The 275,820-nt window shown below is 38.4% G+C and overlaps 19 protein-coding genes and 2 long non-coding RNA genes across 41 annotated transcripts; 12 read left to right on the top strand and 9 right to left on the bottom strand.

Annotated features, from left to right (window-relative positions):
• The first annotated feature begins 37,608 nt into the window (after window positions 1–37,608).
• Window positions 37,609–52,928, top strand: tbx21 (T-box transcription factor 21). The gene is made up of 6 exons (XM_077200721.1): window positions 37,609–38,416; window positions 47,752–47,906; window positions 48,613–48,734; window positions 48,917–49,075; window positions 49,456–49,517; window positions 50,778–52,928. Exons 1-6 carry the CDS (start codon window positions 37,884–37,886, stop codon window positions 51,571–51,573), a joined length of 1,827 nt encoding a protein of 608 aa, XP_077056836.1. The 5' UTR covers window positions 37,609–37,883; the 3' UTR covers window positions 51,574–52,928.
• A 1,547-nt stretch (window positions 52,929–54,475) lies between these two features.
• On the bottom strand, window positions 54,476–67,756 carry osbpl7 (oxysterol binding protein-like 7). 4 transcript variants are annotated; one of them, XM_077200717.1, is made up of 23 exons: window positions 67,668–67,756; window positions 64,539–64,767; window positions 64,095–64,238; window positions 63,953–64,006; window positions 63,749–63,862; window positions 63,034–63,189; window positions 62,710–62,818; window positions 62,507–62,625; window positions 62,339–62,425; window positions 62,024–62,047; window positions 61,133–61,289; window positions 60,904–61,034; window positions 60,019–60,111; window positions 59,644–59,809; window positions 58,118–58,404; window positions 57,426–57,563; window positions 57,277–57,340; window positions 57,107–57,185; window positions 56,873–57,017; window positions 56,632–56,782; window positions 56,160–56,286; window positions 55,503–55,625; window positions 54,476–55,423 (listed from the first exon to the last, which is right to left on the bottom strand). In XM_077200717.1, exons 2-23 carry the CDS (start codon window positions 64,668–64,670, stop codon window positions 55,315–55,317), a joined length of 2,709 nt encoding a protein of 902 aa, XP_077056832.1. In that variant the 5' UTR covers window positions 64,671–64,767; window positions 67,668–67,756; the 3' UTR covers window positions 54,476–55,314. The 4 variants fall into 4 exon arrangements, with proteins under 4 accessions (XP_077056832.1, XP_077056833.1, XP_077056834.1 ...); XM_077200718.1 differs by lacking the exon at window positions 67,668–67,756 and adding an exon at window positions 66,561–66,773; XM_077200719.1 differs by lacking the exons at window positions 62,024–62,047; window positions 67,668–67,756 and adding an exon at window positions 66,561–66,773.
• A 596-nt stretch (window positions 67,757–68,352) lies between these two features.
• On the bottom strand, window positions 68,353–70,913 carry mrpl10 (mitochondrial ribosomal protein L10). Its single transcript, XM_077200715.1, has 5 exons — window positions 70,798–70,913; window positions 70,169–70,338; window positions 69,010–69,174; window positions 68,783–68,927; window positions 68,353–68,683 (listed from the first exon to the last, which is right to left on the bottom strand). The coding sequence occupies exons 1-5, from the start codon at window positions 70,835–70,837 to the stop codon at window positions 68,427–68,429; spliced, it is 777 nt and encodes a 258-aa protein (XP_077056830.1). The 5' UTR covers window positions 70,838–70,913; the 3' UTR covers window positions 68,353–68,426.
• A 338-nt stretch (window positions 70,914–71,251) lies between these two features.
• pnpo (pyridoxamine 5'-phosphate oxidase) lies at window positions 71,252–74,709 on the top strand. The gene is made up of 7 exons (XM_077200714.1): window positions 71,252–71,468; window positions 71,871–71,995; window positions 72,107–72,206; window positions 72,306–72,359; window positions 72,540–72,668; window positions 73,491–73,561; window positions 73,680–74,709. Exons 1-7 carry the CDS (start codon window positions 71,280–71,282, stop codon window positions 73,843–73,845), a joined length of 834 nt encoding a protein of 277 aa, XP_077056829.1. The 5' UTR covers window positions 71,252–71,279; the 3' UTR covers window positions 73,846–74,709.
• A 626-nt stretch (window positions 74,710–75,335) lies between these two features.
• Window positions 75,336–79,484, bottom strand: prr15lb (proline rich 15 like b). Its single transcript, XM_077200716.1, has 2 exons — window positions 79,348–79,484; window positions 75,336–75,822 (listed from the first exon to the last, which is right to left on the bottom strand). The coding sequence occupies exon 2, from the start codon at window positions 75,784–75,786 to the stop codon at window positions 75,475–75,477; it is 312 nt and encodes a 103-aa protein (XP_077056831.1). The 5' UTR covers window positions 75,787–75,822; window positions 79,348–79,484; the 3' UTR covers window positions 75,336–75,474.
• Window positions 79,485–82,554: 3,070 nt separating this feature from the next.
• cdk5rap3 (CDK5 regulatory subunit associated protein 3) lies at window positions 82,555–87,834 on the top strand. 2 transcript variants are annotated; one of them, XM_077200712.1, is made up of 14 exons: window positions 82,555–82,710; window positions 83,024–83,072; window positions 83,212–83,343; window positions 83,461–83,561; window positions 83,888–83,936; window positions 84,065–84,243; window positions 84,327–84,463; window positions 84,933–85,077; window positions 85,506–85,613; window positions 85,700–85,781; window positions 86,685–86,773; window positions 86,850–87,055; window positions 87,208–87,379; window positions 87,703–87,834. In XM_077200712.1, the coding sequence occupies exons 1-14, from the start codon at window positions 82,705–82,707 to the stop codon at window positions 87,766–87,768; spliced, it is 1,521 nt and encodes a 506-aa protein (XP_077056827.1). In that variant the 5' UTR covers window positions 82,555–82,704; the 3' UTR covers window positions 87,769–87,834. The 2 variants fall into 2 exon arrangements, with proteins under 2 accessions (XP_077056827.1, XP_077056828.1); XM_077200713.1 differs by having other exon boundaries at window positions 82,586–82,710; window positions 83,027–83,072.
• A 978-nt stretch (window positions 87,835–88,812) lies between these two features.
• LOC143709917 (uncharacterized) lies at window positions 88,813–90,023 on the top strand. Its single transcript, XR_013194422.1, has 3 exons — window positions 88,813–88,919; window positions 89,432–89,589; window positions 89,730–90,023. It is a non-coding gene; the product is annotated as an uncharacterized LOC143709917 (long non-coding RNA).
• Window positions 90,024–90,074: 51 nt separating this feature from the next.
• LOC143709916 (uncharacterized) lies at window positions 90,075–94,657 on the bottom strand. Of its 2 annotated transcripts, XM_077200710.1 has the most exons (7): window positions 94,063–94,657; window positions 93,852–93,947; window positions 92,605–92,670; window positions 92,386–92,491; window positions 92,046–92,302; window positions 90,813–90,999; window positions 90,075–90,723 (listed from the first exon to the last, which is right to left on the bottom strand). In XM_077200710.1, the coding sequence occupies exons 1-7, from the start codon at window positions 94,141–94,143 to the stop codon at window positions 90,542–90,544; spliced, it is 975 nt and encodes a 324-aa protein (XP_077056825.1). In that variant the 5' UTR covers window positions 94,144–94,657; the 3' UTR covers window positions 90,075–90,541. The 2 variants fall into 2 exon arrangements, with proteins under 2 accessions (XP_077056825.1, XP_077056826.1); XM_077200711.1 differs by lacking the exon at window positions 93,852–93,947 and having other exon boundaries at window positions 94,063–94,587.
• Window positions 94,658–107,844: 13,187 nt separating this feature from the next.
• Window positions 107,845–115,767, top strand: nfe2l1b (nfe2 like bZIP transcription factor 1b). 7 transcript variants are annotated; one of them, XR_013194420.1, is made up of 7 exons: window positions 107,845–108,073; window positions 108,968–109,724; window positions 111,094–111,321; window positions 111,490–111,579; window positions 111,667–111,825; window positions 112,138–115,362; window positions 115,466–115,767. XR_013194420.1 is itself a non-coding variant. In XM_077200703.1 (7 exons), the coding sequence occupies exons 3-7, from the start codon at window positions 109,173–109,175 to the stop codon at window positions 113,509–113,511; spliced, it is 2,403 nt and encodes an 800-aa protein (XP_077056818.1). In that variant the 5' UTR covers window positions 107,876–108,073; window positions 108,968–109,035; window positions 109,132–109,172; the 3' UTR covers window positions 113,512–115,767. The 7 variants fall into 7 exon arrangements, 5 of the variants coding, with proteins under 5 accessions (XP_077056816.1, XP_077056821.1, XP_077056818.1 ...); XM_077200703.1 differs by having other exon boundaries at window positions 107,876–108,073; window positions 108,968–109,035; window positions 109,132–109,724; window positions 112,138–115,767; XR_013194421.1 differs by lacking the exon at window positions 111,094–111,321 and having other exon boundaries at window positions 107,879–108,073; window positions 108,968–109,035; window positions 109,132–109,724.
• A 2,168-nt stretch (window positions 115,768–117,935) lies between these two features.
• Window positions 117,936–123,469, bottom strand: cbx1b (chromobox homolog 1b (HP1 beta homolog Drosophila)). 3 transcript variants are annotated; one of them, XM_077200707.1, is made up of 6 exons: window positions 123,324–123,469; window positions 122,780–122,846; window positions 121,828–122,002; window positions 121,508–121,658; window positions 121,267–121,361; window positions 117,936–119,132 (listed from the first exon to the last, which is right to left on the bottom strand). In XM_077200707.1, the coding sequence occupies exons 2-6, from the start codon at window positions 122,823–122,825 to the stop codon at window positions 118,988–118,990; spliced, it is 612 nt and encodes a 203-aa protein (XP_077056822.1). In that variant the 5' UTR covers window positions 122,826–122,846; window positions 123,324–123,469; the 3' UTR covers window positions 117,936–118,987. The 3 variants fall into 3 exon arrangements, with proteins under 3 accessions (XP_077056822.1, XP_077056823.1, XP_077056824.1); XM_077200708.1 differs by having other exon boundaries at window positions 122,780–122,865; window positions 123,324–123,468; XM_077200709.1 differs by lacking the exon at window positions 122,780–122,846.
• A 1,275-nt stretch (window positions 123,470–124,744) lies between these two features.
• On the top strand, window positions 124,745–130,617 carry phkg2 (phosphorylase kinase, gamma 2 (testis)). The gene is made up of 10 exons (XM_077200699.1): window positions 124,745–124,970; window positions 126,114–126,217; window positions 126,300–126,475; window positions 126,561–126,615; window positions 126,691–126,756; window positions 126,850–127,013; window positions 127,122–127,212; window positions 127,300–127,453; window positions 127,905–128,030; window positions 128,711–130,617. Exons 2-10 carry the CDS (start codon window positions 126,123–126,125, stop codon window positions 128,954–128,956), a joined length of 1,173 nt encoding a protein of 390 aa, XP_077056814.1. The 5' UTR covers window positions 124,745–124,970; window positions 126,114–126,122; the 3' UTR covers window positions 128,957–130,617.
• Window positions 129,507–135,792, bottom strand: cfap119 (cilia and flagella associated protein 119). The gene is made up of 9 exons (XM_077200700.1): window positions 135,621–135,792; window positions 135,486–135,520; window positions 135,318–135,383; window positions 134,396–134,562; window positions 134,214–134,284; window positions 131,083–131,199; window positions 130,912–130,987; window positions 130,625–130,741; window positions 129,507–129,886 (listed from the first exon to the last, which is right to left on the bottom strand). The coding sequence occupies exons 1-9, from the start codon at window positions 135,642–135,644 to the stop codon at window positions 129,726–129,728; spliced, it is 834 nt and encodes a 277-aa protein (XP_077056815.1). The 5' UTR covers window positions 135,645–135,792; the 3' UTR covers window positions 129,507–129,725.
• A 143-nt stretch (window positions 135,793–135,935) lies between these two features.
• rnf40 (ring finger protein 40) lies at window positions 135,936–156,578 on the top strand. 5 transcript variants are annotated; one of them, XM_077200695.1, is made up of 20 exons: window positions 135,936–136,049; window positions 137,163–137,306; window positions 138,591–138,758; window positions 138,935–139,259; window positions 141,198–141,395; window positions 141,534–141,655; window positions 142,236–142,382; window positions 144,310–144,384; window positions 144,812–144,931; window positions 145,012–145,191; window positions 145,284–145,419; window positions 145,724–145,845; window positions 151,544–151,806; window positions 152,163–152,280; window positions 152,390–152,539; window positions 152,661–152,873; window positions 153,840–153,965; window positions 154,097–154,237; window positions 154,331–154,432; window positions 155,640–156,578. In XM_077200695.1, the coding sequence occupies exons 1-20, from the start codon at window positions 136,038–136,040 to the stop codon at window positions 155,814–155,816; spliced, it is 3,039 nt and encodes a 1,012-aa protein (XP_077056810.1). In that variant the 5' UTR covers window positions 135,936–136,037; the 3' UTR covers window positions 155,817–156,578. The 5 variants fall into 5 exon arrangements, with proteins under 5 accessions (XP_077056810.1, XP_077056809.1, XP_077056812.1 ...); XM_077200694.1 differs by having other exon boundaries at window positions 135,949–136,049; window positions 152,390–152,542; XM_077200697.1 differs by lacking the exon at window positions 135,936–136,049 and adding an exon at window positions 136,150–136,195.
• A 6,914-nt stretch (window positions 156,579–163,492) lies between these two features.
• On the bottom strand, window positions 163,493–172,087 carry znf646 (zinc finger protein 646). 2 transcript variants are annotated; one of them, XM_077200691.1, is made up of 4 exons: window positions 171,936–172,087; window positions 167,268–170,091; window positions 166,058–167,140; window positions 163,493–165,959 (listed from the first exon to the last, which is right to left on the bottom strand). In XM_077200691.1, exons 2-4 carry the CDS (start codon window positions 169,877–169,879, stop codon window positions 165,059–165,061), a joined length of 4,596 nt encoding a protein of 1,531 aa, XP_077056806.1. In that variant the 5' UTR covers window positions 169,880–170,091; window positions 171,936–172,087; the 3' UTR covers window positions 163,493–165,058. The 2 variants fall into 2 exon arrangements, with proteins under 2 accessions (XP_077056806.1, XP_077056807.1); XM_077200692.1 differs by having other exon boundaries at window positions 171,941–172,070.
• A 400-nt stretch (window positions 172,088–172,487) lies between these two features.
• On the top strand, window positions 172,488–176,231 carry znf668 (zinc finger protein 668). Its single transcript, XM_077200693.1, has 2 exons — window positions 172,488–172,792; window positions 173,705–176,231. The coding sequence occupies exon 2, from the start codon at window positions 173,715–173,717 to the stop codon at window positions 175,659–175,661; it is 1,947 nt and encodes a 648-aa protein (XP_077056808.1). The 5' UTR covers window positions 172,488–172,792; window positions 173,705–173,714; the 3' UTR covers window positions 175,662–176,231.
• A 755-nt stretch (window positions 176,232–176,986) lies between these two features.
• Window positions 176,987–179,228, top strand: gjz1 (gap junction protein zeta 1). The gene has a single exon (XM_077200690.1). The coding sequence runs from the start codon at window positions 177,029–177,031 to the stop codon at window positions 177,731–177,733; it is 705 nt and encodes a 234-aa protein (XP_077056805.1). The 5' UTR covers window positions 176,987–177,028; the 3' UTR covers window positions 177,734–179,228.
• Window positions 179,229–179,242: 14 nt separating this feature from the next.
• LOC143709904 (uncharacterized) lies at window positions 179,243–181,036 on the bottom strand. The gene is made up of 4 exons (XR_013194419.1): window positions 181,009–181,036; window positions 180,800–180,882; window positions 179,709–179,840; window positions 179,243–179,509 (listed from the first exon to the last, which is right to left on the bottom strand). It is a non-coding gene; the product is annotated as an uncharacterized LOC143709904 (long non-coding RNA).
• Window positions 181,037–181,389: 353 nt separating this feature from the next.
• Window positions 181,390–193,714, bottom strand: cd37 (CD37 molecule). 3 transcript variants are annotated; one of them, XR_013194418.1, is made up of 10 exons: window positions 193,539–193,698; window positions 192,844–192,911; window positions 192,572–192,635; window positions 192,339–192,469; window positions 192,026–192,100; window positions 191,740–191,847; window positions 183,705–183,884; window positions 183,543–183,617; window positions 182,174–183,375; window positions 181,596–181,948 (listed from the first exon to the last, which is right to left on the bottom strand). XR_013194418.1 is itself a non-coding variant. In XM_077200688.1 (9 exons), the coding sequence occupies exons 2-9, from the start codon at window positions 192,907–192,909 to the stop codon at window positions 183,154–183,156; spliced, it is 921 nt and encodes a 306-aa protein (XP_077056803.1). In that variant the 5' UTR covers window positions 192,910–192,911; window positions 193,539–193,698; the 3' UTR covers window positions 181,390–183,153. The 3 variants fall into 3 exon arrangements, 2 of the variants coding, with proteins under 2 accessions (XP_077056803.1, XP_077056804.1); XM_077200688.1 differs by having other exon boundaries at window positions 181,390–183,375; XM_077200689.1 differs by lacking the exon at window positions 182,174–183,375 and having other exon boundaries at window positions 193,539–193,714.
• An 847-nt stretch (window positions 193,715–194,561) lies between these two features.
• Window positions 194,562–196,183, top strand: gall (galanin-like). Its single transcript, XM_077201258.1, has 5 exons — window positions 194,562–195,096; window positions 195,182–195,236; window positions 195,345–195,434; window positions 195,638–195,691; window positions 195,801–196,183. The coding sequence occupies exons 1-5, from the start codon at window positions 194,956–194,958 to the stop codon at window positions 195,857–195,859; spliced, it is 399 nt and encodes a 132-aa protein (XP_077057373.1). The 5' UTR covers window positions 194,562–194,955; the 3' UTR covers window positions 195,860–196,183.
• A 3,007-nt stretch (window positions 196,184–199,190) lies between these two features.
• valopb (vertebrate ancient long opsin b) lies at window positions 199,191–207,643 on the top strand. Its single transcript, XM_077200683.1, has 5 exons — window positions 199,191–200,163; window positions 201,093–201,303; window positions 202,293–202,410; window positions 202,596–202,835; window positions 206,205–207,643. Exons 1-5 carry the CDS (start codon window positions 199,794–199,796, stop codon window positions 206,463–206,465), a joined length of 1,200 nt encoding a protein of 399 aa, XP_077056798.1. The 5' UTR covers window positions 199,191–199,793; the 3' UTR covers window positions 206,466–207,643.
• Window positions 207,644–234,640: 26,997 nt separating this feature from the next.
• gabrz (gamma-aminobutyric acid type A receptor subunit zeta) lies at window positions 234,641–275,188 on the top strand. The gene is made up of 10 exons (XM_077200682.1): window positions 234,641–234,860; window positions 242,372–242,446; window positions 261,579–261,679; window positions 261,939–262,006; window positions 263,519–263,736; window positions 264,112–264,194; window positions 265,951–266,088; window positions 266,187–266,339; window positions 272,968–273,161; window positions 273,289–275,188. Exons 2-10 carry the CDS (start codon window positions 242,397–242,399, stop codon window positions 273,619–273,621), a joined length of 1,338 nt encoding a protein of 445 aa, XP_077056797.1. The 5' UTR covers window positions 234,641–234,860; window positions 242,372–242,396; the 3' UTR covers window positions 273,622–275,188.
• Window positions 275,189–275,820: the final 632 nt, after the last annotated feature.

Below are 275,820 nucleotides of genomic sequence, written 5' to 3'. Positions count from 1 at the left end.
CCTCCGTCTTCTTCTGGGCCAAGAACTGCTGGGCAAAGCTCTCGACCGCATCGCCGAATAACTCAACCTGGGACAGAAGGAAATTAAGGAACCGATACTTATCGGGACACCTCATATCGTCCAGGTTGAGCCAAAGGTGGCGCTTCTGGACTACCAAGGCGGACATCGCCTGACCAACGGAACATGCGGTTTCCTTCGTCGCCCGGAGAGCGAGGTCAGTTGCCACACGGAGTTCCCGGAGGAGCTCTGGGTCAGAACCACCCTCGTTCATGTCCATGAGCGCCTGGGCCTGGTGGACCTGCAAGAGCGCCATGGCATGGAGGGTGGAAGCAGCATGTCCACAGGCTCTGTAAGCCTTCGCCGTAAGACCGGATGAAAACTTACATGCCTTGGATGGGAGGTGTGAATTGCACCGCCAGTAGGAAGCGGACGCTGGGCACAGCTGCATCGCAACCGCACACTCCACCGGCGGGACATCCACACACCCCTTAGCTGCTCCGCCATCGAGGGTGGTGAGGAGGGAGGAGCCACTAGGACGGCTTCTGGCACTATAAGGCGCCGTCCACGTCCTTGTGAGCTCCTCATGCACTTCCAGAAAGAATGTTACCGGGAAAGCAATCGTCCAACCGGGAAGGTTCGGGATGTGGTGGAGGGTTCCACACAAGCCTGACCTTCTCAGCGGCCCGGGAAAGCATAGCCGCCCACTCTGGATCGGACTCGGACAACGCTACACTCCCCGAAGGGGGCAACGCAGCGGAATCTTCATCTCCAGAGGTCTGAAGCTCCCCCTCCTATGCTGCAATCGACATCTGATCGTCAGGCAGAGCCAGGAGACAGGAGCCAGGACAAAGGACACAGCTGGTCGTCCATGAGAAGGACCAGCGCGTTCCTTTGGAGGCTCCAGCGGCGGCAGTGCTTGTGAGGCTTGAGGGACCCGCGGAGATTGCCACGGCGGGGAAGCCCTCACTGTGATCCTCAGATCACCCAGAATAGACACTAGTCAGGGCAAAGGCGAGGGGACTGCACCTCCCTTGAGGTAAGCGAGTATTGATCTAAGCGCTGTCATAGTCATATTCCCGCAATGGGAACATGAACTATTCACAAAAGCTGCCTCAGCGTGCTGAATGCCAAAACACGAGAGGCAACTATTGTGGCCGCCTGCTATCGCCAGGGAACGACAGCACCCAGAAACGCACAAGCGGAATGACATCCTGAAAAGGACGCAGAGTCACGCTTGTGTTGCCTTTTAGTTTGAAAACAAAAAATAGAAAAAAGAAGAAAAAACTCTCTCAGTACTGAAGCAAACAGGGGTAATCGAGGTACACACTCAGGGTTTTTAAATGCCCACAGAGGCCAACACACACACACACAATCTGCAATGCTAAAACAGCAGTTGTGAGGCTAGGATTCTCGCGGCCACCGCTGATTGCGCTGTCACACCAACACCGGAACGGTGTCTTCGTTTTTCTTCTTCCTTCAACGTTGCAGCAATCTGCAGAACTCGGAGTCAAACAGTAGCTCTGCTCCGAAGTGAAAGACAATGAGTGTGTGCGCCCGCTTCCTGTTTATACGATTCACGCACGCCAACGTTCACTGGCTCGTTCTGTAGACACTCGAAGATGATAGGGCTTCCTGAAGTGATCCCAATTACGTTGTCACGTCGAACGTGAGAGACTGAAAGGGAACAAGTGTATTCTGCTGCCTGGCCAGTAGTTGGCGATGTCACTTGGTAAAGAAACACTACGATAGAATGAACATGTAATACGCATCCGCAACACGCCACAGTTTTCTCAAATTCACATTTTTGTAGTTCACACAGAAACTTGCAATTTAAAGCCATTGTCAACACAAAAAAAATTATAGGCCTTCAAAATGCCGCTGTTGTATAAAATGAACTGAAAAACAGGATCCTTAGAAAGAAACGTTTTTTCAATCCGTTATGCTGTTTATATGCATTGAATTCATAGTGACAATAGAGATGGTTTTCTCAAAGTTCTTTTTAAAACTCTCATGTTTTCCTCTAATTCCCCCCACCCCACTTCCGACCCTTTGTGTCATTTCTGTGCCACAAGCATACACACTTTCAGTGAGAGATACACTTCTCTCAAGTTCACAGGATGGCCCGCCCATCCGCTCAAAACCACATACTCTCCGTGAAGAGCTTAGTACTCTCTCTTTCTCTCTCTTCTTCGTCCTTTTCTCTTTTTCTGTCTCTCTCTCTCTCTCTCTCTCTCTCTCTTTGCTTTTCTTTTTTGATACACAAACCCATCACATAGGCACCTCAAACATTTCAGCAGATATGGGTGTAACGGTTTTAGGGGTATTAATGAAAACTAAAGCACAAAGAGATATCAAAGCCAAGTTGATTTATGAATTATAATTAATTTGAATTTATGAATTATAATTAATTTCTAACATTACAATAAGTACAAATTTGCTTCGGGGAAAGTTTATTATCAACCCCAGCCCCCAACCCCCAACCCCCAACCCCCCCGACCAAACCCCCAACCCCCCCGACCAAACCCCCCCCAAAATACATTTATAGATGTGGAGTTTTTCTCCACTTGTCTAAAGTTCCTGAGAAAATACAATAGAATACGATAAGAGCTCGGCGTTAGTGGATAACACAAATATCTCTTCTGTCGTGTTACTGACGTCATCTTCACACATTTGTTAAGGCCTTCCACAAAAGGAATAAAGGTCGCAAAAGTAAACAATTAGATTAATTCAAAAATGTTTGTGAATCGGATCGGCATACATGCATTACTATCACCCTGGATAAAAAATGAACATATACATAATTGCATAATACTTTGATGTTTAACAGTTCTTTAGATTTATTCTAGTGATAATGTACTGCATGTTTACAAGCTGTTTTCATAAAATTTTATAAAAAAAATAATAATAATTAAAACTAAGTTAATTAATCAAAACTAAATCAATAAAATGATCCATGGGTTCCCTAAACAATGCTCTATATGCATGCCTGAAAAAAAAAATCATTAAGGCTCTATATAGAACCTTTTCTTCTAAGAGTAAACACGGTCAAAACTCAAAAGTACACACACACACACACACACACACACACACACACAAACCATCCATATGTGATTGTTGAACATTTAATTTCAAAACCGTGGGCATTAATGTGGAGTTGTTCCTACCTTTCCTTTTGCAGGCTTTTTGCAAATCAGTGAAGTTCTTCCACACCATACAGTTCATCATTTCTTTATGGATCATTACAGTATGTAGAGGCATATCGTCATGCTGGAACACTAAACATACACCTGCTAGTAATGGGTGCTGTTGGTAAATGATACATCTGAAGATGAAATTTTATTTACTTCCTTGTATGAAACCCTGGAGGTTTTAGGGTCAAATTGACTTGATTAGCTTGCTTGATAATCTAACTCTTCCATCTCAGGACCTCCAAACGCTGAGCTTTTGAGATCCTTTTTATATTCAAATGTACATGCTTACACAATACAGTATGCCTAAAAATGAAGAAAATTTAAAAATATATAACAAGAGCTATAAAATATGATTCATGCTTTGTCTTTTATTATTGGGCTTTGACCTGGCAACCCTGGTCAAATAAAGCTACAGTGACCACAAGCTACCAAGCCATATCGCTGTACATCTGTCTGTTTCCTTAATAGCCCAATACAGAGAACTTAAGATGACAATACCAATCATATTTAAAGAACTGGTCCCAGGGTCTTTTGGTTTAGTATTCTAAGCATTAGTCATGCATTTTATGTTAGCAACATGCTATCACATCTCCCTCTTAATCTTGTTTGCCTTTGTATCCATGTATATCCCACATTTTCCACTAGATGGCCAGGAAGATCAGAAGATTGAGCTCTTTCACAGCTCAACACACAGAACACAGAACAGTAATACATCACTCTAAAACTCCAAGGAATATATATTAGCCTATATGTACATCTGATAGATAGATAGATAGATAGATAGATAGATAGATAGATAGATAGATAGATAGATAGATAGATAGATAGATAGATAGATAGATAGATAGATAGATAGATAGATAGATAGATAGATCTGAGCTGCACCTTCTACTGTACAGACGGGAATTTCCACTCCTTCATTCCTTCCGTCTGAGGCTTATTCATTTTACATTTAGTGTAAAAGGGCATTTACATTTGCCAAAAATAGAACTTTTAGCTTTTTTTGTCATTAAAAACCCCCTCCCAGGGGAAAAAAAAACTAATGCAAAAGTAACGTAAAGCATTACTTTCCATAACAAATAACTAAAGAAATTAGTTACTTTTTTGAGGGAGTAACGCAATGTTGCAACCCATTACATTTAAAAGCACATTTCCCCAACACTGGACTTGACCCAATCAGTCAACCTTCATGGCATATTTGATTGTTATGACAACTTCCCCATATGACAACTAGCCCCTGCCTATAATCAAGACTTCCATTATACACACTGAAAATATCTGCTAGTTTTACTGTCACCGGTAAAATCACATGTGGCCCACCGAGAAACAACAGTGCAGTAGATTCGTGCCGAAACTTCCTGCATGTAATACAAAATGAGGTTGTATATACACTAAATAAAGGATCAACCAGGGCAGGAATCAAACAGCGGGGAGCAGAAGTGAATCTGTTGGCGCAATGAACCAATCAGGGCACAATGAGGCATCGACACAGAGCATGAAGCTGTGACCTGCATTTGAACTGCTGACCTGTGTAACTCACTCCTATTGATGACGGGACAAACACTACCACTCTTACAACATAACGCTTCAGCGAGCACAGCGTGGCCCTGGGCGAGAGGGACGGAAAGGGGCAAGAGGGGGGAAATGAGAAAGGAGAGGGCAACAGGGTAGCGTTAGTCAGGGTGTGAGTTTATTTAGTAGAGTTTTACACTGAAATGAAGACAAAGAGTAAGACACACTTCCCTGCATCTCTGGTCCTGTGACAGGGAAATGAAACCAGTGTGCTGAGAATTGTCAGAAAAAGGTATTAAGAGAAAGGCAATAATGTGTAGCGTTAATGACATGGAGTCATCTGTTAGGCTATTGATAATTGAGTCAATTATGTTCAGGATCAGTTATACATCCATGACTGATGTTCTCTTGACCTCAATTACACAACTAAACAACAGTGGCAAGAGACGTTTAAAGATTTAGTTGTCTTTCCTGATTTGCTCAAAAAACAACAAATCTTCACAGCTTGTATTAAATTTAATCAGTATTTTATGCAATGCACTGCAAAAAGTGATTTTAAGAAAAGTATTTGTGTCTAGTTTTGCAGTGCTAACATCAATAATATAAAATTTCCTTGAGAAGCAATGATATAAGAAAATATAAGAAATTAAGAAATAAAGTTTTTTTCCCCTGAAAATACTATCAAAATGAGGTGAGCTTATGCTTAAAACAAGAAAATACCTACCAATGGGGTATATATATATATATATATATATATATATATATATATATATATATATATATATATATATATATATATATATATATATATATATAAATCCCTTTGAATTAAGTTTATTTTTCTTACCCTCGTGTTTTCAGCTTTAACTTAATTTTGATTTTAAAAAAATTAGTAATTTTGTTTCTCAAGTAAATGTTTCTTGATTTAAAATGTAGAGATATCTGTACTGGAAAACAAGACAAAAATTCTGAATAAGAAAATACCTTTTTGCAGTGTTACATGTTTTACGGCACATCTCATGCTGAAAATATTGCACAATGCACTTATGAAAGAAACCTCCTCATGCTCAAACCTTTGCCCAGGTGACCCCATTTTTTTGGAAACAATATGACCTCATCAAAGAGATTTGAGGGTTATATTGCAGTATGTGTATCTCTGATTTGCAATATCCGCAAAACACGTGCATAATTTCTTGACCTTAAACCCCATATCTATGGTTTCTAAAGCAGATGAGAGGTCGGGTCCATAGATGAAATCAATATCTGTTGAAACCATCGTGTTTTCATTAGGCTTTGCGGTTTCACCTTGCAAGTTATGTGGTTTTTGCACTAACCCTCTTTCCTTGTTGGTGGCACACTTATGTGTAGACAAGAGTTAAGCATGACCATGAGTTTCCACAAACAAGAAGAGTGACTCACTCTCCCCCAGTCATGACTGCTAAAAGCAGCAGTATTATCTAAAATGATAAACATTTTGAATAAATCAGCACGTTTCATCCACATTTTCTCTCATTTTAAAAACTTTTTGCAATCAGCCAGGTTTTTTTTATAAGTTAGCTTTATTTACTCTTGTGACTGGTATAATCTGTCAGGATGCATTTCAGCTCGATGTTCGGCGGATATATAGCGCAACTTATCAGCGCTCATCATTAGCTGTTGCCGCATGGCAAACGGGTGGCGCAGCCCTTTTTTTCCATGCGGCAGTATCACAGCTCCGATCTGTCACCCTTTGCTCGCCTTAATGTGTGAAAGTAAGACGTGTTGCGCCTATTAGCACTTTCTGGCAAGGCTGGCATGCTGATCTGTCCTCCCAGGGGAGCCAGGCAATATGGTGGCCCGCACTCTGGGCCTGCCAGACAGGGCGCCCACTGTCACTCCACATCAGCTTGACATCAACTGCCCAGTCAGGCGGCTATATACACACACACACACAAACATACAAATCAAAACGTGATTAATTCCGAGACATGGTTTCAGTACAATTAAATTCTGTAATTCAACTCCACCCAACCTCATTACAAAAAATTGAAATCATATACATTCACATGAGATGAAGACTCTAGTCATATAAGGAGCCTAATAAGATGTGTTATATTCTATATAAAGCATGTCGATTTGTGGGGATAAACATGTTGAGATCACATGACCAGAAAAATACTGCTCACTTTATTTTTGTTACCCTCAGTTATTCGACACTTGCGCTTGTTGAATAAATGAATCATGTCTGACTACTAAAAATATGATTTCTACAAAACAAAACAAAAATGTTTGGGTGACAATTCATCCACACTTCTAGGTGTCACTACAATGTTGCTTTCACATTTGAACATCACAATGAACAGGATATGTTGTCACACTCTATGGCATCTGCTTTAGTAAACAAATACAAATGTAATAAATTCAAAATATGGAAATTTACCATTTACTCAACTTTTCCGCAGACCTACAACTTTGAAGTTGTTTCTTTGAATTCAGTCAAGAGGTCAATACAACGTGATTAAGAATTCATTCCCACTACTTACTGTATAGATTTGTAACCCTTTGTTATTGCACACTTGCCCTTGTTAAATAAATCAAGCATGCCTGACTACAAAAAAAAATCTACAAAAAAAACCTTTGTATGACAATTCATAAACACCTCAATGTCACTACAAAGTTGCTTTCTCATTAGACTTCGAATATCACAACAAACAGGATATGTTGTCACACCCTATGGCATCTGTTTTAGTAAACAATAAATACATAAATTTGAACTATACCATTTACTCAACTTTTCTGCAAACCTACAACTTTGAAGTTAATTTTTTTAATTCAGCCAAAAGATCAATACAACTTGATTAAGAAATCGTTCCCACTACTGAATTAATTCATGGCTGTGGTTTATTAATGTGAAATTGTAGCCACGTTGTGTTAATTCATTCTCGAGTTTTAATTTAGTTAAATCATGGGCATGGCCAAATTATTATGATGCGGCAACAATTTAACTAAAACAAGCGACAAACGAACAAATGAATAAAACTAGGTCAAAAGTAAGTTAGAATTATTTAATATTTTTCTGCATGTCATGCGCAGGCCTCTTAACAAAGTTTAATGCTGAGAAAAAAAACTGAGAAAAGAACATAGTTAAAATAAATGTAAAATAATACAAATTTAAATAAAAAAAACATATTGACATAAACTTTAAATTGTGTACTATTGATTTTCTTAATGAATAAGTATATGGAAATGCAATAGCGCGTTCAAGGTCTGAGTACTACTCCAAATCAGAGTTCATCGTGTTTGAATCAGTGGTGTGAAAAGGTTAAGTACCTGCCAGTGAGGTTACCGACCCTGATCTCAGCATGCTAGGCCTCGTCGTGAACTGCAACTGAGCAGAAACACTCCACAGATCTCCTGTAACATTACTGGGAAAGGTCAAAAGTGGAAAAAAACGTCAAATAACATCATCTTCCAACACCATCTGACCTAACGCATCAGGAGTCACTTTTAAAGGGCACAAATATTTTGTGTTCACTGACAGCGTCGCACATCTGATTCACAGGTTTCTTTATTAATCACATTGTAGTTCGCATAATCTCTCTAAAAGATCGGAAAATGGAGTCGTGTGTGGTGATAACGTGACTCGCAGCTGTAAATAATCCCCACACATGTCTACAACGTGTTATCTTGTTAATCTGACATTACACTTCCTTCCAGTGATCCCCAGTGGGCAGGTGAGGTATCATAGCCTGGTCCCAGGGATTGGTTGGTTTTTGACCTGAAATTAATTTAAGATTAAGCGAGCCAGAGGTAGCAGGGATGAAGGGATGAAGGGATGCTGGGAGCAGAGGCGTGAGGGGGGCAGGGTTGTCTGCCGATCTGTCACTGCTCCACGCCTGGATGCTCAAGTTCATATTAGCAGTGACGAGACAAAGGGGTGACACGTCCCAGCCCGCAGGGGCTGGTGCATACACATACGCACGCGAGACCTCCACACAGACACAATCGCACACACGCAATCCACTTAAATATTCCTATAGGCCCTCCAGGGTTGGAAGGGTCAATTTCGGTTCATTTCAGCTGCAGTTGTGATTCATGATTCATTGTGATGAACTGAATCAATTAAATTGACCCTAACTGGACACATTCAAAGTCTTAAAATCGTTCAAACAGAAACTCTAGTAAAAAAAAAAAAAAAAAACAGGTGGATGATGCAGCTGCGATGATGTGTTCTGGAATGAAGGAGCAGTGAGAACATCGCATACACACAAACGAGAGTACACACAGACACACACATATCATAATGGTTCACAAACAGCTCGGTTGATGGATAGAGGGTGGCAGAAAGCGATGCCTGAGCATGACAAGATTGAACTTTGGGACATCTCAGCACTCGACAGCTTCAACAAGAAGAGGGCAGCAGGCGGTCACCAGGGGCATTGCTGCGGTCACCGGGGAATGACATGGTATAGGAGAGGGATCTGGAGAAGGAGAGGAGAAACGGAGGGAGGGAAGATAGGAGGCATCACAATGTCACTGTACTGCCAGGCCATGTCAGTTGCAATTAGCATTGGATGTAATTTTCTGAGCAATTAGAGCACTTATGTTGAGAGATCTGGCTGGCAAACAGGAGGTCCTATAGCAGCCATTCAGGCAATAACACATGCCAGACACACATATTTACTTGGATATCTATTTGAAGATATGACATGGGAATCTATTTTTTTAGGCGTATGATTTTTTTTTTGGACAAATTAAAATGACTGCACATGAACTTTAACAACCTTAAATACCTTAATTTACATTTTTAAAAATTAATCCCATTATTTCATTAAGTACATATAATATTCAATAATATTCAATATTCCATTCAATAAAATAATATATAAACAGACAGACAGAAAGATTAGATAGATAGATAGATAGATAGATAGATAGATAGATAGATAGATAGATAGATAGATAGATAGATAGATAGATAGATAGATAGATAGATAGATAGATAGATAGATAGATAGATAGATAGATAGATAGATCTGAGCTGCACCTTCTACTGTACAGACGGGAATATATATTAGCCTATATGTACATCTGATAGATAGATAGATAGATGGATGGATGGATGGATGGATGGATGGATGGATGGATGGATGGATGGATGGATGGATGGATGGATGGATGGATGGATGGATGGATGGATAGATAGATAGATAGATAGATAGATAGATAGATAGATAGATAGATAGATAGATAGATAGATAGATAGATAGATAGATAGATAGATAGATAGATAGATAGATAGATTATTTTAGGTCAGTTTAATGTAATTTAAGGTAAAATAACTTAAACGTCCACGGCAGATTATGCATTTGAATTGACTTATATAAAATGTCTGTATAATTTCTAATCTGCTGGTTGTTTAAATGGACCTACAGAGGTGGACCTACTAGAAGTGTGGGTGTGATCTCTGGAAATACTGAGTTAAGGTGCTGATGGATGTGTTATTGTGGGAGTTACTTGTTTTGTCACCACAGAAGGTGGTTTTGCACCACCTCCACCTAAATAGGGTCTCTAGAATGATTAGCAACCCCCCAGTGCACCCTCCCCCACTTTCCATAGTTGTTTATTGACAAATTAAATTTCAGAATGACTGAACAGGCAATGTTCCATCACTGCCATTACCCACATACGTACAATTGATCAGACTTTGCTTGAGCAACATATTATAATCGGGTTTGAATTCATGAATACAACAATTGCTCACAAGTTCATCTTTAAATATTTTAATTTCATAAAGTTTTATCAAACTATAACGTCCTCTTTCCAAACATCCAAATGGACTACTAACTATTTAGAAATAGCAGCAGCATGTGAGAATGATGCTTCATTATTATTAACTGAAATATATTGTTACTTTGGTCATTATGGAATGAATTTTATATGTAATTAAATGCTATTTTGACTTTAATTGTTAGGATAAAAATAAAATTTATTTTGTAATGAATGTTGAATTTAATTAGAAAAAAACACAAACAATATATACTTTATCTCAATAGAGCAAGAACAGGAAGGAGTGACATATAGTGAAACAGGAAAGACGTTTAAATTGAGCCCAAAAAGACGGGTGAAGGGAGAGGGTTCATGAGAAATTGGGCGGTTAAACTTTTCTTTCCTACCCCTGAATGCTAGCTACACTAAACCCTGCCACATTTGTGCCTCCTACATGCCTGTTTGAGTCAGAAGACACCAGCAAAGGAGATCTGAAGACGTCTTCTGCCATCAGCGGCAATGTCCAAAAGATCCCTCAGCCTCGATCCAGCCTCATTCATTCAGGCTAAGACCTTCATAGAGGCTTAACATCTACTGGACCAGAGGGTGTCGTCTCATGTCACCCCCTGTGTTACTGACACATGTCTTTTCAGGTCCTAGGCTCATATTCCCTGCTTCATCTGGCCCGTCTGCTCCTGTTGGAAGAACCCACATCACCAGCCATTCTATTGCCTGGGCCGAGAGCCTCTCAGCTGGGGTGAAAGGATTTGTCACATTCAGAGTTAACACTTGCCTGCGCATATTAAATGATGAGATGACACAAACACATTAAAGGCCTCAGTCACAGTCACAGATAGGAATACACAAAGAAACGTAGCTGCAACAAAAGGAATGAGTGGTCAAACGAAAAAGAAAAAAATATTTATATATTCAATATTTTTAATTATTATTAAAAACACACACACACACACACACACACACACACACACACACACACACACACACACACACACACACACACACACACACACACACACACACACACACACACACACACACACACACACATATATATATATATATATATATATAGGAAATAAAGTATTTCTTTCAAAAAGGAAAAGAAATCTTACCTACCCCAATATAAATATATACATATATACACACACACACATATATATATATATATATATATATATATATATATATATATATGTGTGTGTATATATTACATTGGGGTTGGTAAGATTACTTTTCCTTTTTGAAAGAAATACTTTATTTGCCAACGGTGCATTTTTATTGTATTTTTAAATGCAGCCTTAGTTAGCATAAGAAACTTTTTTCAGAACCTTAAAATCTAAATGTTTGAACAGTAGTTTATATATATATATATATATATATATATATATATATATATATATATATATATATATATAATTAATAATGGTAAAAAGATAGAATATACAGTATGTAATGTTAATACATATAAATGCATAAAAAGAAGAATTTTACAGCCAATATTTTCAGCAAATAAAGTCTGTTTAGTCTGTTCTAATATAGCTCAGACATTTTGATAAACCTATGTTGCATTCCACAGAAGAAAGAAAGTCATTTGGGAAATAATGAGTGAATTTTCATTTGGGGGTGAAATTTTATTTGATATCTGTTTTTTAATTTGACTATTTTATAAGCTACATTCATCACAAAAGATGCAAGGAACTAAAAAGTTTGCTTCCTCTGCTTAGCCACACTGATATCAATAGACATGTTATTTTATTCCACAACAGCCACCTTTGGTCTATTTCTTCAGTTTGTCTATTTCTCTCTCCAATCTTTGACTCACTTCCTCTCTGACCCCAGTTTATTCTTTGTTCTCATTTTAAACATCCTCCCATCGTTCTCTCCCCCCCTCTCGTTCTCTCTTGTCCTCCCTCTCCGTCCTCCCATCTGGACTGATAGTGGTTGTGATGGCTGGGGTGTGAGGCGCTGCCTGGGTCCAGTTCCATTCTGGTCTCACCCACACCATGTGTACCATAGGTGCGTGAAGTATAAATACCGCCCGCCCCGTGGCCATGCTCATCCCAGCAGGACCCTCTCTGGCCCTCTGCCCCCTCCCCGCTCCCCCTCAGTTCTTCTGTCCCTAATTAGGATCTTGGGCTCGTTAGGGCCAGAGACCCTCGGGCCTGCTGACACAAAGTTGATTCTATCTGACGTAACAAGTCAATGCTAAGGGGATGGATTCTAATTTTAATTAATAGAATGTAAGGGTCAGTTTGTGCTAAAATGGTAGTGAAAAGCATAGTGAACAAATTACCAAGAGGTAAACCACAACAACAATCACCATCAAAATTAAATGGCCAGAACAGAGAGCAAAATGCATCAGTCCTGGAATTTGTGACCTCTTGCCAACATGAGTCTTGGTAGAACCTGTTGATTATTCCCATAATTCTTTCTTACAATGAGCTTGCTGTACATAAACTGTATGGTTTAAAGCAGGGTTTTCTAAATGGGTTTTCATGATGGAACTGCAAGGGGGGTTGTGAGTGGATGAAAAGCTAAATAAGCTGAAAATCGTCAACATAAGCGAACTAAGCGGCTGCTTGGGGCCCCCTGGCAATCGAGTTTAATTTTTATTTTTTTTTAAGATGACTAAGTGACATAAATGAATGAATGAATGAATTCAAGACAAGAAAATTCTGATTTCATGATCAATATACCTGCCAACAACGGCTGCTGCGTCTGCCAGCGTTTAAGTCACGCGCATAATCTAACGTTAGACACCTCGCGAGTGCACAATTCGTGCGCAACTGCGCATAGGCACGGTATCGGTTTAAGTTGGAGAAAATAGCCGCAGGGGAACTTAACCTTCTAGGTGTAAGGGTAGCAGTTTGAATAAATAATAAACATAGCAGTTTGAACTCTTCTCCACTTTATTATACCTCACATCACATCACTAACTCCAAAAACCCGCGACACCAGTACCAAAGTGCGCACGAGCCATTCCTATCTACGGCAAGCCCCGAGGGGAAAAATAGATTGCATGCACACATAACGAGCCCCAGTACATCATTACCGGTATTATAGTAACAGACTTTGTTGGATTCTGTCATGTACAATCCAACAAAGTCTGTTACAATAATAATAATAATAAAAGATTTTGAGGACAGTTACACTGTATTGAGACAGTTGAGAAATAATAATATTTGTACAGTTTTCAACAATAATTGTCATTGTTGAACCCTTGCTCTTATTATGTTTCTGATTTCTCAGTTTTGTCATTATTTTAGCAAATAATTTATTTTATATGTTTTGAGACAGTTTGTTTTAAGAAGTTTCAAAGAGTTAGTAAAAGAGTAAAGTAAAAGTTAAAACTTTTTTATTTAAGTAGGCATCTATTTTTTATTAAGTATTTATTTTGTATCAATACATAACCTCACTGTATTCATTTATAATGTATCATTATTGCGTGACATTTGTGTCAATAATCATCAAGCACAGGTGACTTCGCGTAGTAGGAGGGGGCCCCCAAATCAAATTCTGCTTAGGGCCCCCAAAAGGCTCGGACCGGCTCTGATCGTCAACATTTATTGCATTTCATCTGCACGCTTTGAGACGCAATTCATGATGCCGGGAAAAAAGATCTACAGTGGCTTCCCTGATTGTAGCAACTTCCATTTTTATTACAGATATTTTGCCTCAATTTCCCAGGGAGTGACGATTTTGTTCTTTTGAGCAGATGGCATGGAAACACTGCTTTATTTAGCAAATGTTTTATGCAATACTCCAACTTTGGATGGAAACATGCTATAGTTCTCCTCTGCTCACATGATATTTGAACAAGAATGGCATGTAACAAGAATGTGCATGTAAACTATACTGTTTTCATGTACATTTTTCAAAATGTCTCAGACTCTTAAAGGTGAGCCACATTAGCGAAAATTGGTGGGCAAAAAAGATCTACTGTCTATTGTCAATGTATGAAGCTCAGCTCACACTGAAGTCACATTCAAACCAATCAACTTTCTGTTTGTCATTACGCAAAATTCATGCGACCAACTTGAACCTGATGTGAAATCGATGTGAACAAATCTTTCAACATCAAGCAGAAATCCAGATTGCACGGATTCCGATTGAAAGGACTCGATTTCAGCCATGAGAATTTGCTGAGAAACAGTAAATGTGACCTAAGAACATGCCAATGAAAACTACTACAAAATGTCAAGATTTTGAAGTGAATAAATTATGACACCATTTTCAATTTTAGATGAACTATCCCTTTAAATACAGCTCATTCTGACCATTTAAAGGAACAGTTCACCCAACAGTTACATTTGTCATTATTTACTCTAATGTCATTTCAAACTTGTTGTTATTTCTGTGATACACTTTAAGAACATACATGTATTTTGGTGAACAATTCTTTTAAGCACAGTGGTTTAGCTCATTTCCCCCTTCATCTCCCCCAGCCCATGAAACCGTGTGATGAATGTGAGAAGACTGTTAGTATGTGTCCGTATCAGGCCAATGTATTGGAGCACGGAGAGCCAGATGACTGTCTCTGTGGAGGAACTCAGCTCTGGCCCCAGTTCTCTGCCTTCAATCTGAGTGATGCCAAACAGAGCCCTTAAACTAATAGTGGTATTGTTTTGTCTTCTGCCTCATCTGTTTTCTCAGTATGAGTCGAGATGCTATAAGCTACAGCAGAGCTGCAACTGGCACTGCACACCCACTGCAAAGTAACTTAGAACTTATAGTGATATTAATTAGCATGTCATGAAGGGTGAAGGTTAACCCCTCTTCAACCAAACTGACCTTTATAACATCACCACCTCCTGCACACCTCACACCCTGTATCCTTTATAATAGTGTCCCTATTATGCTATTTTAAAGGTATCTAATGTTGTTTTGGAGGTCACCTTCAATAGGTTTACATGCATCCAAGGTCAAAAAACACTTTCGTTTTTTTCAGAATATACATTGCACATCACCTCATTTGGCAAAGTGTCTGAAAACGGTTTGTTCGAAGGTTGAGTCTCTCTAAACCCCTCCTTTCCGTAAGCGTACTCTGCTCTGATTGGTCAGACGGCCCAATCTGTTGTGATTGGTCGACCGCTTACAGCAGGTGTCGAATACAAAACGCTTATTAGCATATTTGAATTTCATCTCTGGAGGCTTCATTAGTGCTTGATACACAGTGATAAGAACAGTAAAAATGGTGTCGGTTTCACCGTTTCAATTCCAGCATAAGTCCTCATTCCTTTCGAATTGCATGCAAAATGGATTTGCTTTCGCAACGCTAGAAACAGCGTCTTCTTGACATGTCGACAACATGGACCAAACTCTGCCAGGCCTTATCTACAACTAGGCGGGTCAAAGTAGATGTTGTTAGCGGACAGCCAATGAAGACCATAGGTTGGTATTATGCTAATTTGTTACATTGTTACTGTAGGTATGTAACAGGAAGTGAGACTGGAATTTCTGACAACTTGTTTCGGCAGTTCAGAATCGATTCTTTCTTTCAGGAGACAAAAACGTTATTTGTCGTACACTTTGATCTTTGAAACTTTGCAGACCTTTTAAATTCACAAAAAGCTATATTACAAGCGGCATGAAAGGTAATATTCGAAAAAGCCTAATATGACACTTTAAGGCAACCCAAATGCTTAACATTATGCTTATGCCCTCATCTTAATCAACCATTTCTTCAACAGAAACTGTAACATACCCTCCCCCTCTTTTTTCTGACCTAGATTTAGCAGTTGATCCGGACTGGAAGGTTAACCCCTAGAGGGAGCACCTTGTCAGTCCTCCACCCCATCAGTTCACACACAAAGGGCACCCTTTGTCACTTCACATTTCCAGGCTTTCCCTGCCTTACTGTCGGTTCCATTGTAATGGTCACTCTTCCATCAGGCCTTAATCTAACCTTTGGCCAAGCACAGGTAAGGAAATCACCTCAAAAGCATCAGTCAAACAAGATTTCAAAATCTTGAAACGTAATAAATGCGCACTAATTCAAATCTTAATGCACATTCCTGCACTGTAAACCCTGATAAGTCGGCAGAACTCAAAGAATTTCGGGCAATCAGCTGCCTCTAATTTTTTAAGCTCACAAACTTAAAATTTTGATTTTGTACCACACAAACATGTTAATTGCAAACTGATTGAAATGTTGACTAAACCAAGTCTTACAATTTGATTGCATAAACATTATGTTAACTCAAAACTTTTACAAAAAGCTGCTAGCTAGCAATAGCACACTTGAATGTGCCAGTATAACTAACAAAGAGACTTTCTCTATACATTTGCATGTACTTAAGTACAATTAACTTTAAGTAATACTTTAGTGAAATAAACTCAGTTTGGGTTAATAGTGTGGTCTTTACTGTGAACGATTTATTAGTGCACGTGAGTTTTTGTAATCTTTGGTCAAAATGAAATAACTTGTTCTTCTTCTGAAATTATCTAAAAAGGTCCATTTATTCAAATACATTTCTGTGTATCAAATTTTGCCCTGTTCGTGTTGTACTGCTGCGAGCTCAGTTTTGAGTCAGAACATAGTGTGAAATATTATTAAAACAACTGTTGTCTATAACAGTATTCTGTAAAATGTAATTTTGTTTATTATTATTGTTGAAAACAAATGTGCTGCTTAATATGTTTGTGAAAACTGTGATAATTTTTTCAGGTTTCTTTGATGAATAGAACGTTCAAAATAACAGCGTTTGATTGAAACAGAAATCTTTTGTAACATTATAAATATGTTTACAGTCACTTTTCATCAATTTAATGCATCCTTGCTTAAACGTATCAATTACTTTTAAGAAAGGGGGGTAAACACTTTACAATAATGTCCCACATGAACCTACAATGAAAAACACTTCAAAAGCATGTATAATGTTAGTTTCAACATTCACTAATACATTATTTAAAAAGTTTATTTTAATATTATGTAATGGACTCGAGATAATAAACTATAACAATGAGCAGTTGTATTTGTATAATACATATATGTATAACTAATGTTAAACAAAGATAAATAAATACCCTAAAAATAGTATTCCCCATTGTTAGCTGATGTTAGATAATGAATTACGTTAATTACTACGTTAAACTTGTTATAAAGTGTTACCAAAAAAAATCAGGATGATGTTGCAATGCATAATGACAAACAGGTGTTTAATAAACTATAGAGGGTTTTGTTGCTATTTGGTAGAAGACAAAAATCGAAAGGGGCCTTTACGGTACCTATAGATTATAAGGACTTTTCTGCTCAGCACAGAGCTCTCTCTCAGCTCTCCGCCTCAACTGAACTAGCGTATGGTTCATAACTAACTAGTTTTAAAACAGCTTAAAAAGGAGCCTGCTTGCCATCTGTGTAACACACAGCGTGAGTGAGTGGTGCCAGGAGGAGAGCTTAGGTTGGTTATGGCCCTCCCAGGGGTCAGCACCCATCATGCACCGGACCCTAATGCTGCTGATGAGAGAAAGACCGCCCTGCAGGCCTGTAGTCCCTCGAGGAGTGGGCATTCAGCATCAACATAACCTGAGCTGACAGAACAAACACACACACACACACACAAAAGCAAGAACATGTACACTCGCATACACACAGGACAGGAACCTGACACATACAGACACACAAGCACAAAGAAAAACACATATCAAAACACGTACTGCAAGAAAAGTCCAATATTACATGACACATAAACAAGAAGGTTTCTCACTTAAGAAACTCCTCATGCACAGGAGCACAATGAGATTCATGTTGCACACACAGGAAAGTAGGCCTACACGTTTCACAGGAAAGACTTTCCATAGACATAATGATTTTTATACTGTCCCTTAACCATATCCCTACCCCTAAATACAACCCTCCCAGAAAACAATCTGCATTTTTACAGTTTCAAAAAACATAATTTAGTATGATTTATAAGCTGTTTTCCTCTTGGGGACCAAAAAAATTACAAGGTCAAAAATGATTGGTATTACTATCTTTGTGTGGGACATTTGGTCCCCATAATGTAGGGTTTACCAGGACCACACACACAGCCACCAAGGCACAAGCTGAAAGATCATGCTCTTCATAAAGCAAGACATCAAAATTGACTTCTGCTCTTGTCAGCAGTGTCTGAACATGCCCATGGAGCTTGCAGTCTGGTCTCATGCAAACTAACAGCCCTCAAATTAGCACAGTCTTTCCTCACCTTCCTTCAGCACAGCTGCCGTGTGTTAAGCAGAAGGATGCAAACTCCCGCCAGCACCTTCTTCAGGTGTGCTGTACATCAGAGGTGCTGCAAAACACACCTTCGTCAGAATTCCCATGAGGGTCTGTAAATATGTCACATCAAAACAGCAACAGAAGACCTAATTAGACTGATAAGATCATCAAGTGTGATTAGGCATTGTACAGATAACTGACAATGACTTTAATAATACTTTTGTTTTTGTTTGTTTTACATCTTGATAACCTCCAGTGGATATTTTAATTGTTAATGGACTGCTCTCTCCAGATACCTCCGAATGGATTATGGGTGGATAATGCCCAATTAACTATATTTGTTTACTATACTGGAATATGTTTCATTAAACTTCAAATATATTGTATTTTATAATTAATTCTAATTAAATACAATGACATAATTCAACTGTTATATGTTAACGTCATTTAAAATACCTCATGAGGTAAGACAACAAATTTAAGTATATTTTTGATTCTCAAATAGAATTAGTGGAATAGTGGAATTAGTGGATTCCGGGAGGATTTTTTCATTCGTTTCTCCCATTGGGATAAAAGAAAAGAAAAGGTCTTCATTAAAGCGTAATAAGCCATGAACAGAGCCAACTAGCAATGAGGTGAATCATAACATTAAAAACTTTGATTGAAAGCAAAAAAGCATTCGAAAATCAGACAAAAATACAAAGGTACAAGACAGCCTACTTAACGGCTTTAGTGAGGTAAAGAACTACAATCTTATGAAGCATTGCGAATAGCATGATCAAATTAAAAATGTAATTAAAAATTAAAATTCACTTGTCAATCGCAGTGCTTCATGGGAGTGGGCGGACCTTAAGAGCTCATATGCTGCATTTAGCTTGTTTCGATTCTCAGATTGGTTGAATTTTTTGTACAGCATCATGGGTAATGTAGTTTTCACCACTAATTCACCTGTTAAACACGATTATTTTAAAACTTAGTTGAAATAATATTGGGTTCAACAGAAGCAAATATTATCAATTAACAACCTCGTAGTCCACAGTTAGGCTGTCTTTAAAGGTTTATAAGTTATCTTTAAAAATCCATTTCCATATATGGAGAACATTTACAGAGTTTTTACTTCTAGAACCCGACTGTTGCACTCTGTATTGTTTTACTTCAAATCAAAGTTTGCAATGTGATTCGTCTCTGGTTTTATCAGTCAAAACTCTCATCTGAAGAGTTATTTGAAAAATGTCTGGAGAATTTTTATGGCAAAATAATAACAGATATTTGAGGGTTGCCTTCATGTTTCCTGCCTATTTTCTTTTTGTGAATATGCATGTAGTAGTAATTGCTATAATTATAATTACTATTATAATAATAATAATAATTATAATAATGATATAATGTGTGTGCTTGGTGAATCTTTAAGAGTCAGCAGCATTGTGTGGCAGGCTGAAATTGAGTTGACAGTTTTTCTTGTGATTACTGGCCAAACATGCAATCAAACATGCATTCGGTCTGATGGTACATCACAGACAGTATTTCCTTCATCAGCAATACACACTAGTTTCATGATTATACAATCTTTTATTCTCATGAAGGACAGTTGAGTTCTTGGGAGAGGCTGCTCTATTGCATAATTCAAAAGTAAAATCAGACCAGATGACCTAACGAGTCAAGCTTCAGCACTGTATATTGACCCAGCATGCCTGCACTTATCACTACCCTGTAAGATCCCTTAACAGGGTCTTGACCCTCTTAATTTACACCCGCTGCCAAGCAGTCTGCCAGTAGCAAGCATTTTAACCTCTTGAACCCTGTATTACAAGAAATACATGACCAGAGTTTTCTCTTAGTCACAATCATATACAACATACACAATTATTTAAATAAATAAATAAAATACTGAATCTGCCAAATATGCCAGAATGAAAAATACACCCCAGCTGAAATAACTTTAATGATTATAATAAATAATAATCTTTTTTTTATGATTTTACTTGAATGCATTTTGTCAGGACACTTTAAAAATAGGATACATAAAACCATCAAAAAATGTGTATACGTCGTGGTTATTGATCATAACATGCAGTGAGACATCCATGGAAAATTGGCTGCAGCATATAACGAACCTAATTAGGCTTATGGGACAAGAAAGTCAAGTGTGTGTGTGTGTGTGTGTATGTATGTGTGTGTGTGAGGTTGTGTTGTAAAGTCGAGTAGCTGAAGGGGTTCGCCGGCCGGGTAGCTGAAAGGAAACACCGTTGTGTTGATCTTTAGGAATGCAGCATGCCAGAGCCCTGGCTTGGCTGGCACCAAACCCAAATACCTTGCCCACCCCTCTTCCTGTGCCTGTTCCCTTTCTTTCTCGTCTCTCCAGAGAGCCACTGCTACACTCCTTCTTCCAAACTCTGCTCCCCACCCCCTGAAATGGGAGAGCCCTCGTCTCCACTTCCTCTGAAGATCAGCAAGTACAAACCCAACCCACCCGCCCCGCAGCATTCCTGCCCTGGCATTGCTGTTGCTGGCCGGCTGTCACAACTGGCCGGCCAGAATAGCTCTGTGACGTCTGCTGAGTTACTAGAAAATTGAACTCTCCCAAGAACCCCAGGAACAAGGATACGTAAACGGACAAAATGTATCCGACCACTTGTGGCCATGCAGTCTTTGACACAGACACAGCTGCCCAGGTGCACCAGGGTCAAAATACACGGGGAGAGACGCACATGCACAGGGTTATTCGATGATTCAATGCTGTTTCTGGGCAATTTTATTTGGGGGAGCCAATTGTGCTTTTAGTGGGGCACCTTAAATGTCACCTTATGTATAACTACAAAATGCATGCAATGTCATTTTTTAATAGGAGGATAATAGAAATACCAAAATATAAAACAAGAATATTAAGTTATAATTTAAAGTTAAAATATTAAGAATGTCATTAGAATGACAAATACTATAGTAACACATAGTGAAAGGGTTCTGGTTTTATCAGCCACATTTTGCTGTGCAAAACAAAATAAATGACAGTGAAAGTTTAGTAATAATAATAATACATGAACATACAAACATACATATACAAAATTGGTGTATGCTTTTTGTCTATGTTTGTTGTATAATATTAAATTGCATAAATTATATGTACATAGTGTAAAATAAGTATTATATTATATTATATTATGTTATTATTTTATTATATTATATTATATTATATTATATTATATTATATTATATTATATTATATTATATTATATTATATATTATGATATAATATATATATATATATATATATATATATTAATTTGCACATAAACTCTTTCCAAAATAAAAACGGTATCAGAGCATTTGATTGATTGATTGATTGATTGATTGATTGATTGATTGATTGATTGATTGATTGATTGATTGATTGATTGATTGATTGATTGCAAAATACAATTGTACAATTGTCTTGTACATTTCGCTAAAAGCTTAATGCTCCATTTTAAAATAAGATACTCCTATACACTAAACCATACACACACATACCAAACCACCCATTATCTTTTTGTGTAAATTTTAGAACATTGTTCCCTACAATCTTTATAAGTTACATGACCTAGAATATGGGACTAGAGTTTTATGCAACGTAATTTCGCTCACTCTACAAAACACTTTGACAGACTGTCTGATAAACACTTAACTTTCACAGGTTCTTTGATAGTACATTCTGACACAAGGAATTTAAAAAGACTCTCTGACCTGAACGCGCTTCACATAAACATCCTCACAACAAAAGCGAAATGCTCTCTCAGAGCATCTGAAAGAGCGTGACGCCGCAACTCAGCTCGATGTCAGAAGGGATGATGCATGTTGACTGTAGCCCTGCATTTGTCAGACGAGGTGTCTGTCATAAAATTGGCAAAGCCAGCAGATTGACACTCATTAGCAGGCCGCTGAGAGCCATTGCCCGGGGAAGCAGTGCAGAGAGACCATATCCCACTAAAAATAAATTATTCAAATGATTGGTACTGATAAAACCAGATGAATTAGAAATAGAAGAGAGCTCAGGCAAGACCTCTGGTTGGCAAGCTGTTGTCACATGGAAGGCCGCTTAAAGCCTCCATGACACCCACCACCCCCAACCTCTTAGCGCTGGTGTCGGCCACCCTCAAGCTGAGCCCCCTCTTTCTGCTGCCACTCACAGGCACACAAATACTGTAAATTATGCACGCCTACACACACACATACACATCAATGTCTGCTTCATGCCACAGTTTAAAAGCAGGAATGACCAAGGCCAAATCCTAGAGGGTGAATTGAGTAACACACCCCCTTCACACGCTTTTGCCTCCGCACTCCGAGCATACGCCATCATGAAGATCCTGCCCTGGTCTTTATGCCTAAGTCCTTTGCACTTTATATGGCTTCACAGACAGAAAGGGCACCTGTCCATCACTCGTTTTGCTCGCCATCCCTAAATTAAGTCATTCATCATTATGCATGTCTCAGACTGTCAATCATTCAATCAATTAGAAAATTATTACAGTAATTTAAGAATCAGGCCCTCCAGCACAGAAAGTAAAAAGAGATTAAAGAAACGTCGAAACTTTTTGCGAATGTTATTATTTTAATATGGTATTTTTGAGAAGTTATTTCAGTTCCATAGTTTTTTTTTCTATTATTATAATAAAATATTTATACTTTTACTTGTGTAGAGCATTCAAAAGCAATAACTGGGTTTCATTTTAGTTAGGGTGATGCCTTAGATTAGAAAGACGCTGTCCAGCAGTAAAAGAGAAATACATTTAAAGGGATAGTCCAACCAAAAAGGAAAATTCTTTCATCATTTACTCAGTCATTACAAACCTGACTTACTTTCTTCTGTGGAACTCAAATGAAGATCATTTGAGTAATGTTGGTAAGAAAACACTTTGACTTTTCCATTGACTTCCATTGCATTTTTTGTTGGAAGTCAATGCGAATAGAAACTGTTTGGTATACCAACATTCTTCAAAATATCATCTTTTGAAAATTTTTCGTTTTTGGGTGGACTTTTAAAATTAAAATTAAAATGTTAATATAATGTTATATATATATATATATATATATATATATAAAAGAAAACGCATGTATCATTGCAGGATATGCTCTTTTTTCAGGATATGCTCCCTACTTGCATCACTGTGCTCTCTGAAGGTCTGTATTCCCACAGTGATCCTTCCTGGATGTGGACTAAATATCCTGTACTCGCTCTGCCAAAGGGTGTCTGATCCTGTCCAAATGTGGTAGGATTCAAGCCTGTGCCAAGTGTGTCACCATTCAGGACTACACCGAAACCAAAGTCCAGAGTCACCACAGGAAAAAAATACAACACCCTATGTGGCTCATAAATCTGTAAAAATTTGTAATGGTTTTGAGTGAAAAAAGTTTTATCTATATGACTACATGTAATTTTTTTAATCCAACCCAATGAAATTGAACACATTAAAACTTAAATACTGAAGTGAAATTAAGTCACAACCTGCACTGATAAATGTGTTGTGCTTTTGAGTTAAATAAGTGGCGAAAATTAAAGCATTTTACAGAATATGTTTTACCTCAAATTTTGTAGCATTAATCTTTATTAGGCTTTAAATAGATACATAAATGTTATGCAAAGAATGTGCCAGTTTGCAGTAAACAGTTTTGATTGGTCAAATCATTCCTGTGAATTTACTTACGACTTCCCTTTAACCAGTCATAAGCCTGTCAAAACAGAGAGAGTAAGATGTATTTCACTTCAGCTCACCATCTGTCTTGTCTGCTCAGTGCTAGCCGAGTTAATCTTCCTATATGGATAATGTATATGCCTAAAATATTATTAGATCGATTAGAAATATTACACAGTACGTACAGTGCATCCGGAAGGTAATCACAGTGCTTCACTTTTTCCACATTTTGTTATGTTACAGTCTTATTCCAAAATGGATTAAATTCATTATTTTCCTCAAAATTCTACAAACAATACCTAATAAAGACAACGTGAAAGAAGTTTGTTTGAAATCTTTGCAAATTTATTAAAAATAAAAATCACATGTACATAAGTATTCACAGCCTTTGCTCAAAACTTTTGTGAAGCACCTTTGGCACCCAACTGCCATCTTTATGTGTCTTTAGCTCTATCCTAACCGACATTTGCTTGCACATTGCCCAGCAACAATCCATTTCTGCTCGATAAGCACTGATGTCTTTTTTTTACACTATCTATCTCTCCTGTTTTCCTCCTGTCACTCCCTACCCACATGTATTAAGATACAAAACTCCTGCTCATATTGCCTTGTTATAGACCATATACAAAAGTGGATTTAATGGGCTTTTGCAGTGATTTATGGCTGTCACGGCTCACCAACGCAAATGAGACTTGACACTGGCCCACATACTTTTTCCAGGCTACGAGCCAACAGATACAGACAGAGACACACACTATTGCTCATTCATGATTTCAGTCAGAGCAGACACGGTGAGGCACGTCAGATCTCTCATGCAGGTTTTTAACATCTTTAAGAGTCAGCTTTCTCCTGGTCGATTCCCAAGAGGCTGCTGATTCCGCATTACATGCGATGACCCCTGACTGACAGTAGTCATGACAGCGGTGATGATTTCTTAATGTTCGCCAAGTGGGCGACAGTGGGGGGCCCGTTTCTGACATTGGGGAGCGATGGAAGGGAAAGCAGATTGTACAGTCCTTCTGCCAATAAGAGGAAGCCATGTTTTGGGGGGGGCGATCATTTGGGGCCTGTGGAGCAAGCTAAAGGAATGTGGGAGAGCACAGCTGTCTTCTTCTGTCAAACGCAGGCACTAAACTGTAGATAAACTTGGCATTTTGTCTGCAGGACTACTCCTCACCTTCTCAGCCCAGACTGGTGGACACAGTTCTACATGTTCAGGGTGTGCTTCTCCTTCCCCATCATTCACTGGAGCAGCATTCCTTGAAATGCTGAAATGACATGAAAAATTGCAGTTTTTTTTTTTGTGAAGTTAATGTAATTTACCTTCCATTATAACATAATTAAGTGATTGGAGCCAGATTTAATGTGTTTTTTTAAACAGCTATTTGGCCATTGCTTAACATTATGCCTTAAGTGTTGTTAGAGCGAGAGACAAATAATTTCAGAGCAAGTTATTGTATTTCAATTAAAAATTATGCAGACAAGTAACAATAAATTAATCACAATAAAACAAAGCAAATGCATTAAGTAACACAAAATTGAAAGTTCTGTGCTTACTTAACCACCCTAATGTTGTTACAATATCAAATACATTAATGAAATTAAAATAAAATTAATAACTATTACAACAAAAAGCAACTACTATACATATAAATAACTATACATTCGGACATTTATATAGTCAGGCTTATAACTATATCTGGATTTGTATCTATATATTCAGATTTACATTTATTTACGACTTATTTCCTGTTTAGGCCCTCATATTATGTATTCTAAAAAAGAACATTATATATATATTAGTGCTGTCAAATTGATTAATAGCGATTAATCACATCTAACATAAAAGTTTGTTTATATGTGTATATGTGTGTGTGTGTGTGTGTGTGTGTGTGTGTGTGTGTGTGTGTGTGTGTGTGTGTGTGTGTGTGTGTGTGTGTGTGTGTGTGTGTGTGTGTGTGTGTGTGTGTGTGTGTGTGTGTGTGTGTGTGTGTGTGTGTGTGTGTGTGTTGGTGTGTGTGTTGGTGTGTGTGTGTATTATATACTGTATGTATGGCGCATTGGGCGACTAGGGCTCTCCATTGTGCTCGATCCATTGCGGCCATTTCAGCCTCGTCCCATGAGAGTCTGACAGCTTACAGATCGATGTTGAGTTGACGTTTAATACTTGCTGTCATTTTACAAGTCTAGCATTATGTCGCAGTCGGGATGATGATGGCGTTGTAGATGCGAAGCTTAATCTTTACGAAGATGGCATTGGTGCGCCAGATGGGGCAGAGCTGCTGATAAACTGCGAAACCCTTTCCGATTTGAGAGACCACATCGTGTTCCGCATACCCATCTCTGGCCACGACACTTCCCAGATAGATGAAGTTCTTCAATTTGTAGCTGCCCAATATGGACTGGTATGTTTGAACATGCATCCGCCAACAATCATCGAAAAAAGCCTAGAGTTCCAGCAACGTCTTTCAGTCAATTTCATCGGGTTTTAAAGGGTTTAATTTATAGGGTTTAAAAATGGTGAGTAAGGGGGCAAGTATACCACTTCAAATTGATTTTGGTTGGTGAACCAGGCCTGGACCAGAGCAGTCCGATGGAAACTGACATTATCCCATACCACCACAAACCTGGGCTGATCTGGTCTGTTCTGTACAACTATATTATAGAGAGCATGTAGAAATGTGAGTATATTTTGGCTATTGTATGGACCTAGTTTTGCATGACAATGCAGAAGCCCTTGAAGGCTTATGGCGGCACACAATGTGATATTTCCCCCGCACTGCCCCGGGACGTGCACAATTGCCCTTTGGCCAATTACATTACGACCCCGTCGTTTTGTTTTGCTCAGGTCGAATACAGCTTCATCAATGAAAATGAATTCATGAGGCTGTGCTGCTCCATCCATGACCAAGATTCTCAAAAAAAAAAAACATATTACTGCACTACAGTGCTACACATACAGAACCCTCACCCCATAACACAGGTACCTGTGTAGCTCTCCGAATGGATCCATGTGGTACTGATATGGTACATATTCAGCTGCTACTGGATTTCACCAATACTGTATTGTAAATGTAAAGGACAGTTACACTTACCCGTACATATTCAGCTCGTAGTCCTTTGACCCTGACACTGGTCCTCTCAAATGGGACCCTGTAGAGAAGCTTCATGGTGATGTTGTGTTTTCCCAAGATGTGTCTGATGTGGTGATGCTCACATGGTTTATGTTGTTGAACACTGGCCTGTCTGACAGATGACTCTCTGCCCAGCTTCCCTCATAGTCAGGCCATGGTTGTTGACATGGTCCACCAAAGTTGCTCTTATATCATCAGAAATAGGGGTCCGTGCATGGCCTCTTCGACCTTGACCTTGTCCTCCTCTTCCTCCTCCTCATCTTCCTCCTCCTCCTCTTCCTCCTCTTCTTCCTCCTCCTCTTCCTCCTCCTCCTCCTCCTCCTCCTCTATCTCTGCCTCTTGCTATCCCTCCATCCATGCTTGCAAAGTTCTTGAAATGGCTAAACTGAGGGCTTTTTGTAGCTGGCTGATTGGTGTTCAGTTTTGCAAGTAAGTGCCTTCAGGTGTGTATTTGAGTGGTTGCAATTACCCGATGTGTTTTGTATTTTGGAAAGATGTGTTTTCCAAATGGCACCCTGAGATTTAATTTTTGAACGAAGAGTCTTATGTATGAAATAGAGTGTAGTATGCAGGACCAAGTGTGTTACATAAAGGAGTAAGTGTGTTGCAGAATTGCAACTAGAGTGCAAAGCAGCGCTTTTGTTTAAGGTATGGGTACATGTGTTTGAGTTATGTTAACAAAAGCTTAAAGTTACTTTAGTCTAAGCATGGTCTATAGTGTTCAAGCAACGGGCAAAAACTGTAACTCGCTGACACAGCACGTATTAGGGGTGTGAACCTACACTGGTCTCACGGTTCGGTTCGATTACGATTATCATGTCATCGATTCAGTTCAATTTGATATCTCGATGCATTACATCTACTTCAACCTCAATTTTCAATTTTACTTCAAAAGTGATGTGTGCGTGCGCGTGTGCGTGTTCGCCTGTTCGTGAAGTCGCAGTGACAGAAACAGTGACATTCCAGTTTAAGTTTCATGGGACTAAAGTCTGTTCATGCTGTGTGTGTGTGGTCAAATGTTTCTACATAATTGGAGAACTATAGTTCCCGCCCTTTGACGAAATGGAAATTTTACAAGTGTTGCATGTGACCATATTGTTATGAGGCGCCGTCATATTCTCATTGAGTATGTGCGTGAGTTTGAGTGTGTGTGTGCTCGCGTCTCATATGAGTATGTGCGTGGAGAGTTTGTATGTGCGCGCGTGAGTCTCATATTAGTATGTGCCTGGAGAGTTCCGCGCATCTCGTGTATGTAGAGTTTGTGTGTATGTGCGTGAGTGACTTTAGGTGTGTCGTTATACATTTCTTATGTAGCAAACACTACATTTCATAGCGTTTGTTTGAGCATTCAGCAGTGTACATATGTTTGACTACTTAGTATACGTGTATGCAAGTGTTTCATATATGTGTGCGTGAATGAAATTTGATTTAAGCCCTAGACGACGCCTCATATTGTCGTCTATTCGCGTAAAATATAACCAAACTTTAGAGCGCTTCTGTCTCGATACCATGTTTGCTGTGTTCTGAACCAAAACAAGGCAGCGCGTGTGTGACGTCATGACACATTTGCAACGAGCAGAACCGATAAGCGGAATCGTTAAGCAGGCATACTAACGGTTCCAAGGAATTGGTTCACTGGGCACCGGTTCTGAAGAAGAACCAGTTCTCGATTCCCATCCCTAGCTCTCACCCTCCATTTTTAATCGCCGTTGTTTCAAATGTCGCGCCATGGCTGTGGCAAATGCAGAGCCCTTCTGCATGACGAGGACAGACACAGCGAGTGTGTCGCCGTGAACGCCGCTCTGACTGAGACGAGCTGCTCTCTCTGCGAGAGTGTGCTGCTTTCATCTCTCCACTCTCAGATCGCGTTCTTCTCGAAGAGCGGAGTCAACCAAAAACAGTGCAGTTAGGGGGCTGAGTATACGGAGACTAGTGAGCTCCATCGGCTCAGACCCCGCGTGCCTCACAGTCTCCACATGGAGAGAGTTCACTTGTGCTGTTCTCCTGTTCGGACCAGCACCCCTAGTGTGATGCAAGTAGCCTCGTCTCGTTTGGTGGATCCGAGGAGGATCCTCTCTTACCCCTTTTCCACCAAAAAAGAACGGGTTCGGAACTGGTGCTGGTTCAAAGTTGGTTCGGAGTTGGTTCAACTTGCGAACCTCCTCAGAACCTGTTTGTTTTTCCACTTCTAGAGTGCCCAGCGAACGACGTTGTTACGTCACTGTGTACGTCGCTTTACGTCTCAGCTAGAAACGCTTGCAAGTACAACATTACTTTGGGATTATCTCTAACTCGTGAACCAAGAAGGCTTTAAAAACAATTGAAATATGTAAGTCTTTTAATCTTTTCCTTTGATATGTAATCTTTTCTGATTAGTTATGTACACCTGTCTTGTCTTTTTTTTCTCTCCGTTTATTTGTTCTATTTTGTGACTGTTTTCTTCTTTGCTTACATAATGTTTTCAATAAAATTTTTTAAAAAAAAGCTAGAAACGCTTGCGCCAACTTCAAGCATAACAATTACAATGGCGGACTACATCGTGTTTCTGCAAATGTTTCTCCTGGCTTTGCGGTCAGAAAAGATGTTTAGGACACATCTAAACCCGCCCCCAGCCCCCGACGTAAGCATGACGTGGTAAAAGAACGGTTCTCTGGTTCTAGTCCAGCAAAGAGTTGGTGCCGCTTTGGAACCAGTTTTCCTGGCCAAGAACCGGTTCTTTGGCTGTCGAAACACAAAGAACTGGTTCGCGCGCAGGCACCGGCTCCGAACCGGCTCTCGAAACGCTTTGGTGGAAAAGGGGTAACAATGACTCTCACATCTGGCAGCTTCAGACGCTAAGAATTGGTTGGGCTCTGTGGAAGACCCCGCCCCCTTGCCGTCTAATCAACACAGTGACTCCAGGGCTGGAATGAACGCTGAACTTATCCGCGTCCTTTCCAAAGCGGTCGAGGAGCTCGGTTTCGACTGGGCCTCGCCTGAGCAGCCCACACGCAGCCACCTGGACGAATGGTTCTTGCCGGGGCGCCAACAGGCCCTTCGCCAGAGATCTGCACCGTTCTTCTCTGAGGTTCACGAAGAACTGACAAAGTCATGGCACGCCCCCTACTCAGCCCGCCTCTGAGTCTCTACCTCAGCTGCTCTCTCGACCATCGCAGCACTGAGAAAAAGGAAGCTGCCCCTTCTAGAAGAAGCAGTGGCTGCGCCCCTTTGCCCACCCACAGCTATTGGTTGGTTGAAAAAAGCCTGATATGCTGTCCCGGGGTAAGGTGTCCCCAGGGGAATGGGGAACCCTCCATTCCCAAATGGTTCAAGGATCTGGGATATTTTCGGGAGGACAGTGGTCGACCTCTTCGCCTCCAAAGACAACTCTCACTGCGCAATATTTTTCTAAAAGGGCAGAGATGTGCTGGCCCACAAATGGCCCAGCCTTCCCCTGTATGCTTTTTGCGCTGTATGCTTTCCTCCCTCCGGTCATAAAAAAGAATCAGGGAGGGCAGACACTCTGTCCTACTCGTGGCACCCCTCTGGCGGAACCAACCTTGAGTTGATTCAGCTTCTCATAGCAGCCCCGTAGCCAATACCCCTGAGGGAAGACCTTCTTTCCCAGGGGAACAGGACAATTTGGCACCCCCGTCCCAGACTATGGGGCCTCCATGTGTGGCTTCTCGACAGGAGCTTGTGGACCTCCCAGCGGGAGTCCTGAGCACAATTAGTGAGGCTAGAGATGCGTCTACGAGACGCCTCTATGGTCTTAAGTGGTATGTGTTTTCTGGTTGGAGCTCAACCAGGAACCAGAACCCTACTTTATGTGAAGTATCTCTGATACTTTCATTCCTCCAAGAGCTGCTGGACGCGGGCAATACCCCATCCACGCTCAAAATCAATGTGGCAGCCATCCCAGCCTTCCATGCCCCAGTGGCTGACCAGTCGATAGGGAAAAGCGACATGATTGTCCACTTCCTAAGAGGAGCAAGGAGACTTAAACTTCCACACCATCCTACAGTGCCTTCCTGGGACCTATCAACGGTCCTGAGGGCCCTCAAAGGGCCTCCAATGGAGCCGCTACAATCGGCTGAATTAAAACCAATCTACAAAACTAATTCCATTCTTTCTTTCTTTTTAAATTAAATTATAATATATATATATATATATATATATATATATATATATATATATATATGTGTGTTCCATATGTATATGTTCTTTCTTAGAAAAGGTAAAATCATTACCATTTAACTTAAAAGAAAGAAAGAATGGAATTAGTTTTGTTGAAAATAACTGAAAACAGAACTCAGTTCTAGAGTATCATGGTTGATGCACACACAAAAAGTATTTTTACTAAGATTTCTCCTTTTTTTTCTCTGAGAACACTTGCAGTAGAAAGGTCACGTCTGGAGCCCTGGAAATGTCTACATGTGGGTCTCTCCTCGGTGCTTAACAATGTACAACGTAGCGCCTCAAGCTTACACTCAGTCATTGCGTTTATGGAGGTGACACAGGGTTCAGAGGCTGCTTGGAGAACACAAACCCCACAACAACAGCAGATGCACATTCAAAAATGAATGTACATTTGGAAAATCCCTTTTGATGGATGGGGCTGCCTCTATTGTAATGTTTAAAAAGTAGGTGTTAACACTCATGTTTAACAGAATGATTTGCAACATGTGTTAAGGCTTAGGGACATAAATCGCAACAATTGATGATTGAAAGACCTTATGGACATTGACAAGTCTTCTTCCCTTTCCAAGAGACTCAGCATTGATTACCAGCTAATTATAAACGAAGGAAGTGGCAGCTTGTGTGTTTCTAGGGTTGCAGTGGAATACATTTGCACTTCTCCAGGAGATCATGTGATATCGGGTGAGAATTCCGCAGAGCACTAAGTGCTACCTTCTCTACTCTCTTCTTCTCCTTCTCTCTAGTTGTCTGTCTCTCACTCTTCTTACGCTCTCTTTCTACACCTTTTAATTCTGCCGCCTTTCTCACCGTTCCAACGACCCCCCTACCTGCGTTCACAGTGGTGTTGCCTCCCAAAAGCCTTCTTTCACACCCAAGGTGGGGATTCAAATTAGCATATGTTGCATTAATTTGGTATCCGTGCCTGACAGGAAGGGCTGGCTTGAAGAAACATATGCTGCTAAGTCTCTCTAATCAGAGCTATTCACACACTGATTATTAGACATATTGTACTCGTGTCCTCATCCACATCCACATATTCACACACAAAGAACACCATTCAGACAATGTATTCTCTTTGGAGTTCATAATAAAATCACAAATTAATCTGAGTATCACCATCTGAAAGTGCAATAGAGTATCATACAACATTGCTAATGAGTTTACATGGATATCAACTTTTTTTTCTGGTTACTGTTTAAATCAACGTTTTGATTTAACTAGTTTGTTTAAATAGTCCTGCAGTGTGACTGCAAATATTTAATGAAGCTTGTCAATTAATATGAACTCAATTAATATGAATTAAATTAATGGCACAATAATTATAATATTATACTTTTTGCTGTTTAAAAAAACTATTTTGACACATTGTTTCATTTGCTAGCATACACAGAAGAAAAGCTTTAACTGATTTTATTGCATGCTTATTATTAGGAAAATTCTCTTTTATGTGGATGTGTCACTGCAGGACGGAAAGTACTTAAACATACATATTACATAATTAATTATTAGGCCTATAGTAGGATGTAAAGCTCAAGCTTGAATGTATTTTACTTGCTTCCTATCCTGATTATAAACTTTGGTAACACTTTATTATGATGGTCCCCCATCAGACATTCTACAGACTGTAAGAAACTAATCAACTAATTCAACTAACCCTAATCCTACGCCTAAAAGTCTACTTATACTCAACTAGTACTCTAATGAGAGTAAGGTGACATGTAGGGGCAATATTAGTCAACAAATTAAAAGGGGACCATCAAAATAAAGTGTAACCACGACTTTTATAAGCATCCCCATAAAATTTCCAATTTGGAAATGTATGTTGTAACTACACAAGATTCAAAAACTTGTAACAACAATGTTGTCTTTTTTATGTTTATAAGGCAATATGTGATGACTAATTTTGGAAAACAGTCCCAAATTAGATAATACAAATATATGAAATCCTCATTTCGTCATTTTGATACATTTCAATGTGACGAGAGTCACACTGGTAATTTACATACAATTTTACTTTAAATTTCTTAAATACCACTTTAATTGATATTTTAATGCTTATAAACTAAATGTTTGTTCTTTTCTATCCAACAAAATGACAAAAAAAAAATACAGGAAACCATTATTTATTTATTTATTTATTTATTTATTTGAAAATGTACAAATGCTACTTTATATTTCTAAATAAACTAAATGTGTTCTTTATATAAAAAAATAGAAGATAAAATATATTCATTCATTTATTTATTTGATTGAAAATTATACATTTAATGAATAAAACAGGCCTATTCAGGGTATATCAAGTACCTGTATTTGTTTTTAAAACTTAGAGTAAGTCAAAAATGAAGTAAATAGGAAAAGGAAGTGAGATTTGACATTTAACAAGTGCTGTTTTGATAACACCGACCGTATAACATGACTGATAGAGTGCAGGCATGGTTTGGGTCCATAAAAACATTAGGCACGCTCAAGTTTCCGTGGGGCGTCCGACTAGGCCCTATGCCCTCTTCCCTCCGTAACACTGAGACGAGAGCTATATGCGCTGCAGTGGAAATAAAAAGCACAGACAGAAACTGATCACAGGTGCATATAGCTGAAGGTATATTGCTTAACAGATCATCTTTACTGATGGAAAATCTCAGATGTTTAGAAAAAGCATTAGCACAAGATGAGTCAGAATTATACTTCACTACATTACCCCACCACATGAAAACTCTCAAGCCCCGAAACTGCAGGATGAAGAAGTGTGATAAAGAAATCTAGCAATCTTTCACGTCACTCTCTGATTGAGCATCAACTGAAAAGACATGATTTTAGGAGACTTTCATAAGCAAACATATCTTGCCAAATCTCATCTAAAATCAAGTCAGATTCTGGTCATATCATTTGCATCATGGCACTTCTGCCACTCTCTGACCACAGATAATGAATATGACCTCATACAAAATTGCTGCTGGTCAATATTCAGCAAATAAGTGAGAATTTTAATCATTTGAATGCCTTATACTCATGTTATTGCTTCAATAAAAGTAAAAATTTTCCATACAGACATTGCTCCAAAGAAGAGTTGTCCTAATATAAAATCCCTCCTCCCACACTTTGTGAACAGAGAACTGCCATTAGACAACTGCACCAAATAGATTTGAGAATGCGTGGCATTCAAAGCCTCTCCGTAAATGCTTGAAAGACTGCAGGGCAGTGTGCTGTGTGCGTAGTGTGATTCGTTTAATTGCTGATACAGTAGATGAGGGCTGCTTCATGTGCACCATTTGTGTTCTGTACCTTCGTGGTGAATATCGCCTGCGGGAGATCAGCTTAACTAAGGCCTAAAAGGTGGTGGTCACTTCCACAGGGTAGGTGGAGAGTATATCAGCCCAGCCTGGTGAACACGTCACTGGGGAGGACAATACGCTATCATCTGAGGTGTCAACACCAATGAGTTCAACTGGTGACCTTGTGAATTCACCTTGCTAGGAGAGACACGGGAGGTGGAATTAGAGAAATGACAGTGCGGAGAGGCAATTGTGTCATACCTGCACTGGGGGGGGGGCACTCTGTGTGTGTGTGTGTGTGTGTGTGTGTGTGTGTGTGTGTGTGTGTGTGTGTGTGTGTGTGTGTGTGTGTGTGTGTGTGTGTGTGTGTGTGTGTGTGTGTGTGTGTGTGTGTGTGTGTGTGTGTGTGTGTGTGTGTGTGTGTGTGTGTGCGTGTGCGTACTGTGTGTGTCTGTGTAAAGTTTTTTTGTTTGTTGCTGGTTTAGGGTATTGATTTATAATTTATGATGATATGATGTATATACAAATAACTTAAATGGACTTTTTTTTTTCTAAAATATTGCCAAAAGCCAGAAAGAAAAGAAATTACTATCCATATTCATACCTTGAAATTATGTTGTTTTTTAAGTAAAAACCTCCACATATTCACACACAAAGAACACCAGTCAGACAATGTATTCTCTTTGGAGTTCATGATAAAATCACAAATTAATCTGAGTATCACCATCTGAAAGTGCAATAGAGTATCATACAACATTGCTAATGTGTTTACATGGATATCAAGTTTTTTTTAAGCTAAAATGTATGTTTTTGTTTAAGGAAAGCATATTAGATGCTGTAACCGAGTCCGGTTACTGTTTAAATCAACGTTATGATTTAACTAGTTTGTTTAAATAGTCCTGCAGTGTCACTGCAAATATTTAATGAAGCTTGTCAATTAATATGAACTCATTAAATTGCTGGCACAATAATTATAATATTATCCTTTTTGCTGTTTATAGTAGTTTTAAATTTGCAAATTAAACCGTTATGCTAGCATATGCAGAAGAAAAGCTTTAACTGATTTTATTTTATGCTTATTATTAGGAAAATTCTCTTTTACGTGGATGTGTCACCGCAGGACGGAAAGTATTTAAACATACATATTGCTCAAGCTCAAAGTAAAGAGTAACGTAAAGAGCTCAAACTTGAGTAAAGCTCAAGCTTGAATGTATTTTACATGCTTCCTATCCTGATTAGAAACTTAGGCAACACTTTATTTTGATGGTCCCCCATCAGACATTCTACAGACTATAAGAAACTAATCAACTAATTCAACTAACCCTAATCCTACGCCTAAAAGTCTACTTATACTCAACTAGTACTCTAATGAGAGTAAGGTGACATGTAGGTGCAATATTAGTCAACAGAATAAAGGAGACCATCAAAATAAAGTGTAACCACAACTTTTATAAGCATCCCCATAAAATTTCCAATTTGGAAATGAATGTTGTAACTACACAAGATTCAAAAACATATTGAAATATTGCCAATATATTGCCAAAAGCCAGAAAGAAAAAAAAATACTATCCATATTCATACCTTGAAATTATGATGTTTTTAAGTAAAAAGTAGTATATATACAAATAACTTAAATGCAACTGAACAACAAGCTAATAAAATAAAATAATAAAAAGAAAACAAGACTGAATCGCCGTCAACACAAGACTAGTTTTCACATTACAAAAGTTAAGCTGAAACATTTTATATATATATATATATATATATATATATATATATATATATATATATATATATATATAAAGAAAAGAGAATACTATCTTTGAAAGAAAAGAAAATACTATATAGGCAATATTCATACTTTAAAATTATGTTTATAAGTTAAAGTTTCAAAATGTAAAAATGAATCTTATTTTTCTACATAAGATCAAAGTATACACAGTGTAGGCTATGTTACATTTTATGCATTGTTTTTATGTAATTTTACCCATGGTGATGTTTTATGTTTGTCTATTTAATATTACTTATTGTAAAAGAACTTTAGGACATCATTTAGTAGTATACAATTACTAAAATCCCATCAAGTGCCCATCATACAGCTGGTAACATCATGTAACATTTTGTACAGCAAATGACTAATAAAAAAAAATCAGAGCACATATTTACCTTTATGTAGCTAATTTCTGTAACATTTCAATAAATATGGTCTTGTAGTGAAGACAAAAATTCTGTGTGCTTGAGTGGAAATGAATGTCATAAATGTAAGATTCAAAAAGTAAAAATATCAGTTGAAAATGAATGGAAAACGACTCACTCTCTGTGACTGTTTCTCTTAGCAAGATCTTCCACATATTATTCATCAACACAAAACTATCTAATGAGATATAATGTATGTTTACACCATTTTATCAAATATAGAAATGTTTATTTTTATTAAAAATGTTATTTAAAAATTATATTGAGTAGGCATATATATGACTGTATATAGCCTATACTGTATATTTACGCATTTATACAACTAATTAAGTTCATGTATGCACTCAAGGAATTAACATTGTAACGAGTGTTCAGTTTTATTAAGTGAGTATCAAACTGAAGCCCCTGTTAAAAGGGGAAGGCCCGTCCTCGTGCATCAAGCCTATCACGCCCAGTCTGAGTGTAAAGCCCACCTCCGGACCAATTACCATTCGAGATATGGATATATCATAGAGTCTTATCATGTGTTTGAAGTCCGATTCCTATTCCAAATACTACATAGTGGCAATGTCTTCAACATATTAAGATAAATCAAAGGGAAGATTCCCCAAGTAGTTTAAAACTAGATTACACTGCGCGCTTTTGCAGACAAGCTCCAGAACTTTCAGTTTATATAAAGTTTGTATTAGAGTCTTATTTTAAATGTTAAAGCATACGGACGGTAAACCTATGACACCTCTAGTGAGCTCGGACCGGTGCTGCAGATGGGCGGCATAGGCAGGAATTTGTATCTCAATATGTTGAATGGAACAGACGCACAAAGTTTCGCCAAAGACGCAGAATTAACCAGCCACCTGCACCGAAACCGCGACTTACCGGACTTTAAAATGGGCATCCAAGACACGAGGTTTTACTACCAGGACTCGATTCCAAACGGACAGGACAGTTTGACGTTGCCGTTCCACGCTGAGTACCACCAAAATGCGGGAGCGCAGACGGGGAGGTTTTACACACCGGCTCCGCTCGGCAGCTGTCACTTCACCAGCCGGAGCGGTACGGGACATACTTACGTTCCAGCCGGAGCCGATCCGTATTCTTCAGCCAACGGTAAAGACGTGTACCCCAGCAGCGCAGACAGTTACCCGGCGTCTTTTCAGCACGGGTACCCGCGAGCACCGATGTACACTTTACCTGGTCTACAGGTGTCCGGGAAGACACAAGTGCTCCTCAACAACTACCCGCTGTGGGCAAAGTTCCACAAGTATCAGACAGAGATGATCATAACGAAACAGGGACGGTAAGAATCCTTTTGGTTAGCCACTCTTTAATAGCCTATGTCATTAGCATAGAAGTTTGTTTTCGTGGCAGATTTTTTGTGCGCAATTAGAGCAAGAAACTGGTTATTCAGCATTTAAGTCATTGGCATAGCTATGTGTCTTAAATTTGGAAGCCTAATTACAGAGAGATCTTTTGATCTTATTCCTTTTTTTCTACTAGACCGCGACCTGGTTTCAGTTTTTGTCAAAAGTAAACAAATAGGCTACTGTTAGCAATTTGTCAAATTCTCTCACTGCACTTTATGCACTTATATATACCTATATGCACTCTTTGACACAACATTTTGAAACTGAAATTACCTTATTTGAAAAAAATCTGACAGAAGGTTATGAGAACTGCTGATGTTTTTATTTTTTATTTTATTTTATTTTTGTTTTAAGAACGTGATGACCAAACTTAGTTTATAAATAAAATATAAATAAAAACTCATTAATTAATACTTATAAACTACTGTATTCCCTAGAGAGGGAGAGAAGTTATTGTGGGGACGGATGACAGGTCAGCGAACATTAATATCTAAACTGATGATTATAAATTATAATCTGCAGATGTGCAACACTTTCATTTCAGAGCTGCTTTCAAGGCATACATTACATAGTCATTGCATGATATGGATTTAAAATATTATCTGATAAGACTTTATAATTATTTCTAAGTAGGCCGTTATATGTCAGTTTGGGAACAATATTTATCACAGAATCTTTCTAGCATATGTAAATTATAATAATAATGCTGAAAACTGTTGCACTAACCAATAATATCTAAGCTCATTCTCACCTGCCACCATAAAAAAAAATTATGTTAAAATATATGAGAATTGAAAGCATCAGAAACAATTACAGTCTAATAGGAGGCTAAGCAGGCGGGGGAAACGCTCACACTTTAAGTTCAAATAGTTATTAAAAATATTTATTTCAGAGATAAAAAGTAACACTTAGAGACTGTAATTTATTCAGTATTTTTCAGTATGCAGGAGACACTGTACAATGTGCATTTATATATGGTTTTGAAAGCAAATCGCCTAACCTTGAAATGAAGAGGTAACATGTTTTTTTCTTAATGTTTTAACATATGACTGAATTTCACATTTTACTGCTACAACAAATCATAGCGTTATCACTTTAAAAACACTGCTGCCACGGTCATCACTCATAACTGTCTTTATTTTATTTTGTACTATACGTTTACGCACTATAAAAAACGAACCTACCTACTCCTATAGGCTAAATTTTCAAAACAGAGATATGTAGGCTATTTATCTTTATTTATTTAATATTATTAGTATTGTTAGTTTGGTAGCTTATACACAGATATGCATGCATCTGTGCGTACGGTATAACAGTTTGTGAGTGTGTAAGTGTGTGAGCGCACGCTTTTGTAACCTGTAACCTACAGACAGGGGTCTTGAATGCTTTTGCAAAGCTTATTCAGAATGAATACATTCAGACAGAAAGAAAACATAATGAAATAGGGCATACATCATGTAGTTTATTAATGGTATAAATTACAAAGGAATGTTAAAATACTTCAAATCACCCTTGTAAATGCGAGTAACTAAACAGGCTACTGGGAATCAAGTGGCTTACAGATTATTTAATATTTCACTTAAACTAGAAAACCTGGTTTGGTTTGATTCATCATTTTTAATGCTATCATGACATTGATGGTTCATTTTTTTAGCCTCTGAATCATTACATTTCCTGTTCTTATCTGATCTAGTGAAGTTATTTTCTCACATTTTAGAAATTGCACCAGTTTGAGTCCATTTATTTAAGTACACGTGATTTGCTGCAAATTATTATTATGTTCTGTCATATACGATATAATGTGCATTGAACATAAGGGTTATTTTATTGGTTTTCATTGCCAGTGAGTGTCATAGCTCAGGTAATTCTGCCCAAGACAGGAAGTGGAAAAGTAAGGAGGAGGGGGTGGTGTGTTTGGGGGTAAAGTTGGTTGAGCACCAGTGAGACTGATGGCCATACACATCAGTGGAGGTAGCTTTGAAGTGCAGGAAATGAAGGAAGGCACTTTCTTCCTCTCTCTCGCTCTCTTTCTCGCTTTTTTCTTTGCTCTCTCTCCACTGGTCTGGTACCCTGTGAGCGCAGTGATGCACGTTTCCTCAGAAGTCGAGGTGCAGTCCGAGTCAGGGCTTTGAAATGCACACGAGAGCAGAGGTCTTCGGCCCTTTTCAAGTCGAACTCTAAAACTGGCCCCTAACCTCACTCCAGCCACCAGGTTTCACAAACTTAAACAGGCACGGGCCATCAGCTCTAAACATAGATTGGTGTAGGTGAGCGTTGTCTTGCTTTTATGCTAGTCTGAGAGGCAAATAAGGCAACAAGAGGGTGCCAAATGATATTAATAACGACTGAAATTCATGAAAATGTTACCTCACAGAACATTAGTGGGAGGGATATGAAAGATCTTTGTTGTCAAAGATCCATTCCATTGCATGTTCAGTGGTTGATAAATACTAAAGTAAAAGAAAATATAAAAACTGTCTTATTTCAAACGCATCTGCAACATACTGCTTAAAAGGGGAACTAGGGTTTTTCACTGTTGTTGAAAAACATTTACATTTTACATTTATTCATTTAGCTGACGCTTTTATCCAAAGCGACTTACAATTGCTAGATATGTCAGAGGTCGCACACCTCTGGAGCAACTAGGGGTTAAGTGTTTTGCTCAGGGACACATTGGTGTCTCACAGTGGATTTGAACCCGGGTCTCTCAAACCAAAGGCATGTGTCTTATCCATTGCGCCATCACCACCCCAAAAACAGTCTTTATAAAAGTCAAAATATAACAGTAATAAAAGACATTCTGACCTCAGGTGCTTGTATAGGATATGTGAATGAGTAGGTTCTTTGTAGGTTTGGATGAAAAGGTTTCTCTGCTTTATTATGTAAATCAAGCTGTCTATCTGCTTCAGTGGATTCACATGTCTCATATTTAACACCGCAAAAATCTTGAAAATTTCCACGCATTTGTTTATTGGCTAAAATTGCGTATAGTGAAACTCTTAGGAAATGTTTTAGGCTTTCTATACTCACACACAGCATTATCACCTTATGGTATGATGAAGTATGCTGCACAATGAGTACAAACCATGCAGCACAGCAGAAAGTTGCACATGAATAATTTATCCGGCCTTCATTTGGCCTCCTTTAAATTGCAGCATTAGGTAAGATAATAAAGATGACAATTATAAACGGTGGCTGCAAAAAAGTATGGACATTTAAAGGTATGAAATTCTGATATTTCGGTCATTATTTCTGATAAAATAATTTCTGAATTCTGATCAATTCTGTCATTACTCACTCCATGTCGTTCCAAACCTGTATGACTTTCTGTCTTCTGTTAAACATAAAAAAAGATGAAATGACAATGAAAGTCAATAGTGACTAATGCTGTTTGATTACCAACATTCTTATTTTGTGTGCTGCAGAAGAAATAAAGAAAATGATGACAGAATTTTTATTTTTAGGTGAACTATCCTTTTAATAATGTATGAAGTGCATTCTTTGCATTGCACAATGTAAAAAGTTGTATATTTAAAGTTGAAATTATTTTTTTATTCAATGTGCAACTTATTTGTTAAATAATTATTTGTGAAATTCACTAGCATTTTTCTGAGTGAAAATTGTTTCAAAGTAAATCCAAAACAATTTTTTTCAGTGTAAACCAATTATCTGCAAATCAGATTATGCTAGAGCTTTTCTCAGAACTTTCTTCACTTTTCTGAGCCATTTTTTGACCACTAACAGATTTCAAGATGCTTTTAGTGGATGTGAAAAGTTCACAAAAGCATCCTATAGCAGAGTAACCACAGATGTAGTTCATCACATGACCTATGGACTAGGTAAACATCCAAAAAGTGTTCAAATAATTCATTATTAATATTCATTTAACTTCTTACTTCTTTTTGAACATGGTTCTAATATAACTTTATATATAGTCACTTTTTTACAAAATTACAACAAAAGAAACCTTTGCAATATCAATGCATCGGTTTTATCAAAATGATTAAGGTCGTCCAGGCTCTGCATAAAATGCAATCTCTCCTCCTGCACCAATTCAATGTCTCTCTGTCTGTGGCCTTTGAACTTTTTTCTTTCTTTTTTTTTTTTTCAACTAACAATCACATCCTGTTCAGCTGTATATGGTGGCATGGAGTATGCAGTCTTGCTGAGAAAAGCCAGACCTCAGAAGCAGCAAACTTGTTGAATAGTCACCGCTCACTACAGAACAGATTGACGGCTGTGTACATGATTCCAGTGGAATCCCATCAAGCAGCTCTGACAGAAACAGATGAGTTGTGACAGCAGCAAACCAGCAGAACCCTGTCGAGATCAAAGGGATTGTCTGTACATGTATCTGTGGTTGCTGCCTGCTCCATTTCCAGCCACTGTTTTTCAGCAGCCATGCTACAAACTCAGCACTACAGCTATGACAATTCTCCAACATCAGCAAATATATTGTGGTTTCTGAATGTAACCACATTCACATAATTGCTTACAATAACCACGTAAACATGCTGTGCTTACTGTACATGCCAATCTGCTTGTGTCATGTTTGATATTTTACCTTTATGTGTAAAAAACTGGCAGACTGGCATGTTTGCAGAAGAATCAAGACTACGAGGATGACACAAACTAGACCTGAACTCCTGTCCTGGCAAATCAATGACAGGCTCGGGGAGAAAGCCCCCTCACCAGTCTATATCCAGACAGGTTTTTTTTTGTTTTTTTTATCGTCCCTTCTTGTCTTTTTTACTCTGCAATTTTGCGTTGATCACACCAAGTACTTCTTGTGCTAAGGGGAAACACATATATGTATGGAAAACTGTATCTTCCTAGAGTCCTAGACAGCAGAGGAGGCATTTTTGTTTGGCCACCACCTACTACCATGTTCATGGCTCAATCACTGAGTCAAGGAGTGGCAGATAAGTTTCCAAAGGTTAACCTATAACTTTTTGTCGTAGACCTTAAACTCCTACTCATGCAAAACATTCCTCTCAGTGGTGAACCCACTGGTTTCCCCCTCTCCAGGTACTGATTTCTTATAAATGTCTCATTTTTAAAAAGTATGACAATTTCTGAGGCTCAGTCAGATGAGGAAAGTGACTGCCACAGACGGTACAGTTATAACTCAGAACGAGGAGGCAACGCATGAGCGCTTAATGATACAGAGACCATTCTGGTTTCTGTTTTCACTTATATTGACAACTGATGTGGAAGAAGAAACTCTTCACCTGTTGGGTCTCTTCACCACCACAAGGCCCGACAATGCCAGGGCTCCATCTGAGAATGATGATTGATTACAGCTGCCCGTGGGTGGGCAGTCCGTGCGCTTGTGTCATGCCACCCTGTCGCAAACAAGTGTCATCACGCTCTAATCCTCGACATCAGGCGTCCTTCACCCTTCTTGAAAAGAGAAACTTATTTCAGTTAGAAATATCTCTTAATTCTCTTTTTCGAAACAAACCGTTGATTCTTTATTTCTTTTCACTCACTGAAGCTGGAGTAACTTCTTGGAAACACAAAATTAAATATTTAGTAGAATGTGCAAGCATCGCTTTTGCATAAAAAAGTACACAGTGACTGTAAAGTGTTGAACTCCGAAAATTACGAAAAAGTACAGACAACATTATTACATTGTACTGTTTGCTTTTAGAGGAACTTTCCCACTGCTGTAATTCAGAGAAACTTTTCACACATTTGTACATTCACATGCCATTTTTTCTTGTAGCACAAGTCAGACATCATTGGTTCTCATGTGTCTTAACTGATCACACTGCATCAGATAAATGATAATATAATTTACATTGCACTATGATGGTCGTTGAGGAGAGACCCTTGACATGTTTATAAAGCTCTTTGGGTGTACAGTAGTACATTTGTAAGTGCTATATACATTCTTCATTATTTTATTATTATTATTATTATTATTATTACTACTACTATTTAATTAAATGGGAAACATCAATGCTAAACTTCACTTTTTGTTTTAATCATAAATAGTTGGTTTAAAATTGCTTTAGGGTTAGACTTAGACTTACAGTGCAATAATGTTAAAAAATGTTGGGTCAGTAATATTTTTTTTAACATTTTTGAAAAAAGCCTCTAATGTTCACTAAGGCGAGATTTATTTTATACAATAAAAATACTAAATAAATAAATAAAAAATACAATAAAACAGTATTATTGTGAAATATTATTATAATTAAAATACCTGATTTCTATTTTAATATGTTTAAATGTATGCAACATATTTTAGCAGTCATTAGTCTTCAGTGTCACATGATACTTCAGAAATCATTCTAATTTGTAGATTTGGGGCTAAGGACACATTTCTTATTGTTATCAATGTTTAAACCAGTTGTGCTGCGTAATATTTTTGTTGAAACCATTTTTCAGAGATATTTGATGAATGGAAAGAAAAGAACAGCGTTTATTTAAAAATTAAATACCAATATAAAAGTTTCTTTTCTGTCACTTTTAATACATCCTTGCTGATTTTTTTTTTAAATCTTACTGAGCCCAAACTTTTGAATGGTAGTGTACATGTCATGTTACTAATGTTAAAAAGCATTACAAAATCGTTTCTTAAGAATTAACCTACAATTCCCACAAATGTGTCCGAAACAAACAATTCTATATCCATGTACAAAGTAAAATTTCTATATAAAGCAGAACGAATTCCAATAATGTGACCCCCTGCTCTTCCCAATGGGAAAAAAAGGTTTATAGTTTCACTCTGAAAGCTCATAGGCACAGATGAGAGGACAGAGAGCGAGAGATTTTTATAACCTAAATCCATTCTGAGCCATATACAAATTATTTGGTCTGTATCCAGTTCATGGAAATGATATGATACAGACACAGATACGAGCAGACAACTGCACTTGAGTGTCACCTGACAGGAGCATCCGGCGGAGGGGAAACATACAAGCATGAGCAGTAGCCTGTAACTGTTGAATCTGTTGAATGAGACACAGCCGTGTAGCATAGACGTCATCTCTGGAGTGTAATAGTGAGACCGAAAGCGTCACAGTATTGGATGAGGTTGAATTGAAGCCAGCATGGCTGATGTCTAATGTTTGTTGCATCACAAGTGGTGCCACGGTGAAAAGGCACAGAAACACGACTGTAGAACATTAAAACTAGGTCTTTTTGCAGGAAGTGTGTGCCGAGTGTGTGAGTCGCGTCTTTGGAAACTTAACCCAATGGGACACACTGACCTCCCAGTTACCTCCTCTCCATCACTGCACCGTGATCAAAATCTGTCTAGCAAGGAAAACTACAGCAATCAAGCAGATGCATCTCCTAACATGTTTTATTAATATTCATATTAAAGATTCACATACTGCCTGCTCCCAGTTGCCTCTCTATCGCAATGAATGTCCCCACATAACTATTGCTTACCACCAAATACTCACCCTCATATATATAAGGATCATATCCGAAATGAATGATTTCTTCATTTGTGTCAGTCGATTTTTGATGTTTAATTTAATTTAATTAAAACATGTCAGCAAATTTTAGCGTAAAGGACAGTGTAATTTTCATATTTTAAATATAATCTTTTTTAAAAACACTATTTCTTAAAGAGGGACGCCACCTTTATTAAAAGTACACAATGTATCTCTTGGCCCTTAAGTGGTTAAAAAAACAAAACTGCATGCATTTTGCAGAAGAACTTTGTTTTGGTTGTGCTTCGACTCTGCGGATGAATATGGTTATCCTTCTGCTGCTCATACAACATTCAAGCTTAAGAGATATAACCGGTTTAGATGGAAAAAGGATCTCAAGCTGACTAGCTGAAGACATTAATGTGGCTTTACCCATTAATAGACACTGTACTTCTATGATAATAAAATTCCAGCACAGCATTACATCAACAATAATGAAACGACCCTTCATAATAGATAATGCTTTACAATGAACTCTGTTAAAGAGCTACATATGGCAATTTATTTGTTCAATAAATACCAGTCACATGTTCAGTAAGAAAAGCCATCGCCACGTCGCTTTTACATTTCAAATCCCTCAGTTCTCGCCATCTCCAAAAAGCTAAGCCAATGTTGATTCTTGTTTTATTACAAACTTAGTTGCGTTATCATTTTTCCAGCAGACTCTCTGTTCGGCGTTTGTTTAAAACGGTGATTCCCCGGAGGTTTGAGATTTAGCTGCTCCATGTTAACATTTCTCTCTCATTGTGACAATTAACCTGTGCCAATATTACACTATACACACATCAAAGTAGCTTTAGAAACTTTTCTCTATTTACTGACATGACGAGACACGAGCGAGTGACGTATGTACGCAGTTTCCAGCGAAAACCATCCCCCTAGGTCTAAAATATAAACACTTATCCACCTTTTCCTATGCCCCATGACGCTTTGCATGAATTATCGGATTAACTTCCGTTAAACTTTAAACAATCATCGCATAGTTCACTCTGAGCGCAATAATACGCTACTTTAAAAACTGGGTACATGTGAGATTCTACTCACCTTTCAACAATCGAACATAAAAAGGACATTTAAAAGAGTAAAATTATTAACAAATTACTACCACAGACCCCCCCAATTATTTACGCAGCAGGATGTGTTAAATGTGTCTGTATTATGTAACACGTTGCCTTAATCAAAAATATCCATTAACTGGAACATTGAGTGATTCAGTCAACTGAACTGACATATAAGGATTATTAGTAGTGCAACCTTATGATTTGAAATTATTTGTTTCAGTTTTTTGAGCGGAACTTCCCCAAACCGAAAGTACCTCCCATAATCTAAAACCAAGTAGGCTTGTTAGGAAAAAGGTGGATACTAGGCTTACCATAGTGAATCTGGGTAAGACAAAAAACACATTTTGGAAGATGGAATGATGATGCATTGACTCATATTTTAAATGTTGTTCATTTTAAACAAAATAAATAAAGAGTATACCTTTAAAAAAAAAGTTTTTTAAAAGGGAAAAAAAATTCCAAACATTAATCTGACATCAATTTAATTTTGAACACAACTATTTATTAAAGTTATTTTATATAGTTATATTTTATTATATATTTATGTAAATATGCATATTTATTTTAGAGAAAATCGAAAAAAATATGTAGATAGAAACTTTTTTGAAAAAATATTTCTTCGCTTCGACGAGAATTTTAACATCACTGCATCCCTAATAACTAGTTAAGTCCGTGATCTCAAATCTTTATCCATAACAACAGCATTAATGCGTTCCTCTATCATCTCACTGTGTTTTCTGATCTGTCTGTCAACAGGAGGATGTTCCCTTTCCTCAGCTTTAACATCAGCTCACTGGATCCCTCAGCTCATTATAACATATATGTGGACGTGGTTCTTGCTGACCAGCATCACTGGAGATACCAAGGAGGCAAATGGGTCCAGTGTGGAAAGGCAGAAGGCAACATGCCAGGTATCCGATAGAAACACACTGCCTTTTCCTGGCCACTATCTACATTTAAACCCTACAAACAAGATTAATGTATTTATCTGAATTGTGGTTTTCACCGTGTGAGTGCTTTCTGAGCAAAGCAAGAAAACTTCACACACACTGAGCTCTGTCTTTTTGTGGCTAGAAATGCATGAGTGTTTCTGATACCGCCGTATGCCACAATCAGAGGAACCTAAGCATGTGGCCCACCACAACATCTTTGCACTGCAACTGCTGTTCAAGGGAGATTGCATTCTAGTGCATGTGTAAAACAATTGTCTTTGCACTCTTAATTGGCTTATTCTAATCAATTCACAAAGTAAATTACACAATGTAAAAAATAATGTTTATGTATAAATAATGTTTAACATTTCGAGAACTGAAGCCAAACAATGTGTTATTACAGTTTCCACCAAAAATAGTATGTAGCACAACTGTTTTCAGGATTGATAATAATAAGAAATGTTTATTGAGCAGCAAATCAGCATATAAATTACATTTGAAAATATATTAGAATACAATAGGGTGATTTTAAATTGTGATGATGTTTCACACAATATCTGCATTTTGATAACAAAAATACTTTTTTCACAAAACTGTGTCATTGACAGTAAAATATGGTTTAAATACATATATTTTCAAACTGCATTGAGTGTATAAATATTTATTAAACTTCTTTTTTTTACAGGAAACAGAATGTATATGCACCCAGACTCTCCCAACACTGGGAATCACTGGATGAGACAGGAAGTTTCCTTTGGCAAACTGAAACTTACCAATAACAAAGGCAGCTCTAACAACGTAGGACAGGTAATATAATAATAAACCCTGTTAAGCTTACTACATCATACCCACACCTGAGTCATCTATGTCAACATTGGTTGTAGTCAAACAGAGAGTACTTTTACCATTCGGGTTGAATATATCATCCTTCTGTGACACCATATCATATCTGCACTATTTCACTGACTACTGCATTGCTTGGTATACAGATGATAGTGCTACAGTCGCTCCATAAATACCAACCACGTCTTCACATCGTGGAGGTAAAGGAGGATGGAACGGAGGATCCCTTCCTGACCTCTAAAACTCAGACGTTTGTCTTCCCTGAGACTCAGTTCATTGCCGTCACTGCCTACCAGAATGCAGATGTAAGTCACGTCATCTGAACTCATCATGCTGTGGGTTATTTTTTTATTAATCAGATTGCAACTGCCACATAACCACTGCTTCCAGCAAACAAAGAGACATGACGTCACAGTGTGGGACGACCCAGACGAGATAGTTGTGTTATGTCTGCACATTGAGTCTGTGAGATTTATAAAGGGTTGTGTGTGCTAGAGATGTTAACTGTGGCTGTAGGAAAGAGGATGAGTGTAATTCATGAATTATTTCGTTACAACAGTGATCTATCAGTCTCCCTGACTGTGCTTCATGAGCCCATGTGACTTTACTCTTACCCCCTCTCTCTCTCTCTCTCTCTCTCTCTCTCTGTGCCCTTTCTCCAACCCCTTCCCCTGCCATTTCACAGATCACTCAGCTGAAAATAGATCATAACCCGTTTGCTAAAGGTTTCCGGGACAATTATGACACGTAAGTAAGCCTGGAGTAAATTAAATACAGAAAAATTGGTCTCTGTGGAACTATCTGTCTGTCTGTCTAATGTTACAGGTACCTAAATTACAGTTAGGCCTATATGAATTTACAAATCTTTTTAATTCCACTTCCTTACATTTTAATTCGAATTGCAATTCTACATCGTGTTCGCTACCTCAGTTCTATATTTAAAAGGCATTCTCACTTCAATTAATGGTAAAACAGTATTAAAGTCCTCCTGTAGTCAATCATTTTATCCATTATAACATCTATGATAACCAAAATTACATATTTTTTTATGTATTTTTTATTCATGCCTTAAAACGGATTGAATGTAGAAGAAGAAATGTAAGAGTGAAGTACAGGCTCATAAACAAGTCGATGTGTCAGAATGGTAATGTGTTTTATGTCTACAACGTCAGACACATAACGGTAATTAATATGATTAGCATTTGGCTTGCCTATGTTATCAAACAGCTAATAATGTGTTGCTAATTTTACACAAACCATGTTTCCATTCACCATCTCAGAGTCAGACAGCTGCCTTCTAAAAAAGTCTGCATCAGTAGAAGCGTTTGAACATATTAGAACGTCAGTGGAGAAAGGCATATAGTTCATCATAACATCGTATACATCATATACATAATTCGGAAATGCTTCATTTTACAATACAGTACTTACAGTGTACTTACCTAGAAAGTACTGGGTAATATAAGGTAAGTACATGGGTTAAGGGTAGGTTTAGGGGTAGGTTCAGGGTTGGTACCTAGTTATTACCCAGTTATTACCCAGTTATTGTAATTACTATAATAAGTACATAGTATGTACATGGGAAACAGTACTGTAAAATGAAGCGTTACCCATAATTCAACCACCTTATTGCTAAATGTACCCAATTTTTCATATCAACAGAAAAATATACCGGGATAACCTGGGTTCTCTCGAGACCGTTAATGATATGCGAAAGCCCACCCGCACATTGAGGGGATTGGTCACAAGGTAGTTTGTGACGTCAGAAACACCGGCATTTTTCAAACCGCCTTTTTGAGATAACTGCAGTTTTTAAGAGAAAATACTCAGCAATGGTGTTATCTTATGAATTTGCACTTGGTTTGTCTTAAAGCATGTTAAAAACACCACAAACAACATTAAAAACTTGATTTTCACCAATGGGGGTTTTTAACATTAACGGATTAACATTTCAGGAGGTGTTTTGTCTATTGAAGTTGACCTTTGACCCTCTCTTTACTCACGTAGGCTGTACGCACCTCCTGACTCGGACCGCCTCACGCCCTCCCCAACCGAAAGCCAGCCGCTCCTTCCAGGTGGTTGTTACCCTCACCAGCCGTACCTGTCTGACCAGTACATGAGTCCGCTGTCTCAGAGTCGTTTCTACAGCCGCGAGCCTGTCAGCATGACCCAGCAGTGCCCCAAAGACCCTGCCTCCAGCCCTCACAGCCGCTGGTACCTGTCCAGCCAGCAGGGGGTGCCTCCGAACCGCCTCGACTTCAATGCGTACGAGAGCGAATACCCTTCCAACAACCTCTACAAACCCTTTCCGCTTCAGACGTCCCCCCACCACCCGCTGAGCTACTACCCTGAAAGCCACTTTGCCCCCGGGTCGGTGTCCTCCGCCAACCCAGGGCCGTGGAGCTCAGGTCGTCCCTCATCGCAGTACCTAAATCACCCACACCACTGTAAACCCGGGTCTAGCATCGGCTGGTTCCGAACCGTCTCATCCCCAGCTGCGACGTCATCTCCCTCAGCAGCGAACTCGCGCTTCCACCCCTCCCCGTCGCTCCTCGAGCCCCAGCGCCAGCCACTTCTCCAAGAGAAGTCCAAAGAGTCCGGGGAGGACACTTGGATGGAAGCCCCCTCGGTTAAATCGGTGGACTCTGCTGACTCAGGTCTGTTCGAGGGAGGTGAGAACAAGAAGAGGCGCGTGTCGCCATATACGTCCAGCACGGAAAATTCTCCTCCCAACCGCAGCGCAGAGGCTTGCGAAAAGGACAATTGCAGTGATGCGGGCTACTACGGCTTCTACACCCACTGAAAAGCAGTCAGACTGCGCTCCTACTGTCTTCCACCCACCGTCTGTCTGCATGACCCGAGACACAGGGGTCAAGCTCTCTGTGATAGTAGCTACAGTGCCAGGTGTTAGCTGGCCCCTCTGTGCTTTCTGTTCCCTGTGTTAGATGTTTGGGGGTCATGTGGAGGTGTTCTGAAGGTCGCGGTCACACAAAAGATGAAGGCGATGTGACTGCGCTGAGACAGTGGCCTGGAGACACACAGACAGACGGACCTGTGTGACTTTAGCAACTGAAGATTTCACTGCACACACCTGCTGACACTCCCCCAAAGGAACTGTCTCTGTCCCCTTCATCAGCCACAGACACGAAAAAACACCTCACAAAAACCCACGCGCCACAAGCACACTCGAACAAACAATCAAATCATTCTTGTCACATTCTGTAAAGACGTGGACTTAAAGAGATGGTTCACACAAAAATGAAAAGTCTGTCATTATTTACTCGCCCTCATGTCGTTCCAAACGCGTATGACTTTCTTTTTTTTCTTTGTAACACAAAGATGACATTTTTAAGAAATTACAACTAAGTACTTTTAAACTTCAAAGTCGCAAAAGGCACCGTAAAAGTAGTTCATACAACTCATGTGCTACATGTCAAGAATTGGATGAGAAACAGACATGAAATTTAAATCTGTTATCTGCTGTTTGCAATTCAGACATGGCTTGTTCTTTCATGAACGCACCAAAGGAGAGTCAGAGCGGATGAATAATTACTTAAATTTCAGTCTGTTTGTCATCCAAAGCTATTGTATGGCTGCAGAAAACCTGGAATTTTGTGCACAAGCCTTTTAATTGGTCTCTAAATGACATGAATTTGAGTCACCCAAGATGTGATGCTTTGGACCTGTAAGCATGTGCTGAGGATCTTCATATTGGCTTGAGCAATGGTTGCTGTAACATAGCTCTTTTTCAGATTCTTACAAAAACTGTTACTGTACAATATTACAATGTTGTCTCATTGTAAACAACTTTAGCCATTTTCATATTAAACAGATTTATATTTAAACAGGCTAATGTTGCATGCACGTGTGTGCTGCATAACAATTTAGCACAATACATTCGAAAGCGAGCCTTCATTACATTACAACATTTGTGTGTCCAGTCAATCCCAAAATGCAACCCTACAGGGAGCACAATCAATAGGCACATTAAAGCCTGGGCCACTCAGACAACATATGCTGGAAATAAAAGAGCCATGATATTTTACAGACCATGGCTGTATGTGCACCAGCTGGGATTCCATCTTTTAATAGACAGACATAACATGATTGATAGAATGCATGAGTTTTATCAGTTTCTAAAATAAATATTAAGCAGCACAACTGTTTCCAACATTGTTAATGATGTGTGTGTGTGTGTGTGTGTGTGTGTGTGTGTGTGTGTGTGTGTGTGTGTGTGAATTGTTTTAGACGGGGCCTAGTGATCCTCAGGTTTCATTTAAAGTCAACGAGTTAGGATAAACGCACTAGTGTCAATCTGATGACCTGTAACAGGACATACTTAAACCAACTGCATCATGTCTCGAGGCGTCGCACATGACTGCATGCAAATTGACAGGGTGGAAAAATGGACACCTGGCAGGGGCTTCAGATGGACTATACATCATCTTTATTCAAACAACATACTAACATGCAGACAGCCCACACACAGACGTCAGTGACACATAGGAAGAAAGAGCCTTCAGTCGAAGCCTATCAGGCATCGCTGGCATTCAAAGGTGAGAATGACCTCAGACAGATAAGCGGGTGACAAGATGCCACTGTAGAAGACAGTGCAGGGACTTCTGGGACACAACGGAAGCCTTTGAGCTCCAGGAAACATCAGAACTGTCAATTTATAGAAGCGGTCTGTGTCTTTCACATCACACATGCAAATATGAACACAGACATGTACGTGTGGTCTGTGCCCTAATATTAAAAGTACCTATACCTACATAACTTGTAAAAGTAGAACAATTAAAAATTATGATTCTTCGTTAAAATTCATCTTCTTCGTTCTAATTCAAGTTTCCGAGAAATTGTAATATGCTGCAAAAACTAACATAGTATCAATATTAGATTTTTTTTTTTTAAAGTCAGCAATCTGACTCTAACTGCCTCTGTATATTTTTTATATATGTATTTTGATGTAAAACCAGTTGAAATAAGAGTAATATGGTTTAGACTGCATTTTATTAAAATGCCATTACTGAATTAAAAAGCCATTGCCAGATATAATGCTTGGTTGTTTAACATATACCTTGCAATTTAGATGCTGGGAAATTTGTAATATTCTACAAATGTAATAATTTGAAGGAATTAATCTGCTTATGGGTTTATTTATTAAGAAATTTAATATGATAAACAAAATGGCTACAAGAGATGACATTATTTAACTGACAATAACTGTTACAGAACAAATTTTTACTTTAAAAGTGCAATTAAAGTGTTTCTATGTTAATTTAATTTAAAAGATGTGCAATTAATGCTCATGTTTGGTTTCTTTTTATACACCGAAATGCACTGAAACGTTTGTTACTGGTGATGTGAAATGAAAATACTGAACAAATTGCCTGTTGCTGTCATATTAGCAATCACTCCATGTTTTTGGCTGACCCCTGGTGGACATTATGCTCCACATATCTTTGAGAGTGTCAATGGCAGGTCTTTTAAGGAACCTTTTTAGGTTACGTTCCCTCTGGCACCATCCTTGTCTGTTGAGTTAAAAGCAACAATTTATAATAATATTACTAATAATAAAAGTGGTGCTCTGTAGTAAGTTTCCTCAGCCAAGCACACTGAGCCTCCAACACAGCTGTTAAAATACTGTATAATAAATGATGTTTTTGATTCATTCTAAATGTAATAAAAGACTCAACTATATTCAATTCATTTTCTTCTATTCTTTAATATTGTACATTGTTATTGCGGTTTTAAATAGCTATGAAAGCCATTACTTGAAAGTGTATTAATTGCATATTTGTACACTGATTTTCTTCATCCAGGCCTACACAAAATGGTTGTTTCTGATGTCACATTTCAAACTGTGAGTTTAATTCATACTTAAATGCCAATAAATATAATATCATTGACTAAAATTAGAATCTTACATTTGGTTACAAAAAAAGGAGAAAAAAAAAAGATGTGCAATCTAAGAGTGCCGAGGACAGATTTCATGATTCGCCTTCAGTATAAGTCAATGAGGGCCTAAATTAGAGTTAATCCATTTACTGCCAAATCCTGCTCAGGTTGAGCCATGGCTTTGCAAGAGATATAGCGTTCCTTTTATGAACTGGTGACCACTGAATATTACATTTGATCAAATAATCAATTTTCTTTAACTAGACTCTTACTGTATCCACTGGCAAATAAGTACTTGAACTGAAAGGGAATTTAACATTGTCCATAGAAATGTGTGCAATTGTTAAAACTAAACACAACTCCAGAACGCGCATACATTCTCAATTACATTTTGGCTTATATTTTATCCAAACTGTCCACCAAGTTTCAGTGTCCTCAACCATCAAATAAATAGAAGTGTTCAAAATGTATCCCTCCTGTTGCCGTTTGCTAAAAGCATCATCCTTGCTCAATGGATTCGGTTTAGTACGAAAACCCTCAGCAATTCATCTTTGCTCCAAAAATGTTCTATAGTCTCTTAAAAACTGTGCAAACTGGATTAATCACAGGGATTTATTGTCTTTGGTGTTGCTGCACTCTGCGTTCTTCACCATAAATCCAGGTTTTTAACATTGGAAAATCCAGGATTCTCCCTGATCTTCCAATATGTTCCATTGTACAGCCAAACTTCCCTTCCCGCATCATCCAAAGATTTCCTGTAAGATGGGGGGATATTGAAACATTCCAGCTCTAATTCTTATGAATAATTCAATTCGGGAGTTGATGCTAACTAACCTGAAGAAGCGAGGGATGTGCTCCTCTCCTCTCTTGGCCAGAATTTTCCTCCTTTCTCTTTGCTTTTCCTCCACCTCATCCTTCTTTTTATCAGTCTCCTGTACTTTCCCCTCCTCAAGAAGCCTAACAACACAGAGCACACTTAAAACAGATGACCTAAAAAACTGTTTCACAGACTTACTATATTGTGTACATCGAAACGGTTGATCCAATTATTTGGGATTCGTAAATCACTTCTTATCATCAGGCTCCAAAGACTATGGCTACATCCGAAATCGCATCTTGAAATCGTACTCTTGAGTAGATACTTATTTTGAATAAGAAATTACTTCACAACTGCTAAAAAAACAATGTTCTATATATGAATGTGTGTCGTATGAATGTAATCTGGATGTACTACATTCATCATGTTGTCATTATCATGTGACCTACAACAAATCCTGTCCTGTGGCCTCATGGGATAGTAAAGTGTCCGTCGTATGCACACTTCAGAGTCTAGTAGGTCATCCAGGTAATTTTTGCCTACTCTTTTATGAGTACTGTGAATTTGGACATACTTCTGTCACATGCTGTTTTTCGCCTATTATACAGTAAGGAAGTATGTGATTTCAGTTGCAGCTTGTGTCTATTGATCATTGTCTATTATATAGGTCTCACCTTTGGTCAGGGCGCAAGCGTGTATCTGTAGGTGGCAGCAGGGGCTTAAGGTCAGTGGTCAGCTCATTCATCTCCATTGCAAAGCTGGAGAAGCCATAATAAACCAGGTAGTTCTTGGGCTGTGGATCTGTAAGGAAGCAGAGACATCACTGACAACATCTACCAACACAAAGTACATCTCTGATTTATTTGATCTGTCAGACAGAAAAGCCATGAAATCAGAAGTGACCCCTTTTACGTAGTGAACGATGTCAACTTGAGTCAATGCAGAATGTTGACCAATATCCAAATAGATATTTAGCATTTCTTATAGGAAAAGCATTTGTCTGGATGATTTGCATTGGATAAAATAAAAAATAAAAAATTTAGAAATGCATACCATTACAAAAGCAAATTGGTTTGCAAGTAGCAGCTCCTGTTTAAAAAAAAAAAAAAAATAAAAAAAAAAATGGAGGAAATCAGAAATACTCACTTGGCTTCCAGATGCACTGTGGATTGGGCAGGGTGTCGCAGAAAATCCCCTCATGCCAAAATCCACCAAAACGTTGGACGACATTACCAGCCTCGTCAAGAACTTGACCCTGCACTTCGTTTTTGGAACCATCTGAACCCCAGTAACGTGACTGGGAGGGGAAAAAAACATTTTCTGCATTTGTACAAGACCTATATGTACCTAAAATGAATCAAATTCAAACAATCAAAACTGAACACACCTTGACAAATGTTATCTTACAGGTGCAGACCGAACTGTTCAGGTTGCGAATGACGACTTCGCCATAGTGCTCAAGGTATCGCTGCTGACTGAGGACATTGTGGATGCACGTAACCACTTTGTTCCATTCATAGTGGTCCCCGTATCTAAAGTACAGTATACCAAAGACCAATCAGAATCCCTCTAAACATTATAATTAAAAAGCCATCGACACCAAAGTCAAGCAGATACTTGCTTTTTTAGAGTTACATTCACCATCCCTGTTGGCATGATCTCCAAAGATTTGCCCCAAAACTTGTTCTTCCATCTCTGGTCTGCTCTCAGTATGCAAGATTAAAAAAGGAGAATGAGATTCAAATTTAAACATACAATACATCATGACATCACACAGGCCATAAAACATACCCTGCCAGAAGTTGAAATTTTCTGATTCTGCATGGCATGCAGATATGGGTGGATGATGGGAAACCTAAATGCAAACACAAAACCACAGAGTAAACAACTGCTTGATAGCAAACATATCTGATGTAGGATCAGTAGTGACAATCACTTACCTGCTCACTAATGTAGCGGAAGCCTCGGTCCTCTCTGATACACTCAAATGTCTCTCCCAGGACTGGATTAAATGGTTTGTAACGGTTGCGAAACTGAGCCGTGGCATAGCCAGATATGGCAAAAGCAGCAATATAAACCTTTACAGAGACAAAACAGAAAATTCTACTATTTATAAAGAAATACACCACGTTTGGGGTTGGTACAATTTTTTTTGTAAGACATTAATACTTTTATTAAGAAAAGATGTATTAAATTGGTCAAAAGTGACAATAAATAAATGCTTTTCTTTTGAATCCTGAAGAAAATAACATATCACAGTTTCCACAAAAAAAATTAAGCGGGAGTTTTCAACCGTGATAATCAAACAAATTTTCCTTGAGCACCAAATCAGCATATTATAATGATTTCTAAAGGATCGTGTGACACTGAAGACTGAAGTAATGATACTGAAAATTCAACTTTGCCATCACAGGAATAAATTACATTAAGTTACAATAGAAAGCAGTTATTTTAAATTGCAATATTTCACAATATTACTGTTTTTACAGTATTTTTTGGAATGCATCCTTGGTGAATATACATCCTTGGTGTAAGTAAAAGTAATTGGTTATTATATAATTTGGTAAATCATTCCCTTTGTGATTGTTTGAATTACAGTATGTAGTTTTGCTAAAGCTTGTGTAATTATTACCATCCTCTGGTAGGGGTCATCGGTATGATTGGCAGAGTCCAGTAGGTCAGAGTATTCCAGCTCCTCACAGAGTCTCTGCAGCAGGCACACAGGTTCATTCAGAGCTGCTGGCATGGAGACACGGGACAGATCCTTCCCTATGTTGTTGTAGAGGATAGTCATCAAACCGACGTGGCTGTTGTCAGGGCAGACTGCAGGCAGGCTAGTACGGCGTCCGGTGTTCTTGATGATGTTCGATTTTGGTTGCGCCTTTGAAAGGCTTGCGCGGTACTTGCGAGTATCCATTGCTGTTGAGATAATAAGAACAGGCAAAAAGTTATAACACAATGTGATAGATTATACCAAATGTACACAGTACCATTTCAAATGTTTGGGGTTGGTACTATTTTTAATAGTTATAAGTTTTTGTCTGTAGTTTATTATGCTCTAGACATGTTTTTGAAAGTAGCTTATTATGCTCACAAAGGTAATTTTTTTTTTGGATAGATTATTAAATTAATTTAAAATTATTATTACAGTTTATAACAGCAGGGTGTCTACAGATATAAACAAGTTAAATTTAAGACTTAAGACCTTTTTAATGCCGCTTTGAATTAAATTTAAGACCAAACCTGTGATGGAAATACACATTATATTACATACGTATATGTAATATTTAATGTTTAAGCCAATTAACTGAAGTAATTTAATATTAACTACTTGTTTATTAAACTAAAATCAATGTAACATTTGCAATCGTGAGAATATTCAGCAAAAAAGCACCTGTAATGTTGTTACTTAACTATATCATATGTTATAAATAAAAAAGCGCAATTTTTTATTTTTACCTCGGTATGTTTCTTCTGCGAGTTTTTTTTATGTGCCGTTATGCTGATTTGTTTTGATTTCTTACCATAAAATCTCTCAGAGACAGGCAGCGCGAGTCTCAAAAGTGCTACCAGTTTATGTAATAAAATCGGAATCATTCTCGCGATTCGATGCTTCACTGGTTATTTGTCGGACATTGGGTCCGTCAGACTGGAGAAATTTTAGCGGTAATGTGACCAGAAATATTTAAGACCCATCGTTTCTGAATTTAAGACATTAATACTTTTTAAGGCCTTTTATTAGGAAAACTTTATTTAAGACATTTTAAGGACCCGCGGCCACCCTGAACAGTATTTAACTTTTTCTATTTTAATCATTTTTAAAATATAATTTATTCCTATGATGACAAAGCTGAATTCTCAACAGTCATTACTCTTTTAATTTGCAATTTAATATGCTGACTTATGCTAAAGAAACATTTCTTATTATTATCAACGTTGAAAACAGTTGTGCTGTTTAATGTTTTTGTGGAAACTGTGATAAAAAAATTTTTTTAAAACAATTATATATATATATGATCTTTAATATCATATTATCTTTAATATCATATTATCTTTAATAATAATTATCTTACCAAACCTTTGAATGGTAATGTATACAGACACCTAAACATCACACTCATACGTGCTTACTGAACATTTAAATGTGTTTTCACTAACCATGAGCCTCATCAGGCTCTGAATTAGTGGATCCGTCACTCAGGCCGGACTCATCTGATATCTCAGAAGAGCTCGCACACATAAGCTCATCAGATGCGTCAAAATACTCCGCCACTGAGTCAGTCACAGAGGGCGCACGGATAGACAAACTACGGCCTGAGCCAGACTGAGTGAAAGAGAGAGACACGTAGGTAGTTAGAAACTGTCAGCTTGATTGCATAAAAATATGAGAGAACAAAAGAGTCTGTTTGACATATGAAGTATGTGAAACCCATCAACCTGTAAACAGATAAAAGAAGCAGAGTGTGGAGGAGGGAGAGAAAGAGACAAAAATAGGGAACAGGACGAGTAGGTTTTGGGTGGAATGTGACACACCTTTCTTTGTAGCACAGTACGGAAGGACTCATCTGAGGAGTTGGAGGACACTGAGAGTTTGTGGATTTTGGTATGACGGGAATTAACATCTAACTAAAGATACACACACACACACACACAAACACACACACAATCTATGCAGTAAAACATAACATATAATGCACTGGGGAAAAAAACTATTAAACCAGTGGTTCTCAACCATTTTGACTCCTAATCCCACCATTGTACAATATTAAAAGGCCCCATGATTTCTCCGGTTCTTTGTGATTTACTAGATTAAGATTTAGGATAAGAATTTTCAAAAAATATTTTTACTCAATTTCTAGCCACCAAAAAATTTTTGAGATATATTAATATAAAACATTTATATTTCTTGGCATAACTAGAAAAACGAGCATTAATAATTAATTCCATTAAAAAAAAGGGGGGTGACATATCTTGATTTTTTGTCATTTTAAAGCTTGTTTTGTCTTATTTTAAATCATTAGGGTCATCTTTAGGTCCCCTTCGAGGTTTGCTGAGGCCACCAGTTGAGAATCACTGCATTAAGGGATTTACTAACATTAAAAGGGGTGTTAGCGGGGGGTGCCCAAACCTGCTCCTGGAGGGCCACTCTCCTGCAGAGTTTAGCTCAACTTGACAACTACCTGCAAGTTTCTAATATGCCAAGTAAGACCCGGTTCTGGTTCTGGTGTTTTTAATTGAGTTGGAGCTGAACTCTTTAGGACTGTGGCCCTCCAGGAGCAGCATTAGACACACCTGATATATATAGCGTATAGCACATTTAATAACAAGATGAAAGCTGAAGTACATCTATCTTTGCATTCTTTCAAGAGAAAGCACTGCACCATAGGCCTTTCACAAAGTAATTTAAGTCCTTGTTACCTCAGCCAGGCTGCAGAGGTTGTTGATCTGAGCAGAGGTAGTCTGGTGAAGCTCCCTGCTAGACCAGGAGTCCTGCAGCCGTTGGCGCTCCTGAGCGAGAGCCTCATGTGCAGTACACAGAGAGGCATGGACTGAGAGGAAAAAGACATTCAGAAATTCAGTCTAATGCAGCAAATAGGCATACACTAGGTTTAAATCAAAAAAATTAATTAATGCGTTACTCTCATACCTCTCTGGGACATGGAGCAGATGTCTTGGTGGAGTTTCTTGCCTTCTGATGAGGTGCTAGAGGGGGCTGGAGGGGTCGCCTGGGTGTTGACATAATCGGGGATGGAGGGGACGGAGGTTCCCATTTGTGAGGAACTGGTCAGGTGGCTTGATGATAACTGCATTAAAAGGTGGGAAGAAAAGAAGTAGATGTTGGTATTTAAGGTTATACATCTAAGACTGTAATCCACCAAATATTTTCAGCATGAAACATTCAGAAGCTATAGGACATTGGCAAAGACTAAACCACAATATACACTACCATTCAAAAGTTTAGGGTTCCTTTTAATAAAATTAATACTTCTATGCAGCAAGAATGCATTCAATTGATCAAAACTGACATTTAAAGTATAATGTTACTTACAGAAGATTTCAACTACAAATAAATTCTGTTCTATTCATTAAAGAATCCTGAAAAATATGTAACATGGTTTCCAGAAAAATATAAGCAGCACAACTGTTTTTGACATTGAAACAATAAGAAATGTCTTGATCAGCAAGTCAGCATATTAGAATTTCTGAAGATTTCTGAAGGATCACGTGACACTGAAGGCTGGAATAATTATGCTGAAAATTTAGCTTTGCCATTGCAGAAATAAATTACATTTTAAAATATTCTCAAATAAAAAAAGTTATTTTAAATCGTAATAATATTTCAAAATATGACATTTTTTCTGGGGTGTTTTTATCAAATAAATGCAGCCTTGGTGAGAATTAGAGATTTGCCAACCCCAAATATTTTGAACGGCAGTGTACAATATGCAAAATGCAATAGGACCACATGGTGTAAAGCTTTTCTTCCTGGTATAATGTGACGAAAGGAATTTACAAGAAATGTCTTGTGCCGACTTACCGATTTAGTAATCCCACGAAATGGCTTCATGTAAAAAAGGAGTTGACTAAATTACTTGGGGTTTTAAAGCTCTAATGCTTACTACACATCAAAAAAAATGCCTTGCTATTGTATTCAAAAATAAAATAGACAGATCTTTGGGATCAACCTGCACATGAATATGGAATAAATTCCATAATAGTTTCCAAACCTTTGTGGAAAACATGGAATAATCCCAATGGCAGGGCAATCCCTGTGGGAAAAGATTGTAATTGCTCCCAAGACTTTATTGGAAATATCCTAATATAAAAGAAATTGTAAACTGAGCAGCCTCACCATTCCGAGTGCCTCAAATCGAGACAGTGTGCGAGAATGACCCCAAATCTTGCCAGACTTCTTCTTAGGCTTGTCAAGAAGAAGATTCTGTGGGTCAAACACATGTGGGAACGTTTACTCACAAGTCGTTCTGGTAGAGGCCGTCTTCAGCTGGTTCATTTTACTAACCTGCATGCTGATAATCCTCTGGAGGTCTCCGTTATTGACAACTTGGCCCGACTCTAGAGATTGCAACTTTTGGACCAGCCGTTGCAGCTCATTCAGTTCAATTTGACAACGTGTAAGCTCTGGAAAACAGCACAAATGCTACTCGTCTGTGCTTATGAATTCCTTTATTACCATTTCACTAGTATTTAAAAATACAGCAGTACCTTGTGCACAAAGGTCCGGTTCTTGGGACTGTAGCCAAGCTGACACTTTCCCATTAATGGCAGGATTGACATATGGCAGATTTTCACCCACATTAGACACAGACGTGCCCTGGCATTGTGAGATTAATTTGTTACTTTCATCAGACATATAATCAATTAACTCACCGAAGCATCTATTAGTGTGCATTTACGGGTAAAACCACCATCTGGGACATGATGTCTAATCGCTAATTCTACTTGTTCTTAAATTGTGAGGACACATTCTCCTAATCCCCGGTGATTTAGAGGGCAACGTGAAGTCAGTGTAGGAAACATTTTACTCACCATGTCCTGCATGGCACTGTTTTTCTGAGATAAATGACTGCCATGGGACAGGGCCTGGAGGAAGCCATTGTGAATGTGCGCAGCTTCGTTCTTCTTGTACATCCTGTGGGCACTTAGCTTGGTGACCCATATGTAATATAAATCTTGAGTCTTGACCTAGTTAGAAAAATAAATAGTCTTCAGTTGACATTTTTGGCAGTGAATTTATTTGGTTTATTTATTTGATCAAATACTTCGCATAATCTGTTTGTTGAAGAATGTTTATGGAACTAATTATGGAATTCAAGCTCAGAGATGTCCATAATTTATTGTCAGCTGAACCTCTTTGACCTAAAATTGTTACATGATGTACCCCCTGACATTTTTTGTGGATATTTCGATAATTTAACAACACATTTGCATGTTCATGGTTCTCTGATGTCAGTTAATGGTCACATGACATGCAAATTAACAAATAAAATATTAAGTAAATTTTTAATAAGGGTTTTATTCTTATTGTTTTTTAGTTTTTAATTGTATATTTTTATTGTGTAATTAATTATTAGCTTTTCATCAACTCATGAGCCCCCTGCAGTTCCCTCCCAAACCCCAAGGTGTTCATGAACCCCAATTTGTGAACAACGGAACAACTATTTGAGTAGATGACGGGTGGATGAACTAACAATAATATTAGCTTTAATTTCAAGCAATTAATGCCAGCAATACAGTGACTTACCTTCAAGTGATAAAGATTGTCTCCAGCATCGAGATCTATGCGTCTTGCTTTTTTGTTTACTGACATAACTGCGAGACTGACATCCAGTGAACCATGCATTTTCCCTTTGGAGAACTGTTGAAAAAGTAAATCCCTGAATGTTTAAAGAGTCTGGATCCAAGATCTGTGGTTGTTGGTAAGGGAAAAAATAATTAGCATACTTACATCATGTGTGTTTTTTGTATATCGCAGGATCCCTTTATCCAAGACAAAGTATCTCTGTAAGAAAGTATAACTTTAAAGTCATTCCAATATTCTTACCAACAACTACCTAAGTGAAAAAATATGTGTAACATTTTTCTCATACCTTATGCCAGCCTTTAAGCGGCCACTTTCTCCTCTTCATTAAGTAGCCTTCACAGATTCCTGGAGTGTTTGCATCCTGCATGTTTTCTCCAGGGAAGTTTACATCTACTGGAAAGTCATCCATTACTTCCCAATCTTTAATATTCTATTAGAAACAGAGTGGAAAAGGCATTCACAGCTATGTAAAACAGGGCGTTTGCCCATTTAAAACGTGCTACATTTAATCCCTATGAGCAAAATGTAACTATTGAGCTTGTTAAGACAAACTTGTCGGTTTGGTTTTCACACCATCTAATTGGACACTTGTTAGGTGTTGAGCAACTGGTTTCAGACACCCAATGCTAGCTTTTCACCTATGTACTTGTAAAGAAAATATTAAGGTGTTCAAAAATCAGTTGAAGCAACCTGAGTTTGAGAGTTTATATGTCAAGCAGATGGTACGAACCAGCCGTGAGTGTCGTGAGGATGCTGTGCTGCTGCTCCTGGAATGAGTGGGCTTATGCCAGGCACTAGACAACTTCTCCACACCACTCGTCTGTGAATGGCCGTGGTCCACTGAAGACACGTGGGAGTCCATTTTAAAAATGTCTTCTTGTGCACTTATTAGTCGGACTTGGTGTGAATATACGCTCTGCTAGAGGCTCCTTCTCATTGTACACTAGAGCACAATATGTCTGCAAAGCAAAGAATTTTCATTATTAGCATGTCTTTTTCATGTATTGCTTAGTCATACAAGCATGTGGTAAGACAAGGGAAAGAGTTGGTATTAACCTGGGTATTCATTTTATTCACTTTTATACTATTCAGATTATTTTTATTTTAGTACAGTGAAAATATAAAAGCCAATTATTTAATTTGGCAAATAACGTGTTGTCTTGATATTGCGCTTAACATTTATTTCCACACAGTATATGAAAATACATAATTGCCATTATATTTTAGGTCTGGTTGTGTGAAGTAAATGCCGATAAATTGCAAGGGTAGAAATACAGTCATGGCAAAGGTAACCAGCACTGTGACAGTAAATAAAAACAGAAACAATATAGTGTCCAGAGTAAATACTTTTCAAACGGCTTAGCGCACGAAACACAAGAGAGCGTACAGTAATGCAAAGCAAGGAAACAAAAACAATACACTCATTATTAGTATAGTGTAAGGAAACACCATTGCAGTATATGCTTAATTACATATTGATATATTATGTAAAAAATCCTTTTCTGGATATAAGCTGAATGGAATGTCATCAGAGGAGTGTAACAGAAACCAAACCTGTTTACTAGAATCTTATATTTTGACAACTCTGACGAGCTCATACCTGCCCATTAAACTAGAATGAGGGCAAATTAGGTGTTTTGTAAACAGCTAAATTAGTAGTTGAATAAAACTACATGATTACATAATTAGCAATATTCATACATAAAGGTAAACGTAATTTGAACTACATATTCAATAATGAACTAACAATATTGTTGTTGATAAGTCTAAAAGATTGTTTTAGATTCCCCCTTTTATAGAAGGCATATGTGCAGTAACACATGCTCATGGATAGTAACCTCAAACATGTAACGGTCCCTATGGGACAGGCTTAGCGTCATTACGATAATTGGCTTTGAATATCCCTTTTTAGCAGCCCTTTAGCTTGAATAGCTTTTCACCGTGAGCACGATGACACGTCACAGTAAATATGATGTATAGCAGCAGGAAAACAGCATGACGTGGGCCTACACGGTTTGAATAATCATAACAACATAGAGATTTTAGTTGTAATTTATAAGAACTGAGCATGCTTTTAAAAACTAATATCTATTAAACAGATACACAGATTTAGACAAAGTAGCCATTCCAAGTTGTCTATACCAGGATACATAAAGCACCATTCAAGTGTGTTCCGAAACCAAATAGTGACTAATACGGTGTAAACATTTTAAGTGTAAATATGATTAACTCAACAAAATGTCACTTTAAGATTTCTGGGCTGAGAAGAAAACTGTATAGTATAGTCTTAGGCTATTTACCAATCAACACATGAAATACATAAAATGCTTCCGATTTATACAGAAAAAAAATGTTTTAGAGACGTGTTGTTTTATGGCCAAATAGCCTACATAGTACTGTAATTGTCAATCAAAGCTATTAAGTTCTAGGATGTGATATAAAACTTGTCTTTAAACAACAGAACATCCTTTCTTAAAATCCTTCCCTTTTTTTCCTACTATGGAAGTCAATATGGCCCATTAACTGTTTGATTACCCATATTCTTCCATTTAAATTTTTGGTCAACTATCTCTTTAATGCTCAAGTTAAGTTTACCATTGCAGAGATAAAGGCTGTGATTTTCCTTACATAATTTCCACACAATTAATACAAAAAACTCACTTCAATATCAGACATACTTTTCTACTGTGCTACCAATCACCAGTATTTAAATCCACAAAGTTTCTTTATGAACTGTAACTCGTGCTCTTACCTGAGGTTCCTGCTCAAGGCCAGCGTGTGATATATTTCTGAGTAATTCTCTCTAAGCGTCTGAGTTTCGTGCTTCCCCATTTGCTCAAATGTGCGTTACACTATCTGGCAGGCCAACCGGTTCAACCACTTTCTACTAAAACGCAAGAATTCAGATATTCCGTGTCAATGCCAGAGCGATGTGTCATGGGCAGCTCACAAACTACCCTCCACTGGTGAATGAACATCCAGCAAATCCACCCAAGGCTCCAGGCCAAATCATTATCCGTATTAGTCTTAAAAGCTGTCGGCATTACAGGCATGTCGGAGGAATTTTACTGACAGCCAACCATTCAGATGCATTTAAAGCTGAAACTCTGCCATTACCTTTACAGAGATGGGATAATCAACAATTTACTCAATGTCAAGTGGGTAACTTGTGATCAGCATTTACATTTTATTTAATGAGCGGTTTTACAAATTCACACGATTTTTACTGAAAGAGGATCAATTGTAAACCTGACCTAAAAAAACACAGCGGTGTCAAATTCTAAAGAACTGAGGCAACACCGGCCTAATCAATAAAGGAATAAATTACCTGCTACATTATCATGAAGTAATCCAGAGATTAGCACTAATCAGGTTCCATGAACATAGTGTTTATTTTGGCACTGGCAGTACAAATGCATATTTTTCCTGGCTTTTTAACTTCAAGAAATCAGTTAAATGCACTAATGTAACTGTGATTGCCTTTTCCACTCTGTTTCTAATAGAACACGACTGGGAAGTAATAGATGACTTTCCAGTAAAGTTAGACGTAAACTTCACTGGAGAAAACATGCAGGATGCAAACACTCCAGGAATCTGTGAAGGCTAACGTTACTTGATAAAGAGGAGAAAGTGGCCTTAAAGGCTAGCATAAGGTATGAAAAAAATGTTACACGTATGTTTACAAAGACACTTTGTAAAGAATACTGGCGCTGCTTATTGAAATGAATTAAATAATTCACTAATTAATTTAAATAACATTATTGGGGAGACCGGGTCTATAGTTGACACTTTTTGTTCCACTCCAGTGAATATTTCTCAGCTTTCTTTTTGAAAAGTCAATTTCAGTACAGTTACATACCTTAAAGACTTGACAACAAAAATATGTTGCATTTCCACCGTTGATGCTGAAGATACAGCTCATTGATTAATGTCGGCATAAAACGGAAGTTGCGATAGTCTTTTCTTACCTATTGTGACGTATATCCGAGTGAAACGGCTTCTCGGACAAGAAAGAAATATATGGCGGGACTTGGGTCCACTGGGAATTGATTGGATCTTTGTCGTTTGAATAACAGGTTAATTTAACCCGTTTTGATTAAAGGTTTCGAGGGCAAATGTGTTTTTTTTTTTTAAACAATTGATGTGCACAGATAAATCATTTAGAATAAAAACTGTAATATTCCATGAAAAAAGAATTGTCAATTTTGATTTCATGATGACGTTTCACACATTTTTTTGTGGACATTTTGTGCCAAGCTATATGGGGTAAATTGTCACAATGGAACAACCTGCCATTAAATAGCCTATTATTGGCTTTTAAGCAACATCTTCTCAGTAAAACAATTGATAGTAAATGATAGTATACATAGAATATTGATATTTATTAATGCTATAAAACTACAAAATATGAGGTAATATTTTATTTTAAAAAGTTTTTTTTACTAGGTGTTTGAAACCAGCATACTAAAAAAATAACTACTAGAGAAAACAAACATGTGTTTACCTACAACTATGGCATTGATACAAATGAAAAAAAAAGCAACTTTAAATAAGATCATTTTATTATATGCACTTTGTCAATCATACACAGCTGTTCATTCATGTCTATTTGTAATATTCAAGCAGCTGCTTCCTGTATTGTAGAAGCATCTTTATTTGTAACAGCATTTGTGGCGTCCCCAGAGCCCTGCTGTTTGACATACTGCTGAAGGAGGGCAGAAAGATTGGCTGGATGGTGGCGTAGCATTGAGACAGTCTGTGAGGTCATCATGGTTAATCCACCAACTAGCTCACCCTGGATAGTGGTTATAGACGGGAGTTTGGAATATTTGAGAATACCTTGATACGAGAGCAATGTGTTCTCTATACAAGCACCTGAAAGATAATGTTTCATAAAGCCTTAGTTTGAGACAATACCAACTTTTTTGAAGGCTTTTATGAATGCAAGTTCATGTATATGGCACATTGACTCACCTAACAGGACCATCTGAGGACTGTGCCTCAACGCTTGCAGCATCTCCTTAACTTTTGTCTCTTTACTAACAAATATGACAGTCTGGCCAACAAATAGAGGCAACATGTTACTGTAAATGCTGTTGTTGAGGAAAGACCTCATCACCTGCAAAGAAACACAAATAAAATGTCACACAGAAGAAGCTCACATCTCAACAGTGGTAACCATCACTAAAGCTTGGCATTACCTGGTTTGGAAAGAACTTGATACTGATATTGTGTCTTTTCAGTTTGTGTTTCAGCTGCAATAGGTCCTCTGCATTGATTGCATTGTTTTGGACCACAGCAACCATCTTACATTCCTTAAACAAGGTTTCTAGGTCTTTCCGTAACAGAACAGCCAGAGTACTTTCCTAAAAGAGAAGTGAGTTGATACATTAATGGCACTATGGAAGCTTGTTTCCAGCACAGAATACTCTTTTTTTTCACGCAACTGCACGTTTATATTTCACAATTCTGATTTTAGAACTTAAAATTGCTTGTTTACATATTACGTTTTTCTTAAAATTCCAAATGTATATCTCACAATTATGAGAAAAAATATATAAAGATATATAAACGTACAATTGCAAGATAAAAAGCCACAATTACCCTTTATTATTATTCTGAGCCGAAAACATCCAGAATCTTACAGAATGGGACACTTAAAATGACACTTTTAAAATAATTATATTTATAATATAATGATAATATAATATTAAAGAGTTAGTTCACTACTTTCATTCATCTTCGAAACACAAATGAAGATATTTTTTAATGAAATCTGAGAAATTTCGGTCCCTCCATTGACAGCCTAAATTCAATCCGTTCATCATATGAAGCGATCGAGTCTCTTCAGAAAATGTGGACTAAACCGCTCAATTCACATGGATTAGTTTTACAATCTCTTTATGAACTTTTTGAAGCGTCAAAGTGGTAGTTGCCAGGACTGTCAAAGGAGGGACAGAAATCATTCAGATTTTAATAAAAATATCTTCATCTGTGTTTCGAAAATGAACAGAAGTCTTACGGGTTTGGAATAACATTAGGCTGAGTAAATGATTACATAATTTTTGGGTGAACTAATCCTTTAAGTATATAATATTATTATATATTATATAAGTGAAAGTGATTAATACAAGTATTCGTCTAATTATGAAAGAATGATAATTCCCTTGTAATTCAATTCAATTCAAATTTATTTGTATAGCGCTTTTCACAATACACATTGTCTCAAAGTAGCTTTACAGAAAGTGCATTTCGGAAATGTACATAGAAAAATACAGTCAGTTAATAATGTATTAATTTATGGCATAACATATCGCCGGCTTTGTAATCCTTCAACTAAATTATACTGCAATGACCAACCTCTTCAATCTTTCTGACTCGTGGAGCCAAAGCAGCAGGAGGAGCTGCAGGTGTGGGGGGAATGTACTCTGTGACAGCCAACAGCTTCTGCTTGAGAAAGTGTACTGGCTTTCTGTGACGAGTGACAGCTTTGGAGCCGTGACGAACACTTTGGGTTAATGGCAGCCATCCTGTATGTTGACATAATATGAATATTGGTAAGAATAACATTAAGGCTACTATATAAACATTCATATTGCGATATGAATGTAAAGGATGCCACAAATCATTCATGAGTGCCATGATTAAAATATCACGTGATGTTCTCATGAAAACAAATACAGGGGTTTTGACGAAAATCCAAAGTGGCAGTATGCATTCATATCATCATTATGCTAAATGTAGCGTGATATACTAAATAACATTGTATAGTTTTAGTCCCTGTGCATAGTCCCTGATAGATGACGATGATGCTGTAACGTTACAGTAACACAATAATAATAGCTTCATTGTGTCTTTTTTCAGCTGTAACTTTACAATGGAGTTCATAGTTTAAATGTAAATGGTTATAAATGGTCGATAACTGGTTGTTATGTATGGTATTTCTTTTTTAGGTCAAACTCAACTGTAATATCAAAACAGAATCTTACCCGCTTTCGGAAGCAGCCTGCCACACAAGGTCGCTGCCATCTTTCTTGATCCGGATTTGACGTAGGACAATTTTGTTGTATCGTGCGCCTACAAAATAAAAGTTGCTGGCTGTTTTATCATAGACATAATACATAAGTATTTTATATGTCTATGGTTGTTCTGGTCATGTTTGAAAAAACCTAAACGTAATAATACCCTAAAATCTATTTTATATGTTTATTTTTTATTTTTTTTATTTTAAGTTTACACAAATATAAGTAAAAGTTACTTTTTTAAATCGTGCCGTTCATATTAAGGCTATTTTGAAAATGTCAAATAATTATCGAATATATAATTAAAGATTAAATATCACGTATCTATATATTTATTTTATTCATTTCAAAATGTATTTATTTTTACAAAACTGATTGAGTGAGTTTTCATAACGTTTACGTAAGAGCATGAACGTGATGACGCAGGTTTGGAGCTGCAGGCAGCAGGCATGAGACGTGTTTTGAGCTTCTGCTCGTCTAGGAACATCAGCAACATTGTGAAGCTTATTCAACCCAGTTTTATCTTGGCAGTCCGCAATCCTCCGTTATTTACCTCGTATTTCTGCAGGGAATTTACGGACAGCGGCACCAACATGGATCTGAGTAACATGAGAAAGAGCTATAAGAGCGATCAGGAGGTGGGAGGCATATTGTGGACATGTGTGTCCATGACCTTAGAACCTATTCAAAAGAACTATTGCACAGAGAAACAGTGATTTTTTTTTACATCAAAAGGCTTGACAAGATTTTCTGTATTATGTGTATAAAACAATATTAATGTGATTCTAAAATATTGAGCCTTTTATGCATGCTTTGCAACTGACTTGGGTGCTTTGCAAACGTCTTTGAAAAATGATAATTGATTAATGCATTGACCTTGTGCACTATCAGTTGGAGGATCAGGTGGACTTCCATCAATATTTTACTTATTAAAGATCATATGGAGAGAATTATGAGAGAGTAATTAAGTAAATAATTGTAAAAAAATATATATATAAGATAATAATGTACACATCTCATTTCTTTATTTCATCCTACAGTGTTTTGAGGAGGATCAGCTTGCTTCTTTGGATCCAATTAAGCAATTCGGCAGCTGGTTTGATCAAGCCACTAAATGCCCTGAGGTGGGGGAAGCCAATGCAATGTGTCTTGCAACAGCCACCAAGTAAGAATATCATTGCAGTTTATCAGCATATGTAAATATACAGTGTAGCTTGTATTTAATAATGCAATAATTCAGTTTCGCCCAAATGCATGTCTCTTGTCTCTTCTGAAGTGACGGTCAGCCCTCTGCTCGCATGGTCCTTCTGAAAGGCTACAGCGAGGAGGGATTTCGCTTCTTTACCAACTATGAGAGTCGGAAAGGTTCAGAGCTGGTGAGTCCTTAAAACAATATTTTATTTAGTAAATGTCCATATGGATTTACCTTTGCATCTTTGTGTCTTTAAAATAACCTCTTTATTTCAATCATTTAGGACAGCAATCCCCATGCCTGTCTTGTCTTTTACTGGGAACCATTAAACAGGCAGGTGAGTGTTTTTTCTTAGAACTAAGAATCTTCTCCAGCAAATTCTTCAGATATCAGGTCATTAGAATATTATCTTTTGTTTTAATATTTGTCCCCAAAAAAACACACTCATTGTAAATGTAGTCTTGTATTTTAGGACCCCATTGTATTTTTTGTAATGTGAAGTTGTGTGCACAAACAGATCCGCATTGAAGGCGCTGTAGAGAGAATCCCGTACGAGAGTTCACGTGAATACTTCCACTCAAGGCCCAAGAGCAGTCAGATCGGTGCTGTTGTCAGCAGGCAGAGCACCGTAATACCAAGCCGACAAGTGAGTATCGTGAGTATAGTATAGACCCATGTAGCCCTGCCTCTTTTCAGTGATGCGCCCATTGTGTTATGTCTTCCGGTTTGTATTTCCACAGTATGAAGGTAATGTCTTACAGATTTATGAATGAGCCGCTCATTTTAAGAAATTTCCCGATCTACTGACATTTGTCATTCACTTTAAACATTACAATGACATAACAATAAACATTACAATACATACACTTTAAACATTACAATACATACCCATAACGATAACTTTCATTAACTCTACAATAAATAAATACACTTCACTGGCTAATTACTCTTAGACAGCGATGCCAAAGAAATATACAGAGCTACCGCAAAAACAGAAGTTCAAATATTCTAAACAAGACTTGGCACTTGTTTCTCTGGTGCATACTATATGATTGTTGTTAATTAAAACTATTAAAAACATTAATGTTAGTTGAAATATAGCTGAAATAAAATGAAAAATAAATATTAGATGAAAAACTAACTAAATTCAAATGAGAGATATTCTATTGGCAACTAACTGAAAAAAGTTGAAGCAATAAAATTACTAACTGGAAATAAATAAAAACTACAACCATAACCCAACTTAAATTAAACCTAAATAGTAAAATGTATTATGAATTAAAATAAATAAAAAATAGCGATAATTAAAAATAATTCTTAAAATATAAAAAAAGCTAATTCAACATATTTATAAAAACTATAATGGTATCTAAATAATACAAAAATAACAGGACACAGTATATTTCAGCATTCAGCTAAACGTTCAGACACCTGTTTTATTGACCTTTTTTTTGTGTGCCCCTTAAAGTACCTGAGAGAAAAGAATGCAGAGCTTGAAGAAAAGTATAAGGAGACGGATGTACCGATGCCAGATTACTGGTGTGTAATCTTTGTTTATTATTTTCCAAATTCAAGTTCGTTATCTTATTTAAACAATTTTTTTGTTTATTCTATGATTATTATCATCATCATGGATATATATATTTTTTTTCTGCAGGGGTGGATACATTGTGAAACCCTCTCTGATTGAGTTCTGGCAGGGTCAGACCAATAGATTACATGACCGAATAGTATTTGTGCGTCCAAAAGATGGAGAAACTCAGCTGGGGGAAATGCAGCATCAAGCAGAGGGGGGCTGGATATACCAACGCTTGTCCCCTTGATACTGCACATGCTGTGAAATTAACATAACTGTCTGTGACATCAATACATCATCATTACTTGAAAGCAACTGTCATTTAAAATGCCACTAGGGCATTAACTAACTTGTGAAGACTTAACTACTCCATATTTGCCTACGTTCGTATTGTCTTAACCAAAACCAGAAACGAGATTTTCACTGTAAACATGATTTTGTGAATATAAATCATGTGTTGCATTATAAATTGTGCTGTTGCAGTGTTTGTCATGGTCCCACTTAATAATAAGTGTCTTTACTATGTACTAACATTTAAATTGAATTGCACTTAATGTGCACATACTTGTTTTTACATTGTACTTGTATTTAAAAATACCTGTGACTACAGCTGTGGTTAATTTCTGCAATTACATCTATTGCACTAACCTTACCCATATCCTACCTCTATAGCAGCAAAATTAAGTGCAATACATGCAATAAACACACATTGTACCTAACAAATGTGTATGTAAGCACATTGTAGTTAAAGGCACCTAAATGTTAAAGTGTGACCAAACTGACCTCAACACATTCTTAATCTATTACTTGCAAGTGCAAGGTCTGATCTAATGTTTATTAATAATTTAAAAGCACAGCTGTTCTTGCAGACTTAACTGTAGTTTTAGAGAACATAAACTTTGGACTTCTGTCACAACAAAAAAAACATCCCAACATGTTCCTCTGTTTGTGCATCATTCATGATGTACAACAAATATTCTGCTAGACAAATGTGTCAAACTTAATGTTGCCCTAAAATAATTGTCCATTTGGATGTAATTCTGTGATGAATGGTGACTTTTTCTGTAAATGTAAAAAGAAAAGTAGTAAACCTGTTTAATTTTTGCAGCAATGTTCATTGAGTTTTTTTGCCAGAAGATGGCAGTGGAATCAAAACTTTTTATTTCTACACTTTTTAACACATCTCGGCAATGTCAATAAAAAGCTTTATTAAGCATATTTACCAATAACCTTTCAAAGATTGCAGTAAACAATAGACACGTACAGATTAAACAAGGCAAATTAAAGCTGTAGTTGGAGAACTTATCTCTCATGTGCTGTGACTTTGGCTGTCCATGCACCAATTGAAACCCTTTTTATGGTAAACTGATAAAATCAGAGATAAAGTCCAATGCACAACTGATGTTCAACCACGAAAATAACATAAAAACACGTTATCAGGTGCTAATCGAAGACCACAGTCCATTAAAATGCAAGCTAAACAACAGTCTGTTTCCCATGTTTGTTGCAAATTTTACACAATAATGTATATTTTTATAACCAATTTAAAAATGAAAGGATTGTATGAATTATAAACAAAAGTCAGTAGAGTTGTGATTTCTGTGCCTTGTCAGGTATTTTAATTGTCCCACAGTGAAAATATCATATTTTATGAGCATTGCAATATATTGTTTATGATTTAGGCCTAGGAAATATAAACTATTTAATATTCATCTCGAGGGCTGCTTAAAATTAAAGCACGGGCTGTAAAAAATAATAATTTTCTGTTCCAGTATCTTCGCTGTGTCAGTAACTCTGGGAATTTACAAATAAAAATGAGTAAAAATTAATGTATGCAGGTATAAACAGTCCCCAAATGGTATGCTTTGTCTGGGTGTTATTTTTCCACATGGCTCTTGTCTGTCCTAGCAGTTTCAGGGAAAAGACTTGGGTTTTCCGTCAGACTTGAGCGAATCTTCTTCTTCTCCTTGAACCGCCCAGAATGGGAGACTTTGACGTGACGGCCCTTGGTCCCAGATTTATCCACTATTTTTTCCAGTCTAGCATCCAAATTGTTGTCTGCGGCATCATTCCCCAGATCTTTATTTGCATTGTTGGTGCTGAAGTCGGGCGGTATTTCATATAGGACCTTAGCCTCGGACTTCTTTTTTCTTAGGAAGGTGAGTTTCCACCATGCAGGTTCGGCCATGACAGGTGCGAAAGGAAGATGGTAAAAGCGGTAGACCTATAAAATGAATGTAGATTTGTTAGGTAGCTAGAGGTAAGGAATATAATGTTTCGAACTATTGTTTCAAACTCTTAATTTAAAAGTTTTTATTGGCCATGCACTGTCACCTTTATATTTCTCACTGTGGGTTCTAAGGCAATATTCTCTGCTAGTTTCTTTGGAACTATTTACTGATATATAAAAAAATTACACTGACATTAACAGTGTGTAGAAAAAAAAAACATTTAAAATGTGCATTTTTGGTTTTACAAAGTAATCATTCTGGCTATTTTTGTCTCTCACACATTATAACTGAAGTCTTTGTATTAGAAATTTTGCTACATTTTAGAAAGAGGGTTCCTTGGGAGGGAATGAGCATGCAGTATAAGGTAGCTAGAGGTACGAGATGTTGAGTAATGTGATGGAATATGAACTCATAATTTAACAGTGAGTTAAATTGCCCGAGGATGTGTTTTTATGGATACAAAAACAGCATCAGAACTTTTGCATAAAGGCTTATTTGCATACTTTAGCAAATTGTAAGCAGCAACATTTTCTTTGTGAGATTAAATGCGTGTCTTCTCATCCGGTGATAGATTAGAATAACACGAGGACACCTGACTCCGCTGCTCAGCTGTTTAATTAATGAAGAGTCCCACTGGATCCCCTGTCACTCCCATGAGATCTGAGATGCACCAAAATAACATTGCCAGACCCAAGACACATGAACATCAACTTGACGGACAACTTTGTGTTTCGTCCCACTCCGATCATTTGTTATGTAATATTGGACAGTGCATACCTATTGTACACATCACACAAAGCATGTGCAATGATTTATCCATATAATATCAACCAATGTAAACACAGGAGACTCGCACACCTGCGTACTGGTAACAATAATGCGATTGGCTGGTAAGAGTGTGACATTTGGTCCCTTAGCAACATTGTCATAGTCATCATTAAATACGATGTATTAAAGAATGTGTCATGGTTTGTCCAGCGAATGCTGCAGGTTTTATAGCATTGGTGTGAGATAAGATTTCAAGTATAATTTCTTCAGAAGGCCCTAGTAAACACACCCTTCACTTGGCAGTTGCCACCTCATATACTTCAAAGTTTCTGGTAATATTGCTCATTGAGGGTTCATGCAAGAAAACAAGACAGCGTCTCCACGTGAATACTTTTGAATTCCATTAAAACGTGACAAAGCTCCTTTCTCACATCAGGGTGGAGTTCATTAAACATCAGATGTAGAAATAGACATAAAAGTATATATAGAGAGAGAGACATATGTATACAGTATGTATGCTTATATATAAAATCTATTAGGGATGCACCGATATGAACATTTTGGCTGTTACCGATAACCGATAATTCTTTATATTTGAAAGCCAATATCCGATATATTGGCAGATAAATCTTAATCCAAATTATCATATCATTTTTGAGAGCTTGATTACAAAAACAAAAGTCTCTCTAATAAAATCCATGTCCCAAGCACACAATTATAATTATGTTCTCATTATAATTTTATGTAGCCTATATATGACAGACTTGCGCTACATGTTGCTCTTAACTGTATTTTCTTTTGTTGAAGTGATTCCAATCATATTTCAAGCAATTCAAAAGAATCATGATGAACATGGCATGAAGTGTCTCAGCTGAAGTAAATAATCCATTATTTATCAGCTTTAATATATCGGCTATATTTTCTTATTGGGCAGATAAGGATAACATTAAAAATGTTATCTGTGTGTCTATTTATCTATTCATTTAATTATTATTTTATCTTATTATTTAAGAATAATTTGTACTTTGCATCTTTTTAGCATGTTTTTATTTGCCACCTAACTGCTCACTGGGAGGTTGTAAGGCAATCAAAACTGCTTCTGAACAATATTTACTGTGTGAAATGCAATATAAAAAAAAACAATTAGAAATTTAATAGAATATCTGACATTAACAGTGGGTAGAAAAAAATAATATTTAAAAAATGTTTTTGGTCTTAGTAAAGCAGCAGTATAAAATCCATATTTTATCCATAATATATATATATATATATATATATATATATATATATATATATATATATATATATATATATATATATATATATATTACAAGTACACATTCTTACTATTTTTTCCAAACAGTATAAATAAGGCTTTATACAGTAAAAGAATATTGCTGTATTTTAGAAAAGGGGTTTCTCGTTAGGGGATCATCAAATTTGGGGGTTACCCCAAAATAATGAAAAAACCCTTCCATAAAGGGCCAGAGACAACGCCAACAGCCCTAATTTAACACAAAACAGAAAACATTTTCCTGTAATGTTGCATTGTCTGCCAATGACAAAATAAGGGGATATTTGAGGGAATAGGAACATTTTATGAGGTAACAGAGTCTCTCCACTGGATTTGTCACTGATCTTCAACAATTACATAATGACAGGATTCAGTCACTTTTAGAAGTTGCTACTATACTCTTTCACCTTAATTGCACTAGTTTGCCAAGTAGATTGTAGATGTATGTAGAGGAGATCTTGTTGCACTTTGAAACTGACTGTAAGGTTTAATCCTGGGAGAGTCAGGTGCTTTCCTCAGCTGGTGTGAAGGTTCATTTAATGGTTTTATTGTTCGTGCTTATTGATCATGTCTAATTATGAGTCACAGCCTACATACTTGTCCCATGGATGTGCATTTCAGAATTTTACTCAGACCGATTAAAACAAAATCAGACCTGATAGAAATCTTTAAAAAATGCACTATATAAAATGAAAAAAAAAATTACATACATTTTAAATAACAATAGTTATATTAAATAGTTTGCAGCTAAGTCACCTGACCGTCAGCTACCCTGGAGGTATATCCTTAGAGCTAGATAATAAGTTACTTTGTTTTCTTCGTTGTGTGACTGAGCAGCACTAAAGAACTTCAGAGATCCCAGAGAGGGCACAATATGCCTGTCTAAACCTAGGAAATCACTAACCAAGTTCAAAGCCTTCCCGGTGATACAAATGTTTGAGGAGAGGAGAGGTTAACCCAAGGACAGCCAGGCCCTGTCTTATTAAGAGCAGTCATGGAGGGTGTCAAGTTTGCCTGCAAGTCTAGGCTGGACATCGAATCGCTGCTGTTTGTGTCCCAAATGTAACATCTTTCTCATCGTGGCCCTACAACATGCCTTCCCATATAGCATACAGCCTCTCAAGGGAGGCCTCCACTGAATCTTAACAGGCTCTTTTAGGAGAATTCATGATCAAGTTCAAATTATACTAATCTGTGTTTAAAACTAGGCCTACTTCTCTGTCTGATCATTCGTTTTGTGCATGTTATTTTAAATGTCACTGTTTAACCGCACTAAAAAAAAGTATAAAAACAATATTTTATGTAAATGGCATTTCATTTAAGATGAAAAAATTCTCCCGCATGTTTTTACAAAATCTGGCAAATTAAGAATGCCAACTCTAATAATCGTGTCTATGCAAAAAGAATGAAGAAATATGCAGTTCAAAACACAAAAAGAGCTTCTGATCAGTCTCACCTGAAAAGTTGTGTTCACTTCTTTCAAAGGTGCTCTTGGTTTAGATGAACAGGTGTCCAGAAGAAGTTAAACCATTGTGGCTTTGACAAGCTGCCCTCGGTGTTCACTCACTAACTTCACTTTGCTCCTCAGGTTCAATGTGCTGAGAGCTGCTAATACCTTCTCACCTTTTTACTTCCTCTTCTCTTAATTAATCTCCCTCCTTCTAAATGCCTGCTTTGAATGCAACATCTCATGCTACAGGTGTTCTCTTTCGCCTTCCTCTCTCTTGGTCCCTCCCTTCCTCCCTCTCTCTTTATCAGTCTTGTTTTATCTCCCTCTCCTGCTAAGACAGCAGCGTATACAGCCTCACACAAACGCACTGTTTCAGTCCAAGTTGAACTTTAGGTCCAACCCAATGCAACATGAGTTAATGTTACAGCCATGTGACCGAAAGAGGGAGGGCAATCTGAGTGAACGACCTCATGGGAGCCTGAAGTTGGTTTAACATTTGCATGGTCAACCAAAAAGGTAGTCACCTTCCCAAATCAAGACCGACTGCATATAAACCATTTCAATACAGTAAAGATAAGGCTAATTCAGGCCAGTTTTATTCTACATAGTTTTGTTTTAAAATAAACAATAATATCTAACCAAAAAAGTAGTCACCTTCCCAAATCAAGACCGACTGCAGATAAACCATTTCAATACATTAAATAGATGCAGGCTAATTCAGGCCAGTTTTATTCTACATTAAAATAAACAATAATATATTTCCTATAACTGTTACAGAGACCATAGTCTGCTCTCATGTTATACCATGATAGATAGATAGATAGATAGATAGATAGATAGATAGATAGATAGATAGATAGATAGATAGATAGATAGATAGATAGATAGATAGATAGATAGATAGATAGATAGATAGATAGATAGATAGATAGATTTTGAAATGAAAAGGTCAGTGGTTTTTATTCACACATATTTTGTCTTCTTGACTTTGGTTTTTACATTAAAAAAGGTTGTTGTTTTTTTTGTATGGGGTTTTTATAACAACAGAAGGATCGTTGCCACCTGAACTTATTCGCAATTTCACCTCTGATGTTTAATTTCTCAATGCCACCAGACAGCTGATGCTAGCATTTGCATAATGTGGGGAAATCACAGACGGATAATGGATCCCCAGCTGAGATAGGAGCAGGTTTGAATGTCATTCAAAAAATATGAAAATAAAGCATTGCCTGTATATGGTTCCCCTTAACTGTTACAGCCATTGTGCTTCACAAGACCATTAAAGAGCTTAACCGGTTTAGGATTAAAATTCTGATTTCTGTTCTTGGCAAGGTGCAGACATAGTCTTTGGAGTGATTTAAACAGCTCTGCTTGTCTCCTTTGAAAGGCCTCCTCTGGGGGAGTTGGTTAAGTAGCCTATAGTGTTGCAGAAGTTCGTTGTCCAAGATATAGGCCTTTCTCAGAAAAAAAAGGTACAAAGGCTGTCCCTTTTCAAAAGGTTTTGTACCTAAAGGGTGCATAGTGGTACCTTAAAGGTACATTAGTACCTCCTAAAGTGTACATATTAGTAGCCTACCTAAAAGAAACAAAAGTGTACCTTTGTCACGCCCCATCTTTTGTAGGCTACCTTTTTTTTCTGAGAGTGTAAACCTTTAAAGCAACAGTAAAACAATCCTATCTTTGATTTTAACATTGCGCTATAGTTACACTGGCCTTTATTTCAAACTTTAAACTATTAGCCTACAACTTTTCTTTCTTTGCTGATTTTAATCTGCTCTGTCAGAAAACGGGAGGAGCCTCTTGGAAACACCTGAGACACCAGTCATATTTACAGCCAAAGTCCCTTTGCCGAACACATATAGTGTAGATAAGGTGAGCTGTGTTCCGGCAAACAGAATAATCTATATAACCACCTTGTTCAAATAAAACTGAGGAAAGAGCAGGATATTAACCATACATTTTTGCACACCTAAAGTGTATGTTGAAATAGCCTACATTATGAATTATGCACGAAGCAATAGAAATAGGCACATGTCTAATGCATATGCTTCAAGAAAAGCTGAAATTACTATGCCATGCTGTAATTATCCATCACCAAGTCTGTATGAGTATAAAAGAATGTGTTATATCAGAAAATGATTATATTTTTTTTCTGTCAGTTAGGCTAACTGATAACTGATAACGGAATTCGCGCCATCTAGTGGTCTTTTTTTTTTTTTACAGTAGCCTACATGAACAGGTAAAACTTATTGGAATCTGACTGCTTTAGTGTGGATTACTGAATATTATAATTGCAACACGCAAGCTGAGAAACATAATATGCTCTAAATTGTTCAGATAACGTTCCTGTTGGCTACGATTGTTGATAATATAGAATTGACAACTCAAATGGATGTTGGTGCACCGGTGGAGAATGCAGGACAATCCCTCAGAGGATGAGAATTCTGCAAAGACCTTAATGCATATGTAAAGATGTATCTCCCACAATGACCATTAAAAGTATAAATACACAACTTGTAGAGTATTAGATCTCTAGCACTAAAACACATTATAGCCTACTCTAACAGGTTCAGAATAGATGAGAGCTTCACGAAGAGCAACATGTATGACTGAGCCTTAATTGTTTGACAATAAAATAGTTTTTCGAATGTGTAAAAATTACATTTGTGTTGATCAATGTATTCAATGGCATGTATTTCTGGTAAGGTTTAAGACACAAGAACCAAGTCACACTGTTAATGTAATCATATTAGTGATGTTGATTAATTTATTCATGAATCTGTGTATAATTATGAGCGGGTTCGTATCTTCAATGCGCAACGAAAACAATAGTTTTGCTTTAAATAGGCAAACAAAGTATAATGATGTTGCACTAATAATAAACTGCAATTGCATTCATATGGTGCTTTTAATGTGACCAGCACTCTGGAATAGCCTATAATAATGCATTTATTTTAATAATCAGCAAGGGTGAGGTAGAAATGTAGGCTACGTATTTATTTAAACACTACATCATCAGCGTTTTTTTATACCTCTGGTTAAGTGTAGGTTATCACTCTTTATATTGTATATAATAATAATAATAAATAAAATAATTATAATAATTATAGTAACTTTGCAAAGAGCTATTGACTATTATTTTGGCGTTACAAGGAAGTGATTAACGGCTGTTTATGAGTGTAGTTCATTGGTCTGTCAGCAGGCGGTGCTTTTGACATAGTAATGTCGCGTGCTCTGATTGGTCGGTTGTGTATGTACGTGTCAGAGGAAATGTAAACTTGAGCTGCATCTCATCGGTTTGATGTACAAGCATGGAGTCGTTTTAGTTATTCTTTTAGCAAAATAACGACAATAACGGTTGCAATGGAGGTAAAAAAGAGAAAACATTCTCTGGTTAAAATTTCATCTCGCTGTTTTGTCTTGGTCTTGTGCTCCTTGTGTAAAGAAAAGTCAACATTGCTTGTTGACAATGGAAAGCTGTCAAAATCATCCTAAAGAATATTATTGTGCATCATTGCATAGTTCTGTTCCTTTGTTAATATAAAGACTGCATTATTTACTTACACCTGTATTTTTATTAGTTTTTCCAGTAAGATTATAACTATATTATAATGTGCTAAAAGTTGATGTGATTGATATTACAATGAGTATAATATACCTTTGTTATTAAAATCCATTTTAGCAGAACATTCAGAATCTCCCTATTGACATCCAAACCACTAAACTCTTGGGTAAGGGATTACTTTCATGCATGCATATTTACACATCTTATGCATATTGTTTGTAGTGATATTGCTTGTATAGATGGACAGTAGTTTAGATCTTGCACAAAGATGTATTTAATATGTTGCCTTTGTGTCCATCATTCAGACTGGTTGGTGGATCGGAGGCACTGCACGCTGAAATGGCAAAGTGCAGTTATGGCCATTAGAGAGAAAATAAATGCAGCCATTCAGGATATGCCAGAAAACGAGGAGATCAAACAACTGCTCTCCGGCTCATGTAAAACTTAATAATAATAATGATAATAATACAATCATATTTCTTGTTTGTAAGACTGTTATCTGTATTTTATTTCTTTTTAGGTATGTCCATGCTCATTTATTGTTGCTTTTGCAGATATTCACTATTTCCATTGCTTACAAATAATTGAAAAATTGAAAGGAACAGAAGCATCCACCAAAAATATTTTCGGCAGATATTCATCACAAAGGATGAAGGTGATGATGCTTCTCTCTTCTGTTTAGTTTTCTTTTAATATGTAGTTTATCACTCTTTATATTGTATATAATAATAAAATAATTATAATAATATATGCTGAACAGTGTTATTTTAGTTTTATAATAGTTTTATTAATATTTTGAATTAGCTTTTTAGTTTTCTAATTTGAGTTTAATTTTTAGTAATTTTGTTATGTGCTTTTGTAATTTTATTAGTTTTTCCTGTTTTAAATATCGCTATTTAGGTTCATTTTAGTTTTTATTCATTTCCAGTTAACAATTGTATATATGTATTTGTTTTTATTTATTTATTTAAACATAAACAGGACTGGCAAGAGATAGTGTCCATGTATGAAAAAGACCATGTCTATTTAGGTAAGAAATCATCACAATTATTTGAGACAAAATGTACCTTTTTGTTTTTAAATTAAGTTACATAAACATTGACATTATTGTGTGTGTGTGTGTGTGTGTGTGTGTGTGTGTGTTTTTTTGAACCCCAGCTGAAGTGGCCAGTATATTGATTCGTAGTGTAAGCTATGAAAGTCCTGCTCTAAGGAAGCAGGTGTCTAAAGCTCAGCAGCTGCAGCAGGAACTGAGCCGACGAGAACTGGAGTGTCAGAGTGGTGCCGCCGACATGAGGGAACGATATTACGCTGCCTGTAAACAGTATGGGATAAGGGTGAGTCAACAATTCATTTTATTTTCAGTTATTCTAACAGTTCAAAAGTATTTACACATACTATCATATGACATATTTCACAGGGGGAAAATGTGGCAAGGGAGATACAAGCACTGGTTAAAGATCTGCCTGTGGTTTTAGAAGAAATTGGCAAAAAAGCAGCCTGTTTGAAGGAAGCTATAGAGTTTTACTCAGTCTTCACAAACTTTGCCAATGACTGGTGAGTGTAACTTCCTGTCATTTCTAATATTGCATAAGTAAAGGCCTGTTCATAACGAGGGCAATAACGATATAGTTCAAAAAAAAATTCTAAATGCTGTATAAAAGAATAGCAGAGTCCACACCACAACTATAACAATAAGTGCACAGAAAAGGATATCGTTGGAATCACTTTCAGAATTATTATTTTTTTCCAGCTGATGAACGATAAAAACATTGACAGCCAATCAGAATCCATCCTGCTTTAAATATCTCTAGCATTTAAAGAGGCAGACGAATCACAGAATCAACAACGTTATCATGCGTTGTTGTAAACACTAATATACTTATCTTTATAGTTATTGTTTTTAAAGCTGGTTAACTTTATATTTCTGCATTCATGCTTTTGATTGGTCTCTAACATAAACCTTATAATGTTGTATTAATAGGGATGTAAGAGTGAGCTTGTAGTATTCGACTTTCTTTTTCAGGTCTGAGGTTGTGTTGCCCATGCTGAGGTTCGTCCAGAACAAGGGGAACACGACTTTATATGAGTGGAAGACAGGAAATGTGCCCACGGTTGTAGAGAGACCAGTAATGGAGGAAGCCCCACCTGATGTTGTCACAGAGGAGACGGTAAGTTGGAACAAAAGTCGTGATAGTATTTTCTTCCCTGTTGTGACATACTATATCCGCTTCTCAAACAGGAAAAAATGTAGGGCAGGACTTGATTTTGTCCACTGGGAAATGGTTGGATCATTGTATGGTTGTGGTTTGCTATTGCTGTGATCTCATGTGAGTGACAGGTTGTTTTGCCCTCAGAGAATAGAAGAGATGTTGTTGCAAGAGGGAGGGGGAAGTTATTTTAATGAAAGATTACGAGGGCACATGAATTTTTCCAAAAATGATATGCACGGCTAAATCATAAATACGGCAATATTCCATAAAAAAATAGAATTGCCCATTTAGATTTCTTGGTGACTTTTAAGTGTTTGTAGGACATCTGTAAATTAAAGCAAACATGGGATCGAAACATTGAACCTAGTATTTCTTGCTTTGTGCAGATTGACTGGGGTGACCTAGGTGGCGGTGCTGGTACTGAAGAGGTTAATTTTGGGATCGCTGTTGAGGATGGTGTGGACTGGGGTATTAGTCTTGAGTCTGGCACCGAGGTAAGTACTTAGTACAAATATTAAGGTTATACAATTTTCAAACCCCTCATGATATGGAATTAACACATTCTACCAATCAACGTTAGGAAACCGTTGCGGGTGGCATAGACTGGGGAGAAGCTGAATCTGCTCCTGTGGAAATCGAAGTTGTGGATGTGGGCACAGACTGTAAGTGTGTTGGGATTGAATGAAATTAACTATTGATGTGTGTACATGAACATTGGGAATTTATGTTATACATTTTGGGGTCAGTAGGTTTTCTAAAAAAAATATTTTAATAATTTTATTTAGCAAAGATGTGGCTGTAAAGACATTTATAGTATTACTATTTCTATTTAAAATAAATGTTGTTCCTTTGAACTTTGTATTAATCTAAGTATTGTAAAAAATAAAATAAAATAATAAGAATTCAACAAAAAATATTTTGCTGTTCAACTGTTTATAACATAATAATGTTTCTTGAGAACCAAATCAGAATATATGTTAAAATGATTTCTGAAGGATAATGTGACACTGAAGACTGGAGTAATTCTAAAAATTGAGATTTGCCATCTCAGGAATGAATGACATTTTAAAATATGTTGAAATAGAAAAGTTGTTTTAAATTGCAATAATATTGCAAAAATATTTCCTTGGCAAACATGAGACTTTTTTCAAAAACATTTTTATTTAACTTATTTTTCATCCCAAAATGTTTTAATGGTAGTGGATGTTTAAATTAGAAAACATGAGTTTCAGTGCTTTATAAAAAAGAAAAAAATCACAAAGAGCTAATTATTTTAATGTAAGATCTGCAATTGGTTATAAGCAGGCACATTAAAACATTTTCATCCATTCTTTAAAAAACAATTGTGCAGAATACACTCCAAGGTCTGCAGATTTGACATGGGCCTGGTTGTAGGTCTCAGTACTTTTTACTTTTGCAGGTCACTTATTTCTAATTGTTTTGTCTAAGTTTGTTTTATAATTTTGTACTTATGATATTAAGTTTAAATGAAATATGTATCTGCCATGTAACAGCCGGTGATGCTAAAATGGCAATAAACTCAAATACTACTTCTACTTTTGCAGGTCCTGACGGTGTTGCCAGAGGTGAAGATGCTCTTTCTCTTCTGGAAAACTCACAGACACGTGGCCAGTTCATAAATGAGCTGATGGAGGTACAGCTGCTCATTCTTACAAGAATTAGACAGAATTTTTTATTTTTACCAAACTTTTTTTCTTCCTATGGGTTAGTTGGAAATGTTCCTGTGTCAGCGGCTCAGTGAGATGCACGAAGGAGGTGACTTAGTGGCCATGAGTCAGTTCCAGCTCGCTCCCTCTGTAATCCAGGTCCAGACTCCCGAGCGTGTGCAGGCCATGCTGGCAGAGGTGCGTGACCTGCAGAATGGGCTCACTTCAGTACGAATGCAGCATCTCTTCATGATCCAAGCGTCACCACGGTAATTAAACCCTTTCAAACCTTTCTCATGCAGAAATGCACTTCTTATCTTTCATCTCTCAGCAAATATTACCAGTCACCTTTTAAATAAAACGAAATGTTGTTCAAGAACATGATGAAGCTGAAATCTTGCGTTGTGTGTGTTCGTGTCAGCTACGTGGAGCGTGTTTCGGAGTTGCTGCGGCAGAAACTCAAGCAGGCTGATATTTTGGTGTTGAAGCGTGGCACGCTGGCTGAAAAGCGACAGGAGGCTTTGGAAGAACAGGCCAAGCTGGAGCCGCGCATTGATCTGCTGGCTGCGCGCACAAAGGAGCTCCAGAAACTGGTACAGTAACTTGTTATAATGATGTGTTTGAGGATTTGTATGTTAAGGTTTATCATAATACATTTGTTGTATTACACTATGATCCTGCTACTTCCTCTTTTACTTTATCTCTGCAAAAGTGAAAATAGCACCTCACATGTTCACACTCCTCCCTACTATGTAAAAGTGAGCCGATGCTTGACAAGTGTGTTGAATGTAAAGAGAAATTAGGTTAAAAGACCACAGAAACTTTATGGTGGACTTGACATTTACTGAAGATGAATTCCTGGACTGTCTGAGAATACAAAGAAAGCTTCCTCTTTGTCTGTCTCTCTCATACACAGATTGAAGCTGACATCTCAAAAAGATACAACAACCGGCCTGTCAACCTCATGGGAGTTCATGTGTGACCAAGAAGAGTATTTACATGCTGCACAGATGTATCATTTTATGAATAAAATGTCTCATTTAAATAAGGTGGCGTAATTGTAATAATCGTTTTGTTTGCGATAACTTTTTATGGTGGAATAAGATTGTTGAAATCACAGCACCTTGAATATTAAAAGGCGGCTGTAAATAACTTTCGCTTGCACAGCTGGCCTCATTTGTTTAAAGTGCTGATTTCAGTAAATGAACTGTCTTAAGAAGCCAACATTTAAATATACAATTGCTAACCCTAATTTTTTGCAAAGAACAAGCACACGGCACCTTCCGTGAATAGGGTACAGAAGGGCATCAAATCTCTAAAATGTGTTCGTTTTAAAACAAAATTGTTTGTAAATGTACAATACAGTAATAAACATTTTAAAAAATAACTGAAATATTAAATTAATGAACGATTAAAAAAAAAAAAACAGGTCAGGAATGCAAATGTACCGGTCACTTAAGCAAGGGTTACTTAAGTTTGGAAAAAACATATTTCCCTTAAAGAAAAAAGTGTTAGATAAAAAAAATGTCATAAATTGGGTTACAAGGTTGTAATATTTGTAAAACCGGTAGAAAACATACTAAAAGGTTAAAATAATGTGGTGAAATTCATGCAATAATTTGGGTGTATGCAAAATATGGGGCATATCTAAAAATCTAATTTTGATCAATGAAATTAAAAAAAATATGTATTACATTAAAATGAATGTCATGTCAACAGATTGTCAAAACTGTTGATTTTAGTCAAGATAATCTATATGGTCGAACCTCTGAGGTGGAATAGGCCAAAATCACTATTTTTAGGGTGAGATACAGGCAGCTGATGCATTTTACCCTTCTTTGTGGTGTTATTTTAAACACATACCATTTAAAAGTTTGGGATCAGTAAGATTTCTTTTAAATAAATGAATATGGTTCATATTAAATGTATAAAAATTGTCATTTTTAATGTTCTATTCATTAAATAAATTCTGGGGCGAAAATGTAACATTTTCCTCAAAAATATTAAGCAGCACAACTGTTTTCAGCATGAAAAATCTGGAGCACCAGATCAGCATAATAGAATGATTTCAGAAGGATCATGTGACAATGAAGTTCTGAGTAATGGACGCTGGAATAAATCACATCAGCTTTGGTAAGCATAATAGACTTCTATCTAAAACAAATCTTACTGACCGCAACCTTTTGAAAAGCAGTGTACATAATCAAAAATGTTTTGAAAGAATTCCATTTGCAAGTATTCTAACAGAGATGCAGTGAAATATAACAGCGTGATTGTTAAAGGAATTGCACCTCAACTAAGTGAGTCTCCCTTGATGCTTTATTACCATGTTGTCTCTGTTTTGCCCTGGGGCAGCTGGTTTAATCACATGGCAAAAACACATTATGCTCACAAGATTGAGGATCTAATGGACATAATCTTTGCACACCCCTACATCTAATGCAAGGAACAGTGAAGCATTACAGCTCAATTTCAGACACAAGTTTTAAAACACATTGGTATTTTAGATTTTGCGTTATCGATCATGGTGACATTTAATCAAGATACTATCTGTGGCACATTCTCCCTTCAATGATTTGCAAAATGCACATGCAATCCATTCTTTTGTCTGTCTCCGCCTATCTCCTCCACTGTCTCTGATGAAGCTATGATAAGTAGAAGGTGGCGCTCGGCCCGATCATTGCCTGTGCCATCAATCAGGCCAGACAGACCGCTGTTTACTGACACAGAAGCTTCAAAGAGCAGCCATTACAAAACGCTTTGTTTTCCACCCAGTCGACAAGAGCGGAATAACAAGACAAATGTCTGTGCATTTATCAAATATTCCACTGAAACATCATACTGATGATGAAATTAAGACTAAAATTGTCACTGGGTGACAGACCTTATCTCTTTTTTGGGGGGGCTTAAAAGCTTTTTGCCTTTCATTTGTTTGTCAAAAAGCCCCCTCATCCCTGCAGCGGGCAGATGCTCTGAGGCGATGGTCAGGGTGAGACCCAGACTGCTGTGGCCCAGAAGACTGAGGTTGCCAAGACAACTGGCCCAGCACCCCTGCTGTTGTCACTCTGCCTGTGTCGCTCAGTCATTGATTCTCTCCATATTACCAGCTCTCCACATGCAGCTTGTATTGTTCTCAATGGCCCTCATTGAGAAGGCATTGTACACGACAATACACTTACCAACTCTCCCACGTCCATTTCATGGTGTCACGCATTACTCACCAAAAACCATATTGAGCAAAACATCTTTAAATAAATAAAACTTGTACGAATAAGCATACCACACCCATTTGCGTTTTTGCAATTTAATAACAAAAAACTACATACTTAAAGCAATTGTCATATAGACAAAAGAACATCAAATAAAAAATACAATGTAAATAATGGTCACACCCTATGACCCTGAAATCCTACATCTGTTAAATACAAAGTATTAAAAAAACAGACGTTCACAGAGACACATCATTAATATCTAAACATCTTGATATCTAAGCGTCAACTGTGCTCGTAGCAGCCAGAGGCCTTTGTGAATGCAACATTTGGATTTATCTGGAATCGCTGATTTGCATTTTCACATCAATAACGGCACAACCTTCAGCAGCCGAACGACTGCCACAAAAGATCATTGTGACTTTATTTGAAGACTATTGTCAATGCACATTAATTTCACTAGAGTCCAGGACTTTTAATCGCAAGTAACACAGAGTAAGGCTAATTTAATGGAAACACACAACTGATATCCACTAACCGTATGTTTTAATTCTGGTCGATCATATCTAAGTGGGACATGGGGCTCAGTAGATTGAAACCTCTAGACTCATATTGGCCTGAGAGCGAAGGTTTCTTCCTCAAACTCTTGGCTTCGTTTTGCAGTTTCTGTCGGATGTAGCCCTTGATCTCTGCATCGGTCTTAACAGGAAAGAAATACTGAACCGTTCCTGTATGGGAAATGTTTCAGGAAATTAGGTATAATACATTTGAGCAAGTGTAAATTAACACCGATCAAAATGACTGAAAAGCATCTTACTCAGGACTGCCTGGACCTCTTCGGTGGGGAGAGCAGGCTTGGGTTTGCCCTTTTTGTTGAACACGACTCCAGATATGGAGTGAGAAGCGAGGCATTCTCTCTCATAGAGTCCACGGAGCAGGTCGTTGGTCAGTTTTTGGGCAGTGGTGCCTGTGTTACACCTCTCCAAAAGGTCAGGAGTGATAAACTGAGAGGAAAAAAACCCAGCTATATTTTCTGTTTAAAAACTGCTGCTGTGCATGTCAACAAATAATACACATATATATATATATATATATATATATATGTATGTGTGTGTGTGTGTGTGTGTGTCACACGACTAACACAGACACCTGGAGGGCATCCATATGCATTGATTTAAAAAAAATGTTTTAAATCTTTCTCAAGCCACGAATATTTTGAAGAAAAACAATAATGTGTGAATAAAATACACATTTTGGGCACTTTTGATGCATATACAGCACCTGCTGCAGAAAAACAGCGCGGACATTCTAAAACGCTTAATGGGAAAAACACTTAAAGTCGCTTAATGTACTAAAACAGTGATATTAAAAGAAAGATCAAATCAAATTCAGTATGCACCTTATTGATGATGCATGATACCATATACAGGCAAGCAGATAAGCCCAGCATTTTAACACAAACATGCAAAATGGTAAAGCGTTTTCTGCTTAATGGTTTTCTGGGAAAAAAGCTTAACCAAAAAAAAAAAACTGTTGCATTTATATTCTGGGTAAGCCTGTACATAGTATGCACCATCAATAAGGTGCATATTAAATTTGGTCTTTTAATATCGCTGTCTTACTACATTAGTACTTAACACAAACCTGGTAAAAATAACGAAGTCAATCGAGGAAAGCCTTGTTTTGCCCTCCAACAGAGGTGTTAAGTCCAGGTTCAGAAAGTAAAAGTCCTCCTCAGTATTTTGTTCCAGTCACCTGGATTTGCTAATTAGCACAGTTTTTCAGCCTAGAACTAATTAGTGAAATCAGCTGGCTGAGTTCAAGGGTGGAATAAACATATGGCAGGACTTTTACTTTCTGACCCCTGGACTTTACACCTCTGCCCTCCAGGTAGGCATTCCTATAAAAGTGTGACATCATCTCATATATATATATATATATATATATATATATATATATATATATATATATATATATATATACATATCTTTTGTTTAGGGATAATGTTTATTTGTTGCACAACCCAATCTGACTACCTCATATAGCCTACCTCTGTGAAGAGTCCATCCTTCAGAGCATTCTGAGTGGTCTCATGAGGTTTCTGTGGTCCTTGGCCCTGATTCAGCCATTGTCCATTCACAACAGCTGGAGGAGACCGCACATCTGGTATCACAGCATCCGCCTCGGCAGGTGATTGTGCCGTGCCGCGAGAAACTGGGGTCCCGAGAGAGGTCCCGTTGTTCCCGTTTGACCACACTTGGGTCTTCTCGATCAGCGTCTCCAGGTTTCTTGCTAGTTTTCCACATGCTGTAGTGAGTAAATTGAATGTTAAGATTTGATTCATTCAATTCAATACATCAAAATAACTATCAGAAAAAAACAATATTGACCTGTAAGGCACCTAAGTTGTTCCTTCATGTCCTCCATTTCCCTCTGCATGCACAAGACCATGGCAATAAGCTCCTTCTTCGAATAGGACTGTAAATAATGAGCCTCCTGCCATGATAAAAGTACACAAGCTTAGGTCTAGAAGTAAATGTCTTGCAATCAAACAAGCAAGTCAACAAGCAAATTTCTTGAGTACTGAACACAAGTGACTCTCATCCTACCTCAGACTCAGAAGCAGGAGGACTGTCAGTGTAGAGGTCTGCGGAAGAACAATCCAGCTCATTAACCTGTCATGACAAGAAAGAGTCCTAATATTTTCTATTTACCCAGTCAGTTGTCATTGATAATTATACAACAGTTCATTTCAGTCCTCAAAACTGATTGCATTTGACAAGGAACAGTATTATTTGACAAATATCAAGTATTATTTAGAACCTTTATGTTGATGATTGTCAAGCAGAAATATGCAAACTAGCTGGCTAATTTTTAAATGTCAGTTACTGAGGAATAATTACAAGTGCAGCCAAATCAGTCATGCTGATATTCGGAACAAAAGCAGCTATTATTGCTTACACATATACACTACTGAAAAGGTTAATATCTTGTTACCCTCACAAAAATGTACCATGGTAAGCAGTTTCCACTTAAATGTCAGTCTGTTATAAATAAAACTGTGGTGACCTAACTTACCTTTTGAAGAAAAAAAAAAATCCTAAACTGGTTGAGCTGACCTCCAAACCTGACTAGCTGAAAAACACCCAAAACCCCACTGAAACCAACAAGCAGTCCAGCATGGGAGACTAAAATACCAGCAAAACAACTTGGGCCGATTTAAGACATTGTCGGCAAAGTTAGCCACTATTCTATTGTATAAAAAAACATACAGAAATTAAAGCTTCTAAATATTTAAATGAGAAATCATATTGTGGCTTCCCAACAGTCACAACGCTGGTATATTCCATGGTATTTCCACTTTTTCCAGGTAACGTTACCATGGTACATTTTTATAAGGGTTCCTACAAAATAATTTTAAAAGAAGATGGTTTCAAACTCTTTAAAGTTTCACATTTCAAAACTTTTAACTAGCTGGCGAGTTTTTACTTGGGAAAATGAAAGGGAGTACGGGGCTTTAGTTGTGCATAGCGCCTGATGAGCTTTCTATCAAATGGTGTATTGTACCATGCTTTACCCCATTGTTCTTCATTAGCGGACAGGCATGGCCGCCTGCCCTGCCTCACACCACTGCTGCAGGATCGGAGGAAAGCGTTCAATCTATCGCTTTACGGTGCGAAAAGTGCAGCAGTAAACCAACAACAGTCAATTGTGGGTAAGATCGCGTAAAATGCTTATAACAGCCGACGTGGAACAACTGAGAGAATCCTAAGCGAAATGTTTCGCTGTCCGCCTCCGCCGTCGAAATGCATCAAAAACAGCGATTAAACATTAATAATGACGAAAAAGCCCAAACCTTCATGTCTAACTTCTGAAGCCCGGCGTCGGATGAGTTATTTTCTTCTGCTTTTTCTTTGGAGGGATACATTTTTCTTCGTTTCTGTGAAACGTTCTGTTGGACAGTCGGGTTGACATAATACTAATTATTCTTTTGGGATCAAACATATGCCATTAACAGTTACAAACAAACAATGGTACTTTAAACACGTTTTCGTCGATCATCTTACACTGAAGCAGTCCGGTTTTTGTTCCTCGTCCTCTTCATTTTCGTAATCAAGAATTCGCTGCGCTTTTGTTTTCCTTCTCATTTCTCTCCCATTATTTTATTTGCGAAGGAGAAAAAGAGGCTCCACTCTGCCTAATGCAGTTACGCTGTATCAGACTAAAACAACACTCTGGCTCTTCCTGAGATTCGGACGCTGCAGATCTACTACAGATGCCGACAACTATGATCCTAGCGATTATTCTACTTCAGCTCAAATACTTGAGTCAATCCATGGAAGGACAGCACTTTCCCGAGAAATGACAGGGAACACATCTGAGGCTAACGCACCGTAGCGTAACGTGGCACGAGCTCGAGTCCCGTCTAGATTCAATATAAAGGCAGATCCTCACAACAACAGGAAATCCCTTGCATTTTTTTTTTACCATGGTAACCTTAGTTTCCGCCTAAATACCATAGTGACTGCGGTAAAATTGTAGTAAATCAATATAAATTATCTTTCAAACAGTTCAAGAAGCTTTTACAATCTTTTTTATTGTTATTATTGATGACACTGGTGCCATCAAAGGAAAGGGGGCGTTTCATCGACGGTCTTTTACACGTTTACAGAGTAATTAGCCTGACAATTGAGAAAGTTAGATTCGTCAAGCAGTTTTAAGAGGGGTTTCCCGAGGCGTCAACAAAATAATTAGGGGCCAAGCGAAGGTGCGGAGGCACCTATTGTATCTCTTCTTCTTCTTCTTCTTTTTCTTCATCTTCTTCTTCTTCTTCCGACTGGGCGTCTGGCAGCCCATAGAACCGTTTGCGGGAAAGTTGTTTTGGTTTGACATTCTGATAGATGACAGTCCCAACATTAAATACACCAATTTTGGTGTCTCTAACTCATTGCCACTAGAGCCACCACCCGTCCAAAATTTCACTTTTATTATGCTAATAACTTTTGAACCTTAAGGCCTATCGACAAAATTATTTTTTCCTCTGATTCCGGAGCTCATACGATTCGATTGCACCCTATGACGTCATTTTCCGTCATAAAAATATGGCCGCCATTTTGAATTGTTCAAAAAACCTACTTTTTCGAACTCGTCCTAGACGCTTTGTCCGATTTTCACCAAAATCGCACCAGATCATCTTCAGGCAGTGGGGACAAAACGTTATGGAATTCAAGTTGATTCGTCAAACCGTGTTCAAAAAACGCAAAAACAAATTTTACGTAGCGCTTGCGAAAAACAGACGTAAGGCTGTATCTCCGCACAATTTATCGTATTGAGACCAAACTTGGTACATGTCATCACAAGCATGACCTGAGGCTATATGCTGTGTTTCGGCGCAGCGCCACCTACTGGTCCGGAGATACAGAACGGAGATACAGAGATACCTCTGAACGGTTTGTCCAAAAATCATAAAAGTGGTCTCGTTAGATTCAGGCAAAGAGTATAGAAGAACAAGAGGTGAAACTCTGATGCGTTTTTGGTAACAGCCACTAGGTGGCGCTTCGGTAGCGTGGCCGCCATTTTGGTGTGAAAATTCCCACTGGAGTCACCGGACAACAGCACAGATAACAGTTAATCCAATCATTAAATACACATTTGAGGTAGTTTTTTCTTATTTAATGAGCATTTCCATTTTGTGCAACTTTACACATTTATTACTATTATTAGTTACCAACTCCACTAGGCCTGAAATATATTTTGTACTTTTTACCCATACAAAAATGTAATATATGGCCATATATGTTATATTTTAAATAGCATGACATATATCTATACATATATTTGACTTATCTGAGAACACAATATAGCCTATGCCTGCAACATATATGAACATTTATGTGTCCAAACATGTGAAGAAAATATTTGAGTTAATCTACTGTATATATGATACCATATATCTGCTTATATTTGCGGACATTTTTGCTAAATTGTTTCATATATATCTATGTGTTTTATATGAATTTTGCATATATTCTCATATAGGCAGCAGACATACATGGGCACTGACATTAGGCTATATATGTAATTTACTTAATATTGACATATATTACATTTCTGTATGGGTAATCCCCTGGATCATGCTACAAACACGATGATCTTATAGAACATGATGGACAGTGGCTGTGTTTTTATAATCAATATAGTCTTGCTTTAACGGTCATTAATATAAGATAGTAGCTACTGCAAAAAAAAAAACAGTTGACTCTGTAAAGCTATTCTATTGCTGTTATATATTGTCCAACATACCCAATTATCTGATATAGCATGTCCTTTACTTACTGTTATATGTTGGCATTAATTCAGTGTTTGTAATGCGAATAGGCCAACTAAAGGTTTTGTGGGAAAAAAAAGTAGAAAAGTTGTCTAAGTCTGTGAAATAAACTGTTAAAAGGGATTTGATGATCACTAGTCTAGTGATTGTACGTTATTCTGTGTTGTCATCATTCAGTTTGGATTTGATCTTTAATGTAGGCTACTTTAAAAAAAAAATTACAAAGCAGCTGATATTAAAATAGCGACAGCAAAAAGCTAGTGGATAGTGATGGGAAGTCCGGCTCTTTTCAAAGAATCGGCTTTTAGAGCGGCTCGTTCGCGAACGACACATCAACACTAGTGGACTGCTGAGGAGCTTTCACCCCAAAATGGCGGAAGCGCAGCGCTGCTGCTGGGCGCGTTTGTTGCAATGGAACGTTCTATTGAGTTTCGCCTCTTGTTCTTCTATACTCTTTGATTCAGGGCGTCACGACAAGTCGACTGATATCCGATTTTCCCAGATCGGCCATTTTGGCTGTCGGCCATTTTGAATTATGTGCTAAAATGCTGTATTTTCTGAACGCATGAACGAATTGTTACGAAACTCGGTATGGGTCATCAGTACGATGCCCTGAAGGAGCCTGAGAAGTTTCGAAACAGCGCCACCTAGTGGTAAAATTTATTTTTCAAATGCTTATAACTCTGGGTGTGGTTGACTTATTTTCACGGGAGTCATCTCGTTGGGCTCCTGAATCCTTGCCGAGTCCACAAATACCAAACATGCTAGGTCTTGCCTTATGGTTTGTGTAGCGTTGTGATTTAGCGCTTAAAAACATTTGCCGATATCTTCGAAACCGTTAGTCCTATCGTGACGAAACCACCGTCAGAAGTTTGCAACCATAGCTCGTTAAATAAATATTAAAGCCCAAATATTGATAGTAAGGGGTAGTAAAATTCAATCAAAGTCATGTGTCAGTCATTTTTTGACGTGTTTTTTCATATAAATGTCTATAACTCCGAAGCGAATTGAGATATTTTCACCAAATTTGGCACACACATTTATGGGCTCATTCCGAGGACACAGGAAAAAAATGTGAGATTTTGCCTCTTGGTGGCGCTATAATAGAACAAAACATGACATTCCCATTGACTTCAATACAGTTTTGTGATGTAAAATGCTATACTTAACAAATGCATTGCTGTAACATTATGAAACTCAGAATTTGCAACCAGCACCATCTCTTGAAGGTACTCAAAAGATTTTGAGACAGTGCCACCTGTTGGTCAAAAGTTATAATTAAATATACAAAAATGCTAATAAAATTTGAATGAATATGCCTATTGTAATGACTCTGGTCTTAATTGATTCCTTGGGTTATGCTGAAAACAAAGATACCAATTTTGCCAAAGTCAGCCAAACTTCCTGTCCGCCATCTTGATTTTCATTGTATACCTACTTTTTCGAACTCCTCCTAGAGCGTTTGTCCGATTTTCACTAAAATCGAATCGTATCTTCTCCAGACCGTGCCGACTAAAAGTTATGGATTTCGTGTTGAAAGACGAAACCGTTGTAGTATACCGCAGCATCCAAGATGAGGCATGCTGCCAAAATGACTATTAAGACTTTATCTCTGCAATGCCTTGACATTTTGAAACCCAACTTTGTATGTGTCATTGTCACCTCACTCTGACCACATCACATCGATTTCGGAACTGCGCCACCTGTTTGTTGAAAGTGATAAACCATTAAATCATCTTATAAGTTACTTTATATATGATTTTTCAGCCATTTTCCCCAAATTCTCTTAAAATGTCTTTAATTGCTCCTTACTGCAGTTGGTCTGTCACTCCCACACATGATGGCCTCTGTTGCCACTTCTTGCGCTTGGCCCCGGTAATGGCTGCTTGCAGCTATATCTAGTATTACTTTGCTTCTTAATGTGAGGAAGATTAGTTAAGACTGTTTGTGAAATTGACAAATTGTAGCTTTAAATAAATAAAAAATCGACCAAATATTATAGTTTCCCTCCAAATAACAAAAGATGTGGTAACTTAGCCACCACTTTCATATCTTAAATAAAATACATTAAAATGACTAAGATTCTTGCTCTTTTTATAGGATATTTTAATTCTTTATTTCTCAGTGCCGTCAGATGGCTATACTCAGTCGTGTCAGTCAACTGTGAGAAAGGATGAACAGACAATTAAGTTCAAGCTTCTTCATAGTTTATGTCCAGCTCGAAAATAGCATGCATTGTAATAATCATCCAATGAGAATAAGCGTTGCCTCATAAAGATAAAATACATATAGTGAGAAACTTTTTAAAGTTTTCAATGTTACACATACACATACATATGTTACACATACAGGGTATATGTGATTTGCTAAGGGAGGTTCCCACAATAGCTCATCCTGTAACCTTGAAATTCCCTCACAAAAGCCTTTAAGCTGTATTAATGTAGTGTTTGGAGTTTTCCTGGTAACTGTTCCAGCAACCTTTTATTTGTTTAATTATTAAATTGGTTAAATAGAATTTCAAACAATTACTTACATCATCAATATAATCTTTATTTTGTTATGCAAGACAGGGGAAATATGTATTTTGGTTATAATTTTTTGTATTAAATGTTTTATGCTTTATTTGAACATTCAGTTTACAGTGTGAAACAACAGAATAAGAACACAACAATAATTGGGGGGGGGGGGGGGGCATTACTTAAATGAAAAGAAATCTAAACATTTATTAAGGTAAAAAGTTTGTAGTCTTGCAAATTTCACATGTTCTGAGTGCATTTGGGTTAAGAGAGGGATTCAATTGTAATCAAGTGTTTTATTTCATATAAGAATACCAAAAAAATTGTTTTACAATTTGAAAACTTACATTTGTGAATATAAAATCTACATAGGAAAATAATTATTTATTATAAAGCAGGCATTGGAATTTGGTAAAAAAAATAAATAAATAACAGTTTTGGGATTCATAGAGAAATTTTGCAAGATATTGCTTGAGATGAACCCACTAACATCTTTCCAAAGTTGCCAAGTATAACTGCATGACCAAAACAAGTGAAGAAGAGTTTCAGTGTCATTCTGACAGAAAAGAGCAATAAGTGTCAAAATCAGATCTTTTTCTAAGGAAATTTTTGACTGGGTAAATATTATGAATTAATTTAAAAGATATTTATTTTACTTTTTTGTTGTATGTCCATATATATATTTCCAATTTAAATGATCAAAAAGTCCATTCCAATGCAGGAGGGCAGAAATAATGTTCACAAGGAATAGAACTCTTACTTTATAATTTCTTCCTTTTTTTTCAGTGAAGCATCTCACCAATTAGTATTGATAGGTTCAGGAAAAGATAATGAACCCAAAGAGAGTATTATTTTTGAAAAGCATGAGTATGCCAGACGGAATAGCATCCATAACTGTGGAAAACTCTTTGGGAGTTACCTGTATATTATATTCTGAAAGAAACACTGCATACCTAAAAAAAAAATCTCATTACTAAACCAGTGATAGAACAAAGACTTATTCTTAAATAAGATATTATTCCATATGTAACACCGATGAGGAGAAAAGTTATGCTTGTAAATGAGGTTCCATGCCAAAATAACTTGTTGGTGAAAGTTAGATGGTTTGATAGGGAGTTTATAAATATCATAATTACACATTAGAGCAAACTTTGCACCACCAAGTTGCGAGGCAAGCTGAGGGAAAATATTCCAAATAGAGGAGGTTTTTAATGAATCGATTGAGCCCATTTTAATTGTGTTATTTAGTGAACTAAAATCAATGAAGTTTAAGCCACCCTTTTGTTGAGAATTTAGTATCACTGACTTCCCATTAAATAATGGGAAGTCACTCCCATTAAATAATGGGATTTGTTTTTCCATAAAAATGTAACTAAGATTCCATCGATAATTTTACAAGTATGCTCATCATTGTACAGTGACTGAGCATAAGTCAGGCGAGACAGACCCTCAACTTAAACAAGCAAACCTCTGCCTTTCAAAGAAAGGTCTCTCTGCAGCCAGCAGTTTAGGTGTTTCGTTGTTTTTATAATAACTGGGTCCAAATTAGCAGAGCATCGAGAGTTATGGTTATTTGTATACCCAAATATGTAAAACAGTTTTTAACTGCAATACCACCAATTGAAGAGATCATATGTTTTTTTATCAGAAGTAATTAACATTTATTAAGATTAAGATGTAGGCACGAGGCTTTAGAAAAGAGATGAAGAGTACATCATAAGGCTCCTGGTATTGCATAGAGTCTTCTAAGAACAGATATCATCCGCTAACTGATTAATAATTATCTCTATTGCCAATGCTGATGCCTTTTAGATGGCTTGCTTTGATGTGCGAACTAAGAAATTGTGTCGCAATTGAAAAAAGATAGGGAGATACCAGACATCCCTGTTTCACTCCACGGTTTAAGAAAAATTGGGATTGTTCATAATTAATACTTTGAGGTTGTTCTGTGAGTGACGTCATTGGAAATGGGCCGGTCGCGCCTGCTCTCTCTCAGAACAGCCTGTGACTGGAGAGAGTCATGTCTTTGCAGTGCTTTTCAATTAAGAGCGAAAATATGCTGTATTAAGTGAAGTTTCAAGTTGACATATTATAGAAGTGTCATAAAACGAGAACAAGTTTATATATGCATTTTTCTACCAACAGTTCAATGTATTTTCAGAGTTTTATAAACGCACTTGTTTGTTTTATGTTGCCGCCGAGTGCAGTATGTTTAACAACAACAAGAAAAGGAAAAACACTATACGATCTAACAAATTGAGACATACTTGCTATAATATTAAGGTAAAAATGTTATTTTGATGGAATTTTATTTCTTTAATTTGTGTGAATGTGAATTTTCATAAATGAGACGCAGAAAGAAATTGATTGTTGTAATACAAGAGTTTATTGTATAAAATGCTCTCTCTCAGAACAGCCTGTGACTGGAGAGAATCAGCTGAAAGAGAGTGAACCCTGAAGGCTTGTGTTGATTGTCTGTCCTCTGTCAATAAACTGCAGACGTGGTCCATCGAAGCCAGTGATGTCGAGGGATTTCTTTGTGATGTGGGACGAAGTCCGCTACATTAATTTCAGGAACAAACTTGTTTCTGATCATGATTTTAGAGTATTAATGCTCTTAGTTTAGAGCAGGGATGTTCAAACTCAGTCCTGGAGGGCCACTGTCCTGCAGAGTTTAGCTCCAACCCCAGTTAAACACACCTGGACCACCAGCTAATCAAGGTCTTATCGGCTAGAAACTTCCAGGCAGGTGTGTTGAGTCTGGCTAGAGCTAAACTCTGCAGGACAGTGGCCCTCCAGGACTGAGTTTGGACACCCCTGGTTTAGAGTATCAATTACATGTTCAATTAGAGCTTTCTGTATTTTGTATTTATTAGTAACCTACATTCACATTTTCCCAAAATGAGTTTTCAAAGTCTCAGAGAGTCTTAAGCCTGAAATAAATGCGTATAGATTGATTGATTGATAAGGTGATGGAAGAAACAGTAACACTATTTAGATCAATGCAGTCTCACTGAGTAATTTCCAAGTATCAATAGTGTTTCCTAGAACAAAGACATTATTTGAAATATTGTCTGTCTGATCCAGTGGTAACCAAATGAGAGCTTGACGTCTTACAGTCTCCAAATGACATTTCCAATATTTTTTTTCTTTAGTAATCAATTGTAATGCTTTCTTCTGCAACTCCTGACTAGTTCTGTATTTTTTTTTTTAAATAAGGCAATCAACTATGGTCAAACTTAAAATGTAAGTATTTAGTGTGCCCTTTCAAGAAACCACAGTGTAAAATAAAAACTAATGTGCCCAAAAAAGCTGAGTTTTTAACCCCATAGCTGTCACCCCCCCTCCCCTTGTGATAATTGACATTAAAATGCACTATACACACTTAAATGGTTGTAATTCAAGAATGCTTTGGAATATAGACCTAAGTTTGGTCTTGTTTAAAAGAAAACAATCAGCAGATTATTACTGAAGTGAAAGCATCAAATATTTTACAAAATATTTTTTTACTATAAAATTACTATAAAATGAAAGCTATATATCTAACCAAGTTGTGTTCCAAATTTAAAGTTGATATCACAAAAATGTAGGTTCCCATGAGATTTTGTTTAGGCGTTATACCAAAAATAGCCACTGGGTGCCATTGAATTCCATTGAATTTAATTGTATGCATTCTGCCATAACAAATTAATAAATTTCTATCCAAATATCACTTCTATCACTAAATATGGAACCTTGAGACTCAGACCTTTCTGACAATGTGTTTTGTCAAGTTTAGAAAAGGTTTTGATAATAAATTATGAAAGCTTATGCCCAAAAGGGGAGGGGCCTAATAAAAAAATACCGTTTATATGATAACGCAGCTTCCAATTTCAAAACGGTTTACACAGGATGAATTCTGAGTTCGTAAGCTTTCAAATGATACCTAATTTATGATAACTACTAAAATATGTGATATAATAATAATAAAAAAATTATATATATATATATATACACACACACTTTGGATTAAGGTTGTCAGGGGCCCCTAGGCTGCTCTTTGTGTGAGGCTCCCCCCACTAAAAATTTATTTAGTGCCATATATGGTCCATACGCAACTACGGTGAACTGGCATACACACACATTGAGACAGCTAACACTAGTCAAGTCAAGTCATCCTCATTTACTTTTAACAATGTAGATTGTTTCAAAGCAGCTTTACAGAGATAAACATATAATTTAAGGTAACAGAGATTGGTTTGGTTTTATAGTGGTTCTTGAAAAATGTTTTTTCCAGCTAAAGTTAGTTTTGATTGATTCACTTCCGTCTAAATGATCATTTGTTATTAAATTAGGGGCCGCTAAGACGACACCGTTCTCTCTAAACAGACTTTAAACGTGAACCTGTGATAGACGCTGATGGCGTTCACATGTGGATTAAGAATTGATTCTATAGTTTTGTGCGTTTGAATATATGTGCGCAGGTTTGTAATTCCTTACAAACCATGCCTAAACAAACTACTTGTCTATAAATTTTGATGCAGAATTTTATTTTATCTTATCACTTTGGGTAGGTACACGAACCGAAAAATTCCACAACGCTTTATCTGTAGAGTGGTATAGGGATCCTCCATAGGGAGAGGCTAGTTGGCACTTCAGCACTGCATTGTCATCAGGTCCAGCGAAAGTCCTTCGTCAGATCTGGAGACGGCCTGGATCCGGCAGGCTGCGGGAAAACCTCGGGATAAACAAAGACACTAAAATTAGCGTAGATCCCATTCTTCTTATGATGTAACGAGTACATCAGGATTTAAGGGAATTGTTCCAGTTCCGGCTGACCTAATCTAAGCAGCCTAATATTTAATTATAGAAGTCTATTGAGTGTTATGTGAATGCTAGGTCAAAGAGAATGCTGACAGACAAAGCACTCTTGTCATAAATTAATATATTACTGTTCATACATAAGAGCACACCCAGGTTCCTAACTGACGACGAAGACTTAAGAGCAGCCATCAAGTGTTAGACGGTATTCTAGGTTATTACGTGTGGAAGTTTTTTGTCCAATAATTAGAATCTCTGTTTTTTCAGAATTTAGTAGTAAATTACTAGTCATCCAATTTTTGATATCAACTATGCATTCCGATAATTTTCAGCAGTATCATCAGCATAACAGTGAAAGCTAATTCCTTGTTTCCTAATGATATCTCCTAACGGTAGCATGTACAGAGTGAACAGCAGCGGTCCTAGTACTGAGCCTTGTGGTACGCCATACTGAACTTGTGATCGATAAGACATCTCTTCATTTACTACTACAAACTGATGGCGGTCACATAAATATGATTTAAACCATGCTAATGCAGTTCCACTAATGCCAACATAGTTTTCTAGTCTATTTAAGAGAATGTTGTGGTCAATGGTGTCAAATGCAGCACTAAGATCAAGTAACAGTAATAGAGAGATACAACCACGATCGGATGATAAGAGCAAATCATTTGTGACTCTAATGAGAGCTGTCTCAGTGCTATGGTGCAGTCTAAATCCTGACTGGAAATCCTCGCAGATATCATTTCCTTCAAGAAAGGAACACAGTTGTGAGGATACTGCATTTTCTAGTATCTTTGACAGAAAAGGTAGATTTGAGATCGGCCTGTAATTGACTAATTCTGTAGGATCAAGTTGCGTTTTTTTAACAAGCGGTTTAATCATAGCCAGCTTAAAGGTTTTTGGTACGTATCCTAGGGACAAAGACGAATTAATGATGTTAAGAAGAGGATCTATGACTTCTGGAAGCATCTCTTTCAGTAGTTTAGTCGGTATAGGGTCTAACATGTTGTCGATTTAGATGAATTAACGAGTTTGCAAAATTCTTCCTCTCCTATGGCAACAAATGAATCAAATTTTACCTCAGGGAGACTATAATGCACTACCTGATGTGATGCTGTAGTAGACGGTTGCATAGTTATAATTTTGTCCCTAATATTATCAATCTTATAAGTGAAGAAGTTCATAAAGTCATTACTGCTGTGTTTCTTGGAAACTCTGGGCTTGAAGCTTTCTTTTTCGTTAGTGTAGCCACTTTTTCAAATGAATATCTAGGATTATGTTTATTTTCTTTTAATAGGGTTGAAAAATAAGCAGATCTAGCAGCTTTTAAAGCCTCTCTGTAAGCAATCGAGCTCTCCTTCAATGAAATCCGAAATACCTCTAGTTTTGTTTTCTTCCAGTTGCGCTCCATTTTTCTGGCTGCTCTCTTAAAGACACTGTTGACATTGCCGGGATTACTTCATTCAAAAACTTCCAGCGGTCAGAACTCGGACCAGGGGGGTGACAACAGAGTGGGTCAGTGTGTATACACTATAGTGCTGGTAATGATTGCATACAACTTCATGTCTTAAATGGGCGAACTAACCCTTTAAGGGCCCGGGTGTGCTCGTTGTACCGTGCTACAGTGTTTTCTTTACATTCCTTTAAGTGGTGGACCACAACAGTAAGACAATTACCACCACACCACGTAGCTAAAATGAAAAATTGAACATTACAAACAAACCACAAATACAAACAACGCCCAGTGCTTAGAATCAACCGTTTAATTATGATCAAGAAACACTGGCAGTACAACCAAAACAGAGGTGTAAGTGGAAAGAATAGCATAACATAATTGGTTTGTTTTGGTCTTGTACATCCATAAATGTTCCAGCAGATTATGGATAGTTTAGCCAGCAGTTGATGATATTAATCATTGCTATATAAAACTAAATAAGCCAAGTATTAATATTAATAATTAAAAAAATAATTAAAAAAAATTCTCACCATTGGCATTGGGCGTGTTCCACCTCTTTAGGTGACGGCTTACAAAAGAAATCTGTCAGCGTTCGTTTCATCTTCTTATGGAGACGATCACACGCGTTGTTCAGGTTCGATAACACAGAACGAGCAGTGCGCTGCGTTTTTTATGTTGCTAGGCAACCACCGAAACAGCTGTCCTGTCAGTCAAGTAAACGTCAAATCAGCCTTTTAAATTTCGCGTAGTAGTCAGCACCCAAATATATTTTTAGGTCGCACAGATTATATTTCAGGAGCATATGCGACCAAAATGGCTTTGATTTCGAGCATTGATGTTAATTTCGAGCCCTGATGTTTCTTGTAATGTTAGCCATAGTTATTTATTTCTTGATTTTGGTGTCTGCGTTTTTTAAAGCCATCTCCCGCGGACGCAGTAACGTTTTCAAGCGCGAACCCGAATCGCCGTTGCAGGGAGGGCGCCAGCGCCTCTGCCTCGCGAGTGGATGATAGCCCTGAAGACGCCTAGCACCCGAATCGTCCCGCGAGCTGTTCGTTTAATAGTCGACTCGGAAGAAAGCGAACATTTTGACAAAAATAAAAAGCGAGGCGGAAGAAATTTTGCCATTGCGCACCGACACAATAAAATAAACATAGAGGAAACACTGCATTGTGGAATAACTCCCCAAATTCCCTGAAATTTTACCGATAACATTATGAGCTAGCTGCAGGCGTTTCAGCTAACGTTAACTCCGTTCAGGTGGATCTTGTCTTCGACTGGATGAAGATTCAGCACAGCAGCTTTGAAATATGCAGTCAATTTAGGATTTTTTTCAATATATCTTGGTCCCGTTGTTCTCTTAACTTTAGTAATTTACGTTTTTGTGCTCCACTTTCAAGCTTTCTTTCAGCCATTCTACCACTATGCCGTCCAGGAATAGCAGTGACGTAAATGAAAATGATTGACATGATTTGACCAGCAGCAGCTGATTGGATAACCAATTCACGTCCACGGAGAGCGATCGCGGATAGGTTCGCGCTAAAGTAAAAAAAAAATGTCTGGCCAATCCTAGGCTGCAGCCTATGTAAGCCTGTGCATTAATCCGCGCCAGTTATATATAATACTTTTTAGAGGACTTCTTCCTACTTTTTAAAATAAAATTTTATCTTTTTTATGGACAAATACTAGATTATGTTTTATTATGAACTTTTAGCATCAAAAACTAAAGTTTCAATTATCAAAAGTGTGTGCGTCGACTTTTTGTGACAAAGGTCAGAAACTCCTGTAATGACGTCGATTTTTTGAGGAAAAAAACAGCGCTAAAATATCTATTAAGGAGTCTTAGACCTTACCAACGATAAATAGTTTGTCATAATTAGATTAGGATTTAATAGTAATATAGCGAATTAAATTTAGATATCCCGCTAGCGGGCTGGTGACAGTTTAAGAAAAACAAGTTTTTTGTTGTTGCATAAATATCATTTTTTTTTATTTTATCTCAGAGAGAGAGAGAGAAACTAGGCCATTCCATTCTCTTTCCCACTGCCTCTCAAGGCTGACTGACGCAAGCATTTGACACATCTATTGAAGAACAAAATAGCTGTATTTTTAAAATTCTTCAAGCAAAAAAGAATGTTACGATATGGAGGAATTTATTCGGTCTGACCAATGGCCTGTCAAACAAGTTCAGGCCCGTCTAACACGTTCAATGAGCGCCATCCAATGGCTAAAAGTCAATACATTTTTTTATTGTAAATTATTTTGAGTCAAGTTGTGTTTAAAGTGTTTTCATTTAATACAGTTTATTGATTATAATGTTTATTACAATGTCATGTTTTTTACAAGTTACTTTTTATCTGGTTGCTGATTTGTGTGCTTCATAATAGTTTTAATGTTAAAATGCTGAAGAAAAGCCTATAATAGGATATTTATATAATGGCAGTATAATAATAATTCTTGTGACATTCACATTTGCAGTGTTTTTGTGATTGTCAATAATTTTGTGGTTTGGGGTAGGGTATCACTTTAGAATATTGCAAATATTACAAAATTTGTATTCCCACGGTTCTGAGTTCATCAAAAAAAAAGGAAGAAAAACAAAGGCAGGGTAAATAATATTAGTTAAATTACCAGCTACAAATTTTAAATTATGTTACACACAAATATATATATATATATTTATTATTGGTTTTGTATACAACGGGGAATTTTGATAAATGATCTCATCCCGTATGTGCACTAGAATATTCTACGCGTGCGCAGTGGCAGCATGTTTCAGCGCCTCAGTTTCAGCCAAGTTGTCGGCAAGAGGAAATTCTGCAAGTCATGGTGGGCCATTCAAAGCGAGAGGGGAGTGACAACCAAATACAATATCTGAGGGAATAAGTTCGTAGTTAGTTAGAAGTGTTTGATGACAGTGGGCTGTGTGTGCACGTGGAGACATTTTGAGTCATTTGTCAGTAAACTCTTCTTGAGTAAGTATGAAAAAGGACTATTTTGATGCTATGCTAGCGGGCTAAGTTAGCTATAGCTTTCGAAATTGCTAATGTGGGAGTGTGTGTCAGTGTGGCTGCAGCAAATGTACAAGACAGCTTAGCTTGAACTGAAGGAACTATTTTTAGCGGTTAAATTTAACCATAAGACAGAACTGGGTATTTAATAAAAGTTGTTATTAGTAATTCTATGTCCCCGCCAGGGCCCGCCTCCTTATTGGCTGTTGCGTGGAGAGAAAATGAGTGACAGGCATTTAAGCCAATCAGAGGCTGTTGCGCCACTTGTTGCTAACGGGCTGCTGGGCTCTGATAGCGGAAGTGTAAGAGGTCAATACTTCACAGTGCTTGGACAACTACAGTATTTTTAGATGAGGATTTAGAATGGTTAGATGAAAGTAGGCAGTGAATAACATTTGGCCGAAGCTCAGATTAGTGACGATCATTCGAGATCTCTTTACGTAGTAGTTATTTGAGGGTTACAGGGATGGATGGATGGATGGATTGCTGTAAATGTGGGTGTGATTTTGAGGTGGGTGTATTTGGTGGGAGGTCATTAATGCATTTATGTTTTATAGTAAGTTTCATTGTAAGGCAGTTGACTGTCACTGTCAAAATTGTATTTATGTTGTGTTTCAAGTAGTTCGTTGTGATTTTTGATGAGCTTTTGTAAATCCTGATGTGTCTTAACATTAGAGTAAAAGTGGATTTGTATATCATGCTAGGCTATGATGGAAGCATTTCATTGTGATCTTAATGTTCTTTCAACTTTGATTAAGCTGTAAATGCAATATTGAAAAGCATAATTTGCTCATATTTTTTTAAATTGTAAAGTAAAATGAATGATTTTGGTTAATTGTTCATTCTCTTTTTATTCAGGCTGGTCAAACTTTCAAAAGTGTATGCTTATAGATATATAAGCTGGATATCATTTGGGCAAAAAAAACGTACACCAAGGACCAAAAAAAGAGGATTTCCTGTCATATACAAGGCTGACCATAACCTAATTTGTTTGTGTGTAAATTTTTGTTTTTGCTTTTTAGTTTCTTCTTGAGTTTTTTCTTTTTTGTTCCTTTGCAAAGAAATGCTTTACTTGAAAAAGTACTTCACAGAGGGTCTAATTCAGTTCACTATCCTCCTGAGTCTAATTGGGGTACGGGTGGACTTGGACTCTTATTTTAACAATCAGCTCCCCCCACTCCGTGAGATCATCCTGGGCCCCAGCTCGGCCTACACCCAGACGCAGTTCCACAATCTCCGTAACACCCTGGACGGCTATGGCATCCATCCTAAAAGTGTGGACCTGGACCATTTTTTTGCTACTCGTCGGCTGCTGAACCAGGTGCGCTCCCTGGATCATCTGCGCGTACCCAGCACCGAGCTGAGTGCCTGGCTGGTGCATCGTGATCCTGAGACTGTGGTTTCGGCAACCAGTCAGTCAGGCCCCAGCATTGCCCTGGACAATGGGGGCAGCCTGGAGGACGTGAACAACTCCGAAGCCTCGGCCATGAGAGGGGCTGGCAGTGCTTCTGAGACCACTTACAGCCTCAGCGGAGAGGACAGCCTGGGAGCCGTGGCCCCTGAGGACAGTCAGGAGCAAGGGGAGAGAGAGAGCAGTGACGACCTCTCTAAAGAGGTACAGTAGCTGTGTTTTTAGCTTAGCATACTTTAATTAGATTGATGTCGGTTTGTATTTGATTTCTTCAAAAAGAGATCAGTGTTATGCTATTAGATTAAGTATATTGTATAGTGGGTGGTATTAAGAGTGTTATATGTGAGCTAGTAGTATTCTTACTCTAGATTATGAGCCTTACAATAGTGGCTGGACAGGGTGTGGTCTAATCGATAGGGCTTTCTATCTCTTAAAACTGTTTGTGTATGTTTCTAAGCTATTAGTAATGTTAACACTATGTTTTCTATTGATGCCACTGCTTGGACATGTTGAACAAACAGTGCACTGAATTAAAAATAGAGATTAGTAGTAGATTTCAGTAGACTCATCCTTTAAATAGAGGTCATCTAATCTTGTGGTTGTCAGGATATGTAGCATTTCATTTTTTGAGAGAGAAGTGGTTCCTTGATTATATTTTTATGAATATATGCTTGGAACAGTTAGACAAAATTAGAGCTCAGCTGATGTAATCTGCATCATATCCCTCATTAAAGGGTTAGTTCACCCAGAAATGAAAATTAAGTCATTAATTACTCACCCCCATGCTGTACCAACCCCGTAAGACCTTCGTTCATCTTCGGAACACAAATGAAGATATTTTTGATTAAATCTGAGAGGTGGATCACTGCTACATAGGCTGCCTGAGGGAATGAAACTTGACGGCCCAGAAAGTCATTAAAGAACATGTTTAAATATTCCATGTGCCTACAGTGGCTCAACTATAAGTTTATCAAGCGACGAGAATACTTTTTTTCCGAAAAAACACCCACATAAATAACGACTTTATTCGACTATTCCTTTTCTTCCTTGTAGGCCTGAGACCAAGAGATTTCCACGACGCATGCGCGAGAACTGAACAAGAAGTATTAGAAGAAGAACGTCCTCTTCTCAGTTCTCGCACATGCGTCGTGGAAATCTCTTGAACTCTCGTCTCAGGCCCACAAGGAAGAAAAGGAATAGTCGAATAAAGTCGTTATTTATGTTTTTTTTCTCGGAAAAAAAGTAGTCTCGTCGCTTGATAAACTTATAGTTGAGCCACTGTAGGCACATGGAATATTTAAACATTTTCTTCAATGACTTTCTGGGCCGTCAAGTTTCATTCCCTTAGGCAGCCTATGTAGCAGTGATCCACCTCTCAGATTTAATCAAAAATATCTTCAATTGTGTTCCGAAGATGAACGAAGGTCTTACGGGGTTGGTACAGCATGGGGGTGAGTAATTAATGACTTAATTTTCATTTTTGGGTGAACTAACCCTTTAAATGTAATTATCTGATGATGTTCTGTAATCTTAGCCCTTTAATGACCCTCCCTTTTAATAAATATATTTCTAGGACATTGACCTCATAGACATCCTTTGGAAGCAGGATATTGACCTTGGTGCTGGCCGAGAAGTATTTAACTATAGCAATCGGCAGAAGGAGAGTGAGGCTGATAAACCTAATGAAGAGAACGAGGAGACAGGTGGAAGAGATGAAAGCTGGAGAAATGGACTTAATCTCCAAGCAGTGCAGAGCCAAGCTCATGTTGATGGAGAGACAGGAGAGAGCATACCTGAAGAGGTATGTGCTGTAATATGCTAGGATTACAGGAAGGTGTGAGGAGCACAGCAAGGTTTTGGTTATTAATGCTTGTAGATTATTCAAAAAGGCTGGTAGCTCAGTTGTAGATGCAAGTGAATTCTTGTCAACCTTGTAATTACATGTTTTTTTTCTTGTCGTATTTACTAGCTTACCAGTCTCGGTGCTCAGACTTCATTATCCCTGCAGGAATGTCTGAGGCTTCTGGAGGCCACCTTTCCATTTGGAGAAGAGCCAGAGGTAGTGAAAATTCATATTAATGTACATATTAAAACAAACATGACTTTTTGTTGATTGTCATTTTACGTTGTCTTCTACTATTCTTAGTTCCAGGCCACAAGATCCACCTCCCAGCTTAGACCTTCAACTGAGGAAGCTCCTTCAACGTCACAAGGGATCACCCTTCAAAGCCCTCTGCCGCAGTCTGATACACCACTAGACCTGGAGCAGCAGTGGCAGGACATAATGTCTATTATGGAACTGCAGGTTTGTACATTTGTTACATTCAAGTCGATAGAGGAAATATATGAAGTCTTAATTTATGTGTCAGGGAAAATGATTATAATGATTTTCTATGGTAAAGGTAAAAAACAAAACAATATAATGACTTGTGTGGTGTATCCTTTGAGTAACAAGTAATAAAGTTTTCTTTGTCTTGAATATGTGAATGCATTGTTTTGTGAATGTATGTATTCAATTTTTTAATCGGGCATTTTAGTGTACTCTTTAGTAAATTAACAGATAGTACAACAACAATAATAATAGAACCCTATCTAACATTTATTACCTCTTTTTTAGGACATGGAGGTAAACAATACTGCAGTAAACGTCAGCATGAATAATGACCCCAATAATAACAATGCCAGCACCACAGAATCAGTCACAATAGGAAGTTTTGGACTCCCTCGGTCCACTCTCATTAACCAGGATGTTAGTCTTCACCAGGCTTCGCTGCCCAGCTGCAGCCAGGACTTTCCCACACTCTTCAACCCTGAGTTGGATTCCACTGGTGGACAACAGCCTACCGTAGTCAGGGTCTCTTCCAGCAACTCCTCCAACATCAATTCAACATTTGGAGCTACTAACTTGACCGGACTCTTTCTTCCACCCCCTCTAAATAGTACAACCAACCTAACCACCACTCCGGTACTGCCAGATCCATTTTCCAGCCTGCTGGAGGAGTCTATGCTGGATGAAATTAGCCTGCTAGACCTTGCAATGGAAGAGGGCTTCAGCCAAGCCCAGGCTTCTCAACTCGAGGATGAGCTTGATTCAGACTCAGGTCTTTCACTGGACTCCAGCCATAGCCCGGCCTCTCCTAGCAACTCTGAGACATCCTGCTCGTCAGCTGCGTCATCTTCATCCACCTCTGCTACATTCTCAGAGGAAGGAGCTGTGGGCTACAGCACCGATTCGGAGACAGCTGCAGCAGAAACGGAGGAAGGAGCCGTCGGAGGCTACCAACCAGAGTATAGCAAGCTATGCCGCATGAGCTACCAAGATCCATCTAAGTTCCATGGCTTACCGCAGTTGGAAAGTGTCAATCACAACCACACCTACAATCTACCACTGGCATCTTCCTACTCTGAGCGCTCTCAGCTGTCGGCATCCTGCAGCAAGAAAGGCAGAGACAAGCAAATGCAGCAGACAAAGCTCCAGCCACCACAAGACTATGCTGACAGGCAGTCGAGCCGTGATGAACGTAGGGCAAGGGCCATGGACATCCCATTCTCCAATGAAAAGATCATCAACCTCCCCGTTGAGGAGTTCAACGAGCTTCTGGCCAAGCACCATCTCAATGAGAACCAGCTCGCTCTCATTCGCGACATTCGCCGTCGCGGAAAGAACAAAATGGCAGCGCAGAACTGCCGCAAACGCAAGCTAGACACCATCCTTAACCTCGAGCAGGGTGTGCAAGACCTGCAACGCGAAAAGGCTCAGCTGCTGAAGGAGAAGATGGAGTACGATAAGTGCATCAGACAGACAAAGCAGAAGGTTCAAAGCCTATCTCGGGAACTGTTTGCACAGCTGCGGGACGAGGAAGGCAGGCCCTACTCAGCCAGCGAGTACTGTCTGCAGTACGGCCCAGACGGCGTTCTCCTTATGCCTCGTAACATGACCACGGAACAAAGCAACAAGACTGACAAGAAGCAAAAGGACAAAAAGAAGTGATGAGCTTGAACTGCTGCCCTTTTATTTTTCGCAAAGGCACTACCATACAAAGTATTTCGGAAGGCAAAGGAAGCCTTTTTCTTTGAAACGATTGTAGGGAGGTGAAGAAAATTGCATCATTGATTACTCTTCCTGCATTGGGTTTTCTTTGTTCCTTTTCGGTTCAGAAGTTTTCTCTTGAAAGCGGCATTGAAGCAGACATGCTTTTTGTGGTACTGATTTCTCATTGATTTACTGAAAGATATGAGTGAAGGGATACTTTCAGATGCCAACTGAAGGAACTGTCAAGGAACGTGAGGTCATGGAGGACACCGACAAGATGTTCTTAATTGAAAGAACTATTCGGTAATGCTCCCAAAAATGTAGTCAATGGCAAAAATACACCATATTAAGATGATGTTGACTGTAAGGATGCAAAAATTGTTACATTTTCAGCATTAGCCCGTGCTGTATTTGTGCGTACCCTGGGATTTCATTGGTCATGGTGGGTGAGGAAGAACCCCTTGATGCTGCGAGATGGTTGAAAAAGAGTCTACTGAATGCTAGAAGTGAAGCCAAAAGAAACTCCAGGCATGCCAATACTAACCAAAGGTTGTGTTGCGCAGTTCTCTTGTTCTCATAATGAATCATACAGGTCACTCCGTGGATCTAAATTCCCGTTTTCACTTGGAAAAAGAACAAAATAAGTCTGTTTGTCTTAATGGACAACAAAGTCACCTGAAATGTATCTGGAGGGTGAATGCCATTTGCCAAGGAACTTGGACAGCGAAACAAATAGTGCTAAAGAGTGAGTATGAATTTAGCTTTGGCTTTAGGAAATCATCAGAGGTACAGATAGAGGATGGATACACACTGCATTACTAATAAATCCGCTTCTGTACCCTTTTCAGCACTGTAAATCAACACTGTAGTTTGCCTATAAGCTTTTCCTCTTCTGCTGGGGAAAGGGTCTCTCAGGCCCCTCCTATCAGCTTTTAATGTTACTCTCCCATGTGCATAAACTTTTTAGTAAGCCATCAGACATGGACATCAGTGCAGTTTGAATAATGTGATTAGGTCTGGTGTGTCTTGGTATACACGATTAATTGAAGCGAACTGATTCATTTGCTTTTAAAGGTCAATGTTTAGCCTTTGTTGCAGGTCAAAATGCTCTGTTGCTTTTGCAACGTATGCCAGTGACTTTTCTTTCTGTTGTAGTGGAGGAATGTAACAAGGTGCTTTTGTTTCAGTTGTACTGTCACCTAAAAAAGGAACAGAATGTGCACCAAAATACACAAACAGTAGCAGGCACAGCACAGTCATTCTTACGTTTAAACTACAAATTCTAATTAGATGGGTCAGCGTCTTAGCTTTGATGTGAACCTGATTTTTTTTTTTTTTTTACCAAATACACTACTTTTAGTAAAAGTAATTGAGTGAAGCCATGAATGATCTCCTGGCAAAAAAAAAAGAGGTTAAGCTTGTGCCAATAACCAACTGGATCGTGCTTTACTTCAGCCTGAGGGCACAGCTGACCTTATACACTGACATATCAATGAATGGGTAGGAAAAAAAAAAAACAGCAATGCTGATGTGAATGTCTAATTTACATAATGTTCAACTTCATCCTATTCTGTCAGTCTGTCGTTTCCATCTACACTGTTCATAAAGCACCATGAAACACGGTCAGTGTCCGTTTTGGTGCGACATGAATAAATATGCAAGAAAAAGTTTTTTTTTTGTTCGTCTCAGAAGTGGAAAAGAGACAATCTCTATGTTACCGGTTACAAATACTTAGCATAGTTCGGGTAGAGATAATGAAAAAAGATGAGTGATTCGTTCAATTAGATCAGTGTTCTCAAACCTACACTTGTGGACCCCAAATACTGCACATTTTGGATGTCTCTTTCTTTATACCCAATTCAAGTCTTGAAGTCTCTACTAATGAGCTGGTGAGTTGAATCAGGTGTGTTAGATGAGAGAGACATCCAAAATGTGCAGTTGTGGGCCTCCCGAGGACAGGTTTGAGAAGCACTGACTTGAGAATCCCTGTTATAATGTCATAACTACTTGCCATTAAGCACTGTTGTTTTTGTTCGTTTTGTAAATATTTTTGTGTTCTGTATGTCTCTCGTCCTAATTGCTTGGTTCAGCCAGGCCTTTTTGCACCTTTGAATTTGCCTGTTGAGTATTCCTATATGATTTATGTTGAGATGAGATTTGCTGGCAATCTGGAATTGTTCTTTTATTAATTATAATAAACCTTTGTTTCATTTCCTTGGTTTTCCTATTTGAAAAAGGCTGATTCTAAATGAATGTCAAAAAAAAAAGTTAGATTTGGTAATACTGCAAAAACTCTCATGATAGCTATATAAACTGAGTCGTTTTGTCGTCTTTGCTGTTTGAAGCTCAATTTTTCCTTATATCGCTTCTAAGGTAAATTTTTAATTTTTAATTAGAATATTTACAGCATTCAATAATTTTGGTTCATAATTAAAAATAAGTGTACCATGGTCTGCCTGAATACTCAATTCTGATTGGCACAGGAATTTCCCAGAGCCTTTGAAAAACAGTACTTCCAAGTCAGTTTAATCACTGTCCTATATTAATGTGCTGCTTTCATTGAAGCACACACACACACTCCAGAGATTGGAGATGGCGCTGCACACACAGAAACAAGAGTACAGAAGCTTCTTGTCAATGCTGCCCCATGACTTTTATTAATAAATTAACTTCGCTACTCAATCTGTACATTATATTACTCTAAAAGGAGGTTGTAACATTGCTGTTTTTGAAGTAATTAAACTCACAGCTTCATTGCTAGTAGAGAGACGCTGCACAGACAGGTAATTCACACGCGCATCTCTCTCTCTCTCTCTCTCTCTCTCTCTCTCTCTCACCCTTTTCACAGACTGATGATTAGTTTTAATGTAAATCCTGCAATGTTTTTAGTTTTTTTTTAAATGTATGCAGACATATAACAGTTTACTTTGTATTACATTATCTTTGCACCAAATTAAAAAAAAAAAAATAGTTAACGCTGCTGTGAGGGTAAAATTGACATTTTTTGACTGCTGTTCTCAATCTCTATTTTTTTCCTCTTTTTGAAAGTTGTGAAAACACTATTGTGGAGTTTTTCTTTTGCTATTGGAGCAAATAGAAACACTAAGCATTGGCCATTACATGAGAAATGAAGAAAATTATGATATCTTTATAAACAAGAAAATGATTGACAATTTAAAAAAAAAACTGTACATATTCAGGCCTAAAATGTAAGAATATTTCTGACTTTGTTGTATATGCTGTCTGACTGATTTGTGGCAGGCTGCTACATATTTTGCTTCTGTTGTGATCAAAATAGGTCTGAATTTTTCTGGATTTGGTAATGCCATAAAATTTGGTGCTATTTGTTGAAATTTTGTGAAGTAGCAGATCGAATGTTGTGATAGAGATGACAGTGCGACAGGAAGTGTTCTTCTTAACAGCCTCTATCTTTCCCCCTCTCTCGAAAGGGTAATTCGTTCAAATAAATGTTATAATTCAATCATATACATTTAACGCACTACTTTTTTTCTGTGTGTGATTATAATGCTAGATCTAACGAGTGGTTAGCTGACGAAAATAACCGTCATTTTAACCCTTCCAGATAATTTTTTTTCGCTTCAAACATCAATTACAGCTTTAAATTGTCAATGCTGGCAAATGTCCATGGTATAAACGGGATAATGCATGGCTAGCTGTGTATTAAATGATTTTAATGCAAGAAGTGGAGGCAAAGAACCACCTGACGCAAATTTCTCCGTGGACAACCGTGGATTATCACTTACAATTTCACTATTTACTCCGGTTTAATTCTAATTTGAAATATTATACACTATACCTTTCAAAAATTTGGGGTCGGTAAAAATTTGTTTTTGAAAGAAGTCACTCGACGTAATTTACTTAATAAAAATATAAAAATACAGCAAAATGGTAATATTATGAAATATTATAAATTCAAATGATAAAATGTAATGGCAAAGCTGAATTTTCAGCAGCTGATTAAAAGTATTACGTTCTATTGAAAGAAATATTACTGACCACAAACTTTTACATGCTAGTGTAAATAAGGTTCATGAGTTAATGAAATTCTAATAATAAAAATGCACAAAGTAAATCATTTAAAAAAAAAATTAAATAAAACACTAACAGATTAAATATTTAAATTCTTTACCTGCACATCATGTGACCATTAACTGGCATCAGAGGGCCATGGCATGAACATGCAAATGTTTTGGTAAATAATTAAAATATTACCTTCAGTGGCTACTAAAGAAAATATTTTATCAAAGTGGGTTAAGATGACAAAAAAGGGAATCCCTGTATGTAGAAAATACTATATACAATAGACTAATAAATTGACCTTATTGAGAGTATAAGCATAAATAAGTTGTAAGTATGACCAGTTTTGACAGAATTACAACAAAGATTTTTATTTTTGAAAATGGCAATTCAATGGCAAATGCTCTGATAATATGCAATAATAACATGGTTAAACTAACTAGTATACAATCGTTAAAGTTCAAAACATAAAAACATACTTTAAATGTCAGGAGAACAGGAGGTTACAGTTCTTCTACTTTGCTGTGTAACAGTAATAAGACAAGAGTACCTAACTAAAAAACCAAACTTCAGCTGACTGTACAGTGATACTGATGTGCAAGGAAATGGTATATTTACAAACACAACTGTCAAGATAGACTGTTAATATCGAATGGGGCTGACTCACAAATAGCACCTATGGTAAGACCAGACACGTAATAGTTCATGGGCAAATAAACACTGAAGAGTAACAGCTGCTGGCATGACTTTATAAAACCAATCATATCAAAGCCAGTTTTGAATGTTTAATAAGGCTTATATCCTAAACCTTTTTCCATGGGCCCAGATACAGTCATGCATTCAATGACTACCTGCATTGACAGATGTATAAAATTTACATTTTCTTAATAATCTGTTAAGGCAGTAATATTTTAACATTAGTTATATAAACATAAAATGAAAGATCATGGAATACATCAGGACGTTTTAGAGACAGCTACCGACCCAGTATGATAGACTAAACATTGTAATCTACACAGGGTAGGGGGCATTTCTAACATGTAAAGATTTATTTATTTATTTTTTAAATCACATGTATGAATATCAGACTGTGATGCTTTTCAATATGTTGTATGAATTTAAATCTGAAGATGATCTGAATGTTTTTGTCAATAGAAAGCATAAAGAGTACATTAAAGGTGCAAAGTCACCTTTCTAGTGTTGTATTCGCTTCATCTACGGCAATGGTGCCAAAACTAAAATACGCTATGTAGATTACAGTTTATACTGTTGCTTTTTACAAGTTTGTTTGACAATTTTCCTTTGCCATATTTAAAAAAAACAACAACAATTAAGCATATCAATGGCCACGACTGATATCGACTGTCCTTACATCAATTTTTTTCGTTGTTGTCGTCTAATTTTTGTCATCCTTCTTCTCTTCCTCTTCAGTGGGGTATGAATGCCAGGTGAGGCGTTCCTCATAAAAGGAGATGACCACTTGTGGACACTTTACATTCGCCTCCTTGGCTGGTACTAGATCAGCTTCATCAGAGTTTTTCCTGTAGGATAAAAAATACAGAAGACATTAACAACCAACAGCTCAGCTATTTTTCATCCGAGATGGATTTCTAAGTTGAGGAAACCGAGGGCAATTGTAATAATTACATTTTCCTTCAACTCACAGGCAACTCAAAATATACCAGCTATCTTCTGGTATATGAAGTGCATTTGTGCCTAAATATATTGTAAAAGACTACATCATATCAAATTTCATACCAGAAGTCAATAACATTACAATTGTCCCCGTTATGGAGGTGACTGCAAAGGTATGAATGCTTTTAGAGCATGCAAAATTGATTTGCAATGAAGTTTGGCAACAAGATAGGATGCCATCTGTTTTTAATAAATAATAATTAAAGTACTTTCAAATATCCCATCCACTTCACTTTCTGGAAAACTGTGCTCTTAGTTTTTGAGCCTAGAGGTCAATTTTGTGACTAACATAATTAAAAACATTGCGTTTTTTTTCCGTATGAAGGTGTAGATCACAGTTCACCAAACTTGAACTTTAGTATGCAGATGAAGATGAAGCTGGCATTTCGCATTCACATGCGTATGAAAGTGAATGGAGTTTTCACTCAAAATCAAAATTCTGTTATCATTTACACATTCTCATGTCATACCTATATGACTTTCTTTTTTGGCGTAACATAATATATATATATATATATGTATATTTATGGGCCAATATATATTTGCCAATACAATTAAAATCAATGGAATTCAATGTTATTTTGGTGCCCCAATGTTCTGCTTTTGTGTCTCACAGAAGAAAAAAGTCACAGGTTTGGAACGACATGATGGTGAGTATGTGATGACGGTATGTTCATTTTTGGGTGAACTACCCCTTTAACAGTGGTTGGGGGAAACTGTAACACAAATAAACCATATTACCGCAATCGTGAAGCTTAGAGCACAGTACTAGCAAAGCTCAGTAAGTTAATGGCTTTGATTCCCAAGAAATGCATAAACTTCTAAAACGTATAACCTCAAATATGCTGTATTTGTTTTTTCAGATAAGTGTCCAGAAAAAGTATTTGCCCCTTTATGATTTCCTTGATATTGCATATTTGTTAAATGATGAATACATTTAAGTAAATTTGTATTGAATATTTTTTTTAAATTAAAAACACTATGGTGCCAATGGTTTAATTCGCAAGGAATAATATGTGATTAAAGCTAGTCTAAATGGTACTACCTACACAACATTAAATTTATAAATTATACACTTTTTTTTTTTTTTTACTAAAATATATACACTGACTGGCTAATAAATCGATCTTCAACTACATGCAACACTACCATCCAAATTTTTTATGTTTTTGAAAGAAGTCTTTTATGCACACCAAGGCTGCATTTACTTGATACAGTGAAATATTATTACATTTTATGTATATATATATATATATATATATATATATATATATATATATATATATATATGTAGAGAGAGAGAGAGAGAGAGAGAAAGAGAAAGAATGTTACTCCTGTCTTCAGTGTCACATGATCTTTCAGAAATTATTCTAATATGCTGATTTGGTGATCAAGAAACAGTTATTATTATAATCTATGTTCGAATAGTGGAATAGAATAGAATGAATATAAAGTTTAAAAGAACAGCATTTATTTGAAATAGAAATCTTTTGTAACATTATGAATTCTTTACTGTCATTTGTGATCAATTTAAAGCATCCTTACTGAATAAAAGTATTATAGCCTATCTTTAAAAAAAATCATACTGACCTAAACTTTTGAAACGATAGCATGTTTAAAATAAATTTTACAACACATTTTATAGATTCCGTTTTGCAGTCTAGTGTTACAATTACCCCCGACCTCACAGCTATGATAAAATGTTGCATGGTAGCTACCACCTGTCATTCCTGTTAACTTTTAACCAAAAACCTCAAGATAAAATAGATATAATTTACAATATGAAGGCATCAATAATTAAGATAGCAAAAGCAAAAAAAAAATCTAACAAAGTGATACAATCCCCCATATGCTAAATCGGTGTGATTGAAGAAATTTAGTGTGTTACAATTGCCCCCGATCTCTCCTAATGCTGCTCAGGAACTGTCCCTCTAATCCAATACTTGTTTGTACCTTACGGGTAACAATTTCCATACAAACCATTTCATGAGGAACATGAGTTCTCCACTTGAGTCTGTAGCACCAATAATCCTCTCAGGATCCAAACCACGTGCAAAACCTCTGAGTTTCTCAGGCTAAATTAAGAGAGATGGCATGTAAGACACTGTTTAGCCCATTCAATCTCTTTTGGTTTTCTAATGTTTTAAAGACACTTCCTGACCAGCTTATAGACATGGAATGATGTAGACATCTCAGATGCTCAGATCTTCATGGCTCTTACCTCATCCTTGCGCTTTTTGGTCTCCTTTCCATCTCCGTCAGACTCGGCCCGCCTCTTGCCTCCAGATTCAGCCGATTTCTGCGACTGAAGGAATTCTGCTATGAGGTCTGGACAGTCTAGGTTGTCCTCAGGCTCCCAGGTGTTGTCCTCACTGAGCAAAAAAATATATAAGCATAAGATTTACACCCAAAATCAAGCTTAAATCTATGGAAGCTTGTTTTCACCAGATTCTTTTTAAAAAATGGTTAGAATTACCTAATTAATATTTTTATTCTGTGGCAGAAACAAGCTTCCATAAAAATCTGACTGCAGCTACTTACTCAGAAAAGCCTTTCCACTTGAGGAGATACTCCACTCTTCCCTTTACCACGCGCCGATCCAAGACCTTCTCTACCACATACTCCTCTTCTTCTTCTTCCACCACTTCTTCTACTTTCTTTTTGTTCTGTTTCTTCCCTGCTGTTGATTGCTTGGTTTCAGATTGAGAAACTGGAGCTGGATACAAGAATGGCGGGTAAATAAATAAGCGTTCAAGTTAACCTAAATCATTTACCACAATTTATGCCAAAATACCAAAGTTACTACAATCGTTGTTTTGGCAACAAAATAGTGGAAATGTGATACTTGCAACTGCTGCCTTAAAAAACATTTAAAGGGACAGTTCACTCAATAATAAAGATTCATCCATTTTATGCCAAATTAAATTTTAGGCAGAATGTTAAATACTTTCCATATTTTTCACTTTCATTTTATATTTTTCCATACAATGAAAGAGATTGTCATTCTTCATAACAATTCCACAGAAGAAAGTAAGCCTACGGGTTTGAAGATAACACTTTACAATAAGGTCCCATTAGTTAATGCATTGACTAACAATGAGTAATACATTTGTTACAATATGTATTAATCTTTGTTGACGTTAGGTAATAAAAATACAACTGCTTATTGATATTTCATGTAAGCTCAAGTCCATTAAATAATATTACCAGATACAACTTTTGATTTTAATAATTGTATTGGTAAATGTTAAAATCAACTAGATTTAGAAGCATTTTTCACTGTTATTTCATGAAGTAAAATAATGTTAACGAATGGAACCTTATTGAAGATGTGCTACCGGGCTGAAACATGGCGGTGAATAAATAATGATTGTACTATCCCTTTAAACGCTTATACGAATGAGATGTATTATTAATTTATAATGGTTTTATAGCAATAATAAAAACTATGGTATTTTGGTTTCCATTGCAAACTAATAAAAAAAATCCAAACCTTCAGTCACAGCAGCATCGGCTGAAGGCTCTGACGTTTGGCTCATATTTCCAAGGGCTCTTAACAGCTGGAAATATATAAAGATCCTTATAAATATGAATAAAACAAATAAAAAATAGTATCAATTAGATATATAGATCAGAAATATTTCGTAAACACACTACACTACACTATGATTTAAATTGTACGTGTGTTGGTTTACCTAAGGGATGCAGCTGTACGACACATCTGCATGCATAATATGGCAAACACTAGGACTGTTATGCATTAGCGACTGGAGGCCAGCGCGCGCGACAAAACCCATTCCGAATAACGTTAAATGCATTGCATGCTTCACGCGCATGGATAGGGCAGGACGCCACTCTTTTACTGAATTTTTTTCCTCCATGATGTTTTAGAGGGACAATCAAGCTATTCAATGTCTGCTGTGGCCAAAGCATCTTGTATCCTTGCCGCAGCACATTTGATCGCTGCGATTCTACCACAACAAACACTATGTGCACGAGCCCGCATATCGGCGGTGCCCAGAAACAAACGCACTTACTTGTATCTCGCGGAGATAAAGATGAAATAAAGCTGTTCTGCATATATTTAAGTCCGAAATGAATAGGTTGCAGTGATTAATTATGGGACGTCTACAGTGATGTGATGATCCTGAATGTGGCTGTTATTCACGCCCACTTCCGTATTAGAAATGAGAGTCAAAACGGTGACTTCCGGTGTAATTATCTCTATGGTTACTTTCATCATAAAAGTAGATGTTTTGGAGGATTAAATTATGACTAGTGTTGATCAATACTTGTCTTAAAGCCTAATACCTACCAGTTAGTCAATTGAAAATCCTTTCTCCCCGTGTTGCTTTAACAATGCAGCTGTAGAGGCATCTTTACGCAGCCGTGATGCAGCATCGGTGCCGCCTTTGCAGTGCAAAGGTGTTGGTTGATATTCTAGCTTCCTTTCATGAATGTCAGAAGAGAATGTGTAAAATGTTGGCTTCAGACTTGAACACAGCAGTACCTTGTGGTTTTGGTATTTACGTTTCTTTTTTTTACACATTTGACTGAGTTAAGTCTGTTCTTATAGAGCATATGTGCCCCTCAAAATTATGCATATAAACACATATGCTTCTTTGCTTCTGTTTAAATAATGCAGCATGTAAGCTTTATTTTTTATTGTCACAGCAGTTTATAATTTCATGTTATAATATCCATACTTTCATATTTAAAATATTACTTTCATACTTTCATAACATTATTTTTGGAATTGTATAGGCTATTATTTATGTAAAGGCATCTGTGCCACATCTGTGAAGCATTGAACTTGCACGTGTAAATGCAATTTTTTTGTGGTAGCCTAAATATTCATCTTCACATGCAGCTTTGTTTCTTTTGGAACAAAAGAAACTCTTTAAACTCTTTACATTTAAACTCTTTAAATATGCATTATTATGTAGGGTGTTTCAAGCCCTTAGGAGAGAGTGTTTTGTCCATGGAAATGATGACCGATCATCTAATGAGAGAAGGAAAAGCACACAGAAACAAGGACCCAATCGGTCCAACCCATGTGCTTGCCTTGCTGCTTTTTATATCACTTATTATCATTATTTAGTCAATTTCATCAATTCTTTAGCTATATAGCTGTTCAGTTTAAAGCCCAAAACTTAGCATTTTGAATATGTGAGTTCCCATGGAAATGGTCTTGCTTTACCATTGAAAGTGTTTTATAGCCTAATGGTGGATACCAAGAAAAAGCAGGCCTAGTATTTAGCTAGTCATGTGATCTCAAAAAGTCGGCCCCCATAAGGTAACCCACTCCATGTAACATAAAACAGTCTTTATTAAGCCACTGATTTGACTGGAGATTTTCTACACATATTTGTCAAAATGACTATTCATTTTCGTATGTAAAACATAAATAGTCTGTGCCGTTGCCCGTTCCGTCCTGTAGGTGGCAGTGATAAATACCGAGTTTACTGCTGCTGTCATTTACAAGGCAGAGAAGTGGGTGTCGACTCGACCAGAGAGTCGACGGTGTTGTTGACATTGCCCAGGAGCACTATAAAAGTTCTCAACCGTGATATGGCAGTATTGTCAACCGCTTCAATACACAGAAACACAGAACCGTGAAAACACAGTGAAAACACAGAACCGTCAGATGACTGTGCACTTCAGCTGATTTTGTGGAAGTGGTTGTGAGTACATTCTGTTTTACAGGGTTGGGAATAGACAGAATACGAGGTCAATGATCGCAACGGCTCGTTTCTCTGAACAGTTAGACTGTTCGTTTTGCTCAATTATTGCTGAAGTTAGCTGTCATTTCGCATGTATGTGGGTATTACGCTGATTTATTATTTGCATTTTGATGCATTCATTATTGAATTTCTAAATCACTAAGGAAGTGATTGTATTTTGCTTCAAAACAAGAATATAATTATTGAGAATATATTTTAAACGATGTATTTTGATAGGGCTACACATTTGTACGCTGGAGTCGATCATTTAGGGTTGTAATGTAAACCTATATTAATCAGTGACAACTAGTAAGAAAGCATGTCCGTTATAATAATTAACTTGCAACATTTATTATGGACATGTAAAATAACATGCTATATAATTAATTATGACTATCCTGTATAGAAAAGATTGCAGATTGTATCAGTATGAATTTCACACATACACAACCCCCTACCACACATGCACACGTGCATATGTCCTTCTTGTGTACATGCTGTTTCCTGCATGTCCATTTTCTTTATTTACACAAAATATAATAATAATAATAAACTTCATTCTATAAAGCCCCATTAAAAGCAGCTTCTCAAAGCACTGGAGAGTATGTCTAAGAATTACACACGCAATATTGTTAACCTAAAAACATTTTTATTTTTTGTATTTGTATATTATACTTATAAATACTGGTAAAAACATTTGAAATACCAATACTTCTACTAATAATTTTACTTTATTTTTAAATAATGATTTTAATAGCCACAGTAGAGCTTAATGGAAACTCCCATAGAAATGTCCAAAGATTACATAAAGCCATTAATGGTGAGAAAATCAGCAAATGAAAAATGTGCTTCACCACTTTTGTTGACATTTAAAATTGGACACTGATATAGAATGATGGGAAAGGCTTCAGGTAAATAATTGTGGTGGTTTGGATGTAATATCATGCCCTGAATTGTCAAAAATGTAAATGTACATTGTAGTGGACGTTGTGCATCATAGGGTTTAACGTGATGGCCCATGCATGACTGACTGATTTCTAGTAAACAAAAAGCAAACATGCATATCTTTTCTTCACTCAAGGTAAATAAACATGTCTATTTTAGGTTATCAGTATGACTCGCGATATCATTCTTGGAGATGAGCTGCCTGACTGGGTTGGGGCAAAAGAGTTTTATCAGAAGTATGATCCCAAAGAGGTGATTGGCAGGTGAGTATTTGTACTATTCAGCAAGTGTTTTATTGTAGTTTATTGAGATGTCTTGTGTGTAACTAAACTGTCCCTTGTGCAGAGGTGTGAGCAGTGTGGTGCGCAGATGTGTCCACAAACACACAGGGCAGGAGTTTGCAGTGAAGATCATTGAGATCACTGCAGAGAAAATGACAGAACAGCAGTTAGAGGAGGTGAAGAGCTCCACGCTGAAGGAGATTCATGTACTTACTCTGGTGAATGGCCACCCGTCCATCAGTGAGTCTGAATGCTACTGCTAATGTTTGAAATGATGTGTTGAGCCCTTTCTGAGTAATAACTGACCTTATTTGTGCTTTTTCAGTCACACTTATTGATTCTTATGAGTCAACAACCTTCATATTTTTGGTATTCGACCTGTAAGTATATTAAATTATGTTGTATTATATTAGATTATATTATATTTACACTGACTTACACAACTTTTCGTACAGCATGAGGAGAGGAGAACTATTTGATTACTTGACTGAAAAAGTCACTCTCAGTGAAAAGGAAACCAGGTGAATTTTTTTCTCAAATCCTGTTTAAAGTTTCTATGGTTGCACATTTTTCTTCTCGTGCCATATTGTGGTTGCAAACATTCTTACTTTTAGGAGTATGATGCGTGCTCTTCTGGAGGCTGTCCAGTATCTACATTCTCTAAATATTGTACATCGTGACCTCAAACCTGAAAATGTGCTGCTAGACGACCAGGGTCACATCAAACTTTCGGACTTTGGCTTTTCAGTCCAGCTGGGGCCTAATGAAAGACTAAGAGGTGAGAAAATCAACACTGACCTTTCACGGCGACAAATCAAATCAAAACCCATTTAACTGAACAACATACATTGTTTGAAAACTGTTCTTTGTGAATTTCCTTTGTTAGAGTTGTGTGGAACACCAGGATATCTGGCACCAGAGATTCTGAAGTGCTCCATGGATGAGACACATGAGGGATATGGGAAAGAGGTGGACCTGTGAGTAAATAATACTCATATTCTGCTATCTTTTGGGCAACAAAAGCATTGTGGATGGGTCATCGCCTGTCCCATGTTTTCCCACAGGTGGGCTTGTGGTGTGATCCTGTTCACCCTTCTTGCTGGGTCTCCACCGTTCTGGCATCGCAAACAGCTGCTGATGCTGAGAATGATTATGGAAGGCCGGTACCAGTTTAGTTCTCCAGAGTGGGATGACCGGTCTGACACCGTCAAAGACTTGGTGAGATGCTTAGCATTGTCTTAAGGCCCGTTCACACCAAGGACGATGACTATAAAGATATAGTTCAAAAATTCATTCTAAATATAAAAGAATAGCAGAGTCCACTCCACACCACAACTATAATGATAATAACACCGTGAAACAAAATCGTTGGAATTTATTTCAGAGTGATTTTTTTTTTCTCCCAATTGATAAACGATAAAAATATAGTCAGTCAATCAGAATCCATCCTGCTTTAAAGAGCTCAAGCATTTAATGTAGCAGTCAACAAAACTTTGAGTGCACTCAGAATAAACTGAATGATATCGTCTGCTGGTGTGGACGCTATTATAGTTATCTTTATAGTTATCGTTCTTGGTGTGAACTGGAGCATACAGGCTAACTGCCAATATTGATAAATGTACCCATGTGTGCATTATACTTTTTGCTTACAAAGTTGACATTCCTTTAGATCTCAAGGCTTTTAGTGCTGGAACCCACACTTCGCCTCACAGCCGAGCAAGCTTTAGCTCATCCTTTTTTCCGTCAGTACCAAAAGGAAGACGTGCGGATCTTTAGCCCCAGGAAGACATTTAAGGTGTGTTTATTTATTTTTATTTATTTTATTTATATACCCTACCATTTAAAAGTTTGGTGTTGGTAAGATTTTTTAATAATGTTTTTGAAAGAAGTCTCTTATGCTCACCAAGGTTGCAAAAAATACAGTAAAAACAGTAATATTGTGAAATATTATTACAATTTAAAATCACTTTTTTCTATTTTTATCCATTTAAAAATGTATTCCTGTGATGGCAAAGCTGAATTTTCAGCATCATTACTCCAGTCTTCATCGTCACATGATCCTTCAGAAATCATTTTAATATGTTGGTTTGCTGCTCAAGAAACTTTTTTATTATTATCAATGTTGAAAACAGTAGTGCTGCTTAATATTTTTGGAAGCCGTGATACATTTTTTGGGGGATTTTTTGAATACAAAGTTCAAAAGAACAATATTTATTTGAAATAGAAAGCATTTAGAACATTAGCCTATAATTGTCTTTACTGTCACTTTTGATCAATCCTTGCTGAATTAAAATATTAAATTCTTTAAAACAAAATTACTGACTCCAAACTTTTCAACTGTAGCGTATGTTTATTTACTTTCCATACATTTAAAAATTGCAAAAAATCTTTTTTCTTTTTGTGGACAACGGTGTAATTATACTTTACAAGTATAATTCCATTGGTGTAATTCAAAACTGTTCTTTCCATCTTCAGGCCCTGATCTTGACAGTGTTAGCTTGTATACGAATGCAGTGCCGCTACTACCGAGCCAGACCGTTAACAAAGGAGCTCCTAGCGAGAGACCCTTATTCCATCCGCGGTGTGCGCAAGCTCATTGACGGCTGTGCTTTCCGCATATATGGACACTGGGTCAAGAAAGGGGAGCAACAGAATCGAGCTGCTCTGTTCCAGAACACTGCTAAAATCATTCTACTGGGCCTTGAAGACTTTGAAAACTAAAGGTCATGTTTTTCCCTCATGTTCCCTCATCTTTCCATGTACAGTTTTATTGTTTGTTTGTTTGTGTTTTTGTGGTTTTAGCCTGCCTTTCAAAAAGGCACAAAAAACACAGCAGTTTGATTTTTATAGATGATTATTTTTTTGTCTTGAAAGAGGGATGGTGCTTTTTGATTTTAACAGCATTTTAACCTCATTTTAACCACTCACTGTGGATTTTATGTTCTAAATGTATTGTTTTATCACATACTTATTGGGGCGGTATCTTCTGATATTGCTTATTATATGGACCAGCTTGATATGAAGCGATAACGTTTTTTTTTTTTTTCTAGATTGGACAGAGCTTGTTTCCTAGTCAAGCTCTTTAGCTTTTGTCTGTTATTGACACAATGCAGATTGTATTTGAATTTATTATTACTGTTATGCTTCGAAAACAATTCCTGGTTGTTGAAGCCTAAACCATAGATGGACAGGGAACAGGATAACAATACAAAGGATGACATACTTGAAACATCACATTACTACTGAGAGTTGTTTTAAAATCCATACAAAATTGTGTGTACAGCTTTTATTCCTTTTTAACCTCTACATATGTTTACCACTTGTTTCTTTTTATCACAGTTGACTAGACATTATCCATTCATCATCAAGGCACTGTAGGCAATCTAATCAGGTATACATGTATGAATAATATAATTACTGTATGTTATGTGTTTTTACTTTTTGAAATGAGTGGTTTCAAAACTAAACTAAAGATGTGGAACATATTTTCTTACTTCTTAATTTGAATCTTGGCCTCCAGTTTACTAATGGTATCATTAAGTTGATCAGCACTGTCCTGCAGACGTTGTTGTAGCTGATCAGTCAAGCGCATCACTTCATCCCTCACTTCTTTTTGAACTATGGACCTGAGCTCAGACTTTGAAGAAGACCCTTGTGGAAAACAAACCCATACATAAACATATACTTTTATTTTATTTGTGGTATGCAGTGAGTATTACATATTAGAGCATGCAGTCTGGCATAAATATGTAATCTCTATTTTTTAAAAAACAACACAATTTCGTGTGCAATGGGCACAAAGGTATAATTCCACTCAAACATTTAAATGTTGCTATTTTTTTAAACTATATATATATATAACAAAGAAAATAACTAAAATATTACATTATGCATTAATAATAATTGGTAACACTATACATTAAGGTCTTGTCAGTTAATAATAGTTCATGCATTTTGCTGTCTTTAACAATGGGCAAATTAACCAGTCTTTAACAAATTAACGTAATTTAATTAAAAAAAATACTGTTCAGCTGTTCCATGTTGGTTCATGTAAATAAGCTCAGTTCCATTAAATAATATTAACAGATATAACTTTTGTTTTTAATAATGTATTAGTAAATTATTAAATTAACATTAACTGAGATTTATAAATGCTTTAGAAGGGTTTTTCGTTGTTAGTTCACGTTAATTAATATAGTTAACTAATGTTAACAAATGGAACATTAATGTAAAGTGTTACCTAATCATTTATCAAGTGGGAGGAGAAATAGGTGAACTTATACACTGATTTGTACTGATGCGTGCTGGTTTGTTTTTTTGAGTTGTCTTATTTACTTAAGGAATTAAATTAAACCAGTTGAATTAAAAAATACCAAAATATATAACTACCTTGGTTGGGACTGTCTGTCTCTGTGGTCTTCATTTCTGGTAGTGCAGCACTTTGTTGAACTTCTCCATCCATTTCTGTCTCCCTCTCTGTTTCTTTTTCTCCATCTGCAGTACTTTCTTTAAACAACAAATGACAGTATATACTTTCAAATATCAGTTGTATACGTGTGTGTGAGTGTGTGTATATATATATATATATATATATATAGAGAGAGAGAGAGAGAGAGAGAGAGAGACAGAGAGACAGAGAGAGTGTGTGTGTTATTTTATCAGGTGTGCATTAGTACCAGATTTGGCAGTTTCCTCTATATCGGTGTTGTCCTCAGGTATTCCAATATATGACAAGGATATATCCAACTGCACCTTACCATGCAAGAGTCACAAAATTAATTGCTCTGTCAACATACGTTAGAATTTAGTACTATACAGTATCTGTCCTAACAAATCCATAAACTCACCTCTGGAGTAAAAATGTATTTGTATAAAAAATAATGTCTCATATATGTGTTGATGAAATAGTATAAAATTTGTGTCATTTGCTCCGAGCTGAAAAGGTCGATACTGAAAGGAGGCCTCTGTGTTAAATAGGGGAAAGAACAAAATAGGTTTGAGCACAAAAACGTTAACTTCCCAACAGTTATTATTTCAAAGCAGATATATGATTACACTACTGTTCAAATTGTGTGGTTATGTTCACCAAGGCTGCATTTATTTGATTAAAATACATTACAAAATTAAATAACTGTTTTCTCTATTTGTACATTTTAAAATGTATTTTTTCCTGTGATGGCAAAGCTGCATTTTCAGCATCATTACTCCAGTCTTCAATGTCACATGCAGAGGTGGACAAAGTACACAACTTCCTTACTTGAGTGAAAGTACAAATACTACTGGTCAAATATTACTCCGTTACAAGTAAAAGTACAGAAGTACTCGTTTTTAAAAGTACTTTAGTATCAAAAGTAAAAAGTAAATGTCAATGCATTGTTTTATTATTGTTGCATTGTTGTATGTAATACTTATAGTTCCTTCTTGTGCCTCTGAATCTATGCCTGCCTACCCACCCTCATATCAATATCAAATGTACAGGTCCTTCTCAAAAAATTAGCATATTGTGATAAAGTTCATTATTTTCCATAATGTAATGATAAAAATTAAACTTTCATATATTTTAGATTCAGTGCACACCAACTGAAATATTTCAGGTCTTTTATTGTTTTAATACTGATGATTTTGGCATACAGCTCATGAAAACCCAAAATTCCTATCTCAAAAAATTAGCATATCACGAAAAGGGTCTCTGAACGAGCTATTAACCTAATCATCTGAATCAACTAATTAACTCTAAACACCTGCAAAAGATTCCTGAGGCTTTTAAAAACTCCCAGCCTGTTTCATTACTCAAAACCGCAATCATGGGTAAGACTGCCGACCTGACCGCTGTCCAGAAGGCCATCATTGACACCCTCAAGCAAGAGGGTAAGACGCAGAAAGAAATTTCTGAACAAATAGGCTGTTCCCAGAGTGCTGTATCAAGGCACCTCAGTGGGAAGTCTGTGGGAAGGAAAAAGTGTGGCAAAAAACGCTGCACAACGAGAAGAGGTGACCGGACCCTGAGGAAGATTGTGGTGAAGGACCGATTCCAGACCTTGGGGGACCTGCGGAAGCAGTGGACTGAGTCTGGAGTAGAAACATCCAGAGCCACTGTGCACAGGCGTGTGCAGGAAATGGGCTACAGGTGCCGCATTCCCCAGGTCAAGCCACTTTTGAACCAGAAACAGCGGCAGAAGCGCCTGACCTGGGCTACAGAGAAGTATCACTGGACTGTTGCTCAGTGGTCCAAAGTACTTTTTCCGGATGAAAGCAAATTTTGCATGTCATTCGGAAATCAAGGTGCCAGAGTCTGGAGGAAGACTGGGGAGAAGGAAATGCCAAAATGCCTGAAGTCCAGTGTCAAGTACCCACAGTCAGTGATGGTCTGGGATGCCATGTCAGCTGCTGGTGTTGGTCCACTGTGTTTTATCAAGGGCAGGGTCCATGCAGCTAGCTATCAGGAGATTTTGGAGCACTCCATGCTTCCATCTGCTGAAAAGCTTTATGGAGATGATTTCATTTTTCAGCAAGACCTGGCACCTGCTCACAGTGCCAAAACCACTGGTAAATGGTTTACTGACCATGGTATTACTGTGCTCAATTGGCCTGCCAACTCTCCTGACCTGAACCCCATAGAGAATCTGTGGGATATTGAGAAGAGAAAGTTGAGAGACGCAAGACCCAACACTCTGGATGAGCTTAAGGCCGCTATCGAAGCATCCTGGGCCTCCATAACACCTCAAGAGTGCCACAGGCTGATTGCCTCCATGCCACGCCGCATTGAAGCAGTCATTTCTGCAAAAGGATTCCCGACCAAGCATTGAGTGCATAACTGAACATAATTATTTGAAGGTTGACATTTTTTTTTGTATTAAAAACACTTCTTTTATTGGTCGGATGAAATATGCTAATATTTTGAGACAGGAATTTTGGGTTTTCATGAGCTGTATGCCAAAATCATCAGTATTAAAACAATAAAAGACCTGAAATATTTCAGTTGGTGTGCAATGAATCTAAAATATATGAAAGTTTAATTTTTATCATTACATTATGGAAAATAATGAACTTTATCACAATATGCTAATTTTTTGAGAAGGACCTGTATTTCTAGAACACAGTTCCAGTAGTGAGATTGAATAAGTGCACTCAATAACGTCCACAATGTTTTCGGACACCCAAATGGCTGTTCCTTCAAATAGTGCCTTATTTCAAGTTTTTTGGTTTTAGTATGAATGTGTTAGCCTTACTATTATCTATAAGCTAGTGTGCTCCATAACAATGACAAAATTCGCATTTAGAAGACCAAACCCAACATTGAAAATGAAAATCAGATTGATGTCAGAATCCAACGTCAGATTGACGTTAATCTCCAACGTAGGAGAGATGTTGTATTGTGGTTGAAAATGAATTGTGGTTCTGATGTCAACCCGACTTTCATTTCCAACCAAAAATGTATGATGGTGATGTCAAAATGCAACCCCTGCAACTAAAATCATCCCCTGCCTGACGTTATTACTTTCTACTCAAGAACCTTGACAGAAATGTAGTAGAGTAAAAAGTACGATATTTGCTTTCAAATGTAGTGAAGTTAAAGTAAAAAGTTTCCAGAAAAATAAATACTCAAGTAAAGTACAGATACTTGAAAAGTTTCCTTAAGTACAGTACTCAAGTAAATGTACATTGTTACTGTCCACCTCTAGTAACATGATCCTTCAGAAATCATGCTGTTTTTCTGCAAACATTTTTTATTATTATCAATGATGAAAATCGTTCTTAATATTTTTGTGGAAATACAATGATAATTTTTTTGCAGGATTCTTTGATTAATAGAAACAATTATTTGAAAAAAATCTGTTGTAACATAAATGCTTTTACTGTCACTTTTGATCAATTTGATGACAATACAATTTGACTGAATTAAATTCTTAAATTGATTTATTCAAAAAAAAAATCTTACTGACCCCAAACTTTTGAATGGTATATTGTATCTACATACCCTGACTGAATGGCAAAGCAGAAGTTCACTGCAGTAGGTCAAACAGTGATCCGTGTTATTGAGGGGTGTTTCTGAAAATGTTTTACAAGAATGTTTTAATATTATATAAGTATGAGAATCTTGTACAAAATTATAAAGATATTGTTAATTCTACAATAACATGATTACTATGGCTGCATCACCTGTGTTGAACAGATGCACGTTTTTTATAATGGAGATGAGAACAGAAGTTTGTTCCCTGTTGAATTTCTTCTCTCTGCAGAACAGCACTAGATTTGTATACAACTCAAGAAGTACTCCCTGTTTTGGCTGAGGCACATCAGAGACCAATAATGCACGGCACAAAATCCTAGAGGGGAAGCAGCAAACAACGTGCATTCACCCAAGATCAAGCAATGGCATAAATTATGATTATAAGCATAATTCAGGGTAGATTTTCTATTTAAAAAAATTATTTGGTCTATCTCAGCATTTGAACTTGTTAATTATAGCTTGGTTATTTACACAATGGCAGGACAATTAGCAGGTTGCCTAACAAGATCAGAGAGGTAAAGTTAGCTACTGTTCAGCGATGGGCATAAAGATAGTTTAGCCTACATGAGGGTGCCACCTTGAAGTTAATCTTGATACTTTTAACTGTTATATTTTATAATGTAACACTAATTTATGTAATAGTATAACATGACTGACTGTTTAAAAATGAAATAATGCTGTAAACGTCATTCACAGCAGCGCCATCTTTGATTTTTAACGGGAATGAAAGCGAGGCTGTGAGGGATAGACATGCATCTCGTCAGTGGGTTGTGGCCCAACTATGGTTGTGGCCAGCCTACTATTATTTGATGTGTTTTTGAATTGTTCTGCTAACGAAACCCAGCAAAATACCTTAACAAGAAATTTCAGTAGACAAAAATCTACAAACAACATGAGCTGTGGAATATAAGTGATTAGAGCTTTCAGCGGATGCCATTGAACACACGGCAAGTTTATCCCTCACCGCGTCGCTTTCATACTTGGCATGGCGCTGCTCTGAATAAGGTCTATAAAGTTACCTATTAGCATAATATACCTGTGTTAAGCAATATTTGTAATATAAATGTAAACCTTTCGATCTCAGGTATGGAATTGGTCTTCTCAATCTCTTCCATATCACTGTGTTTCAGATCTGCCCTAGAAATGCAGTAAACAACAATAATTATTGAGGATGTTTTGTGTATAAAGATGCTGAAAATGCAAACTGCATTGGATTTTTTTTGTGGGACCTAACGTTACCATAACAACACCCGTGCTCTTGGAGGATGGGGCTCCTAGAAAAGATTACAATTAATGTACAAAAATGTATAATGTTTTTGGGAAATCACAAGTTATTTCTGATCTCTAGATTTCATGAAAAAGTATAGCTTTTACCTTAATGTTCTCAAAAGACTTCATTTCTCCGATATGACAGCCTCTGAAAACGGCTCTATAAAAACATGAACCTAAACCAACTGTGTGTGTTACATCGTATCCTAGCAACTACATTTTTTCTTCTGTAAAAACCCCACTAACCACTGATCAGTACCGCCAACTTAAAAGCCACGAACACTTCACATGAGGATGCACGTTATTATTTTTAATATGACATTGAAACGATCAAAAATAGGGAAAAAATGTAAATATTGTTTTAATTACACGTGTTTTAAACAAATCAACATTTAAGAACTTTTATTTTCACCCTGCGATGTAGAGGAAGTGACGTAAATTATCAGACTAGCACGAAAGAGTCCTCAACCATACGTTGTTCAAATAGCTCACTTCGAGCAAATACGTCTGTGATCACAACAAATGTCCAAAAAGGTATGAGTGCTAACAAACAAAGTGTTTTACACATATTTTAGGGCCTGACTATACACGGTAACTTTTATTTTGATAGACAAAAATATGTCCTGTAGTGTCAGTGTTCGCATATCTACTGTTCTTCCTGTTTTCCGGTCGGAGCGGAGGTTTGTTTCTGGTTGCAAAAAAGTCATTAACACAAATCTATTTTAATACACTCTTTTAACCGCGGAGTACCTACAACGTTGTAGTATGATGTGCGACATATAGTTCTAACATAATGCAATTTATAATGTAAAAAAGACCCATGTTTTTGACCGTTGTATCTCGCTTGCTAGGCTTTAGCTAGCATCGAAGCTAAACTCAAAGCGCCACTGTTGCCTTAAATTAACTGAAAAAAAGTTTTACTGCATAAATATGTGCCCTGCGTAATATGACTATAATATCTTCTTTATAGTGTGTTTCATTATGAAATAATCCAATAGATATGTATTAGATCGAAGACGTCCGCCGTGTTAACCAGCATATGACAGAAAATCTAAAAACAGTGAATTACATTCCAAGTGTTTCAGCTTAAATCTTCTTATTTTTATCGTTAAATAATATTTTTAATTGTATGCCAGATAGAAATTATCTATGCAAAATCTCTTTGACAGTGGTCTTTGTTTGATATTGTCAGTACTAATAGCTGTCTGGGAACTATACAATGTAAAATTATTTAGTTAAAGTTATAGTTCACCCAAAACTAAAAAAATATCAATCACTTCCTCACTATTATGTTCAAATACGTATGACTTTTTGTTTTTCTTTAGAACACAAAAGGAGATGTGCAGAATTTTTTAGGAGTGACAGCCATCATTCACTTGTAATCGCATCTTTGTTTTTCCCCACACAATGAAAGTGAATGATAACTGAGGCTATCATTCTGCCTAACACCTCTTTTTTTGTCCCACAAATGAAAAAAAGTCATACAGCTTTGGAACAACATGAGGAGTAAATGATGACAGTTTGGTTGAACTTTTAATTTAACAAACCAGCCTGTGCTTTTGAAGAAATTGATAATTACCGTTACATTTACGTCTGTTGTAGTTCTGAATAATATAATAATAGTCCATCTAACACTGAATTTTGTAGGGAAGCATGTCTGGCACAGGGGGTGGGAAGCGCCCCTCAGGAGGGGATAGTCCTCCCGGCGCACCTGAAAAAAAGATGAAGAAAGAGGAGAAGACTACCACCACTCTCATTGAGCCCATCCGCATTGGAGGAGTTTCTTCTACGGTATGTTTCATGTACCAAAACAAAGTGCGTTGTAGCTGTTGGGTGCAGTCTTGCAATATGCAATATTTTGTGTTTTTAACATAGACATCATTAAAAACAATCACCTTCAATTAGGGGTGTAACGATACACTCATGTCACAATTTGATGCAATTCACGATACTGAACTCATGACAGGATACAATTGTGATACTATTGCTACTATTGTGTATGTTTTTATTATTATTATTATTATTATTACTTCTAAGACATATGGTAAAAAGTTACAAAAACTTTTTTTTACTGAATTTGGTATTTAATTAGATGTGTACTTGATTAGGATTAGACTTGGTCCTGGTCCCCAATGCACAGGTCAGTGGGGACACCAGAATAAAAATATTCATGATTCTGAAGCTAATGATACAGAATTATGTTAGACACATATGCTTTCACTCGTTCATTGAATACATATATAAAAATAATGTTGGCCCCTTTTTAAAATCAGACATTCGGCATTTTCAGCACCCGCAAATATTCCACCATTGCATTATTATACATTATATTCAACATTATATATAGTAGTTTAATGTAGTTCTGTCACTGAAATTTGCATATTTTTATTTCTCATGCAGCAGTACACTTTCAGTGCAGGCATTAATTTGATCTCTTACACAGAAAAGCAGCGCACGCACAGATACTCCTGATAGTTTCACTATGTCCTGTCTCTCAATCCCACTTAAATAATAAGAATAAACTATCTAAAAGTCGTCATACTACAAAAACTAAAAATGTGATATGGTGATTTGTGCTTTCACTTTGAGGAGTGCCGCTCCAGCACATATACACTTCAGATGATCGATGCTATCAATCACAGTTCTAATCGCAAAGCATGTCAAATGACTATTCCCCAGCTTTAAATTGTTTCGTAATTTACGCGCCCTCATGTCATTATCTTGCGTCATGCACAAGTATGCGAGTACGCACTACAGCATGTGTGTTGATCACTGTTTTATTATCAGTGTTGAAAACAGTTGTGCTGCATAATATTTTTATCGAAACCGTGATCATTTTTTTTTCAGGGTTCTTTGATGAATAGAAAGAACAGCATTTATTTGAAACAGAAATATATGAATCTTTTGTAAAATTGTAAATGTCTTTACTGTCACTTTTGATCAATGCATCCTTACTGAATAAAAGTCTGACCCAATACTTTTGATTGGTAGTGTTTTAAACATTCTGTCATAACCTTCAAAACCTTTGTAGATTAGATTGATTTGTGTAATTTTGGCCCAAATATTTTTGTGCAGGAGGAGATGGACATGAAGGTCATTCAGTTCAAGAACAAGAAGCTCTGCGAACGCCTTGAACAGAGGCAGGCTTTGGAAGATGAGTTGAGGGAGAAGATTGAGAAACTGGAAAAGAGGCAGGCCACTGATGACACCACTCTGCTTATCGTCAACCGTTGTTGGACTCAGGTTCACCACTCTTCTTTTTTCCAATGCTATACAAGGACAATAATAACAATAGTGCTTTAGCACATAAAAATAAGTTGCGAAACATGAAAGAATCAAAATATACATTCCTTATATGACAGCTATTACAACAGATAATAGTAATATTGTAAGGACTTATTTAAACTCTGTTTTCACAGCTTGAGGAGAATATCCATGAATTGCTGCAGCATGTAGAGCCCAAGGATGCCCCAGCTCCTGTCCAGACCCCTGCCACCCCTCCTGTTCCGGCAGACGTCCCAATTCCTGCTGTAGCTCCATCACCTGCTCCTGAACCTTCCGCTCCTTTGCCGGCTCCAATGGAAGGAGATGATGGCCTACCCCGGCCGCCACCTGAGGGGGTGGAAGAACCACCACAACAACCAGTGCAAGAAAAGGAACAGACACAGGAGCAAGAGAAGCAACAGCAGCCACCTGACTCTGAGGAGAAGCTGACTGATGTAACAGTGAAGGATGGAATTCCCGGTAAATATACTGAGTTAGACTCCGGTGCCATTTGCACAATATTTAAAATAAAGCATTTATTCATAGTTTATACTAGTGTTGTAGTACTTGAGTCCGATCTTGTCCACATTTGTACTGTGACCATTCAGGGCCATAACTATGGGGATATCACTAAATTGCCGGTGCATTGTATGATTTATTTGTTAACATCATTAATGTGATTGGATGTAAAACTTCCTGCTTCAAATGCAGCCAGTAACTTTATATTTGCTTTCTTTTGTTTCTGTTGTACCTGATCAGAGATCAATAAGGGATTATGTAAAAAATTTCACCAAAATTCATACAGATGCCCACAAGATTCAAAACACGATTGCAAAAAAGTACTTCTATGAGATCTTGTATTTTATAATATAACAAATAATATAATTAAGCAATAACACAAGAGCAAGTGAGCTATTTTCACAAATATGAGCATGATTGCTAACAAATCCATAGCAGGACTTCATTTTCAAGCAACATACATCTGTGTTTACTTACTGAATGAATCAGCTGCTTCAAACAAATCGTTGGAATATATGATTCTGTGACTCATTAAGGGGTTTGCCGCCACCTACTGGCAGTTTCAGTTTCATATTTAAAAGTATAATTTTATTTTTCCATCATATTTCTTTATTCAAAATGTTATTTTTCAAACATTAATCCCAGCATTATTTATGCAGTTGTAATTGTACCAATTCAGACGCAAACTTCTGTTTATTCTTACTGTATGTATTGAATAACTATAATCCATTTGTCAAGCAGTAAATGTGGACCTTTAAGATGAAATTTAGGAGATCTGGTCTTGGTGTTGACTCGGTCTCACCCTGTCTTGGTTTGGTCTCGACACACCCTGGTCTTGATTTGGTTTATGTGGTCTTGACTACAACACTAGTTTATACATTTATCCTATTAACCCTGCTTTATGCACCATCTTAAAAGGTCAGCGAAACATTGGTCTCTTATGGCGGAGAAAAAAAGAGCAGAGCCCCTTTTGCAGCCTGGGCATTGAAAAAAAATCATGTAATTGCAGTTGGTGTCCACCTGAGTTGATGTCATTTGCCACTGGCGCTTTTTCAATGATGTACAACTCGCATTGATCGTAATATCTGGTCTGTCAACTTAAATGGCAGATGCAAATGCTTGTATCCAATTCATATCAAATTTATTTCAACTTATGAATGAGGCCTAAATCCAATCTGAGAATATCAGAATCCATGTGCGTTTTTCCTGCTTAAGGCCCGTTCACACTAAGACCGATAACTATAAAGATAACTATATTAGCGTCCACACCAGAAGACGATGTCGAGGATGGATTCTGGTTGGCTGTCAATGTTTTTATTGTTCATCAGCTGGATAAAACCATCCTGAAAGTGGTTCCAAATATATAGTTTCTCTGTGCCTTTATTGTTATAGCTGTGTTGTGAACTCTCATATGCTTTGAAGATAAAAATAAAGATGTAGTTCTAAAAATTGTTCTCAATATCATAGTTATCTTCCTTGGTGTGCTCAGGCCTTTACACGTTTGTGGGTCATATCCGATCTGTGCCACATGGGAGGAAAAAAGCGGAATTCGGTTACTTGAACCATGTAATGTAAATGGAGCTATTTACATTACAATCGGTCAGAATTTCATCTTATTTTTTTGGCCATATAAATAACAGCAAATGAACCAAATTGTATATTTTTTCTCAGTTTCGGCCTCTGAGTATAATTTAGATGTTATTTTTTTTCTCAGTGTGAGCTCCATATTCTCATAATATAATACTTTTATAAGCCATAAAAGCCTGATGTATCAAAATAAATACTCAAGATACTCAGACCATAAACGGAACACAAAACAATGATGCATCTGGTGTCTATTAGCCTGCCTATAGCAGCTTTTACCATTTACATTCATATTGTATTTGATCTGTTTTGTAGCCCCTCCACCTCCACCACCTCTCAGCGTGAGCGCTAAGGCTTTTCTGGCAACTCTGGATAACAGCAGTGAGGAGGAGCTGACACTGCAGCTACAGGACAGGATGCAGTTCAGCAAGGGTGCTGTGGCCTGCATGGTCTGCATCTTTGACCGTCTGCATAGCAGCATTGATGAGCTGTGTACTAGAGTGGAGTCAGCTGGTAAAATAAGAGTTCATTCGCTGTGATTTTCATAGCACAAAATGATTATTCATAAAAAAAAGTACCCGAAAGCACTTACTTTGATCACTGTTTGAACAAACACTAAACTATTGCTCTTGCACTTCACGTTCTAATCAGTTTGTGAAGATGACAGTCAGCGAGAGATAATTGCCTCAAACCGCACACTTCTAGAGGAAAATATTCGACTGCAAGACCTTGCTTCCTCCCTTCAAGGGAAACACCACAAAATGTCATTAGAGGTATCTGTTAGCCTAGTTTTGTTTGACCAAATTTTATTTACAGTATATTTACTTAGTTATACATTACCATTGAAAGGTTTGGGGTCTGTAAGATTAAAAAACAAAACAAAACAAAAACTATTATTCAGCAAGGAAACGTTAAATTGATCATATTATTACAATAAAATTGTTTCAAATAAATACTATTTTCTAACTTTCTATTCACAAAGAATCATGAAAAAATGATCTTGTTTCCACAAAAATATTACGCAATACAACATTAAGAATAATGTAATATTAAGAAATGTTTCTTGAGCACCAAATCAGAATAGTAGAATGATTTCTAAAAGATCATTTGACACTAAGAATGGTCACTAAGACAATAAGACACTGTTGTCTGCTGAAAATGAAAGTAATAATATTACTGTTCTTACTGTACTGTTTAAATAAATGCAGCCTTGGTGAGCATAAGTGACTTCTTTCAAAAACATTAATAAAATCTTACCAACCCCAAACTTTTTAACAATAGTGTAATATATGTGATGTGTGATATGTGTCTTGCACCCTTTTCTGTCCTTAAGACCAGTCTTTGCTTCCACAGTATAATGAACTGGTTGACAAAGTTACGAGTTCTGAGACTAAAGTGTCTGAAATGGAAACGGCTGTGGAGGACCTGCAGTGGGACATTGAAAAACTCCGTAAGAGAGAGCAGAAGCTGAATAAACACCTAGCAGAAGCTCTGGAGCAGGTCAGCTTTCCCTTCATCTCAGAAAAGCACTGTTTCATCCTGTTTAATGCTAAGCAATTTATTTTATTTAAAGTTGCAGTCTGTAGTTTTTCCTCTTCTGTTTGAAATCTGCAATTGCAGTTATTCACGGAATTAACTTTACGTGGGTTATGCCTCGGCACGGCACAGCACGGATTAATCCAATGTTTTGAGGAGAATATGCGGCTGTCAGTCACCGCGCGGTGTGGATACTGTCATTTGGAATCACAGGTTCTACTTTTTGGAAGTATGACCAACACAAGAATTTTCCCTGGAAAATGTCATCTGAACAAGTAAATAATATCCACTTTTGTTCTGACCAACTAAGGGAAAAAAAGCATTGCAGTGAATCGCGCTGATTAAATCTAACCATCGCTTATCATTATCAAACCGTGCAAATTATTCTTTGTTCTCAAATTGTTAATGTTAACAACATCAGCATTGCTTGACTACATTTAATATCCTTCCAATATTTATCCTTGTTTTCGCATGGGCCCGGTTGCAGTCTGTCTTTTTTTTTTTCCAGTAGCCACTCCGAAGTCTTTTGCATTTTACAACGGGTGAATCTCCAGTTGTCACTGGTGATTGTCGTTTGAATCTTTCTGGATTCGCCATCAAATTAATACGTTTAATTATATCAAGTGCTGTGAGAAAAGGCTGTAAATCTCCACCTCCAACATCCTCACATGCAATATAGCCTACTAGCCGAGACACCTCCTTTATCTGTAGAGATGTGACGTAATGACGCAAAGACATGCTCAAATTTCCTGCGGAAATCCACCAGTACCACTGGAATTAAAAACATTATTACAAGCTTACCGTTTTGAATCGAGCTAAGGCAAGCAGATAGTTTTGAACACTGGCTGGTTATGTACTTGCTCAATTTATTTTGGATAATTTTTAACCCAAAAAAATTTACGGACTGGAGCTTTAAAGCTGATAAAATAAAATAAAGGAGGTGTCTCGGCTTGTAGGCTATATTGCGTGTGAGGATGTTGGAGGTGGAGATTTATAGCCTTTTCTCACAGCACTTGATATAAACTTATCAATTTGATGGGGGGTCCAGAAAGGTTCAAACGACTTAATCACCAGTGACAACTGAAGATTCACCCGTTGTAAAATGCAAAAGACTTTGAACTTTGGAGTTGTTACAGGGAAAAAAAGAGACTGCAACAGGGCCCATGCGAAAACAAGGATAAATATCAGAAGGGTATTAAATGTAGTCATGCAGTGCTGATATTGTTCACATCAACAATTTGAGAACAAAGTTTAATTTGCACAGTTTGACGTGATATAAGCGATTGTTAAATTTAATCAGGGTGATTTACTGCAATACTTTTTTTTCTCCTTAGTTGGTCAGAACAAAAGTGGATGTTACTTAATTGTTCAGATGACATTTTCCGTTGAAAATTCTTAAGTTGGTCATACTTCCAAAAAGTAGAATCTGTGATTCTGAATGACAGTATCCACACCGCGCGGTGACTGACAGCCGCACATTCTCCTGAAAACATTGGATTCATCCGCGCTGTGCCATGCCGAGGCACAACCCACGTAAAGTTGATAATTCCGTGAATAACTGCATTTGCAGATTTCGAACAGAGAATGTGACAAAGAGGAAAAACTACGGACTGCAGCTTTATTTAACTTCACTGAATTTGAAATAAAACATACATTTTCAGTTTTCATACTATGTATTTCTTTGTCATACTTGATCCTTCGTAGTAATCAATATATTATATGCTGTTTTCACCTCTAGCAGTACTTCCTGTGAGAAAGGCAATTGTACTGCAAGAGATTATACTACTTATCTTGTTGCGTCATTTACAGAAAACACAGTTTAGTATGACTAGCAATACGATTGTTATTTATTAATTTCTTGACTACATGTGTTTTGTTCCCCCCAAATTAGCTTAATTCCGGTTACCATGCCACTGGCAGTTCTGTTGGGTTACCAGGTGGTCAAATCACGCTCAGTATACAGAAGGTAACAGTGTTATTTATAAACTACTGTAGTATTTATTAATAAAGCATATAATGTATATACATTTACATCTTTTTTTCCTTATAATTTTAAAGTTTTATAACTTTGTGATTGTCATTTTTTTACTGTTTTATATTTCTATTTAATGTTTTTTTATTTCAGTTTTAGTAATTTTAGTACTTCAAATTATTTCAGCTAATTGGCGTGGCAAGTGGCAACATTCAATTTTTTCCTGTAATATTTATATTTTATTTTAATTTATTTCCACTTTATTTCAGTTGTATAAAAGGATTTGTTAGTTTTAGTTAACCATAACAAACACTTGTGTGAATACATCATTAATAGAAATTATCAATTAGAATGATGTAGACCTGATTCCAATCTGCGATTTGTACATCTGTTTGTCTAACGAGTATTTCTCTACTATCAGTTTGAATCTCTGAATGCCGAGTTAGAGCAAAACCAGGAACTTGCCAACAGCCGCATGGCAGAGCTTGAGAAACTTCAGCAAGAATTACAGGAAGCTGTTCGGGAGAGCGAGAAACTAAAGGTGGTAGAGTTCAATGAGAGGACAAAAAATAGTTTTATTTTTTACTGACTGGTATTACTGACCTTTACATCCCTTTGTAGATGGATCTGAGGAATATACCAGAGGAAGTGTTGAAGGAGACGCCAGAGTACAAGTGTCTCCAATCACAGTTCTCTCTGCTGTACAATGAGTCTCTGAGTGTGAAGACCCAGCTGGATGAAGCCAGAGCTCTGCTACTTACAGCCAAAAACGCTCACCTGCGGCAGATAGAGCACATGGAGGTGAGAGGGATGATGGGACAGAAATGATTGCTGGTAGTCATATCTGAGCATGTTTTTTGTGATTGTTTGAATGTCATTCTCTCTGTTTGTAGAGTGACGAGTTGTCTCTTCAGAAGAAGTTACGCACTGAGGTCATCCAGCTTGAGGACACACTGGCCCAGGTGCGCAAGGAGTATGAAATGCTACGGATAGAGTTTGAACAGAATCTTGCTGCCAATGAGCAAGCAGGTAACGTCACTCATAGAAGTAATTTGATTTTATCCTTTTCGGTTGTCATGCCCTGCGGGTGAGGTGGGATTCCTTAGTGATGAATTTCCCAAAGCCCATTTGTTTTACAGTAACCATAACTGCAACGAGGAAATCTGTGGGGGTGGTGTATCCTGTCATCACTTCTCTGATTGTTCAGTTTTGGCTGGTGTTCACTTTTTATCTAAGCATCATAAACTGATACGTCTGTAACGTGTATCCTGTATTCAAATGACTATCAGCATCACCATCTCTCTCTCTCTTTTTTCTTTTTCTTTTCTTTCAGGCCCAATAAACAGAGAAATGAGACACTTAATCAGCAGTCTGCAGAACCATAATCATCAGCTGAAAGGGGATGTGCAGAGATATAAGAGGAAACTACGTGAGACACAGATGGAAATAAACAAGGTATTTCTCATGCTGGACTTCGTTGACAGTTTTCCCACAATCACAGAATTTTTAGTTGGAAACATTCAATTACAAATATTATTTTATACCACTAAATCACACACACAGACACATCTCTCTCTCTCTCTTTATATATATATATTAGGGGTGGGGGAAAAAATCGATTCTTAGATGCATCGCGATGCGGACGTGGACGATTCTGAATCGATTCACAAATGTCAAAAATCGATTTTCAAAAAAAAAAAAAATTTTTTTTTTAGATATGTAGCCTATTTATAATGACGTAATATTGACGGAACGCAAAAGACGGAACTCTGAAGCGCGGAAGTGCAGTGCCCGGACCGTCTGTCTGTGGCGTGCGCACATAACAGAGACGCGATGGCTGAGCGCGAAATCCAAACACCCTCCTCGTTAAAAGCTGACGTGTGGAAATATTTTGGCTTCTATGAAGTTGAAGGGGGAAAGGAGCTGGACAAGAGCCACACTAGTTGTAAGCTTTGTAGAATAAAACTAAAATATTTCGGCAACACGACAAATATGAGAAGCCATATGACACGTTTCCACCCAGAGGAGGAAAAACACTCGGCTGTACCAGAGCCGTTTCTCTCTATGGCTCTGGGCTGTACCGGTGTTCAGACGATTTCTGCTGCCTTGTCGAAAAATGCTACCCAAACGCAAATCGATCATAGATAATGTTGATTCATTCTCTATTGTTTCCATAATGGTGTAAATCTCACAATATTATAACATCGTTATTTCATTTTAATCAGGGTAAGTGTATGGGGAGCATATTTGGATATTTTAAATGAACTAGCAATTATCACATTTGATATAACAAGTAAAAATGATATTATTATATGAAATAAAATTATAATAAAATTCAAAGTTAAGAGTACAGTATAATGTACTGTTTTTATTTTTAAAACGGTGTGAAAAGTAAAAATTATCATCAAATATTCATCTTTGACCTGTCAAAGTTTCCTACAAGTATCCACAGCAAGGATGCATAGATTTATGGGCGTGGTAAGCAGAAGAAAAATGAGTCTGCAGACTCTGCACATGCACCAGTAAGTAGCACATCTCGATGGCATGAATCGTCAGAACACCTGTTGTTGTTATATTATTAATTTACTACAAGTATGCTGCTAGTTCAGGCACACATTTATTTTCCTGTTGGTTCTTTGCAATGTTAATAAAATATATTGTACGTTAATTCTTTATGGGTCCTTACTTTGTACTTTTAAAGCAAAGTATTTATATTCACACACACACACACACACACACACACACACACACACACACACACACACAAAAGATTCAGATAATCGATAATCGCTTTTGAATCGAATCGCAGGCCTCTGAATCGTAATCGAATCGAATCGTGAGGTGCCTAGAGATTCCCACCCCTAATATATATATATATATATATATATATATATATATATATATATATATATATATATATGGGTTTTGGGTTTTTCCTGCATAGAGAATTATGAGGCGGCTGCCTCGGTCTGTCGGCAAAACTCAAGACAGGGAATCACATGATTAGATACCCCTTTTCCACCGACACGGTTCCGTTGCGGTAGGGATGGGACGGTATGAAAATTTCATATCACGATTATAGTGACCGAAATTATCGTGATTATCAATATTATCACGGTTTTGTTAAAACAAGATGAAAGTGTTAAAAAAGAACTGATGCTCACACTGAAAACATTTCAACAAGTTTTATATTTGAGAATCAACAAACAACAAATAAAACGAGCAGCTCTATGCACCTTTTAAAGCAATATTCTATTCTGTGGCATTTCCTTCCTTATAATGACCGTCGTCAATAGCAACGCATTATAACTCAGTGCACATTCATGTATATCACAACGGATGCGAGCTCTCATTTCATTCAAATACAACTTGTCATCTTGCGTCTCCGTTTTTGATTGTATTGAAAATGAAATCAGAGTTGATTTATTGTTTACAGAATTTGATAATATTGCCATGATCATTTTGTCTGGACGAGTTTTGTACGCTGTACAAAATGGGTTTAACAGGTAAGAATAGAGACATTAATCTATATTCAATATGTCCCCTTAATTATGTGGTAAAAAAAAATCGGTGTAATAAGTGTACAATGGATATACATTATTATCTCTTAAATGTCACTCTTCTTAATAGTCTTGTTTGAACTTGTTCGTTCGTCTTTGGCTCAAAGCCACTTATTGCTGCAAACTTTTCTTCCCGGAAGCTTCAAGTTTATTTCAAGTGAGTGAGATAAAATATTTCATCTCAAAACAACATTTTGTGCCCAATTATTTCCCAGACGTAGATCAAAGTTAACTTGCCTTGCGTTCGCTACAACAGTGGATGATGGTCACACAGGACGGCTCGGCAGATTTGAAGTGTTTACCCCTATCGCAGTGACTTTGTTTGTGCATGTTCTGCAGACAGAGTGACCATCCTCGATTAAGTTTCCCTCAGGATTTTTGTAAATGCCAAAATATGACCACACCTCAGATTTGGTCCTCTTAAAAGGCTGAAAAATCTCCCGAACACGGTCACTGCCTTCCGCCATTCCTTCTCGAATAAAAAGAAAAACCCCAACATTGCGCGCCTGCGTCAGACTGTTGCTGGCTGGACAGGATTTATAATGAGTTATTAAAATCGCAATAATCAAACACGGTTTTAATGATAATTGAATTTTAAACGATATTACTAACCGTCAGTACATTTTATCGTTCTATAGTGAAACCGGTAATCGTCCCATCCCTACGTTGCGGCTTCACGGCCTGTGTCCATTCTTAAACCGTTCCGTGCATATCGACTGCATCAGAAAAAGCACTAAAACTTGCTGGTCTCGAACGGGGCCGGGCCCGTGGCTCAGGGGAAATTTCTGCGAAAGCGCACGAGCCCCTGCCCCTCTCCCTCTTAACATCTCCTCTCAGTTATCACAACCACCACAGACGCACACAACGCAAGTCAAGAAGCACCTGCTCCGCAGCATCGAAGTGCCTTCACTTGTCACAGCCAGGTACTGATAGTGTTTTCCCTAAGCTACTGCATTGTTGTGAAATTAAACCACTAATGCCTGGCTCACACTACAGGAGTTTTAAAATCCTAACCGATTTTGAAATCTGGTTGCAGCACTGGCAGGAAACTTGAGGAGAATCTTGCAGATTTTCTTCCCTCAAATCTTAAACATGCTCCCACTACAAGATTTGAAAATCGCGGCGCATCACACAATACACAATGTTATTAAGATTATCGTGCCAGAGGAAGCGCCTTGATATGATTCCACCATGATCACGTGATTTCACGAAACAGATCGGAAGCGGAAAAGTGGATGTAAACGAAATATCTGTCCTTCATATCAAGTCATATTCGTGAAAAGGTTGCCTTGACCAAGAAAATCAAAATCTTTAAAAAAATCATCCTTTTAACATTTAAGGATATTTCTAATAATGAATGGCGTCAGCTCTGGTCAATACAATGAATCAATGCCAGCGTTACCCATGCGCCGGATTGAGCTCCACTTTATAAGGCTCAGCTGAGCAGCAAAGTTAAAATTAAGTATTAAAATAATTAACAGCTTGTTTCAATACATCTTAGAATGAATCCGAATTTTTTAAAATTTTCCTTGCCGCCACCTAGTGTCGTAACAGGGTAACTGGACTGAGTGACAGCCTGTCTATAACACGCAGAGACGAGCAATGACGGTTCTGGTAAAATATCAGCAGAAAGCCTCTCGTTAGGTGAGATACGAGGATCGTAACTAACTTATATAACAATGATCTAACAAGCTTTTTGTTCTGTTATTATATTATGTGGACCCTTATTTTGACATCTTCTGTTTACTCCACTTTTTTTAGTTTCGTTTTCATTACTGAACATGTAATAGTCTTCGTGCCTGCTGACAACAGCGTAACACTTATTTATTTAGCAATAAATAAATAAATGAAGATAATACCGCTTATCACGCTGTTGAGTCACTCAAAATTACCTCAATGGAAATTCCTTCAGAGCCCAACTTGTTTCTTATTGGCTATTGTGACAGTACTTACGTAATCACAATCTTGCTCATCCCGATAAATATCAAACATGTTTAATATGACCGGGGCGAGACCGATTTGTGTGAGAGCAGATCAGGAGGTGCAAGATTCGATCTGTGAATGCCTCACATTACCAGATAATCTGCGCCGAACATCGGAACCGATCGAGGTCCTCAACAAGATATTTTCTCCGATTCTCGGGAGGGGGAAATCGGGCATAAATCGGCCTAAAACTCCTGTAGTGTGAGCTAGGCTTTAGGCAATAGCCCAAAAGTCTTCTGGCGTTTTTATAAAATCGGATCGCGTTATATCCGCGGGTACTGCAGATAATCTGCGGCTCAGACGAGCCAAGTTATAAAAAAAAAAATTGCGAGTGGGTCGCTGAGATATCATTAAAAGACTCTGAACTCTCATTTCACAGTAAAACGCAACGAAGAGCGTCATTCTTTTGTTTTCAACAACGTATTTCTCTTCAGGGAAAAGCAATCAAGTAAAACATGCCTAGAGCACATTCTAGTGGTCATTATATAAAAAAAGGCACACTACATGAGAGGTAATTTTCTTAGTTAGCTGTGAAGTTTTATAAAATTTTCTTATTTTTTTCATTATTTAAGTCAGCTTAGTAACCAGACACAAAGTGCACCAGATTAATGAATTTATCTTTAAAATGTACAAAATTTTCTTACGGGGGACCATGCCCCTGGACCCCCCTAGAGGTACCGAGCTACACCCACAAAAACACCGTGGGAAGCACAGTAGGCTATATGATGGTCTACCGAAAATATAAATTTAGTTATCTTTTTATTAAAATTCATGATCAGGATTTTACCACTTCCGCCTCGTTTTGAGCCGGGAAAAACCCTGCAAAGAGAAAGTCACTTTTTTGTAACTAATTGTAAGCATTACTCTGTATTTATTTTTTACAATGAAGACTTTCTAGTGTTGTTTATAGATTTGATTGCTTTAATTTCTGTAGTATTTCTTACCCAAATACTACCGTTAGACTGTTTATTTTTATTTTATTTATTTTTTGTACTTATTTGTGCTATTGTTTGTAATTTGTTCATTTGTTCATATTTTATTACTGACTGTTTACTTTAATGTCTTTTTTGTAAATTTAGTGCATAGTTTCAAATAAAGCCTCCCTGTGCTTTGTGTAAGCTCCTGCAACAAAATTTAACCAAATTATCAAATTACCATATTTATCAAAGCCCATCTTCCCCCTTTATTCAAATATATTATTACAAATTTGTTAAATATTTTCTAAGAATATTGCATAGTTGTGGATTCAATTAATTTATTTGTGATATCACAAAGAAATTATGAACAAGTGTAAAAACAAAAAGATAACCAACAAGGGTGTGTGTGTGTGTGTGTGTATATATATATATATATATATATATATATATATTAATTATTATTATTATTTAATATTTTTGTATAATAAATTACCTTTCTTCATTTGTAATTGACTTTAAAAAGGATTTTCTAAATGTAAAAGAAAAAAAGCATGCATGAAAAAATATTTTACTAGCTAATATTCCATTCAGTGCACTTATGTTATTGTATATGTGAGCTGTTACTTTCCTCAAAGTAATTTAATTTTCACTAAATATTGTTCTCTGTAAAATGTCACTCCTGTTGTTTTTCAGTTGAAGTGTCAGAGTGGAGATACTGGTGCGCTGATGTTGGAAGAAAGCGTGAGTGATGGAGGACTGGAGGTAAAGAAAGAGGAAGATGAGGACCAGGAGGAGGAGGAAGAGAGGAGGAGAGAGCTGGAAAGGCAACGGGCGCGGGAGAGAGAGAGGGAGGCGGAGAGAGAGAGGGAGCGAGAAAGGGAACGGGAGAGACAGCGCAGTGATGAGCTGAAAAGGAAGGACTCTGATGCGCTGAAGATGCTGAGAGGAGAGCTCAAGTACATCTTTCAGCCTTAATTATGATTCTCAATACTGCTTGATTTAATATAATCTGCTATTTTATCAATGATGTTGGATATAAATGGACAATCATACAGTGGCCCCAAGAAGTATTTGGTCTTACCTAAAAATTCATGCATTTACATAACAAAATATCAATGCAAGTCTCTCTCTCTCACACACACACACACACACACACACACACACACACACACACACACACACACACACACACACACACACGTGTTCTTTTTGTAATTTATTTTTTTAATATCGTCTTTTAAATGCTTTTATATAGCATTTAATGAACTTCAGATCTGTCACCTTACCCCCACATCATTTGCATCACCAACAGAAAAGCTCAGGAGTCTCAGAAGGAAATGAAACTACTCTTAGACATGTACAAATCAGCCCCAAAGGAGCAGCGAGATAAAGTGCAACTCATGGCCGCAGAAAAGAAGTCCAAAGCAGAGGTACGTGAGCCCACGAAGCCTTGCTGTCTTTCTGTGAGGCAAAACCTTTAACATGCGATTCACTTGGGGTGGTCCTTCTCTTAATGCCAATATCAACATTGTCTGGCAGGTGGAAGAGTTGAGGCAGCGAGTGCGGGAACTCGAGGAGAGGGAAAGGAAAGAAAGCAAGAAACTGGCAGATGAAGATGCCCTCCGCAAGATCCGTGTAGCCGAGGAGACCATCGAACACTTGCAGAAAAAACTGGCAGCTACTAAACAGGTGGTGTGTCTAGTTGGAAAACCTAGTTATTGTAAACAATTGTGTTATAGACTCTTTTTAGTTCAACGACCTCTGTAGCTTTGAAGCTAATGCACTGACAGTGCCCGTGTGGACCTTTCAGGAGGAAGAGGCTCTGCTGAGCGAGATGGATGTGACGGGTCAGGCGTTTGAAGACATGCAGGAGCAGAACAGCAGGCTCATGCAGCAGCTCCGAGAGAAAGATGATGCCAACTTTAAACTAATGAGTGAGAGAATCAAATCCAACCAGATTTACAAGCTTCTGCGGGAGGAAAAAGAGGAGCTGGCGGACCAAGTGCTCACTTTCAAAACCCAGGTTTGCAAAAAAAAAAGCATTTCCTCATACAATCCCCATGCATCCAGGCAAGAATTTACCGATGTACAAAAACAAACATGTTCTCATAATCTATTAGTTGGTGGGTTTTATGAAAAACTAGTCTACTATGGCTGTGTCCAAAAGCTTAGAAAGCTAACTGTTTTTGGACATGCTTCTGAAGCAGTATAATGGTTTAAGGATTTACAAAAAAATAGAGATAGCTTTGGTCATAAGTGAATAATTAATTACAACAATATTATTTTCACACCCAAAGTGGAAAAAGTTGTTTAAAAACATATATTTACACAAACTGACCACCAACTGCAACTTTCAGATGCCATTTTATTTTTTAGTTCAACTGTCACGAAATCGAATGCACAGGATAGTGGGATATCATAGGTTGCAGCGGTATCTGAAGGTATCTTGGAAAACAGGATGTGACACGATCATAGGATTCGGACATGCATTTTTCAGCTTTCAGATGCTGTCCATGTAAAATTGGCCCTATATAATTAGACTGATTCAGGGTTATGCTTCTCAGCGTTTATATTTATAAGGGAGGGGGAAGTCTTTTTGACGTTCTTATGAATAGCTGTAGGGAGCACAACAGATGTCTCTCAACTTTTTTTTTTTATTTGGCAATATTTTTTAGCTTAATGTTCCTCTTTACTCAAAAATACACAAATCTGTCCTTTAAAAATATCCAAAGCTAAAATCCAGCTAAAAGACTCTTATTTTATCCCGTTTGCAGTACTGCCACTAAAAAATAAAGCAAAAATCTAGATAAACTAATTGACTAGTTGGTTTATAGACAACTAGTCGGACCATCCCTGCTAGAAACATAGCTAAAATTGATGGGCCTTTCCATTTTTGAGGGAGTAAATCTGTATGTAATATGTTTAATATCTTCTGTTTTTGCAATAATGATGTAGTTGTATCATCTGCTCTTTTTACTGCCCTTCCCAGGTGGACGCTCAGCTGCTGGTAGTGCAGAAACTAGAAGAGAAGGAAGGTGTCCTGCAGAGCACACTGGCTGCCCTGGAGAAAGAGCTGGCGCTGCGCACTCAAGCACTGGAGCTCAACAAGCGTAAGGTAAAACCGGAAAGATCACAGACGCCCACCTCTGTTCTGATGTCTATGACAACCATGACTCAGCTTGGCCAACCATTAGCATGTATTTCCAGATGTGTGTTTAATGCTGCTTTTTCTGCACAATGGCTCAGGCGGTGGAGGCGGCCCAGTTGGCCGAGGACCTTAAAGTGCAGCTGGAACACACTCAGACCAAGTTGAGGGAAATCCAAGCCTCTGTACAAGACAACCGCACTGCCCGTGAAAGGGAGAGTGCCAACCTCAAGAGAGCACAGGTACATTGCACGTGTGTTGTAGATATGTTTGGGATAAAAAATGAGTGGGAACAGTGTGTAACTCTTCTACTATGCTGGGGGGGGGGGGTTCAGGAGGACTTGTCCAGGCTGCGGCGTAAGCTGGAGAAACAGAAGAAAGTTGAGGTGTACACAGATGCTGATGAGATTCTTCAAGAAGAAATTAATCAATATAAGGTGAGGATTGTCTTTTCAAAGATTATTTTTATGTAGACAACCAGTCAAACATAAACTAGTGCCCTCAACTAGACAACCGCACCCCAACTGGGGTCTGTAGGATTAACTTTTATTCAGCAAGGATGCATTAAATTGATCAAGTAAATTAAAGAGATATAATGTTGCAGAAGATTTCTAGTTCAAATAAATGCTGTTTTAACTTTCTGTTCATCATAGAATTCTCAGCATTATTCAGCAACACAACTATTCAAAATTGTAATATTTCACAATATTACTGTTTTTATTATTATTTTGAGCAAATGCATCCTTGGGAGCATGAGACTTTTCGAAAAACAAAAAAAATCTTACCAATCCCAAACTTTGAACAGTAGTGTATATAATATTTATTAATTTAAATATATAAATTAAAAGATTCAAGTTATATCTGTATGTGTATATATATGTATATATACATTCACATACAGTGATGTGAATAAGTTAGGACACCCATGCTAAAGTTGCCTAAAAAGAGGAATAAAAAATCATCTTTTGGAAATTGATCTTAATGCCTTAATTAGAAAAATGAGGAAAAATCCAACCTTTAAGGACACCAATTTTCTTTGTGAATGAATAATGTATCATATTTTGATACATTATTCATACTCATTTTTATACTCATTTTTTTAATTAAGGCATTAAGATCAATTTCCAAAAGATGATTTTCTATTCCTCTTTTTAGGCAACTTTAGCATGGGGGTCCTAATTTATTCACATCACTGTATAATATATGTAAAATATATTACAAAATTTTAATTGCATGTTGTACTTTCTTTTTTTTTATAGAATAATAGTGAAGTCATCAAAATACTAAAAATGGAAGTATGAGAAATTGGTAGTTATCAAAAAACTATGAACTTTGAGCTAACTCTTCAAAGTAGGCCTGCGTTGCGTAGATTACACACTGGCCATTCTTTGTACCATTCTTTCATCTTGAGGAATCCAACTGAGATTGTGTTTTTTTTAAAGGAGTTCCCATGTGTGCTGGCCACTTATTTCCCTGTACTATTTAGTCCAACTCATACCTTTAAAATAAAAAAAATTAAACAAATTTTTAGTTTTATGGAGAATTTACATAAGCAGAACTTTTCAAACATTTGAAATTTTGACTGGTAGAGTACCTTTATAAGTATATTATTTGTGCCTGACCTGACTGTTGTCTCCATTCTAGGCTAAATTGCGTTGTCCCTGTTGTAATACACGAGATAAGGAGACTGTCCTCACCAAGTGTTTCCACGTCTTCTGCTATGAATGCTTGAAGACTCGCTATGACACTCGCCAGAGGAAGTGCCCTAAATGCAATGCTGCATTCGGAGCAAATGACTTCCACCGCATCTACATCACCTAATTTAGAGTGGACTTCTTGATGGACTGAAAACAATAGATGAGAAAAGAAGGGATGAAAGTGGTCTTGAAGCACAGGATTACCATGCTGCGGTATTTTAAAATGCTCTAAAGAGCCACTTTTGCCCATCTGTGATAGGTGGTGCTAGTGACCAACAGACAGTGACAGAATGGAAACAGTTGTGAAGTAGTCATGGTCTATAGCACACGCAGTGCTCCTTCATTGCAGAGGAATCCATTGAGTTTCTTTTTTTCTCTCTTACTTTTTCTGTTTTATACTTGCATTTTTGAGTCACCATGAAAAAAAACTGTAACTGCTCAAATTTCTAAATATCAGAAATGTCATAATCCCACAGAATACGACAGACTTTTAAAGTTCACAGAAACTGTTTTGTTTTGACAATTATGGCCTTATCCGTTTGAGTCATACAGTAACTCTATCCAGTAATGTAGTTAGTCATTCAGTCAGTTTCTATGGTGACACTCAATGTTATTGAACCCCTTAAAGTTAGTAATGAACAGATGTGATGGGTACTGGGTGGACAGAGGAGAGCTGCAGAATAAGAAACATAAGATTGTGGTGCAGTGACTTTAAAAAGACAAAACAGAGAGACCAAGAAATATTCATGCTAAAGAAAAATTGTCTCAACTAACTTCAGCTTTAGACAGGTAACATTAATACCCAAACACTCTGCAGATAATATATCACCAACATGTCATTAACTATTGCACAATTTCCTTTAAAAATAAAAACTGGATACAAGTATTTGTGAACTCAGCTCTTTGCTTTGATGTCAACCTATACACATCTTATAGAGTCATTACGCAATGTGTTTTTAAAGCAGTTAGAGCTATTGTTAAGTTTTTGTTTTGATTTTGCAATGATTGTTAAAATGAAAACTCAGCTTCATCTACCCAGTGATGTGAAAAAGATGAAATTGGACTTTCCATGGACATACCCTGAAATATTACAGTCCATATGCTCTCTGCCAATACAATCCTATTTCCATAATGCATGTTGATTTAGTAACTTCAGATGGTTTATATATGCATAGTTGCATATGATTAGGCATCAAAAGAGGATCACAGGGGAAAAAAAAACCCTACCCTGTGTGAATGTTTATTTTTTCTTTTCCTTTTTCTTACTGCAAATTCTTGCCCGGAATATGTATGTAAATATTTTCCATTATATTGCGCAATTGACCTTATGTTATTCCCCACACCCATGGTCTTGCTGTTCTGATCGTATTAATAATAACTGTCTTGCTGCTTTTCCTCTCAGTCTGCGTTGTGTGAGTCTGCCTGCCAAACACCGAACTGTTGTTTGCTCCCTTGGACCAGAGACAGTGAATTACGTAGTTGGGTGGGGTGACTTTAATGTGCTCATTTTGGCCAAACATACTTTGCACGGGGAGACTGGGGTCTCTCGTTTGTGCATTTACAGAAAGTAGGGCCTACTTATTTTTTTAAACATATTGTCTTCGTTTAAACGTTTCCTTAAAGTTGTTTTTCCTGGTAGGTCTTACATCAAATATTTACGTCAGTAAGATCACCAATATTATAATGGCGGATATTTCCTAGTAATAGAGAATTGGTTATTCTTTCACGTAAATGTAGTCTCTCTTGAAAGTAAAAACGAAACTGTTCGCAGAGAACATGCTGTGGTGGTGTGCGTCTCTACAGTCATTGTTTCATACTCGTGCTGTGAATACAGCGATTCAGTGGCCGTGTTTCAAAACCTAGCAGCTGCCTACCCAGCAAAAAAAAAATGTTTTAAGAACGTTTTGTAAATCTTATTCTTAAGTCATTAAAACGTTATTTCTGAATGTTCTCTGAACGTTCAAATCATCCAGTTTAAAAAATAAAATAACAATTTCTTGGTTGTGCTAAGGTTAAACCAACGTTCATTGAATCATTTTGCAAACTGTGAGAATGTTACTTTTGAATGTTCTCTGAACATTCTGAAACAATTAAGTGACATTTAAAAATGTTAGAACGTCTAACTAAATTGTTTCTGGGGAAAAACGTTACATGAACGATGTAATTTTTGTGCTAACGTTTTGAGAACGGTATCTACTGGAATAATGTTTGTTTTAACTTAAATTAACAGTTAGGCTACATTTAGCATAAACTCATTAACAATTTCTTTTTCAGGAAGACTTATTTTGGAATTCGTAGCCTACATACGATGCCATCAGCAGTGTTACAGCAGTTACAACTATATATATATATATATCTATTTTATATCTAATATATTATTATTTTTAAAGAAGCGATTTATTTAGCAGGGAAAGGACTGTTACGCTAAATGTTTTTGACTCACTAAAAATAATTGACTCAGCGTAATTCGTTTTGGGAATCTGATGCACTGACTGGTGGTCAAGCAGCCTATGCTTTTGATTCACTAAAATAACAGGAGTCTTTCCATGTTCAAAAATGCCAGGAACCGGCTCTAGGTCGCAACTCGAGCTGAATATTTCGCGCGCTCTGTAAACGCGAATGAACAACAAACGGAACGTCGTTAACAAATGAAATATTTTCTCAATAATTGTTCTCTAATAAACTCCTACTAAAAGTTGTCGGCTCTCAGCCCTGATTTTAATTCCCACGGATGCACTGAAGGCGGTCTACATAGGCAGCCCACGGGCTTCTGGAGACACAGCCACGAATCTCAGTAGACTAGCCTACAGTACATAGGAAATGACTCATAGAGGAGTTGAACCCAACGCGTGGGTGTGGGCGCTATTAAAACAAGACTGAAAGTTTGGGGTGGTTCATTCACACGCGCTGCTCTTGCTATGCTAGAACCCCATTTGTGGCTTTTAATCTTTTGAAATCGCTGTGGGATTTCAATATAGAGCTCAATGGATTCCAGTGCGCTACGTTGCATCTATTGGATTACTCTATTGGTCGCCACGCTTATTAATGGAATAGACGCGGATAAAAGTAAGAATATTCATATTTACTTGCTTAATATCTTTATGTTACAAAATATAGGCTAGCCTAGCATATGTATGACGAGATTTATGGATTTTCTGTGGCCGAAGAAAATTCCAAACTTCTGTCTCATTTGTCCTCTTGCTATGAACATGGGAAGACGTGGAGTCAGTGGAGTTAATGACGAAGAACTGCCTCGTTCGTAATAGCTTCCTTTACCAGTTGCAATTCTCACCGGTTCCGCATTCCAATGCTCTTATTTCACTCCTACCCACTCCATGGGTTGTATTTTACCCAGCTGAGAACAGTGTAACACAAGAGGCTTCAGCTTTCCATGAGGAACATGAGGCTTGTGGTGTGTTTGTTACTCTGGCATGTGTATGTTACTGCTGGAACAGTTATAATTGTAAAAAAAAGTGCATTGTCTGCTGTGGGAAAGTATTAGGCAATTCATTGGAAAATGGCCACATACCCTTGTTATATTCATTGGCTTTAGTTAAGCAGTAATGAATGCAGTCAGTAAACTGTTTCATGTCACGTCACAGTTACATTATAATGAAACAATCAGATGTAAAGTCTTATGGATTTAATAATGCACATCAAAACATGATTGCTTAGATCATCAATATACTGTAGTAGTTCTCTACAGGGGGGACTGAGGCCCAATAGGGGGCCTCAGTAAACTTTTAAGGTGCCCTCAAGATATCATCATAATTATTTAACAAATAAAATACGAATTATATGAATACATTGAGGAATGTACACATTGCTCAGCTCACCACCAGTATACAAACTTAAACATGTGTCTGTTTTGTTTTCTATTTCATCCCCTCAAATAATATTTTATTTAAAATGGGATTGGCTGGAGCAGTGTGTATGAGTAAAGCCTATACTTATACAGATATGTAATCTTCAAGAACAGAAAAGAACAAGCACCTCTAATTTCAGCAGAAGAACAAGAGGAAGAACCCTAGCCTGGGGGCCTACAAATATTAACTTTGATAATGGGGGTCCTTGGATTACAAAGGCTAAGAGCTAAAGACATTGTGATCTGAAATTCAAGTTCATTTTTACTGATCATTTAGCTTGCTATGCTAAAACATTCAAGGCTTTGGACATATTATTCTATTTCTCATGTGTGCAGTTTTGATAGCAGGACCATGATTTCAGTATGCCTCTATATATCCAGTCTATCTTTTATGAGCAGCCCACATTCTCAACCTCAACCATCAGATAAGAATGCACGCTGTTTTTTTTTTAAAACTATACGCAAATGTGCTTGTATGACATATTCATAGTGTACTTGAAACACTTGAGTCAAGCATCCTTAAAAGTCTCCAGTCAATGTCAATTTATAAATCAGTGTGAGCAGTGCACGTTGTTCTGGTATGTCCCACGACACCTCAAGAAAAGATTTGACATTCAGTAGGCTATGCAGTTTCATTCATTTTAATTTGGTTGCTCATGCCAATCATTTACATTTGATGGCATGTAATCAATGGCTACACTTCACAAGGATTAGACATGAAGACGTCCTCTAAGAAAGGTTTTCATTAGAATCTTCAGTCACGTCACATAGTACTGCAACAGGTGATATTAGCTTGCAGATGTTTTTCATCTAGACCGCAGCTTTGAGTTTTTCGTCAAAGGCTTTCTGTGGTACCTGCCTTACCGCATTTCCCTTATGTACCTCCCCTGATTGCAAGCATGTGCGCAAGACAAACTTCAACTCTGACTGACGACACATCAACCCATTAATTCTCTTAAAGTCACTTTTCCATGTCCTCAGTTCTCGCAGCGGGACACTTTGCATGCACTCAGGGGCCACATCATAGTCTGGCCGCCAGCTTAGACTTGCTTACGCACACAGAGCATGAGTAATATCGTTTCCCTGCGAGTGCACCACCACATCACTTCAACGGAATTTCCCATCTCATTTCATATGAAAAAGAGGCAGATCGAAGAAAGCTCTTGGATCTTATTCAGTCGTAAAACATCATATTGTAACCATGTGCAAAACCCCGAACACACCCCAAGTTATCTGGAATCCTGTGCAGAGAAGTTGTTTTTGACAGTTTCAATGTAATGTGGTACTATACCTGACACCTTTTTGTGTGCGCTTCTTCTTTGTTCATTTTTGTCAGGTTCAGCCCCCTGTGAGAAATCTGAATTCTGGAATAAAGATGTTTCAGTGTGTGTACCTTGTTCTGAATGCAAACAGTACCCGAAAACTCCATCATGTGACACATGTGAGTATAATGTATTAAATTTTAAATTGTTAGCTATATGTATCGAATTATATCATGTACCAGATGAACGAACGACTTTTATCATAATTTATATTTGGTTGCATTATGATTTCTCTAATTCCTAATATGATCAAAGATTGCATATGAAACGGAATTTGGCTATTTAAAATAGGCTAACATTTTAATTAAATTCTGCTCAAGTGTTTCAAAGTTGGTAAGCTGGTTCAAGTTGGTAATATGGTCTGATCTCCTCATCGTAATTTGGCTATTTAAAATAACTCCACTCAAATGAATGAGATAACTTGAATAACGAGTAATTAATTTTGCTGAACAAGACTCAAAGAATCAGTAAAATGGTCCATCCTTCCCATCACGAATAAGTTTGAACACTCATGAGAATGCAATTTAAGTAGGCCTGCATGGTTTTGCAATAGGTCAGAGCTAACATAAAGAGAAAGAGTGGCCAGATTCTTTTTTGTATGATCTGAAGAGCTGGAAGACTTCCAGTAGCTAACATTGTTCTGTGTGTTTAAGGCCCACCCATAGAGCCTTTAGATTCCTGGAGGGTGGCAGCAATTACCAGTTTGTCTGTCCTGGCAGCCGTAATTGTTTTCGGAGCCTTGATCATAGGAGTTCTAGTACATCAATGCAGGTCAAGGAGGACCTTACGTGGTGAGATGATAACATTATATCCTCTTTTTAACAACAAAAACACTCTTTCAGAGCAGGACTCAGTACTTACCCAATTTTTTCTGTCCACAATTCAGAGCCGATTGAAGAGACAACAGGACCCCTCTATCCAGTATAGGTTCTTCAAGAGGTAATAGTGGAAAAATGCAACACATTTTAGTATGTTTTGAAATGCATTAAGGAAATTAATTTTCTAAATGTTTGCAGATCAAGGAACTCAAGCTGACAGCATATGAAAATGGACTGTTACTCCAGTGAATTAATGCTCCAGTTGGTGGAAAACTGGCTGGTACCTCAACCACAGAGTGTTCTGAGTAGCATCTGATTTGTCTAATTTATTACATTAGTAGGCTATGTCATGCATAGCAAATGGTTATGCACATAAGCTGCACTGAGACATTGTCGTTCACTGTGCCGAATGGGTTTGCAAACCTTAGGTGCTAAGTGACATCCTATGGACAGCATGATAGCATATTCTTTATTCCATTGTTGGAACCCTTAAAATGCTACACTGTTTTGCAGAATTTTTTTTGAGGCCATTGGTGTTGCACTTGTGGTGCGTTGCAGATGCATTTCCACTTGAATATCCATTATTAGCTAGATTTGTGAACATGATAAACACAAATAACCTTAACCTGTTTAATATAGTAGAATTAGTCAAAGATTATCCTTTTTACATCCCTAAACAGATTTAGTATGGCACATAGCCATTTGAATGTATTTGTAATAATCGTTTGTACAGTTTATCTATTTTTATAGTGTTGGAATACTAGTACGCACTGTATAGATGTAGCCCTTATAACAATGTTGACACCGACTGGCTCAGCACAGCAGCCTCTCAATGGAATTGATAAACATTCTGGAGCTGTGGGGACACTGAAGACACAGCAGTCGATTACCTGAAAGAGAAGAGTCGCCAGCTGACATTAACAGATTTTCTAAGAGCCGCAGGTGTCAGATTACATTTTCCTGCCTTTTATGCGCATAAGAGATTAGTTTAGAGCGATATTTACTTACTTGTATCTCAATACATTTAATCTCTAGTGTCTAATCAATTCATCTGAGTAAAACATTACTAAAGGATAAAATCACCAATTTTAGATGAATAGCTAGCAATGGGCATTAAGAAATGTATATATTTATATACAGTGGGTGCTAAGGAGAAAGTTACTTGTTTGAATGACTTCAAGCCCATTTAGCAAGAGTAAAGGGGTGAATCTCACCAAACCTGATAAGAGCATGAATATTTTGCTTAAAGAAACAATATGTTTTCTTTGCATTGTTACATTGTTTCCAGGAAAACTAAGCACATTTTACACCCCAATTCCCAAGAGGACGACATACCTCATTGAGAATCACTGCCATTTTTGTCAATGCCATGCATTTTACTTTGGGAGTAATCTTAAGTCTTGTCTGTGAAACCGGGGGCAAGAAACTAATCCAGAATCTTGCTTAACATAAACCTGTGAAGCATGCACAGCGCTGATACAGTCTTGAGTAAAGTTGGTTGTGTATACGCCTTTACTCCCCGATTCCCGATTACCCCAACAGACTGCAGAGGAAACTATGCATTTTAATGCAATAAAGATAACTAATGTATTTTATTTTGTTGACAATTTATTTTTCCTAAATGTGTTCTTGAAAGCATCTAATTTCTGTATTCACACTTTAAGAGAAAATACGAAAGCAAAGCAAACTCATTTCTCATTTGCATATTCTAAAATAATCAAGTCATGCTCTGCAACAGCAAGGGATTCAAGTGTTAAAATAAAGATAAGGGAAGGCAGAAAAAGAAGCCAAGATGCACTGTTATATTGTTTTTATTCAGTTCAAGAAAGTGAGGGTATCAACACCTACAAATAAACATCTGCTTATTAAGGTCCCTACTTGAGAAAGAAACATTGATCATGTGAACAAAAATAAATAATTTATATTTAAGATATATGCATCTGATTACAAGGAGTCTCAATTGTCAGTTTAAGTTCTAATGAAGCCATTAATACATACAGGTTCGCAACTCCTACTCTTAAATAATCAGTAAGCACTGATCTATAGGCTTAAAAGGAAACCATCTAACAAATAATTCTAATCCAAGTCGGGAGGAGATATGAAATGGCACATTGAAATTCAATCTGGCATTAAAGACAGACATAGAAGCCTTGATACCAGAAGCATCAAGCTAAATGTATTTTCTTACATTGCGTCTAGTAAAGTTGCAAGACCTGAGCATTAAAAAAAAAAAAAAAACTGTTGCAAAACGGTAAGTCTGTGAATTCCTGCCCTAATTGAGCCCGACCGATCATGGATTTTTTGGGTTTATTGTTTTTTTATTGTGCTCCAATATCTGAAGAATATACTTCAACTTCATAAAACATTTAGTATAAAAGTATGCACTAAGAAAACTGAAATATTTATGTTGTTCTTTCAAATACACTGCTGTGAATGCTTTTAAAGAGGTAAAGAGGTATTTCTTAAGTGTTTACAACCATCATCTAAAATACCTACGTACTCAACCAATCTAGCATTTATCACACATTTAATACCATGCATAATGTGTACCACATTTAACAGTAATAAAGACAAGAAATATGCTTAAGGTATAAATGGTTATTTTTTAAATAAATAAATATCTTTTAGATTTTCTACAGGACAGGCCTTAGGGTAGGTTGCTGTTTAACAGCTTTACCAGTGTCATCCATTGTGAAACTGCAGGAACATCATGTGTACAGTGGTCTTAATGAGAAGATGAAGTGATAATAACAAATGAGCAGTACGATAACCTGGAAAAACGGAAGCACTTAATACAAACATAATGAGAAGGATAGCACGTATCCTTTTACCCAAATAACACCCTTCTTTCTTTTTTTTTTTAAACAGAACACCGTACTCTGTCCCCCCTCCGATTATGCCCACTAATCGGTCGGACTCTTGAAGGCAGCACTGGGTAAGAGTTTGGACAGAAATACTCATCCAAGCTCTCAGTCTGAGATCTATCATAGTACCATACAATGTGTGCACTGCGTGGGAACACAAAACAAATGAAATAAAATAAAAAAAATCTAAAATGGTCTCTGACAGGCACTGTCACTTATTCTAAAATGTCTACAGTATTACTGTCCCTACCAGAGGTAGTATCTTATCAATGCCAGCTTTAAGTGTCCTTTGAAGAACTATATTTAAAAACACAACAGTAAAGGAGGCAAGCCTCGCCGAGATTAGCATCTGTGTGCGACACCATCTGGACAAGCACAGCAAAAAACCTGATGTTGTACGATTGTTGGCATTAGGCCTTGGGTGGAGAAAGTCTTCCTCTTGTAATAGAATATTGTTTTGAAATCTTCCCTAGGGGTGACAAGACTGAAGTGAGGCCTCAGAGGAAAGGGTCCACACCCAGTCCTATTAATGCATTATCATCCATATTGAAGGAGGACTCGTAGGTTTGTTGGGTATTCTGATGCATCTTCTGATGGTGGCGGAGGTTAGACTTGCTAGAGAAACGTTTGTCGCATAGGAGGCAAGAGAAGGGCTTCTCTTTGGTGTGGATGCGCCTGTGGCAGATAAGCTGGGTGGAGACCCGGAAGGCTTTGCCACACTCCAGGCACTGATAGCGTTTGGGTTCTGTGTGAATGCGCCGATGATTCTTCAGTGCCATGAGATTGGTGAACTCCTTCTGACAGACCGAGCAGAAGAAGGAGCCGGTCTTGTGGCTGTTCTTGTGGTTGAGCAGTGAACCAGCGTGGCGATAAGTGCGCCCACAGTGCTCACACACATGACTCTTCTCCTCCCTACCGTATTCCTCACTACTTTCCTGCTGGTCTTGCGGCTCAGGAAATCCATGTACTCGGCTGAAAGCTGAATCGATCTTAGGAAGGCTCTGAATTCCGATCTGCTGGTCCAGTGTAGAGTCCCAGTCTAAATCCTGCTGCATCTGCATACCTTGCTCATGGTGCGACTGCCCCTGTAAGCTGCCATGGAGCTCCTGGTGCTGCTGAAAACTAGCCAGGTTTGGGAAGTTCTGTTGACATATGTTGCAGTAATAGGGGAGTCCCTTACTATGCACCTCCATGTGGCTCTGCATGTGTGAAAACTCACAGAAGGTTTTCCCGCAATCTGGGCAGCAGTGGCGAGCCATTTGAGAGTGGCTCTTTAAATCCAGAGGATCTGTGAATGTTTTGAGGCAGAGAGTGCAGTGCAGGAGGTCAGCAGAATGAGTCTTCTTGTGGTTGAGAAGGGAACCGGCGTGTCTATAAGAGCGTCCGCATTGATCACATCTGTAACAAAGGACAATACTGGCATAAGATACAATGAAATTATGAAGGATTGAAAAGGATATGCGTTTAGATAACATTTAAGAATAAATCTGACTCACGTATAGCATTTGTCCACACCATCTTGATTTACAGTAGAGTTTGGATTTCCATTTCGATAACAGCGATGTCTCTTTAGCCCAGACTTTCCCTGGAACCTTTTACCACACGTTTGGCAGCTGTAATGAGTTGCTCCCCGTGCATGGATTTTTTGATGGTTGTACAGGATACTGGAGAGACGAAAAGCTTTACCACAAGTAGGACAGACATATTTTTTCTTCTGTGTGTGAATGCGTGTGTGGTTTCGTAAAGCCATGGGATTGGAAAAGGGCTTGGCACAGAAGGAGCAGGTAAAATGGCCTGTTTTGTGAGTGTTCTTATGGTTCAACAAACTACCGGCGTGACGGTAACTTCGACTGCAAATGTTACACTTGAATGGTCGTTCCTCTTTTCCTAGGGCCGTACGGACTACATTTCCTGGGGGGACAGAATCAGAGACAGTCTCTTTGCAACAGGTGTGTCCTTCAAGTAGTTCATTATCTGGAAATACAAGACGGCAATTCTTGCATTTTAAATCCTTTTTTTGTTTGTGGCCCCTGACCTTTCTTCTTGCAGCTGCATTCCTTTTAGTAGTTGAACAAGTGTGGTTGAGTAACTGTTTGTTTCCTCTGAAGGCCTTTCCACATTCTTGGCAACGGTATCTTTTGACGGCAAAGTGTATTCGTAAATGGTTCTTCATTGCTAGCTGGTTGGAGTAAGTGTTGTTGCACAAAGCGCAGTAATATTCACCTGTCTTGTGCGAGTTTTTGTGGTTGACCAAGCTTCCTGCATGCCGATAGCTTCGCCCACATTGATCACAGACAAAAGGCCGAGGGTCCTTGGGATCTCCTATCTGGCCCTTCTTTTCTTGGCTAGACTTGTCACTGTCAGAGGTCTGCCGTTGCTTATGGCGTCTGCTCATTCTCTTTCTGCCGAAATTAAGTGCCTGCATTCCACTCCCTGAGGCACTTCCACTCATCTGCATGAGTGTCTGAATTTGTTTGTTGAGCTCTTCAATCTTAGCCTTGTTTTCTTGATGTACCCTCTGGTGGTTCAATAGTTGTTTATAGATTTTGAATGCTTTCCCACATTCTGTGCAACTATGCCTGGTAGAGAAAGGGGGGGAAAAATCTGATAATGAAGAACTTGGCTATAAAAACAATACAGATGAAGTATGATGTTATACAATAACTTTTTGCAAAGCAATCAAACTCTGAAATTTTATATACTTACTTTTTAACATCGAAGTGTGTCCTCTGGTGATTCTTGAGGGCCAACAAATTATAAAAACGCTTTTGGCAAACAAAGCAGCGAAACACTCCAGTTTTGTGAGACTTCTTATGATTGAGCAAAGATCCAGCGTGTCTATATGAACGACCACATTGGTCACACTTATACTGTCGTTCTCCATCATGTGGACTCTCCTGTAAAAGTTCTTGTGTTTTTCTAAGTGTATTTCTAAGAAGCGGCTTCTCTGCACATTTCTCCCCCACTTGTCCATCTCGTTGTCCGGTGCACTTGTGGTTATTGAGGTGATAAAGATCGCTGCAGCTTATGCCACATTTCCCACAAATAATACCTTCCATTTCCACTTTTGGTTTGATCTCATTCTGGTGGTCTGTTACAAATTGATCTGGCGTATTACCTTCTATATTTCTATGCAAGAGCTGGTGGGCTTGTAGGTCCTGTTTCTTTGTAAAGCTCTCTCCACAAGTGCTGCAGATAATCAGACTGCATTCACTCTGCTGATTTTCACTCTGTTCATCTCTCTTGACCTCTAGAGAAGACACAGATGACGGGCCAGATGCTGAAGGTGCAGCATGGGTTTGAGTGTGACCTCGGAGATGGCTTCGTAGTGCACGCATGCTACTATAGTGATTCCCACAAACTGAGCACTGATACATCTCTCCATCATCCTCTTCTTCATCCTCTTCACACTCAGCTTGATCTTCACTGTCACTTATTTGTCCATGAATGTTGTCATGAAAGGTCTGCTGTCTAAAACTGCCATTGTGTTCCTCAAAACCAATATCCTCACCCGACTCTCCAAAGAAATGTTGATGCTTTGTGTTTTGAAAGTCCATGTGACTGGATGAGTCGTTCGTCATGGTCTGATACTGCTGAATCAGGAGGGGGCATGTGTGTGACTTGATTCCAGCAATATCAGTAAATGTCTTGCCACAGTCTGCACACATGTGCCTCTCCATGAGGTGTTCGTCCTGAGGTAGGTGCTCATCTGGGAAGGAATTGTCAAACTGCTCATGAAATTCAGTAGCATTTGTCTCGTCCACATACTCCTCGTCTGATTTATGCTGCACAGAGTCTACTAGGTCATGAGGAAGTCCGAATATTCCACTTACATCTTCCTCATGTGATGAAAAGCAGCCCTGTTGGTTCTCATGTGTTAAGGGTTCTGAGGAAAGCCAATCACCCTCAGAACTAGCAGGCAAAGATGTGGGTCTTCCCTTATGAATCCGAAGGTGGCTTCGCAGAGCCGCCAAATGTGGGTAGCTCTTGCGGCAGATGGAACACTGAAAGATCCCGGTTTGATGGGATCGTTTGTGATTTATAAGACTGCCTGCATGCCTGTAACTTTTGCCACAAATGTTGCACCTGAAGCGGCGACCAGAACCATCATCTTCTTCTACTTTGATGTTATCAGGACATTGTTTTGAATGATCAGGGTTGAGGTCCTCTGATGGTAGGGCCATAGGCTGTCCCTGAGCATGTACGGTGAATGAATTGTCATCCAAAGAGTTAGGTAGATACATATCATTTTCCATTGGCCCATCTGATTGGTCATAATCAACAACTTTATTGAGTAACTGAGGCAATGGTGGAGTGTCACTAGTGGGGGGATAAAGATTAGACTCTGGGGAATGAGTAACACTATCATTGTACGAGAAATTTTGCTCCTCTGACAAATTGGTAGGGAGCTCAAATGACACCGAAGAGGAGTTGTGCAACAGAATATGATTTTGAAACTCATCATCATTAGCAAAAGTAACCTGACAAAGGTGACAAAAATGTATATTAGCATCACCATTCTGTGGCATAACTTGCGGGGCAAGTTCTTGCTTGCAATCTGTGAGGGCAGTTTTAGAGTTCTGTGCACTGAGACGACCTCGGGTTTTACTATGGATTCGCTGGTGACTATTGAGGGCAGCAAGATTGTTGAACTGTTTAAAACAGATTGGACACTCAAATATTCCCATTAGGTGAGTTTTCTTATGATTTATGAGGCTGCCATGATGTCTGTATGTCTTGTCACATGAGTCACATTTAAACGGCCTGTCTCCAGCATCATCTTCAGCTGCTGTGTCACTTTCTGGGGTTGAGTTTGAAATGTGTTCAGACTCTGCATCATTACAAAGGCTGCTAATTGGAGCAATATTCAGCTTCATGTCTGGCTGCAAATCTGGCATAATATCAAAATCCACATCATCTAGATGCAGCAACTCATCATCTTTATAACCACTTTCAATATGACTTTTTGCAACATCATTCGTCATGACATGAGACTCTTTATTGCGATGGACCTTTTGATGGGTGACCAGCTGAGTTGCCAGACGAAAAGCCTTTCCGCATTCTGTGCAAGAATATTTCTTTCTAGATGTGTGGATGCGCAGGTGGCTTTTGAGAGCCAATGCATTGGAGAGCTTCCTGGAGCATATATGACACTGAAAAGACCCAACCTTGTGTGTTTTTCTGTGGTTAGCCAAGCTGCCAGCATGCCTGTAGCCTCGTCCACATTCCTCACATTTGAACTTGCGTTCCTCTTCTGACTGATGAAAAGTGTCTATATGCTCCAAACGACTGGGCATGCCTGGCTCTTGCATAGCCATAATGTTATAGTATAATGATAAAAAATGTCAATAAGAGCCAGCTTGAATGAATGTGAGGGACACACCTGTCCTAACTCTTATCAAAATGGCTTGTTCGGTGAGGCCTGAACGTGAAGGCAACATTCAAAAAATTAGCTGAGAATACATTCTGTTCCATTCCATTGAAAAAATTTCATTGGGAGGATGGTGCAAGTGCAGGCAGTGGATGAAATCTGTAACAGGAAAACCCAAACATTATTTACTATTAAGTTCACACAAGGCAGTGAAACAACAACAACAAAAATAAATAATGATAAAAAGCAAACATTAGGATTGCTTTCTCTAATTTGACAAAGCTCTGAGTTGACAACCAATGAGTCATTATATAAATTAAGTAGGCTAATTAAACAAAATAAAGTATTTTAACATTGCGTTACAATAAAACACTGCACTGATTTATAGGGGAAATTCATGCAAACATAAAAAATGATATTACACTCATGTTTCAAAAACAGTCTCAGTTGAAATTCAATTTAATTGTATGGACTAAAAATGCAATTAAATTAGCCTAAATGTTGACTAAAGCCATCATTCTGCCTGACACCTTTTTTATTTTATGCTGTTAGGAGAAAATCTTTCCTACAGGTTTGGAATGCCATGAGAGTGAGTAAATAGGACCCTATGATTTACGTGACGCAAAAAAAAAGATGAAATTGCGAAATCCAGTCATTAAACAGTAGTCAACATTTGAAATGAATCAAAGTTGTCCTAAGACAAGAACGCGTCGTTCAAAATTCATGTATAACTTTGATGAAAGGTTTTGATCCACTTCAAATGTTGACTACTGTATTTTACGGTGTAATGTCAAGCACCTTGGCAAATTGAAATAATTATCAACTGAATTAATAAAACAGAAGTAGGCCTGTAGAATTTAAGTCAAACCATGTAGTAACTACGACTAGTACAGGGCTCATAAACACAGTCATACAGAGTTTAGGTCCAGACCCTAACAAACTCACCTTCCTGTCACTTTCTAGTAATCCTAAAGGCCTTGATTAGCTTGAAGTGCTTAATTAGGGTTAGAGCTAAACTCTGCAGGACAATGACCCTCCAGGACAAGAGTAGAAGAGTCCTTGGCTTGAGCCCTTGTGTTTGTGATTAAACCACAAAGAGACAGCAGTTTAAATATAAAGTGTGAATGATATGTGCCACTTCATCTACACATACTCAAAAGAAATTGGGACAGAATTTGATTTCCACAGTTGTTGATAATACATTTGTATTACATAATGAAAACACAGAGTCCAGAAAAAAATAATCTAAAATTGAATTTTTGAACATAAGACAGATTTCATAGGCCCCTATTACTGTTAAAACTTTTAATTAATTATTAATTTGTTAAAGTTTTAAATGGAAAACAATTAAACAACAGAATTTGGGACAAAATAAAATGCATTTCAAAGGGCTCTCAAAGAAGTGTCCATTAAGCATAAAACAGGCAAAAACATCTGATTTTTTTTATACAAGCAACAATTAAACCAACTTGAGGTGTTATATAAAATCAAAGTACATGGAGGGGTTTCTATATCCATAAATCCCATTTACCATCCATCCGTTAACGTTAGTTGGTCCGAGTTCTAGTTTTTAATTTAATATTAAGTCTAATTTTAGAATATAACATCGTTCCACAAAAAAAACGCGGTATATCTGTCGGGATCCGACAGCATGAAGGATCAACTGACTGACGGGCTCCAGCAGTTAGTTAGATGACAGGCAGTCTCACACAATGGAGCTCTATTGACACACTAAACACTTCTCCAGTGCATTAGCTTAACAGCTAGCCACGCAAGCACAATCTCGACAGTGAATTAATCAATCGTTGTAATAGTCCTCTAGTAGTTGTCTGATTTAATATAGGAGACAAAACGCTGAGATAAGCGTTATAAAATATATTTTTGGGAGAGGCAGTAGCATCCCATACCACTGCGAGCTTGTTAGCAATTGGCGGCTAGAAACTGCGGCTAAATCTAGCCAACGATACAGTAAAAAAATAACGTTAGGAATAACTTATACATACTGAACCTTGAGGTCTCCCTATGTGGTGTTGGTGCGTGTAATGTTGGCACTCCGTCCACTTTATTTTAGTTTCAGGACGGGCGTGTTCGTCCCCCCTTTTCTAACAATTGTCTTTTCCCCATCCCACTCTCGACTCACTTCCTGCTTTTGTTGCTAGGGAACAGGAAATGTGCATCAGTGAAAAGTTCCGTACGTTTTCCTATCAAGACCTGTTTTCTTTTAACATACGTTTTTAAACAGTAAAACGTTGCTTATTATATCATATTATTTCTACCCCCTCCGCCACTTCTAAAATTTGTTCAACCATTAACATGAGTCTTTTGTTCATTATTTAATGCTGCCATTAATGTTAATGACAGCTTGCATTGTAAAAATGTTCGGTTCGGCTGTATTTGGCAACTCTTACAATAAAGTTATTGCATTTTTTTTGAAAAAGCAGTTACACATTATAACCACACCATTTTTTATCCCATTCACATTTTGTTATGTAACTTTATGCACAAAACAAATGAGCATCCATATTGAAGGGAGCATGCATAATTTCCCCTCCCACAGGTTTTTTCTCTCCACCCCATTCTATCCCACTTACCATGCACTGTAGTCAGAAGAAACTCTTCAGCAAGAATACCAAAAGAGCAGAGCCAGAGATTTATGAATGCGTTTTAATAAAATAAAATAAAAAATCAGTTAATGTTGTAGACATTCCCCAGGTGGAGAGTGAGGAAGTCATGAATGCCAACATCTCCGCGTTCGCAGGATAATTTCGTCGTGGTCCTAAAGCCGCCGATCTTCTCCTGAGATTGAACGATTTGCAATTCATTGTCAAAAATACAACCGCCTCTCCTGCTAGCACAAAAGGTACGTAACGTAAGCCACATTTTTTTTTAGAAATACTGACGATATATAAACGGACACGTATTCTTAAAAATGCAGCGATTATGATGAAGTGACAGAAAGCATCCGACTGCGAATTGCTTCGCATCTTCAGCGGTCCTAAAGCCAGCCATTTTGTGTTATAGTGCATGCTGAAATAGTAGTTGTATGCGTTAAAGGCATGATTATAAGCTCTTTGAATTGCCGCTGAATTGCATTTACTCTGCTTTAATTTGGTAAGGGTTGTTATGTTTACTTTTGGTTAATATAGAAATTTAATTCAGTTTTGTACATTAGCAGCCCAGATGGCAACTTCCTTTGAGAACGAGCGTCTTTCCTATTTGTCCCTGAGGTCCTAATGCCGGCCATTTTGTGCTGTCTTCCCCATCCTTTATTTACCTTGGTAACTTCTGCCAAAAGGCTACATATAGTTTTACAATAAATATGTTAACTTGTCATTCGCCATCATTGTCATAAAACATTTAAGAAAAATCACAGGGGATAATGTATTTTTAAAACAAAATTTGCAGTATGTGTAGTGGCCATGGTATTTGGAAAGAACTGATTACCATAGTAAAATTATGTAATACATTATTTAACTTCAACTACAAATCACTATTTTAGGTCAATTGTCAAGCGCAATGGTCAAGTTTAAAAGTAAAAAGAGTAGCATATTATTGTTAATTTTAATTTATTTATTTTTGCATATTGTTTGTTATTGTTTATAGAATTATTGTTCATTAAAAGGAAATAATAAAAAAGATGGGAAAAATGTAACCACAAAGAATATACGTTACAATAAATAAAATCATCTGTCAAATGCAAATTTGAACTCTAAACTCTCAATTAAAATATAAATTCAAGGCACTAATTTGTGTATTTTGTTGTTCTCCCCAGCATTGTCAGGATGGCTTCACCCCAACCAGGTAGCCCACCAACTGCAGAGCAGTATACACCACCTCCTTCTGAATCCGAGCCCAACAAAGAACAAGACAACATATCAGAACAGCCTACAAGAAGAAGAGGCAAAGGAAGACTGCCAAAAACTCTGCACACTTTTAAATGCTCGACCTGTCAGGAGGTCTTTACCAGCCCTTCAGCTTTACAGAACCACAAGCTGTCAGTACATGGTAAAGACAAACAGCAGCAGTACACCTGTGGTAAGTGCACTAAGACGTTCTCCAGCCGAGCACAGCTTTCCAAGCATCAGCGCTCCCACTCTGTTCAGCGTCCGTTCCAGTGCCCACAGTGCCATAAGGCTTATAAGACTCACTCAGAGTTGCGCAACCACAGCCGTTCACACACAGGGGAGAAACCATTTGTTTGTTTTGACTGTGGCAAAGCATTTATGCAGGCCATTTGCCTGCGTATCCACATGACGCAACACAGCGGCGAGAGGCCCCACTCCTGCCCCCATTGCTCTAAGAGTTATCCCACATTATCGAAACTCAAAGTGCATCAACGGTCACACACCGGGGAGAAGCCTTACTTTTGTTCCGAGTGTGGGAAGAGTTTTGCCGACCCTTCAGTGTACCGCAAGCATCGGCGTAATCACCAAGGCCACCGGCCATATATTTGCGGCGAGTGTGGTAAATCGTACACAGAGCTGAAGGACTTGAAGAACCATCAGCGCTCGCACACGGGCGAGAAGCCTTACCTGTGCTCTGACTGCGGCAAAGCCTTCTCCCGGTCGTCCTCTTTGGCATGCCACTTGCGAATTCACTCCAAGAGCAAGCCGTATCAGTGTGAGCAGTGCGGCAAAGGTTTTACTCAGCTGTCTTCGTACCAGTCCCACCTTCGTACCCACTCTGGCGAAAAACCCTTCTTGTGTCCACAGTGCGGCAAGATGTTCTCAGATCCCTCTAGTTTCCGCCGACACCAACGGGCGCATCAAGGATTCAAGCCGTACCCTTGTGATAAGTGCACTAAGAAGTTTCGGCAGCCAGCAGACCTTGCGGTGCATCAGCGTGTGCACTCCGGTCAGCGCCCCTACAAATGCCAACGTTGTGATAAAGCTTTCGTCGCTTCTTGGGACCTTCGTCGCCACATGCTAGTGCACTCCGGGCTGCGGCCTTTCTCTTGCACTGAGTGTGGCAAGTCGTTTACGGAGCGCTCCAGTCTGAACAAACACAGAAGGGTACATTCAGGGGAGCGTCCTTACAAATGCCAGCTGTGCTTCAAGTCATTTGTTGTGTCATCAAGTTTGCGCAAGCATGAGAGGACACACTTATCCGAGAGGCCGTTACAGGTCCAGGCCACTCCTGAATCGGCTCAAATGTTTCCCACCACCCTTCCTCAGTTCTCCTGCTCACACTGCGATATGATATTCGGGACTTGGGAGGAAGTACAGGCCCATACCAGCCTTCACACTATCTCTCCACCGTCTGATTCTACAGTTTCGGCTTTACCTAACGGCCCTTATGTTTGTGTGACCTGCCAGGCAGAGTTTGCTCAGCTGGCTGATATGCAGGCACATGAGAAACTGCACCCCAAGCCACGACCCCACGTTTGTGACCAGTGCGGTAAGGGTTTTCTGAACAAAGCCGGGCTACGCAAACACCAGCGCATCCACTCAACCAGTCGGCCACATTGTTGCGCTGTTTGCGGAAAGGCTTTTCTTTTTGCCGCCTACCTACGCAAACACTTACGTACCCATCGTGACACAGACTCGTCATCTTCCCTGCCTCAGACAGACATAGCGCAGAGCCAACCCCTGCCATCCCCACCAAGTGCTGCGTCACCGTCGGAATCTGAGCCCACCGCTATTTCCCTGACTGTTCCAGTGACTGTGCCGGTGTCTGCCTTTCAGACAATGCCAGACCATGTATATATAGACAAGGAAGAGGGGCTCTAAACTTATTGCTGACTGTGTCGGCTGCTTTGGACACCTGAACAATGTGTTGGTACTGCTGTTCTATAATAACACAACAAAGAGAATCTTGCAAAAAGCCTAAACACCAATACAATTTCATTTTTAAATAAGATTAAATGTATTAATAGTCAAAAAATAATGCCTTTAATTTGCCTTGATATTGTAGGAAAATGTATTTATCTTTAGATTTGTGCCAAGATTGCTGAAAGGATTTATTTTTTATTTTTTAAGGTATGTCTGAATCAAAGTATCAGTTCATGTTGCTCTTCAGTATCATAATCGCATATTTAATCTGATCTGATGTTTATACACTTGAAATCAGTGTAATATTTGAATGGTAATTTTAATCACAAGACCAATGACTTTAAATCAATAAATTTTTCTCCATAAACTGACCATTAAAGTTTATAAAGCCTATTATTTTATTGATCTTAAGTTTGAACAGCTTGTATTGTTTGAATAAGCCAGTGTATGTGGTGGTAAATGATGTATTATTATTTCTTCTTGGACATGCTATAATGCTCTGGTATACAGTAAAACAACAATATCGCGGCTTGCCTCTTGTTTTTCTTTATCTCTACCCCCAATCTCATAAGCTAAATTATACTTCATGGATTTTTGACAGATTGGTTTATTTTGATATTTATGATATTTAAAAATGGTTTCATTTACAATACCCAGTCACAAGTTTGGACACATTTGACTAAAGTTTTGATTTTATTATTTTATATCATTATTTTAATTTTCTAATTTATTTATTGTAATTACTTTTTATGATTAATTAAATGAATGAGTAGGCATGGACAATGAAAGATAGCAGCCAACAATTTCAATAGTTTAGATGACTTATATACATTTTGGGGGAAACAGTAATTAAATTAGTATTATAAACAAAATGGTATGCATGTCAAAAATGTAACAAGTGGTGAATGCCCTTGTATTCAAAATATAACATTTAAAGTGTGTTAAAATTATAGTTCTAGACAAAAACTTGCATTTCAGATCCTAGGCCCTAACCCTAAGTGAAGAAACAAGTTAACTGTGGATAAATGTGTGAGAAACAGTTTTTGATGACACATACAGTTTAGAAGGCTATATATTCAGCAAAGCTCAAAATGACAACAACTTCAGCATTGGACAAAATCTACATTCCCTCTAAAAAAAAAAGGTACGTTTGGTTTATGTTCTTTAAAAAAAAAATCAACTCTGCCGTTTTGAAATCATGTTAATGTTGTATCTCACAATGTACCAAATAGAGTATTTGTAATATGACTAATTGAAAGATTTCCTATTTTGTGCGCAGATACATTCTTATTTGCATTAAGAGGAATCATCCACCCTAGAGAGCAATGGCAGCGATAGTTACCGGGCTCATCCCAATCCTCCGCACTGCAGTGGACTCCACCACCTCCTATAAGGGTCGGACAATGTGGTTTGGCTTGCTCTGCATCCGCCTGGTGACCATCTTTCTGGCTCAGTTACCATGGAAAAGCCTAAATGATGATTTCCACTGTAACAGCTCCTTACCGTTCTGCATTAAAGCTTGCTTTAATATACATTTTGACAGTTCTATAGTGATGGCATGGCATTTCCTCTTCATCCTTCTTGTGCTCTCGGTCCTTCTCATGGAGCTTTTTTCTTCACATCTTCGATATTCATTCCAGAAGAAGAAAGAGGGAGAAATGGCATCTCAAAGCGAGCAGGGAGGTGTCGGAGGTGATCCCGCCATGACTGTTGGTGGTAGGATGGTGATAGACCTCCACAAGAGCAAAAGCAGTGTGGTGGTTTACCTGTTGACTGTGATGGTGCGGGTTGCAGTGGAGGTTTTCTTCATTTATGTCTTACTCTTCTGGGTTATGCCTAAATTGAATCAGCAGTCATATGTTTGTGATGCACTAAGTTTTCAGGGATGTTCAGTACAGCAGTGTGTGGTCCGAGGAGCAGCAGAAAAGAAAATGTCTGTCCATGGACTGCTGTTTATATCTGTTCTGGTTATTATTACAAGCATTGTTTTTTGTCTCTACTCAATAGGTCACTATCTCTGTAATGGTTAAAAAAGGTTCTTGGTGAACACAAGCATATTTAGTCGCATTGATGCGTCTGTTTATAAATTATGCCCTTCCATTTTTTTTCTGAAATGCTTCATTATGGCTTACTGTGCCCGATACTGTAATTAATATGATTGTATTTTTAGTCCCACTTAATATTAGGCGTCTTGAGCTACTATGTAACATTTAAATTAATCATTTGATACAATCCACTTATTAAACTCAGTTCCTGGAGGGCCACAACCCTGCAGAGTTTAGCTTCAACCCTAATTAAACACACCTGATCCAGCTAATCAAGGTCTTCAGGATTACTAGAAACTTCCAGGCAGGTGTTTTTGGAGCTGGTTGGAGATAAACTCTGCAGGACAGCGGCCCTCCAGGAACTGAATTTGACACCCCTGGTGTACATACATGATTTTACATTGTACATATTTTAAAAATACCTGCATGTAATTACAGCTGTAATTAATTTCTGTAGTTACATCTATAATTACACTGTTGACACTTCTCTTACCCTTTAACCCACCCTTAAACCACCTAACCTTGCCCGTATCCCACCTCAATAGCAGCTCAATACAAAATGAACAGAGTAAATTGTACTTATTTTTTATGTAAGCACATACATTGTAAAGTGATCAGTTGATTTAACTTAAAAAAAGGGATAAAAACCATTGCCTTAAAATGATTACGTAATAAACTTCATGAGTAATAGAAAAAATTAGGTTATGTGAATCACAATTCCATATTCAACTCAATTTTTTTCAAATGCGCATGAAGTTTAAGGCAATGGGTTTCCTACTCTTTTTAAGTTAAGGCAACTGTTAGACACCTAAAATAAGTGTGACCGTATTTTTATTTAATGTGATAGAATTTGTAATTTTGCAATAACTTTGGAATAAACCACACTAAAAAAAATATTTTCTTATTCAGTATTTTTGAGTTGTTTTCCAGTACAAATATCTGAACATTCTTAAATCAAGATCACGTTTGGAGAAGCAAAATGACTTTATAAGAAGTATTGTTTTCTGAAAAAATGTACAAATTATGAATTTTTACTTGTAAAAAAGCAAAAATATTTCCCAGTGGGGTCAGGAAATAATCTTGTTTTCCCTTTGAATTCATTTAATTTTTCTGATCCTATTGACTGATAATTGTTCTTGTTTTAAGCATTAAGTAAAAAAAAAAATACATTATAGTATTTTGCTTAGTAAAGGCATTTTGACCTAAGAATGTTTAGATGTTTTACTGAAAAACTGTGAAGAAAAAACTGAGTAAGAAAAATATTTTTTTGCAGTGCTGGGATAAAAAAATGTGTTAAGAAATTTGCTTTTTGGCTTTGCATGGTGTTTCTGTGTCTGCAGTTTTGTGTTGTTTGCGCTGGGTGAGAAGTCATTTTTTGTGTGTCCATATCATTTTGTGTGAATGCTGAATGAGCTGTTTTGTTCCACTTAGTCTTTTCAAACCTCTGACAATACACAACAAGATTAAATGTTTCATAAAACACAAAGAGTCATCTTTTTTTCACTGGTCAGAATTTATTTCTTATATCTAATGACATATATATGTATATATATTATATAATTAAAGTCCATTAATAACTATGTTAGCTGTATGTTTTGAGCATTTTAAGTAGCATAAGATAATCACAGACCAAATTGTACAATATATATGCTGATAGAGCAGATCAGTTGCAGAGGTCTGTTGTGCAGCAGCTTCTCTCCACCTGAGGAGGCACATGTTCAACACACTCCTTAGCTTTGGCACATCTGCGCACCTCACCATCTACAAAAAGAAATACACACAACAGCTTTCACAAAAGGCTTGGGTTGAAAAGTAATACTCTGGTTGAAAATAATACGGTCATTAGACTTCATCAGTTTATCATTAAGAGCCACCTGTAACTTTAAACATGAACTGTAATCTGCAGTACTTAAGTATGGCACTTTTTTAGCAGCTGAGGAAATGAATATGGTCAACTCACAGGCTGGAGCGTGCATTTTGATCTTAATGCAGGAATCGAGACCACTGCTGCATTCTTTCACCTCTATCTCGTCACAGTCGGGATTTATTTTGTCGATCTTGTTGCAGTAGTTGCACCTCAGTGCCTGTGCAACTAATAGGATCACAATTTTGAAATGTATCTTTGTTATCATTGTGATGGGAAAATTTTTCAGAAAAGCTTAAATATTTAGTGGCCTTTTAATGGTCTTAACCATTTTAATCACATTTCACTGGTCAGGAAATGAGCAAGAATTGTACAAATATTGTAGATAAAGTAACTTCAAATAGCCTTATCTAACTTGCAGACAGCTTTTTACTAGAAGACGAGTCAGTGTTGATCCACTCACTGTTAATGGTTTTAAACAGTACAGTTGTTGAAAAATGTATCCCAGTTCCAAATCTGGACTCTGAACAGGACAAAAAATTAGCCTGATGGACTTGTTCTAAAGCTCCCGGTTGTCTTTGCAGTGTGGGCAGGAGCATTGTCTTAAAATAACATCTGATCCTCATTCCTCCTTATAAAACAACTTTTTTATTTATGGGAAGCAAGCCATCATGCAATATTCTTCTGAACTCCAAAGCATTAAATGACTTTTTACAGTGAAGTAGCTCACCAATACCAGCAGCTTAAAAGGCTCCCCACACAATAACAATAACCAGATTTCCGAAGACAGATGTTCTGGAGCATCACCATGCCACTCGTGTTTCACTGTGATTCATCACTCCATACTCAATTCCCATATTTTGCTGGAAACTTCATTCTGTCTTTGATGTTTTGAGACCGCAATGGCTTTTTAAGCAATGCGTTTGCTTAAATCTATAGCTTATTTCCCTACCAATCATTTTTGATTAAGACGATTAAGAGCTTAGTGTTGAGCCACTTTATGGAAATCATATATATATATTTATGTTCTATCTAAATTACATACATTTAAAATATAATTATGTAAATGTATATTCACATAAATATTTTGATATTAATTATTACCTAATATTATAAAAAGTACAACCAGTTTATTGTAATTGAGAAATCTGGAGAACAATAATCTGAAACAGTCAAAATTCACTCACCACAGAGGGCACCCAAAATCATGATCAGAACCAATGTGTGGGATCCCATCTTTCTTTCTTTCTTTCTTTCTTTCTTTATTAAACTGACATAAATGAATGATAACGAGTCATTAAATACGAAAACATAAATAAATAAATGTAAAATCAATATATTTATTTATGCATTAATACTTAAATGACTATAATATCTGTTCAAATATCTTTCTTACCTTCTTAGTCTGTAGTGTTGCCCAAGAATTAATCAAGGAGATGAATACAGCAGGTATATATATATATATATGTGACACCTGATAACAGGTGTCCTCCTCCCTGCCCTAACAATAACTTGCTATGGGGTATAACATGTCATATGACCATTTAGATCCTCTGTTTAAATAAACACATAAATGCAGTCGTTATGGCAATAAATTAAAATCAACTTTATAATGTAATTGAATGTTTTATTTCTTTTAGCAACAGCAGTTGTACAATTACCCTGTATATTTGGATACTTAATGTACTTAAATTTAAATATAGGCTATTTTAAAGATTTTTAAAAGATTTCTTATGTAATACTGGCTGACATCTTACATAAAAAAAACAGCATATAATTAAGGACGATTTGAGTTTTTAATATTTTAGATATGAAAGACATGATAATGAGAACAGTATCTCACACATTGCCACAGTATTGAGGTCATTTGCTTTGTGTACACAACAATAGTGAAATATAACACTGTCACACCCTAATGTTCCCAGTCCTTTCTTACCCAATGGCTAAACTGAACAAATGAGAAAATTCAGTCACAGGCACAAATTCTGAGAATCAAATGAAAGTTTATAACATTTAAAAATTATAAGAACAGGTTCAAATTCATTTTACTTTTCATAAACAATTACTAAAAAAAATTATAACACACATCTGAATAACAAGGAAAAACAACAATTGACCGGCTTACAGGATAAAAAAAAATATGTATAAAACAATCAAATACTATACAGAAAAATTATAATCTCATTTAAAAAAAACATAAAAAAAACATAAAATTTATGAATGAGAGAAAATTGACGTTTTCCCCCTCACTGATCCCGGTCATCTTAGTTGAAAACTATGTTGTAATCCACAGGACCCTGTTTATACAGACACATCGAAAGGATCATACCACATATCTGCAAAAAAGAAAGAAAGATATTTCTTATAAATTAACCATCCATGGTTCAACTATTCAGTTAACCATTAATCATTTAGGCCTAATATCTAAATATGGCAATGCCCTCAATTAACAATTTCGATCAAACGTTGCAGATTCAAATGCTGGGAGTCTGGGATCAAGGATGGATGAATCTTCAAACCACACACTAGGCTACTATTATAACAACACAAACAACATATACCTTGCCAGTATTCCACAGTGAAATCTCTGTGAGGGAAGATACAATTAAAAGTAACCACTGAGACCTTTGTACAATCATATTCTGTTAATCTGAGCTCACAAAACAAAGTCACACAATAAGAAAAACGTACGGATATGTAATACGGCTAAAAATAAGACCACTGTGTATCTAATCTGAGAAACAATCATGTTAATTGGTTGCTATGTCATTTCCACACCAAGTAGTATCATGCATTAACTACAAAAAAACGTATTACACAGCAATCTAGAATGCTCGATTCTGATCAATCGCAGCATTTAGTGGCAAGAAATTTCTTAATGTACACCATTGTCCATAGAGACTCAGTCCGCTCATCCGGGTAACTCAAATTAAGGGGCGATCACAGTCATATCAACAGGAATCCATTTTCATGCAGGGCAAAAGTTTTCCTGAGAACTTCTGTTGTTCATATGAATGAACTGTCTTTCATACATTACGAATACACAATGGATCTTTTTTACCCATGAAATTTCACTAATTTGACCACTCTCTCTGTTTATTTCAAACAAATGCAACTAACGCAATCTTGAGACTTGACAGTTAGGAACTTAATTTTAGGAACTTAATTTTAAAATAACTGTATAATTCATTGCAGTGTTCGTCTTACTGCAAGGCCAACTGAGTTCCCCATTGTAGTGTACTTTTTTCCCTTAAAGAAAGATTTAAGATAATATACAGGTATAACATTATTTTTAATCAATATTTCATATCCATGCATTTTATATTTGCGTGTAATAAGTGTTATAATGCTTACTCAGTATTTTGTTATTGCAAAATAAATCCATTAAGGCTGGAATACACTGTTGTATTCAGAACCACTTGAAAGTTTGGTAGTGTCTGGTAATCTGGCTTTGTATGATGCTCAGTCGTTTAGTGTATGAAGTTCAGTTTTTCTCTGTAACCATTTACAAAGTTGGCACGTGTATGATGCCTATAGTGTTTTAAAATTGGTGTAGTGTATTCCAGCCTTTATGGGTGATACAAGTGATAGTTAGATAATTGATATTATTCATCCATGCAAAAAATGAAGCACTCGACCACACCACACTAGTCACAAACAGAGACCTGGACAGCTGAACATGGCTGCCATGTGACTTTCTAGGGCAGCAACGGTGTGTGCGATTAAGACAACAGTAAGATACGAGGCAAATCCACTGTAGACACTATGAGACAAATGGCCAGAGGTGGTAATTAAAACATTCAGCAACACCATCAATTCCTCCCATTACACTTAATTTATTCTCATTAACACTAAGTTTGGACAGTGAAAGCTTGTACTTATTTGCATTATCTGAACTGGATTTAATGTGTTTAGTGACAGCTTGCTTACCTCCACCAGAGAAATAACCACCAAAATTAAGAGGAGATTTCCATCCAGCCAATTTGTAATATGGTCATTGCAACCCTTTGAGATGAGAGAAAAGAGGTGACTCTATTAATTTTGTTAGAACACAATTTACAAAATGATTACAGGGCAGAACTGAAACCGTACCTTGTCATAAATCTTGCATGATGAGTTATTTGGAATGGAAACATTTGAGAAACATGTTTTACATGACTCTGGAGCTTGCTTTTCATGCGTAGCATTGACAGTGGCATTGCCTGTGTTGAAGCAGGAACAAGGTATAGAATTCCCCCAGTCTGTTCCCCCATCCCATCCACAGCATTTGTTCTGCAATGATAATAATGGAGGTGATATTTTGTTTCAAACTTCCCAATGTAATTGTCAGAGTTTGCTTTCAAGTTCTGATATCATGGCATATACCAGGCATGTAGCATGCATTATGTACACGTGGCTTGTGTTTTTCTGATCATTTTATCTAGAGCCGTACATTAAGTTTTGCATCCTCATGAAAGCTACTTTTGTAGTCAAACAACTTCTCTTAAAATGTTTTAAGCTAAATGGGATGTCATATTATCCAAAACTCCTGAAACTGTCCTGATACCTGCTTATACACTGGGGAAAAATATTTTTGCTGCTTGTTCAATTAATTAAAATAAGCTAAAGGAATACAATTGCTTGACATATGTAAAATCAATTTGTATTGGGAATACATGAATAATCTTTGTGGCATTAAAGGGTTAGTTCACCCAAAAATGAAAACGTTGTCATTAATCACTCACCCTCATGTCGTTAAAAACCCGTAAGAAATTCGAAGATTCGAAGACACAAATGAAGATCTCTATAATGAAATCTGAAAGCTTTCTGTCCCTCCATTAACAGCCTACAGTAGGCTATACTACAACTTTCAAGCCCTAGAAATGTAAAGTAATTCATGATTCCAGTCATTTAACATAAATTTTATGAAGCGACGAGTGCTTTATTTGCGCAAAAAAACAAACAAACGACTCGGTTACTGGCATAACCTCGGTTCCCTGAGAGGAGGGAACGAGTATTGCGTAAGTAGCTTACGCAATGGGAAAAACTCCTTTTCTCGAGAATATTGAAGTCTTTATGTAAAACGCATTGCAGCTGCACAGCAGACAGAAATGAGCGAAGGAGCTCGGTCATTTGCTGTGCTGCGGCAACTTGCTCGAACCAATGACGGGGCGACTCTGAATGCGCGACCAATGAGCGCGCCTCGCGCCCGCGCGCGTCAGAGCCCGCCAAGATGGCCGTGGCCAAGAGCTATATATTGGGCGCCCCGTCATGAGAGTTCTTTAGGTTAAAACGACTGAAGCGGACTAACCAAGCACAATCACGGCAGCTTACGCAATACTCGTTCCCTCCTCTCAGGGAACCGAGGTTACGCTAGTAACCGAGTCGTTCCCTTTCGAGAGGTCTCTCCTATTGCGTAAGTAGCTTACGCTATGGGAACACCATGCAAAACGCCGTGCGTGCTGAACTTCGCCTTATGATAGCCAGAGGCAGGTGCCTGAGCTAAAAAGCAAAGTTATCATCCAACCAGCCGGCAGAGGCGAGCTTTATATGTGGGAAAAAAGTAAAGAGCGGCTAGAAGGCGCTCAGTGTGACACAAGCACATACATAATCTAGATACAAACTCATAGTTCTACTAGCATCATTCTGATAGTACATTGGAATGCAATGTTGGGACCTGTAGGTTGTAAAACCTGATAAATGTGGACGGTGAGGCCCAGCCTGCCGCCGCACAAATATCCTCGATCAGTATCCCGCTCGACCACGCCCAGGAAGAAGCCACACTCCTGGTGGAGAGTGCTTTGACTCCCCAGGGGCATTGAAGTCCCTTGGCTTCATAAGCCAGAGCTATAGCCTCAACTATCCAGTGAGAGATTCTCTGCCTTGAAACGGCGGAACCCTTCGTACGGCCGCCAAAGCATACAAACAGTTGTTCTGTCTGTCTGAATAGGGCAGAACGCTCCAAATACACTCTGAGAGCCCTAACGGGGCAGAGTAGGTTAGCGTCGTGTTCGTCTGCTGGAGACGATAGCGCAGTTAGGGAGATAACCTGTGCTCTGAAGGGAGTGGTGAGCACTTTAGGAATATACCCATGTTTTGGCCTAAGGACGACCCTGCAGTCGTTAGGTCCGAATTCCAAGCAGGCAGCGCTTGCCGAAAGAGCGTGCAGATCGCCCACTCTCTTGACCGAGGCGAGTGCCAGCAAGAGCGCAGTTTTAAGCGAGAGCTGCTTAAGGTGCACGGTTCGGAGTGGTTCGAACGGGGGCCCTTTAAGAGCGTCTAGGACAGTAGCTAGGTCCCAGATCGGCACTGAGGGGGGGCGTGAAGGGTTCATCCTCCTAGCGCCCCTTAGGAAACGAATAATTAGGTCGTTTCTTCCCAATGGACGTTCCATCACAGGGTCGTGCGACGCTGTGATGGCCGCCACATATACTTTGAGCGTGGAGGGGGAGCGGCCCGCCTCCAGAAGCCCTTGTAGAAAAGCGAGTACGTCGTAATCTCGCATGTTTCAGGGTTCAGGCCCTCGGCGTTACACCAGTCACTGAACACTTTCCATTTTTGGGCATATAAGCGTCTCGTGGAGGGCGCCCGCGCCTCAGCGATGGTTTTTAGCGCTCCACTCGTGAGGTTCCTGGGAACCCGTTGAGGGGCCATGCATGAAGGGCCCACAGATCGGGGCGGGGATGAAATATCATCCCGCTGGCCTGACTGAGGAGGTCTGGCCTCAGTGGAATCGGCCGTGGTGCAGATTGCATTTGCATCAATTCTGGAAACCATGTTTGGTTCTTCCAGAGTGGGGCTATCAGGAGCACTGCGTTTTTCTCCTCTCTGACCCGACTGATGACCTGTGGCAGCATCGCGATCGGGGGAAAAGCATATAAGGGGCGGCTCGGCCAGCTCTGGGCGAGCGCGTCCGTGCTTTTCGTGAAGAAAAGACAGCAGTGTGCATTCTCCTTGGAGGCGAAGAGGTCGACCTCCGCCTCGCCAAAGATTTTCCATAACCACTGAATCGTCAGCGGGTTGAGAGCCCATTCTCCTGGGAGAATCTTGTCTCTGGATAGCATGTGTGGCCCTTGGTTCAGCGCGCCTGGCACATGCGCTGCTCTCAGCGAGCGCAAGTTGTGCTGGGACCATAAGATGAGTCTCCTGGCCATTGAATGCATGGAGCTCGACCTGAGTCCACCCTGGCGATTTATGTACGACACTACCGTCATGTTGTCCGTTCGGACCAGGACGTCTTCGTTTTTTAGATGTGGAAGCAGGGATCTGAGAGCCAAAGCGACCGCTTTCATCTCCAGACAGTTTATGTGTAGGCGCTTCTCCGGGTTTGACCAAAAGCCGGAGACAGGCCTGCCCTCGTAAAGGGCCCCAAAACCTATTTTGGAGGCATCTGTTGTGATCATCTTTCTCCTTGTGTTCACACCCAGGCTCACGCCTGACTGGTACCAGTCGGCGGCTTTCCAGTGCGTCAGGGCTTTTATACAGCCGTGGTTCGCTCTGATTAAAAGGTGGCCCGAACGCCACGCGTGAGCAGGGACGCGGCTCTTGAGCCAGCGTTGGAGAGGACGCATATGCAACAATCCTAGCTGGAGTACGGCCGATGCTGAGGCCATGAGACCCAGCATCCTCTGAAACCGCTTGACGGGGGCGCGCGCGCCCGCCCTGAATGATGTTGCAAGGCACCAGATGGTGAGTGCGCGCTCTGATGAGAGACGAGCTGTCATTTACATCGAGTCTAGAACTATTCCCAGGAAAGAAATCTTCTGGCTGGGAGATAGTATACTTTTTTGCAAAATTAGACCCAGGCATTCTAGATGGCTGATAATCCAAGATCTGTGTGTTATTAACTGACTCTCTGATTGTGCTAGGACCAGCCAATCGTCGAGATAATTCAGTATTCGCACTCCCCTTCGTCTCAAGGGGGGAAGTGCTGCATCCATACATTTCGTGAATGTACGGGGAGCCAGGGACAGGCCGAACGGAAGTACTGTGTACTGGTAAGACTGTCCCTCGAAAGCGAATCTCAGAAAAGGCCTGTGATGAGGCGCTATTGGAATGTGAAAGTAAGCATCTTTCAGATCCACTGAGAGAAACCAATCTCCTGGGCGTACTTGCGCGAGGATATGTTTGGTTGTTAACATTCTGAACGAGCGAATCATTAGTGCTTTGTTCAGGTGTCTGAGATCTAGGATGGGGCGGAGACCGCCATCCTTTTTCGGGACGAGAAAATAGCGGCTGTAAAAACCTACCCCGCTCATAGAGGGGGAAACAGTTTCCACAGCGCCCTTTTCTATTAATTTGCGCACCTCGGTGCGTAGAACATGCGAACACTCCTTTCTCACTTTCGTCTTGACCACAGTCGTAAAACGTGGTGGTCTGCGAGCGAACTGGAGCGAGTATCCGTGTTTTATTATATTCAACACCCATTTCGGCATATCTGTAATGTTTTCCAATGCCGCTGCGTATACAGATAGGGGCTGAATACAGGCTAGGGGCGGGCCGCTGTGACGTAGGGACCCGGCCAGCGAATTGCCTGAGCTCATAGCTCTCAGAGGCGCGGGCGCGCTGAGCAGCTGAGTGAATGGGCGCGTGTGTGATTACAACAGTGTGCGCTATGTCTGTAAGACTCGCAGCCTGAGCTGGGGTTGTGTTTGACACTGTAGGGACAGTGTTTATAAGTGGGGGTGCATAGACAGTGGTAGGCACACGCGTCACTTTTATAATGTTTTCCGCTTTTACTGGGGATGAATTCATAACTGTGTGAACAGTGCTTGTGTGTAGTGGTGCGTACATGACCGTAGGCACTTGATCTACATTCATGGGGCGTGCAGCCTGAGCTGGGAATTAATTTGGCACTGTTTTGACAGTATCTGGGAATGCACACTTTGTGGACATGTGAACCCTTAGTGACACAGGCAGAAAAAGACTCTTTTTGTGTTTTCTGTGTGTCGCCGTAAAAACGGCGTTTGTTTGCAGGTGAGCGAGCTCTGTGACTGGCCCATTGACTGCTGTATAGACATTTCCAGCCGCCTGTACGGGGACTGGGTAATGTTTGAGATTTTGCAGAGAGAGTGGTCCGGCTTTTGCGAGACATGCACTCTCTCTTCTCATTCCTGTGGCTAGGAAGGCTTTCGAGGCTCAGGGTTCAGCACGGTCTTGGGCCGAGGACCCCATCGTTCAGGAGGCGGCTTGCGGTTGTGGGAGCGCGAGCGGCGTCGAGCGTCAGTCTGAGGCGCGGGCTGAGAGGCGGTGGGGGCTGCTCTAGCCCGCTGCGGCTGTGGCGGCCTCTGTCTGCTCTGCGATGAGCTGGAGCGTTTAGGCAGGAAATGGCGCATAGCTTGTGAAGCGTTCTGGGCCTCAGTGAAGCGTTCGGCGAAACCTTTAACTGCCGGTCCAAACAGTCCGCTGGTGGAGATAGGCGCGTCGAGAAACGGGGCCTTATCCGCATCTTTCATCTCCGTCAAAGTCAGCCACAAATGGCGCTCGAGAACAGTCAAATTGGCCATGGCGCGGCCAATAGACTGGGCGGTGGCCTTCGTGGCTCGCACGGCTATGTCAGTCGCGCTGCGTAGGTCCTTGAAGGCTTCGGGTTCGGGGTCAGTCTCGTCCAGGGAGCGGAGAAGCTTGGCTTGGAACACTTGAAGTACCGCCATTGAGTGAAGCGCTGACGCAGCTTGGCCGGCGGCGGCGTAGGCGCGACCAGCGAGAGCCGAAGTAGTGCGGCAGGGCTTCGAGGGGTAGGAAGCCTTGGCTTTCCATCCGGTGGTGGAGGGCAGGCAGAGATGATTGGCCACGGCCTCCTCGAGGGGCGGCGTTCCCTCGTAGCCTCTTTCCTTCGCGCCGTCCACAGAGGAGAGCGACGAAGAAAAAGAAGGCTTCAGACGTGCAGAGTTGGGGGCTTTCCATGACTTGGTGAGTTCGTCGTGAACTTCCAGGAAGAAAGTCCCCACACCCCTCTAGCAGAGCGGTGGGCCTTGTGACTTTTGAGACAAGTGGGGGATCCTCTATGGATACAGAGATTGTCCGCATCCTCTCGAAGGCCGTGGAGGACCTCGGGCTCGATTGGTCTTCTCCCGCAGAACCAACCCGAAGCCGACTGGACGAGTGGTTTCTGCAGGAGATGACCAATCGAGCCCGAGGTCCTCCACGGCCTTCGAGAGGATGCGGACAATCTCTGTATCCATAGAGGATCCCCCACTCGTGTTAGTTAGCGTCGACGGGGCGGGGTCGAAAGTGGAGCCCGGCCAGTCGTCAGATGCAGCGTCGATGGACAAAGAGTCATCTACTCCCCCGTCGTCCTCGGACGCGCCGAAAGTCACAAGGCCCACCGCTCTGCTAGAGGAGTGTGGGTCCGGCTGAGTGAACTGAACCGGCGGTGGGGAAGACAAGAGCGGCGGTGAAGCAACCGGAGACTGTCTCGGCGTGACGTCACTGAGCTCAGGTTCAGGAAGCCTCTGGGAGCAGCGCTTTTTCTTAACACGCGGCTCAAACAGAGGGGTGTCGGCGATGGGCTCGCTCGCGGTGAAAGCGGCGAAGCGAGCCGCAGTGCGGAGAGACCCAGGTCGTCAAATTCCGGGCATCCGCCCTTGGTCAAAGCAGCTTCTGCGTGGTCCCGGCCCAGGCAGCGAGCGCAGATGATGTGACGATCCCCGTCTGGAAGAAGTTTTCTGCACGACGCGCAGGAAGGCATTTGGAACAACGCCTCAGAAAATTTGCTATTTTACAAATGTCGCGGGGCGAACAGATGTAAATACTTGCGTGTAGCGCGCCGGATGGCTCAGTAGGATGGCGTTCGAAGGCGGCTGAAGATGCCGACGTCCTCGTAGCAATCCCGCTGGTATGCTTTTCCACGGCGGCGAAGGCTTTCAATTATCTGGAGGATCCAGCGAAGAAGGTGTTCGCTGAAGGAGATTAAATCTAAAGAACTCTCATGACGGGGCGCCCAATATATAGCTCTTGGCCACGCCCATATTGGCGGGCTCTGACGCGCGCGGGCGCGAGGCGCGCTCATTGGTCGCGCATTCAGAGTCGCCCCGTCATTGGTTCGAGCAAGTTGCCGCATCACAGCCAATGACCGAGCTCCTTCGCTCATTGCTGTCTGCTGTGCAGCTGCAATGCGTTTAACATAAAGACTTCAATATTCTCGAGAAAAGGAGTTTTTCCCATAGCGTAAGCTACTTACGCAATAGGAGAGACCTCTTGAAAAGGGAACACAATTTAACACTTTATTTACAAAATATGAATCTCAAAAGCGCTTTCACGCAACGCCTGCTCTCGCGTCAGACTCACGCGTCAGCAGAACACTCATGTGCGCGTTCACAAAAGCACCACGACGCATGCGTATCGTGTTGAAGCATTAGGTTTTTTGCGCAAACTAAGCCCTGGCATGTCTTCAGTAAATTGAGGTTAAACCATAGACTGTAAAAAAATAGGGTTAAACCACTGGAGTCACATGGATTACTTGAATGATGTATTTACTACCTTTGGGAAGCTTAAAAGTGGTAATTTACTTTGATAATACTTTACATGTCTGGGGCTTGAAAGGGGTAGTTGTGTATGCTGTTAATGGAGGCACAGAAATCTCTTAGATTTAATTAAAAAATATCTTTATTTGTGTTCCGAAGTTGAACGAAAGTCTTACGGGTTTGGAATGACTAGAAGGTGAATTATTAATGACAGAATTAAAATTTTTGGGTGAACTAACCCTTTAACTGAAACTGCATGGGTGGATATTTAGTTCCCAGCATGCTTTGCATAGGACTGGATTGGGAGAGTGTTGAAATTAAGTGTTATTTATGCAGTTTTGAGTAAAGTCAAAGACTTTTAGACTTTTAGACATTTAAACAAAGACTTGTTTAATGTTACTGTTATGTTGGACATTTAAAAGAGTTTCTGAAGTTGGAAGATTTTGGTTCTCATTGTGCTGAAGAGTAAAGCTTGTAAGTAGGCCTAAATTATGTCTGGTATTAGTTGCTACATTTAGTGCACATAGCTGTGATAATGTAAGTGCAGTGACAAACTATTAATGCCTACGAAAATGAAAAGTGCTTGAAAAATCTGATTGCAAAAAAATTTTTTGGATCAATTTTACATATTGTTTTCACATATATAGTTTTCTTTGTGTTGTGTACTGTACTGTTTCTCTCACCTTCATCTGAATGTACTCTAGAGTCTTTTTGAAACCCTGGAAACTGGATCCATTCATTCCATTTGACTTTATTAGTTCAAGAGTATGAACCTTTAGTGAACCGACCAACTGATTAAGAATGAGGGGGGGAAAACACGTTAAAGATGTTTTGGTCAAGTATTAGCTTCAGACATATAACATTAAAAAAATAGAAATCAATCAAACTGATTAAAAACATGACACCAAAGAGGAAGATCTGTATAAAAAGCCCAATGCCAAACTGGGTGGGACTGCATGCTTGAGTTACCTCAGTCTTCTGGGTGTAGAAAAGAACCCCACCCACCATCTGAGCCGCGAGAAGAACTGTGAGCAGGATGAAATACTGTAGATAAATGAAGGTTATTTTAATACTGTTACAGCTCAGTGGAGCAGATCAACTTACTGCTGCATTACAAACACCAGTACCAGGAACATGCACAATTCTCAAGAGGTTGGTGACTAGTACTACTCTTAACATTTTAGGAGTTGTCCTAACAAGAGTATGTTAAATGGCAAAAATCTCTATCACATCAATGGCATTTGAATCCCAATCCCCAAGTTTTGTTTTTCTGAAAACTCACAATTGCCAGCAGGTATTTGAAAGTCTTCAGAGAACCCAGACATCCTAAGAAGCCTAATGCCATGGTCACTGAGCCACTGATGATCAGCAAGTAGGAGAAGAGAAAGTTGGAAATGTAGGGAGGAGTGGGCACTGTAGAAAAACATGGAACAAATGCTTTAATAGCTTGCAATAGACGAAGAATCACAATAGCACTGTCTGTGATTTCCACACACAAATAAATATACAACTTACTTAAAATGCTGGTCTCTGAAAATTTTATCCATAGTCCCAAAGATAAGAGGAGGGATCCTAAGAGCTAAATGAGAAAACCACAGTCCAACAGCAATCTGACATGTACATTGTATATAATGTAAAAGTTTTGCCTAGTTAAGTCCAAAAAGGGAGCATATATTTTACAGTATGACTGCAAGGAAAGTACTGTTATATTTTTATATTCTTGTTATGCATATTATATACTTTATTTAATTTCCTTTTGGGTCTTATAGGACTAATATGCAACTTACAAAGAATATCAAGTTGAAGAGAAAGAGGAAGTATTTGGTGAGACTGAGACAGCACTCAGATGCCATATCTGTAAGCACAAAATAAAAAATAAATGAATATTGAAATCTTACTGAGAACCATTGAAAACAATATATAGAGGCAGGATGAGATACAGAACATATGCACTATGTTCCACTTTTATTCTTCACAGAACTAAGAATCAAGTTGGTTTCACACTTTTTTCTTTAAGAACATTAAATTTGTTTTCGTATTCGTTTAAATGGATTTGCTGCTAAAAAAAAGCACAAAAACAGAACAGGGTACAAGTCTCTTGTACTATCGTATTTCTTTGCCTTTGGTAACGAAACCAAATATATCTTTTTACACAGGCATGCATTAACTATTCAAGTACTAGCTAGCTCATGGGACAAAAGTGCTTTGTTTGCTGTTATGAACATTTGAGAATATATCCCTCGGGGGTTAGGTAAATTCAGATTTTTTAGGACTACATCATGTTAGACGGTTCAAACAGCCAGTGACATATTTGTATTTATAATGTTTAAACAACAGAATCAATTTTTTTTAACATTTATGCAATAAAAGTATCTCAGATAAACAACGTTTACATAATCACCATCTAATTGGAATTTATGCTGTCTTATAATGCTTTCTAGAATAAATGGTTTCACCAAAGAAATAAAGATGTAAAACTTACCCTAAACAAACTGGGCAAAGTCAGTAAGATTACACGGTGGGTAAATAAAACGTGCCAGCCTCACATGAGATCATGTGAAAAATAAATTTTCATAAGTAAAAGGTTTAATTCTGATTCGCTGTATTGCTTGAGAGTTCATGCATGTAAGCAAAGCATGACTGACTTCAGCAGAAAGCAGGTGTACACAGAACACCCACCATAAATAAAATATCAGCCCTAGTCACAGACTCTTTTACATATCCCCACTTATTTCTCCGAATTAGCAGCATGTAATTTAAAATATGTAAATTATTTTGTCATGCTACGACATTTTGAGATGTTTTCATGTTTTACACAGTCTGCGATATTTAGAAAATATAATTGAGTTGACATTTAGAAAAAAGCAACACTAAAAAAAGTATCTAGCTATTCCCATATGTATTGTGATTTCAGTTGCTGCCTAAGATTTCCAGATATCGATTTCTGAGAGGGGACGAAAGAAATGACCTCAGATATAAGAGCATACCTGCTCTTAACAGCAGATGAGTGCATGAAAATAAAACACAGGGGCAGAGATGGAGGTTAATTCATCTGAGGTCACTAGAATGCCTCCCGCAGGAGACTGAAATTTCAGCTCTCATTCCCTGTTTCAACAAGCTTCCTCATCGGCCTGTTCGCCCTCCCAAATACAGCTTTAGCACAATTAGTGGTAGATAATTAGGTGGAATGTTTTAGGGCTTCCCTGTTAATGGATAGAATGGGGCAGAAGGTGCTGTAATTATATAGGGTAAAGTGATGTTATTAAATGGAGGAAAGCATCATGGATTGAAATGGATTTCAATTTTACCTCATGTGATCAGAGACACAAGATAGACAGATAGATTGCACCATTCCTTCTCTCTCCCTGTACTGTATAACCTTGCTAACGGTCTGATTAATTCTGTCTCATCATTCTCTGTCCTTCCTCCCTCTCCCGTCTCTGTAAACACCAGTAATTATGAGAAATGAACAAATGAACATCGTACTAATAGAGTTTCATTATGTTAATATGCTTTATGCTGCTGGGTGTATAAAAGACAGACTGTCCCTCATTCAGACACACACCTGCAGCAACACTGTTATTTGAAGGTTACAGGCGGTCTTTTTTAAAATTAATATTAAACAGCAACTGTTCTCTTAGAAGGTAAGGATTATCTGTGTTGTGTGTGTTTGTGTTTTAACCACTGTACTGTTTTCAGGATTGTGTCTTTAATGTTCCTCATAGAATAAGGTAAAAATGTTGCAAAGAAAATCTTTATTTTCATTTGAACATTTATAAAACATCCACTGGGTAAAAAGCAACCTCAGTCAGTTTTGCTACACATTGGTAAACAACTAACCTATATGCACACAACAGCAATAATTAAAATATTTTTTCCCCTACTTTTTTCCAAATAAGATGTTTTTGTTTTACAAAGCTTGGATGTACATGTTACAAACACTGTTTTTTATACAGATGCAGACAAATTGTGCTCTACTCTGTATCTCACTCTGTGTATTTACTGCACATCTCTCAAGGATCCATGGCATGACCATCACGGTACATCTTCTATTACCTCTTCTTAAACTCAACTAGATGATTGTTTTTTCATCGTCTCTTTTATGGGTCTCTGTTAATCCCATAGACTCCAGAGAAAAAAGGCTGGACTCTACACAGTGCGGGGTACCTACTAGGACCTTGTAAGTGCATTGCGTTCAAACAATTTGACAGACTTTTGTTCAAATATGTATTTTAACTACATTTAATTTTGGTTTTATTACCATAATTGTGTGGTTCTCATCTTGCAGATGCTCACAGAAGTCTTAATGTAAGACACAGACCTATGGGCAAAAAAGACACGTGGAGCGAGAGTTCAAGCGTGCCAACATCTTCATACAGTCAGTCCTTAAAGCATTTATTACTATTTTTATTATAAATATTAATAGACAACCTTAAAGTGACTTTTGTGATATTAAGGAATAATCTAAAATATTATTACATTCCTATTTATTTTCTATCCTGTCCCATTCTTAAATGTTATTCTTCTTTGTAAAATAATGTATTTTTTTTTTTAAATTTCTAAATTTTTCCTATTCCATAGATGATTCCTATCTTCACTCACTGCTGGGTCATCTTGCATATCTACGATTAAAAGGTGAATTACATAATAGTTTAACTGATTACATAATAGTTTCCTTTTAGTAGTAGGCTAACTGAAAGAAATCTGATTATAGGCAAGTAAAAGTACTATTTTTCTCTTTCAGAAATGGGAATGACTGAAGATTTTAGCGGCTCTTTAATTAATGGCCAAATGAAGCAATAACAGAAATATCCCTGTTAAACTGTTTTTCAACAGTTGCCCTCTAATAATGTTTTGCGTTTCATCCTTTTTATTATTATTTATTATGTATTAACAACTAGTTAAAATTGGTCAAATGCATAGGATTAATAGGCTATTCCATGAATCTGATTTGGCTCATCTCACCACTTTAAACAGAACCATTGTTGGTGCATAATTTCCTGCTTCAGAGTTCAAATAAAGCAATTCATGACAAATGTTTTAAAAAGCTCTTTATGTTTATTTCATATTAAAAGTAAATTGAGGTAGCTAATCTGGGAGCAGCAATTCACTGTTAAAAAAAGAAAAAGAAAAAGAAAAAAAGCTGCTGTCTGAAATTTTTAAGTACAATCAACTTGGATGTTTAAGTCATTTAAACTTAAATGACATTAAACTGACTCAAGAATGAGTTGAATATAGAATAACTTATAAAAAAAGTAGAAAATTGCTTAAACAATTTTGATGAGTCAATGTAAGCAATGAGCAATGTAATAACATATGATGTCATAACAATAAGCATACAGTGTTGTGTTGGTGAATAAGAGGTGAAAACTAATGAACCTGTTGATTTCACCATTGCCATTTACAAATACACCTTTTTAAACAAATAACAAACTATAGCTCGCTGATTCCAATAAGCATTTTATGACTTAAAACAGAGAAAGAATAATAATAATAAAACAAATGAAACGTTCAAAAGCTAGTGTGTGTTTGTATATATTTCTATGAAGTGTAATAAAGTGACATTGGGTCAAGATTCACTTAAGACAAAAATTCTTGGATAGTAATGCGTCCAGTGTGTTTTGGATGTAGTTCTCTTCGGTCGAAATGTAGCATATTTAGAATCAAAGATTTAACACTTGGCGTCATCTTGTGGCAGAAAAAGGAAATGGTGGTGTAGAAACGATTTTCACTCAGTAATTGCTGGTAAATTTCACTGCAAGTAACCCATTGAATTAAACGTGAAATTTTGAAGTGCATTTTGAAAATGACATTTTGACACATTACTTTGAAGTAATTGATGCCTAATGTATCAAGATAAATTTTAGGTTAAAATCTATATGAATTTAACTAGTACACAATAGTGGTGTGGTGTAAATTACTTTTTCAAATGTAAACTTATAATATGAGGTCATAAACCTCATGCTTAATACTAAATTACAATAAATGCTATGTATATTATTAAGATTAAATCTATAAGCCATCTCTGAAGTTGTTGTAACAGAGGAAAGCTGGAGGCTGAATGAGGCAGATGGGAAGGGGCGATTTAGGGCTTGGGGTGCAGATGGGGTCCTTGGAAGGATGGCTGCCTACTTCCACATGGTGATTATAACAACATCTGAGCTTTTCCAGGAACTATTTTAAACATTATGCCTCTGCTAAATATGCTCTATCCCATCAATCCAATGCTAAGACTTTTAGCACTCATCATTAATGGAGTTTTGTAAAATAGCATCCTGGATTACTCCATATTTTTGTGGTTAAAGAAATAATTGATCTGATGATGATTGAGACAACAGGAATTCACAAGATAATGAGATTTCAATCAGTTGTGTTCCTAGAAGATGAGCTGACATTTTTCATCTTTATGGTAGAAAGGCCAACCAACTGTGGATTCTACGTGTAATGGAACTGTAGAGGAAAAGGTTGACTGACAATCACTGTGTTTACAGAAATTCTTACACTCAGCTCACTCATAGCTCCAATATAAGCTCAATAATGCTCAATAAATGTTGTTTGGATTTGTAAAGGTTATATTAGACTTATGCAATACCAGGTGTTTGCATTAAGCTGCAATTTTTTTGTTTATTTTTTGACAACTGCAAAGTTATAAAACTAGCAGACCACTTGTCATAAATGCCACAAATGGCAAAAAACAAAACACCCCCCCCCCTCCCAAATAAACAAGAAAAAGGTAAGAACGTGAAAGAAAATAAGTGAGTAGCAAATAACTCGAGGTCAATTCCAGACATCACAATAATCCATTAACCAGAGGGTCACAGTAATGCCATGATTTAAAAGTGCAGGTAATAATTAGGCCATGCTTATATGACGGACAGCCTCTCATCTGCAGCACTGAGCCAAGAACTGATAAGAAGGTCCAGGGTAAATGAAAATGTTTAACTGCTCAGCAGGACTAGGGTCATTTTAATGCCACTGCTACCAAGCATATTAAAGAGTCTGCAGCTGTTAAAAAAAAAATCAGACGGCTTTTCTTCGACGTGTCCCATTATGCTGTGAAAGGTCCAGAGAGCCGTATGACTCAAATAGGAACGTCACTAAGCGACTCACTAAGCGACTATAGGCACAAACACACACACACACACACACACACACACACACACACACACACACACACACACACACACACACACACACACACACACACACACACACACACACACACACACACACACACACACACACACACACACACACACACACACACACACACACACACACACACACACACACATACAATCTATCCTCAAAGAGAGAGATCCATCCTCAAAGCTTCCTTGCACTGGAACCTATACTCAAGTTAATTAAATTTGCTCAAGATCAATTGACCCTTCATTACAGCATAATGTAAACAGTTGAACAGCTTTATTTCCCATCATGCCCGTGGTTCTGTGAAATGTAAATCAAATTTTGCATGCTATAGTGTTGATCGATCCTCATAAGATGCATAAATTGCTTACACGTGCAAGGGCAGTGTGTGGTCGTGTGTTGTTTCTAAATATCTGAACAAATGTCTCAGTTTCTTTGCATTTCCTATTTGCTTAATTAGTTCTCCCTTGGAAAGCTGCACAGGTAATCATGCCGTTTAATCTTGTAAGCGGATGATTCACTCCTGGTATTTTTTCCTCTTGTCAGTTTGAGGCAGGAGACATTTCAGACATTATCTGTGGAAGAAGATCATGAAATAATCTTGATGTCAAAATATTTTGCTGATCAAAATTATGCTGTGAATTTTTAAAATGTATCTTTTGCTCAACATTACATTATTTTTCAAGGAAAATTTTGATATAGCCTATGCAATAGCTTCACTGCCAGTAATCTGTTTAGTTTAATTGTGCACTTTTTCCATGTATAGGAATAATTATCTGGCTTTTTTTTCTGTTCCCAGTGTTTTTTTTTAAAATTTGCCAGCGGGTTTTGACTCTATAATGCCAACTATTTTTATGGATAGAGCAGGACATTCCCATCAGACATATGGATTGTGTCTTGCGTCCTTATGAAGTGCATATGATACATACCCCATTTTTGCACTTTTTTAATGAGACAGCTGGTCATGTGATATAACTATGGCGGTGCCCATAAGGGGACAACCCGCTCCATGTAGAAAAAAAAGCATTTCCTCTAGCTTTTTAGCTTTTTCTAAAATACATATATGTCTGGAGACCTCATCTCGTGTGAATGTTTATCATTTAAGTGACAGTTTATTTTATGTGGAAAACTTTTTTATTGGGTGAAAAACCTCTACTGCGTTCAGCTTTAAGAGAGTAAAGCGCATGACGCCCCTCTGAAATGTCTCGGTAAACTTGGAAAAGGGCTTTTCTCATTACCTCGAGGGATTGAGATGGCCATGCCGACGGACTGTATATATAAAGGAGAACAGCACGAACATGCCTATGCTCAGCCGTGGACGGAAAGCGAGCGGACCTGTGACGTTTCAGTGCAACCTTTAGGCAAAGGCGCTCTTCTTTTTAAGGACTGCTGTCTCCTCAAGTGGATTGCTGTTCTAGAAAATATTGTTGTATTTTCGAAATTAAAAGCATTAAGAAACCGTATACCATCCATTTAGCAGTTATGCAGGTGTGTTTCTGCACATTCTGTGCCGTTTAGTATATAAAACACCTGTCGTGGACTTTCAAGTGATGATTTTATGAACTTTTCTTGATCGTTTTCCCCCTCAATGTCAGCCCTAAACGCTGTCATGGAATCGTTTGTGTCTTCAGTCACCGAGTCCACCGACATCACCCCACCGGACGATCCGTTCACGGGTCCCCTCAAGTCTATTGCGCCCTGGAATTATACTTTCCTCGCGTGTCTAATGTTCATAGTGACTTCACTGTCTATAATAGAGAACTTCACCGTTATGTTCGTGACGTTTAGATACAAACAGTTAAGGAAACCGTTGAATTACATCATTGTTAATTTATCGGTTGCCGATTTTTTAGTTTCACTGACAGGAGGCACTATAAGTTTTTTAACTAACGCACGAGGCTACTTCTTCCTGGGTTTTTGGGCGTGTGTACTGGAGGGATTCGCTGTCACTTTTTTCGGTGAGTTATTATAACTATAGCCTACCAAGACGTGTAACATTTATTCATTTAGTTTAAACGAAGTGGTAATTATTTTGTGTTACTAATACAATTTATTGTATTTTTTTGTCATTTAAATGTGTTTACTTAGCCCATTTGTAGCCTCATTCCTTTGCTAGTAGCCACTCTCAGTGAAAAAAATAATGATTTAATTGTTATTAGTAATAAATTAATTATTTTTTTGCAATTGAGTTCTGTTATAGTATGTATTTCACTTGCTGCTAGTGCATATTTGGGTTTTATTCATTAAATATTAGTGTTATTTCTTATTCACTGCTTACCAGAAACTCTCCCAATAGATTTATTATTAACAATGTGTCACTGTTGGGCTAACAAAGGAAAAATTTGTTGGATATGTAATGAATAAGTAATAGTTACTTATTGAATAGATACTAGTCACTATTTTTTTGGGCATATTGTTTATCATTTATATTACTACAAATATCACTGTTAAAATATGGTTACTGTAGTAAAACATTTGTAAATTAGTGGTTACAGTGGGTTTACCACAAAGAGTTGTAGTAAAACCATGGATTTCTTCCTAAGAAGTAGAAATTATGACACAATAAGTCACAAGTATAATTTTGTCATAAGTATGACTTTTGTCTCATAATTCCGACTTGTGCAATTATTACTTATTAAATTATCTCAGAATTTAGACTTTTGTCATAATTTAGACTTTTAATGGCAATTTTCCCTTTTGTGATGGAAATGGGCTTCCATATTTACCTGCGATCAGGCAATCGGGTCTCATTTGAGCTTGAAGGGTTGCCCCCTACCTGCAGTAAACTTCCATCATAATTGTCTCCCATGATACTCATTGTTTGTGGGTGAAGTACTTGCTTTTCTGAAGAGAAAAACGTAAATGGGTGTGCCTTCTTGTTTTCTAGGGATTGTTGCTTTGTGGTCTTTAGCAATCTTGGCATTCGAGCGTTTTTTTGTGATCTGTCGTCCTCTGAAAAATGTCCGTCTGGGAGGCAAGCATGCAGCTATGGGTCTTATTTTTGTTTGGACCTTCTCTTTCATCTGGACAATCCCACCAGTTCTGGGTTGGAGCAGTTATACAGTCAGCAAAATTGGCACTACCTGTGAACCCAATTGGTGAGCTCAAAATACCATTTTACTGAATGTCCCTTCCTACATTCAGTCTATTTATCCAGTATTTGTTCTTCTAAGACTCACACTCTCAGTCTTTCAAACTCTGTCTGTGTTTCACTGTCATGGACATGTATTAACAGAACAACATCCACAGTGATACGATATGACATTATTGATGAATACAAATATGCACATCCCTTACGAAAATCAACCATGGTTTTATTATTGTAAAAGTGTAGTAACTACAGTTTTACAAAAAAATCCATGTTTAAACTATGGTTAGTGTAGCAAAACCATGGTTCATTTGTAGTTACCGTGGTTTAACTATAATAACCATCAAAATTTTCTTAAGGGATATTCCTGAAAGTAGCATAATTTGGAATCAAACAAGTAGCTGGAGTCAAGGCCTCTTCCTGTGTGTAATATTATGACAGAAAAAAAGAAACCACTTATAACCCCAAGGCTCATGCCATGCAGCCATCAGTTGAAAAATTGCTTTCAAGAGACTGGTACAAAACATTTGTGTCTGTGGCTTGGCCTTGGCCTTGGAACACAAACAGTGCAAAAACATTTGAATTGGGAATGCGCACTGACACATAGTCGGGCATAGCTGCATCCACATTGATGTTCAACATTAGAGTAATGTAGTTTCTGCAGTTGAGATCTCTGACAGCAAAGCAGTAAATGTAACGTTTTAAATTCTGGTTTTCTATTTATTCTCAAGTGATCCAAAATGTTGGCACTGCCTTGAGCTTGCAGTGGGAGCTTAGTACTCAATTGTTCTGTTGCAATGATTTTTTGGACAAACAAAGCACTTAACAAAACATATTATGCAAGTGTAACATACGCATGTGCTCTTATTGTTGAAGATTTGTGCACAACTGATTACCTAAGCATTCTTATCCACACACATTTTTTGTGCTCAAAGTACCTGCTAGATGTCATGTAGGTAAGATTGAGGAGGTCTAAAGTCTCTGTTTTCCTCCTTTAAGGTACTCAACTGATTACTATGACCACACCTACATCATCACCTTTTTCACTACATGTTTTATCCTTCCTCTTGGTGTGATCATTATCTCCTATGGTAAACTTATGCAGAAGCTCAGAAAGGTTGGTCAAATACTCATATCTTGGTTCATAGCAAATCTTTAGATGTAAATTAATAAAGAGCAAAAAAAATCAAAACAAAACTAAAAGCCTTTTGAGATTGTGTTTGGTTGTGTATTGTAATTAACATTTGATTTGAACTTACTCTTGGACTGTAATTAACCTTAAAACTTTATTATGTCTAATAGGTATCGAACACTCATGGAAGGCTGGGTAGTGCGCGTAAGCCTGACCGAGAGGTGGCGAGGATGGTCATTGTAATGATAGTTGCGTTCATGGTTGGATGGACACCTTATGCAGCATTTTCAATTATTGTCACAGCCTGTCCCACAATTTATATTGATCCTCGCCTGGGATCAATACCGGCCTTCTTCTCAAAGACTGCAGCTGTATACAATCCCATCATCTATGTCTTCATGAATAAGCAGGTACATCTTTGCCATTTATCATTCTTATCTGGCATTTTCAGATCACCTACACATCTTATACAAATAATACTTCTGAGTTTAGAGTGTCGTGATGAGAAAAAACGGTGAGGATTTTATATTTTATATATTAAAAATTGATTTCTGGTGTTTTATGCCATCGATCAATAAAAGAAGAAAAGCAAGTAAGAGCAAAGGCAATGAATCTTATATGGGAATGTTGTGGTTTATGGTTATTATAGCAATCCTTTCGGAATGCAGTATTCTTTTCAATAAAAGTCATAGAATGAGCATGAGTTTGAACTGCTAAACTTTTCTTCCCTACATTATATGTCAGAGACAAATGACAGACATCTGATGCTCTTTACGCTTGACAGTTTTGGTTGTGGAGATTCAGTTTTTTCTTACTTCAAAAAAATATTACATTTTTAAAGTTCAAATCCACAGAGGTAGAGTGGTCCATGTATACCCAATGAAAAATGTATCATATCTGTAATGTTGGTTTAAACCTCTGTCTATTTCCAATTGAATGATATTCTGCATTCTCAGTGGAGTCATGCGTAATAAGTGATACAGTCTGAACTGTAGCTCCATGATATCCCATTATTTTGGTTGCAGAGGGACATTTCTTCTCAGTATCCTTGTAGTGTGTCGTTTGATGTAAAGAAGGAAGCAATGATCTTTTGCAGTCATGTGACTCTGATGACCACCCCTAGGATGTGGGTCCCAGGTGGTTTGGAGCAGAGGCTGCTGGACCCCTTGAGCTGTGCACATCTTTCAGAACTAACCCAGTTCCTTCCCAGCTGTTCCCAGAATAAATTCAGTGCAAGGGTCACAGCCAGGGTCGCAAATTTCTCTGATGTGTGAGAGAGAGACAGACTACATTATAGAGAGACAAGAACAAAGACTTGAGATTAAGAATAGTGACGGTTTCTTTACCCATATAGCATTAGTAACGCTGCATTGTATCACAAGAGCCCTTTTGAAAGTTTGCTGTTATTTGGCCTATTCAATGAGGATGCAAAGTTTACTGTCAGTCTGTCTTGTGAAATGGATCATATATCGATTTGAGAGATCTGAACTAGAACAATTGATGCTAGATTAGTCTTTTTTCAGTTGTTCTGGTAACACTAATATACGGCTACATTTGTACAATTCATGTTAGTTAATGCATTAGGTGCCTTGAACTAACAATGAACAAAAGTTTTTCAGAATTGATTAATCTTTTAATGTTAATTTATGAATATACTGCTGTTTGTATTCGTTCATAAAACACTGTTCATTTATGTTAAAAAAGTTAATCTTAAAAGAGCTATATGTAGAATTCAGAAGTCCTTTTTTATTAGCGAAACTAATGGCCATTAAGTGAACTGCTGCCATCAACTTATTGCTCGCACTCGCACTTGTGCACACATAACGTACAAGAGACTGGGTGCGATTCAAGGCCCCGATATACTCATGTCACAGCACACTTAGGAGTAAAATGAAGTTGGAAATACCTTTTCAGCGATATACTTTAAGTGAACATCCCACGCCGTCCACTAGAGATGCGCGGATGGGCTATTATTTCATCCGCAACCGCATCACAAAACTCTTCATCCGTCCGCCATCCATCCGCACCAACGTTTTTGACCAATTTTCCCGCCCTCCATCCGCTGATACAAAGCGCTGCTGATGACAGCCGCGAGACTAGAAACCGCCCACCACCCGCCCAAATTGAATTAAAATATTTTTTTTCGTCACGTGTCCGCCCGATCCGCGGTTTATCCGTGGAGTCCGCGGCTACAACCGCCAACCGCGAACCGCGCATCTCTACCGTCCACGCTGCTGAATGCGACATTTAGATGAATATGTACACTGCCTTAAATTTTTAAGAATATTCAACTTGGATGTTTAAATCATTTCAACTTAAAATGACATTAAACTGACTTTAAAAATAAGTTTATTATTGTATAACTTTTCTTAACTTATTTTGACGAGTTAAACCAATGTAAAAACTTATGTTGTCATAACTTATTGATCACATAATTTTTTATAGTGTAAATATGTGTTGTGTGCTTTACTCTCAATAACAAAATAAAAACACAACAAAAATGTCAGTGGTGAGAAAATAGCAGTTACGAAAGCATCTGATCATAGTGATGTGGATATGTTTGCACCACCATCATGTCGACAGTTAAAATGATACTATTATGATAGTTTGATTTTGAAGTATATTTGAGACTGTAGACTATAGATCTGGCTATGTGAGACTATAGTTTAATCCCTAATCCCTAATAAGTATTCAATTTTCTTTGCATGACACTTTGACATTGCAGTACAGAATGGCTTTTTCAGCATTATCTTGCACATTGTATAAGCATTCGCATAATGTGTCAGAGAGGTTTTCGGGAACGTATGTAAACGTCACATCCTTTTGATTTTTCTGGGGAAATGTCCCTAGTCCTTTGCATAAAAATCAGTCTACAGACTTTCAACCTAGTAAGTCAGAGAAGGTATAATTTTTTAAAGTTTTGATAAAAGCTGTTCACACATTGACAATAAAAAAGCGAATAATACATGAAAATTATTACAAAGGCTATAGCTCCTTTAAATGAAATTAAAAAATATATTATTTATATATGAACATAATTTTAGACTAATAAGCTGGTAAAGCTTTCTATGACTTTCCATTTGAGATGCAGTTTGTCTTAGTATGTACTGTTTGTATTGTTCTGTAAATGTATCCCCACTGTAGTGGCTCTCTGCATTACAAATTTGTCAGAGAGAGGCAGTACGTGAGCTTAGAATTAAACGGTTCTATCTCCACTTTTGGTCGAAATTGAGTTTTTGACATAATCCTATCCATTAGGTGTTTATAAATGCCTGTGTGGTGTTATTTTTGTAAAAAAATATTTTGTTAATATAGTTATTAATAAAATAAAAAGGTTCCATCTCAAAAAACAGCAGGGATGTAAAAACTTTGATGCTCAATATCTCAGAACTACCCTAAACGTAGATAGAACTGTATAATTCTAAGCTCACGAGTAGCTGGTATTATAATTACACAGGATACCTCATTTTCATCCAGTCCAACCAAAACCTTGAGGAAATGAATATATTTACTTCCCATGACCTTATCTGCTTTAATTAAGGCCAAAATGTCCTTGTTTTATATAGAATACATCTTGCTTGATGACCTTTTCCTTGTTTCAATGCAGAGGTTGTGCAAAGGGCTAACTGCTGAAAACCAATCTGTTACATGGTGTCACAGAGACAGAAAACATTAATCAAAGCTTTTCTTTTGTGTCTTGAGTTCATAACGAGCATAATTAATAGCTAAATTAAAGTCATGATCCTTATATACGTTCAATCTAATACTTTTTCTCTCAGTTCAGGAAGTGTCTGATCCAGATGTTTAGAGGAAATGTCACCAGTCTGGATTCCACCAATCTGAACCAGACATCAGACAAAGGGGCCATCACTGCCACAGCAGACAGTCACCTTGGAGAGATGTCCACCATTGCGGTTCGTGTGCCCATGTCCATGTGCAACATGGAGAAGTGTAAGGATGAAGAGGAAGAGCCGGAGCAGAGTGGGAATGGAGGTCCAAACCAGCTCCCTTTATCGGAGACTCAAGGATGTCCTTTGTAGAGAAGGACTAGTCTGATGGAATAAATGTATACCTTTATAGTCTCCATCCAGTAGTCTAACCTGCTGTCTAACTAAAGCATAAATCCTGCAGTCATTACCTCTATTGGAATGCAAATGTTAGAATGTATGGTTTGTGTTTTCACATGTTCTTTGTTGTTGTTCGTATTTTTTTAATGTTGTGGTGATTTGCAGTCTTGGCATATCTGTTTTTGTCAGTATCTCATTATCTAACACGAAGGAGGCAGGCAATACATTTCTGTAAAGTCCTCTGAGCAAAAGCTAATTGTTTTTCAGATCTGTGAATACTCTCCTCTCACTATATTGCTGATTGCACACTAGTATCATTGCAGATGTAGTGTTTTTTTTAATGGCAATTGTAATGAAAGAAAATAATATTGCAATAACTTTCAGTTTCAGAGTTGCTAAAGTAGATTTTATATTAAAATTCAGACTACATTGAGGTCAAAACACAGACTCTCATTTAATAAGCATTAATACAAAATCATAAGATAAAGTGATCTTTTGAACAATACAAACTGAAGACAAATGCAAGACATGGCGCTGGAACATAGTAATAATAAAAATAGCACCACACAGAACGCAGGGGTCTCAGCGCTTTTATGAGACGAGCTCAGGCAAAAGAAAAGGAATTAACAGAAATAGCCGAACAGCAGAATTAAAATCGGCTGTTTTTGAAAGTCTTAATAAATAAATATTTTTTAATTTAAATAAATAAAAAATCTTCCTGGCTATAGCTAATCGTCTCTGACATTCTGCCGATACAAAGATTGCTGCTCTCCCTGGCATTGGGGTGTCCAATCCTGCTCCTGGAAGGCCACTGTCCTGCAAAGTTTAGCTCCAACCCCAATTAAACACATCTGAACCAGCTAATCAGGGTATAAATAGGTATACTAGAAACTTCCAGGCAGGTGTGTCGAGGCAAGTTGGAGCTAAACTCTGCTGGAACGTGGCCCTCCAGGAGCAGATTTGGACACCCCTGGTCTAGTGCATGTTTACATAGAAAAACCATTTAAAAACGTGTGTACACGACTCAGAATATAACATACTGCTGTAATTGATATCATAATTAATTTAGTGAACTAACAGGTCAGACATGTCGGGTTTGGCAGCGTATCTGCTTTGCAATACAGTAATAAACCATGCAATTAATGTCCTCATCTCATGAAATTAGATCGTTGTCTGTTGTTGCATTTTGCAGTCTTGTTTTGAGAGGTTTAATGACGCAAAAATGTTTATTATAAATTGTACTGTTTTAGTAGCCTATACTGTATACTTTGATATATGAGTGCTTGTGAGTTTGAGTGAACAGTCTGAATGTCTCATTAGTCTATGATGTTTGGTGTTTCCTCGCGGTTTCTGTCCACAATGAATATTGATATTGATGTTTGTCTGTGGCATGCCAATGAATGTTTTTAAAAACATGTCATCATTGTAGAACATATACATAATAAAACAACCTGCAATAATTTTCCAGAGTGGTCACACTACTGATGATAACACGGAGGCACATTGTGAATACGAATGTCAAAATCGTATATAGCAAATCCAGTGTGTTTATTACATCACATAGAGAACCTGAAATAACACAGAATCTGAACCGAGAAATGCAGTTCCCTTAAGCTCAGAAGCACTCTTTCAACATTGCCCTGGTAAATGACAACATCTGAATTCAATTTCTCCAGGCTATGGTTTGTTTTTTACACCCTAGGTAGCGAGAGGCACATAGTATCAGAGTACAAAAGAATAACATCAACAGAGGGCCACCATGCCGGATCTCACTCATAAAGTAAAAAAAGTCAGGGAAAAAAAAATTTCGGCCTGGAATGTTTGACAACATTTTCAAGGCTTTTTGCATCATGATTTTTTTTTCAAGCACTCTTAAAATTAAGGGTCCAAAAGGGTTTTCTTTCACAGCGATGTCATAGAAGAGCAATTTTTTGGTTCACCAAATAACCTTTCAGTGAACAGTTCTTAAAAGAACCATTTTTTTCTTGGTGTGGAGAACATTTTAAAAATCTAAAGAATTTTTTCCATAATAAAGAACCTTTTGTGGAATGGAAAGGTTCTATGGATGTTATGTTAACTAAATCTGCAACAAAGACAGTGTTTTCAGAGCTTATGGTAAAATAAGGAAGGTCATTGAAAATTGTTGATTTAAACTAAATTGAATAATTTTAGCAATTACAACCTCAATGCTTTCAAATTCATTTTAATGGTGGATACATCATGCAGCAGATGAAAGAGGCACTGCAGCAAAGATGCCCTTCTGAACAAATGTGTTACCTTCCCCTAAAACATTTGCAGTCATTCCAAGGCATTCAATTGGACTTGCAAATTTTATTCTTACAATTCTGTGCGGTCAATGACAATTAACAAAAGCCTAAGATTAAAGTAGATTACTTTTTTTCCAGCTCTTTTGAGTCTCTCTATGTGTTCCAGTAATGTAGCCATTAAAATAGCTCATGCTGTGTGAATGGATAATGCCCTATAGTATATACATGATATTCATCCAGGACATGAATGTCAGTATCTTCAGGGAACCTAACATGTCATGTGTTTTTGTGTGTATGTGTGTGTTAAACATTAACGCAAACAGACAGAATAATGATATCCACCTAGTTTTTAATGTGCAATAACATAGGCGCTGTGCATTTTTTTTAGTTGTTGTAACTGCAGATTCTCATTACAGCTTTACAAGCATGAAATTATTATTGAATTGCTTTAATTGTTTGTAATGAAATCTTTGCTTGGTCACAGATGAGTGATGACCCTGTGATGCTGTTCTCTTTGTCACAACATCATGAAAATCACATAAATGTGATTGTTGAAAACTGTGCATATATGATTTGACATGCATTACTCTTGAAAAAATATCTTCGTTCACCTTTTTGTCAGTTTTGGTTTAACACAATTTCTTGCTCCGAATGTTGAATTTTATCGGTCTTTGTCTAATTTCTATGTTAATTTTCAGAGCCTGTATTTTTCTATAAAGGCCTTAGATTGGTGAATTTCAGGATTGCTTGCTGACCTGTGCTGCCTGAGGTATTCTGTGGTTAGAATTCATCAGGCATGTTGAACATTTTGGTGGAGCACTACTAATAGGAAATCTCCAAAGCAATGTGATAAGAACAGGCTTAGCTTGGTCATGAGGCCAACATGGTTGTTTACACAAACAGCAATGAGGTGACCATAGGACTTACTTGAAATAATTCCTTTCTGCAGTTTTCTCTATCATTAAATGCAAGTGGAATGTCATAAATGTGTATTTTTCCATGCTATGTTTCTTTTATCACTATTGACATAGAATGCACCTTGGTTAAATTCTCAATAATTGTTTTTAGCATTTTCAAAACTTTTAGGGATTCTGGACTTGATTTTGAGACTTGCAAAATGATAAATGTTTGTTTACAGTATACAGTATATCTTAGAAGTGAATTTGTTATACAGAACCTTCCCATTATGGGATTGTTTTATGAATTTAGATTTGATTTTGTTTTGATTAATTTTTTCATTTTTATGTAATTTTATAAATTAAACAGCTTGTAAACATTTTATCACTAGAAAAATTTAAATAACCCATTAAACACGAAAGTATTATGCATTCATTAGACATTTCTCCTTTTATAAAAACCTTTTGGCAAAAACAATTTGGGTCTTAAGTAGCATTCAGCTCTTAAAGCAGAACAAACAGATATTTAAAACTAAACTGTGGCTTATTTTCATCTTTATAGTAGTCCAAGAACGTTGAGTATGCACAGAAACAGACCTTGGGTTCTCCATCCGAGGAAAAGCACATCTGTCTTATATAAACACAATTTTAAATCTGTGGAGTAAGATATGAGGTAAAATCAAACTACAAATGTGCACGCCCATATATATGGGAATTCCAATCCACAAAAAAAGAAGCCAGCCGCAACATAATCCAAATATATGTATAGCCTATATATATATAGCCTATATATAAATATATATATATATAGCCTATATATAAATATATATATATATATATATATATATATATATATATATATATATATATAGCTGAATGTGCACTTAAATTAGTTTTCAATTTAAATAGATTTGTAAACAAAATGGGATCTTTAAACAAAAATTTAAATAAATAAAATGCTCACCCAGAGCAAAAAATAAATAAATAAAAAATTCCAGTCCAATGTGCATATTAATGAACAATATAACAGTGTATTAAAGTTCTCTCTGAGGTAATTTTCACTACAATCAAAATGTTTGTATGGTGTGATGAGAGAGATTTAAAAGAAGCACTGGTTTCATTGACACAGATGAGCAGACTGATGTACAGCAGACTGACCAATTAGAGCATCTAGGTTACGTATAACTCCAGTTACCTGAGAAGGGGAACGAGACGCTGCGTTGTCAGTCGATGCTATGGGAATGCTCAGCGTGAATAGATGTCTTAAGCATTTGTGAATGCATGCCAGTCTTGATTGGCTACTGCAGTGAGGCGACTCACATGCATCGTCTGATTTTAAAAGGGCACCTAGAGTAGACGTCATCAGCTTCAGAAGTCTGAAGGAAGAAGTGCAGGCATGCCTGAAGTATGGCATGACACATCGTCTCGTTACCTTTGTCAGGGAACCGGGGTTACATTTGTTACCTAGACATTCCCTTTTGAAGTGGAACTCTACATTGCTTCATCAGTCGATGCTATGGGAACGACAATACCCACTGCACCATACTGAACAAATGCCTAGCGACATGTGCTGTGAAATCCCCAGTGAACTAAGCCGTAACCAGAACATTGCCAGATAATGCACCTAGTGGCCAAGAGCTTTAGTGCCTGTGGTCCGAGGTCCACAACTCAATACCCAACTCACTTAACTGTATAACTGTCCCAGGGCAGAGCAAGTTAGGAAGGCCGCAGCGAATCCTTTGCCTTGATCTAAGGAGCAACCTCAACAAAGGGAGCCAAAAAATTTTAGCATCCCATCCAAAGAACTGGGGAAAGGCCTCAGTTGAGAGTCTCAACTGCTGCTTTATCTAAGGAAAACATCCTCTAAACTGAATTTTCTTTCACAAAGTCTGGTGAGAGAGTACTGAGAATGGAGTGCCTAAAGCAGCTTCCTCACCTTCTACTCTCTATCGCAGACCATCAGCAAATGGGGTGTTGACCCTACTCACACCCAACCTCCACCATTCAGTGGGAGCAACAGAGAAAGAGGGGCACTCAGGGCGAAGAGCAAAGATCAATTCCTTTCTCCAATTGCTCCATGGGACGCCAGTATCGGTATTGCCCAATCTCCTCTTGTGTACTGCCCAGTCACATGTAAACGCATGGGGTGCCAGATAGGAAACTGGGATGCTGTTAGCAGTGATGCCCATCTTTCCTAATCTGTAAAATGCCCCTTACCTCCCAAGGGAGTAGCCTAATGATGCCATACTACTACATACTACTACACATACATATGAATGTGATTTCATAGGAAGTGTATCTTCCTAGGACACTAAATACCAGAGAAGGCAATAGATGAAGAAGTGGGTTGCAAGTGGCCGTATTGCCATCCAATCATCGTATGCAGATACAGAAAGTGCAAATTGCTACTACCTCGTACTCTCTCTGTACAGGAGACGGTGACTAACGAGGAAGTTTGACGCGTGCGGCTTTCTCCTCTTCAGTGTCAGCCTACCAGAGAGGGAGCACATAGCTGCCACCTCTGATCTGTCAGTACTGCATCATAAGCAAATACAGAAGGAGCATAATGCTACTACCTCCATACTCTCTCAGTACTGGAGCGGGCACCAGTACTGTAAGGTGATAGATGAAACAGTTGGACACAAGTGGCGGTATTGCTCATCTGCTTCATCTATACCAGACTAATACTTATGATTACAGAAGGAGAAAATTGCTACTATATCCAGCACTAATGCACACCCCCACTCCCACACGGGCCCAGCTACAGGATCAGAAGAGGGGGCTGAAGGACGATCACAGCATAGGATGCAGTGCTCGAATGCTGCCAACTTAAACCTTCACCTCTCTGGACGTTTGGACCACCGTCTCAACAGTGGACGGCACCACCTGCCTGGCCCATCTTCATGTATATCTTACCTAGAAGCCATGGTGTAAACTGACAGGGCGTTGAGAGCAAGACGGAAGCCTTCCAGGAGGATGCCGGTCCTGAAGAGAGGTAACCCGGTAGAGATTCCTATTTCCTATTTCCTCATAACTAGAGCAGGCCAATAACATGCTCTCTGCCGGACCAGAAGAGGCCGAAGAGTGGGCTTCCTGGACAGGCCTAAGACCATCAGAGCTGGCGAGCAAGGCTTGAGAAAGGGATAAACTCATCTCAAGCTCCTCAGCCAACTCCAACTGCGAACTCCACAATCTCTGCAAAATTGGGACCTGAGCAGTGGGATGTAGACGCCTGGCTCCCATCCCCCTAAAGAGAGCCAGGTGGGAGTGAAGCTTCCTCACTGTGAAGCGATCAAAGATAGGACAGCTAGCCCCTCGAGGGCTGACTGTGCGTGCTCCGATCCTACAAACACAAATCATGTGTGTCATTTGGTGTAATAGATCTCACACATGGTGCAACACATCCCCTAAATTGTCATAGTTAAATTATTTTCTAATTCCTGAAAATAAGTCAGAGAGATATTCACACGCACACAAACAAACGGCTTCTTGAAGATAAAGAAGCTGATGATGTCTTCTCTAGGTACCCTTTTATAGTCAGCCGGCGCGGCTTTGACGTTACCTGACTGCAGGAGCCAATCAAGATTGGCATGTATTCACACTTGCTTCAGACACCAGTTCACGCTAAGCATTCCCATAGTATACAGTAGACTGACGACGAAGTGTAGTTTGCTAATGCTGTGATGTCATGTGAGTGACGGGTTATCCCACCCTCACACCAGTAAACACAATCAGAGAAAAGAAGAGATGTTGCTGCCTGAGGGAGAGGAAGTTATTATTTTCTTTTTTAAGATTATGATGGCACAAAATATATAATTTATAACAAATACTGCAATATCCAATCAAATATAAGAATTGTCCATTATGATTTTGTGGTGACTACTGGAAAGCTCTATTATATTGTTAACATATTATTGATGATCCATCAATATTTGCAATAATATTTTGAGCTGCACCCTCTGCTGTACATGCGTGACTGCATTTCCATAAGCCTTAGGCTTATTCATTTCACTTATAGTGTGAAAAGGCCTTTAGATTTGCCAAAAATAGATCTAGCCAGCGTAGTCCAAGTGAGAAAAAGTAACGCAAAAGTGACGTAATGCATTACTTTCCATACAAAGTAACTCTCTCTCTTTCTTAAAGTTAATACAAAGTAACTAAGTAACACAATTATTTATTTTTATGGAGTTATGCAATAATGTAATGTATTACTTTTAAAAGTAACTTCCCCCAACATAGCATATCAGGAAGTTTAAGATTTCATCTGTAAACGCCCAACATTATCAGGTAATCTGGGACAAACATCTGAACCAACAGATGCCATTGACGCAATTTTTTCTCTAAATGTCAGTAGGGGTAATTTGGGCATATATCAGCCTGAAACTACATTAGTCTGAGCCGGCTTAACTTGATAACACTCAAAACAATCAGTAATAAACTAAGGGGCAGTTTACACGTCACCGTTTTCAACTAAAAACTGAAAACTTTTATATACATTTTGGCCTTTCAACTTCATTTACACGACAATGCGTTTTGGGAGCCTGAAAACTCAAACTGTTGAAAACGGGTTTCAAATTGTACGTTTTTGAAAATGATAACGTTTTGCCTCTGTGTACACAAAAAAAAAAGCACATTTGTGAAAACAGTGACGTCACGCGCATGCGTAAAGGTCCTTGCACACTGAGTCCGAAATTTTCGTATTCGTCATTCAGTGTCTCTGAATTTTCAAAACACCTAGATCAAAATGGTTCCTACGGATGCGAAAAATGCAGAAAATCGAACCTGATCCAAATTTTTTTATGACGGACGAAAGTTTCGAAGGCAGTGTGTAAGCGTGCATGACATAACGTGAGGTCATATTCATTTTTTAACGTGGGAAAATTTCGGACGAGAATTTCAGACTCAAGCCGCCTTTCCAATGCACAGAGTATGGGGTCTCTGCCGGACAAAAGTGGGTGTTTCTAAATTTGTGGGAGTTTTCAAACTGGTGGGTGTTTATAAATCATGCAATGAAAATGATGCCTTTCACCTGACCCCGCCCCTAAACCTACCCTCACTGTAACGTGGGCAAATCAGGTAACGCGGTTGAAAATGCCCCTCTGTCGCCCACTTCTGGTAACTCCTATTACTGTCCTGCAGAGACCTATATTTGACTGCACACTACAAACGACAGCGTCGGACCGGAAGTCATTAATTTCCAATGGAGAGTCGTATGGGACCTGCAGGGAGATCCGATCATATGCGTATGCGGAAAATTGGGATCCGATTTGAGCTTTGGATCCATTGAAATATCTGAACTTCTGAAGCCTCCTTTCCACAGTGCACGATATTCGGACACGACTGTCGGAATTTGCCCCGTAGTGGCAGTTGCACGGAACTTTCATTATGATCGTACACGGCAACATGGGAGAGAAGTTGATTCTCGCAGTCTCCGAATACCCCATTCTGTAATCATTGTATTTTTAAAAAGTATTAGGCCTAAGTGTTTTGGATCAAGTAAAAAAAAAAAGGTATTAATAATTCTCAACTTGCGCACACTGATTTGATTGGACTAGGAATACATCACATCCGGTCAGCCGGTCGCATACGTCAATTCGTAGAAGTTCAGATATTTCAACGGATCCAAAGCTCAAATCGGATCTGAATTTTTCGCACACGCATAAGATCGGAACTCCCTGCAGCTCCCGCACGACTCTCCATTGGAAATGAATGACTTCCGGTCCGACAGCTGTCGTTTGTCGTGTGCAGTGGAACGGCGGCTTGAATATCTGAATATCTGAACCATAGACATAATAAATACATGTATATGTATTATTATTATTATTATGTACTATGTATTTATTATGTCTATGATCTGAACCGTATGCGACTGGCCGACCATATGTGATGAATTCCAATCAAAACTGAACGCGAGTCTAGAATTACCAATATTTTAACTCTTTAATGTTATTCTGTAAACGCTATTTCTGTAAAATGTCAGTTATTAATAATTATGTCAGATTTTTTTTTATAATTAATAAAACAATATTTATATTGATTAGCTCTATAAAATCTACTATGTTTTTATTTTAGATGTATTGAGGGTCATTTGTTTTGTGTGGGTATATTCATGCATGCATTACATTCATTAAAATCATTAATTTTACCATTGTGAATAGTCGAGGGGTAACGCCGAACGGTGCTACTGACAATAGGGGGCGAAATGCGACAATCGTATGCGATTGTCGTGCGCAGTCGTACACTGCAACATGGGAGAGGAGTTGATTCTTGCAGTCTCCGAACCCCATTCTATATGATATAACTCTTAAATCATTCAGAGACGTCTGCAGTAGAAATTAAGCTTGGAAGCGAGCGAGATTGTCGGTCTACCAGGTGTGTTTTGATTGGCAAATGTGCAGAATAAATGCAAATCTTTGTCCTGCCTAAATTAGCATCTAGCCTAGTATTTCAATACAGTTGTAGTATTCCGCATTTAAGACAGTGGTTAACATAACAATGCTATCAATTTTTAAAATTTTGTTTCATTTCAAATTTAAAGTTATGCTCATGTGATATGAACTAGCAGTATGTGAAATTATATATATAACAAAAAAAAAAAAAAAAAAAAAAAAAAAAAAATTTTATATATATATATATATATATATATATATATAATTGATATTTTTTTACCTATTTATTAATAACCATGCATTTATTATTAGGTTTTAAGTGTTTCGAATCATTTCGGAAGTTTTTTTTTTTAAGTATTAATAATTTTCAACTTGCGTACTTTTTCTTTACAAAGTGACCTCGCCAATTATAACAGCTGGCCTGTCATGCATAATACAGTAAACGTTTTTGCAGATCCGTGCAATGAGGATCATTTTGACACTCGTTGTCGTGTAAACGTATAGCCTGAGAATCAGATAAAAATGTTTCTTATAGGCAGATAAATGAGGAGTAGGCCTAGCTCATGTAAATTTCCCTTTTTAACTTGTCATTGAACTTTTCTGAGGAAGTCATGGAAAACATTGTTAGTGCTGTCAATTCAATTACCCCCTCATCATAACTTAAAAAAAGAGAGACACATGGTGAGAATAGGCTAATTAGTCCAATAATGACAGTACGTGTTGAAATGTGACCTGAATGGATGACGTGATAAGATGATGTGATATGATGATGATGTGTTAAGAAATTAATGCATCTTGACAACAGCAGTGTTTTTTTTTACATGATTTACTTGCTAATTAATCCATTCTGTGCTTCAAAAGGAATTATAATTTACATAGCTGGTGTTTTTGTTTTCTTTATGCAATCCTCTGTTGTCTTTTTCTACACAGGACTTAAAAATCTTCTCCTCCTACGTACAAGCTGGCCATTCCACTGTGGGATAATTAGCTCCAAATTGTGGACTTTAAAAATGTAGAAATAAATGGGATGAGAATCCTGTGGAGAAACAAGCAGGCATTGTAATGAGGTTAGCTGAGACGTGAATCAGTGTCGGCATGCAGAGATCTGTGAATGAATGTCGACGTGAGCCTGTAGTGGTGATGGTGCATATATCAACACCATCATCATTGAAGAGGTCAAAAGATAGTCTTGGCTTCAAAAACAGTTCATAAGTAAATAAGCATTTAAAAATAGACGTAAGGCGCGTACATCTAAAGGTAAGGATGACATTTCAGTATGTCTCCTGACCTGGCATCGGTGATTTGGCAATTTGTTTGTAGTATCTGAAAGTCAGTACAAATGGCAGACCAAAGGGTGAGAGAACAACAAACACCAGTGGGATCAAAGCTAATCCATCAAAGTGTGTTAGCCAAGTAAATTAGTCTGGGACGGAAAGATAACTTCATATGTCTGTTCATTACTCTCTGCCTGCTCAGTCCTTACATAATTGCAAATTCATTCAGTTTTGATTTAAAATTATGCATGTCTCTTCTAATATAAGTTGTTGTGGAAAGTCTGTGGCTCATTTAGAATGTTTTATTTGATTTATTACATGTTTTTGCCGTAATTCTGGTTGGGATCTGATTGAATTTCCTGAGACCAAAGAGGTTAGGTTTTTTTTATTACTGAACACTCACCCAAAGATTGAAAACATTTTAATCAAAATCAGAAATGCTCTAAAAAGTATACATGACACCTAGAGCTAGAAGATCTATAGCAGCATTGAGTCTGTGTAAATCAGTTTCGGATGTCCTGGGCAACAGATGTATCTATACATTTTCACAAAAAACTAAATAAATGAAGGGACAGGTCAGAGTGTCACAGAATTACAATTGTTTTTGTCTTTATTTAATTCTATTCTTTCTTTTGTTCATAATTTTTAAGGCAATATTAATTATTACTGCTTAGTTTTGGTTACTTATAATTGTCATTAAATGTTTGCTTCAAAAATGTGCTTTATGGTACTAAAAATAACTTTAATCAAAGAATTGCTTTGTATTACTATTACAATAATTTTTGATGATGATGATTATTTTTATATTTATTATTTTTTTATTAGTCTACTAATAATGATAGTGGATTTTTTTAAAAAAAACTAAGGCTGTAAATAGATAAAGCACATTTAAGTAGGCCTAGTTCTTCGGGGGACATATCAACAACACCCAGCTAAATGATTCCTTTTTATTCACTTTAACAGTAATTTTGATTATTATTATTTAAAATAATATTTTTAATAGTAACTCTAATATCAACATAAATAATGGCTAGGAAATTGTGTTAGATTCATTTAACGAAAGGTTATGTGAATGTAGCCTTTTTTTGTTTTATGATTCCTATTCCGTCCACTAGAGTGCACTGTTGCATCACACACAATGCATTAGTTTCAGCTTTATTCTGCAACACGTCATAGTTATACCGTCCGGCCATCGCTCTGTTGTCACGAAATTGAATAAAAATTACACGCCAGACATTTATTATGCCACAATAAGCCATTAAACGTTTACAAACAAAGCATAACATTTTAAATTTCAATAACCACAGCCACACACTGACTCACACATAATGAATGCATCATGAGTCAGTGAATCATGAAATCAAAGCATTTCACCAACTGCAGAAGAAAGACTTGCTCCATGCCCATAGTGAGATTCAGTTGCAGTTACCAATTTAAAAAAGAAAATCCATCAGCAATTTACATCTAACAGTCTCACAGAACTGTGATAAATAATTCACTGATTAGAATCAAAGACAAACTTAGATGCCCTAAATGAGCTTGAATAGATTGTGGTATTTATAGTAGTACTAGGGAGATGTTTTGCTCAGTGGGATAATCAGGGTTCTCAAGTCTCACGCATTGGCCGTGAGGCACGCAATTCAACCAGTTCACACGCTCACACGCCACACCGTGTATTTCTCACGCTGAAAAGGCAATGCCAACCAAGTTGTCATGCAAACTTTCGCAGGCAGACAATGGTGAAGTTTCCTGTCGCCAGGCACGTATCTCGGCCATACTGCGTTCGCTACTAGGCAAAATAGATGCGCGAACAAACGGAAGTTGACGGAACATTCTCAGTCACCGTACGTTCGTTACTAGGTAACCAACAACATCGCGCGAACATACTTCGTGATGGAGAAGGTAAGTTGGAAGAAAGCTCGTCTAACATTTTAGGCTTGAACATTTAATATATAGCCCATCATTTACATTATTATTGATGCCGTCAAAAACTCTACAACTACTTTGCAACCAGGCCAGCAGCTTTGTCTCAGTTTGGCTAGCTTACGTTATCTGAAACTACGTTAAGGGAAATGTTAGTGGGTAACGTTATGGGAAGGAATGAAGATGTATTTCTTCATTTTATTTTAAATTTTATATTATACTGCATTAATAGTCTTTCTAGTTACATTAAGGCTACATGTATTAATAATACATAGCCTATTAATATGTAATATTTTATATCCTGTCAAAACATAAATTAATCATTGCCATTGCATTTGTAATTTTCAAAGATGTCAGGGAAAAGCAAAAAGATTTGTTTTTCCAAACTGTTTGGAGCAATTTGTTATATTTTTGTAATTTTTTGTAATTTTGAAATATAACATTAAAGAGTATATTTGATGTGATGAATTGCTCTGTCATTTATCAGATTTACCAATTGTTATCATTTCAATTTGTGCTGGTTAATTATGAACAATGGGTAAAATTGGGGGGCAGGGATGGATGGGGGTGGGGCTCCATTAGGGCTCCTCTCCTAACCGCATGTGATCTCACTCCAAGCTTTTGATACAACTTGAGAACCCTGATCCGGGATAATTCATCCGTTTCAGCTGTTTTAATCTGGCCTACCTGCTCAAGACACAAGTAGGCCTAAGGCTAGACTAGTTAACGTCCACGCATGAAACTGAAGTCGTGATGGTCTTTTCGCCCCAATTGTGACGTTCATCCAAGTGAAACAGCTTTTAGAACAAGAAAAAATGTAGGGCATGACTTGATTTTTTCCATTTGGAATTAATTTGATCGTTGGATTGTTGTGGTTTGCTATTGCTGCGATCTCATGAAAGTGACAGCTAGGTGGCGGTGTCACACAAAACAACAACAACAACAACAACAACAACAACAACAACAACAACAACAACAACAACAACAACAGGGTCCTAGTCCTGAAACTGCAGCCTATTGCATGAATCTGTGTCCTCCTCAGTTGGCTATTAATAGAATGAGAAGGTCTAGGGCTGTGTTCCAGTCCACTTTCAGATCTCGTCTAATCACCAGCACCACACACAACTCTATGATATATATGATTTTTTTTTTAAATTTAAAACAACCCAAACATATCTATATACATTTGGATGCTGCATTAAACAAATTCTTAAAGGGAAAAAATAAAATAAATTTATAAATCGACTCCATAGCTGATTCCAAGTGATCAAGGGCTTAAGAGGTTCCAATTCAGTCCATTGCAGTTTCCGCCAGTAGTGGGCACTCATGCAACGTAAGCAATGACGCACATCCGAGTGAAGGGAAGGGAAGTTAGCGAGTGAAGGGCATGACAATTTTGGACTGGAACGCAGCAGAGGACAGGGGTGTCCAAACTCAGTCCTGGAAGGCCACTGTCCTGCAGAGTTTAGCTCCCTCAACACACCTGCCTGGAGGCTACTAGAATGCCTAGTAATTCCTTGATTAGCTGGTTCAGGTGTGTTTAATTGGAGCTGAACTCTGCTGTATAGTGGCCCTCCAGGAGCATGATTGGAACCCCCAGGTCTTGTAAGTGTGCGTGGCTATGTCATAAATGTTCCGGCCCCCATGGTCAAGGTATGGAAATAGTATTAAAACTTAATTTTTGGAAAATAGGCTACTTTGTATTAAAAATCTTAATATCAATTGGCTTTCTATTAATACAATACAGTGAAGGACATCCATCTGTTGTCTCCCAGTGGCTTACATTATTGGCAGTTTAGTGTTAAGTGATTAACAAAACAAAAGATAAAATGTATGCCTCCAATTTTGTCTTACATTTCATAATGAACTCATACAAGTTCAGTGCCGACTCTTTCCCATCGGTTCTTTTCCGTGTGTGCAAAGGATTGTGGGTCATTTAAGGATCCGAAGGATACACACTGTCTGAAATCAATACTGAAACGGCCTTTAGCAGCGCTTAATGACGTGGCAACTGAGATATGCAGCCTTAGGACACAGCCTTCCATTTGAGAAGCAACTTTACTATTGGACAGACAAGTTTTTCCGCCCTCGTGCCAGTCAAAGAGTCATCAGAGAAGAGAAGAAATGTCAGGTTATTTTGTTTAAAGATTGCGATGGCACATCTTGCATCTTGTCATGCAGGAAATACACATCAAGATGTGCTCATACACAGATTTTTAGTATGCCCTGTCTTTGTATTTTGTGTGTTTGTGTGAAAGTGAAGAACAGGAGTGGGAGGTGGAGGCGACAGAGAGAGATTCATGGCTCCGACTCAAAACGCTGAGCCCTCAGGGATGGAACGGCCTCTCACGCCTCTCTGGTGCTGCTTATACGCTCAACTCGTTCATAAGCCAATGTGCTGCAGCAGGGTCACATGGTGCAAATGACCAAACCTGTCCCACATGGTTCACATTAACTTTAGAACTAATAAGTGGTTGCTGTTTTTTTGATAGTGTGATCGAGTGTGTATTTAATGTGAAAAACAGCCACCCCGCATCTGCAGAATTGTTACTACACTAATTTAATGGTTTCATGCAGGTTGAGAAAAACACATTTTCATGACACATTTTTAAAGCTTTTGGCAAAATACAGATTGATTCAGATTACAGCATGTCATCAACACAGTTGTTCAGCCCACTGACTTGCCTTATGTTTTTTTCTACCTGCAAAATACGTAGCCTAATTTAATATGAAACCATGGGATTATTTATAATAACATTATACCATGATATTGCTGACAAAACTGATTCAAACAAACACTGATGAAGTGACTGACAGGAAGAATTCTAACCTGGTTGGATTTATATTTAAAAGTAATTTGTACAGTAGTAAAGTGCTGCAAGTTGTTCACGTTTATTAAGAACAACAAGACAGAGACACATGACCTGCCATTTAAGGACAATTACATGCTCAGTTGTGCAGAATGAACACATTGGACTCAAATTGTATGATTTATTCTGTCGTATCCCATCACTTTTATTTGGTTGGCTTATAAATGGTTTCATTTGAAAATAATATTTTTTTTTACTTCAACACAAATATAATTTACTTAATCAATATTCAAGATCTTGACCAAAAATCGATTGAACCTCTTGATGGAAATAAATGTTGTGATATTATTTCCATCAAGAGGTGCATCAGTTTTTGGTCAAGATCTTGTATTGACAATGCAAGAGTCCATCACTCTGTAAAGTCTACACAAGTACATCACAAAGACTTTCAATGAATTTAAGGTCTGGACCAAATCATATGTGAAAATGATTCTTCATGCTCCCTCCAAACCAATCTTTCACAATTTGAGCCTGAAGAATCTTGGCTTTGTCATCCTGGAATATTGCCATGATGTGTCTTCCTACATGGTAAGGTTGTTTAAGAAATAAAAAGCTACACACTCCATCAAGTATGCTACATGCTAGAAACATTATGATTACAGCAATAATGAAGTATTTGCCTATTTAAATCCAAACAGCGATTTTTTGTTGTTGTTTTTTTGGCCGGACAGTGTGCAGCTATACAAAAGCAGACAAAATGATTTTAGGTTTGGTGTTGAAGAATCACTATACGGACAGAGCTGTATAGGGTGCAAATGAAAAAATAGCTCGAGAAACACTGATTTTATAACATAGTCCTGTCTGCTATAATGAGATCTGCCTGTTTTTGTGTGCACACCTGGTTTCAGCATCTACAATGACTCTTCACCAGGGGACATTTTCATTTGTAGTAAATACTAAACCTACTTCAACCCAGATAGGGGTGATGTGACTGGTAGAGATAGCACTGCTGGCTTCTTGAGTGGATCAAAATCCTGCTTTATGGACTGGCACTTAGACAGACCCAGTTGTATGTGGATTATCCAAACTAATGAGACATCCTCTTCACTGCTATGTGGCCCATGGTTTGAGATGAAAACCCTTAGATGGTAGGAACAGACAGCATGAGGAATCAGTTTATGAGATGGGAGTAGAAGCCTATCATCGACCCTGTCTAAACCCATTAGTCTTTATCAGGAGAAAAGGTCTGAAGTTCTCCACTGAGATTGTAAGAGAAAAAAATAGCTTGAGGATTTAATGAAAATGACGAGAACTAACAGAAAATGTTCTAACTCAGAAAGCAAACTACAGGAAGCATATACAAAAAACACATAACTGGGAACAGGTTGAGATTATTAAGGCAGCCATTACTCCAAATCTCAATAGTTCAGTGATTATGACCTCTGGTGTTGAGACAGTAATATAACATCTATGACGTTTCACTAATGCTTAAATCTGTAGCACTTTTTGTGTGGTGTGGTTCATATTTATGTACCTCTTTAATACATTAAAAAATCTGGTCAACAGTATAGTTTTAGTTTTACTAGAGATGTTTCCGAGGGAAACATGGTTTAAGGTCTGGAATTGGAGCTCTATTGATCACTATACTGTGTGTGTTAAGTCTTCTGCATTTCCACAGACAATCTTGAACAGTGTAACTGCGCAAGGCTCAATGCATATATTTAATTGTGAGCATGTGAGCCATAAATCAAGAACATACCCCCTGCTCATTCATTACATTATGTGTCCATAAAAATTATTTTCATCTATCGAATCTAAACTGACTATACAAACAATTCAAAGTGTCTGTTTTTCTAAACGATTACCAACTAATCCAATTATACTAATTCACTCATATAAATACTGCTAAAAGCATTAGTGAAAGCCTAAATTTATGATTTGCCAAGCTGATATAACAGAGATGTTATACCAGTTCAGTGAGACTCCCTCCCAATAAAAATTCTGTGCATATGCATAAATCTGTTTGAAATTAAATCAATAGGCTTGGATGGATGCCAGTGCATGCTATTGCACTGACGGTCTTATTAGACATGTAATTGATGAGAAGACTATTTTCTTAAAGGCAGGTTCACAATGCCCCACCAAACACCAACAGGTTTAACAAGATGAAAAAAACGAGTTGTATAACCAGACACTAGCTTCTGGCAGCCTTTCTGAGGAATCTTAGCCCATTCCTCATGAACATTGGCCTCTAGTTCAGTAATATTCCTGGGTTTGCGTGATGCAACCGCCTTCTACAAATCACCAAAGATTTTCTATGGGGTTCAAGTCAGGTGACTGATGGCCACTGGAGAATCTTCCAGGAGTTCTTCTGCAACCAAGCTTTGGTGGAACTTTGAGGTATGCTTGTGATCATTGTCCTGTTGGAAGGTCCAGTGACACCCATGCTTCAGCTTCCTCACTGATGGCATGACGTTTTCTCCTAGGATTTCCTGATACTTCAATGAATCCATCTTGCCTTCCACACGCTGCAGGTTTCCAGTGCCAGAGGGTGCAAAGCAGCCCCAGAGCATCACCGAGCCACCACTGTGCTTAACTGTATAGGCAGAGTGTTCTTTTCCGCTTATGCTTCATTCTTCTTTCTCCAGACATACCACTGGTTCATAGGGCCGAAAAGTTAGGAAAAAGTATCACTGCACAGAACAGAATCCCAAAACATTTATATGATTTTGAGCAAATTGGAGCAGACTTAACCCTCTCTCAACCTTTTGGACCATTCTTTTGCCATATTTCTAACATGCAGTCAAACTATTAACTATATATAGAACTAAAATTCTAAATAAAATACACAGGTTGTACTGAATGTCAGCTTGCTTATTTTGATTAAAGCTCCAGTAGGTAACTTTTGTAAACAAATATTTGTTAAAACTGTCATTATGTCCTACAGTAGAATATGAGACAGATAATCTGTGAAAAAATCAAGCTCCTCTGGCTCCTCCCTGTAGTCCTATTGCCATTTGCAGAAACACACCGCTCCCAGTCAGAAACAACCAATCAGAGCCAGGAGGAATGTCTTAGCAGTGTCAATCACGCTCGTGTACGCGCTGATCACCCCTCTCTTGCACAGCGCGAGCGCGTACCGTCGTTCGTGACTCTCCTGTTCGAACTCGTTCATCCAAATGAATCTTTTTTCGAGTCATTTCGTTCATTCAACGAACGAAATGACTCGAAAAAAGATTTGTTCATTTTGATGAACGATTTCGAACAGGAGAGTCACGAACGTGCATCTTAGAACAGAGCAAGGCGAGCATTTGTGCTTATAAAACTTAAAGTTTTTTATTTATTTTTGAAATGACCGATCGTTTCGCTAGATAAGACCCTTATTCATCGTCTGGTATCGTTTAAAACCCTTTGAAGCTGCAATGAAACTGTCATTTGGTCCTTGAAACGTTTGTGTCCTATTGAAGTCCATTATATGGAGAAAAAGCCTGGAATGTTTTCATCAAAAACCTTGATTTCTTTTCGACTGAAGAAAGAAAGACATGGACATCTTGGATGACATGGGGGTGAGTAAATTATCAACAAAAGTTTTTTTTAAAAGTGAACTAATCCTTTAACGTTATCTTACTAGCTATTTATAACTTATAGAAAGAGTGCAACGTTATAAAGTTACATGTATTGCAAAATACATAATGATTTGAGGACCAAGTTTGTAGTCAAAGTATGGGCAGGCCATAGTCAATGTAAAGCATATTGTTGATGTTTCGTCCCTATTAGTGAATGTTCCATAACTGTTTATAATCCGCCGTCATCGGTGGTCCTGCTTACTAGCCTGTGCGTTCACGGCAGGCTGCGCTGTGGTGGAGTTGCTGTGGAGGGAGGGCTGTAGCGTAGCAGAGAGCAAGGGGGTTGGACCTGTAAGTTGTGCTTGTTCAAATTTTCATGCTAAGTCAACATTTTCTCAAAACTCCCTACTGCAGCTTTAAGATAAGGATTTATTAAGACCACATGTCATGCAAACTAGAAACTATTCTTCTAACCACAGGTCGAGAGCTGTCGTTCCAACCACACAACTTTGGGATGCTGTTTGCGAATGTTCGTTGGAATATGGTTTCAGGAAACACTGACTCGTTGATCTATGCTGATAATGACGGAACTTGCGAACATGATTGGCTAATGAAGCTACGGAGTCCAGTCCAGTCCACTTTTAGACACGCACTTGCGAACTTAACTAAGCACTTCTCCTCGAGGGAATCCCTGCCACCATTTTGAATTGTGTTCCACTTCGTGAAGTGGAAGAGGGAAGTTTATATGGACAGACCCCCGCTCCCTCGATCTTGACCGTTAAATTTTGAAGTACTTCATATGTACACTTCAGGCAGCTCCATATACCACAATGCAACACGATTGTGACGTCAACGCATATTGTGTTTAATTTACCCTATCACAAACATCTCTATGATATATTAATTATTTTAAAAAATAAATTTAAACAACTCAAACACACCTATATACATTTAGAATGCTGCATTAAACAATTTAGTAAGGAAAAAAAATAAAAAAATAAATCAACCCTATAGTGGATTCTAAGGGATCAAGGGCTTAGCACGTTCCAATTCAGCCTATTGCAAAGGTTCCGCCAGTAGTGGGCACTCATGCAACATAAGTAATGACGTACATCTGAGTGAACGAGATGGAGGGAAGTTAGCGAGTAAAGGGCATGACAATTTCGGACTGGAACGCAGCCCAGGACAGTTCAGATATTGCATGTGTTCTAGCTCAAACACACCTGGTGCAACTAATGAAGACCTTGATTAGTTACATCAGGTCTGCTTGAGACAACACCTGTTTTGCAGATTTGTGCTGTTGTGAGGGATTCAATTCAGGGGGTTGAATAATTTTGAGACTGCAGAAGTCATTAAAAGTTGCATTTACGGTTGAATTTGGGGAAACCACTTGAAATATTTGTTGTGTTGCGATATTTCAATTACTTTTGTTTGATTTGTTCAGCTGTTTCAAACAGCTGAAAGTTTGTAAATGTTGCCAATAAACCTGATTTGCAATGGGGGTTGAATCATTTTGATTACAACTATAGTTCAGTGGTGTTCAGAAACGAGGAGGGAAAGTCTTCACTTCACGTGCAAATTCATGTCCCAGTTACGCTTAGTGTTGTCATTTTCCTGGTTAAATAAAAATGTACTTTACATTACATAAAAAAACAACAACAATAAAAACATTAGATTTTTACATTAACAATATAAGTTACTTTTTAAAAATAATGTGTTACAACATTGTGTTACTCCTTAAAATATATCTAATTAAATAGTTACATTAATTAGTAACTTTTTATGGAAAGTAATGTGTTACTTTACTTTTGCGTTACTTTTTCTCATCTGGACTGGGCTTGCTTGTTTGTTTTTTAATAACAGATAACATGTAAATGTAAAGGCCCTTTCATGCCAAAAGTGAAATGAATAAACCTCAGGCAATTCAAGTGCAGGTTGGCTGGCTAGGTTGGGTGAGAAGGGATGTTTCACAAACAGTTGTGATGTTGTGATAAAGCCACAGAGGCAGTATTTACACAGACTTTTCAGACTAAACAACCTACAAATGGCTTACTTATAGCTGTCTCTGCCTATTAAGCCGAGATAAGAGAAAATACGTTAACATCAAAAAAATTACACACTTACAGCCCTTACAAACCTCTGCTCTTGGGTCCATCGGGATGTCTGCAGCAATAAGAAGTGTGAAAAGTGATGATACAGTAGATGTGAGACTGATAAATCTCAACATGTGGCTGATGTAAACTTCATCTCTTTCAAGAAAATGCACTGTGCTGTGAAATCATCATCAAGAAATGCACTACTACACCTTAATAGGTTGTGAAAGCAATCATTGCCCTTTAGCATTAAACTCAGGTTATCACAGAGGAAGTGTAAGGGAGAGAATGCTGACTGGACAGCTTAGAATGAATAAGGGCCCGTTAGCTCTGTGGAAACCACTGAACTGAATGTGATAACTTTTGTTTTGCTAATTTAAAAGCTCGGAAAAGGCTAAACTCAACTCAGGACTCAAAAAGCGAATGGGCCAAGCTAAAGGTAAATCTGCTTATGAGAAATGGCAGAAAATAATTTAAAAAGTGTTCTGAAAGTGTTCATTCTCTTAAGGTATAATTCCCAAGATATATCAGCAAACCCTAAGGGTTGGCTGGTTAGTAAAGGCCAGTTAGCACATGCATGCTGGTGTAGATGCTTTAACTACAGTCTTGTCTATTGACAGTTATTAAAGAGGATGCCTTTGAAAAAAAAACATTTAAATCAAAATATGACTCAAAAATATTTTATTAAATTATATAGAACTTGCTTTACCAGTGACATTTTTTAATTGTGAAATGAATTATGTTTTTCCCAGTCTTCAGCATTTGACATCACAGCTCACGATGTTTCTTAAACTCGATAAAAAATCTTGACAGACAGAGAGTTAACTTAAAAAGTGAAGACAAATCCCCTGATTTTTTTGTTTGCTCTTTGCAGAGCCTAGAGCCAGTCTTTTATTTTTAAAATTGCTATTGTTTTGCAATTATTTTAGAATATTCTAGAGTATTTCGGCTTGCAATTGCTTGGCCCTGGTGGCACAATGACCACTTTGCTTTGATTTAGTGTGAAATTTAATGGTGTATAGATTAGTCCATAAAAGTTGATCTGTTAAAGACATAGGAAAAGGAAATAGTAGAGGAAATGGTTGATTTTTATTGACGTTATTTGATCATTCTAAAACCATGTTGTTGTAAGTGGTAGTAGGAGGGTATCCCCGTTATCTGCTTTTTAGTTAGTAATTGATGTCACCCGTCATTGAGCTGTCGTGTCTGTTACTGTGGGCTGGTTTTATGCTGAGCTATACACATCCTCCCCCCCTCCTGCTTTTTGAGACATTCTTCTTCCCCATTTAATGACAGAATGAGGAGAAAACATTTCTAAGCATCGATCCTGACAACATATCACATAAATTTCCCTTTTGCAGTGAGTTTGTTATTGTGTAGTATTTGTGGAACCAGTGTAGCGTTGTATATAAATCGCTTCATAAGCTCATCCCCCCAGGGAACTGGCCAGAGAATGAGGCAGGGCTCGTGCATATTGCATGCTGTCATCGGGCGCTGTGACGGCAGTGGGCACGGCTGCCAGTCGACAGCATGCTGGCACCAGATTCTCCTGAAACCTCATGCCCTCTCCTGATTCCTATTACTCAAAGTCCCAACTGAGGGCACTCGCTTTGTCACATCCTTATGTAAGTCCGGAGTGTTTTTGCCCTATACATGTCAGAACTGGGCTTGAGGCTTTACCATATGGTGCTCTCTCGCTCCGTAGTCTATCCGCTCAGCCACGCGCTCCAGGCTCTAAAACTTCAACATACACAAGAACTCCGGTCCCCCACAATGAAGGGAACTGCCCTGTGTGGTTCGAGGAGACAGACAGCAACAGGGATGCCGCAGACATTTTGTCAAGAGAATGGCACGGCATCGAGTGCATCGTTCCTTGAAGCTGCCAGGACAAGAGTGGGTGGCACTAGATTGTTAAGTGCCTGACATATTACTTTTAAGCTTCCTATGAGCTTTGTGATGGATTTTTTAATGAATAAAATAGTAAACAGACACAGATAGAGTATAGATATATTTATTAAGTGTCGACGCCCCAGGTAATTAGGCTCAAGGGCCCGTATTCATAAAGAATCTTAATGCAAAGAGTAGCTCCTAGTGACAAAATTCTAAGAAAATTCTTAGAAATGTGGGCGTTTACTCTTAAAATTAAAGAAAAAATCCTAGTAAAGAAAAAGGTAATTCAGAAAGCATCTTAACCCTTAAAAGAGGTCTTAAGGTCAAAATTAAGGACGAGGACTTTTAAGAGGCTTAAGAGTTTCTTTAGCAGAGGAGAAAATGGCTGAAAGACGAAGAGGGAGAAGAAGTGCATTGCAGACAACAGATGACAGTGAGTTAATAAGACACTATAGATTAGATCGTGCAGGGAACATGTTTGTGACCGATTTTATTAGAGACACAATAACATCTCCGACACAGCGCAGGAATGGCGTAGTGCAAGAAATTAAATCACTACTGTACATTAAGATATTTGGGAGCTGCGAAAATGCATCATACAGCAGTGATGATTTGGGTCTGTCACAACCTTCTGTAAGCAGAGTGATCACAAACAATTACAGCATTCCAGAACCTCTTATTGTGTCGCAGTTCATTTTGTTTACACTGGACATTCCCACCTTTCAGGCTCAAAAAAATGCATTTATGAATATAGCAGGCTTCCGCACAAGCAGCGGGAACGAACCGTAAATAATTTATTATCAACCGCTATAAGCTCCCACATCTGCTTCTGTGCTGTGACACCCGGCCTGAATTTTCCTTTAAGGATGGCCTTGTGTTCATCCACTAAATGGGCTCATAGTAAACACTGTTCCTCTGTCCAGTTGAGCTTTCTTGTTTTTTTATTCCATGTTTGCTACATTAAAACCAACATTCAAACCACCACTTCAATAGACTGGAACAATTTTTATCATTCTAATCCAATCAAATACCTTATAGGAAATTAACAGTATGGTAAATAAAAAAAAAGATTTATATACACATATATAATGTGTGTGTGTGTGTATGAGAATGGTCGAATAGGAAAAAGTACGCATGTAATTTCAATGTGAAGGCTTAGAATAGGCCCTATACTTAAAATCACTCTTTTTTTCCTTCTTGGACAACCAACCAATCACAGTCTTCAAAAGATTGTGTCATACATAGCAACGGGGTCAACCCCGCCTCCTCACTAAGATAAAAGTTTTTATCTTTTCCCTACTCAAAGTTGCTTTCAGATGGGTCCCGAATCGCTCTTAAGCTAAGACTCCTACGTAAAAGATTTTAAGCTAAATTAAGAGTTTTCTGAGAGGATTCTTAAAATCTTTATGAATACGGGCCCAGGTACGTAGGAAAATTCTACCACAGCTTACACTATTAGAGACCGCCATGTCAAGATGATGGCAATAGAGTGTTGTATGTGTTGACAGAGCAATGTTAGCAAGCCTGGGCTGAGTTTTAAACACCATTTCTCTCCCTCCTCTGTTTCACTCTCTTCTTGACAGGTCTCAACCAGGGAAAGTTAATAATTCATACAGTTGTTGCCTCGGTTTCCTTTTGCTGTTACAGTAATCATATTTCCCCCCTTATCCCACTTCTTTTACTTTGGCTCATCGTTTTTTCAATTAGTTTCCCATGTGTCTTCACATGACATCAGCTCTTGCACAAGGCAAACAATCTGTATATTTTGGGCAATTTAAAATGGGTACTTCATGCCCTTTATCTTTTTATTCAGCTGAATTATTTAAAAAAGTGAGTGCAATTCAAGTGAAATCACTGAAACAACAGTAATACAGTTCTTGTGTAATTACATGTTTTATATAATTGTATAAAATGTAAAATCAATTATTCATGCTTCTATAATTAGTTATAAATAGGCCCAGGTTCAACTTAACAGAAGGCATGGCTTCTTACAATTAAAGATTTATCAAAAATGTTGAGGAACTGTCCCAGTGGACTACTTGCAGCCAATTTAAACTTAAAAAAGGCAGTGTGTAACCTGACATCAGGCAGTAATGCAAGAGGCATTTGAATAAAACATTCATTGAACATGTCTTTTTAGTCACATTTATAAGTTTGAATTTGGCAGTAAGCATTCACTTGACAGCTTGCCTCTCCCCGGAAAGTGCTGTATGAGAGATATTTTTATTGAGCTTTTTCACTGTTTTCAAGTTGAACAAATTTGCTCGAAAGCAGCTCGTCAACCACTGTGCACTTATACACAGTAAAAAGTGATGATACAATTTTTAATAAATTGCAACCAAGAAACAAATATAGTAATTTTGTAAAAATTTGGACATAGTTTCAAAACACTTGCTGATTTTTTGTATTTGCTGTAGGTTCCAAGAAACAAATGAAATTGGTGAAAATAATAATTTGCCTAAAAGCTATATAGCTTTTAGGCAAATTATTATTTTCACCAATTTCATTTTTTTTTTAGGTTTTTAGCCATTTATTTATATACTTTGCTGTAATGTGTTAGTAGGAAATATCAGTTTACAATTTCAAACATTCCTTTTGACAATAATTGTAATAATTTTTAATGCACAGCCAGTGTGCTAGTTCCCTTGGTTACCCTCCTGTGTTCCGCCACTCCCCCTTGTTATCTTGTTAACCTTGTTTTCCCTTTGTGTATATATACCCAGTGTTTTTGTTGCTTGTCTAGCAATGCCAATATATGGTTGTATTGTGTGCTCGTTTGTTGTAGCATCTTGTTCATGTGCCTGGAATTGTCTTGTCCCAATTGTCTAGAGTTATTTCAGTTGTCCTGTTTTGATAAATGTTTACTGCACTTGGATCCAACGCCTCTTGCCTGCAGCAGCCATATTACAGATAGATAAAGCAATCAATTTATAGATTCAATCAATTAATTCAGATGTTACATGATGTCAGGCACTGTGTCGGCTGTAGTAAGCACACAATCACAAAAGATAACAAAATGAGTCTTTAACAGTAAATTCCACTAGTAACACGTATGGGAAAATTGCAGGGAAGAAGCTCAGGCAATAACTACGCTTAACATGAAACAAAGGAAACTAAGGGCTTAAATACCAGGGAGAATAATCAACTGACCAGAAACAGGTGCATAGAACTAATTAACAACCAAGGAGACTAGGGAACAGAGGTGTAAAGTCCAGGTTCAGAAAGTAAAAGTCCTCCTCAGTATTTTGTTCCATTCACCTGCATTTGCTAATTAGCACAATTTTTCAGCCAGGAGAACTAATTAGTGAAATCGGCTGGCTGAGTTCATGGGTGGAATAGACATATGGCAGGACTTTTACTTTCTGATCCCTGGACTTTACACCTCTGCTAGGGAACATGGGATATTTTTTTTTTTTTTTTTTTTTTTTACCATGCAGAGAACATGGGGTGCAAACCAGGGTTGTGTTCGTACAACGACATAACTTGTTGTGTAACTACCATAGTACAATGTATCGTTGAAGAAATCAACTAACTAGTCACGACTGTTTCTCGAAGTTGTATTGTCGCAATTTTGTCCTTAAACCACATTGGTGATGATGACACAGGTGGTGGAGTAGTAACTACTTTTAATGAATCTGTTTAAGATCAAATTAATGCAAATTGTTTTGCTATAAATTATGGACGTGGCATCCGATTCTGAGGACTAATTCTCATTTTTCTGTCATTTTGCTTTATTTCCAGATTCAATAATAGAGCTCGTTCTTACAACCTAAAGCACGTATCCACATGCTACTGTCTACATGCACATGTCTAATCCATGCAACTGTGGTTTAGTATGATTTATGTGTTCTTGCATATTCAACACGCAACTAGATTTGAATTCTTTGTTATAGAAAAGATTGAGAATTCTCTTCTGTATGAGAATGTGTCAAAGCAATTAGCTTTGTTTATTTTGCCACCCAGAAAATTTACACGATTAATGTCTCGTCTATTTTAATGTAGTATACGTTTTGTCTCAAGTCACGCTTTATTTTGAATAATGAATTAAATCCTTCATGGGTTCACAATTCTCTGCCACACTAAAGGACATATTTAAATGTCTTGAGTGGGAGTGTTGCGGGAAGCCTTCAATGCATGTAGTTGCATGAGCGAGCAGAGAACTTTTTGGACAGGAACAGCGTTTGGCATACAATTTTTATTCTGCGGCAATGTGGGATGATCCTATTTGAATGCATCTTGTGTAATGTTTGATCTGACAGGCAACATGCTGATGCACATGCAGTCAATTAGCTTTAGAACCAACTGACTTGCAGGTGCTTGATGAAGATAGATCAGAGTCAACACTGTTTTCAACAAATAAGTTCTGAGATTTTATTTTTAGCTAGTTAACTAACATCCTTTAAACTTTAACAGCCTACAGCCAAAAGTACAATGATCTGCACACATTTTCAACTCTGAAATATGCCGTGAAGACATCCATCAGTTTCAAAAGGAAATTTCTTGCAGTCAGATCTGTGCCTGTTGGCAGTTAAATGTTGGAGAACAGCAGTAAGCGGGTTTATTATGAAGACCTGCCAGTTCCGTGGGTGCTGGAACTGGAGCTTACCCCGAAATTGCAGAATCCAGTCTCTAACAACCCGCTAGGAGAAGCGAATGCCTTTCTGCACTTGATACCGCATTATTCCTTGCAATGCTATAGGGCATAATCTATGTATGATGCAATGTCAAACATTTCTTACTTGCCAGAAGTGGGCAGGCATGTGAAAATAGAATTTCATGCCTCGAAAGAAATAACCTCATGGTCAAAGTGACATGACATATAAAGAAAGCGATAACAGACAGGGTTTGCCTGCATGCATGTGGCATAGGCTAAAATAGCCTACAGAGATAAGTAGTATATGATGTGAGTGTGCCTATAATTGCATGCCACTGTGATTCAATGTATATTTACAAACATGTGAGATGTCATTTTCCAAGCCTGTTCCCTCCAATCACCACTGAATCGTCAGTCTATCACTGATAGGCTCCTCTCCTATGAGCACACACACACAGCGCAGAATGTGTCTAGGATGCAACCAGTAGTTTAGAATGACTGCTGTAGTTGCGCATCACTGACGGATTCCAGCGCCTTGAAAACCGCTTAAAGTCACGTCTTCTTTTCACAGAACTAAATGGCTCGGACTTCCGATACAACATATGTAGATGAGTGATTCGATATTATAAGCGTTTGGGAAATGCAAACGATTGCCCGGCTTTAAATGTAAGTACGCAGTGAGTCATGTGTTTTAATGTTGGCTACGTCTATGAATTTGAATGAAATATTTTGATGTTTGAAAACATACAAAGTCGGGACTGTATGATGGATTTATTATTGGCTATAGTTTACTATTTAAAAACAAAAACAAAAAAACAACAACAACCGAAAAGTCGCAATCATGTTTGTTGCTTAAATCACTTGCTTGTTGATTCATTTATTGTGTAAGATTTGAAGACCGTAAACAGTTTTAAACCCGCTTTTCTATAGGCTGTAGCCTAATAGAGGACAATTTGTGTTAGCCTACTGTAAAATATAAAATGCGTTTTATGTGTATTGTAAATAGTTCCACATGTCGAAAGTGCATATTGTGTTTGTATTTAAAATAACGACTTCCCACTGTGACAGATCTTCAAATTTAACCCTTTTAGTCTTGAACAAAGTTTTAGTAACACAAATATGACCACGTTTTATGTCTACTCTAAATGCAGGCACAAATGGTAATCAATAAAAATCAGTTTATGGTAGCCTAATGTTTGTGTGAAAAGGTTACCAGATTCTAAACATCTGATTTAAAAGAAAATAGCCTATATAGGCTACTATTTCAGTCTTTCTCAAATTTATAATGTTATATGCAATTTTTTGTAATTGTGAAATTTACTATAGTTCGTATGTTCCGAGTAAACAAATAAAGAGTATGATCATTACAATTTCTTGGTAAAAAAAGGTTCAATGTCAGTGTATGTAAACAGTTTTGAATACAAAATAACTTTTGACAGGGATGGTCTAAAGATAATCTAACTCAGTTTTGGTGAAGATTGCCTTTAATGTGTCAGAGCATTAGAAGTGAAATCAGATATATCTCTTGTCTTTTGCTTAGACCTACTGTTCAGTAGGCTACAATGAATATTAAAGTTAAATATCATGATTCATAATTTATTAAATGTGTCATATTTTTCTGCCCTGTTTCATAGACCAGCATGCTTAATTACCTTAGTTTATTGTATTTAATAAAAATCATGTGATATGGCACTCATAGATTGACTTAGATTGACAAAATGTACGTTCGGACGGATATTGTATCTGCAGGTTAAATATGGCATAGAGTTAAAGGGTTAGTTCACCCAAAAATGAAAATTCTGTCATTAATTATTCACCCTCATGTCCTTCCAAACCCATAATAAATTCATTGATCTTCAGAAAACAAATGAAGATCTTTTTAATTAAATCTGAGAACTTTCTGTCACTCCTTTGACAGCCTATTCGCAACTACCAATTTCAAGGCCCAGAAAGGTAGTAAAGACATCATTAAAATAATCTATGTGATGGCAGTTGTTTAACCTCAATTTTATGAAGCGACGTGAGTACTTTGTTAGTGAAAAACAACAACAACAACAACATAATTTACCTCTTTATTTACAAAATATTAATCTGTAATGCACATTCATATAGCACCACAATGGAAGAGTGCTGTGTTGATGCAAGAGCAGACTTTATTGTGTAAACGTTACACACGTAAATCATGTTTGTTTTTTTGCTCAAACAAAATTGAGGTTAAACCACTGGAGTCACAAGGATTACTTTTTTGATGTTTTACTACCCTTTAAGTTAAAATAAGGCCCTTGAATTGAGATTATTCTGTCGTCCTCAAGTGACATAATGTCTTATTGGTGTCTGTTGCCATACATTACTATGGACTGTGGCCTGAAAAACTATGAGAAACTGTGCAGATTTCTATCTTGTGATTAGCTGATGGCTTAAGGCTAAGCTCTCCATTGGTTTTCAAATCCGCAGTTCTTATGTGCTCTGTTAGCTGGTAAATGATCAGTTGTGTTGAAAGCGGTTTATCTTGGGTGCCATGAGATGCCCAGATAATCTCTATCAAAGGCAGGGCGATCACATTTACCATGTGCACAAACTCTCTCTCTTCCACATTCATATTTTATTATTTACAATATTCTAAAGGTGATGATACACAGGGCAACTTTTTGAGCAATATTGCTGGGCAATGTTGCCGTCAACGGGCAACCAGATTAGACACAGGGCCCACGACCGATCTAAATTATCCAGATAGAAATGTATTTCCCATTTTCAATATGAAATGTGCCCAAGCAACAATCGCTCTGCAAGATTGCCCAGCAACATTGCTCAAAAAGTTGCCCTGTGTATCATCACCTTAAGAGGAAAGATGAGATGCTTTCCCTGCTACATCATATACAGATGAACAGCAAAAAATAAATATGGCTTTTTAGTAAATTATAAGGCTAAGAGAGGCTTTAAAAAATAAAATGTTTCATGTAATGCTCCTGTTTTGCTTTCATGACTAATTCAGAAGGTTCTCGTGGAGATATTTTTCAGTTTGTCAAAGAACAGTAATTGGACCCTGCCGTTGCAAGAGACAGAACTCAGTCATTCACTGACCTAGATTCTCACTGAGATATCTGGTATTTAAAGTCAATATAGCAAGAAGGAGTGCAATAAAGAAAAATAGCTGAGGCTCTTTGCTTTTTAGATGGATGTAGATTAGCAATGTTAGACTGCCGTTAAGTCTTTTAATTATTCTAGCGTTTAAATGTTTGGGATTAGTATGATTTTTTAAATAAAAAAAATAATGATACTTTTATTCAGCAAGGACACATTAAATTGATTAAAAATGACAGAAAATACTTAATGTTACAAAAGATTTTTATTTCAGATTAAGTGCTTTTCTTTTGAACTTTCTATTAATCAAATAATCCTAGAAAAATTATCACAGTTTCCATAAAACAATTAAGCAGCACAACCATTTTCAACATTGATCATTAAAGGGAAATGTTTCTTGAAAGCAGCATATTAGAATGATTTCTGAAGGATCACATGACATTGAAGTCTGGGGTAATGATGCTGAAAATTTAGCTTTACAGGAATAAATTACCGGTACATTTTAAAATATTTTAAAATAGAAAACTGTTATTTGACTGATATTTATTTTACATGTTATATGATATTTTTTTTTATCAAATAAATGCAGCCTTGGTGTAGCCCGGGGGTAGGCAAGTTCGGTCCTAGAGAGCCGCTGGTCTGCAGAGTTTGGCTCCAACACTGAAAAAAACCTCACCTGGCTATAGTCTTAGTAATCCTGAAGACATTGATTTGCTTGTTCAGGTGTGTTTGATTAGGGTTGGAACTAAATTCTGCAGGACAGCGGCTCTCTAGGACCGAACTTGCCTACCCCTGGAGCCTGACAAGCCAGACCCACATCAAGATGTTGGGCCTGGGAACACACCATTGGCAGGGCTCAATCCCGGGGGCGGGGTAAATGGTTGTCTTTCAAATTCCCTCTGCACGCAATAGGATAGCACTACAACCAACCAGAGCAACGACGCAGGTGACGTAGTCAGAGCAACGGACTTCAGTGCCGTTCTTTGTTCTTTTCTCACAGAAAAGCTTAACTCCAAGTCTTCCAGAGTCGCGGCCAAAGCCGATTCAATAGACCACTGTTCGCGATCAAAAGCGGGCATCTTCTTTGTTTTCAAGTAGCAGGGAATTCACGTGGAACTGTCGCAAATCTGCTGTCAATATGTTAAAGGATTAGTTCACCTCAAAATGAAAATTTCCTAATAATTCACTCACCCCAATGCCATCCAAGATATCCATGTCTTTCTTTCCTCAGTGGAAGAGAAATTAAGTTTTTTGAGGATAACATTTCTGGATTTTTTTTTCGAATAATGGACTTCAAAGACAACCAGTGTTTTGAAGTCCAAATCAATGCAATTTCAAAGGTCTTTGAAGTGCTTCAATGGACTGTGCACAATCGCAGCTGAGGAGGAGGGTCTTATCTCGCGAAACGATAGGTCATTTAAAAAAATATATATATATACTTTTTAACTACAATTGTTCGGATTGAGCTGATCTGCAACGCACCGGGAACTACGTCATCATGTTAAAAGCACTAAAAAATTTTGAATGGTAGTGTATATTACATGAGAAAGTCAGGAGGACTGAACAGTATTTGTAGCACTGGAGATCCAATACCCATAACCACCAAAGCATTCCCAGCTTCAGGCTTTTTGGGTTTCCTGGTAAGATTGTTAAACATGTCCAGTGTAACCTTCCCGCGTGGTCTTCCCTATCAAGGTCCAGACCTCATTGAAGATGTCATCTGTCACTCTAAATGAGTGACATCTCAGTCTTAAGACCAGGATCCTTCAAGCAGCCACTGAGTCACAAACCATGATAGAAATTAGATAGAACAGCTTTTGCAATGGGGAGCTGCAATGCTGCATGTAAGATATATATGTGTGTGGGAAGACTGCATGTTTCATGTATGCGGGTACAAATAAGCCTGGAGACATCGAAATTTTCTCCTTAAGGATGTGTCAACTTCTGATGACTTGTTCTTACAAAAATGAAAGGGCTAGTTCACATAAAAATAATTCTGTCATTATTTATTCACCCTCATGATGTTCCAACCCTGTAGATTTTTTTTCTTCTTCTGTGCATAAAAGAATATATTTTAAGTGTTTTTCAGTTGTGTGGAACACAGTTTTTTTGTTTTTAAACTCAGTTAGTTTTTTTTTTTTTTTTTACAGAAAACCAATTTTGTACTTTTGTACAGTGGTACTTATTGTGCTACCCACCTCCATCACAAACCATCATGAAGAGCTGATGAGTAGAAAAGAGACAGGAGTGTTAAAATAATAAATAATGAAAATTAAATGTTCTGATCTTAGAGATGAGTTGCAGTATGTGGAACAATCTGGATGTGATAGCACTGACAGGCAGAATAGAAGAGTATTACATCTCAGTGTTTGTGTTTTTTTGCCTGTGTTGGTCTGTGTGAAAAAAAGAACGTATTAATCTGGGTCAGGAACAGATTTTTCTTTTTCATATTAACATTAAGACAGTTTTGTGTTTGTTTGACCATGTCAACATGACAACCATGTCAACATGACAAGATGCCCGCTTTAAGTTCTTTGAAGCACTACCCGTGCAATTCAAATTTAAGCATTTTACATCTTCCTGCAATACACATGCTGCAGGGCAGACGTCTGTTGTCTCAAACTCGTCGCAGCTGCACACAGATTGCAATGGTGCTGGAAGACTGAGCAAAGAATCACAGACTATTTTTGGCCATCAAGGCTTAAAATAGACATTGAGAAGATAAAAAGTATCTATAAAATATATTGCCAGATAAAATCTATTGTATTTACAAGGCAGAAATGTCAACTGGAAAGTATTCAAGAATGAGGGAATCGAGAATCATTTTAAAAACTAAATACTTATACTGTTGTTATCTTGTCATCTTTGCGTAGTTGGTGGTCACATAGCTTAAGTGGTTTTACATAATTCCCTGGAAATATGCACCGTATCTATCGAGTTTTATGTCACCATCAGTAAATCTGTTCTCAGAGACCTTTGAGGGATTATTTCACTATGCGTTCTGGGATTATAAGCATCAGAATGCATCTTTTCAAGGGTCAAATTTACACACAGAGGTCTGAGGTTAAGGATTTCACAGGACAAACCGTATGAAAGTTTCACAAATCATTGATAAGTATTTGAAATTATTTAAATTTGCTATTTTCACAACATTTTTCCATATACAGGTCCTTCTCAAAAAATTAGCTTATTGTGATAGTTCAGTATTGTGAAGTTCATTATTTTCCATAATGTAATGATAAAAATTAAACTTTCATATATTTTAGATTCATTGCACACCAACTGAAATATTTCAGGTCTTTTATTGTTTTAATACTGATGATTTTGACATACAGCTCATGAAAACCCAAAATTCCTCAAAAAAGCTAAAAAAAATTAGCATATTTCATCCGACCAATAAAATAAGTGTTTTTAATACAAAAAAAGTCAACCTTCAAATAATTATGTTCAGTTATGCACTCAATACTTGGTCGGGAATCCTTTTGCAGAAATGACTGCTTCAATGCGGCGTGGCATGGAGGCAATCATCCTGTGGCACTGCTGAGATGTTATGGAGGCACAGGATGCTTCGATAGCGGCCTTAAGCTCATCCAGAGTGTTGGGTCTTGCGTCTCTCCACTTTCTCTTCACAATATCCCACAGATTCTCTATGGCAGGCCAATTGAGCACAGTAATACCATGGTCAGTAAACCATTTACCAGTGGTTTTGGCACTGTGAGCAGGTGCCAGGTCGTGCTCAAAAATGAAATCTTCATCTGCATAAAGCTTTTCAGCAGAAGGAAGCATGAAGTGCTCCAAAATCTCCTGATAGCTAGCTGCATTGACCCAGCCCTTGATAAAACACAGTGGACCAACACCAGCAGCTGACATGGCACCCCAGACCATCACTGACTGTGGGTACTTGACACTGGAGTTCAGGCATTTTGGCATTTCCTTCTCCCCAGTCTTCCTCCAGACTCTGGTACCTTGATTTCCGAATGACATGTTAAATTTGCTTTCATCCGAAAAAAGTACTTTGGACCACTGAGCAACAGTCCAGTGCTGCTTCTCTGTAGCCCAGGTCAGGCGCTTCTGCCGCTGTTTCTGGTTCAAAAGTGGCTTGACCTGGGGAATGCGGCACCTATAGCCCATTTCCTGCACACGCCTGTGCACGGTGGCTCTGGATGTTTCTACTCCAGACTCAGTCCACTGCTTCCGCAGGTCCCCCAAGGTATGGAATCGGTCCTTCTCCACAATCTTCCTCAGGGTCCGGTCACCTCTTCTCGTTGTGCAGCATTTTTTGCCATACTTTTTCCTTCCCACAGACTTCCCACTGAGGTGCCTTGATACAGCACTCTGGGAACAGCCTATTTGTTCAAAAATTTCTTTCTGTGTCTTACCCTCTTGCTTGAGGGTGTCAATGATGGCCTTCTGGACAGCGGTCAGGTCGGCAGTCTTACCCATGATTGCGGTTTTGAGTAATGAAACAGGCTGGGAGTTTTTAAAAGCCTCAGGAATCTTTTGCAGATGTTTAGAGTTAATTAGTTGATTCAGATGATTAGGTTAATAGCTCGTTTAGAGACCCTTTTCATGATATGCTAATTTTTTGAGATAGGAATTTTGGGTTTTCATGAGCTGTATGCCAAAATCATCAGTATTAAAACAATAAAAGACCTGAAATATTTCAGTTGGTGTTCAATGAATCTAAAATATATGAAAGTTTAATTTTTATCATTACATTATGGAAAATAATGAACTTTATCACAATATGCTAATTTTTTGAGAAGGACCTGTATATCTCAATTGGATAGCTGTTCATTTTTTTTCTCAAAGTATCCTGTGATGGTAAATTATTGATAGCAGGTTTAAAACTTTTTTAATTGTATTGCCTTATAGCTTCAGTCAAAACTTGAGTAAGGGGTATATTTTGTCACTTAACACTCTCTAAACACACTTAAGGAGGATTGAGGAAACCTGTCCTAATAGTGCCTGGCCCATCAAGCTAAAAGGTTGAGCGCTTATGCTAACTGCAAAATTTGTCAGTAATGCATAATCTCTATGTACAAATCTGTTGAATCTCTACATAATCTGTCCATTCGTTTTCTCTCATTTCTCAGTTGGACACATAACGCTCAAGCAGCCATGCATTTGTGTAGCCTTGTGGGCTCTTTGCTCTTCCTTTTCATCTGCAGGTAAGAAACTCCTGGTGACTTATTTCTAACTCACTTTTGCTATTCCTTCACTCATTATTGTGATGTGGCAAGCTGAATATGACTACGGTGTACAGTGTTTATTGCTTTTGTGTTGTTTCATCTTAATTTATTTGTTTCCCAAAAACTAGAGAGTACGATGTGCATTAACTTTAGCAGTAACTTTGTAAAGTTGATAAACATGGCATTTCTCTACGCTCCCAGGAAAGCTGAGGCGGAAAACCCATCTTTGTCAACAAGTTCTCACGGGTGATAAGCTTTCGGAGTGACATCCTTGCCGAAATGACAAGCCGGTATAATTTAGGTTTTACTCATTTGGCAGCAAATAAAAGACTATATGCCTTAAGAATCCATTCACACCAGATTATGTGGGCTCGGTGAAAGGTGTAGCTAAAGGAAGGATGGAATTATAGCTAATCCATGTAGACTTTTGGGTGTGCCTGAATGAGACCGTCGGAGTCAATGTACGGGTTACAGATGGAAATACCAGCCCTCGTATCGTGTCTCCTCTCTGTTTTGCCTGTTTGAGCTTATCTTTCTATGCAGCAGTACAGTAGCTGCAATGCTAACACGATTACTGGTGACAGTGTAGAAACAAGACATTGATTTACTGGAACTGCCTTCGCTCAGCCATGTTCAATGAAAGTTCAGGCAGATTCCATTTAATGAGATATGCATCTCATCATCGATGCTGGTATTCTGGCATGACCTTTGAAATTTGATGGGAAGATTTATAGGACCTTGCTGGTCAGGACGACTCTGCAAAAGATCAAAGGCGGATGTTGAGGAAGCGTGCCAACATCAATTCACCTCACCATCTGCTTTTACCCACCCCCTTCCTGTCCTCCTTTCCTCTCCAATCTCCAGTCTCTCTTCCTGGCAAGATGGGAGAATTTAGTGGGTGTACATATAGTTTGTCCTGGAAATATCACATAACAGACTAAACCACAACAACAAGAGCAATACATCCTCTTTGGGTTCTTAGTGTTTAGCACATGAAGATAAGGATGCTCTATTGAAGGCTTAGTCTCGGAAAGGGCCTTGTAACGTTTTTGTTTGTTGAAATCTTATACTGCTGGTCTAAATGAGGTCTATTCAGAACCAATAGTGTTTAAAGGGGTCATGTCATAAATGTTCCTTGATCATTTGAGATAAAAGAGCTTGAGGTACTGTGAAATCATACTATAACTTTCAGAATTCAACATACTTCCCAGCCCAATATATATATAGATGCGGTCGTTACCTGGGATCAAGGGATGGTCACGAGCGCTGTATCGCGTGTCTGGGCATTGAAAACGCTGAGGCAGCGTTCGTGGATGAGTCATGTACCCATTGTGGGAAGATGACGATCTCGGAGCAACGGTCGAGACTCTATTTCCTGCAAAGGGGCGGAGTCCCTGCGCCTCCACCGTGATCTAACCCTCCTCCGAGGGTTACTTCAGGCGGTAGTGCGGGTGACCAGAGGATCACGGTGAACCAACCTCCTTAGAACCCTCATCCCTCCCATGCTCCGCAGCCAGTAGAGCCACCAACGGAATGTGCTGGACCATCCACGAGATGTGTACCAGTCGTTTTCATTCGGCGCTCCCCATGATGAACAGATGCCGATCGCTGCATCGGAGGGTGGGTCAGAGTTCCCTGCGAAAAGACGATTCGGCGCCACTGCCCCCTTTGGGTGTGGCAGCGGTGCCCGAGTCGGAACCCGTAGATGATGGCCATGCTTTCCCGGGCCGACAACAGGATTGGGCTCGAGATCTGCACAAGGGTGGTCATGATCCACAAGTTCTCCAAGAACTTCGTGCCGCAACGGACCTCGCACTTTGTGCGACGAAGGTCACCGTGCGGTAAGTGGGTCGTGCGATGTCCACTATGGTGGTCTAGGATACCATCTCTGGCTGTGTCTGGCTGACATGAAGGAGACCGGCAAAGTCAGGTTCCTTAACTCTCCCGTGTCCCAGACCGGCCTCTTCGGCGAAGCGGGTCGAGAACTTCTCGGCTGTACAAAAACAGACTGAGGCGATCAGACACATCCTGCCGGTTCGATCAGCTGCCGCCCCCACCTGCGCCGAGGAGCCAGTCGCAGGCCCCCGCCAAGAGGGGGCAAAGCCAGGGGTAAGCGGCCCTAGGACGGGCGACCCAGAGATGGATGGGCGACCCAGAGATGGATGGGACTGCTCTCAAGGAGATGGTGACCGCACCGCTTCCTCCCCCGGAAGAGGGCCGGGTGGAAAATCTTTTGTTCCCTTTTATTTGTGTTCTGCCGCTGCTCTTAAAACCAGAGATACCCACTTTTCAATAAAATACCAGTTTGTTCCATCTCTGGGTCCGAAGAGGGCCCGGACAGCAGTGGGAGGAATCCTCACCACTCTCATCCGCCTCTTCTATCGCAAGCGGTAGGCAGCGTGCAGTTCGAGAACGCATCCAAGCGTTCAGGTAGACCTGTTTGCCTCCTCAGAGACCTCCCATTGCCAGCTGTTTTACTCCCTGAATGAGAGAACACTCAGCACGGACGCACTAGCACACAGCTGGCCCCGGGGCCTCCACAAATATGCGTTTCCCCCAGTGAGCCTACTTGCACAGACCCTGTGCAAAGTCAGGGAGGACAAGGAGCAGATTCTTCTCGTGGCCCCCTTTTGGCCCACCCGGACCTGATTCCCAGAAATCTCAGTCCCTCCCTGGCCCACTCCTCTGAGGAAGGACCTTCTGACTCAGAGACGGGGCACCCTATGGCACCCGCGTCCGGACCTCTGGAAACTCCATGTGTGGTCCCTGGACAGGACGTGGAGGTTCTAGGTGACTTACCCCCAGAGGTACTTAACACAATCACTTCTGCGCGGGCGCAGTCTACGAGACGTGTGTACACCTTGAAGTGGAACCTGTTCGTCGAGCGGTGTTTTTCACGCCAAGAGGACGCCCGATGATGTTCGATAGGGTCCGTGCTTTCCTTCTTGCAGAAGGGGTTGGAGCAAAGGCTGTCTCCCTCCACCCTCAAAGTACATGCTGCCGCTATTTCAGCTTATCACAACCACATAGATGACAAAACAGTAGGAAAACGCAACCTGGTCATCAGGTTCCTTAGAGGGGCGAGACAGTTAAACCCTCCTCGACCCCCCTCCATACCCTCTTGGGACCTTTCCCTGGTGCTCCATGAAGACTTTGCTGCTGGTTGCACTGGCCTCTATCAAGAGAGTAGGGGACCTGCAGGCATTTTCGGTCAACGAATCGTGCCTAGAGTTCGGGCCGAGTGACAATCATCTTTTACTGAGACCCTGGCCTGGCTATGTGCCCAAGGTTCCTACCACTCCCTTCAGGGACCAGGTGATGAACCTGCAAGCGCTGCCCCTGGAGGAGGCAGACCCAGCCCTGGCTTTGCTATGTCCGGTTCGCGCTCTGCATCTGTACGTGGACAGAACTCAAAGTCTCAGGACCTCAGACCAGGTCATACTAGGCCCCTTTGCCCACTCAAAAAGCCCAAGACAACTGGTCTTTGTTATATGCCCCGGCCAGAGCCGTTAGGAACACAGCCCGATCGAGAGCCAGTCATCACTGTACTGTTAAATGGTAAACCCCTTTCAGCGTTGGTGGACACAGGTTGTTCCCATACTCTCGTACAGGCCCAATATATACCCAGAGATTCCTGGAGTGAAGGAGATGCAGTAACAGTTTGTTGTGTGCATGGGGATAGCACTGAGTTGCCTACTGCTGAGGTTTATATTGAGGTCTAAAATCAGTCATATCTGATGTGGGTGTTGCTACCAAGCTGCCCTATCCTGTACTGTTAGGTACTGACTTCCCTGTATTAGCTGAATTGGTGCAAGAGACTGTATGGTGTGGTGTTGTCACGAAAGCCCAAGCAAAGCAGCTTACTCAGGTTCCACAGCCCCAAGAAATAACACCAGAAACACTGCAAGAAATGCCCTTCAGCTCTGAGACAAGTTTAGGTGAGCCATGGCCTACAGAGCAGGAAAGGCTGCAGAAACGCAGGGAGTGGGTTGAGGGGTTGTTGGAAACTTCAGAGCAAGCTGAGGAAGGGGCAGAAGAACCCGAACTCACTGAAGCAGACTTAGTTGTCCCTGGTAATCTAGCCCAACTTCAGAGTGAGGATTCAACCTTGACTGAATGTTTAAAACAGGCTGAGGAAAATGAGGGTGTTGTGTCTTTGCTTGGTGATACTTTTGTAGTACAAAATAGTCTTTTGTACCGACAGACTAAGGAAGACGGACTGCAGCTGGTAGTACCTAAGGCATACAGGAAGGAAGTATTAGAACTTGGGCATTCTATACCCTGGGCAGGTCACTTGGCTTTTATGAAGACATTAATGCGAATTGCAAAAAGATTTTTCTGGCCAAAGATGTACAGTGAGGTTAAGGAGTTCTGTATATCTTGTCCAGAATGCCAGCTCACTACTGGCCGTACTCCTGCCTACGCACCCCTTATACCACTTCCTGTAGTTGACACTCCTTTTAAGCGAATAGGTGTTGACGTAGTTGGGCCTGTGGAAAAGAGTCAGAGAGGGAACCGATTTATATTGGTTATTTGCGATTACGCAACCAGGTACCCTGAGGCATACCCATTACGAGAGGTCACAGCTAAGCAAATAGCCACTGTACTCCTACGATTTTTCTCGCAGGTTGGCACACCTCAGGAAGTGCTCACAGATCAGGGTCCAAACTTCATGAGCCACACCCTACAAAAAGTATATCAGTTGCTGGGTATAAAGAGAGTACCAACCACCCCTTACCATCCTCAGACTGATGGTCTTGTTGAACGTTTCAACCAGACCTTGAAAACCATGCTGAAGAAATATGTTTCTGACACGGGCAAGGACTGGGACAAGTGGCTTCCATTCCTCCTGTTTGCATATAGGGAGGTGCCTCATGCATCTACAGGGTTCTAGCCATTTGAACTGCTCTATGCTCACCATGTCAGAGGGCCTCTGGATGTACTGAGTGAGAGTTGGGAGGCCACTGATAAACCAGACAAGAAAAACATTGTCTCCTACATATTAAAGATGAGAGAGCATCTGCAGAAGACAACAGTCCTTGCACGAGAAAATCTCCTGCAGTCTCAAAAACGTCAAAAAGAGTGGTACGACCGAACAGCCAGATCCCGTACATTTGAGCCAGGTGAAAAGGCTTGTTGTTGTTACCAACGAGTGAGCATAAACTGCTGGCTAAGTGGCAGGGCCCCTACCAAATAAAGAGGAAAGTGGGTCCTGTGACATATGAGATCGAGATCCCATCCAGGACCCAGCCCTTGCAAATCTTCCATTTTAACATGTTGAAGAAGTGGTATGCTCGTTGCACACAACAAGGACCTACATCTGAGGAAGTGGCGGAAGCCACAACTGCTTTGTTCATGTGATCCGTGGAGGGAGAGGAGGAAATAGAGGAACAATACCTGCCTGGTCGTCAGGGAAACAGTCAGCTGAACTTTGAACACCTGGAAGATGGTCAAAGGCAGGAACTTCTACAATGCATCCCAGCCCAACTCTTTATGGAGACACCTGGCAGAACAAACGTTATCCACCATCACATCACTCTCAAAGATCCCAAACCCATTCGTCAGCCAATATACCGGGTCCCAGAAAGACTTCTGCCAGTTATGAAGGAGGAGTTAGAGACCATGCAAAGCCTTGGTGTAATTGAACCTTCAACCAGTGAATGGAGCAATCCCATTGTCCTAGTGCCCAAGAAGGATGGCAGTCTCAGATTCTGTCTGGATTTCCGCAAGCTCAATAGTGTGAGCAAATTTGAACCGTATCCCATGCCAAGAGTGGGTGAGGTAGTGGAGAGTCTTGGAAGAGCAAAGTATCTCACCACACTTGACCTCTGCAAGGGATATTGGCAGGTTCCACTAAGTTCGGAGAGCAAGGAGGTGACCGTATTTAAAACACCCTTTGGACATTTTCAGTTCCGTGTCCTTCCCTTTGGGCTTCACGGAGCTCCGGCTACTTTTCAAAGGATGATGGACCAGATCCTCCGGGGGACTGAGAAGTTTGCTGCAGCATACTTAGATGACATAATCATCTATAGCCAAACTTGGCAGGAGCATATGGGTCATCTGAAGGACGTGCTACTGAGAATTAAGAATGCTGGTCTAACCATCCGCCCAGACAAATGCACCCTAGCCAGGACTGAGACACAATAGCTGGGGTATGTGTTAGGTCATGGAGTAATACGTCCACAGGTGGGGAAAGTGGAGGCCATCAAGAATGCAGAACGGCCAGTGACCAAGAAACAGGTCCGTTCTTTCCTTGGACTTGTGGGGTGGTACAGGCGTTTTATCCCCAACTTCTCTGAACGAGCCTTTACCCTAACTGATTTAACTAAAAAAGATAAGCCGAATAAATTTGACTGGACTCAGGACTGTGAGATGGCTTTCCAGGACCTAAAGGACTCCTTATGCACAGAGCCTGTTCTACAGAGTCCCGACTTTAATAAGACTTTCACTGTACAGACCGAAGCTTCTGAGCATGGCATTGGGGCTGTACTGCTTCAGGAAGGTCAAGGTCAGCTCCAACCGATTGCCTACATCAGCAGAAAGCTCCTTCCCCGTGAATCCAGGTATTCCACAGTTGAGAAGGAGTGTCTGGCAATTAAATGGGCATTGGACGCTTTACGATACTACCTGGTGGGACGCAAATTCACACTTGAGACTGATCACAGGGCATTGGCCTGGTTGGGCCGTATGAGAGACACAAATGCTCGTATCACCAGATGGTTTTTAGCCATCCAGCCATTTGACTTTGAAATTTTGTACAAAGCTGGATCACAAAATTACAGCAGATTACCTCTCTAAGACACCTCAGGTGTCTGAGGAAGGGAGGAGAAATGTCACAGGTTAACCTGGTGACTCTATAAACTTGGACTTACAAACATACACCCATTTCACTGATACTGTGCATTGCCGGCAATATTAACAACTGTGTACACATCAGGAAAGTGTTATGGACTTTTTGTTTTGTTCAGTTTAAAGTTGTTACTGCTGTGTTTTGTTATAGTTTTCAACTCTTTATAATTTTTCTTAAAGTTTGTCATTATTTTTCTAAAAGAACAGAATGCCAGAACACAGAATAATTTATATAATAATTACCTTTATTTTTCCACATATTTTTCACAAACCTTATTGCAGTTAGACTTCCCGGTTCACACTCTGTACAACCAAACTCATAATCCAGGTTTAACTGTTTTTTAAAGCAACAGCCACATAACTTCCTGTGGAAAATACCATTTTGGTGTGATGTCAGAGGAGGGGGGATTTAGAAACAGTTGTGTTTACCATATAATTTGTTGTTAAACTCTCTCTCTGTTAATGGTTGTTGTTTTAGCTTTTTGGAAGGTTTAAGTGTTGTGTTGGGTGTTTATATTACTTAAATTGATTGTTACAAACGTAATAGTTTGTACCTGTGGTTGGTATGCACTATGGGCGGGGCTTCAGCCTATAAATAGACTTAATGGCTGAAAGGATTTCAGTTCTGATTGTGTACTCAGAGAAATTGGATACTGAGCAGTGTTGTGAACATTGGGCCATTTGGTTTAGCCAAAATTAGCACATTGTTGCGGTTTTCTTTTCTTTTTGTACAGTTTTTATTTATTTTTTGTTTTCTCCTGCACTGTAAATATTTTAGCACCTTCCAATAAAACACCATTTTGGATTTTGCATCAACTTTTTGTACAGCACGTCATTTCCCTTTTCCACTCCAACTGGTTGGCTTCCCTACATATACAATGTGGGTTCCGCAGCGTTCTCCTTCCTAACAGAAAGGGCACGCTTTCCCAGTGTTATCCAATAATCTCACTGTATGGGTTATCATGGATCAACAATGACAGATACACTCTGTGTAAGCCCTCTCCTATCGTTCTTCCAGGCAAGAAGGGGCAAGAGGCTCGCACAGGGTGCTGGATGGGGTCAGCAGTTGTGGCGCTTTGGTAGGGATTCCTATTCGCCGGTCACGATGTACGCCGAGAGTGACCGACTGATAGGTAACGTCTCGATTACGAATGGTAACCCTCATTCCCTGAAGGAGGGAACGGAGACGTACGTCCTGTCGCCACGTCTGCTGCGACCCGCCGGGTCATCGGCTCGGCTCCTCAGCAAAAAACTGAAGTGCAATCGCACCTGCTACTCATTATATACCTTATATATTATATTATATATGCGTGGCTGAACAGCTGATGCAAATGATTGCACGCCAATGTGCATTGGCTCGTTTAGTTTCACTCGAAGTAGATTGGCCTCTCTAGCGAGATTCCTATTCATCGGTCAAGACGTATCCGTTCCCTCCTTGAGTGAACGAGGATTACCATACGTAACCGAGATGTTACATGCCGATGAAACCTATTGGGCGATTAGAAATTTGGCCAGCTGGTATCATGCAAATAGCTAACAGGTGTCACAACGCTGTGTTGATGATCAAACTCGGACACGATGATGAAGAGAGAATGTAGTCTTTTAATGAATCCAAGGGTATATCCAAAAAGAGAGAGCGATACATGGACGTAACATAGACAATACCCGACAATGAAACATAAACAGAACTGAACTTAAGTACACGTACGCAGCTGAACATAATGACCAAGACAACAAACGTGGTGAAACACAAAAAGTCCAAACTAACACAACTGTGACCACAGGCTTATCGGTTAGCTTGCTAACAATAAGCTAACTAAAATAACAAAGAAAGAGAGATTTTTAATTAGATTTAATTCAATATGAAATGCAATTTATTATTGAAAAGACATTATGGATCATTTTGAATCAAGTAGAATAGCATGTTTTTTAATCTCATTTGTTGTGCATAAAGTCCATAAAATAATTCTAAATTGCATTTTCTATTTTCAAAAATAATTAAACTGTTTCACATACAGTATATATGGTCAACCAAATTCAATCAAAATGTCCCCCTCTTTCTCTTTTGACAACCCATGTGTATTTTGGAAATAAACCCATAAAATGGAATTGCCACTGTGCAAATTTGTAACATGATTATGAAAAACAAACCCAAAGTCTCTTATAGTAAGCATACATGGCACCACTGTTAGAGGGTTTATGATATTGCATGTTTCATTGAAATGGGCATGAAAACTGGGCATGAAAAGTGGACCTCAGAGAAAAATATTTATAATATGACCATTTTTAAAGTCTTTTTAATGCAAACTCTCCAAGATTAAAGTTTTATTTCATAGGTGAGTTGCTAGAGATCTATTGAATTATACTGTAAATATACTGTATGACTGTTTTGTAAATGAGAGACACAGCTGAATGCTCTATTTTAAAAGCAATATTTAATGCATGAACCCCTAAGTAATCATTTCTTTGACACATACTTCTGGATAAAGCAGACTAGATCCAAACCGCAGGAGGGTATCACACTGGTGGTATCAAGAGTGCACAGATTTATGAAAATAATTAGGTCATCATCATTCTAAACTCATTAGTATAAATAAACAAACAGCCTGGCACATTGCAGGCTTGCTTCCTTTTTTAGATCAGTTTATTGCTGATCTAAATATGTTTCCTATCAGTTTTTAAGTTAAAATTTAATACAAACTTCAATTATTTTCCACTCAAACTTTCTGAGGTAGTTTAATATTTCAATGCTGGACAAGGTATCCCAAAGAAAGAGTTGGGGCTCATATCTCAAATGACCACTGATGTGTGTAGACGGGGAGATGGAGTTGATACAAGCTTGAGAAACGGCCTCTGTGGACCAAAGCAGAAACAGTTGGGGAGACAGTCTTGCGTAGCACTCTTCCTCCATACACAACACGTCAATCAGCCTAAACACCAGAGACATGGGCTGGATTTAGTTTCAAGGTTGGTTCCGAAATAAGAATGGACATGAAAAAACTAAATAATTCTTAGTCAGACTAATCTGCTTTCGTCTTTGGTAATGGGGTCATTTAGAAGAAAAGTCCTGTGTGGTTTTATTACTATCATGTCATTTTAACATTTAGTTCCCTATCAGTCAGTCATGTTTGACGTTACATCAGAACTGGCTGACGCAATGGGATCTTGCCTGAGAGCATTTAGCGGTGGTTGCATTGAAAGAGCATTTGTGCGATTTCACCCCTGGGTGCTTAAATGAGTAAAAGAGCAGTTTTTACCTGAAAGAGCAAACATTGCGTCTTTTTAAAGATGGCACTCCACCCGTGTGTTTATGGATGCAGCCTTTTCCAGGGGCCGTGTGACAGCCACGGTCAATGCCTCACATGTCTGAGGCAGCGTTCATTGATGAATCATGCTCCCACTGCGAGTTCCCTCTGTTATTCCCAGATCTGGTTTCTTTCTGCACTGTAGAGGGCCACTTCGGTTAATACTCAGGGTGACCTGAGGGTTATAGTGATCTGTGAGTTATAGTGGCCCTGCGCGCCTCCCACTCCTCTGCCACATCGCAGTTTCCAGGTCAGGCTGCTGGTCCAGGCTGCCTGGGGGGGGGGGGGGGGGGGTTTGAAGACTCGGCTGTGCTTCCCCCTTCGGGGAGAGGAGCGCTGTTCGAGTCTGATCCAGAGTTGACTAAAGTGCTTTCCCGAACACGAGTGCTACACAGCGACGCCCTGCCCTAGTTCCTTTCTTCCCGGAGGTGCATGGAGAGGTCACAAAGTGGTGGAAGGCATCTTTTTCTGCCAGAAAATGCTTATCTGCCGTCAGATGGTGCGGCAGCCAGGGTTTAAACGGAGATTCCTCAGGTGGAGCGTGCAATTGAAGTGCATTTTAACCACAAAGTGCTGCCCCTGGCGGGGTAGCCCATGCCTCCCATCCAAGCCCTGTAAGTTCTCCGCTGCGCTTGCCGCCAAGGGTTACAGTTCCACTGGACAGGCTGTCTCTGCCTTGCACACTATGGCCCATTGTCAAGTACACCAAGCCAAAGCACTCAAAGAGCTGCACAAGGGTAGTTCTGAACCGGGGGTGATGCAGGAACTACATACAGCGATGGACCTACTGCTCTGGCCCTCGGTCAGACGATGTCCACACTAGTTGTCCAGGAATGTCATCTCTGGCTGAACCTGGCTGAGATGAAGGAGGCAACAAAGTTGGCGTTCTCGACTCCACCATCTACCAGGCCGGCCTCTCCAGCGACACTGTCGAGGTCTTTGCCTAGTAGCTCTCGGCAGTACAGAAGCAAACTGAGGCGATCAAACACATCCTGCCCTGGCCAGTCAGCCAGGGGCTGCCCCTCTGCCTACTCATCGCAGAGGGCGTCCCTTTGCGGAATATACATCTGCTCCGGCGCGGTCACAGCAGCATCCTTCAACCAGTCGACAACGTTGAGCTGTCTGCAGGAAGGTGACCCATCCATCTCAGCGGCCGCTAAACCCTCTAGGTGGTCGGCAAAACACCATTCCGGCAAAACACCAACCCAGAGATGGAAGGAGCTGCTCTTCAGGAGATGGTGGGCACACCACTCCTTCCACCGGAGGAGGTCATACAAAGTGCGGTTTGACAGTGAGCTACGCTATGCTTTCTCCTCCACCTCTTCTTTCATCACAGGGCAGGAGTTTGTGGTTCGAGGACACAACACCTCCTTATGCATCTCAAGCCACTCCCTCGTGGGAACCATGGAGCCAGGTAAAAGTGTTACACCACACTCACTGCCTCTACTCTGGGACGCTATGTCTTCAGGGTTGGGCCCCTGTGCTCCACCTCACTGCCCCTCCGCAGGTACGTCTGTGATTCGGCTGGTGCTGCTTGCAAAGTGTCTGGTTACACGGCCGAGTCCCAAGATAGGCATGGCACCGTGACACACATTGGGTGATAATCACACAGATCTGTCGTCGTACTTTCAGCCCGTGTTTAGACCTTGCCTTTCTACGGGCCGGCGTGCACCTAGAATAAGTGTCAAGGCGTATTGTTATCACAACAGATGGCTCCAGAACGATCTGGGGTGCTGTATGCAATGGGCATGCAGCCTCTGGCTCCTGGACAGGACCTCGACTGCAGTGGCATATCAATTGCCCTGAGTTGATAGCAGTACTGCTGGCCCTGCGCTTTCAACCATTGTTGCAGGACAAGCACGTGCTGGTCCTTATGGACAACACAGTGATGGTGTCATACATCAACCACCAAGCTGGTCTACGTTCGTGTCGCATGTCGCAACTCGCCCACCATCTCCTCCTCTGTATTCAGCATAGACTTAGGTTGCTCTGTGCCAGTCACATTTCGGGCGAGCTCAATTATGCAACCGACGTGCTCTCATAACAGCTTACGCTCCCGGGAGTGTGGAGACTACACCCCCAGGTGGTCCCAAAAACGTTTTGGGAGGATCAGAGGTAGACATGTTCTCCTCTCTGTAGTCTTCCCACTGCCAGTTGTTTTACTGGCCCCTGGGCCTATGCAAATATCTGTCCTGTGCAAGGTCAGGCCCTCTACGAGGCAAGCGTATGCCTTGAAGTGGAGTCTGTTCATTGATTGGTGTAATCCCTGTAGGGAAGACCCCCTTAAATGGCCATTCAGCGCTGTGCTTTCTTTCCTGCAAGAAGGGTTGGAACAAAGGCTGTCTCCCTCCACTTTAAAACTTTATGTTGCTATCACAGCACATCACGAAAGAGTAGACAGTAGAAAGCACGACCTGGTCATCAGGTTCCTGAGAGGCGCCAGGAGTCTGAATTCTTTTTGACCATGCCTCATCCCCTCTTCAGTGGTTGAGTGAAGACAGTGCTCCTGTGCCCCTCTAGAGACAGTGCTCCTGACTGCGCTCACATCTATCAAGAAGGCGGGGGACCTGCAGGCATTTTCGTCAGTAAAACGTACCTGGAATTTGGACCGCCAGACTCTCACCTAATCCTGAATTAATTCCAAAGTTCCCACCACTCCCGCCCGGGGCCAGATGGTGAACTTGCAAGCGCTGCCCCTGGAGGAGGCTGGTCCAGCCCTAGTGTTGCAGCCCTTGTCCTGTTCACACACTGTGTGTTTACGTGGACCACAGGCAGAGCTTCAGAAGCTCGGGCAGCTCTTTGTTTGTTTTGGAGGTCAGCAGAAGGGAAGGGCTGTCTCCAAACAGAGGTTGACCCACTGGATAGTGGATGCCATCGTCTTGGCCTACCAGTCCCAATGTGCCAGTTTCTTCCCGGGTGTTGGGTACAAATAGGTAATATGCGGAAAGGCTGGCTCGGCGTCTCGCTTGCAGCCCCATTCCCCTCTGATGGACGGATACGTTAAGTCATGTTACATCCTGCAGGCCACAATCCATTTACCACCGCTGAATGGCCGGGATCCCCATCTCCTCAGCGCAAACTTGAATGAGTTAGTTGCACGCTGCCTTATATACCTGTATGTACAGGGAGTGGCTTGCCATACAAATCTCACTCGCCAATGTGAATTGGCATTTTTTGTTGCCACTCAAAGGTGATTGGGCTCTCTTGCATCAGTCAGTTCTGACATAACATCTCTGTTCCCTCCTTCAGGGCCTTCATTAGTAACCGAGACGTTCTAAAGCACCGGATCAAAAAAGATTCCAAAATTATTTTATGTGTTGATATAATCTTGTGGCTCCTTTACATGCAGTCACAGTGATGCGCGGGTCGAAGAAGGACTCAAAGTCAAAAGGCTCCAATTCAACAGTTTACTAAAATATAACTCACAGGTACAGTCGGGGAGGATGACAGGCAAGAACACACACACTAAGCAAGACCATATAAGACTAACAACTGACCAGGACAGACTGAACTGAAGGAACTAAATACAGATAAAAATGAGCATGAACCAGGTGATACAGATGAAGGTGATTAACAAGACACAGGTGAAGAAGATAAACTAATGACGATGATTAACTAAACAGGTGAGACAACTGAAGACAAATGAGGAGCAGGAAAACTGAACAAGGAAAACATGTGACAGATAAAACCAAAACAACAGGACAAATGACCATGACAGTGACACATGCCAATTAATGTTTTTTTTAGATGTATTAATTGTATTTATGTAATTTCATGTGTCTCCATCACTGCAGTTTTCTGCAAAATTTTATATTTTGTTGGTATTTTGTTTTATATTTGATTTAATGCATTTACACTAAACAGTATTAAAATTAGTTTATATCACTATATGAATTGATGTTGGCTTTATTTTATTAATGATACATTAGAGAAAAGTGCAGATATAAAAGACTGTCATTTTCTCTAATTCACAAATGTATCTATTAGCCCTGACTGCAGCATCTCATAAAAAGTCAAAGCATGTAACAAAAGAATGTGTCATTATGGTTAGATGCCTGTAAGGGTAAATGGTAAATGGACTGCATTTATATAGCGCTTTCACAGACCCAATGGCCACCAAAGCGCTTCACATGTTGCCTCACATTCACCCATTCACTCACTCATTCATACACCGACGGCGGTGTCAGCCATGCAAGGCGCCATCCAGCTCGTCGGGAGCAGCTTGGATGGATGCTTATCAACTACCACAATTTGCTGATAAAAACTGCCTACCCAGCATTTACAGACCACTAAACCAGCATCCCTTCACACATGACTGGACTTCAGCCTGAAGGGGGCAGTAAACAGACGGTTGCCATTTAACACTAAAAATGTCTAATCATAAATAAAGTTTGGCACGTTCATTCTTTTTAGTTTAATTCAATTTCACTTAAAAAATGTTTGTTTCATTTGAAATACACAGTTTTTGTATGTGTGATGATATAAAACAACACAAATGGCATTGCTTTGATGATATGGCTATTTCTTATTTTACCTACTTGTTTTCCTTGCATGCATGACACAATACTAAATTGTTCTTTAGTTATAGGATTATTGAGCCCCTGAAGGATAAAGAAGCCATCCTGATTTTCTAACTAGGATGGTCGATTAAAGCTGAAGTGTGTAATTTCTGTGCCACTGGTCAAACAAACAGCAATATTTTGCTAACACCACATAGACACTTTTTCAGGGGAAAAACAACCTACAAATGGCTTACTTTTAATTGTCTCTGGTTATTAAGCTGAAATTGCACACTTCAACACTGTGGGAGGCATGTGGAGACAGACTTCATATTGTGGAGCATACTTAAAAAAAAATGTTATGAAACACTAGTTGTACTTACCATGGTAATAGCTATACATCAAGTAGAAAGCAAGAGCCTTTTTTCTCCCAAGTGTGCAGTGATGCAGAATGTGATCAGATGTGTCTGAGAGGTGAAGAATGTTTTGAACAGTCTTCCGTGTGTTTATATAGGGGCTAATATAAAGGTAGTGACCTGCATGGTTCACTTCCATTTCTATTTATTTTTTTATTTCGATTTTGGTAACCGTTTAATGAGAGTAATAATAGAGGCATCATGTCAACAACCTGAAGCTCTCCGTCTGTCTTCCAAACTATGTGTCTCTTCCACACTCTCTCACCATCTGTCTCAATTCCTCTCTTTTGATCTTTCCCAGTCGATCTCTGTCTTTCTTCTTCATATAAGTGTGTGCACTTTAGCATGCATAATTCTGTACATATTATGGGTGACAATCAAAACTGGACAAAAATGCCTGAATACTTGAATACAGGTGAAGTATTCGGGGACCGCACTCCAAGTCTTACCTATCAGGTAGGCAGTGGTGGACGAAGTACACATACCATGTACCTGAGTTAAAGTAAAGATAGGCTACTCAAGGTAAAATATTTCTCAAGTAAAAGTAGAAGTGCTGCCTTTAAACATTCACTTGAGTAAAAGTACAAAAGTATTTGCCTTCAAATGTATTTAAGTATCCAAGTACTATGATTTTTTATGGCTATAATGTCCTATTATAATTTGTCACAAGACTCTTGCTTAACTCAGTCTACGTGAAGCCTAATGTCACTCTTGGCACACCAATCTATTAACAAAATACATTAATTAGTGATATATATATATATATATATATATATATATATATATACACACACACACACAAACACACACATGCATGCTGCTCTCTGCCCCGCTTAAAATCATTGGCAACGCGATTTGTTTGGAACTATTGTGAACTACACGAATCACGTGACCGCGCGGCGGCGAGGTCACTACGATATTGTTGTTTTTAATATTATTTTATAAAGTATGTAACATAAGATAAAAGTTGTTTTATCAGTACGAGTAAACGTCAGCGTCCTAATTCACTCACTCCATTTTGTTCACTCCTTGCAGATCTAGTGCACTCAAAATATATGGGAATTAGTGAATGAGGGAACGAGTGAGCGGTTTCGGACACAGCTGTGTCGTAACCGTCTATGTTCGCAACTCTCATAACGGCTCTGTGGTGCGTTTCCCAAAAGCATCTTTGGTCAACTATGATCGAAATTTCCATTGAACTCTATTGGTACGACGGAACTTGCGACCATACAGTTAGCTTTGGGAAACGCACCCCTGGTTCGCTCTTAGTAGATACCGCCAATTCAAGTTCAAAACAAAGCGCGCGAGCTGTACTGTGATTGGTGGCTCGTTTGACCAGTTACATTTTATCCACTCATGAATAAAAATGAACGACTGATTTTGAAAATGTAGTATAGAGTAAAAAGTAAGATATTTGACTTTGAAATGTAGTGGAGTTAAAGTAAAAGTCTCCCCAAATTGAAATACTTCAGTAAAGTACAGATATGCAAAAAAGCTACTTAAGTACAGTAACGAATTACATTTACTTCGTTAATGTCCACCACTGCAGGTAGGTTGTTCAGGGTGTCGTGGAGGGGTGTGTTGTCTAAGACCCAACATCTAGCTACTGGGGTGCCTCAGGGCTCAGTGCTTGCACTTCTCCTCTCCATCTTCATGACATCACTGGGATCTGTGATTCAGAAACATGGCTTTTTCCAATCACTGCTGATGACACACACAACACTACCTCTCATTCCAGCTGGAGGATCCGACGGTAGCTGCTTGCATCTTAGCCTGCCTGACAGATATTTCTGGCTGGATGAAGGACCACCACCTTCAACTAAACCTTGCGAAGACAGAGTTGCTTATGGTCCCGGCCAACCTCACAACTTCTCCATTCAGCTAGGTTTGTCATCCATAACTCCATCAAGGTCAGCCAGGAACCTTGGAGTTGTCATTGATGATCAATTGAACTTTACAGACCACATTGCTAGAACTGCCCGGTCCTGCAGTCTTTTCCTGCAGACACCAGGAGGATCCTTCCTATCAGAGCATGCTACACAACTCCTTGTCCAAGCACTTGTTCTATCCAGACTGGACAATTGTAATGCTCTCCTGGCAGATCTTCCAGATTGCACTATCAAACCTCTGCAACTGATCCAAAATTCTACAGCTAGAGTGGACTTTAACGAGCCGAAGAGAGCACACGTTACTCCTATCCTCACAAAATTGCACTGGTTGCCGGTTGCTACTTGCATCAAATTCAAGTCACCGACTTTTGTCAGAACAACAACTGGCTCTGCTCCCTTTTACCTTAACTCATTATTTCGGACTAACGTGCCATCCAGAAACTTGCGCTCTGCAAGTGAACCCTGTCTTGTGGTGCCATCTCAAAGAGGCCCTAAATCTCTTTCTCTGACCTTTTCCTGGTCTGTTCCATGCTGGTGGAATGATCTGCCCAACTCAACCAGAGCGGCTGAGTTTGTGTCCATTTTCAAGAAACGGCTGAAGATGCATCTTTTTCGGCAACACCTGATCCATTAATACTAACACTTTATATTCTATTCTATATCTATTATCTTTAAAACAAAAAGAATTACAAAAATACAGGTACTGCGTTAGATTAAACTGGGAAGGGTCATAGCATTTATTGTTGTCCTATGGTTTCTTTAACTGCTTCTATTGTTCTCATTTGTATGTCGCTTTGTATAAAAGCGTCTGGTAAATTAATAAATGTAAATGTAAACGTAAATGTGAATATGATAGTTTCAGATGAGTGTTGCTTTTTTAGTTATTCCTGATTTTTTTATTAATTATACAATGTTTAAATTGAATAGGTGGTCCAAAAGTCTGAAATTCCCTTATATAATGCTTTTTGTGTGACATATTATACTACCAATCAAAAGTTTGGAGTCAGTAAGATAATTTAATGTTTTTGAACGAAGGCTTTAATGATCACCAAGGCTGCATTTATTTGAATAAAAAATACAGTAAACAGTGAAATATCATTACAATACAATAGAAAAAAATGTTTTCCATTTTAATATACTTTAACATGTAATTTTCAGCAGTCATAACTCTAGTCTTCAGTGCCACATGATACTTCAGAAATCATTCTAATATGCTGATTTGCTCAAGAAACTTTTCTTATTATTAACTTTTTCTTATCAATGTTGAAAAGAGTTGTGCTTATTTTTGTGGAAACCATGATACATTTCGCTCTCAGGATTGTTTGATGAATGGAAAGTTCACAAGAACAGCATTCATTTGAAATAGAAATCTGTTGTAACATTATAAACATATTTGTTGTCAGCTTTGATCAATTTCAATCCATTATTGCTGAATAGAAATACTAATCCCAAACTTTTACAACATCATAATTTTGTGTTCTGATTATTTTAAGATCCCTAAACGTTGTTCATTTCCAGGTATAAACTAGATTTTGCAACAGTTTCTCAGACTTTTGGACCTCACTGTATGTATTTATAGCAGAAAAAGAATATTAGATAGGGTGATGTCTGAGAGAACAGAAGAGACATAAGAGATTTGACGCATTGAAAAGCATGTAAAAATCCATGCATACCTCTGCTCCCCTGCTGTGCTTGGCCCACTGTACTTGTTTCTCTCCATTCTAGAATATTTATGAGTATATTGTGTAGTGTCAACCAAGCAGTTTTTTTCTTCAGACATCTCTTGAAGTATTTCCTACATGTGCTACTGTGCTCTGTGGGGTTGTTACCCTGAAGCTGAATAATATCTGAAGCTCACGGGTCCTTATCACTAGAAACGGAGACTTCGCTCTGCGGGAAAGAACACAGTCGCTTCTACCATCACTGAGGACGTTGAAATCGCACGTGCCGCATGCTTTAATGAGAGAACAGATGAAACCTAAAAATACACCGTATTCTCCAATCTAGGTCATAAGTTATTGGCAATTAAAGTCCACATGATCAAAACGTGCCTTGGCTCGGTGGAAGTAACATTGCTTTTCTGTTTTTCTGCATTGACTTGTGGGGTAGCGCAGTGCTTAATGTGTGTGTTTTGTGTTCTGCTGCTTTTACAGGATCATGGATGGCTCTGTCGCCAGCACGGAGGAGATTTTGCCTCCCACCATTCAGAAACTGATGAAGGGATACAACAAATACCTTAGGCCATTCTTTGACAGTACGACGAACAAAGCTTTTACATTTACACAAACTGTTATATTGCATAAGTGGATTTGATCTTCTCTTAAAGTCCTATCATCATCAACAACTGCAATTAAAACTAAAATAAATTAAGCGGAAAACGCTCCAGGCCTGAGTTTATGCAGTCCACTCTTGTAACGCATGTAAATTAAGAGCCCTTTTCTGCTGTCTTCCTCTATTTGCAGTGTTGTCACTCTGTAGTGAATGCTGTGTGTGTGTTTTTTTTTCTTTTTCAGATGGCCCTGTTACTGTAGGCATGAGTCTGGATATCGCCAGCATAGACACCATATCAGAAATCAACATGGTAGGATAATCTTACAAACCACAAACATCCAAATATATATTCATGACAAGTTCTGTCATGAAACTGTAGATGGCGCAAGATATAGGTCCTTAACTCAATCTGATTGCAATCACATTGTTCTCTATAGGGCATAGCTGTTTGGTTCCTGTTGTATTAGTAGCCAATAAATATGCTGCTTAGCTTTCAAATACTTGGTCACCGTCTGCTGTAGCAGTTTGCAGCACGCTTTCAGAAACCCTCCACCTTCCCCAGCTCCACCTGTATAGATCTGCTACGGGTAATTCATGTACGCTATATTGTACAGCAGCAGCAAGTCTTACTTTCTCACAGCAGCATGTTGTGTATGTATTTCCCATGGCAAGTCCTGTACTTGCTGTGCAGCAGCAGCAATAACAGCAACAGCAGCAGCAGCAGCATAGCAGATATTCTGACCAAAAGACCACACATTTTATATACCAAGTCATATATATCCATTACCATGTCAAACATTCTGAGAGTTGTCATGAAAGAACTCAAATTATAGTATTATATTGTAAACAAATATTATAAACGTGTGTCTGTAAATGTTTTCTTCAAAGCACAACTAATATAAAAGCATATGGGGTCAACAACAAATACATTTGAGATGATGAAAAGGAGAAAAACTAGTTCGTAATGCAAGTGCTAAGTTCTTAGAAATGTCATTTTAATAATTATGTTGCGTTCATATTTTTAAAATGCATATAACATAAAAAAAGAAACATAATAAAAGTCAGCATGAAATGAGAATATCTTTTCTCATCCATATTATCAATATCACCCAATCTATTTTCTGAATACGTATCTTATTTTGAATGATTCATTCATGCATATGTGTTTTTTTAACACTGTAAATAAAATATTGAAACTTTGATACACTTATACACAATATTGTAACACTTTATTTTAAGGTGGCATAGTTACTACATGTACTTACTATAGTAATAGCAGTAAATTATGCAAAATTACAAGTAACTAACCCTAAACCAAAACCTAACCCTAATTTATAGTAAGTACATGTAGTTAATTAATATTATTCATTATTTTGAGTAAGTACAATGTAATTACTTCACCTTAAAATAAAGTGTAACCCATATTTCCCTTAAGCTTTAAAAATGAGAACACACCTTTACAAATGTTATAACAATTGTTTTCAGTTTTGACTCATGAAAGTTGATTTTCTTTGCTTTATTCTATTTCGCATGAACCAACCTTCCCTTTTCATCATCATATATAATAAAATATAATATAAAAATCCAATAAACAGCTAAATTAATTTTTAATTGTTATAGAAGAGGTGTGTTTAAGTCGTTGTCTGTATGAACTGCATTTTAATGTAGTTATTTTTAAAACTCAATAGATATAGAAAAAAAAAAGTCACATCATTGGCCCCTTTGATCTTTGGACAGAGTTGTATAAGAGCTGAGTGTATGATGTAAATCTAAGCTTGTGGTGCACATCGCTGAATTAAGAATCTCTGTTCAACCTCTTCAGGATTACACAGCCACCATCTTTCTTCGTCAGCGCTGGACAGATGAACGCTTGTGTTTTGATGGCAATAAGAGCTTGAGTCTGGATGGGAGACTTGTGGAACTCCTTTGGGTCCCTGATACATTCATTGTGGATTCCAAGAAATCCTTCCTGCATGACATCACTGTCGAAAACAGACTGATCCGGATATTTCCCAACGGAACTGTGCTGTATGCCCTGAGGTAGTGAGGTGATATTCACTGGATCTGGTCTTCATTCAGATGCTATACTGGGGTCTTATGATTGTTGAGGAATGGTCTTACTGTTGATGGACTGACTGGAGGGTTGATAGAGGGAATGGGGCATCAGCAGACAACTAGAAAGAGGTAGGGATAAATATGGGCTAGTCAAAGAGTTCACAATAGTGGAAAACAGGGTAAAAATATAGGTGGTGACAGGGGACGCATGGAGAGCCTTTGTACAGATGGGCAGCTGGCATCAAAAATTAAGCTTGAAAGTAGCATCCACGGACAGTGAGCTGATTTCCAGTGTTATATAAGCAAAAACATTCTCTCATGTATGTTACTCTCTTTTTTTTTATCTCTCTGTTTCTCTAGAATTACCACCACAGTGGCCTGCAGTATGGATCTAACTAAATATCCCATGGACAGGCAGACGTGCATGCTTCAACTTGAAAGCTGTAGGCCTATTCTCTATTTCTCTTGAAACCATTGCCAAATTTGAGATGTAACTCAGTGGGCATAAAGGCATAAGAGTGTCTAACCCTTTAAGATACATGCATGTTTAAAGCCTTTTTAAATATGTGAAACTCTGGTGAAATATTAATTTCACTAATGATAGATGCTCCAGGTGTACACACCATAAGTGTCCCTTAAGTTTAAAAAAATTAATCTGCATATATGAGATCTTCCATATGTTCACTCACCCAAGACTGCTGTGTAAGGGTTTGGCATGTATGAAGATTTTAGAGGTTTTTTTTTATGTTCCATACTGAGACAAAAATAGAAATATTCTGAATTGATTTAACCAAGCATTTAAGTCCAGAATGGTTATTCACACTATATGCAACAGGAGATAAATGGAGCCAGTTAAACTATTACCAAACCAAAGGCATAAACCAGCTTGTACAGGCATGTACATTCATAGTTGTTCACACTAATATTTTCAGCAGGACATAAAGTCTAAAGTTTCATTAGTCTTTTCTTCCTTGCTGTGATGTGTGTCAGAGTGAAACGGCTTCTTGAACGAGAAATAATGTAGGGCTTGACTTGATTTTGTCCATCTGGAATTGATTGAATGACTGAATCGTTGTGGTTTGCTATTGCTGTGATGAGATTGACAGGTTGTCCTGCCCTTGCAACAGTAAACACATCATCAGAGAAAAGATAAGATGTATTTTGATGAAAGATTATGAGGGCACAGGAATTAAAGAAATAAAAATAAAGATATGCACAGATAAATAATTTATAATAAATACTGCAGTATTACATACAATAAAAGAACTGTCCATTTAGATTTCATGGTGACTTTAAATTAGCAACACAATGTGACAGCTAGCCTACTCTCCTCACAGATCAGTATGCTTTTTTTTTTTTTTTATATATGGAATCAGGGCAACATATTTCACAATGTTTTATTCTCTAGATAATGTGCAGTTATTTTTGTAAACTTTGCATGACATAGTGCCATCTTGAGGTGTTGATTATGTATTACAACAAAATACACTGTGCTGCATGACCAAAGCTGTTTAATTTGTAGATTTTTAAGCCATGAATTACACTATTATTATAATTAATAATTATTATGCTGTGTGTGGGTCAGACTGAACCTAGCTGGTTTTTATTACAATCCACCAAAAATTACACTATGAGAAAAAAAATCAAGAGTTACAAATAGTAGATCAAAACAGATTTTTTTAACAGAATTAACACAGAAACACATTACAGAAATACAACTAAATACATTTGAGGACTTGTAATTCTGTATTTATAAAATATTTTCAACATGTATAGAAAACATTTTCTTATATTTTAGATTTAGATTTTCACAAAATAAATGTACTGTATATAGCAATTACAACTTTTTTAAAGCTTGTTTTTGATGGTTCTGCTTTTGTATATGGATATTTATTATCCCTAATTAGGCATATCATTTAGCATTTTAGGTGAGTCGGACAACTGTTTAAAAATTCCTTAGGGAACCCATGGTGAATTAGCATTTCAGGTTGGCTTACAAATGACTGAACAGCTCTGTTCAAAATGATTGAATTTATGGTAATGCCTGTATTATAGCATAGTGCTCTAGAAGGGCTGCATATAAAATTAGTGGTAATCGAATGCTTTTTTACTGCTCTATAAGTGTAATTTGATGTAAATATAGTAGCTCTCAGCTAGTAGTGATAATTGGCTCTTCGATTTATATTATGTTCTCCTCAGGGGGATATAACGTGAAAGATGTTGTTTTCTATTGGACACGGGGAAACCAATCAGTTAGCGGTCTTGATCATTTACAGCTGGCTCAGTACACCCTTGAGGACCACTACACCTCTGAATCTGAAGCCGTTTACGAGACTGGTACGCACTTACACTCACACTCACACAGAGATATTTTGAAGACTTTTATGATGTATTGATGTTTTAACTTTCTCTTTTATTTACTAATAATGTAACAGGTAACTACCCAAAGTTGATCTTCCACTTCAAACTCAAGCGGAGCATCTTATATTTCATTCTGGAGACGTATGTTCCTTCCAGTGCATTGGTGGTCCTGTCCTGGGTCTCATTTTGGATCAGTCAGTCTTCTGTACCTGCTCGCATCTGCATAGGTAAGTAGTAAGAACGTAAAGCAATCATTGCCAAATGATTCAAAATATATCAACACCTCTTCAGTATTCAGTAACTTTAACTAATCAACTTACATGACCATTATAAAGGCTTTTAAATGTCAAAACAGGAGCTACAAACCTCTTTTTTCACCTTTACACTTGATTTTTAAAACCACCATATGAAATGGGCATTATTTGCCAATTAAAACTAGGCAAACATCCCAGCAAACACAAAAACGTTTTAAAAACGTTGTACTACAACATTACCTAATTGCAACGAAAATACAACATTGTGAAAAGTTGTAAAAAAACGTTTTGTGTTTGCTGGGATATTACCTTAACATAAAATATATTAAATCCAACAGTTGCATGAGATGCATATAGGCTAGCTCGACACAAATCTCAAACAATGTGTTACGTAAAAGTACAGACAGATGCAAATGCAAGTAAAAGGTTCTTTTAATGAGAATAATGGTAGTCCCAGAGTGTAAAGCTGTAGTTAACAGGAGAGAGATGACGCAAGGACTTCGATGGGCAATCCGGGAAGGGCTGAGTGGTAAAAATCCAAAGGAGAGTCCGAGACAGCCGAAGAACCAGAATCCAGTGAACAGGAACACACGAGGAGAACAGGGAACAGGCTACAACACAGGGAAGCTCCAACAACGATCTGACAAACACAAGACAAGGCATTAAATAGGCTGACGAGATAGGATGCAGCTGGTGCTGATGAGGGAATCAGCAATCAGCGGTAACGCCCACACGGCACAATCAGTACGAACAATCACACACACACACAAGACATGAGTGGGACAGTGGATCTAACAACCATGACAGTACCCTCCATCCTAGGAACGCCTCCTGGCGTTCCCAGACGAACCTACCTGCCGATTGTAATCATCGATAAAGGAGTGATCCAGGATGTTCGTAGCAGGAACCCAACTTCTCTACTCTGGACCGTAACCTTCCCAGTCCACCAAGTACTGGAATCCGCGTCCCCTCCGTCTCGAGTCCAGAGTACGGTTTACCGAATAAGTTTGTACCCCTTCTACGAGTCGTGGCGGTGGGGGAACTGGGACCGGCGGATTAATGTGTGAATGAAACACGGGTTCGATCTTGGAAACATGAAAGGCGGAATGAATTTTGAAGTTTGAGTCGGACTGCCACTGGACTAATAATCTTGGTGACAGGGAACGGGCCAATAAATTTGGGAGCCAACTTGTTGGAAACGGAATGGAGCGGAATGTTCTTGGTAGAAAGCCACACTTTTTGACCCACGTCGTATACGGGAGGCTTCGACCGGTGGCAATCGGTCTTAGCCTTGGTGCGAGCCCCCACCTAAAGAAGAGTCTAACGGGCTCTACTCCATGTGTGACGGCACCTCTGGACGAAGGCGTGGGCGGAGGGGACCGCGACTTCGGATTCCAAACTAGGAAAAATAGGTGGCTGGTAACCTAAGCTACACTCAAACGGAGAGAGGCCCATAGATGACACTGGTAACGAGTTATAGGCGTACTCAACCGTAGAGAGTTGCTGACTCCAGGAGGAAGTATTCTTGGATACCAAACATTGCAACACTCTCTCCAAATCTTGGTTGGCTCTCTCGGTTTGGCCATTGCTTTGGGGGTTGAAACCCGAAGATAGACTAACCGTCGCCCCCAATAACCTACAAAACTCTTGCCAAAATTTAGACACAAATTGGGGTCCTCTGTCGCAAACCACGTCCATCGGGAGGCCATGAAGCCGAAAGACGTGATCCACCACAGTTGCCGCTGTCTCTAGCAGATGGTAATTTGCATTCCCTCCAGAAAAACGCGATTATGCGATCGCTGAATTCAATGCATAATCAGCCAAAGTCTGCATATTCATGCGGGGGCTGCATTTTTTCAAATACTCTGCACTTTCGCCGCATAAATTGCAGATTTCCGTGCAAAATATGCGAGGTTTGCATGATTTAATAATCCTCGCATTTTCGTTGCAAAAAAGTCACATATATCTTAACAGAAAGTTGAAAAATATTGTGTTTGCTTCACACAAGAACAGCCATTTCCTCCTGTTTCCATGGGAACGTTATGAAGTGACGCAATTACGCGACGGGATAGCTCACAGCTGAAGTTATTGCAGAGGACAGACAGACTCACGGAGGCGATTGGCATCTCACAACTCGCTCTTTATTCCCAAATCGAACTCGTATAACTGTCTGTCACACGTTCTACCGTCACATCGTTACTTAATAAACAAAATAAGATAAAAGAAGTAGCATCAAACAGAAATTACCCGCACACATGGGGTGTTCGAGGCGCACATACAGTATAACACTGCAGACAGTTCAACAGGGAGCACGCAGCTCTTAAAGGGGCCACACCTTATTTACACTCGTTACAGTCTGAAATAAAACAAGATGAGAAATTAAATATTCCCAGCACTTTCTATGATGTAGTATGCTTGCTTATCAAAGGAAGTAATAAGAAATGACTTTACATTAAGGTAGTAGCCTAGTGAGAACAGGGTGTTGGGGGAATCACTTTTTTTCTCTTTTTCATCAAACCGCAGTTTTTGCAAGTTCCCGCATTTTTTGCAAGTTCCCGCAATTTCATAGCATAAAATTGCATAAATATCCTGCATATTCCATCGCATTTTTAAAGAAAACGGGCCGCATAATCAAGGATTTTTGCCCGCAACAATCACAAAAAAACTCTGCGTTTTTCTGGAAGGACTGAATTCGGGCAAGGGGATGAAATGAGCCGCCTTTGAGAACCGGTCCACTACGGTCAAAAACGACCGTCTTACCTTAGGAGGGTTGGAGGTAATAAAATCTAGCGCTATGTGGGACCAGGGTCTCGAAGGGACAGACAGCGGATGGAGTTACCCATCTAGGGGTCGATTGGAAGTCTTACCAGTGGCACAAATCGAACAAGCCAAGACAAAATTGCGAATGTCATGAGCCATCAATGTCCACCAGAATCGTTGCTTGACCAAAAATCAGGTGCGATTGACTCCTGGATGACACGCCACGTTGGAACAATGCCCCCATTGAATGACGACAGACCGTAAACCCTCCGGCACAAACAATCGATTCGGTGGACCACCGGGCAGAGGCGTTACCCCTTCTAAGGCCGTCCTGACCTTCGATTCTACCTCCCATGTAAGAGTGGAGACCACTAATGTCTCGGGTAAAATACACTCAGAGTAGACAGGCGTTTGGAAGGATCAAAAATACGCGATAAAGAATTGTGTTTGACATTCTTGGAAACCAGGGCGGTACGAGAGAGAAAAATCAAATCGTCAGAAAAAAAGTGCCCACGAGCCTGTCTGAAGTTGAGTTTTGGCAGACCTGATATTCCAGGTTCTTATGGTCATTCCAAACGATAAAAGGTACCCCGACCCTTCTAACCAATGACGCCATTCTTCCAATGCTAACTTGACTGCCAACAATTCTCTGTTACCAATGTCATAATTACGTTTGGCAGGTGATAAACGGTAGGACAAAAACGCGCAGCGGTGCATCTTGTCATCCGAGGAAGAGCGTTGAGACAGAACTTCACCTACCCCCACCTCTGACGCATCGACTTCCACCACGAACTGACGGGAGGGATCAGGGGCTATAAGAATGGGGGCCGAAACGAAGCGGCTCTTAAGTTTCGCGAATACAGCCTCAGCTGTATCGGACCACCTGAATGTCGTCTTGGGGGAGGTCAAGGCAGTCCGATAAGCTGCTAGTTGGCTGAAGTTGCGAATGAAACGCCGGTAAACATTGTCGAATCCCAGAAACCTCCGTAGGGCCTTACGGGAATCTGGGCTTGGCCAATCTACCACAGCCTTAACCTTGTCAGTGTCCATATGTACTCCCTCAGACGAGATGAAAAACGCATTACTCCGTCTTGACAAAAAGCCCATTCTCTAACAGCCTCTGAAGCACTCGTCTGACATGATGAACATGTCCCTGGAGAGAAGATGATAAAATCAATATGTCATCCAGGTAGACATATATGAACTGATCTACCATATCTCTCAGCACGTCATTGATGAGTGCCTGGAAAACCGCCGGGGAGTGGGACAGCCCGAAAGGCATGACCAAGTATTCAAAATGCCCCCGGGGGGTGTTAAAGGCGGTTTTCCATTCATCCCCCTTCCGAATGCGAACCAAATGATAGGCGTTACGTAAGTCCAGTTTTGTGAAAATGGATGCTCCCTGCAACCTCTTGAAAGCTGAAGACATCAGCGGCAAGGGATAGGTAAACTTTACCGTTATGTTGTTCAGCTCTTGGTAATAAATACAAGGTGCAGGGAACCATCCTTCTTCCCTACAAAAAAGAACCCCGGCTCCGCTGGAGAAGAGGAAGGCTGGATGAAACCCGCTGCCAGAGAATCAGAAATATATTTCTCCATGGCCTCCCACCCAGGAATAGAAAGAGAGTAAAGTTTGCCCTTAGGCGGAGACTTACCTTGCAGTAAATCTATGGCACAGTCATAGGGATGATGCGGAGGAAGAGAAGCAGCACGGGACTTACTAAACACTTCCTTCAGATCGAGGTACTCCCTGGGCACTTTTGATAAATCCGCTGCCAAGTTCTTGTCCATTAAGAGCATTATCTGATGATCTGAGAGATCAGAGAACTGACAACACAAAGAACTTGAATCAGATGAGAAGCCCTCAAAATCAAGCAGATACCAAAAATGCTCTGGTCAAAGTAAAACAAACAATACAGCATGAGGTTCAGTAAGCAAAATACTTTTACACTATAAACCTTTGTTAATGATAAAGAAACAAAAATAAATCAACTCACATTGAGATATTGAACACAAATGTTCCTCAACAGGGTTTTGCAAATGAAAGCATGGACAGAGCATGTGCTCTCAGCTAACAGGTATGTCTAACTCACACTTCCCTCTTCCTTTTACTCTCTGGCCTGAAGAGATCTTTAGGATAATAGCTCCCTAGTGCCCTCTACTGGCCGGGAGAGAAATTGGAACTTGCAGTTAACACAGGAGACAGGTAACAGTTTACTAGAACTGTTACACCGTGCCCCCACATAAAAACAGTGTCCTCGGGATCTCTACCTCTCTCTCTCCTCCCGGGAAAGCCAAGCTCTCCCCACCTGCATTGGCTCGTGATCGATGATGGGACCGAACGTGTTCTCCTCACTGGCCAACCGACCCTCGGTGCCTCCGGACGTGCGGACAGGGCGAGTGTATTGCTCCATGCGGTTAAGGCGAGCATCTACTCGTAGAGCCAGATCAATAAGTCCTCCGTTGAGATTCTGGGGAAGGTCCAGGATGTAGATCTCCTTTTGAACATGGTCGGCCAGCCCATGCAGGAACACATCCCACTGCGCCTCCTTGTTCCACTTGCACTTTGCCACCAAGGTGCGGAACTCGATGGAATAATCAGCGACGGGACGATCACCCTGTCTGAGATCCGTGAGCAGTCTGGCAGCTGCCTTGCCCGCCACTGCACGGTCGAATACTCTTCATTTCGGTGGCAAGTGCCTGGAATGAGGCGCAGCATGGGTCTTGATTCTCCCACACCGCCGTTCCCCATAAAGCCGCTTGACCTGTGAGCAGATTGAGAACAAACGCCACCCGTGACTCCTCCCTCTCAAAAGTCCGGGGCTGTAAGGAGAAATGCATAGAACACCGGGTAAGAAAAGCTCTGGAAAAATTAGGCTGACCAGCATAACTGTCAGGGCTAGGTAGGCGTGGCTCAGGTCTTTTAATCTGCACCGGTGGTGTGGGTGGCGCAATGAGATTATACAGAAGTTGGACTTGCTTGGAGAGCTCGGACATCTGCATCACGAGTGCTTGCACAGCGCGCCCCGTGTTGTTGATGCTCTCCTGCTGAGAAACTGTGATTGATAAATTTAGTCAATGAAGCGGAACTTGCTGCATCCATGACGTGGTCATATCGTTATGTTACGTAAAAGTACAGACGGATGCAAATGCAAGTAAAAGGTTCTTTTAATGAGAATAATGGTAGTCTCAGAGTGTAAAGCTGTAGGCAACAGGAGAGCGATGACGCAGGGACTTCGATGGGCAATCCGGGAAGTGCTGAGTGGTGAAAATCCAAAGGAGAGTCTGAGAGAACCGAAGAACCAAAATCCAGCGAACAGGAACACACAAGGAGAACAGGGAACAGGCTACAACACAGGGAAGCTCCAACAATGATCTGACAAACAGGACGAAAGACAAGTCATTAAATAGGCTGACGAGATAGGATGCAGCTGGTGCTGATGAGGAAATCAGCAGTCAGCGGTAACGCCCACACGAAACAATCAGTATGAACAATCACACACACACACACACACACACACACACACACACACACACACACACACACACACACACACACACACACACACACACACACACACACACACACACACACACACACACACACACACACACAAACACACGAGACATGAGAACAACCGTGACGCAATGAAGTGATCAACAAATACTAATTCAGTAATAATATGAATCATATGACATCAACATACATTAAGTCATTAAAATGAAAATCATAAATTGATTTTTTTTGTACAGTAAAGAATCGTATAACGAAATTACTTTGACACATTTATAGGATTCCCTAATGTTTTATAACTCAGAACCTTTTGGCATTAACTCATAGGAGTAACCACAGTCTTGACTATGACCACCTTGATGATGGGGGCCCGTACCTCTCTACCCAATGCCAACTGCTTCATTAAAGCCATCGATGTGTATCTGGGCATCTGCTTCAGCTTCATCTTTGGCGCACTGATTGAATATGCAGTTGCGCATTTCTGCACGTTACACCAGCCGAATGCTGCCAATGCATATATGGTAGGAACCTTTATCTAATTAAACGTGAACAAGTAACAATACCATAATGGCCATGAATAAGATCATCTTCACCTTGCCATAGTCATGACAATAAATCAAACACATTTATGTCTCACTGTTGCATCAGTATGGCCAGGAAATGCAGGAGCGTGAGGACGAGATGAACGGCATTGTCAATTCCATCGGCAGCCGTGCTTTGCGGGCCCGTAAACGGGAGGAGATGCTGTCCCGGATGGGCAGCACCAGCAACCCCACCCCCAGTGAGAGTAAGGAGGAGATCAACTCGCAGCAACAGAACCGCTGCGCCAAGTGCATGTCGACGACACGCCGTATCATACGCTGTCTGAACTGCTGCAAAGTGGAGAACCCGCACTACATCGACAACTACTCACGGCTGTCCTTCCCCCTCTCCTTCATATTCATTAACCTCCTCTACTGGACCTACTACTTGTACTTCTAAAGCTCCTGCTGTTGGCGTGTGTTGAGGGGCTTGCAGTGATTTAAGTGTGCGTCCTTTTTTGTGTCACAGTTTACCTAAGGGTTTATACTCTTACATGTCAGCATGCATTCAAGTTCAACTCATGTCCCCTGAGAATGACTGACTGTGTTTATGTCACCCAAGTATGCGTCACTCCTTGTGGTATGCAGGATGTGAGTGAGTTTGGACTGCACATATATATGCAGATTTCTACCATACTTGAAGATGCATCTCCATCTCTTTGTCAGTAATACGTGGCCTTCATTTTCCGAGGATCTTTAGGTTCACTCAAATCCACAAAAAAAATTGGCCTAGCTGTAAATTGCAGTATGATTTTTACGATATCCGTACAACAAATTAAAACCTGACCTGAATGTAATTATGATTACATTGTCATTTAGCACAAAAAGCATGACTTATAAATCACTGTTGACACAATTAAAAAAACATAAGCAATTCACGAAACTGAAAGTTTGTTTAAAATTTTTGATTTATGAAATGAACATGAGAATCGTATCGGTATGTTTGACAGCTACAGTAATAATAAGCAACTGGACCAAAGATTTAATGTCTATCTAATGTTCATAATCACAATCTGAATTCAAATGAGCACAAGTTATACATTATTTTTGGGACATACAGTATACTGTTTGTTTTTGCAAATATACCAGTCATATGTCTTCTTATTAGCTGCCAAACAGGAATCAAGTTGGTTTTACTCATTTTCAAGGGAATATTCTCTTAGAGATATAAACTCTGATTATGAATGATTCTGTATTATTTGCATGATCATTTATTTATTCTGCTGTATATTGTTGTATTTAATTATTTAATTTAATTTTGTTAATTAAATGATTTTATCCAATCTAAGACTCTTTGACCTAGTTAAAGTTGGGCCATTAAGAACTGCACTACAGTATTTTTGATAGCAGACTATTTTGGGCAAATGCCACAACCAAAACATTGATGCATATTTGCTAATGGCATATTCAGCACTGACATTTACATGATTTCTTGGCAGATTTTTATGCATTGTTGATGTCTGAATTGATATGATTTGCATATAGTTTGCAATATATGTTTTTTTCCCCCCACTGTCAACATATTTTGTTATCTGAGAACTGCTTGTTTGTATGATATTTTTTCAAGAACATGTTATTCACCTGACCTTTGTGGGTAAATCTTTTATTTTACTGTGAATGTCATTCTTCTTACAGGTGAACATATTTTGTGCTCAAATTAAGCTGTATTTTATCCTTTTGCACTGAGATTTAGAATTACAAAGGCAGTATTTCTTTGCCAAGAAGCATTTTCTTTTTGTATATACTGGCTAAATATTGCAAATGATGTTCACCAAATAATATTTATTATTAATACTGTATTTTAATAATGCATGAAAGTTGCGTATTGTTAAAGAGACAGAAGACCATGTTGCTATGTCTTCCATGCATTGGGAGTTCTGCATCTGTTTTTAGAGATTTGGACATAATAGTTATGTTATGACTGACTTAAGGTAATATATTTCAAGACAGAACATTTTATTTGTGTACATTTTTTTTTAAGATGTTCTATTTACCAGTACGCACTACACACAATTGCTAATAACAACTGCTAGGTTTTCTGTACTGTACAAAAACAAATAATGGTAGGGAAATTTAGCAAACTCTTGTAATGCCCTGTCACAAAACCGTTTAATGCAGTGGCATCTTGGAGTCTTACTGCCCCTTACTGGTGAGTCCAGTTCTTTGAATGCTTTCTACGTTTATTTTTATCCTCATCTAAATCCAGAACCAACTCGATACAGAAAAACACACGTGGCAAAACATTTGTCACTGCAGCATATTACAGCCCTTAGGATAGTATGTTGTCAGTGCTGATCCTGATGCCAAAGAGCTAGTGGTTTAACATCCAGGGCCCTATCTTGCACCCGGCGCAAATGACTCTGTACACTGACCCATGTATCATTCCTATTTTGCACCCGCGCAAAGCGGACTTTTCCCTCCACAGACAGACACACGTCGGTTAACTAAGAAATACACTTGCGCTCCCCGGGGCGGTTCAGCGCAAAGAGGAGGCGTGTTCCGGCGCAAACTTTCCCTCATGCTATTTTGCTGTTCTATAAAACAATTGCGCCACTGACCAGAAAAAAATTAGTCTAAAGTCAATGGCGTGTTGCGCGTA

The sequence above is a fragment of the Siphateles boraxobius genome, unplaced genomic scaffold, assembly GCF_051911475.1.
Source record: "Siphateles boraxobius isolate OS27281-9 unplaced genomic scaffold, OSU_SipBor_1 46, whole genome shotgun sequence".
NCBI classification, from domain to species: domain Eukaryota; kingdom Metazoa; phylum Chordata; class Actinopteri; order Cypriniformes; family Leuciscidae; genus Siphateles; species Siphateles boraxobius.
Note: the sequence above shows the minus strand (reverse complement) of the source record. Positions and strands in the feature narration are given on the sequence as shown.

Excerpts from the sequence above, each read along its gene's own strand:
- cfap119 (XM_077200700.1), bottom strand. The coding sequence starts at position 135,644 with ATGAAGTCTTTTGAGAACATTAAG. Across the intron at positions 135,384-135,485 it reads AGAGCACGGGTGTTGTTATG|GGCAGATCTGAAACACAGTG; the intron begins GTAACGTTAGGT and ends CTGCATTTCTAG. Across the intron at positions 130,742-130,911 it reads AGAGGAAACTGCCAAATCTG|AAAGTACTGCAGATGGAGAA; the intron begins GTACTAATGCAC and ends TGTTGTTTAAAG.
- gall (XM_077201258.1), top strand. The coding sequence starts at position 194,956 with ATGTTTTTGTTTTACAAAGCTTGGATGTACATGTTACAAACACTGTTT. Across the intron at positions 195,097-195,181 it reads TCCATGGCATGACCATCACG|ACTCCAGAGAAAAAAGGCTG; the intron begins GTACATCTTCTA and ends TTAATCCCATAG. Across the intron at positions 195,692-195,800 it reads TGCATATCTACGATTAAAAG|AAATGGGAATGACTGAAGAT; the intron begins GTGAATTACATA and ends TTTCTCTTTCAG.
- cdk5rap3 (XM_077200712.1), top strand. Across the intron at positions 84,464-84,932 it reads ACAAACTTTGCCAATGACTG|GTCTGAGGTTGTGTTGCCCA; the intron begins GTGAGTGTAACT and ends TTTCTTTTTCAG. Across the intron at positions 87,056-87,207 it reads ATGATCCAAGCGTCACCACG|CTACGTGGAGCGTGTTTCGG; the intron begins GTAATTAAACCC and ends TGTTCGTGTCAG.
- znf646 (XM_077200691.1), bottom strand. The coding sequence starts at position 169,879 with ATGGCTATGCAAGAGCCAGGCATGCCCAGTCGTTTGGAGCATATAGAC. Across the intron at positions 167,141-167,267 it reads ACACACTTCGATGTTAAAAA|GCATAGTTGCACAGAATGTG; the intron begins GTAAGTATATAA and ends TTTCTCTACCAG. Across the intron at positions 165,960-166,057 it reads GGTGTGGACAAATGCTATAC|ATGTGATCAATGCGGACGCT; the intron begins GTGAGTCAGATT and ends CCTTTGTTACAG.
- phkg2 (XM_077200699.1), top strand. The coding sequence starts at position 126,123 with ATGACTCGCGATATCATTCTTGGAGATGAGCTGCCTGACTGGGTTGGG. Across the intron at positions 126,218-126,299 it reads CCCAAAGAGGTGATTGGCAG|AGGTGTGAGCAGTGTGGTGC; the intron begins GTGAGTATTTGT and ends TCCCTTGTGCAG. Across the intron at positions 128,031-128,710 it reads GCCCCAGGAAGACATTTAAG|GCCCTGATCTTGACAGTGTT; the intron begins GTGTGTTTATTT and ends TTCCATCTTCAG.
- valopb (XM_077200683.1), top strand. The coding sequence starts at position 199,794 with ATGTCAGCCCTAAACGCTGTCATGGAATCGTTTGTGTCTTCAGTCACC. Across the intron at positions 200,164-201,092 it reads ATTCGCTGTCACTTTTTTCG|GGATTGTTGCTTTGTGGTCT; the intron begins GTGAGTTATTAT and ends CTTGTTTTCTAG. Across the intron at positions 201,304-202,292 it reads ACTACCTGTGAACCCAATTG|GTACTCAACTGATTACTATG; the intron begins GTGAGCTCAAAA and ends TCCTCCTTTAAG.
- nfe2l1b (XM_077200701.1), top strand. The coding sequence starts at position 109,173 with ATGCTTTACTTGAAAAAGTACTTCACAGAGGGTCTAATTCAGTTCACT. Across the intron at positions 109,725-111,093 it reads GTGACGACCTCTCTAAAGAG|GACATTGACCTCATAGACAT; the intron begins GTACAGTAGCTG and ends ATATATTTCTAG. Across the intron at positions 111,580-111,666 it reads CATTTGGAGAAGAGCCAGAG|TTCCAGGCCACAAGATCCAC; the intron begins GTAGTGAAAATT and ends TACTATTCTTAG.
- cd37 (XM_077200688.1), bottom strand. The coding sequence starts at position 192,909 with ATGGCATCTGAGTGCTGTCTCAGTCTCACCAAATACTTCCTCTTTCTC. Across the intron at positions 183,618-183,704 it reads CATGCAAGATTTATGACAAG|GGTTGCAATGACCATATTAC; the intron begins GTACGGTTTCAG and ends CTCATCTCAAAG. Across the intron at positions 183,376-183,542 it reads TGGTTATTTCTCTGGTGGAG|TGTCTACAGTGGATTTGCCT; the intron begins GTAAGCAAGCTG and ends TTTGTCTCATAG.
- pnpo (XM_077200714.1), top strand. The coding sequence starts at position 71,280 with ATGAGACGTGTTTTGAGCTTCTGCTCGTCTAGGAACATCAGCAACATT. Across the intron at positions 72,360-72,539 it reads GGGAACCATTAAACAGGCAG|ATCCGCATTGAAGGCGCTGT; the intron begins GTGAGTGTTTTT and ends GTGCACAAACAG. Across the intron at positions 73,562-73,679 it reads GTACCGATGCCAGATTACTG|GGGTGGATACATTGTGAAAC; the intron begins GTGTGTAATCTT and ends TTTTTTCTGCAG.
- znf668 (XM_077200693.1), top strand. The coding sequence starts at position 173,715 with ATGGCTTCACCCCAACCAGGTAGCCCACCAACTGCAGAGCAGTATACA.
- tbx21 (XM_077200721.1), top strand. The coding sequence starts at position 37,884 with ATGGGCGGCATAGGCAGGAATTTGTATCTCAATATGTTGAATGGAACA. Across the intron at positions 38,417-47,751 it reads ATCATAACGAAACAGGGACG|GAGGATGTTCCCTTTCCTCA; the intron begins GTAAGAATCCTT and ends GTCTGTCAACAG. Across the intron at positions 49,518-50,777 it reads TTCCGGGACAATTATGACAC|GCTGTACGCACCTCCTGACT; the intron begins GTAAGTAAGCCT and ends TTACTCACGTAG.
- prr15lb (XM_077200716.1), bottom strand. The coding sequence starts at position 75,786 with ATGGCCGAACCTGCATGGTGGAAACTCACCTTCCTAAGAAAAAAGAAG.
- LOC143709916 (XM_077200710.1), bottom strand. The coding sequence starts at position 94,143 with ATGAGAAGGAAAACAAAAGCGCAGCGAATTCTTGATTACGAAAATGAA. Across the intron at positions 93,948-94,062 it reads AAAAACCGGACTGCTTCAGT|AACGTTTCACAGAAACGAAG; the intron begins GTAAGATGATCG and ends ACTGTCCAACAG. Across the intron at positions 92,671-93,851 it reads TTCAGAAGTTAGACATGAAG|GTTAATGAGCTGGATTGTTC; the intron begins GTTTGGGCTTTT and ends TTGTCATGACAG.
- rnf40 (XM_077200694.1), top strand. Across the intron at positions 138,759-138,934 it reads TCAACCGTTGTTGGACTCAG|CTTGAGGAGAATATCCATGA; the intron begins GTTCACCACTCT and ends CTGTTTTCACAG. Across the intron at positions 141,396-141,533 it reads TACTAGAGTGGAGTCAGCTG|TTTGTGAAGATGACAGTCAG; the intron begins GTAAAATAAGAG and ends CGTTCTAATCAG.
- cbx1b (XM_077200707.1), bottom strand. The coding sequence starts at position 122,825 with ATGAGCCAAACGTCAGAGCCTTCAGCCGATGCTGCTGTGACTGAAG. Across the intron at positions 121,659-121,827 it reads AAGTGGAAAGGCTTTTCTGA|TGAGGACAACACCTGGGAGC; the intron begins GTAAGTAGCTGC and ends TTTTTTGCTCAG. Across the intron at positions 119,133-121,266 it reads CTCATGTTCCTCATGAAATG|GAAAAACTCTGATGAAGCTG; the intron begins GTTTGTATGGAA and ends TTTATCCTACAG.
- osbpl7 (XM_077200717.1), bottom strand. The coding sequence starts at position 64,670 with ATGGACTCCCACGTGTCTTCAGTGGACCACGGCCATTCACAGACGAGT. Across the intron at positions 58,405-59,643 it reads AGAGCCTGATGAGGCTCATG|CAATGGATACTCGCAAGTAC; the intron begins GTTAGTGAAAAC and ends TTATCTCAACAG. Across the intron at positions 57,341-57,425 it reads TCCGCTACATTAGTGAGCAG|GTTTCCCATCATCCACCCAT; the intron begins GTAAGTGATTGT and ends GTTTGCATTTAG.
- gabrz (XM_077200682.1), top strand. The coding sequence starts at position 242,397 with ATGCATTTGTGTAGCCTTGTGGGCTCTTTGCTCTTCCTTTTCATCTGC. Across the intron at positions 263,737-264,111 it reads ACTGTGCTGTATGCCCTGAG|AATTACCACCACAGTGGCCT; the intron begins GTAGTGAGGTGA and ends CTGTTTCTCTAG. Across the intron at positions 266,340-272,967 it reads ACCTGCTCGCATCTGCATAG|GAGTAACCACAGTCTTGACT; the intron begins GTAAGTAGTAAG and ends ATTAACTCATAG.
- gjz1 (XM_077200690.1), top strand. The coding sequence starts at position 177,029 with ATGGCAGCGATAGTTACCGGGCTCATCCCAATCCTCCGCACTGCAGTG.
- mrpl10 (XM_077200715.1), bottom strand. The coding sequence starts at position 70,837 with ATGGCAGCGACCTTGTGTGGCAGGCTGCTTCCGAAAGCGG. Across the intron at positions 68,928-69,009 it reads TCAAGTTCTTTCCAAACCAG|GTGATGAGGTCTTTCCTCAA; the intron begins GTAATGCCAAGC and ends GTTTCTTTGCAG. Across the intron at positions 68,684-68,782 it reads TCCTCAGATGGTCCTGTTAG|GTGCTTGTATAGAGAACACA; the intron begins GTGAGTCAATGT and ends ATTATCTTTCAG.